At 42.5% G+C, this 270,854-nt stretch overlaps 1 protein-coding gene across 2 annotated transcripts; it reads left to right on the forward strand.

Moving 5' to 3' along the window:
- Positions 1–88,436: 88,436 nt before the first annotated feature.
- Positions 88,437–240,668, forward strand: tnmd (tenomodulin). Of its 2 annotated transcripts, XM_080188248.1 has the most exons (7): positions 88,437–88,536; positions 88,724–88,858; positions 164,596–164,736; positions 170,468–170,581; positions 203,652–203,805; positions 205,449–205,549; positions 239,540–240,668. In XM_080188248.1, exons 1-7 carry the CDS (start codon positions 88,483–88,485, stop codon positions 239,744–239,746), a joined length of 906 nt encoding a protein of 301 aa, XP_080044374.1. In that variant the 5' UTR covers positions 88,437–88,482; the 3' UTR covers positions 239,747–240,668. The 2 variants fall into 2 exon arrangements, with proteins under 2 accessions (XP_080044374.1, XP_080044375.1); XM_080188249.1 differs by lacking the exon at positions 170,468–170,581.
- Positions 240,669–270,854: the final 30,186 nt, after the last annotated feature.

The following is a 270,854-nucleotide window of genomic DNA, read 5'->3' on the forward strand; positions in this document are numbered from 1 at the left end:
TGATCTGGTTTCCTCCCACAGTCCCAAGATGTGGAAGTTAGATGGATTAACCATGGTAAATGCCAGAGATTATGGGGATAGTGTTGTGGAGGTGGGAAAGACATGGGGAAGATGTGCTGTCAGATAGTCAGTGCAAATTCAAAGGGCCAAATGGCCTCCTTCTGCACTGTATGGATTCTATAATTTTCTATGGATCCCCAGCCTCTGAGCTGATTTTGTAACCATGGTATTTATATGGCCAGTGATAACTCCACTCAGCAATGGGAATGCCATTGAATGTCAAGGGGAGATGGTATTAAAAGTTCTTTGAAATCATGGCAAGGTTGACACCACTAACAAACTTTGCTAGATTCTCTCGTGTTGGAGATTATCATTGCCTGGCACTTGAGTGGCATGACTGTTACTTGCCATTTAGCAACTCAAGCCTGAATGTTGCCGAGGTCTTGATCCATATGGGCACTGAAGGCTCATTAACACAGGAATTATGAATGGTGCTGAACATTGTGCAATCAGCAGTGAACATCCCCACTTCTGACTTTTTGATGGTGAATTGTCATTGATGAAGTGGCTGGAGATGGTTGTGCTTTGGATACTACCCTAAGATATCCCTTCAGCAATGTCCCTGGACTGAGTTCATTTACTCCAACAAACACAATTATCTTCCTTTGTGCTGGGTATGATTCTAACCAGCAAAGGGGTTTCCTCCCTGATTTCCACTGATTCCAGTTTTGCTCAGACTACTTAATGCCACACTCAGTCAAATGCTGATCTGATGTCAAGGGCAGTCATTCTCACCTTCCCTCTTGCATTCCTGTTCTATGTTCAAATGAACAATGTATTTGCAATTGCATCCAAACCATGAGGAATGGCAAATTGCTGATAGCTGCTCCCAGAATCAATGCTACCATGGAGTTTGTACATTTAGCAACAGCTTGCTGCATTGTCATCAAAAACAGGATTCTTCTACACAGAAGCAAGAAGGAGTACTTTCAGGAGGAGCATCAAAAAAGTTTGTGCTGGGCTTTTACTTCTGAAGTACAATCTGGCCTCACTTGTGTCTAAAATAAAAATTGCCATTTCACATGTAACATCGAAAGTGGTCAATCGATATGTGGACCCTGATCCACCCTTGGGAGTGTACTCTCTCCAAGAACTGTTGATTCAATAGCCAGTGCTTGATGCTGCAGAACCCAAGGTTACAGAATTATAAATCAGTCACAGCATGCTGCAACTGCAAAGGAAAGTCATATCACTTCTCCTTTACAACTGAAATTGCCAAAAAATGAATAATTTTTGTTGGCATTTAGAAAATTAATCCCGAATTACTAAAGATTTGATCATTACCATTTGTTCGTGCACCAGAAGTGCTTTATTGCATCAATATTTGTGCTAGTGCATTTGATAATTATAGTTTTTTGTCTATAATTATCATTTTCTGTGAATTATAATGAAACTAGATAATAAGCAGAGATTTGGACCCTCTTTCCTATGCATACGTGCATTCCTTTCATACTCTGCTTTAATGAAATGCATTCAGTGTGCTGCCAGGTTCTCTCACAAAGGACACTGAACGCAAGGTGTCCAATTTCAACAGCATTTCTTGGTGCTGCAAATCTCTTCAATGGGAGTTGGTTACATCCTTGTAAAGGGAAAATGTGCATGGCTATGGGGGAAAAAAACAGAGAGTGGGACTAATTAGATAACACTTAAAAGGCCAGCACATATAAATGAGCTGAATGGTCTCTTTCTGTACTGTTGTGATTCAATCATTCCAATTAAAGACAGGACTATGCAATTTCAAAGCACTAAGTGATAACTTTACATATGATATTAGAAGGATTTTCTTCACAGAGATATTTTAGTTTTAACACTTGTTTGGAACCTCTTGATGCTTGGAACTAACACTGAACCAATTACTAGATCACTGTGTTTATTCACTGTGCTTTAAGGGAATCTTTCCTTCTGTGCTTTGGTGCTACTGAGGGGGTACCTTGCACATTGATGTCTATTTGCAACACATTTGATTACGGACAAAAAAACAGAAAAGGAGGCAAGCTCTTTCTTTAGAACTAAATTTTTACTAGGCTTTTCTCATCATCAGATTCTTCAACCACCTCATCCAACGGTTTCAATGTCATACAGTTCCCAACCCGCCTAGAACCAAGAAGCAAAGGAAGCTCATGTTTGCAAATGACTAGCGAGTGAATAAGCTAACAATACCTGAGGCCGGAATTCGCTGACCTCACCCACAGCTGGGATTATCCCATCCCGCTGCTGGGAATGGAGGATTTGGCAGAGCCAAATTCTCCACTTTTGCTGGCAGTGATAGAGGGCGTGGAAGACTGGATAATTCCAATCTGAATGTATTGTATTGGAGGAGGGCTTATTACAGTGAGTTGCATAAATCTGGCCCAAGTGGATTGGAATCAAAGATTGACAGGTAAAATGGTAAATAAGATGTGAGAGGCAGTTAAAAAGCTGGTTGTTTGACTAGACACATTTCCCCAAGGAGCAAAGAAATGGCATCCAAAATTAAAGTTCCCTGGGTGACTAAGGATATAGAGATTGAAATGAAACAGGAAAATGAGACTTATGATAAATGTCAGGCTCGCAATGCAATGGACGACCAAATTGATTAGGTAAAGAGATGATGGAGAAAGGAAATTTGGACAAAGAGTAAGGATTAACAGGAAAAATATAACAGACCCCACAAATCTTTTATCAAGATACAAATTACGAAAAGGTCACCAAAATGATGAAGCAGATTGAGGACCAAAAACAATGTATTCTTAGGGAAGCAGAGACTGAAATACTAAGGGATGACATGATATCTATCCTCAGTAAAGAAGTGGACAGTAACAATGTTCCGATAATGGAAGAGAGAATAGAGATATTATAGAAAATAAAAATGGAGAAAGGAGGTACCTAAAAGATTAACAGCACTCAAAATAGAAACAGCACCCAGTCTGAATGGGATCTATCCTAGGATTCTGAAGGAAGTAGGGTGGAAGTGGTAAATGTGAGTGTGTGTGTCTGTGTATGTGTGTCTGGGAGTGTGTCTCTGTGTGTAGGTGGGTGGGTGTGCGGTGACCATGGGTGTGGGTGGCTGTGTGTGGTATATAATGGTACCTACCAGAGGTCAATATGGGAACAACTGCATTCTTCTGACTAGGCTGTGAAATTATGTCCTGCAAATCCAATCCATCATTAATGTAGACTTGACACAAATGAGGTTATTAACAGATTTCAAGGCTACAAAGATGGACCGGTGAATTGGACAGACACGTGGCAGATGAAATTTAACGCAGAGAAGTGTAAAGTTATGAATTTTGTTTGGAAGAATAAGGAGAGACAGCATAAGCTAAATGGTACAATTTTAAAGGGGTGCAGGAATAGAGAAATCTGGGAGCGGCCATGCAGGAATCCTGAAGGTGGGAAGGTAAATTGAAAAGGCTGTTTAAAAAAATCATGGATTTACAAACAAAGGCACAGAACTGAATTTGGGCGCTCAGAAATGGGTGGTTTGGGTATAGCCCTTGGATAGAATTTTCAACATTTTCAACTCTGACCCCTTCCAATCTCCAGCTGCCCACACTGGGTTTTACAGACGATGGACAACGCATTACCTGGAGGCAGGCTGACTACTTAAATGTTTCAATGAGGTCGGCAGCTTCTGGCTGAATCCATTTTGCATTTTGTACATTAGGCAATAGCAATTCCCAGGCCTCAAGATCCCTGAAAGCTGAAGGGAGATGAGGACATTTTTAGGGGGAAGGTTAGTGCCTTTGTAGCTGTGTGGATGAGAAGAATCAAGAGAACATCAACCCCCCCAAAGACTTGATGGAGGCTGCCCTTTGGTGACAACCATCTTGGGGGCCAATGGCAATGCATGCCCCACCTATTTCATTGAGAAAGCATTGTTCCAGGAGGCTGCTGATAACAGCCTGCCGTGAAAGTTTGTTCTTCCTTAGGCACCAGTACTCACACATGTCAAAAGATTTGATCTTCTGTCTGTAGTTCCTATGTTGAGAGTCTCACCTCCTTGTTGTCGGATCTCTGTTCATTCCCTCCACCCTGGTGAAAGTCATGTCACTGAGAAGAAGTCAGCTTGTGCTGGTGCTACCCCTGCTGCTACTGTTGGTGTTGACACTCCATTTTTTCAGAGGTGCAAGAAAGAGCTGCAGAAAAGATCCTTTGCCATGGTGAAGTCTGTAAGAAGTCTCACAACACCAGATTAAAGTCCAAAGGTTTATTTGGTAGCAAAATTCACTAGCTTTCGGAGCACTGCCCCTTCATCAGGTAAGTGGGAGTTCTGTTCACAAACAGGGCATATAAAGACACAAACTCAATTTACAAAATAATGGCTGGGATGCGAGTCTTTTCAACTATTATTTTATAAATTGAGTTTACTGTGTTTATCCCAGTCCAACGCCAGCATCTCCACGTGATGAAGGCTGACAGCAGCGAAGTGCAGTTGAAGATGAATGAAGTACAAGACACATAATGTGACATCCAAGAATTTGATACAACCTGTCATACAGTGAAAGAACTCTGTGGGGAAGAGTACTGTGGGCAACAACCTCTCAACTGGCTATGGCTGGAGCTCTGCAGTTGCAATGATCAAATCCTTCCCAGTCTGACAGTTTCACTGAAGTAGCACTCCTTGCTGTTCAATCACCTCAGTGACCTGGGTGAGTTGCTGATAGCCCAGGAAATAGATGTGCTGGCTGTTAAATCCAGAATCCGTGGTTAAACCAGAACTGAATTACTTAGTGAAGTATCTAGATGGCATTGCCCATTCACCTTCTGTAATGTCCTAACTATATTTGGGGTTGTGGGTTTTAAACAAAAAAGAAAAATATGTGGTTTGCACATATAGATTTAAAATAATAACAACAGAATTATCATAGCTATTGCCTGTGTGGAGGAGAAAAATAAGCTAAGACAGAAGCCTGTGGAACACCCCAATGAAATAAAGAGGCTGACTCTTAAAACAATCATGCAACCATTTAGACATATAACACGTTCAAATCCAGCCAGCTGAAAGCATGAAGTGGGCAAGATGATGTTATATCATCACCCTTCGAGGATTTAGAATTCTTACATGCACTCAAACCCACCATCCCTTACCTGTCAACGTCCTCCCCACTGTGATCAAATCTTGGTAACACACTTTCAGGTCGATACCATGGTCTTGGAAAGTGGACAAGATTTGCTAAAATGCCACCGGTAACAGGAAACCTCAATTATATGGAGAGACTAGAGAAGCAGGGGTTGTTCTCCAACTCTAGGGAAGGGGCCAAGAAAGTTAAAGGGAGATTTAATGAACATATTCAAAATTATGAGCGGGTTTGATCAGGTAGGTAAGAAGTTGCAAAGATCATGTGGAAGCAGATTTTAGATACTTGGTAAAAAAAAGCAGACAGTAAGAGAGAAGTTTGCTTTTCATTACACAGAGGAGTTGTTGGGAGCTGTAAAGCACTGCCTAAAAGGGTGGTGGAAGTTGATTCTAAAGAAAATTTGAAAAGATAATTGGATATATACTTCAAGGAGCAAATTTCACATAGCTATGTGGAAAAGATGATGGAATGGGACTAATTAGATAGCCTGTTCAATGGGTCAAATGGCAGCCTTCTATGTAGTATTTGTTTTAATAATGCTCCTATGAAATGCCTTGGGACATTTTACTACATTCAATGTGCTATAAAAACGTGAATTGGTGATGTTATTGTGACAAATCTAATGGAACGATTTTGCTGAGATAATAACGAGTAAAGTTTTACACAGTGGTATGATATTATTTTCACCAAGGAAAACATCCTTTGAACAATGACTCACATCTGATTAACAACATTCTAATATTTGTGTTCAGAAAAATCGTAAGGTATTGACCTGGTTAATGTAAGTAGAATATACCTTAGAACGCCTTAATCTGGCAATAATATATCAACAATTTAATGAAGAAAATTTTGGTTCCTAGCCCTATGAGTAGTCAACTAGATGCCAGACCTGATTTGTTCATGGCTCATTATTCACTGTCACATAGAATTATAAAGCAAAATGAAAATTATCATGTATTTGTGCCATCATGCCAGTCTTAATAACATAACCTAATCCAAATATCTTCATTGCCCTAGGGTGTTAAGTTCATGTCCGAGTCTTTCTCAGATAACTAAGATTTCTTCTTTATAATCCTTTTAGGTGAGCTTCAGTTTTCACCATTTTATTGTAATAAGTACATTTTATTGTAATAAAAACTTACACCCTTCAATCTATCTCATTTTGTTTTGATGCACACGTTGGGGCCCTTCCTTTTGATAATTTCTTTTGCTGCCTATATGTTCTTCTCTGAAAAGGTTCCTGCTTTAGATACACCTTGTGGGAAAAGAGAGAGCTAGTGATTTCACACAGAACTGCGGCAAGTCTTTTCAGAGTCACGTGTGGAAAAGAATATGTGTATAAATTTATAAGTGAACAGTAGTGAGGATTAGGCTCCACCTGGTATCCGCACAATGTATTGCAGAAGACAAGGCAATAGTTTAAATTGTTTGCTGGTGCTGGACCACGTATAAAACATTTTACTCATTAGAAAATTAAACTGATTAGCTCTATGTTGCCCACGTACCTTTTTTTTCAAAAACAAGATTTTCATTTTGCATCACCATTTTCATGTTCCTTTCAAATTGAAGTATCATCTTTTGAAAATGTAGCAGTGAGCCTGCATTCTGCCAGCAATGAATCAAACAGAATTCAAATAGAGTAAGATATTCATCCCTTGCTCCGTGTGCTGAATCAGAAACACTGGAGCAGTATCAAGCTCAGATGTTCTGCATGCAGCTTACAAGCAATGAAGCCACAGTTTGTCAAGAATAGAGAAAAACAGATTCCATTACAAACACTGATATAAGGTTGTGTATGATAACAGTTTGCCTTCAGGGCAAAAAATTAAAATAACATAAAGAAAAATTAAAAGATGTAGTCAAAGTAAGAAATGAATTCAGGGCAGCAAACACAGCTACAAATTCATTAAAGATGTGATAATAAATGGTGCTTATTCCTTGCATTTGCATATTTCAGATTCACAGTGGTCAATCCTTTGCAAAGCAGTAACATGATTAATATCTAAGTGCACATAAAATATTTTAGCCTTAGCTCAGTGGTAACAACCTTATCTCTGAGTTTGAAGTTTATGGATTCAACTCCAGGGACTTGACCACAAAATATGTCTTATGCTCCAGTGATGTACTGAGAAAGAGCTACTTTTTGAATGTGTTAGGTAGCTAGCCTTCTCAGATGTATGCAAAAGCTTCCACAGCCTTACAACAAGAACAGGAGTGTCCCAGCCACTAATTATCCTCCCTTACTACCATCATCACGAGAAACCAGGTTATCTAGTCATTACTGTATTACTCTTTGGGGACCTTGCAGTGCACAAAGTGACTGTTTCCTTCATTACAGCAGATCAGAAGGAAAATATAAACATATATCTATGTCAACCAGGCTACTTGTTAAATTATCAGTTTCATTTTTAAAAATGAAAGGAACTTTACTCTAACTAGCCATGATTCATACTAGAAGAATTTCTAACCTGAAGACATACCAGAAGAGTCTTGTTATCTTTAAGAGAAAAGACTCTAGTGCCCTTTCTTGGGCAGTTAACCTGTGTCTAACCCTCTCTCCACTCACATTGTCTGACCTGTAAAGACTTGATTATCTGTTGAGACTCCCATTTCAACCTTTATCTTATAATTGAGTCTGTGTCTATATATGCCTCGTATGTGAACCCAACTCTCCACTCACCTGATGAAGGAGCAACGCTTTGAAAGGTCGTGGACTTTAATCTGGTGGTGTGAGACTTCTTACTGTGCCTACCCCAGTCCAACGCTAGCATCACCACATCATGGCCCCTTCCCTGGAGCTGCATAAAGCTTCTTTACATTTTGAAAGAAGAATTCTAGTCATCAGAGATACTGTGTCTGCAAAATCCAATGTGGTGTTTATGGCTCAAGTGTTAACTACTTTAAAATGCAATGGGTTTCAACCAGGAACCTTGTCAGTCAACTTGAAAGCACACTGCCACATGACCAAGACATCCGTTCTCTGACTTCCTTTAATTGATAAGCTGTTGGATCTCATCTTCAGTGACTGCGTGACCTCTGAAGAGGACAGGTCTCCAGGCAGCAGCCTCTGTCTATCTACCATCTTACCTCGAGCAGGTAGCAGCAGAAGGAGCTCTGTCCAGGTACAATTTCTTGGCCCTCACCTACACTGTGAATTATTGGAACATTGGAGCTGGTGCCTTCATGACTTATTCAATTCCAAGTGTCTTCCCCCCTTGCAGAAGTTTCACTTCCGGAAAGACAGATTGCCATGCAGCGATCAACCAACCTATCCTCTGAAGAAACACTCGACTAAACTTTCAATTCTGGATTCCAGGCTCATGTGGAAACATAACCTGTGTTTTTATCATGGTTTGGCCTATACCCCTTTCTCTCCCTTGTCCCTGTTTCATCAAAAGAGTGCAAAAAGGGACAGACATTGCAAAATCCCTTTCCTGTGTTTTTGTGTTTGTGCGTGTGTGAAATAAACCAACCTTTTAATTTTATCTTATCTCTAGTTTGCTGTGTGAGTTATTCATAGAGGATTGGCTTACTCCAAATTAAAGGGTTTGGAAAAAAATGCTGTCGATTATCAAGGGGGAAATCAAAAATAACACTTTCTGTTTACAGGTGGATAGTGGGAGGGTAAATCAAGGCTGTTTAAATTAATCCTCTGCCTGTCCATAACAAAAGTCATTACACTTCAAAAGGCCTCACTGGCTGTAAAGTGCGGTGGAAAACCTTGAGGTTGTGGACGGTGCAATATAAATACAAGTTCCTCTCTTTTCAGCCCCAAGTGCTCCTGTTAATTCTTTCTCCCAGCATGAAGATAGTAACCTGGGCACATCTAGATGCAGGCTGCTAAAGTCGTTAGCCACAGGAGGCAGGCAGTCAGGGTATCTCTGCAACAACTCTCACCGTCACACCTGCGAAGCAGCAAATAAGTGCTCAATTGGTATAAAGCAGGAAAAAGAGAGAATCTTCAGTCCAGCTGTGTACTGAAGAAACGTGATGCTTTTAGCAATATCAGAGCACAGCATGCAAAAAGTTGCTTTGCACATTGCAGTTCAACCTTTTCTAATGGATGAAATCTGTGGCAAGCAAGAAGGGCTATGAGGGGCAACGCCACTGATCAACAAAGCAGGCAAGCGGCATGGGAAGAGCGACGCAGCACGAAGAATACTGTGCCGACTAGACCAGGAAAGATGTTTCCTGATTTGAGAAGTATATTTAGTGCAACGATTGCTGAAGTGAATCCATGAATTGCGGAAATGCTATGATGCATCCATACTGCTCCAGTGGTATGGAGCAGGAACATATAACCATGATAGACGGGAAAAGAAAGCCCACTGATTCATCCAGCTTGTCTCATACAGTACAGGCACAATGGAATGTTTACCTTTATATGACAATACTGAAACCTGATGTTCGCAATCCTACTTGCATATTGTCTCTGAATTGTGAAATCAAAAACCAGCATAGTTAAACAAACCAATTATGAAGAAGACAGTAAGACGTGTGTCATGAAAGGAGTGGAAGCATTCTATACCCAGGAATGGATATGATTTGCATAACCTTTAATGAATTCCAATTAACTACATGTTCAGAGGCTACATTGGTGTTTAATAGCATAGAGAGGAGAGGCACTGATGGTTGCTCAAGGAGTAAGAATATTTTATGTCAAGTAAAAGCACGTACAATTAAATTGAGTCTATGCATGGATCTCCTCCCACTCTTCAGGAATGTAAGAGTTGCCAGTGAGTGACACTTTGATCTCTGGCTAGAAATTGTTGCCCATTTTAGATGTGGAAATGTTGTAATCTGTGTTCTCTTTACATCAAGTGAATGCAGTGGTTTACTGGCACAGCAAGAAGAGAACTAGCACATACTCTATGTCACTATAGATCATCACACCAGGACAATACCAAAATAGTGGAAGCAATTAGGGGAAGAATGCATGACTATTGACTGCATCACAAAACATTGTTGATAGCTGGTGAAACAACAGTCACTTTGAGCAGGAAAGTAGGCAAAGACGGAAGATGACTGTCCTTTCTGGGAGGTCTCAGAGTGTGTGCAGGAAGTAACTTGTGGTCTCCATCAGAAGATGTGCAATATTTCAACCTATTCTTCAGAGCAATGGCTGGTTAGAAATGCAAACTATATTCTGGGATAAAGGGGGAAGGGAAACATTATTTATTTAATATAAAGAAGGATAGCAAGAGTTTTTATAAATATATAAAAAGGAAGAGGCTGGCTAGGGTGAACGTTGGTCCTTTAGAGGATGAGAAAGGGGACCTAGTGGTAGGGGATGGGGATATGGCTAAGGTCTTGAATAACTTTTTTGTTTCTGTCTTCACGGGGGAGGACGTGAATAATTTGCCGGGTGTTAGCGATGGAAAGGTGGTAGGACTGGAGGGTCTTAATGACATTACTGTTACTAGAGAGGTGGTGCTCGACAGACTGGAGGGGCTGATTGTGGACAAGTCCCCAGGACCGGATGGAATGCATCCGAGGGTTCTGAAAGAAATGGCGGAGGTGATAGTGGATGCCTTGGTGGTTATTTTCCAGACGTCGCTGGATTCCGGGGAAGTGCCGGAAGATTGGAAAACGGCTAATGTTACGCCGTTGTTTAAGAAGGGTGCCAGGCAAAAGGCGGGGAATTACAGGCCGGTTAGTTTAACATCTGTGGTAGGTAAAATGTTAGAATCTGACATTAAGGAGGAAATTGCGAGGCATCTTGAAGGGAATTGCTTGATAGGGCAGATGCAACACGGTTTCATTAAAGGGAAGTCATGTCTGACAAATTTACTGGAGTTCTATGAGGATGTGTCTAGGGCAGTGGATAGAGGAGAGCCAGTGGATGTGGTCTTTCTGGATTTTCAGAAGGCGTTTGACAAGGTACCTCACAAAAGGTTATTGCAGAAGGTCAGGGGACATGGAGTTGGGGGTAAGGTGTTAGCGTGGATAGAGGATTGGTTGTCAAATAGGAGGCAGAGAGTGGGGGTCAATGGGTGCTATTCGGATTGGCGGTTGGTGACTAGTGGGGTGCCCCAGGGGTCGGTGCTGGGGCCTCAGCTATTTACCATTTATATAGATGATCTGGAGGAGGGAACCGAGTGTAGGGTGTCGAAATTTGCTGATGACACCAAGATTGGGGGAAAGGCAAATTGTGCGGAGGGTGTGGAGAGTCTGCAGAAGGATCTAGATAGGCTGGGCGAATGGGCCAGGAAATGGCAAATGGAATTTAATGTTGGCAAGTGTGAGGTGGTCCACTTTGGTAGGAAGAATGGTAGGAAGGACTATTATTTACGTGGCGAAAAACTGCAGCAGGCGACGGTGCAGAGGGACCTCGGGGTCCTTGTGCATGAGTCGCAAAAACCCAGCTTGCAGGTGCAGCAGGTGGTCAGGAAGGCGAATGGGATGCTGGCCTTCATAGCGAGGGGGATTGAATATAAAAGTAGGGAGGTCTTGCTGCAGCTGTATAGGGCATTGGTGAGGCCGCAGCTGGAGTACTGTGTGCAGTTTTGGGCGCCGCACCTGCGCAAGGATATTTTGGCCTTGGAGGGAGTGCAGAGGAGGTTTACTAGGCTGATACCAGAGTTGAGGGGGTTGAGCTATGAGGAGAGGCTGAATAAACTAGGCTTGTACTCGTTAGAGTTTAGAAGAATGAGGGGAGATCTCATTGAGACGTATAAGATGATGAATGGGATGGATAGGATAGAGGTGGAGAGACTCTTCCCGCTCAAAAAAGACAGTAGGACTAGGGGGCACAGCCTCAAGATAAAGGGGAGGCGGTTTAGAACGGAGTTGAGGAGGAACTTCTTCACTCAAAGGGTGGTGAATCTCTGGAATTCTCTGCCCGTTGAAGTGGTGGAGGCTGCCTCGCTAAATATTTTTAAGAAGCGGGTTGATGGGTTCTTGATAAGAGAGGGGATTAAGGGTTATGGAGAGAGGGCGGGAAAGTGGAACTGAGCCACGACAGATCAGCCATGATCTTATTGAATGGCGGGGCAGGCTCGAAGGGCTAGATGGCCTACTCCTGCTCCTATTTCTTATGTTCTTATGATGACTCCAATGTCATTTGCAGAAATGTAGGACTTGAACACTTTTGCTGACTGTGGGTCTGGACAAGCATCAGGTAGAAATTTCAGCATTTCATTCAGGCACCCTGGTCCAGAGTCAGGAATTAACCAGAGGAGCAAATGTGTGCTGCAGCAGGACTGGTTATGTATGGCTATATGAGTAGGAAGGGAATAGAGGGATATAGACCAAGTAAGGACAGAAGGTTTTTTTTTAGTTTAATTAGAGCATCATGATTGGCACAGACATGGAAGGCCAAAGGGCCTGTTCCTGTTCTGTACATTCCTCTGTTCTTTGTTCTCTTTGCTGAATGACATTGTGGGCCAGGGCCTGACACAGCGCTAGCACACACAAATGGCTTCATTTCAGAGAATACTGAAAGCTCACCAATTCATGCAATAAATCATGTTGCCATTGATGCTGATCCATTATGGGTGCCTGCTTCAGAACTTTCACATGATAGGCACAGTGATCTAACACCTTAAATAAGTCAAATGCATCCCTAAAGGGACCATATGCACTTACACGTTGAACAGTTGCATACAGCTAATAATTCTAGGAAAGTTGAAAATAACACAAGACACTTAATTTCACATATTCATCTCTGCAAACACAATAAGTAATAATATTGCAAGAATAATATCAAATCAAAATCAGTATCCCAGAAGCCATAGAAACCCTTCACAATATCTTTCTGGAAGATAGCAAGCTTACAGAAAAGGAGCACAAAGTGAGACTAGAGTACATAGTGAGACCAGAACACTCAATGAGACCAGATTACACAATGCAACCAGAGTATTGTTTCAGTGAGACCACAGTACAATGAGACCAGAGTATTCAACGAGACCAGAGCACACAATGAGCCCAGAGTACTCAATGAGACCACAGTACATGAAAGTTCAGAATGCACAGTGAGACCACAGAACACAGTGAGACCAGAATACATAGCGAGACCACAGCACACAGCGAGATCAGAGTATACAGTGAGACCAGCGCACACAATGAGACCAGAGTATGCAGAGAGACCAGAGTACACAGAGAGACCAGAGTACACAGTGAGACCAGAATACACAGTGAGATCAGAGTTCACAGTGAAACCAGAGTACACAGTGAGACTAGTGCACACAATGAGACCAGAGTATGCAGAGAAACCAGAGTGTACAGCAAGACCAGAATACACAGTGAGATCAGAGTACACAATGGGACCAGAAGACACAGTAGGGCCAGAGGACACAGCACGACCAGAGTACACAGTGAGACCAGAGTACACAGCAAGACCAGAGGACACAATGAGACCAGAGTATACAGTGAGATCAGAGTACACAGTGAAATCAGAGTACACAGTGAGACCAATACACACAACGAGACCAGAGTATGCAGAGACCAGAATACACAGCGAGCTCAGAGTACACAGTGAGACCAAAGTACACAGTGAGACCAGTGCACACAGCAAGACCAGAGTACACAGTGAAACCAGAGTACACAGTGAGACCAAAGTACACAGTGAGACCAATGCACACAGTAAGGCCAGAGTACACAGCGAAACCAGAGTACACAGTGAGACCAATGCACACAGTAAGGCCAGAGTAACACAGCGAAACCAGAGTACACAGTGAGACAAGAGTACACAGTGAGACCAGTGCACACAGCAAGACCAGAGTACACAATGAAACCAGGGTACACAAAGAGACCAGAGTACACAGTGAGACCAGCGTACACAGTGAGACCAGTGCACACAGTGTTATGATACTTGACTAGATCCCTAAGATTTTGGTACAATCTGGCTAGGGATCAATAGCATTTTGTTTAAGGTAGTTTTGCAATTAAAGACACTTACTAAGAAAATAAAGCCAGAGGATTCTATGGTTTTTGAAAAAACAAATAAAAACTTTACTGTACAAGGTCAAAAAGATAAAACAATTTGCAATACCTACCTTACACTCTAACTTTCAGGATTAATATGAGGTACATGTGAATGAACAGATGAACAATAGTCAAACACATTAACTATATAGTAAATAGCATGTGTGACAAAGACAGATCCAATGAAATTTTCAGCCAACATTAGTGAACACAGTGAGTCAACCAATCTTATTGAAACTGTGTGTCGCTCTCGTGGGGACTCCAAATTTTTCATTTCTGAATATCAAGCCTTTGAATTCACTTAAAGCTACTCCAACTTGGACTGACTCAACAACGGCTCAACTCCCAGGGTTGCTACCTCATCCCCAAAGGCCCTGTTCCCCAGGATGTCTGGATCTGCACTCTAACATCGACCTATTTGTGTGATTTCAGCACTTTAAAGGGTGGCTAGCTTCTCTGGGCAGGTACTGCCGCTTATATTCACCAATCTCCACAGCTATACCAAGTTATAAATTACTCATAGGGCTTCCGCTGAGCCCTAAAGGTTTCCTGCATGAAGCCGGTGACCTTTTTCCACTTTCTCAGCTCCCCAGCAAGTCTCCTGAGCCCTAAATGCACAGAACCAGTTAACAATACGTATTCAATATAGTCATTTCCCCTGCTGCAGAGCACACACTCCCCCAGAAAACGCACATTGAAATCCTAACACTTTTTAAGCTCCACTCATCTCTATGACAATGTAGCCTTCCAGTGTTCACAAAATCCCAAAAGGAAAGAGCTCACTGGGCTACATTTCTTTACAAACAGTATAGCTACCTCGGCCAAAACTCAACTACCATGCCCGGCGTGGATTCGGAGCGGGCAAGGGTCTGACAATGGAAATCTCCACTGACGTCAGGCAGGAATTTCCAGTCTCGCCTCAGCAAGGCCGTAAAACCCTCATCTCCAATTCCCAACTAACTAAGACCGTCTGCTGTTTTATAATGGAAGTAACATAATACGGGTGCTGGAAATCTGAAATTAAAACAGAAAATGCTGGATAAACGCAACAGATCTAGCAGCACCTGTGGGGAGAAACAGTTAATATTTCAGGTCTAAATGATCCTTCCACAGAACTGAAGCAAGGCCCAGAATTATATACTTGTAAAGGGAGCAGACGAGATGGGGTAGAATAGAAGAGCAGTGATAGGCGGGGCAAAGGAGATTTGGACAAATTTGTCAATGAAATAAGGCAAAGGGGAGTGGTAATGGTGTCGATAACAGTGCTAATAAGAGATAAAGAGTCGTAATGGTGGCAAAAGGTGAGATAGCAGAATGTGTTAATGAGAGCAACTCAGGAGATCTACAAAGATGCCAAAAGACAGTACGGGACCAAGCTAGAGTCCCAGGCTAGCCACACAGAACCCTGCCAACTATGGCAAGATCTTCAAGACATAACAGGCTACAAAGTGAAGGCATGTAAAATCGCTGGCTCTGATGCACCCCTCCCTGATAAGCTCAATGCATTCTATGCCTTTTTTGGGCAAGAGCATGCCCTCCACCATGGAAGCCCTGGATGAACCTCTAACTGAGGTCACCATTGCAGATGTTAGAGCAGCCTTCTTGAAGGTCAACCCACAGAAAGCACAGATGGGGTACTCGGACGAGCACTCATCCTGCACAGATCAGTTGGTGGTAGTATTTGCGTACATATTCAACCTCTCTCTACAACAATCTGAGGTCCCTTCTGCTTCAAGAAGACAACTATCAACGTACCAAAGAAAAGCCAAGCACTGTGCCTTAATGACTATCGTCTGGTGGCTCTGACATCCATCATTATGAAGTGCTTCGAAAGGCTAGTCATGCCATGAATCAATTCTGGTCTCCCGGACTGCCTGGAACCACTACTGCTGCAACTGATCCACAGCAGATGCCATCTCCCTGGCCCTACACTCAACCCTGGAACAGCCAGATAACAAAGACACCTATGTCAGACTCCTATTTATTGACTACAGCTCTGCCTTCAACACCATGATTCCTACAAAACTCATCTCTAAACTCCATGGCCTGGGCCTCAGCTTCCCCCTCTGCGACTGGATCCTAAACTTCTTAGTGCACAGACCACAATCAGTAAGGTTAGGCAACAACACCTCCTCCACGATCATCCTCAACACCGGTGCCCCACAAGGCTATGTTCTCAGCCCCTACTATACTCCTTATGACTGTGTGGTCAAATGCCCCTCCAGCTCAATTTTCAAGTTTGCTGATAACACCACTATTGTGGGTCGGATCTCAAACAATGACAAGACAAAGTACATGAGATAGAGAATCTGGTGAACAGGTGCAGTAACAATAATCTCGCCCTCAATGTCAACAAAACGAAGGAGATTGTCATCGACTTCAGAAAGCATAAAGGAGAACATATCCCTGTCTACATCAAAGGGAATGAAGTAGAAATAGTCGAGAGCTTCAAGATTTTAGATGTCCAGATCACCAACAACCTGTCCTGGTCCCACCATGCCAAGGCTAGAGTTAAGAAAGCCCACCAACGCCTCTATTTTCTCAGAAGACTCAGAAAATTTGGCATGTCAGCTATGACTCTCACCAACTTTTACAGATGCACCATAGAAAGCATTCTCTCTGGCTGTATCACAGCTTGGTATGATTCCTGCTGCACCCAAGAGCAGGAAAAACTACAAAAGGTCACGAATGTAGTCCACTCCATCACACAAACCAGCTTCCCATCCATTGACTCTGTCCACACTGCCCGCTGCCTTGGCAAAGCAGCCAGCATAATTAAGGAACATGTACTCAGACATTCTCTCTTCCACCTTCTTCCATCAGGAAAAAGACACAAGAGTCTGAGGTCACATAGCAAATGACTCAAAAACAGCTTCTTCCCTGTTGCCATCAGACATTTGAATGGACTTCCCTTGCATTAAGTTAATCTTTCTCTACACCCTAGCTATGACTGTAACACTACATTCTGCACTCTCTCATTTCCTTCTCTATGAACGGTATGCTTTGTCTGTAGAACGCTCAAGAAACAATGATTTTCATTGCGTACTAATATGACAATAATAAATCAAATCAAATCAAACTAAACAGCAAGGGAGTAGTGGCCAAGCGGGGGAGAGGTAGGGTTGTATGAGGGGACAGGCCAGAGAGCTGAAAAGCAACTGACAGCAAAGTACAATCATGGGGAGTATGGGGAAGGATGCTAAGAAGGGGTGGGAAGTTTGCTGTCTAAAATTGTCAAACTCAATGTGGAGTCCAGAAGGCTATATTGTGCCTAATAGGAAGATGAGTTGTTCTTCCAGTTTGCATTTCAATGAAGCATTGCAGCCACCCTAGGATGGGCATGTGGGCATGGGAGCAGGGTAGTGAGTAGAGAGAACAAGCAATAGGAAGGTCGGGGTCATGCTTGTAGACAGAGTGAAGGTGTTTCGCAAAGTCATCACCCAGCCTGTATCTAATCGCCCCAGTGTAGAGGAGGCTGCATTGGGAGCAGCGAGTATTCTGTTTCTCTCCACAGATGCTGCCAGACCTGCTGAGTTATCCAATATTTCCTGTTTGTAGTGCTGTTTTTTGATCTTACCTTTCTAGCTGTGAACCACTTTAAGTCAACATGGCCTCAACCTTTTAAGTGTAATAGTCTTCAAACTGCTTTCATTGCTATTATCCCATTTTCTACAGTTAAACTTTAATCTTCCTAGGACTACAAATTACCCCTAAAATATTGCTGTGAACCATGAATTAAGTACTTGTCGCAACAACAAGACTGATGTATGCAGCGTGACCAATGTATGCATTGAGTCAAATGTATGCTGCGAAAATAACATATGCAATGGGACGAATGTACGCAGCTAGACTGATGTGTGAAGTGAGACTAATGTAAGCAGTGAGTTTGATGTGTGCAGCGAGACCGACGTACACAGCGAGACCAATGCTCACAGTGAGTCCAATTTATGCAGCAAGACCGATATACACAATGAGACCGATGTACGCAGCGAGACCGATGTACGCAGCGAGACCGATGTATACAGTGAAACCGATGTACGCAGCGAGACTGATGTACACAGCAAGACTGATGTACACAGTGAAACCGATGTATGCAGTGAGACTGATTATACAGCAAGACCGATATATGCAGCGAGGCTGATGTACACAGCGAGACCATTGTACACAGTGAGACTGAAGTACGCTGTGAGACCGATGTACCCAGTGAGACCAATGTACACAGGAAGCCGATATATGCAATGAGACTGTTGAACACAGTGAGACTGATGTATGCAGCAAGACCGATGTACACAAGACCGATGTACACAGCGAGAATGATGTACACAGCGAGACCAATGTATACAGTAAGATCAATGTACCAATATGGAACAATATAGACCAATGCACACAGTGTCCAGATTCTGCTACCTGTGCTCATTGTTCTAACAGAGAAAATCAAACAAGCAAAATCTGCAAAGCACAATTAAACAGGAATTTGGAAAGTTAATGTTGGATTTGCCTTGCTCCTGCGTATAAAAGTATTCATTGTTTCAAGTTTCCTCTGGTATCTGTTTTTGTTTGATGTAGTGTCCCTTTATGGGGCTGCTTTTTCATTTTTGCCCTTTAATTTGTTAAGCTAGTTCCACTGATTTGCCTACAATAGGATAAAAGTATTCATTAATGGACTCTATTGAAATCAACGTGAGACTGCGAAGTTGTGGTGTTTGCCAACTAGTTACTCACCAAACACAACAGAAAAAGAAACAGTTCGTGTACTCCAGTGTAAGTGAATGTTTAAAAGTGTGATAAGTCTTAATTACTGAAAAACAACTTCGCTGGCACTAAAAATTAACATTTACAAATCTGGTGTTTCATTCCTATAGAAGTAAATTGATGCTGGAGAGTTTTAAGAAATATTATATTTTGATTTTATCTTTCTATCTTTTTTATCTTTCCCTTCTAATCACATCTTCCTTTGTCTCTCTATTCTGTAGATAATTTTACAATGAATTAAATTGTTACTTCCTGATTTACTCTCGGTGTGTCTCAGTGAGCATTCCTCAATCTGCTTGTTTGATGGTGCTTGCTGTTGTTTGCTCTGCTCACACAGGCTCGAAATCCAGAGAAGAATAAGAACATAAGAACATAAGAAATAGGAGCAGGAGTAGGTCATCTAGCCCTTCAAGCCTGCCCCGCCATTCAATAAGATCATGGCTGATCTGTCGTGGCTCAGTTCCACATTCCCGCCCTCTTCCCATAACCCTTAATCCCCTCTCTTATCAAAAACCCATCAACCCGCGTCTTAAAAATATTTAGCGAGGTAGCCTCCACCACTTCAACGGGCAGAGAATTCCAGAGATTCACCACCCTTTGAGTGAAGAAGTTCCTCCTCAACTCCGTTCTAAACCGCCTCCCCTTTATCTTGAGGCTGTGCCCCCTAGTCCTACTGTCCTTTCTGAGCGGGAAGAGTCTCTCCACCTCTATCCTATCCATCCCATTCATCATCTTATATGTCTCAATGAGATCTCCCCTCATTCTTCTAAACTCTAACGAGTACAAGCCTAGTTTATTCAGCCTCTCCTCATAGCTCAACCCCCTCAACTCCGGCATCAGCCTAGTAAACCTCCTCTGCACTGCCTCCAAGGCCAAAATATCCTTGCGTAAGTACGACGCCCAAAACTGCACACAGTACTCCAGCTGCGGCCTCACCAATGCCCTATACAGCCGCAGCAAGACCTCCCTACTTTTATATTCAATCCCCCTCGCTATGAAGGCCAGCATCCCATTCGCCTTCCTGACCACCTGCTGCACCTGCAGGCTGGGTTTTTGCGACTCATGCACAAGGACCCCGAGGTCCCTCTGCACCGTTGCCTGCTGCAGTTTTTCGCCACGTAAGTAATAATCCTTCCTACCATTATTCCTACCAAAGTGGACAACCTCGCACTTGCCAACATTAAATTCCATTTGCCAGTTCCTGGCTCATTCGCCCAGCCTATCTAGATCCTTCTGTAGACTCTCCACACCCTCCGCGCAATTTGCCGTTCCACCAATCTTGGTGTCATCAGCAAATTTCGACACCATACACTTGGTTCCCTCCTCCAGATCATCTATATAAATGGTAAATAACTGAGGCCCCAGCGCCGACCCCTGGGGCACTCCACTAGTCGCCAACCGCCAATCCGAATAGCACCCATTGACCCCCACTCTCTGCCTCCTATTTGACAACCAATCCTCTATCCACGCTAACACCCTACCCCCAACTCCACGTCCCCTGACCTTCTGCAATAACCTCTTCTGAGGTACCTTGTCAAACGCCTTCTGAAAATCAAGAAAGACCACATCCACCAGCTCTCCTCTATCCACCGCTCTAGACACATCCTCATAGAACTCCAGTAAATTTGTCAGACACGACTTCCCCTTAACGAAACCGTGCTGCATCTGCTCTATCAAGCAATTCCCCTCAAGATGCCTCGCTATTTCCTCCTTGATGACGGATTCTAACATTTTACCTACAACAGACGTTAAACTAACCGGCCTATAATTCCCTGCCTTTTGCCTGGCACCCTTCTTAAACAACGGCGTAACATTAGCCGCTTTCCAATCTTCCGGCACTTCCCCGGAATCCAGCGACGTTTGGAAAATAACCAGCAAGGCATCCACTATCACCTCCGCCATTTCTTTCAGAACCCTCGGATGCATTCCATCCGGTCCTGGGGACTTGTCCACAATCAGTCCCTCCAGTCTGTCGAGCACCGCCTCTCGAGTAACAATAATGTCATTGAGACCCTCCAGTACTACCACCTTTCCATCTCTAACACCCGGCAAATTATTCACGTCCTCCTCCGTGAAGACCGAAACAAAAAAGTTATTCAAGGCCTCAGCCATTTCCCCATCCCCTACCACAAGTCCCCCTTCTCATCCTCTAAGGGTCCAACGTTCACCCTAGCCAGCCTCTTCCTTTTTATATATTTATAAAAACTTTTGCTATCCTTTTTTATATTAAGCGCTAGCCCAGCTTCATAGTTTCTCCTACCCTTCTTTATCAAATTCTTTGTCAATCTTTGTTGACATTTAAACCTCTCCCAATCCTCTTCTCGCCCACTACTCTTAGCTACTCTAAACGCCTCCGCTTTTAATTTAACACTTTCCATCACCTCCTTCGTTATCCACGGCTTATTACCTCTCCTCCTACGGTCCTTTTTGATCATCGGAATAAATTTCTGCTGAGCACCAAGAAAGATCTCCTTAAAGATCCTCCACTGCTCCTCAGCAGACCTACCTTCCAACGCGCTCCCCCAGTCCACATTCGCCAATTCTTCTCTCATCCTACTGTACTCCCCTCTGTTCAAACAAAGGACGCGTGTCCGGGAACCCACTTTCTCCTCCTCCATCTGCACCAGAAACTCCACCATACAATGATCACTCTCCCCAAGAGAATGAACTGAATCAGACACTCAATGACAGCAGGGCTCTGCTCAGAAGCCTATAAAGTCTGTGGGCTGCTGTAAATGCAGTGAACAGTGAACACTGTTCATTTGGCAAAGACAGCAAAATCCAGGTGATCAGGTCAAAGAATCTAGTGAAACCGGCACACAGATCCCTACCTGGATGCAGCACCTTCCAATGTACATTGTTTATTTTATTCATTCGTGAGACATAGGCTTTGCTGGCTGGCCAGCATTTATTGCCCACTCCTAGTTGCCCTTGAGAAGGTGGTGGTGAGCTGTCTTCTTGAATCACTGCAGCCCATGTTCTGTGGGTTGACCCACAATGCCGCGAGGGAGAGAATTCATAGATTTTGGCCCAGCGACTGCGAAGGAACAGCGATATACTTCCAAGTCAGGATGGTTAGTGGCTTGGAGGGGAACTTGCAGCTGGTGGTGTTCCCATTTATCTGCTGCCCTTGTGCTTCTGGTTGGAAGTAGTCATGTGTTTGGAAGGTACTATCCAAGGATCTAAGGTGAATTGCTCTTCCTCTGACTCTTCAGTCTGTTGAACAATGCTGATCGACAAATTTCAATTTATCACAAGAGCATGCATAATGCAGAGAGCTATTGCCTCAGTAAAGATAAAGTCATCATAGTCCCTCTTGGCCATAGGCTCAATGGGAAGAGCTGTCTGGTGGTGATTTAACCTGAAGATCACCACACCTCAGGTGAGGGGCAAGGTTAAAAAGGCAGGGGCTTCATGAATAACCTCAAATGATACAGGAATTAAACCCATGCTGTTGGCATCATTATGCATCACTAACCAGCTGTCCAGCCAACTGATCTAAACTGACCCACTATGATAATCCAGCAGTGAGAGTACTAACAAATGAACCAAATTGCTGTATTTGCTGTTCCACACTGTATTTAAAATATTGTTTTACTTGGGTTTGAGGGGGAGCAAACACTTCTTAGAATGCAGTTCTTCACCACAGAATGACAATCACTCGTTGTTTGAAAGGAACAAATAAAATAAAATTATTATCTGCTGGAAATGAAATTGGCTGACTGACTGACATGTGTTCTTCAGGCTGGAGGAAAGATTGTAGAGGAGTTATCCCGGGGCTAGGTGTTGGAACCCTGGCTTTTCCTCATATATATTACTGACCTAGACCTTGGTGTACAATGATTCAAAATTTGGAAGCATTGAGGTAAAACTTCAAAAAGATGGAGACAAGTGGATGGAATGGGTGGACATGTGAAATGTAGTGCAGATAAATGTGAATTTTGGTCATAAAAACAGGAAGAGACAATATAAAAAAAACAACTCTTCAAGAAGTTCGGAGCAGAGGAAGCTGGGTGTATATGTGCATAAGCCATTGAAAGTGGCTGAACATGTTGAGAGGATGATTAATAAAGCGTGCAGTATCCAAAGCTCTATTAATTGGGATGTAAAGTATAATAGCAAGGAGACACTATTTTGGTCTCAGTTGGAGTATTGTATCCAACTCCTGGTGCTTACTTTCAGAAGGATTTTTGATTTGATTTGATTTATTACTGTCACATATAAACAGTGAAGAGTATTATTTCTTGCATATTATACAGACAAAGCATACCATTCGTAGAGAAGGAAAGGAGAGAGTGCAGAATGTAGTGTTACAGCCAAAGCTAGGGTGTAGAGAAAGATCAACATGGTGTGAAGTAGGTCCATTCAAAAGTCAGATGGCAGCAGGGAAGAAGCTGTTCTTGAATTGGCTGGTACGTGACCTCAGGCTTTTGTATCTTTTTCCCGATGGAAGAGAGAATGTCCAGGGTGGATGGAGTCCTGAATTATGCTGGCTGCTTTGCCAAGACAGTGAGAAGTGTAGACAGAGTCAATGGATGGGAGGATGGTTTGCGTGATGGATTGGGCTACATTCTTGACTTTTTGTAGTTTCTTGCAATCTTGGGCAGAGCAAGTGCCAGACCAAGCTGTGGTACAATCAGAAAGAATGCTTTCTATGGTGCATCTGTCATACCAAATTTCCTTAGTCTTCTGAGAAAGTAGAGGCATTGGTGAGCTTTCTTAGCTTCAGTGACTGCACAGGAGAACCTCAGGTTGCTGGTGATCTGGACACCAAAAGACCTGAAGCTCTCGACCATTTCTACTTCATTCCCATTGATGTAGACAGGGCATGTTCTCTTCTATGCTTCCTGAAGTTGAAGACCATCTCCTTCATTTTGTTGACATTGAGGGACAGGTTATTGTCGTTGCACCAGTTCCCCAGATTCCCTACCTCATTCTATACTCTGTCTCATCATTGTCTGAGATCTGACCCACTACGGTGGTGATATCAGCAAATTTGAAAATGGAGTTGTGAAGGCATTGGAGAAAGAAGAGATTGGTTCAGAGGTGAGGAATTTCAGTTACATGGATAGATTTGAGAATTTGGGACTGTTTTCCTAAGTGAAGAAAAGGTCGAGGGGTGATGGAATAGAGGTGTTCAGAATCAGTAGGGACTTGAACAAAGTAGATAGAGAGAAACAATTTCCATTTGTGAAAGGATCGCGAGGGCACAGATTTAAAGTAATTGGCTAAAGAAACAAGAGCGGCATGAGGAAATTCGTTTTCATCAGTGAGTGGTTAAGGCCTAGAATGCACTGCATGACAATGTGATGGAGATAGATTCAATCAAAGCAGTCAAACAGAATTAGACTGGTATCAGAAAAGGAATAAGGTGCAAGGTCACAAGGAGAAAGCAGGAGACTAGCACTAGATTAATTGCTTATTCGGAGAGCCGGTGCAGACATGCTGGACCAAATGGCCTCCTTCTGTGCTGCATCGATTCTGTAATTTCAGCAGACTGACATTGTTGGATCTGGTTGCAAGTCCAACACTGCATTCTTTGTGCACTGTACTTCATGAGGTGTTACTGCTCTGCAAGGTCAGAGACATTGCACGAAGTGGAAGTGGTGAAAGCAAGTTTGAGCTTTCACACCTCTGCTCTCCGCACTCCCACCTCATGGCTTCTAGAAACAGAAGATCTACCACCTCAAAGTCCATCAGTGGTGGAACACATATCTCTCTTTGCTTCCAAAGATTACTGTTTTATACTACGTAAAGTCTGCATACTTTCCCACCATCAGACTTTAACCAGGTCTCCAGATGACCTTTAACAAACTGGGGCACAAAGCAAGAGAAATAAAGGGGACTTCTTTGATGAATTTCCTTCAACATTCTGCATGAAGATTTTTGGCAACACCTAACATCTAAATATAAATTCCTTACACTGAGAGTTAACTTGTCAGAAAATTAAGGATCGCATAATATCATTAATCATTCACAATTAAATTCAGTTCAATTTCTAGTGCATGTGAATGTCATTAATCAGTAATGGTGCCATTGACTATGTACTGCTGTTGCTCTGATTCTCAACAGTGTCATTATGACAACAAATTAACAAGAAGTATAAAATACAGTTCAATTCCTGGTGTTGCTGGGTATAGTGCCAGCCGGTCAACAGTTGCAATTATACTTTGACAAAGTGTGAATGAAATAGTTACCTACAAAAAGAGTGACCCTTTGTGCCCAGCACCTCCAACCTTCACCACAATTTTCCACCACAATTCGATTTTTTGAAGACAACTAAGCATATTGAGTCTGTGTATCACTGAGTGCTGATACTCTGTTCTGAGCCTGAGGCACTAACACAATAAATGAACCTCCCCCCAACCCCCAACCAATAGTCACACATACACGCACTCTCTATTAACTGATTTCAGGAAGACCTTGGCAGAATCTGCAACTCAAGCTGGTGCATTATTAGGGAAATCAAACACATAGAAACTGGATGCAAAAAATGGAAATAATAGAATTGCATATGACAGTAGAAGAGGTCTATTGGGCTTGCGTCAGTTCTATGAACAAGCTATTCTGTAAACTCCACTCCACTTCTCTTTCAGTAGAGCCCTTTGAAACATTTTTTGAAATAGTTTTGCAATTCCCTTTTGAAGGACATTATTGATTCTGCTTCCACTAGTACTCCCAACAGTGAATTCCAAGTCATAACAACTCATTGTCTCCCGACAATAAAAATAATTTTCTCAATCCTCTCTTCTCGTACTGCCTGAAATCTGTGTTTTCTGGTTATCAAGAAAAAAAGTTTCTCCTCATTTACCCTGTCAAAGTTCCTCATTAGTTTTGGACACCTCTATTAAATCTCCCATTAACCTTTGTCATTCTAAGGAGAACAATCCCAGTTCCTTTAATCTTTCCACTGGACTGAAATCTGCCATCCCTGGTTGCCTTCTAGTAAATGTGTTTCCACCACCTTTGACAACCTTCCCAGAGTGAGCTACACAGTGGCTGCACGGTGGTGCAGTGCTGCCTCACTGTGCCAGGATCCAGGTTCAACTCCAGCCTTGGGTCACTGTTTGTGTGGAGGTTGCACTTTCTCCCTGTGACTGCGTGGGTTTCCTCCAGGTGCTCTGGTTTCCTCCCACAGTCTAAAGAAGTGCAGGTTAGATTGATTGGCCAAGCTAAATTGCTAATGTCAAGAGGATTAGCAGGGTAAATGAGGGTTGTGGGAATAGAGACTCGGTGGGATTGTGGTCGGTACAGAAATAATGGGCTGAATGGCTTCCCTCTGTACTGTAGAGAATCTCTGAGTGGCTACAGTACTCCAACTGAGGCTTAGCCAGTGACTTATAAAAGTTTAACTTACCTTCTTTTGTACTCACTTGGTGGAATTTTATTCTAACAGCTCTTTGAAAAGCAGAAGTACCTGTGGCAGTCTGGAAACCCACTGGGATCTGCAATGGACGATATCATGGTGCTTTAACTGAGCCAAGTGTTGGCATCCCACTTCCAGCTTTCCGAACCAATCAGAGAGGGCAGATGGGATAATGCACAGTATATGTGCATTGAAGTCAAAGGTGACACGTTGTGGCTTCAAGTAACAATTGATTTATTAACAGTGAGGGTCTGACAGCTGCAATACATGTCTACGCTCTTCTCCTCCAGCTGAGGTTCCTTCCCATCCCAGGATGCACATCCTTGCTCCCGATTAGCTCGGTTTCCCATATGGCTTCTCCATAGGATCAGGCCTGATCACACGGCCCTCAAAGAATACCACCTTAGAGGGCCACATTACCACAATCAGTCAGAAAGGATTTGTAATTCAAGTGATCCTGGTAGGGGTCAGAATGGCTCAACTGAACATGAATTCCTGAATCTGTAGAAACCACAGGGATGCAGGGGACATACAAAAGGCTGAAAACAAGGAGGTGAGAGGTGTTGGCCAGCCCCTGAAACCAAACAGGCAAGGGAATAAAAGACAGTGACGAGCAGAGCAGGAGTGTGCTCGGTCCAACCTGGAGACAGTGAGACACCAAGTGAATCAAGGATGGGAAAGGTGTGTGATAGAACATGTTAATATGCCAGGCCCCACAATCTGGCTTCTTCTGCACAATGCACCTCCAAATAAGACACCTTGTAGCTGTACTGATTCCCCTCTCTCTGCTCAGGCAATTCAACGGAGCAGCCAACCCTCATGTTCAGCATCATTCTATCATCCGCTCACACCCATACCTCACAGTCACCCCCCTCTCCACGCAAGCCATTTCTAACAGTCACACTTTCTGTTTCCTTCCCTTGCAGAAGAGAACGTAGAACCTCAGTAAGACAGAGTGACCCAGGAAGTGAGTGGTGGGATAGGGTTAGGGATTGCCCTCCACTGACTGGCACTGTGATGGCAAAAGGCAATGCGTGCCACTGAATGGTCCACTGAATGAGATTGCGTTCCAGGACTTGCGAGAAGTGATCCACCATGAAAATCAAAGCTTCCTGAGCCACTGGTCTTCATACCTGGCAAGGAAGCTGATCCACTGATTGAAGATACTGCTTTGTGGGATCTTGCCTTCTTGGAATTGGATCTCTGCCCATTGTATTTGTAAAGTGGCATGTGACCGCGGAGAAGGCAGCTGGTGCTCCGGCTGATGTTTCTTCTGCTGCACCTTTAATTCCTCATCACAGGTACAAGATGGAGCACGCAAACTGCTCGCATGTGGAGACAACTGGCAGCAGGGAAGTGCAGCTGAAGATGAATGGAGTGCAAGTCAGGATTTTTAAAAAAGCTTCAAGTCATCTGTCAAACAGTGAAAACACTCTCTGAACAGGAGTGTTGTCAACAGCAACCTCCCACCTGGCCATGGCTGAAGTTCTTTAGTTTCACTGACCAAAGGCTTCCCAGTCTGTCACTCTCAGTGAAGATGCACTCCCAACTGTTTGATCCTGGCAAGTTGCTGACAGCTCAGGTAATATGTCTGCTGGCTGTTGAATCCTTAGAATCCTTAACTAAAACACCAGTTAATGATCTATTTGCATTTGACAATTACCAATGCCACAGCCCCACAAGAAGATAATGTTTCCTTTTGTAGGAGAATCTAGAACCGGGGGTCACTGTTTTATAGAATCGCTACACTACAGAAGAGGGCCATTCGGTCCATCGTGTCTGCACCAACCACCATCCCACCCAGGCCCTATTCCCATAATCCCACTTATTTACCTTGCTAATCCTTCTGACAAGAGGGTACGGGAATAGTACCTGGTGGAATTGTAGTCGGTGCAGACTCAATGGGCTAAATGGACTCCTTCTGCACCGTAGGGATTCTACAATTCTATGATCAATGTAGAGTACGCCTAATCATTAGAACAATAAAAACTACCAATATCATTGATGTGGAGTTGCCAGCATTGGATTGGGGTTGGCACAGTCAGAAACCTCACAACATAAAGTCCAACAGGTTTATTTGGTAGCATGAGCTTTTGGAGTGTTGTCCCTTCATCAGGTGAGTGAAGAGTTTGGTTCACATACAGGCACATATAGACACAAACTCAATTACAAGATAATGGTCAACCGAATACTACCAAATAAACCTGTTGGATTTTAACCTGGTGTTGTGAGACTACTTACTATACCAATATCTTTGATCACTGTTGGAGATATTTGTGGAATTTCTTATAAGCATACTCAAATAATGATACTTTTCTATCCTCCTGTATTCTTTCTCTAATTGGTTACCATTTCAGCTGCCTATCACAGAATGCTGTTCCAGTTCCCTTCACAAGGTGGTGACTGTGAGCAACACAGCCATGTCAATTCTACCTTCAGGGCTTTTAAGAGCGAACCCAGTGCAGCATTTAAATTAAAAATTGTTATGTAGCTTAATTTATCTTCTACCTTTTTTTTTGTTCAAAGTTTGTAAGGAGGAAAAAATTGCAACAGTTAATATTCAATAAAACTGTCCAACAGTCTTTATTGGAAAGATGAGAGCACTATGTTATGTTTTGAATAACTGGTGTGGTAGTTTGCAGCCACATGTTGTCACAGGTTGTCTGGCTTTGATGTAATTTATGATATATTGTCATAAAAATGAAGTGATTTTGTGATTACCACATTTTATGTAAACTACCTCAAATTAACATTATTGTATAAAAAAACCTGAAGTACTAGCAGCAAGCATTCAAGCTGTTACAGTTCCATGGAATGAAATTAAAATGCAATTTCCTTAACAGTTCAACCATGTGTAGTTAACTAGTAATTTAAATCAATGCATTATTCTTACCTTAACTTTTGTGTAACACAATTATCTCAGGTTTAGTTCTAGCCTGATACAGATTTGAAAAAAGAGCAGCAGCAGTTGCAAGGGAAGGTTGTTATAAAGGTAAAGCTTGGAATAATTCAGTGCAAACAAAGACTGTGCTAAATGTGTCCTCATTTGATCCAAATAACTACTACATAGATTCAGAAAATTATTTATATATGTTCCTCTCAGAAATGCATTGTCAATTGGGGTTACTCAGAGAAGGGGAGGGTCAAAATCTGCCTTAGATAATAACACACAGCTGATGATATTGTATCATGTGCTTGTTATGTCCTCCAACCAATATTCGGTACCATTGACTGTAACCCATGCTCAAAGTGAGTTTCTACATGAAGCATTCAACTGAGTTCTAGTCAGCTCCATTGTCCATAGGCTTCATGTGCTAATAGTGAAATTGCTTGCAGACTGAGGCAGAGACTGGTACTGTGCCAAGAGGTGGCCTTTCGAAGTCCCCCAATAGAGGGAGAGGGGCTGCCTTCACTAGGACTTTCATCCAATCATTATCTGCAACCTTGTCCAATGGCTTGGGGAGGCCTCTTGTGAAAGCATTTACCTGAAGCTGCCCTTTCAGGCCCGTAAAGCAAAGGGTCAGAGGTGGGGTTGGCAATAAGCCATCAGGGCAATACAGACAGTTAAAATCTTAATTTTCTTACTCACTGCTCGTGGTGAAGATAAGTTCCTTAATGCCAGGAACCTAGATGGTTACAGGATTGGAAAACAGTTGGACTAATTACTAACAGGTAGTTCTGCATAAGTTCAGAAGACATATAGTGGTCTGAAAAAAGCAAGATCTCTTTCTCACTGCATCAAGTACATTTTTCATTGGCTATCATTACTGGTCCTTCCTCCCTTTTTCTATTCTTTGCTTAACTCCTTTCTTCAGTTTTGATCCTAATCTTCACCCCACTGATTTAATTTGGCTGTCACTGCTGATATCTATCTTTGGGGGTTGGACAGAATGACCCTAACATAAGGTCTAACACAGCCCAAAATATCTCCATTCCTATTGCATTTTGCTTCTGGTTTCGTCCCTAACTCACCCATGCTGAGACATTTATGTAGTGATTGTGTGCTGCGGTTGTTTTGATGCATCTGTAGATGAATGTTTGCCTATTTCCCACATCTTAAAACACTGAAATAATAAGCCTTCTACAGTTTTAGTATTCACATTATACCTCGACCATCACACTGAGAATGCAACTAGTCATATTGTGTCCCTCTACCATTGTGAAGTAGATTGTCAGAAACGTGTGGATGTTATATATTACTGGTCAGTGAAATGGTAATCCACACAAGTGAAAAATAAAAATCTGACACAGTTGTGTGAAATATCACTTGACAGTTGGCAGCATTGGAACATCAATTTGAAGACAAGACTAATATTCAAGGGATTATTCATTCTGTTTGAATAAATGAATGCCCTTAATAGTGACCATCAGTTCTAGGCATTCATTCATGCCAAAGAACATTATAATTCACTCCCTTCTGCACTGTTTGTGAGTTGTGAGGTTTTTACACTTGCGGACTATACTGCTAACTCAAATCATCTTGTAATAGGTCTCTGTAAGTTGCACTCCCTTCTATCTTGTGCAGCATTATTTAGATGAATTTGGCCATTGGCTTACGAAGTGCAAAATTCAGACCTTCCAAGTGTGAATCTGGTGTTCAAATGTAATGCTGTTGGTGAGTGGGCTGTGTCCAAGAGCATTTATCTGTCAAGCACTTTGACCAGATGGGATTTGCCCTCAGAAAGTGAGTGAGGCAACAGCAAAGACTTCTGCTGAATAGAACCTTAGAGCACAGAAACTACCATTCCGCCATCAATGCCACTGCCATTAGTGTCCTCCCCTGCTATTTAAAATATCCGTCTTTCTGCCATTTTTTTATAACTTTACACCAAATGCCTTTAAAAACTCCTTTGATACATGAAACCATTTACAAACTCAGAGGAATTGATACAAAATCGCTATGGGGAACAACAAGAACAATTTAAGGTGGCACAGTGGTTAGCACTGCAGCCTCACAGCTCCAGGGACTTGGGTTCAATTCCCAGCTTGGGTCACTGCCTGTGTGGAGTTTGCACGTCCTCTGCATGTCTGTGTGGGTTTCCTCCAGGTGCTCTGGTTTCCTCCCATGGTCCAAAGATGTGCAGATTAAGTGCATTGACCATACTAAATTTCTCCTTGGTGTCCCAGGATGTGCAGATTAGAGCGATTGGTGGGATTACAGGGATAGGGATAGGGTGGGATTGTTGTCTGTGCAGACTTGATGGGCCAAATGGCCTCCCTCTGCACTGTAGGGCTTCTATGAGCCAACTTTGAAAAGAAACGTTTAACTTAGTTTTGAAGTATACTTATCTTTACAGTTATACCCACTGTTACTATGATCTCTATTGAAGTACAAGAGTCCCATAAAAGAAGTACATATGAATTTAATTTTTTTTATTCATGGTGGAGCAGGTTCAAGGGGCTGAACTGCTTACTCCTACTCCTAATTCTTTTGTTCTTATGGCCTTTCTCCATAGGATTAATTTAGAAACATCTTTCCGCCCCGCCCCCACTCCCACCTCAGAAATATTCACCGTAATGGAAATTAAACACTTCACATGCATCACCATGTGATATGATTTTTATGTATTGACCTATATGTAAAGCATGTATTGGACCAAAGGGAATGCGATGCAGACCATAATTTGTATGAGTTCAAAGCATTGGTTTCATGCTTGCCTTTATCTAAAAATACAAACACTTCAGTTAGATACAGAAAATAAGGTAAGATAGAAAGCTAACTTAGAGGCATACAGGTGAATTTCAAATGTGCATCAAGAGAGTCAGACATTGTTGAATAAATTAGACAATTTTCTTATTGTTATATTGAACAGTTGTGATAATCCAAAATGGAATATTTATTTATTAGTCACAGTAAGGCTTACATTAACACTGCAATGAAGCTATTGTGAAATTCCCCTAGTCGCCACCTTCTGGCGTCTGTTCGGGTCAATGCACCTAACCAGCATGTCTTTTGGACTGTGGGAGGAAACCAGAGCACCTGGAGGAAACCCACACAGTCATGGGGAGAACATGCAAACTCCACAGAGATAGTGACCCAAGCCAGGAATCGAACTTCTGTCCTTGGTGCTCTGAGGCAGCAATGCAAAAGATAGGCTAATGTGGTTGAGAATATGCTTACATTCAATTGCTCATTGCTGATCTACAAACTCCATTTTGCAGACTACCTTATTCCAGTTTTAATGGTTGGCATTTACCTGAAATATGGAAGGTGATATTACCCCATCTTACTAACTGGGAACAGTCTCTGCGAGAGGCTCAAATTAGACAAGTGTAATCAGCAGCTCCACCACACTCATGTTTTAATAGCCCAGCTCCCAACAGCATTGGATTGCCTGTCACAGTCAGGTAAGGGAGTCCCATTAATATTTAAACATCAAAGCTGAGTAATGGCGGCCAGTTCTCATCAAGAATTTAACTGTCAAACAGGACTCAACATCCAGTGCTGAAGTCATCGGTGAGAATTGTGGAAAGGGTCTTGTCCAAAGCAGAATTCCTTATCCCATAAGACCATATGACATTGGAGTAGAAGTAGGCCATTTGGCCTATCAAGTCTGCTCTGTCATTCAATGAGATTATGACTAATTTGATATGATAATCCTCAACTCCACTTTTGTGCCTTATCTCCACAACTCTTGATTCCCATCCTGATTAAAAATCTGTACATCTCAGCCTTGAGCATACTTAAGAAGCCAGCCTCCACCGTCATCAGCAAAATGTAATTCCACAGACTCACCTCCCTCTGAGAGAAGAAATTCCCCCTCATCTCTGCCTTAAGTGGGTGACTCCTTACTCAAGCCCCAAAAGGGAGCCTTGCGCCTATCTTTCCGTAGTCTATGCTATGCCTTGCCATCTCCAAACCTTACTCTCTCCACTCACCACTTAACATAGACTGGGCTTTAGTGATCCGAAATAGCCTCCAATGGAAAGGGTTTGGTTTAGGTTAGAGGGTCATTGGTTTTTAACTGGTCGGCGCAACATCGTGGGCCGAAGGGCCTGTTCTGCGCTGTTATGTTCTATGTTCTAACTAGAAGAAATACTGCTCCTGCTCATTGGATGTTGCATCATTCCACTCAGGTTCAGTTTGAGGGTCTATAGCGCTGCAGAAAAATAAGGCTGTGTAGCTAATATTGGCCAGACCTTACTCCATTTTCATCTGTCAGGTGGGCTGACTGTTTTCCACAAATTCTCTCCTTCTTGTCCCACACCCAGCACAATCACCCCTCCCCCAATTCTCCAGCATACCCCATCCCCACCGCTCCAACCGCAGTACACCCCATTCCAACCCCCAATCCCAGCACACCCCACCCCTTACCCCAGCCCTCCAACCCCCACCACCCTCTCCCCCTGAACCCCACCTCCCAGCCTTACCAAACACCTTTCTTTCCCACCTCTCCAGGCACTAATCGTACTCCAGGTTAAAATCACTAATTCTTAAAGGGAGGCCTTTAAACACTCAAGATGATATTAGAATAGGCTAGAATAAGAATAAATGTATATAGAAATTGTTGGGAGCAAGGTGTTGGAAAAACATGTTGGATGGATTACTGTTAAAAAAATTGAAGCCCTCTCTGATAGATTGCATTTTATATATTACTGGGGTTTGGTATTTTTGTACGTGTATATGTTTAGTCATCAAGTGCCATGAGCTTTTAATACCTGCAATCGATCTGCCTATCCACGTGGTCTTATGCTGTTACCTTTCTTGAGGCTCAGAGTGTTCATTTAAACCATGCAATGCTACTCTGTATAGAAGGAAGTATGGAGCATATAAAGTGGATTCATCCATCTCAGGAGCGATGTTGTTAAGATATATCACAATAGTCAAAGGAAATTAGAACAATGAAAGAGAGATAGTATTAGGAACAAACTAAAAAGGGAAAATAACTATAATGATGCTTGAGTAAAAAGACAAGTTGCAATCTATTGTCAAGCTTATTTTGTCATTTAATAATAGACAGAGTAAAATATCCAGACTGATAATCTTGAACTCATCAGCAATAACATTAAAAATTAATCTTGATTCCTGTAGCTACCCTTATTCCTTGCACAAGCTACCTTGTTCCCTGCTGACCTCGTTTGTGTCTACACTCGTCAGTGAGTGTCATTGAACTAAAATCACGTAAGTACCAGGGTGATTGAGAGCTGCTGAAGCAGACTTCAGTGCAATCACAAAGAATGCTGTATCGTACATGATGTGAAGCCAGTGCTGTGAAGTTCCACAGGGAGAGAGAGAGAGAGAAAGGCACACAGAAACAAGCAGACTGCCTTTGCCAGCCAATCTTAGTGTGGGCTGTTGAAGGGGCAATGGCAAGGTGACAAAGGTTGAAAGCAAGTCCACAAGTTAATAACAGAAGAGGGAGGGAAATTAAAACTTCAAATATTTGAGCAGGTTAAAAATAAATTACAGCTCTGTCCAGGTCCTGCATGCTACTCACAACTTGGTTAATCTCCTAAGAATCCTAATATTTCTATAGGCTGTGCACACACTTATGCTGTGGGGAAACAACACATAATATAAGCAAAGCCCATGAACACTGTATTTCAGTATAATATGCAGGTTTCCAATATCTTAAGGAGGGCATTCATCACTGTTCATAAACTTTAGGTTCCTTTTACTTTGTGCGGTAGGTTCTGGTATTTTTAATCTTGGTTTCTGGTATTGGTAATGTCCTGATTACCCAAAACTCAGCAAAGCCTTAACATGGCCTGTTTAAAGGCACAAAAGTAGTGACGAGGTAGAGTTAAAACTGGAAGAGTGTAACAAATATGCAAGTGGACTCAACACAACATAAGAAGCCAACAGTGAATGAGGACAATGGAGCAGAGGATCAGTCATGAGTCAGTAGTTCAATGGAGGGATTATCAAACACAGAGAAAGATACCACAGATTGTCTAACCAGGATTAGCTGTTCTTTCCTTGTTGTTTTATATTAAAGATTTTTCCTTTATTTCTCCTAATGGAATGTGTAGGCATTTCAGGTTCAGCAACTGCAAACAGATCAGATATTTGTTTCATTGAGCTTTTTGTCTATAATTTATGCTGTGAATTCCTACCCTCCTGCTATCTGCATGATCTCTGTACGTGGATTGCTGCTATCACTGATCGTTTGCCGAAGATATTTGCATACTAATTGCTTTGACAGTCTCCTGTAGGATTTTGATATTCTCCTCTTTGGTATGTGTTTTCGAGTTGTAATCTCACATGTTAAGGTTCAGTTAGTGTTGTTTATACCATTGATTTTCATTATCTGACAAGATGATGATTGCAGTCAAGTGGAGGACTGCAACACCTCAGTTTATGTTCACAGGTCTGTAGCCTCCCGAGGCTCATGGACTGTTGTGTTTGGTACTTGTGCTTTGCATTTTCTAACACCTCCAATTTTTACATGTTCAAGTGATTGCCTGCCTTGCAACAGAAATACTTTCCCTCCTCTGCTACTGTGCGTAGTATAATATCTCTCCATTAGATATAGTTTAGGTATAATTTGCATGTTACAGTACGGCATGAATGTGAGGCATACTCTATTAATGACAGATCTGGTGGTGGCCTAGTTCTTTGTGTTGATAGCTGTCCTTCTGACAGCCCATCTACAATATTTGATTTTGTGCCTTTACTATTTGTTTGAATTGATGGTTTGATTGTAAATATCTCCAGATTTATCCTTTTTTTCAGATACATGGTCGCAGATTATCCGATCGGTGCCTACCTATCCTCGACATAGAAACAAGCTTTATGTATAGCAAGCTCATATTCTATCCTTTTCAGGAATTTGATCCATTACTGAAAACATAAAATTCAGTTCTTTACTTGATGTTATTTACACTGACCTATTTATGTCTGCTCATGCTTACCATGCCTTCTAAAAACAAACATCATTGTTCTACTATAATAGGTGATAAAGGCTATTTTGTTGGGCTATTGTTGATTTTTAGAATCTTGGCATTTCTGTACATTGTCTACATGCTTGTCAAATGTGGCAAAATCTTGTAAGGATAGTATATAAACAACAGTGCTTCACTATCACACAGAGATTCCCAGAATCTGAAGAGGGAAGAAATTTAAAACTTCAAATATTTGAGCAGATTTAAAAACAAAATCTTCTAATCTATTCTGTTCCAGGCATTCACTACCCTCTGTGTGAAAAACTTGCCTCTTACATCTCTTTTAAACTTTCAACCTATGCCCCTGAGTAATTTAACCCTAGGAGAAAGACTCTGACCATCCATTCTATCCAAGCCTGTCATAATCTTGTAAACCTCTATTAGGTCCCTCCTCATCCTCCGACCATCCGGTGAAAACAATCCAACCTTGTTCAACCTTTCATCATAGTCCATGTCCTCCAAACCAGGCAACATCTGGCAAATCTTTTCTGCACCCTTTCCAATGCATCAACATCCTTCCTTTGTGTTATCCGGCACTTTACCAATTAGAATTCTCTACTATTCGGAATTTGTGATATTCGCCTAATATAAATCATCATGTTGCTTTACCAATCAGAAATAAATTCAAAGTTATCTAGCACCCATAATGGTACGCTATATTTTTTCATACCTTAATGTATGATTTAATGTACTGATGGTTGATTAGAAGTTAAAAAGAATACTCTACTTCCCGAGTACTTACATATTAGTTCATTCTATAGATATTGAGTTGTATTCCATTAGTAAACGGAACACTCCATTGACTGATATCCTTATAAAACGGCAGCACCTATTCCTTTCACATAGTAGAAAATAAAGATTTTACTGTATTTTAAGGAGGGCACTTAGCTATTTTTTCAAAATTCTGAACCCCATTCATACTGTAACAAGCTCAGTCCAACTGCCTCACCCGATGCCACTCTTCATCAAGTTCATGTTTCTTCTATTTCATGTGGTAGGTTTTGGTGTTTTTGTGTTGGTTTCTGACAATGTGTAACAAGTTGCTACCGGGCATGCTTATTACTAGCTTTTGTTTATGGATCAATGTACACATTCAGAAATGATACCAAAAGACAATCGCTGCTGTTGGAAGTCATTAAGAGTGATTGGACAGTTTGGAGGTTAGATTGGGCTCCCATACATTCCATATGATAGGTCTGATGAAGCCACGTACATGTAAAAATTATTTCCATGACACACGTCCACACTTCTGATGGGAAGTGCATTTTTGAAAAAATGATTTGTGCACAGGCACACAAACACAACAGCAGATAATGGTGTCAATCAATACTAACCGGAGCACAGCAATTTTTGAGTGTCACACTTCAGCTTTAGCCCCAGCTTAATCTCATACAGCTAAACACAGCAATAAATATGAAGCACACTCCACCAGAGCTACTTAAAGGTATCATGAACTACTTACAGATTAGTTACTAGGTGATTTCCTATGGTTACTGGTACAAATGTATATGTTTTTGGAACATTCCCACACCTGGCGCTAAAAAAAACAAAGAATAGTATAGCGCAGGAACATGCCCTTTGGCCCATCAAGTTTATGCCAACAGAGATGCTTCATTCATCTAACATTTTCTTGCATCTACATAGTCCAAATCCCTCTATTCCCTGCCTTTTCATGTAGCTATCCAGATGCCTCTTGAATGTTGTAATAGAATCTACTTCCACAACCTCCTCTGGCAGCACGTTCCAGGCATTCACCACCCTCTTTGTGAAAAACTTGATGCTTTCATCTCTTATAAACTTTCTCCCTCTCACTTTCAACCTATGCTCCTGAATAATTGACCCTTCAACCCCGGAAAAAGATTCTGACTACCTGTTCTATTCAAGTCTGTCACAATCTTGTAAACCTCTGTCAGGTTGGAGGATAGCGAATGTTGTCCCATTGTTTAAGAAGGGGAACAGAGACTTTGCCGGGAATTATAGACCGGTGAGTCTTACTTCTGTTGTGGGCAAGGTTTTAGAAAAAATTATTAGGGATAGGATTTATAGTTATTTGGAGTGTAATGAATTGATTAGAAATAGTCAGCATGGTTTTGTAGCGGGTAGGTCGTGCCTTACTAACCTTATTGAGTTTTTTGAGAAGGTGACCAAAGAGGTGGATGGGGGTAAGGCAGTTGACGTGGTATACATGGATTTTAGTAAGGCGTTCGATAAGGTTCACCATGGTAGGCTTCTGCAGAAAATGCAGATGTATGGGATTGTGGGTAATCTAGGAAGTTGGATCAGGAATTGGCTATCAGATAGGAGACAGAGGGTGGTGGTGGATGGTAAATATTCATCATGGAGTGCAGTTACGAGTGGTGTGCCTCAGGGATCTGTTTTGGGGCCACTGTTGTTTGTAATTTTTATTAATGATCTGGATGAGGGTATAGTTGGGTGGATTAGTAAATTTGCTGATGACACCAAAGTTGGAGGTGTGGTAGATTGTGAGGAAGGGTGTCATAGTCTGCAGGGAGACTTAGATAGGTTGCAGAGCTGGGCCGAGAGGTGGCGGATGGAATTTAATGCGGAGAAGTGTGAGGTAATTCACTTTGGTAGGAGCAACAGATGTGTCGAGTATAGGGCTAATGGGAGGACTTTGAATAGTGTGGATGAACAGAGGGATCTAGGTGTGTGTGTACATAGATCCCTGAAAGTTGGGAATCAAGTAGATAAGGTTGTCAAGAAGGCGTACGGTGTCTTGGCGTTTATTGGTAGGGGGATTGAATTTAGGAGTCGCAGTGTAATGTTGCAACTGTACACTACTCTAGTGCGGCCGCACTTGGAGTACTGTGTGCAGTTCTGGTCCCCGCATTACAAGAAGGATGTGGAGGCGTTGGAGAGGGTGCAGAGGAGGTTTACTAGGATGTTGCCTGGTATGGTGGGGAGGTCCTATGAGGAGAGACTGAGGGATCTAGGGTTGTTTTCGTTGGAAAGAAGGCGGCTAAGAGGGGATCTTATTGAAACATATAAGATAATTAGAGGTTTAGATAGGGTGGATAGTGATAGCCTTTTTCCTCGGATGGAGAAAGCTAGCACGAGGGGGCATGGCTTTAAATTAAGGGGGGGTAGCTACAGGACGGATGTCAGGGGTAGGTTCTTTACCCAGCGGGTGGTGAGGGATTGGAATGCCCTGCCTGCTGCAGTTGTAAATGCGTCTAGTTTGGGGGCGTTTAAGAGATCTCTGGATAGGTTTATGGACGAAAAGGGATTGGTATAGGCTAGTGGGTCATTGTTTTTGTAACTGGTCGGCGCAACATCGTGGGCCGAAGGGCCTGTTCTGCGCTGTAATGTTCTATGTTCTATGTTCTATGTTCTAGGTCCCCCTCTTTCTCCAGCACTCCAGTGAAAACAATCCAAGTTTGTTCAACTTTTTTTCATAGTCCATATCCTCCAAACCGGACAACATCCTTGTAAATCTCTTCTGCACTCTTTCCAATGAATCAACATCCTTCCAGAATTGGACACAATACTCCAAATGCAGCTAACCAAAGTGTTATACTGCTGTAACATGTTAGGATACCAGATCAGAAACCCCAGGTATATAATACAAAGAACAAAGAACATCCCAACACGGGAAACAGGCCCTTCGGCCCAACGAGCCCACGCCGCCGCATCTTCCCACACCTACCCTGCCCTGTGTGTATGTGAGTGGAACCCCTAATGTAGCCAGATTCAGGGAAGAATAGTGTCAATTTGGTACACCAATCAGCCTAAGAATGAAGCCAATCTAGACCCCAACAATTTTCTATTTTGGTATTAATGTGAGGATAGACTGTTTCTTTCCAGGCACAAATTTATTAACAAACTGGGAAGCTTTTAACAAAACAAATTTCGTTCAACCACAGTTTATTGATAACAAATTAATTAGCTTAACCTTTAACAATTGGCGAATACTTGAACAGGACAAGATACAAGTCTTAATTGCTAAGCTATTGCTATAGGTTACAATTCAAGCAATATTCCTCTTATAGACTTAAATTCCTCTTTAAAAGTAGTTAGCAAAACACTGGTATACTTGCTGTGACTTCGGTTACCAGCCCTAGAGCTCTCAGTGATGCCTTTTCAGCAAAAGAAAGAGCCACTGCTTTCTTCTAGCAGTCCAAGCAGCAGCTGCTTCTATTTTAAAATGAAACTGAAACCCTTTCTTTGCTGCAAATTTAGCTCCTACTATTAATCACATGGATCTGTCGCTACCAATCTTCCTCATCAAAACTCTGCTCTGAAACCTCAGGAGGAACCTAAGTTAATGCTCTGCTTGAACAAATACTCCATGTCTTTAATGAGTATTTATAGTGTGCTCCCAGCTATTAATGTAAAGATTTTCCTAGACAAATCTACACCCTGAAAAACAGACCTGAATTTTAAATGTACCTTGAAGAAACATGATGTAAACATATTTCTTAATGGCACAGTATCATCACATTGATCGAAATTTCAATACACTGAAACAAGTTGCTTCCATGTTGTGATCTGGTCATCCTTTCTCAGGGAACTAAGCATGACAGGGGGACTATGCAGAACAGGACAAGATGCTAGAAGGGAGAAGAGAAGGGACAGGATGAGAAATGGAAGGAGAGCTTTGCAGGAGGTCATATCCTTCCAGGCTCTTTTGGGAGCAATTTGCTTGCCTGTACTTAATAACATAAGAACATAAGAAATAGGAGCAGGACTAGGCCATCGAGCCCCTCGAGCCTGCCCCGCCATTCAACAAGATTATGGCTGATCTGAAGTGGCTCAGTTCCACTTTCCTGCTTTCTCCCCATAACCCTTAATCCCCCTGCCTACCAAAAACCTATCTACCCGCGTCTTAAATATATTTAGCGAGGTAGCCTCCACCACTTCAACGGGCAGAGAATTCCAGAGATTCACCACCCTTTGAGTGAAGAAGTTCCTCCTCAACTCTGTTCTAAACTGCTCCCCCCTTATCTTGAGGCTGTGCTCTCTAGTCCTGCTGTCCTTTCTGAGCGGGAAGAATTTCTCCACCTCTACCCTGTCCATCCCCTTCATTATCTTATACGTCTCTATAAGATCCCCCCTCATCCTTCTAAACTCCAACAAGTACAGACCCAGTCTATTCAGCTTCTCTTCATAGTTCAACCCCCTCAACTCTGGTATCAGCCTAGTGAACCTCCTCTGCACTCCCTCCAAGGCCAAAATATCCTTGCGCAAGTGCGGCGACCAAAACTGCACACAGTACTCCAACTGCGGCCTCACCAGTGCCCTGTACAGTTGCAGCAAGACCTCCCTGCTTTTATATTCTATCCCCCTCGCTATAAAGGCCAGCATCCCATTCGCCTTCTTGATCACCTGCTGCACCTGTAGACTGGGTTTTTGTGACTCATGCACAAGGACCCCCAGGTTCCTCTGCACCGTAGCATGCTGCAGCTTTTCGCCCTATAAGTAGTAATCCCTCCTACTATTATTCCTGCCAAAGTGGATAACCTCACACTTGCTAACATTATACACCATCTGCCAGGTCCTCGCCCACTCGCTCAGCCTATCTAGATCCCTCTGCAGACTTTCTACACCCTCCGCACAAATTGCTTTTCTACTTGCCTTCGTGTCATCAGCGAATTTCGACACCCTACACTCAGCTCCCTCCTCCAGATCATCTATATAAATGGTAAATAGTTGAGGCCCCAGCACCGATCCCTGGAGCACTCCATTAGTCTCCAACCGCCAATCAGATTAGCATCCATTGATATCAACTGTCTGCCTCCTATTAGACAACCAAACTTCAATGAGGTCCAATGCTTGAGACAAATTTGCTTCACAAACTATCAATAGTTGCAACCACCATTGCAATCTCAAAGCCAGGCAAGCATTCATTACCTATGGCTGTCAAGGTTGACTTTGCAATGGACCTTTATGTGCCTGGAACCTTCCATGGAGCTATTGGAGCTACAAGCAACATTTCACAGTTTTCAGTTTATTCCCCATAAGGTAGATTATGGATGCTTTTGGCACACAGAGAGAGAGAGCTTAGTTTCATTTGCCAGGGACGAGAATGCAGATTGAGTATGATAGTTTTTTTTTGCATTGAGGCTTCCCTGTGGTGCAAGTTGTTACAGATTGCATCCACATGTCAACTCTCATGTACATTCTGCTATTTTCCTGAAAAGGATTCCACTCCCCCAATGTACAATTGCCATGCAAGCAAAACCAGAAAAATATGCCATTAACCTGGCAGCAATCATGATTCCTTTACTCTGTGGCAAATCATCTGTGTTACCAGCATTTGATCCAGCATGACAGTAAGAAGTTCAATATTGGGTAATAAAGGATGGTACTCTTTACACAACACACCACTTTGGTCTAGATTTGTCACAGCCAGCATACAATAAGAGCCATTCAATCACAAGCAACATTTTAGTGCCCCAATTGAATCATCAACCAACAACCCCCACCCCTGCCTCACCCCCGCCCTCCCACCCCCCGGCTGCCTGCACTGCTGTGTAGGAGTCCTGGTATTAATCAACTCAGGAAATATCAGGGTTTGCGCTAATTGCTGCTGCAATCTGACCATCATGAGGGAACAGCCCTCATCATCACCTATCAGGCAAAATGCTGAGGACCAGTAGTAGGAAGAGGAGGAAGTGGAAGAGGAGAAAGAGAAGGAGGAGGATGAAATGAAAAAGGAGCAGAAGAAGTGGAAGCTATAATGCAGACACTCATCTTTCTACCCAAGTGATATATGATTAAATAATTTCTGAGTTATCCCACTAACTTCCACCACACGTTTCCAATCACCAACAATCCCACGCTCCTTATCTTTCCTCTCTCACTGAGCATCATACCATTCTCTTTTTGACAACATAAAAATAGAACCAATAAAAATGCACATTTGAATCCAAATTTATAAATGAAATAAACTGATCAACCTTGTGCATTTCCTTAGAACCTCCTCCAGCTACCAGTGCCTCGCTAATGGAGTATGCCCCCAGTGGTTTCAGCATTGCTGGGAACGGTTGCTGACCTCCAACTGAGGAGACTCCACATACTATTGGTTCCAGGGGCCCCAGCTTCAGACTGCATCATCTCGACATGGGTGGAAGCAGCCTGGACAGGCTGGCAGACAACATCAAGGTCAGTGGTGAACTGGGAGAATGAGTGAGAGATTTATACTGCACTTCTCCTGCAGCAATCCTAGAACTTTATTGGAAAATGTGTTGATGGATTGCCGAAAGGCCTTAGAAGCCCCTTTGAACAGTGGTATCCACAATCTTCTGGCAGCAACCTGAGCTTCCCCTACAATTCTCAAATCTCTGATGCAAAGTATTTGTGCTGAAATGGAAGGGGAGAAATCACGGTAGTTCCACAGACATCCTGAAGGAGGCACTCACAGTTCCCATGTTAGAAAGGATGGTCTCCTAAGTTTGTAAAAGCCCAATGTCCAGGGGTTGCTGGACTCTTCCATACCCCCCGGCATTGAGAGCAGGTTTTCTGAGAGGCTTTCCAGTATGCCAAGAATTTGGGTGCTGATACCCATCAGCCATCTTCTATAACCTGGATGATTAAAGTCCTTGGGCATGATTTTGCCATCAAGTTGTGCCTGTTTTCAGGCACGAAAACTTGGTAAAGTCAGGCATGAATGTATTTAAATTGACTTAATGAGCTGCAAACCCAACCGTACCGGCAATTCCCCCTTCACCACCACATTTGCCTATCCAGAACCGGGGTGAAACAGACATGCTCTACAAAAGTCCAATTCGGGCGCTCCAGTTAGTGGAGAGGTAAGTGCCAGGCGTTCAATGGCTAGCTACTTGAGATTGGTTGTTGAGGGGGGAGGTGTCTGCTACCACTCTGGCTGAGATCAGTGAGGAGGAAGAGCAGTCCACTGCCAATCTGTCTGAGATCAGTGAGGGGGAAGGATGGTCGGCTGCCACTCTGTCTGACATCAGTGAGGAGGAAGGGCAGTCCACTGCCAATCTGTCTGAGATCAGTGAGGGGGAAGGATGGTCGGCTGCCACTCTGTCTGAGATCAGTGAGGAGGAAGGGCAGTCCACTGCCAATCTGTCTGAGATCAGTGACGGGGAAGGGAGGGTCCACTGCCAATCTGTCTGAGATCAGTGAGGGGGAAGGGAGGGTCCGCTAACACTCTGTCTGAGATCAGTGAGGGGGAAGGGAGGGTCCGCTGCCACTCTGTCTGAGATCAGTGAGGGGGAAGGGAGGGTCCGCTGCCACTCTGTCTGAGATCAGTGAGGGGGAAGGGAGGGTCCGCTGACACTCTGTCTGAGATCAGTGAGGGGGAAGGGAGGGTCCGCTGACACTCTGTCTGAGATCAGTGAGGGAGAAGGGTGGTCGGCTGCCACTCTGCCTGAGACCAGTGAGGGGGAAGGGAGGGTCTGCTGCCACTCTGCCTGAGATCAGTGAGGGTGAAGGGAGGGTCCGCTGACACTCTGTCTGAGATCAGTGAGGGGGAAGGGGTGGTCAGCATGGGTATGGTGGATAAGGCGGTCAGTAATGTTGTAGGGATGGGGCAATTGTCTGTGGCAACCAAGGAGAGGCATTATCAGACCTGGGAGTGATGTGGCAAAGGAACCACATTCTATCATTTTTTTCTGCGCATGCGCAATTGGAGGCACCAAACGGAGCTGCAGGATTTTGGGCATTAAATGGGTGGGGTATTAAGCCCCACGCAGAGGCTTGTGCAGCGCAATTCAGAATTGCAGATATCTTTGTAGGCAGAGTGCATATGGGGGAGCCTGAGAAAGGGTCTAAAAGTCAGATCTGAAACACTCACATTTCAAGTCCACCTAGCATTTAGAATGGTAAAATAGGGCCCCTCATCTGAGTCCTCTGAGCAGAACTAGTGTGAGACTTTATCTTCTGGTGTGTTGGCGTCTGCATCATCCATCCTGGCTCCTGTATGCTTGCACCCAGTTTCTTTGCAGGTGCAACTCCCTCTTTTCTTCTTGTCTCTGAATTGTGTGCAGTGTCAGTGTCTGAGCTGGTGGCTGTCAGTGTTAGATCAAGTGACGGTGAAGCTTCGTGTTCACCTTCTTCTTCCCCAGCTGAATGGAAAGGGTCCTAGTCTCTGTTATCTAAAATGAGAAAAGCATTCTGTCGTTAGAGACTGAGGGATGAGGGAGATGTGGGGTAACAGAAGGAAGATTCTGTATAGGAACATCAGAAACTGGGGCCATTCATCCACTCCAGCCTGCTGTACCATCCTAAAGGCTGAAGGTGGATATTCTGTATCAACTTCACCTTTGGCCACTATCCCCGAATCCCACGATTGCCTTAGCACAAAAATCTATTGCCTCTGTCTTCATTATACTCAATGGCTAAGCATCCATACCTCTTGGGGGTAGAGAATTCCAAAGATTCACAACCCTTTATGACATTGATGCAGATTATAAATAGCTGAGACTTAAGCACTGATCCTTTCAGTAGTGCACAAATTGCTGCCTGTGATCCTGAAAATGACCCACTTATTCCTACTATGTTGTCTGTCAATTAACCAATACCCAATCCATGCTAATATATTACCCTCAATCTCATGAGCTCTAATTTTGTGTAAATAGCCTTATGCATGGAACCGCACCAAATGTTTTGTTTTGCAAACTCAGGCACACTACAGTCACTTTTTCCTGCTTCCCTAATTTACTAGTTACTGAAGCAAAGAAATTCCATTGGATCAATCTTGCATAGCTTCCCTTTCATAAAACCAGGTGGCAAATTGAACTTCTCCAAATCTTTTGTTGATAGATCCTGATTAATAGATTCTAGTATTGCTGATTACTGATGTTGGAATAATAGCCTGTTTTCTCTCTTTATCCTGTCCAGAACAGTATTGTTACATTTCCCACCTTCCAATCTGTAGGAACAAATTAAGGATTGGTGAAATTCTGGAAGATGAAGATCATTGCATCCACTATCTTGGCAACTACCTCCATTAAAACTGTAGGATGAAGGCATTAAATGCAAAGGATTAATTGGCTTTTAATCCCACAATTTCTCCAGTATTATTTCTTTATTAATCGTGGGTGGGATTTTTCATGACAACACCACCCGCTCCCCCCTTCCTCATTCCCCCCACCCTGCGCAGCACGCTTCACAGTGGCAGAGATCGCCACCTACTGGCCCCTGTCAAAGGTGCCGCACAAAAGGTTGTTACAGAAGGTTAGGGGGCATGGAGTTGGGGGCAAGATGTTAGCGTGGATAGAGGATTGGCTGTCAAATAGGAGGCAGAGAGTAGGTGTCAATGGGTGCTATTCGGATTGGCGGTTCGTGACTAGTGGAGTGCCCCAGGGATCGGTGCTGGGGCCTCAGCTATTTACCATTTATATAGATGATCTGGAGGAGGGAGCTGAGTGTAGGGTGTCGAAATTTGCTGATGACACAAAGACAAGTGGAAAAGCAAATTGTGCGGAGGGTGTAGAAAGTCTGCGGAGGGATCTAGATAGGCTGAGCGAATGGGCGAGGACCTGGCAGATGGAATACAATGTCGGCAAGTGTGAGGTTATCCACTTTGGCAGGAATAATAGTAGGAGGGACTACTATTTAAAGGGCGAAAAGCTGCAACATGCTACGGTGCAGAGGGACCTGGGGGTCCTTGTGCATGAGTCACAAAAACCCAGTCTGCAGGTGCAGCAGGTGATCAAGAAGGCGAATGGGATGCTGGCCTTTATAGCGAGGGGGATTGAATATAAAAGTAGGGAGGTCTTGCTGCAACTGTACAGGGCACTGGTGAGGCCGCAGTTGGAGTACTGTGTGCAGTTTTGGTCGCCGCACTTGCGCAAGGATATTTTAGCCTTGGAGGGAGTGCAGAGGAGGTTCACTAGGCTGATACCAGAGTTGAGGGGGTTGAACTATGAAGAGAGGCTGAATAGACTGGCTTGTACTCGTTGGAGTTTAGAAGGATGAGGGGGGATCTTATTGAGACGTATAAGATAATGAAAGGGATGGATAGGGTAGAGGTGGAGAGGTTCTTCCCGCTTAGAAAGGACAGCAGGACTAGAGGGCACAGCCTCAAGATAAGGGGGCGGCAGTTTAGAACGGAGTTGAGGAGGAACTTCTTCACTCAAAGGGTGGTGAATCTCTGGAATTCTCTGCCCATTGATGTGGTGGAGGCTACCTTGCTAAATATATTTAAGACGCGGGTAGATGGGTTTTTGGTAGGCAAGGGGATTAAGGGTTATGGGGAGAAAGCGGGAATGTGGAACTGAGCCACTTCAGATCAGCCATGATCTTATTGAATGGCGGGGCAGGCTCGAGGGGTTAGATGGCCTACTCCTGCTCCTATTTCTTATGTTCTTAATGGTGTTTCCAGTTCTATGCAGCTCCCCACCCCCGCCGACCTGCAGTAACAGGTCACCATCAGTAGGACAAGACGATCCTGGCAGCGAGAATGGCTGGAAGATTCCGCCACTTTTTTAAAAAATTCTTCATGAAATCTTCAATTTCCCATTTTTACAGGTATATTTTTGTGTCTTCTACTTTGTAGAAAGATACAAAATATTCATACAACATCTCTGTTATTTCATTACTCCATATTAAAATTTGTTCCATCTCTGAGAAAATCAAGTTTACTTCCATTGATCTCTTGCTTTATACCTATCAATAAAATGATGTCCCTTGCCAGCTTACTTATATATTTAATTTTCTTCCACTTATCAATTTGTTGATCATCTTCTCTGGCTTGCTATTAACTTGACAGCATTACAAGCTTTTTCCTTTAAATCTAATATGCTTAGACTCTTTTGTTGGCCGCACTTGGACCACTTCTTTCATGGAAGTTTTTTTTTGTTCAGGAGATTGATTGAAGATAAATGTTTTCAATTACTTATCAACAGGCGAATCTTCTTGACAATCTACGCTAGCCAATTCAACCAATATAGTTTGCTTTCTTCAGATTTGAAACTATAAAATTCCAGCATATTATGATAATTCTCCCCTAGTAGCTTTTTTAGTTCCATAGGGGTGGCATGGTGGCACGGTGATTAGCACTGGTGCCTCACAACGCCAGATACCCAGGTCCGATTCCGGCCTTAGGTGATTGTCTCTGTGGAGTTTGCACCTCCTTCTTTTATTTCTATGGGTTTCCTCTGGGTGCTCCTGCTTCCGCACCCCCCCCCCCCCCCCCCCCCCCCCCCCACCACCCACCACTCTAAAGATGTGCAGGTTAGGTGGATTGGCCACGGTAAATTGCCACTTAGTGTCTAAAATACATGTAGGTTAAGTGGATTAACCATAGTAAATGTGGGGATAGGAAGGTGGGTAAGATGCTGGGTAAGATGCTCTTTCAGAGAGTCGACACAGACTCGATGGGCTGAATGGCCTACTTCTGCACTGTAGAGAGTCTATGGATTTATTAATTAACCTGACCTCATTGCTAGATCTAAGAAAACCTATTCCCCAGCTGCTTCTTCAACATAGTGATTGAGAAAACTCTCTTGATGCATTAACTCATTCTCTACACTTTCACTGCAAATTTAATATGCCAAGTGTTTATGAAGTGACCGATGATTACCGTATCACCTCTATTTTTCTGATTTATTCGTTGCCTGACACCACAGCTATTGATAGAAGGCCTATAAATGATTCTGTTTTCTGTTCTTTGCTGTTTCAAGGTTCTACCCAAATTGATTCCACGTCTTGATTTTCTGAGCTAACATCCTTTCTCTCCCCCATCCTTTAAAGGCCTGTCTCTCTCCCATCCTTTTAATTTTGCCAGTCTGTTTTAAAAGTTAACTATCCTGAAACATTTAATTCCCAGCCTTGGTCACTCTGCAAACACTTTTTTTGTAACGGCTATTAGATAACACCATTTATTTACTATCGATTTTACTATTTTTCATCTATTTTGCAGTGAATGCTTTGTGCATTTTGATACACCGCATTTAGCTTTAACCTTCTGCTATTTTTCCACAGTCATTTTTAATGACTATGTTTTACTCCTTTTGTTAAGCTTCTTGTCTCTTCCTGAGATATTCAGCTTATTTTTACTCAAGTCTTTCTTTGTTCTATACCCTGGACTTTTCTCTTACCGTTTTTGTGATTACCCTTTTCTGAATCCTCCCACACTCAAATTCATATCCCATTAACATCCCATTTATCACCTTAGTTATTCAACCAGACACTGGTTCCAGCCCAGTTTAAAAAGATACCAAGCTCCCACTTTCCCCCAAAATGCCAGTGCCCATGAACCAAAACCTGTCTGCAACACTGATTTTAAGCCACTCATTTAACATTCAAGTAAAGTATAACAAAGTTTATGTATTGGTCACAACTAGGCTTGCATTAACACTGCAATGAAGTGACAGTGAAAATCCCCAAGTCGCCACATTTTGGCCCCTGTTCGGGTACACTGAGGGAGAATTTAGCATGGCCAATGCACCTAATCTGTTAAATGTGTCTATCCCTTATGCCAGTTTGCTTGTGGCCCAGGTAAGAGTGCAAAGAAACCTGTCATGCTCTGCATTTTAATCTAACCCCTCAAACACTCTCAACTGCTTCTCAGTCCTAATTGCACCAAGATATTTAATTCCTACTTGAATCACAAAACTGAATTCTCCCCCTTTCACCCTACATTCTTCTCCAGCTATGCAGCAGACTTCAACACTGTCACCAAATACGTGGATAGCCTCATCATCAATCGTTCAGCAGTACCAGTTCACTTTGTTTCAGCTATGCCGTGTCACATAATGCCATCATCATCTCCTAATGGGCATTACTATATGCAGGCTTGCTTGTCCTCGTCCAGTCAGTTGTTCCTGTCTCATGTTATGCATCAGCTTCCCCTGTGAGAAAGAGGGGAAATGTATCTGAGATTGTCACTCAACATGCTGTCAATTAACTTTCAGTAAGTGTGAATGTGAATGTGAGTCTTGCAATAGTGCTAAACGTGTGAGAGTGAGGTGAAGCATATGAATTGAAGGGTTTAGCCCCATTGATTGGTGGTAGCAGAGTGATGGGTGTGTGTGTTGAGCATTGGATGAGCTTAGTGTTTGCAGTGGGCAGGATGTGCTCTTAGAAAATGAACTCATTCCCATTGACAACCTGTGTGAGATCATTAAACTTCTGCCTGCATGGCACTCATGTGAGGAGCAACATGCCTGGCATTAACCTCTGTTGCCATTTATTCTCTCTGCATTCTTATGTCATGGGAAATGGGTGTTGCTGGCTGGCCAGCATTTATTACCCATCCCTAGTTGCCCTTGGAGGGCAGTTGAGAGTCAACCACATTATTGTGGCTCTGGTGTCACATGTAAGCCAGACTAAGTAAGGAAGGCAGATTTTCTTCCCTAATGGACATTAGTGAACAAGATGGGTTTTTCCTACAATCGACAATGGTTTCATGGTCACCAATAGGTTCTTAATTCCAGATTTATTTTCTAATGAATTCAAATTCCACTATCTGCCAGGGCAGGATTCGAACCTGGGTACTCAGAACGTGAGCTGAGTCTGTGGATTAATAGTCTAGCGATGATATCACTAGGCCATCACACCCTGAGCAAGAGCCTCAAAAGCCTCCTATTACCCCACCCCATGCAAATTCCATTCCACTTCTTCTGCCAAGGTCTCCAATACATCATATGAAAACCTTTGTGTGCGCTTTGTTAGCCATGCTTGGCTTTTTCACGGGACAGATGCAGCTCACAAAAGGGTCCTGCCACTCTAAGAGGTGCAGGCTGCCTCTCTGGGCTTCCTGCTGATGTTTGCAGTCAAGGAACAGCTGTGTGTTAGTGCTGGCTGCACACAGAAATCATTTAAAACAGCAGGTAGCACCAATTTAACATGCTGCCTGCATTGCAATGAATGGGTACAGGTTAAACACACATTACAATCCCTGCAAGCCATTCTTTGGGGGCTTTCCAATCTAACCTTGAAATGTCTGTCAGGGAATATGGCCTGTTGCTCTGGACCTGCGTCAAAGAAGAGAAAAATGACAATTTTAAATTATCTACTCTGGTTTTTGAAGATTTTTTTTGAAGTTATATTTTTAAGTTTTATGAGGATAAAGTGGTTTGCATAACAAATCGAGTTGTGTTATCCGTTTTGATTGAGGTCTTATTTCAAATCTTTGAAGCAGATCCAAATGTTTATTTGGTCTCTGTAGCAATGTGATTGCTGCAGTGTGAAATCTAATCACATGCTACAGCAGTTAGCTTATAAAAATTGGTACCGCACAACGCCAGAAATGAAATTTGATACTTCTTGGAGGGAGTGCTGAAAACTTGAGGCAATGTGACAGCGCAACTCATTTCATAGTATGGAGAGAACTTTTATTACCGGAAGAAATTTTTAAGACAGCATGTATTATCTGAACATAATAACTGATTACTTTATTCACAACTTGTAATCAAAACTTCACATGGTAATGAAAATGCGCCAGAATCACAATGAAAGGGGTGGGTGGAGGGCAACTAAAATGGTCTTCTACCCAAACAGTAAGAACAATACAATGGGAGGAGTTCTCCCAAAAAAATTCTAGGTGTTGAACTTGTGTGAAAACTGGTGTAACTCATACTTTTTTTTCAGTGGGAGTACAGAGAAGAAGCTCCGACAAACTGTACATTGCAGAGGCCACCGGCATGTCTATCTTAAATTTTAGCCTATCCCTACTGAAGAGGCTGATATCAGCACACTGAGCGGGCTACTGTGCATGCGCCAATCGGTCAGTGCCGAGTTCGGTGCTGAGCTATGACCCCGCACTGATGGCGTCCTGATTGCTGGCGATCTCGACCGCTGGACAGACCCGCAAACTCTGCAAAGCCAGCCCTCCACTTCAGTGCGATCGCTGGCCTCCGACTATTCTCTGGTCAGTTCCCAAACCCCCACATCTCAGCTGGCCCTGATCTGCAGGCCCCGCCCTCCGGCAGTGCTGGCACCCCCCAACAGGTTGACTCCCCCATCCCCGCTGAGTCACCCTCCCAGCCCACCCTGATCACTGGCCTCCCTCCTTCCCCCTCCCCAATATCTATGCAGGGTGGCAGCGGGTTCCCCCACCCCCACCGATCGCCCCCTAGGTCACGCCCCATCAGGCCCCATGCCCTAGATCCCCATGCCCTAGATCCCACCCCCATATGCCCCACCCCATTAGCACTGCCCTGTGGGCCGTTGGAGTGAAATAGTCGGGAGGCGGGGGGGTGCGTGGAGATGCTAGCAGCCCTGGGGTCTTCAGTCCAGTGTGCTGCTAATAGCGTTTAACTTAAATTGAAAGAGGATTTAATACTTACATAGCCCACCTTCCCACCGATTTCTAGCACAGACCAAAGGCCGCCGGCAATCTGGCACTAGGGAACACTATCATGGTGGGAATGCATGTGCAAACTCCACACATTGCCTGCCATGAGACCCTCCCAGCCCACTGCACTAAAAAATTAGTGAATCAGCACCCATATGTGGAATAATGCCATCCTACCCAACAGGTTTAAGCATATTCTCCCCATGCCTGCATGGGTTCCCTCCAGGTGATCCGGGTTCCTCCCACAGTCCAAAGACGTGCAAGTTAGGTGGATTGGCCCTGCTAAAATTAGCCCTTTAGTGTTAGGGAGACTAGCGAGGGTAAATGCATGGAGCTATGGGGATAGGGCCTGGGTGGGAATGTGGTCGAAGGGCCTAATGGCCTCCTTCTGCATGGTAGGATTCTATGATTCTATGAATATCAACCAGCATAAGCTGGGTTAAATGGGAGGCTGAGAGGAGTAATCCTTCTCCTCCCGGTTCCACAGTCAGGGAAAAAAGAATTATCTTTGTTGTTGCAGGCGATATCTAAGGCTGGTTTACTGATTGCAGTCCACAAACCCACCTCTGGGTTGGGGATTTTAAGCAGACATTGGGCCAGTTCTTGGAAAGGTGTGTTTGAAGTGGGAGTAAAAGGCACCTTTTGTTTTCCCTTTCAAAACACAGTGGATATGTCTGATTGGAAAAAACTGGCCCCATTGCCTGATGTAATTTGTAGGTCCACTTGTTCCATGAAGTGAAAGCAAACAACATTGCAATCATCAGCAGAGTCTTATTCTGAGCTACATGATGGGATGGCATCTTAATACTGAAATACTTTTTCATAAAGCTTGGAACTTAATGTTTTTATAGAGTAATATATCTTCTGCTATTCTGCTGAGGAAGCATATATTTTGCAAAATTCCATAAAATTATTTCAAAAGCAAAAGTCTATTATCTAAAAATATAGAGCTTGATAATACAAGAGATATTGATGCATTCATTTTGGACTCAAAAATAGGAATCAATGAAGAAAGAACAGCCAATGTGCTAAAAATGTTACATATATTGAAAGGTCCTCACTTGTTGTCCACATTTCATGGGAAGAATTAAAGACCATCACTATCTATAGTACAAGCATACTAATTCTCAATAGCTGGTTACTGCTGATTCCATTCAATTAAGTTCTGTGATATTCTGCCTTAAACGGTGTCAATGGGCATTTAATTTAACAGCAAGTAACGGTTGAACAACTGCCTTATATAAAATCACCCAAGGTTTACCAGAATAGACTGAACAATATTTTGTTTAATTCCTCCTTTTGATTAAGGTTTTTTTCCTGAATTCCACATAGATCAAGCAGATGGCTCACAGGAAATCTTTAATAATTGTGTTCTGCACTAAATTAGTTTTCTTTCCTCCAAGAAGTAACCAAGAACCATAATAAAATGCAGCATTTTTACTATTCAAATCCTTTTCAGACCTTTCAACATATCGTTTTATTGATTGCCTCCAACGTTACATCCAATGGCTTATTCTTGAATGGACATCAGTAGCACATTGCGTATAAGGTTAAATTCCATTTGTCTTCCCACATCGAGTGGTGCACTAAGGCAGACTTTTGTCTGTTTCCATAGCTAGTAGTCCCTGAATCAGGTTGCTAGTCTGTCACCAGGGGCTTATAACTCAAGGGTGCCTCTCCACATCAAGCATGGCTGACCAGGGGTCTCCCTCAATCTTACCGCCAGCCACTGGCACGTTGGAAGGATTCTTCAGGTTGACAGTCACCCTGTTTGGCCATGTTGTGAATGCACCTTCCTTGGCCATCAACTCCTGGGACTCAAACCCAGAACTTCTGGCTCAGAGGTAGGGATGCTACCCACTGTGGAACAAGACCCCCAGATATCAAATAGGTTCGGTAAATGGGCAGTATCAGGTAAAATACAACTCATGACTGATCAATCCAAAACTTGCGGCTCTTGAACCTGATTATCAAATTTATATTTAATGTCCACAACTGCTGTTTTAAACCAGTAGAAAATGCTAAATTGCATAGGATCAAAGAATTGTGACCATATTCTTGTATTACATTCCTCCTTTCTGTTCATCTATGGTTCATTGTCTTCTAGTGACCAAGTATGTACTACTTACATCCCATGGGATATTTCTGAATTTTTAATCAGGTTTTGGGACTTAAATTCTGTGAGTTCATCCATATTTCCACACTCATTGGACCCAGCAATAATCCATATTGCACATGTTAAATCCTTTTAGAAGCTATGCTGACTGCATTGATCATACCTCACAAACATAAAGGCAACAACTTCAACAAACCTGTGTCTAAATTGGCACTCAGCCACAAACTCATTGTTACTCTTCAAATGTGGATCTCAATGGTTTATTTCACATACTTTAAAAAATGGTGCAAGCCAGTGCAACTAAATAAGGCATGGACTACTGCAGGCACTATTATAAAATGGATCAAGACCATAGATATCCTGGTCAGACATGCTAGAAAAGAGAGAAAAGCAAAAGCTTTCGTACTCTAGGCCCACACCCTGGACCAGCCTCATAATCGGGACAAGATTCTGCTGTTGCTAGATAAGAGATTTACTTGCAGAAGTTAAAACCTAAAGGTACAGGCTTTGTTGGTTTTTAAGACAACCGATGGTTTTGGTGAAAGGATGTGTGGAAGGCATTCAAAGCATGACTGATCCTTGCGAACTGCTCTTAGCAGTTGCCTTGGTACTCAATCGCCTGCCTCACCAATGCCACTTCGCAGGACAAAGCTGAGATCAAGATTACCTTAAATTATAGGCATCATGACAAAGGTCTGAAAAGAAAGTATTTTCCTGAAGCCAGTGCTGACAGTCACAAACAACCTGAACAATTGTAAATTGAATTCCTTTCTGAAGAGAACAAATTAATGCTTTTTGCTTCCCTGCAAAATTGTATAACTGTCCCACGCTGCTGTTGGGTACACAGGAAGACGGAGGTGGAACTGCATACTCAAATAAGTGAAGTATTGGTTACTTACTTAATACAGTTACAGATAATTGATTGGCTTATGTTACTGATGTCACTAATGATGGCCTGGAATGGTTCCAAAACACAAAAATTAAGAGAGTTTGCAGCAATCACAGTGCCATGCACATGGATTTTGGATCAGCTGGGAAGGTATTCTCAATCAACCACCGTCTCCATTGTGAATCAGCATATTTACTGTTCATTATTTCTCTTGTGAGAAGGTGGACCCTTATTAGTCTTCACCGGAATAGCACAAGACGTGTGGGTTGGTTGGATTGGCCACGCCAGTTAGCATTTGATGTCCAAGGATGTGTATGTTGGATGGATTGGCCATGCTAGTTACCACTTGGCCAGGGATGTGAAAATTGGGTGGGTTGACCATGCTAATTTGCCATTTGGTGTCTGGGGATGTATAGGTTGAGTGGATTGGCCATGGTGGATGTGCAGATTTGAGGACATGGGACACAGGGGAGGGCCTAGGTGGGATGCGCTTTCAGACAGTCAGTGTAGACTTGATGGGCTGGATAGCCTCTTTCTGTATTTTAGGAATTCTATGAATTCTAAAGGAAAACTTCCACAGGGAACACTATGGGAGGGATTCTCTGGCCACGTACGCCCCAAGATCAGAAATTGCCACCTGATAGATTTTTAACAGGTCCACCAAATTTTCTGTCTTGCCTGCTACGATTCCTGAGATGGGAGAATTTTGTCCTGTAATTTCTATTAAAATATCACAATAATTGATTAAAAAATATTTCCAATCACCAAGATCAAATCAAACAAAAATGTAAATAAGAAAAGTTCAGGAATGTCTTCCAAATTCTCCTACCTATCTTTACAGGGGTGTTTAGATCCATTTCTCTCAATAATTCTGTAACAAGGGCTTGTTTGGAAAGCTGATCTTAGCAAAGAGCATTTGAACATTCCAAAAAAAGCAATGGAACTGATCCTGGGTAACCCATACCAAAGCAACTCTGACACAATCAAACAACTGAATTATATGTTCCTTTGATGAAATGCGGAAAAAAGCTCTGCCTGGATTTTGCTGACAAACTCTTGAATCCCACTTCCCATTGTCACTATCTCTTCCCACAACCACAAATGCAATGGATGCAAGGAGAAAAGGCATCATTCTACAAATAAGATCAAGAGTAAATTAGACTGCGAGACAGCCCAATCCCCTACTTTGGAAAATTCATGAATTGTATTATGTAATTGAGAAGTTAATGAATTCAACCAGACAATATATGATCAATGGCCTTTAGTACAAAATGCAGAGGGCCACAGACCTTGCATTTTTAATCAGTGTTTTAAAAGAGCCTATATTTTGCAAAATATAGTAATTATTCTGTGTACTGTGATCTTTATATTTGTAAAATCCTTTTGTTATTTTATACATTATTTTTATTTTAATAATTGTACATAACTATGTTATGAATTAAGATTACTCGTTTTCTGGTTGTCATCACATAATTTGCCTCCTGCCACCATGGTCAATTTTCAATAATCCAATTATCCAACTATTTATCTATCAATGCTGCCTCACAGCACCAGGTACTCGAGTTCAATTCCAGCTTGGGTGACTGTCTGTGTGGAGTTTGCACATTCTCCCAGTGTCTGCGTGGGTTTTCTCCTGGTGTCCCTGTTTCTTCCCACAGTCCAAAGATGTGCAGGTTTGGTGGATTGGCCATGCTAAATTGCCTCTTAGTCTCGAAGAGATGAGTAGAGTAAATATACGTGGTTATGGGGATGGAGTCTGGGTGGAATGCAGGCTCAATGGACCAATTGGCCCCCTTCAGCACTGTAGGGATTTATGATTTTATGAAGCTATCTACCTTTTTTATAGAGACAAGGGATAGGGCCTGGGTGTGATTGCTGTTGGTGCAAGCTCGATGGATTGAACGGCCTCTTTCTGCACTCTAGAAATTTATGATTTTTATGAATCTCACTATCTCTTTTACAAAAACAGGTAAATAAGGCAGTGCTACAGCAAACTTTTGGCCAACTAAAGCTTTGCCATAAGGTCTTGATGCACCAATATCTCTCTTCACGGCTGTCTTGAGGTACCTTCGCCTGCTTTAGTGCTCCTGAACAGTATTATCTCAATCGGATGCAGCATGTCTGGCAAAAGGATGCTGACTTTCAATGAGGGATGCAGAAGGTTGCTTGTGGAATGACTTTCAGCCGTTTTTGACCTTGTAGGCCTGGCTTTGAAGTGCACCACCGCAGCATAGGAAGCAGTAGCCTGGGCTGGTTGAGAAACACCAGAAAGGGTGTAGTGGAGAGACAATCATGGGAGCATAAATGCTGTCATTCTAGAAAAGGCATGTTCCAAAGAGATTCTGCCGCCCTCCTAGGCAATCATCACAGGATTTTTTGGATGACTGCTCCTTTGAGCACCAATAGCATGGCTGTGATGGCAGCGGTTTGAGCTTTCTTGGCAGCAAGCATGGGTCTTATGTCATCCCACTGAGTTGCCAGTGCGGCATTGAGATATTGACTGGTCAATAGCTACTGCATCACGACTGGGCCTGTAAGTGCTGTGCCAGAGTAGGCCTTCTCTTCCATGGTGAAAGGGATGGCTTCAAGCTCTGGGCAATGTCTTCTGCCATTTTTGGAATCAAAACTCCTCCAGGGTTTTTGACAGTGACAGGAAGCTACCTGCCGGTGCACCCAGTACTTCACAGTGCACGCTCATCGGCAAATCTATTTCACAGTAACTTCACTGCAGTGTTAATGTAAGCCTACTTGTGACTAATAAATAAACTTTAACTTAATCTCCTGTAGGTTACCCCATCTAAGTCCATATCTGAGATACCATTGTACATCGTCACCAACTGCCTCTCCCTTCTGCTGCCACTCCGCTCCCCTCCCCCCATCCTCCCTGCCCCCGCTCCCCATCCCCCCTCCCCCCCTCTCCATCCCCCCTCCCCCCGTGAACTGGTAACATTCAATTCTTTTCCCCTTGGCTAGCTGCAGCTCACTCCTTACCCAGGATCCTTCCCACCCACCAACCCATCGCCTCAAAGATATCACAAAAACCTTCAAAAGATAGTATTTGCAAATTGACTTCCCTCAATTTTAAAATTTAAAGGCAATAAGTCAGTGTCTTCTTCAATAATACATTACAATTTGCAATGGAGGTGTGGGTTGGAATGAGATTTTATATTTGACTGGCATTGCTTGAACTTTACATTATTGTTCACACAGAAAAAAATCAGCAGGGATGATTCTCCCAAAGAAAAATTCAGTGCCGAACTGGCAGAAAAGCTATTCCACCCATTTCCTGGGCAAGCTGAGTGGAATGAGTATCCGGAACTCTGTGCATCACGGAGTCTGTAATATGATTCATGCCAGTAAGGGGGGGAGGCAGAGCCTGAACCTGCCAGAGAAGCCAGCATCAGCTTGCTGTGCATGTGCCAATCTGTCAGTGGGGAGATCAGTGCATGTACTCTGATTCCCCCATCACCAGCCTCCCGATTACCAGCCTCCATGACCCCACACTGCTCCCAGTGGCCTGCCTCCGAGACCCCCCTCCCCATGTTCAGCCTGATACCACTCCCCATGGCTGGCACCAACTCCCCCCGACCCCTTTTCTATGGTCAGCCCCGATCACCCCCCACCCCTTCTCTTGCCAATGGGCAGTGCCAGGGTGCCCAGTGGGCACTGCCAGGGTGCCAGGCTGGCAGTTTTCCTTATTGTAATCAGCCTCACACTGATTTCCGGTGGGAGGCTGATTACAGTTTAACTGATTCGCCAGTTGCGAATCCTGCCCCAAACCCCCATTGATATTTCCCAGCCTGCTGCATGACTCAAACAGCATAGAGGGACGGGAGAGTTTACACGCAACATGTCTGTCACAGTTTTAGCAGTATCTACTTACTCATTGGAATGAACTACCACAGACCTCCATCATGATAATAATTAGTAAAGTCATACTTATTGTAATTATGACTGAGAAGAGTTTGCCTCAAAAAGGACTAGGTAATTAGGAGGATTGTGATTGAAGGATCATAGGTGGATCTTGCACCCACCCAATCCCTATTTCAAAACAGCATGTCCATGATGGAGTTCGTCTTTTGTTCAGGAATATTATTCCCTTCATTGTTGTCTTCTCAGCAAAGAGAAATTCCAACCTTCCAACCCATTCTATCTACATCTAAATTAAATCTCCCCTCAGCCTCCTCTGTTCTAAAGAAAACAACCCAGACTTTCCTTCTAACGACAATTCTCCATTCCTGACAGCACTTTCATGAATCTCCTGTGCACCCTCTCTAGTGCAATCACATCTTTCATGTGATGTGGTCATTATGTTGTAAACAGTGCTAGCCATGAGCTAATGAATGACTTATATTGTTTCAGCATTCTTCCTTGCTTTTATATTCTATACATTGACAAATAAAGGCAAGTGATCCATTTGCATTTTTAAACACCTTTTTTATCTATTCAGCCAACTTCAGGCATACAAACGTGCAAATTAGGAGCAGGAGTCGATCACTTGGCCTGTTGAGCCCACTCCTCCATTTGATCAGATCATGGCTGATCTGATTGTAACCTCAATCCTATGTTCCTGCCTACCCTTGATAGCCTTTCACCCCCTTGTTAGTCAAAAACCTATCCAGCTCAGCCTTAAAAATATTCAAAGACTCTGCTTCCAATGCCTTTTGAGGAAGAGATTTCCAGAAATTCACGACCCTCTGACAGAACAAATTTTTCCCATATCTGACTGAAATGAGTGACTCCTTATTTTTAAACATTGAACTCTAGCTCTAGATTCTTCAGCAAGACTAAACATCCTCTCCATGTCCACCCTGTCAAGGCCCCTCAGGATCTTAAAGATTTTGATCAAGTTGCCTCTTACTCTTCTAAATCGTAATGGACTGAAACCTAACCTCTGCAAGTGTTCCTCAGGGAAACCCATCCATTCCTTGTTTTAATCTAGTTACCCTTCTTTGAACTGCTTCGAATGCACTTACATCTTTCCTTATATAAGGAGACCAATACTGTACCTGGTCGTCCGGATGTGGTCTCATCAATGTCCTGTCTAACTGAAGTATAACTTCCCCTCAGAATAAATGATAACATTCTATTAGCTTCCTTAATTACTCACTGTATCTTATACTAGCCTTTTGTGATGAATGCACTCAGATGCCCAGATTCCTCTTTACCTCAGAGCTCTGCAATCTTTCACCATTTACATAATAAGCTTGTCTTTTATTCTTCCTGCTAAAATGGACAATTTCACATTTGCCCACATTATACTCCATTTGCCAGAGTTTTACCCATTCACTTAACCTGCCTCTGTATAACCTCCTTGCATCCTCTTCACAATCTACTTTTCTACCTGTCTTAGTGTCATCAGGAAAATTAGCAATCATACCTTCAGTCCCCTCATCAAAGACATTTATATACATTTTGAAATGTTGAAGCCCCAGCATCGATCCTTATGGCACACCACTCATCACGACCTGACAACCCGATAAAGACCCATTTATGCCTACTTTCTGTTATCCGTTAGGAAGACAATCTTCAATCCAAACCATAAGGGGCCTAGCATTGACGCCTGTAGAACTCCATTGGAAATGGCCTTCTGGGCACAAAAACACCTGTCAACCATTAACCTTTTTACTTCCTGCCACTTTGCCAATTTTGGAAATAACTTGTCATGCTCACTTGGATGCCAGGGGCCTTTACCTTTCTGACCAGTCTACATTGTGGGACCTCATAAAGAGTCTTACTAAGTGTGCTACTCTCATCAATCCTCTTTGTCACCTCCTTGATAAATTGAATCAAGTTAGACAGACACAACATTCCCTTAATAAATTCGTGCTGACTGGCCTTGATTAATCCGTGCCTTTCTAATTGACTATTCATTTGGTCTTTCGGAATGTTTTCTAATGGTTGCGCTTCTGGACAATTCTTCCGCCCATCATTTCTTCTATGTCTGTTCCTCTTCTAACTCATTCTTTCAAACCACTTCTTAAATAAAGCAGGCCCTACAGCACAGCGAAAGTGTCTCTCGACGTAAGCCAAGTTTGAGCGTCTTAACTGGGTTACTGCAACAAACTTCTGGAATATTCCCTCTGATTTGGCACTCTATTTATCTGGGGTCCTGACATCATTATTTTATTCATATGGAACTTGTCCTGCCTCGTTCCAACAGCAGTAGCATAATCACAGCTTCCGTGAAAACACTGCACACGTTTATTCTGTAGGTATACATCCAGAGATACTACAGTAGTGGGATGAAAAACAGTTTTCTAGGATGTTTTGGCTGAGCCTCCTTTGCTCTTGTATGATTGTGAGCGTGCCTCAGTACAGCAGGATCAGTGGCTGTCTTTGTTGTGATTGCTCACGATAATAAATATTAATTCTCGTGACACTGACCAACATCAAATTAAACCCTGGACTGAATGTGACTAAAAAGAACAATCAGGCAAGCTCCACTATATGATTATTGCAATCTGGCTAAACTTAACGAGTCTGTTCTCCTGCAACAATCAATTGGCATTCCTGAACCACCGGCCTGAAAACATTGCCAACTTGTGAAATCCATGAAGGCAATGAAAACAGTTATGAATACTGCCTGGCATCATTTTACACCTACTTATACATCACCTGCATGGCACTAAATGGACAATAAAATTACCACAAGGCAGATTATCAGCTTTAGAATTTACAGAATGACGCATAAATGAACAGAAAGCAGCTCTTCTCAATTTCGAAACATCTCTTGGCCTTAAACTGGTTGATCGTCGAATCTAACTCGATTCGCCAATTAAGATATTTTGTTCTTGATGTACTGCTGACATGTGGTGATGAAATAAAAGCCTCATTAGTCTCAGGTATTTGTTCTTCAGATCACAATTCCACAGAGATCATGGTTACTGAGCAACGTCTAAGAGATAAGCCTCATAAAAGAGCACCTGTTTGTCTAACAAGGCCAACTGGGAGATCTGGTGCCGCATACTCGCAACCATTAACTATCTCTGCATTGAGAGCTGATTGCCAAACCTAAATAAAGTTGTTGGCATCTGTCAAAGAGACCAAATAGTTCGTCACCTGAACGAGCTGAGGCTCAAAATATATTCTTCCTTGTTTACTTAACCCAGAATCAAAAACCAACAACATGAAATCTCGTGGATTGAAATTGCTTTGTGTGGCGTCAGCCAGTGTATTAAAATAATGAGCGGACCAATTGCTTTGATTACTAATTGACCTTATTACTAATACAATGCAGCAAGATTTCAATCCATGGATGGGGAGAATATCAAATGTTACCAACACTGTTGTCTGTAAATGATAAAAGATGTGTTCCAGTGCTTATAAACATCATTTTGACTCCTAGCAAAACAACAGGGTAAACTACCATGCACCACATTTTCACAATAAGATCCACACTGGGGAAATCACCTGCTTCAAAAGGTCTGAAATTCAGGTTCTCTAGATTTGAAGGTTGCACCACATAAATCAAGTTGACATCTGTTCTCCTCCTTGCTTCTTTGCATGTATCAGACTGCTTCATCCTTTACAAAGGAGCAGCACCATTGACATTCTGGCAAGTACTTCTCCGCAAAGCCCTTAGTTTCTTTTTCTGGTATAAGAAAATCTTATTTACGAAACTCTTTGGTATCAAGCAATGCTGAACAAAAACTGGCAAAACAGCAAACTTACAAACACTAAATAGAACAATATCCATGATTTTGAATGAATGTACTGCATATACTTCCCTGAGCTTTTGACAGAATTCTGAAGTTTATTAGATTGTGTTTTAGGACCAAGTATTTACACTTATAGTAAAATCGTGGAGGTTTTGAGGCCTTTATTGAAGTCTGCCTGATAACAAGTCTGGGTGCTGAATTAACCTATAGCTCCTGCCAATGACCGGAAAGGCATCAGAAATGATAGCAGACACACACTCAGCCCGCACTTTGGCCATTGGCATATTCCTGACATCTTTCTAGTTGGTGAGAGAAAGAGACTCATGGATTTTCTTATGTTACTTTTGAAACTCTGCAGACCATAAAGGACTGCCATTCTACCTTTCAAAATGATTACTTGCTCAGATTGGCAAGGTTTAGGCAGAGCTGTGGCACTGTCAGGACTTTGAGGACCAAATTCCTGCACAGTTCAGTTAGCTCACTTGATAGTTAATGATACGCTTAATCATAGTATTGTGATTTTAAGCCCCAAATTGAGTAATTTTTAAAAAAATTTCCTATCTCATTTAGGAAGGCATTTACTTGCACTTAAATTACTGATCCAAAAACTTTTGGACAAGGAACTTGAGCACAGTTCTTTGATAGGTTTCTTCCATTATGAAATAGCTGACACATTCACTGGAAGGCACCTGGACGTAGCATTTAGGGAACCATTTAATGTTGCTGAAACTGCTGCTGCATTCTCATTGACAGTTCCCCTCTTAATTTGTCATGTTTTTGCTTTCCTGGTCTTCATTTTCAGACATTTTAATGTAGAGTAGGCAGATGCTGTTACTCCAATCATTATAATGCATCATTTGCAGAAAGTGCTCCCCCTAATGCTGTAGCTCAACTGAACGCAAGCAAAGATTAAAGGATTACGGGGAGATTGTTTTACAGGGACAAATGTGCAAAGCATTCACACTTGCAGAAAGAGATTCTTTCCACTTAGAAAGGAAACCAGAACTAGAGGGCACAGCGTCAAAATAAGGGGGAGGGTCAGTTGAGAACAGAGTTGAGGAGGAACTTCTCTCAGAGGGTAGTGAATCTCTGGAATTCTCTGCCCATTGATGGTGGAGGCTACCTCGTTGAATATGTTTAAGTCATGGGTAGATAGATTTCTGATCGATAAGGGAATTAAGGGTTATGGGGAGCAAGCGGGTAAGTGGAATTGATCCATTTCAGATCAGCCATGATCTTATTGAATGGCGGGGCAGGCTCGAGGGGCATGATGGCCTACTTCTGCTCCTATTTCTTATGTTCTTATGTGGTGAACCCAGCTGTGCTGGCGGTGGGCAGATTGTGAGTCTCTATATCCCAGGGAAGAGTTAAGAATATCAGGTTGTAAAGGAGTATATCTTGAACTGTTCATTTGATTCCATGATAGGATAGAGCTACACAGCATTTCTAAATCAAGACCAACGTGATTCTTGTTGCCATTGGGAAGGAGGCAGAGGAAGCCATTGTAAAGATCAGGGTGGGGGGTGTGGGTGCCATTCTTCCATCCCGCTGCACTAATTTTATAGTGCAGTAAGCCAGGAGAATCGTGCAGGGGGCTATTCATGGTGTCCCTGCAAGCATTCACTACCATCTCCAAGCATTGGATTTCCAGCACGTTCTGTTCCTGAGGGAGGCAGGGCTAGCATTTAAATGATATTTTAATTTTGCAAAGAGTTAAAATGAGGGTGAAAGATTCATGTAGCTTATGCTAGAAGGAAGATGTCCTGTAACACAGCACACTTCTGGGGTTAGAGGTCCCAGGATGAGAAGAGAAAAGAAGTAAACCCTCGGGAACTGAGAATAACTTTGCCCTGATTCTGGGAAAATGGAATGTCTATGTGAAGAGTGTTTTTTACTACTTGTGCTAGAAGCAAAAAAGGAACAGGTCTATTTCATGGTTTAAAATATATATTGCCAGTGCCACAATGGTTAGCATGCTACCACAGAGCACCAGAGACCCAGGTTCAGTTCTGACCTCAGGCCACTATCTGTGTGAAGTTTGCATGTTCTCCCTGTGTTTGTGTGGGTTTCCTCTGGGTGCTCTGGTTTCCTCCCATAGTCATGATGTGGAGTTGCTGATATTGGACTGGGGTAAACACCATAAGAAGTCTCACACACCAGGTTAAAGTCCAACAGGTTTATTTGGTAGCAAAAACCAGGTTAGATGGATTGGCCATATTAAATTGACCCTTAGTGTCAGGGGGATTAGCAGGGTGGATACATGGGGTGAGATTTTATGGCCTCACTCGACCCGAGACTGAAAAATGCCACCCGAGGTCAATGGACAGGTAGGGCGGTAGAATTCCGGTGATGGGGTTAGGGAAAGAGGGCCTGGGTGGGATTGTTGTTGCTGTAGGCTCGGTGGACCGAATGCCTTCCTTGTGCGCTGCAGGGATTCTATGATTCTGTGAAAAATAGTAATCAATAGTGATTTTATCCTGGCGCTACAGTAAAAGTCTTAAAATTGAAACTCCGTTGTGTTATCCTTTCAGCTAACATTTCAAGTTCAATTTTTCTTTAAGTTATCAGTCTCAGTGGAGATTGTAAAACGTGGCATTATTCCAGTGGATCAGCTGTACCTGGAATGGATATTTCCAAGAAAGCCTAGATAAAGCCTGTTCTTTATTAAACTAAAATCTCTCCTTTGAATACTAACAGACAGCAATACTCTTTGGATAATCACTTCTAACTATCTTTAACTTCTCACAACAAACACTTATGTTCACATAACCCATTTGACACAGCAAAAATTCTAAAGGCTCGTCATAAAACTGGTCCCAGGCAGGTTTTGACACCAAGCTGCACTGTGGCATTTGGACAGGAGACCACAGCTTGGTCAAAGGAGGAGAAAGGTGCAGAACCAAGAGCTTTAAAGAGAGAACTCCAGAGTATAGGACCTAAACAACTGAAAGTATGGCTGCCAATAGCAGAGAAATGGAAATTGTGACAGCACAAGAGACTGAATTGGAGGAAAGCAGGGTTATTGGAGGGTTGTAGACATAGAATCATGGAATCCACAGTGCAGAAGGAACCATTTGGCCCATCAAGCCTGCACAACCACGCCACCAAGGTAATTTCCCCGTAGCCCCATATATTTACCCTGTCAATCCCCCGACGCTAGGGTCAATATATCATGGCCAATCGACTTAACATATATATCTTTGAATGTAAAGGGAACTGGAGCGCCCAGGGGAAATCCACACAGACACAGGGAGAAAATGCAAACTCCACACAGACAGTGACCAAAGGATGGATTCGAACCTTGGTCCCTGGCGCTGCAAGGCAGCAGTGCTAACCACTGTGCCACCGTACCGCCCTGGTGGAGGTTACAGAAATATGGTGTGGATGGCAGGTGAGGTGGAAATAAGGCCATAGAAGTATTTGAGCAAATGGATGAGTATTTTTAAAATGGAGGTATTGCTGGATCAATGGAAATATATTGTTTTTGATTGTGATTATAGTCAGCAAATGTGAAGCTGAGTAATAGTGAACCAAACTGGTGTTACCATTTACCCCATAGAAAGCTGAGCTATGATTCTCACCCACTGTATTCGAAACAGCAATTCTTAGAATCAGTCATATTGAGGTGATAATAAGGGAAACCAAACTATTGCCATATGAAAAACCAAAGGAGAAGTAGCCTTGCATCAAACATCAGCAGGTTATTAGGACATAATTCCAGCCCTGGAAGAATTGGCTGGAGAATTTCAGGTCAGGTGGAGGAAGCAGAGAGTAAGGGCAGAGAATTAATGACAAACTACACATGATGCAAATATCATTGGGAAACTCATTTTTATGAATAAGAACATTTCTCATAAGCACGCTACCTAGCCATATTAAGTAAAGTCACCATAGTCTCAGGTGACCATCGATTGCACTCCTTTTTGACAGGGAGAGCTGACTGGTGGTGATTTAGCCTGAGCGGCACCACGCCACAGGCGAAAGGAAAGGTTGAGAAGGCAACAGCTTCACAAATAACCTCAGCTGATACGGGTATTGAACCCATGCTATTAGCATCACTCCGTATTGCAAACCAGATGTCCAGCCAATTGAGCTAACTGACTAATATGACAATATGTGCCATATTGGAATCTACACATTGTTCTATGGAAAATTACTGTATGAAATTAATCAGCCATCATTGATGAATCTATTGAAGTTAGACAGCTTTAATGTATAAACCAATCTCCAGAGGGAAACCAGGTTCCATTTATGATGAAACCAAATTCAATGGATGCAGTATTTTCATCAGGAATGGAAACTGGGCAGTGGTATTTGTTTGTGCAAACAATCAATGCCATTAATGATGTCTCAGATAAGCAGAGAGATACAGTTTGTTCTAATCAGAAATGCAATCACCTATGCTTATGAAAAGTGTATATCTCATTTAAGTACATAGATTTTTAAAAGTCCAAATTTCCCATATTGATTTATTTGAAAACCAATTCCATTTATCATCATCAATAAAGGTCATTTTCATTTCCTGTAAAATATTCTGGTCTGTAGGTATAATGCCACTGCACAAAATGCTGAATTGCTTTACAACGTACTAAAATAGTCAAAGCAGCGGTACAGTGGAACTCATCAATGAATTTGGGAGCTTAGCCTGTGAGTAGCTAGTTTGGCCGATAAACGTCCCTCCTCGCCCATCCCCTCAAACTTATTGTCAAAGTTTGCGCATGCAGGGATCTTTGCATAAGATGGAAGAATGTACACAGCATGAAGATCTATGTTCTAAAACAGAGCCAAATTTTCAAAAGGTAAGGGCAGAAGAATAAAACCAGAAAATGTAGCATCAAAATTTGACAGCCTTCAAAAACAGATGAGTGGGAATTGTGATTAACATGTATCCATTGCTTCCAATGTAAGCAGCACACCTCAAGCTTGTGCTTGGCCAGAACCAGTTAAAGCCAGCCTACACTACCTAAAACCAGCATGCTCCTCTTAAATGAAAGCGCAATTTGGTTGGATTCATTCCGGAATTGTTTAGGAAAGCGTCTCAGCATAAAGAATAAGTTATAGCATAACTCTTGTGGGGAGACAGTGTAATCCAAGTTTATCTGATGCTGCACTGGGTGCCTACATAGAGGAAGTGGACAGAAGATTTCCTCTACCCACAGGGACCCAGAATAGCCTCAGCCAAAGCTTCAAAGACCTGGATGCACGGGGAAGACAGTAGAATTAACTCATACTAGTTGCCAAGTTGATTAGGTATATCTTGAAATGCCATATCTTACCAACTGTATCTCAGCCTCATACACTGCTCAATGCACCACACTCTCATCATTCACCTATCAATCTCAATCAATCACAGCTCATACCTCATGTTCATAGCTTCATCTCCCTCTCAAATACTTAGTACTGCCTTAAGTCTCCAACTCTCATATCACAGTTTTAATTCAGCTTTTCCATGCATGCAACCATCATTACAGATTCTTTGGGAGCAGTTCTCCCAAAAACGTTCGTAGTGCTGAAATGGCGGGAAAAATGGTGTAATTCATGATTGTTTATTCAGTGGGAGTTCAGACTTGAATCCCCCACACTCTGTGCAATGCAGCAGTCACAATTGTGAACATGATTAAAAGCTTGGAGATAGGGCCTATTCATGCCAGAGGCTGACAGTTCTGGAACTCTGCGCATGCGCTGTGGCCCCGATCTGTCAGTCTCCCCATTTGCTGACCAGCTCGATCGCTTCCCCCTCAGGCACTGCCACCACAGCCCGCTCACAGCCTCCACGATAATTCCCGGACCAGATCTAACCACTCCCCCACCCCCACTACCCCCATCCCAGAGTGCCCCAAGCTCTAGCAGCCCCCCAGCACTGGTGATTTCCCCCCCACCCCAGCAGACTACCCCCCAATGGGAGGCAGACCGCCCCCCCCCCCCCCCCCCGCCAAGGGACGCAGACTCCTCCCAGCCCACCCCGATCGCTGGCCTCCGTCCAGCCTCATGCAGAGTGGCAGCAGCAGAATCCCTCACCCCTCCAATCACCCTTAAGCCCCACCTGCAATAGGCCCCACACACCTAGGTCCCGCCCCCTTGGCACTGCATGATGCCCGGTGGGCAGTGCCAGGGTGTCCCCTGGGCATGAGAACTTTGCCCCTTGAGCAGTGCCAGGGCACATGTTGGCACTGGCAGTGTGCCAATACTCAGGGGGCACCGCCACCCCATTGCCTGAGTCTCTGGGGGGCCCTTCTTCATTCCAGCGAGCTCTCCCAATAGATCCCCAAAAGTTGGGAGCTACTCTGAACCCTACCCGAATGAAATTGTACTGGCGAGGTGGGAGATGCTATCAGACCCCGAGAATTCAGTCCTAGGCACAAAAATCACATTTACATTATATTGCAAATGCAGTAAAATTACTTACCCGGTCTCCCTGTCAGGTTTCCGCGTGTTGCCGACCGCACCTGCTTTCTGACAATGGGAGACACACACGCATCGGGAACGCATGTGCGAATACCATGAATCAGCGCACATGCGTGTATCACAACCCCGACCCACCAAAAAATTAACAGGCTGGAACGGGAGAATTGCCCCCATTGTTTCTATACAAAGTATATAATGGATGAATGGGCATGGAAGTTCTAGAAGCTGGCATGGAGGATATGACGGCATTTAGGAATGAGTGGAGAAACACAGGTTGGCATGTAAGGTATCAAAAACATTAAATATAAATTGGTATGAAAGTTATACAGCAATCTGCCTTTCAATAAATTACAGGATTGTAAAGGTACCCCAGGAAAGTTGCAATCAATCCATGGAGCTTTAGAATGGCTACCTTCATCCTCCTTCTGCTACTATTCCTGCTGCTCAGTTTGCAGCAATCTATACCAAGTTGTCTTAAACCGGGCCTTTTAGACACAGGGTAACTTGGGGCCACCCTCCTCGGTCATCTACTGTCTCCTTCACGTACATTCGGCTGCCTTTCACCGGCAATGCTGTATCCATTGAGGTAACATTAAGACAGGCAAAGGTACATGGAAAACGGACACTAAGGGAATATATAAAATGGTCAGTTGATAGTTGTATGCGCAATGATATGGTTTGATTTTAAATTCTAGTTTGGAATAGTTAGTTTGTGTTTGATTTCAAGCATTGGGATGGTCAGTAACAGGGAAGGTAGAGTGTAGGATTGTTGATAAATGGGGAATTAGGATTGAGTTTACTGGTATCGCAGTGAGATGGTGTTTTGTGGACCACCCATTTAGAATTAACCAATCTAAGATTGCCATCTCCATTTCTTTTCCTCCTCATGCACCTCTGTACAGCTGGTGGCAAGAGCTTTGTCTTATAATGTCAAGACTATGAAGCCCAATGTCTAAAAGTGCACAGCCAAAAACGCTTTCACAGGCAATATTTCATATTTGCCCTGCACTGAGCTGCTGTTGTGACTGCAATAGCAGGCAGATTTCACTAAGGACATTCTTAATGAAACACAGACTTCTGACAGACTGTCACTCATTCAGGTTTGTGATTTGCTCACAGAACAACCTGGACATTTATGGCCTCTTGCTGACAGCCCTTATCTCATTCCTTTTCCTCCAAGCTTGTACTGTTCTTTGTTACTTCTGCACAGACTCCCAGTCATGTTGTATTCCAAGGCAATACCTATTTAAGCACAGTTTTGCCTATTTATCTGCAAGTCAGGAAAGGAAAGGGGAGGGGGAGGGGGAGGGGGAGGGGGGTACGTAAACATATGTGAAGATGTTGATGTATTTGTGAGCGTGAAAGTGAGTGCAATTTTGAGTGAGAGGCTGTGAGGGTGTGTGTTTGAATGCGAGAGGGGTGAGAGTGAATGTGAGAGAATGGAGTTAGAGAGAAGGCTGTCTGTGAATGTGAGGGAGAGGGGAAAGTGAGAGAGAGGGATGAGTGAGAGAGAGGCATGTGTGTGAATGTGAGAGAATGGGGCAATTGAGAGGGGTAAGTGAGTGAGGTATGTATGAATGTCAGAAAGGGGTGAGTGAGAGGGGTGTGTGTGAGTGTGTGAGAGAGAGGGGTGAGTGAGAGGGGTGTGTGTGAGTGTGTGAGAGAGAGGGGTGAGTGAGAGGGGTGTGTGTGAGTGTGAGAGAGAGGGGTGAGTGAGAAGGGTGTGTGTGAGTGTGAGAGAGAGGGGTGAGTGAAAGGGGTGTGTGTGAATGTCAGAGAGAGGGGTGAGTGAAAGGGGTGTGTGTGAATGTGAAAGGAGTGAGGGAAAGGGGAGTGTGTGAATGTCAGAGAGAGAGAGGTGAGGGAGAGGGGTGTGTATGAATGTGAGAGAGAGGGGTGAGGCAGAGAAGTGTGTGTGAATGTGAGAGAGAAGGGTGAGGGAGAGGGGTGTGTATGAATACAAGAGAGAGGGGTGAGGGAGAGGGTGTGCATGAATATCAGAGAGACGGGGGAGGGAAAGGGGTGTGTGTGAATGTGACAGAGAGGAGTGAGGAGAGGGGTGTGTGTGAATGTGAGAGAGGGGTGTGTGTGAATACGAGAGAGGGGTGAAGGAGAGGGATGTGCATGAATATGAGAGAGGTGAGGGAGAGGAGTGGGCGTGAATGTGAGAGGGAGGGGTGAGGGAGTTGGGTGTGTATGAATGTGAGAGAGAGAAGTGAGGGCGAGGGGTGTGTGTGAATGTGAGAGGGAGGGCTGAGGGAGTTGGGTGTGTATGAATGTGAGAGAGAGGGGTGAGGGAGAGGGGTGTGTGTGAATGTGAGAGAGGGGTGAATGAGAGGAGTGCTCCGGTTTCCTCCCACAGTCCAAAGATGTGTGGGTTAGGTTGATTGGCCATGCTATCATTGCCCCTTAGTGTCCTGAGATGCGAAGGTTAGAGGGATTAGTGGATAATTATGTAGGGATATGGGGGTAGGGCCTGGGTGGGATTGTGGTTGGTGCTGACTCAATGGGCCAAATGGCCTCCTTCTGTACTGTAGGGTTTCTATGATTTCTATGTATGAAATGGCAGCATCCATTACAGGCAAGTGTTGCTGGTCTGTGTCACAGGATAGGGACAGACTGCAAATCAGTACCAGCTGGGTGCCCAGTGACATCAGATTCCATATAGTCCATGTCTGAACCTCTGCACCCCGGCCTGGAACAGCAGCTGCTTCATCTGGCTAGGCCTCAGTCAGCACATGGTGCACTCCTCTCCACCCCAGAACACCAGCACTCAGTGGAGTCTCCGACGACAATATCACTACACAGTGCCCTGGAGGGGAAGGGTGAGCAAGACTCCATGAGATGCCTCCCACACTGAGCTACTGTGTTGGCCTCAAGGAGAAGGCTGAGCAGGACTCCTTTACCGACCCTCACCCAGAGAGCTTTGAGAAAATAGAAGCCCCCGTCCCCGCCCCACCCCAAATATCACTGGTTCACAGGTCAGCACCTGAAGACATCAGGAGGAAGCCCACCAAGTATCTTTGGAGCTGCCTGGAACATCCCCCACACTCGTTAGCAGCACTTACCTCCTCACGCCTGTTCAAGGCTAGGTTGAGACTTTTAAATCTCTACTCTGATTCGCACCAAAGTGACATCATCCTAAAGAGATGGGAGACGCTAACGTGGGCTGAAATTGCAGTATCGTTCCCGATAATGACATGCTAAACTATGATAAGTGATGCAAATCAGTGGCACACTGGTTTTCAGCAAATTCAGCAAATGGCACCATTTTCTTCCAGGTGGGAGATGCACGCAGGTCGTAAATGCTCACAAGGAACCTGCAAAATGGCCAACATGTGCACTTCCCAACCTGGCCCGCCAAAAACATGCGTGTCACAATGGGAGAATTGACCCCTTGATTTCTGTGTTCACACTTATTTTGGGGCATAAAAGGGATGTCAACATTATGAGAATGCTTGAGGCTCCCTGATGCTCCTCGGAGGTGACTAGGGTTTCCATGACTCAAAGTTTGGGAAACTCTGCTCTGAACCCATAAAGGATCCTTTCTACTGTTGGACATATGTTTGCTGTTGCATGTTTAAAGAGGGTGTGAGTTGTGTACTGCAATTCAAAATGGTAACATTGGCATCAAGTCTGTGTTACATTTGGATTGATGTCGGTCCCAATCTGCCTAATCTGCATAATTTTGGTTGATGCTCCCACAGGCTAACTCATTCATGACATTCATCATGGTTCATGGTAGAATCATGAGCAGACACAATGCAAATATTATCTTAGAACCAAAACAACAACCATTGTGCTGTAAAAACTGGCCCTTAGGAGACAAACTTTGTGGTCAGTGCATTTCAGAGGCAATATATGCGTGATCTGAGACTGTTAGCTTCAGAACTTGCCTTTACAAATACACATTGATTTTCAAGTTTAGCAATAATTTAGCTTTGGTGAGGCACATCCAAAGATGTCTGTCAACAGTGAAAAGCATCAGAAAATATTGGTGAAAACTGTCAGGTTTTTGGAAATACTCTATTGGTCCACAGATGTCCTTTCCGGAAGGAAATCTGCTATCTTCTGGCATACATGTGACTCTAGTTCCACAATACATGGTTGACCCATAATGCCTTCACAGCATCTAGGGATGAGCAATAAATTGTGACACACCATTGCTGCCCTATGCCAAAAATAGGTATTTCTTTAGACTTTTCTATCAACTTTTTCAACTGTCTCAAACATATGCTTGGCCTGGCACAGATCAGATGTGATTATCAAACTGAGAAGGTGAATGTGGTAACTGTAGAGCATTAATGGAGTAGAGGTAGGTGTGCAACATTATACTTAATCTTTCTTGACAGAGTTATTGAGTTGATCTTCTCAGTGCTGAAGATAACACACCATCTGTCCGCCCACTTCCAATTCTGTCTATATCTGCCTGTCGTGATTCACTCACAGCTTGTCTTTCCAGATGGAGAGTTAACCACTCTGTAACCGCTTATAAAAGTAAGCATCACTTTTGATAGCATCCACTACGTCAGGGCAAACAGACGGGCAAAGGTGGATAAATATTTCTGCGAAAAATGGATATTGAGATAAAATGGCCATCACTTTACCGCTAACCAATGCCTGTGTCCTGTTCAACAGCAGCTCAGCAGATGTTTCGTAAGTAACCTAACTCTCACAGATGAGATTGATGCACCTCATTGAAGATGCAAAAAATTCTAATATAAAAGCAAGATACTACGGATGCTGGAAATCTGAAATAAGAACAGAAAATGCTGGATAAATGCAATGGATCTGGCAGCATGTGTGGAGACAGAAACAGAGTGAATGTTTTGAATTCAGATCATTCAAAGTAGACAAAATTAGAAATTTTAAAGTCTGATGTTACAACTTCATCCAAACCAATGGGAAGATAATTTTCAATGTACATCGTGATTACAGTCTGCCACAGCTTCTCACTTATGGCAACATATTTGCCATCAAAGGATTTGGTCTCTAGTCATCTTTTGATGTGTCTCACCTTGGCACCTTTTGCACCGAACAATCGAGGATTATGCAGGATGGTAAGGCAGTGCAGCTCCCATCACATCTTACACCCGATAAGTCATTTAGTCCCAAGAATGGACACCCGAATGTTAAATGGTCAAGGATGATCAAAAGTATTCTTATACTAGCAGTTGCGTGATCGTCCAGAATGTGAGTATTGCTAAAAAAAAGAGACAGGCTGTCAAAGCTTTTTGTCCTGTGCTCACTAGGACAAAATCACAAAAATGTTGAAACATTGAAGCAGGATAAGCCATTCAGCCCTTCGAGCCTGCATCGCCATTCATTTTGGTCATGGCTGATCATCAAATTCTTCCAAATCTCAAATGGAACAACAATTTATTATGCATCAGAGGGTGCTGATTAGTTGGCAAGTGGACTCTGATTGGTGAAGGTATTGCCATGGAGAACGTACCAGGAAATAGTTAACTACCAGGCTTTTATTTAATTTCAAACCTGGCAAATCAACTTAGATAGGTCAAGGCACTGCCATGGGGAATGAACCGATGAATGGCTGTCTCCCAACTCATTCTTTGGTTGAAAAAGGCACAATGTGTGGACATATTCTTTCTGTCTGCAAAAGAGAGGGCCCTGTGAGTGAATATATGTGGCTGCTAGCATGCATAAGTGAGCCACACTACGAGCCTGACTCATAATCTCTGTTAGTGTAATTCTGAGCACCATCTGGATTGTTTAGTAAGTGTTGCCCAATCTTGGAATCATATCTAGTGTTGGACATTATGTTCTGAGTGCTACAAGAATGGGATGGTGAGGTTTGGTTAGTATTTTGCCTGATGAGAACAGCCAAAGGGACTGTACTGTTTGATATGAACAATCAATTGTTAGGGTGTACAGCCTACCACCATTGCAATAAACCAGTATTGAAATTCATAGACCACATTACTCAATTGTATAATAGGTAGAACATAGTTCTGGCTTGACGGCAGCACCCTGTTAGTAGGGAATACCACTCATGTTGCTACTTCGTAAGTGTAGAATGGATACTTCAGCTGTTGCTTAAATCTGTTACGACACTTTACACTTCTAGGGTAATCTGAAGCAGACATGGCTTGTTTCAGGTTTGAAAATTGTGACCTTAAGTTAGTTATGAGTTTGTGCAATACATTGTGAGCAATGATCTGATTGGGGTAATCATTTTGCCACAGAATAGATTTAATACATCCTATTTCAGCTTCAAGTTTGCATGGGGAGGAAATGGCTTAGGTCTTATTTGGGAGGTTTCCAATAAAGTCAATCTTATAATGTGTGAAACTGTAAGAATCCAAACACATATATTAACCAGAGAAAATAGGCTTGCAGTAGATAGTAGTAGAGAACACAATGGCACATTTCTCACTGAGGAAAGGAAACTCATTGGACTGGCCCATTTCAGGAATGGGGCTCAATCAGTGTACTTAGCTGAACGAACCTCCACAGAGTGCTGCAGGGGATTCCTGCCAGTAAGTGGAGGGTAGGGCCTCATCCCACTGGAGAGGCCCGGCTTCAGTACATTAAGTGGGCCACTGTGCCGATCTATCAGTGAGGAAATCAACGCATGTGTATTGGCCCCGCATGGCCAGTCTCCTGATTGCTTCCCAGGCCCCCCTGCTGTTCGCCAGCTCCCCAACCATTGCTGGCTTCCCCAAACCCCAACCCTCACAGCCTCCTGGGCAGCCCCAATCCTCAGTTCCCCATGGCAAACCCAGACACCACTACCCATGTGCAACCACAATTCCCCCCTCCCCCATGCGCAGCTCCACTCACCCACCTCTTTCTCCCTTCCACTGATCATGAATGCAGAGTGTGCAGCGAGTCCTCCCCACACCTCCACCATTCAGCCCCACTACAATGGCCCTGTCCCCTTGGCACTACCCGTTGCTCAGTGAACAGTGCCAGGATGCCCAGAGGGCAGTGCCATGATGCCAGGCTGGCACAGCCAGCTGACACTACCTAAGGGACACACCTCACTGCCCCCAACATCCATAGGGTGCCTCAATGATGTCTGTGGTGATCACACCGGATCCTTGTTGATGGGGAACTGCTTTAATCCCGGCTGATGGGAATCTCTCCTGGCGAGAGGAAAGATATTTGTGAGCCCAAAGAATATGGTCCTGGCTCACTGGTGAGATGGAAATGTCTATTTCCATGTTGTAATCAGCCTTGCGTTGATTTCTGGTGCGAGACAAATTATTTTTAAATAAAAGGGCCTGGGAGGCTCACGACAGGCTGGACACAGGTTGCGAGTCCCGCAACCGGCCACCTGCTGATTTCTCTCGGCCGACCCCATTACCTGTGCAGCGCAGTGGACTGGGAGAGTCATACCCATCATCTATATCAGAAATATACAAGAGGTAAGAAGTTCAGGGGTCATTTTCTCTAACATGCATTTCTCATGGAATTCAACAAAAATGTGTGCGAGAGCTGAGCCTATGATCTCATGGCAACAATATCTATTTGGCACAAACAATCTTGTTAAAATTGAACACAACTGTATGAGTTACACTCTAAGTTTGATGAATATAGATTTGGACAATGACAGTGCTAAGTCGCCATGATATAAAAACATACGTCTTCCTTGAGCGAGATATTAGTGACTAGTGAACTAGCGTTAAATTCTCTATTCCCAGCTATCCCACCGTAAACCAGCATTCATTGAAGATGCTGAGCGCTTGAAAGCACAGCTAGGTGATCCAGTGCAGGCATATATTGCTGGAGACCCAAAGACTTGACCCATTTTCACTTCTAGCATGAATGTCTGGCTGTGTTTTGAGCCCTCAAGGCCAATCCAGACGTAAATATATGTAAGTCTAACAAAGGAACTGGAATAACCTTTACCCTGCCACCCACAGCAAGATAAGCCATCAAGTTAATTGCTTTGAACTTATTGCTATCTTAAAATCTCAACTGGAAAGAGATTTCTAAACACTAAAGGAAGAAAATCTTGGACTGAATCCTCAGATACAAATCCTCTCTTCCAAGTATCTCAAAGCCGTTAAAATGCTCTTTGGATGGAACATATATTGAGGCATGTCTTAGTACACCAAAGTCTTTGAAAATATACTAAAATCAGCTCTTAGAAACCTTACTTAGATTTCATGTGGATTCTAATGATATTAAACATTTCAGACTACACGTCCTATATGTTTCTAAAATATACTTTGTATTGAAGCTCATTTTAGGTTACAGCTTACATGTGACGTTATAAGTGATAATAAAAGCTAATTGGGACAGGTTAATAATGTAGCCTCAATCAACTTTCCAAATCTAACTTAACAGTAAATCATGTTGGATAATCGACAAATGGTCATTTTAAAAGTATACATTCACAAATCTAGTCTGTTTTTACTAGATTTGGAAGTATTTCTGTCTCACAGAGGGAAATTCTCAAATGCTTTATGTTCAAAAATGGCTGACTGGTTGACTACCTTCCAAAAGTAATCTGATTTCCTCCCAGAAGTTAGATTTACTTCAAGGCTTTGTGTGAACAACTGTCTTATACTGGGCCATGTTTTTAACTATTAGTTTATCTGAAGCGGTTTTGTATTCAGAGATTTATTTTACAAGGATATCAATTCTTAAGTGCAGATGTCTATCCTGGCTGCATTCCAATTCTTCATCATCTGAAGACTTTTATTATTTAATATGCACGTTGGCAATAATTCAGCTTATCAGCCATTTTAGGGTGGTAGCTTTTTTGTCAATTCTGCCATTTTATGTTGCTAACCTGATGCTGCTCACCTGGGATCAATAGCTTAAAATTGTAGATTCTCCATCTGATATGTAACTTTATTTACAGCCATTCTTAACAAGTGTGTCTCTAATGACAAAATGCTTACTGTCCTTATAGTTCAATATTTGTATTCATTGGACCAATCACTAAACATGACTGCACAGTCTTGCTTGAAAGCAAGTTATAGAAATGTTTGTTGAATTGTGTAAGAGTAATAAGCACCCTGATGGTATATTTGATAGAATTCATCCTCATGATTTATTGTAACCGTGTATGCAAAGCACATAAAGTTATGTCCTTTTACACCCCATCTTATCTATGACTGGTTCTGCGCAACATAAATTGACTAAATGGTTCAGCAAATTGCTACAAGCAGTTCTGAACAAGATTTCCACATGAATGCTGAAGAACTCCTCCACCTTTACAAAGAACATGGAGGACTTGCACATCAATAACAATGCCAGTCCATGTCCTCAGTTGACATTACTAGCCTATTCACCAATGTATCTCTCAAGGAAGCCACAGATGTTTGCACCATGTCACCATCCTATGGCAATTTAGATGTGCCTTTACTGTGTGATTCTGTATTCATTGAACTTGTGGACTCAATAGCTTGTGCAATTGAGTTTAGTGGCAACCTTCTAAATAAGGCCCAAGTCATTTGATCACTGTGTGAACTTGAAATAGGATACAGTCAGAGCCACTCAGGGGCTGCAGCAGTTCAAGAAGACGGCACACTACCACCTTCTCAAGGACAACTAGGAAAGGACAATAAACGCTGGTCTAGCCAGTGATGTCTAGATCACATAAATGAATTTTAAAAAGCACAGGACAATCTTGAGGGGAGAGGTCTAACCCTCAGTTCTGCTTGTCAAACCACAAAGACACAGGGATACTCTAACTCAGGAAAAGCAATTCCCAAAACAGGCAGCAGAGCAACCATGCCAGCAACATGGAACAAAGAGTCTAATCAACGTCCTGCAATTGCAGCCCAATTTAATAGGATTGGGCATTATGATAAACTGTGTGGGTAAGAACTCTGAAACACATGGAAGGCCCAGAGATGATCCAAATGTTGAGATGATAAACCCAGACGATAAGATTCGCAGCATGTCTGTTGAGTGAGAACAAATAGCCTGCTTTCTCATTTTGGAATGTGGATATTTCTGTCAATAGTTATCGAATAAATTTTAAATTAGATACAGAAGCTAGTGTAACATTCCACTAGGATAATGAATCATGGCTGTAAGACATCTGGCTTCAAATAATAGACACACCACTTTACAGGCTCAAAGGAATCAGACTTCCAATCATTTGTTAGATCTATTTGTCACCACACCTCAGTGGTCTAGGATCATACTATTGTCTGTAACCAGGCATGCTCTCTCTCAGGTGTGCCTGCCTAGCCTTGGATCTCCTCAAGATGGCAGATGATGTTAAAGCAACCACTCCTATTAAGATCCTAAGTTGAGGACAGAAGACATTGTGGGTCCTCACACTTTGATTATAAGGCAGCTGGGGAGAAATAACAATAGAATTAAAGATTGAAGTGCCAATTAAGGAACGCCAGGTAAGCAAAAAATGGGTGGAAGGTCTCCATGTAATTTTAAAAAGGAAGGGTTTCCTTTCGTAAAAGGGTGAGATTCCAGACTGTATCTGGCATATTTAAAAAGAAGGAATGCTTTGCTGTAGGCTGGAGCCATTTTTTAAAAAAGCATAAAAGTTCACAGTCTCCAGTGTAGAAAAGGGTATACTGGGAAGACAGTAAACAAAATATACTGAGCAGTCTTGAGTCACTAGTGCCTGCAAGAGAAATGACAAGTCAATTAGGACCCATGAGCCCATTCAGTTAAGAAAATAAATCTTGGAGTTCTTATGCAAAGCATTTTTATAACTTTATAGAAACAAATAAAATTGCAAATGAGTTTCTCATATCAGTTTTTCTCATTACAGTAGAAAGTAAAACTTTCAATTTGCTCTGAAGCTTTGTTCATCTAGCAAAGCCAATAACTAAAACTTACTAATGACTTGACAAAGATCCTTGAGAAGTGTTACTCCCCAAAGCACTGATCATCACGGAACGATTCAGGGTCCACCAAAGAAATCAAGTGGAAGGTGAAAGCATTGCTCATTTTGTGGCTACCAAAAGAAGGCTGGCACAATACTGTGAATTTAGTGAGTCATTAGAGGATACTCTTCAAGATCGCCTAGTTTGTGATCTCCAAAATAAGGCTATCCAAAGATGATTTCTTACTGAACATGCTTTGACTTTAAAGACAGTATAGAAATTGTAGTAGCAATGGAACAGGCTGCTGAAGAGGCTTCGTGATTTGATGTAGGAATGAAAATTCACAAGTTGGGAAGTGCCCATGCGAAATTGGAATGGCGACAAGTATATCACAGGTGTGCCAAAATGGGCCATTCAGCAAGTGAATGCTGGGGCAAGGGTAGTCAGTGCAAGAACTGTGGCAAAATGCGTCACATTACAAAATATTATTGCGTTAGACCAGCTTTCCCTAAGAAGAATATTCAGAAGAAGAATCTGAGTAGCTTCAAGAAGAAGAACAAGTTGCATTCTACAAAAAGAATTTGCAACATGGAAGAAAAAAACAGTAAAGTAGAGAATGTCCAGAAATATGATGAAGAGCTTCGACATCACTTCTTATTCATACACGGTGAATCGCAAGATTCTGGGTGAGTCTGAAGTTAAGTGCACAATCTATTAGGATCAAGATGGATACTTGTGCTGCTGTATATTTAATTCCTGAGACTATATACCCCAGTAAAAGCTGAATTGTTTTCCTTTAAAACCAGCTGAAGTGATTTTAAAGACATATACAGAATAGATCATGTCATTAAAAGGCTATACATAGAGTTGAGTGGCAAAAAGTGGAGTTACTTCTCCAATTGATTCGTGGTAACTTTCCAGCTTTATTTGGGAAATCATGGTTGGAGAAGACAAAGCTTAACAGGATTGCTGTCAAAAGATTGTCGATGTCAAAACAGATCAACAGAACCTTCCAGATAAATGCAAGAGTATATTCGAAGAGACACTTAGGCACATAAAGGAAGTTCAAGTGGAATTCAAAATACAGTCTAATAGTCAAGCAAAAGGTTTTAAAGCACAAGCAGTGTCATAAGCAATTCATTCCAAGGTTGCAAAATAATTAATACAACTTCCAAATGTTGGTGTGTTAGAGCCAGTTACGATGAGTGACTTGGCTACCCCCTTCATACCAGTAAAGAAACCAAATGGTTCCGTTCACATTTGTGGTAATTTTAAAACAACCATACATTGTGCGCTGATCAATATCCACTCACATTAATTGAAGATTTGTTTACTGGGTTATCAAGAAATTCAGCAAGATTGATCTTTTACAGGCATATTTGCAGATGAATATAGCCAAGGAATCGCAACCATTGTTACTCATAAAGGTCTTTTTCATCATGAAAGATTATCTTTTGGAATAATATCTGCAACAGCCCTATTCCAAAGATTGATGGATCAGACTTTAAATTTTCTTTCTGGCGTACAATGTTATCTGGTTGATATTCTAATTGCAGGGTCCAGTGATCAAAAGCACTTGAATAATTTGGAAGTAACATTGGAATGTCTTCAAGCGCATGGCCTTGGTATCAGGAAACAAATTATGAAGTTTTCCAAATGTCAATCCAATATTTGGGTCATGTAATTGATAATAAGTGCTACATAAGACACCTAAAATGATGGCTGCTAATTTAGAAGCACCACTTCCGGTGAATGAAACATAATTAAGGCCCTTTCTTATAGTAGTAAATGATAAAGGCAAATTCATTCCCAACTTATCTACATTATGGAAGCTTTTGCATAATTGATCATGTGTGAAACAGTAATAGGATTGGCCAATGGAATGTGAGAAAGCGTAGAAGGATGTCAAAGATGCTTTGTAGAAGTCTGAAGTATTGGTTCATTTTAATCTGGAGCTACCATTACTGCTTGCTTATGATGTTTCACCTTTTGGAGTAGGGGAAGTAGTTTCACATATTATGCCTTCAGGAGAAGGACAACCAATAGGTCTTGCTTTGCATACTCTGACTAGTGCTGAATTTAATTATGCACAACTAGAAAAAACACTGAGTATCATTTTTGGTGTAAGAAGGTTTGGTCATTATTTGTAGGTCATTATTTCACATTATTGACTGATCATTGACCATTAACTACCATTTTTGGGCCGTAAAAAGACTGACTAATTATTGTTATCTCAAAATGATTTTTCAGAATCATCTCCAGAAGTACCAACTTCTTTAGTCTCTTGTATGTGAATGGCACGATGGAAAACTTAGTCGAATCTGAGTTGCTTGATGATTGTGACTATGCTACAATACGATGTGAGAATGAAACGCACAATCGTACAACCACTAACATAATTAGGACATTAACAAGTTGGCCTTACAATGTGGCTCACTTACACATGCTAGAAGCTACATATATTCACACACAGAGCATGTCTTCTGCAAACAGAAAGAATATGTCCATGTACTACTCCTTTTTCAACGAAACAAAAGCTTGGGGGACAACCATTCACTGGTTCTTTCCCAGAGCAATGCCTTGTCTAATTAGGGTTGACTTGCCTTGCTTTGAATTTAAACAAAAACTTTGAAATTGATTGTTGCCTGTGCATTCTTCATGGTAATACCTCTACCAATCACAGTCCTCTTGCCAACCAATTAACAAAGTCTTTGCATGTAACATAATTGTTGTTCCCTTTGAAATTTGGCATTCTTGTGATTGTCTTGATAGATGAAAAGCATTTCTCTTCACCAATATTCTGAAACTCAGTGTTAAATTATTTGAAAAATTTTTGTCAGACATTTTAAATAAAGCATTCCAAACTTTTACTTTGTCTGTCCTGAGGCTTTCCTGCTCTCTCCTTCTTCTCACTTTTGTTTTCATTTATATTCAATATTTTCAATTTTGTATTGTATTGTTTGTTACCTTTAATTCCTATTTTACTTCATAAGGTTAAATGGTTAAATTAACTCATAATCTGCAAGGAATAGACTGTGGCTAACATCTTCCATAGCTGGTGAAATTCACCATTTTGCCTCATTTATTTCCATAAGTGAAAGTTGCTTTGTGTGAATTTAAATGGCACAGCACCCTCTTCAGGACATCTGAAACTTATTGAACAGGACAAGCAATTGTACATCTCCTTAATCAATTATTGAAGAATTGTTTATGAATTGCGTGGAGTCAGAAATACGAAGTATAAGCCAGAATAATTAATTCAATGTTAACCCAGGAGCAGAAAACAAAATAAAGAAAGGAAAAGAAAAAATTGGACTGAGTGTGATAGAAGAGACAGAAAGAAAAGGTTTTCCATTTACTTGATATTAAATCAACGTCCAAAAACAGAAGAAATGAGGCGCCACATTTGTATTCTATTTTCAGCGCCAGAGGGGTTGCTCAGCTGTAATTAAGATTTATCATGATATTTAAAAATGTCCTCAGATTAAAATGAACAATTTCTAACTTGATGCTTCCAAGCGCTTTCCCAGTGTAATTCCATTTTAATTCCTGACACTATTTGTGACCCCAAAGTGAATATTGCAGGGAGTGGGGAGAGGGATTGAGAGTTGTTGAGACTGGAGGGTTGGAACATTGCTGCATAGTTGTATTGATATTTATAGGAGAATACCATGTGTAGTCTGCCCATCATTTCCCTGCCAGTGCCAGTTACCTGAAGGAACGGAGAGGGCAAAATAATTCCCACTGTTCCTCCCTATTAACTTCCTCAATCCTCTTGTTTCTGAACAGAATGATAACCCATAAAGCATTTAAACAGTCTCTGATGGACTGGGAGCAGGAACTGCCTATACAAATAGATTTCATCCAGCAAGGAAATTGATTGGAGCAGCCAGTTCAATGTACGATTCAATTATTGGCTGAACATAGTAGGTCTAATGTGACCACATTCCAAAAAAAGTAATTTGTGGGCAGCACAAAGAGCAATATCCTATCAAAAGAGAACATGGTTATTTCAACAGCACTTAAAAGCTTAGAATGACTCTCACTTATGTATAAACTAAGAATTAGAGTAAGCTTTGGGCTCAGCAGATTTTTATTCCTAAATTCAGCATCAGTCTCTCCCAGGTCAGGTACAGCCCAGCAAACAATATGGGGGATCTCTACTTATAAGCCTCTGTCACAGTCCCAAAAGAAAATTTTATTTTACCATATTAATGTAAATTGTGCAACTTCCCACACCAGCCATCATTCTGGCTATTCAGAAATTGGCTACTCAGTGTCAATTTATGCTGAATTTGAAGTAGTGTTGTGCTGTGGGTTGTACCCATAACGAAACATGAGAAGACAATACAAACTCATTTCACATTAACATGCTTCCAACTGGCAAAAGGAGGGCATTTTAATTCACAAAGCTGAACTAAGTTTATGATCCTAGACTCGGAACTGAGACTGCTGTGGGCTAACTCATTTTTATTGAAATATTCCAGATTTTCTCAATTTATTGTCAGGTTATACATATGAGAAGTAAAATAGGTCTATCTTGAAAGAGGCTGATAGTGAAGCATGTTGAATTTTAGTTTTGATTGATGTCTGAAGTTTAGAAGACTGAAAGATGATCTTATTGAAATTTACAAAGTTCTTATAGATGTGACACAGTGCATGTTAAAAGATTGTTTCCCTTAGCAGCAGCTAGAACTCTGGGTTCTCATCTCAATATAAGGGGACAGCCATTTAGGATGGAGATGAGTAGAAATTTCTTCAGGCAAAGGTTTGTGAACCTTTGGGATTCTCTATCCCAGAGAGTTGTGCATATTCAGTATTTGTGCATATCCAAAACACAGATTGATAGATTTTTGGACTCACAGAAAAATCAGGGGAATAGGCAGGAAGTGGAGCTGATGTAACGGTTCAACCACAATCTCACTAAATAACAGAGCAGCGTTTAGGGGTCACTTACTCCTGCTCATATTTCTTATTTTACTATTTAAAATCAGATGCCCATTCACTCCTTGTACTTTTCATGTTCCTGGAGACAAAACATTTTAATTCCAAAGATTTCTCCCTTTTTGCAACAGATCACTGTGTTAACCTTTGTGAGATCTGATATGAAACACATTTTAACCCCTTTCCTATATGTAGGGGGTGATTTTCCCCAAAGAAACTAACTGTTCAATGGGCAGGAAATGGGAGGTTTTCCCACATGTATTTTGGGCATACTTAGTGAGATGGATTTCTGGCAGTCTGAGCTTCACAGAGTCCACCGGGGGATTAACACTGGGGGCCCTAAACTCACCCGAGAAGCCACCATCAGCATGCTGAGTTAGCCATTGTGCTTGTGACAATCTGTCAGTAGTGAGTTTGGCACATGCATACTGGCCCTCCCATCAATTGCTTCCCGATCACTGGCTTTCCTGAACTGCACAATCGCTGGTCTCGTGAACCCTCCTGATCGCCAGTCTCAGTGAACCCCTATTCACCAGCTTCCCTCCCCTCCCCATGGCCAGCCCCAATCCTCCCCTCATGGCCAGCCCCGATCCCCCTCTCCCATGGTCAGCCCCGATCCCCCTCTCCCATGGCCAGCCCCAATCCCCCTCTCCCATGGTCAGCCCCAATCCCCTCTCCCATGGTCAGCCACGATCACCCTCCTCCCTTCCACCCCATCAATCTCTAATGCAAAGTGCGCAGCAGGTTCCCATCACCACCACAACTGATCAGCACCACCTCCAATAGGCCCCACCCCCTCAGTCCCTGCCACCCCAGCACTGCCCAGTGGTCAGTGCCAGACTGCCAGGGTGGCACTGCCCAAGGGGCATCCCCAACCTTGCCACTGACCTCTGGGGGTGAGCCACAATGGCATCTGTACCCATCAACGAAGTGATCATGCCTGGTCGCCGTTGATGGGGCCCAGCTTTAATCCCCACTGGTGGGATCCTCTCCCGGACAGAAGGAGACATTCATGAACCTAGACGATGCTGTCCTGAGCTCTGTAACGACATGGAAATGTTAGTTTTCATGTGTAATCAGCCTCTCACTGATTTCCAGCATGATGCTGACTATATTGAAAAAAAGGGCCAGGGAAAGTCGCAGTCAGCTGGACCCCGATCGTAACTCCAGCTACAAACCCTCTGCTGACATTTCCCAGCACGCTGCACTACTTGAGCAGCACGGCAGGCCAGTAAAATCACGCTCATAGTGTTACAGAGTTCAGAAATTGCAATGTACATATTATTTACTTGAAGCCGCTATACAGAATTGTAAGACATCTCACAACACCAGGTTAAAGTCCAACAGGTTTATTTGGCAGCACTAGCTTTCAGAGCCTCAAACCCCTTCTTTAGGTGAATGAGGATTTGTGTTCGCAAACAGGGCATATAAAGACACAAAGTCAATTTATAAAATAATGGTTGGAATGCGAGTCTTTACAGGTGATCAAGTCTTAAAGGTACAGACAATGTGAGTAGTGACAGGGTTAAGCACAGGTTAAAGAGATGTGTATTGCCTCCAGCCAGAACAGATAGTGAGATTTTTCAAGCCCACCCACTCTTTAGAATTACAGATAGTGTGACATGAACCCAAGATCCCGGTTGACAGCGTCTTCAAGTGTGTGGAACTTGGCTATCAGTTTCTGCTCAACGATTCTGCATTGTAGTCATGAAGTCACCTTGGAGAACGCTTACCCGAAGATCAGAGGCTGAATGCCTGTGACTGCTGAAGTGTTCCCCAAATGGAAGGGAACACTCCTGCCTGGTAATTGTCAAATGTTGTTCATTCATCCATTGTTGTAGCGTCTGCATGGTCTCCCCAATGTACCATGCCTTGGGGCATCCTTTCCTGCAGCGTATCAGATAGACAACGTTGGCCGAGTCGCAAGAGTGTGTACTGTGTACCTGGTGGATGGCGTTCTCACGTGAGAACACTCGGGGCTGTTCGCATTCCAACCACTATCCTGTAAATTGAGTTTGTGTCTTTACATGCCCTGTTTGTGAACACAAGTCCTCATTCACCTGAAGAAGGAGCTTGAGGCTCCAAAAGCTAATGCTGCCAAATAAACCTGTTGGACTTTAACCTAGTGTTGTGAGTCTTCTTACTGTGCTTACCCCAGTCCAACACTGGCATCTCCACATCATACAGAATTGTACCAGGAGAGGAAGTGTACAATCAGAAACAGAGAGTTTCGATGAGCTGTTATGATAAAGGAGCCATATTTGCTTGTGCACTTTGAATTTAGAGTTGTCTCTGTTGTGTCAAGTACCAAGTGCCTCGCACTACATTCTACAGATCACCACCACAAATGCCTCCAGGTCAATGATTTTTGGAGCAAGCAGAGGAAAATGTATCACAGAGGTGCAGTGAAGGCTGAAACATTCACTCACGGTGAACATCCTTCTGTTAGGAGTAGAATCCATGAGATCTGGGTCTCCAGCTGAGGGAGTGAATTCCACGTTTCTGACTAACAGCGTTCACTGCTGGAGGTCTGAAAAATAAGTCAGGCTGACAGGCCAGTTACTATCAACAACTTAAAATATTAAATTAAAATTTATTTTTTAGTCACAAGTAGGCTAACATTCATGCTGTAATGAAGTTACTGTGAAATTCCCCTGGTTGCCACGCTCTGGTGCCTGTTTGGGTACATTGAGAGAGAATTTAACATGGCCAATGCACCTAACCCACACGTTTTTCGACTGTGGAAGGAAACCGGAGCGACTGGGGGAAACCCACGCAGATACAGGGAGAATGTGCAAACTCCACACAGAAAGTGACCCAAGCAGGGAATTGAACCCAGGTCCTTGGCGCCGTGAGACAGCAGTGCTAACCACTGTGCCACCCCATCCCCCTCCACTGTGCTGCCAGGTATGGGGTGGGGGAGATTCCTGGTCAAACATATGATAATGGGGAGGCAATGGTCTAGTGGTATTATCGTGGGACTATTAATCCAGAAACTCAGCAAATTATAGAGAATGCTGCTGAGCACGAACCTAAAAACAGCCGGAGCCCCCACCGCCCCCTTCCCCAAAGATGGACATATGCACAATTTTTAAGTCATCTCGGACTGTTTGGGGGGCCCCTCTGCAGGATTGTTGCTGTTGCAAATAAACTGGGACAAGCTGTTTAAATCAAAACGCTGTGTTTTATATAGTTAAACTCCAGGTTAACTGGACTTACTGTCGACATGAGTTACGAGTGAACATTCCGGGCGCTGCGATGGAGTAAGAGAGGCAGCGAGCAGCGCCTTTAAGAGTCCCTCCCCTTAAGGTGAAATTGCAAAGTGTCTGGATTTGGAGAATATAAAGTCTCGGTTACTCGCTGCTCTCACGGGTAACTTGCGATTCAGACTTTCGGACTAGTCGTTTGGAATGATGGCAGAAAAACCGAGTCAAAATCTTGAGGGCCAGTACTTAGTTGCAGATGTAAGAATTTTTTTTAGAAAAGAATAATCAATACGACAATTATTTTTGCTGGAGTTGTGCTTTGAAAAGTTCAGTTTCAAGTGATTTTTCTCTTGCAGGGGATGCAATTCCACTGCTTAATTATTTTTTAGTTCCTTAAACACTTCATGAATACCTGATCAAAGTTATGATTTTGCACACTTTCTAGATCATTGCAGCGAAGGAAAAGCACAATCGTTTCGCGCAACATCTGAAGTTTGGAATATTGGTGGCTCTGATGGGAGTTCTGCTGCTTTTTGGTTTGTTTGGTGTTCAGTACTACTGGAAGCAGAGGGAGAACAAGGTAAGGTGGAGGAGAATCTACACTTACAGCAAACCTGATGTCTGATTGCTGAGCTAGAGTCTAGTGGGATCTTACTGTGTAAAGTCAGAAGTATCAAATGAACAATGTCTGTCAACGAGGGGGCAACGCTGTAGAAAAAGGGGGGCATCTTCAGATTCAAGCCATGATTCTAAGATGGAATTCCAATAAGTGCTGGGAGCACGATGAGAATGATTTTAACAAATGTCAGTGACAAGAGTGGCACCAAGGAATGTGTTATCCTGATCCAGAATAATGAAATGCTTTAGCAATACTGAGTCCTAGAGTCCATTCAATAATAGATATACTTTTTCCTCCATCTTGCCATTGAGTCCAGTAAAATGTCTGCCATACTCAAAATTCCAGGCATCAGCTTTTTCCTAAGGCTGGAAGTTACTGGTTCACTATCTGCTGTCTGTCCAGAAGTGATTATTTGAAAACAAAGATATTAATTACATTTTTCAACCCTTCCATCAGCGCAGGATGTCCCAAATCACTTTACAGCCAATGAATGTGCTTTTCAAGCGTAGTCGCCTTTGGAATGTAGGGATCCTCTGACGTGTTCACCCCACCACCACTACCAGCGAGGAAGGAGAACTTGGTGCTCAGCCAAAACTCCATTCACTGCAGCGGGACTGGAGAGTCCCAGCCACAGGCGAGGTTCATGAATTACGCTTAACAAACAGCAATTTGACGATGGCTCGATAATCTGATTTAGTGGTGTTAGTTGAGAAATAAAGAGTGGACAGAATACTGAGGAGAGCTCCCATTTTTTCCAAAGTGTGGGCTCGGATAATTTTTACATCTGCTCGAGAGACTTTAAGAGGCAGGATTATCCGATTCTGCCCACCAGGGCCCACAAATTACCACCCGACAACAACGGACCTCTAAATGGTTTGTTAAATTTGTCAGTGCTGCCCACGGCGATTAACGTAGCAGACAAGAATTGGAAAATTTAGCCAAATGTTTAATTGGAAAGGTATCACCTCTGACAGAACCACACATGGCCTCAGCACTCACTCGGTTACGTGTCAATTAAGATCTTGTGTGTGATTCTTTGAGATTGAAATTGAATCCACGACCTTACAACTCAGGACTGCTGATCTTAGTGGCTAGGGCTTCTGTTAAAATATCAGGTTGAGGATTATTAGGCAATAAGGTTAAACATTCATCCACTAGCACCACTAACATTTCTCTCATCATTAGTACAGGAAATACACCATGATTTTCATGGAATGTCCATACTGTTGCTCGGAAGGGGTTGGAGGGCATGGGACTGTCCCTCCTACTTAGAAACTTAAATCCAGAGAGGAGTCTCTTGACAGCGTGAACTATCCCGAAGGCAAAATCCTATAATTATTCATCATAAGATGCTAACTTGCAAATAGTTGAGCTCCCATCAATACTGATAGCTATACCTTGTGGAACTGGTGCCAATGCGTCTAAAACAGGAAGCGGTCGGATGTGGAGTTGTGCCACATACTGATTTTACATGGGGCTGGGTTTTAGCTGCCGACTGGTGAAGAGGGGGTGTCTGGTGGGGCTGTAAACTGTGAAGTGGTGACAGAAGGTGGTAGAGATGCTTCTCTTTCTGGTGCCATGTCATTCTACCAGAGAAAGATAGAGGACAGCCTATTGGCCACTTCCCACTGCCATTTACATTTTACCACCAGTGAGTGACCACTTGGTGAACCCTAGTAGCCTTCTGCAGGCTTGTAGTTGATGGGAATTCCCTCCTAATTGGAAACTATGACCAAGAGAGGGATCTTTTGACAGATTAAGCTGCCCCTAAGGCAAACCTCCCCTTGCCCACATTCATTCACCTGCCTCTCCCTTCATTCCTCGTACAGGTCTGCCTAACTGGCCCCAGTGACCTCAGACCATACTTAACTGGATAGGACAGTGACGTGCTCCCATGGGACATGTCCTCTCTTCCAGGTGCAATGTAATCGAGGCACTAAATTTCTGGACATAGATTTTTTGACACAAGGAAAATATTACAATGACCCTTATTGTCATGAGAGGAGCTCACAAGGAATTGAGAAAGTGAGACATTGTTGACTGGGGATGGAATGGGGAAGAGAGAGATCTTCTGCGGTGAATGGAAAATAGCAATCATTTGAAGATGGTTCCTGTTCCTGAGACGCAAGTCGCTCGAGAATTTTAAAACTCAAAGAATTCTGCAGATGTTATTATAGAACTTGGGCCTCCTGCCAAAGGCATTAATGACTTGGCAGGTGAATTGATAATGCTAGAACATGGCCAGTTACCCTCCTTTTGTGAGTCAGTGATAAGCTGCAAGGCTCTCCATCTTTTCCTTGGAAAGAGAATGAGTGTTTTAATTTTCCACTGAGCATTGCCATGTAAATTGGTATTCCTTTCTGATCACTGAAGGGTAAGTCCCTCTGCTTGAAACACACACTTTGTGTTTTTGCAGCTACAGTTCAAAGGTTTCTGATCAGCAGTAAAATAGTGCGAATGCTGGAAAATCAAAATTAAAAACTGAAAAGACTGGAATATTCATTGGCTCAAGCAGAGGGAAAAAACACAGTTAACCTTGCGAGTCTGCCACCTTTTATGGTAAGAAGTCTCACAACACCAGATTAAAGTCCAACAGGTTTATTTGGTAGCAAAATCCACTAGCTTTCGGAGCAAAATCCATTAGCTTTCGGAGCGCTGCCCCAAAAGCTATTGGATGTTGCTATCAAATAAACCTGTTGGACTTTAACCTGATGTTGTGAGACATCTTACTGTGTTTACCCCAGTCCAATGCCAGCATCTCCACATCATGACCTTTCATGATGGGTGGGTTTCCCCTCCACGTGGGACCTAGCTGTTGGAGAGTTCCTGTAAGCCTAACTGAAATGCAAATCCCTGTGCCACTAGAAGACCACCTCCAAGCAGTTCTTCTGCTCCCTGCTGCCTCCAGAAGCCAACTGGAAAATCCCTGTCAGTCTCTGAAGATGGCCCCTAAACAGCCAGCATGGAGATTAATTGATTGTAAGTGCCTCCTGCCCCAATCCCCAGCCCCCCATCTGTTTTTGGAGAATGGGGCGGGACGGGATGGTGGAGGGAACAGGCACACCCAGTTGATGGCCCAAAATTTCATGCCTGCTTCCCTTCATGATCGTCCTCATCATGGACTATAATTTTTGATCCACTGGCTAATTGGATAAATTATGTACCATGGAAGTCAGGAAACTCAATATGGCATCATTGCGATAGAACACTACTGTGATCAGATATGGCAGTATTTGCATGTTTGAAAGTTGTGCATTTATTTTAAGCTAATTAATGAAGTAACTTCCCGTTGCTCCAATAATTAGCCTAGCATCCAGAAAAATGTGTGGTGGGCACAGATCCATCAATTTAATATTAATCTGATTGCAGTCTTCACGAAAATACTCTCCTATATTTGGCACCAGTAGCACTACAGAATAAATCTTTCCAATTGTGCTATCTTGAAAACTCCATAATAATTCTGGTTTATGCCTTTGCAGCATGGCTTTCCCATTAAACCACTTACTCAGTTTGCAGCCAAAACAAACAGTCAGCCTCGAACTGACTGATAAAAGTTTTCTGGTCCTGTGGTTTGACAGTAGCTTTACTTGTATTTGTCACTATGAATGCTCGTGGATCTATCTATGGAAAAAAAAATCAAATGGAAGAAAGGTATTAAACAGTGTTAAAAATTTCCTCTGGGTGAAAGGTATGGGGTGGCTGACAGTTCAGTGAATATTTGCGTGCCCAATCTACTGAGAACTGACCAGGAAATCCTCACCTTTTAACTCTGCTCCGTTAGCCCATCTGAGCAAGAGCAGAAGTGGGTCATTACTCCCAATTGCAAGCAGGAGAAAATTGGCCACATTCTTTGCTGTCAAAACTCAGTGATCCCCTGAAAGTGAAAGGCTATATCAATTGTCTTGCCAAATAGTCCAACTGAGCTAAATACTTAACCTCCACATGGTACTAAGGAGAAAAAAGACTTTTGTCCTCCAGTTCCCAATCATGAAACATTGCTTGAAATGAAAATAAGACTTCTGGAGTGCGCTGCATCGTATTCATAGACACATAAAAACTAGGAGCAGGAGTAGACCATTTGGCCCTTGGAGCCTGCGGTACCATTCAGTATAATCATGGCTGATCCTCTCTCAAAAATGACATATTTGTGCTTTCTCGCCATACCCTAAAGACTTTGCTCACACTTTTCTTACATTTGCCTGCATCTACTTTGCATGTTATATCTCTGTCAGGACAAATTCAGATGCTTAATCAAGGGATGTGGGTTCGCTGGCTAGGCCAGCATTTATTGCCCACCCTTAATTGCCCTTGAGAATGAAACAGGCATGCCAGAAATTGTTCAGTGCAAACTCATTTCTGTTGGATTTTTTTCAATTTCTAATTATCACCAACATTGTTGCATTTATCTTCCATATTCCAGTTTTAGTGCACAGTATAATTTTTAGTCTAAGAAAGAACTACAACTTTTTGTTAAGAAATATGAACTTTTGCCACAGTTTGAGGTGATGAATGTCACCAAAGGCTACTGGAATGACTTGAATCTGTACCTGTGATTTTTGAAAGAAAATAGCAGTGAAATAAAACCACACACGTTTTCAAAAGTGCCAGAACACATTAAAGGTAGAAGGTTATTAGAACTCTTTGGCTCCATGATGCTCTTAATAGCTTTTGACTAAATGAACTCAGATGCACTAGATGATTTAGCCAAAACCCAGAAAGCTGAGCAGAAATCTGACCCAATATAGATTTGAATGCAGCATAACTGAAAGTTATAATTAAATTAGTTTCTTTTGAAGATGGGATCAAATCCACACATGAAGCAAACTTCCACATTTAAATTTCCCCAGTATTTCCAAAAAACAGATCTCCACCAATTGCAGTACTAACTAATAAACCTCAAGCATTGGCAAGTCTTCTGAGTTGGACTTGGCTGAGGTGTCCATCTCAATTAGCTCCAGCTGTATTTTCAGTTCCAGAGAAGTGTCATATCGTACATAAAACATCAACTTTGCTTCCCTTTTTACAGATGTTACTGAATGTGCTGAGTTTTTTTTTCTCAGTACTTTCTGTTTTTACTTTCAAGTATTTTAGATCCAGGCTCCATGTCTGGTGGTTGCCTACCTGAATGAGGTACCAAGAGGGATTTATGCACAGAAGCAGAATAATTCACCACCTTCAAGAATTAAAATGGACATTAAAAATTCTCATTTTTATTTTCAAATCCCTCCATGACCTCACCTCCATCTATCCTTGTCTTCACCTGCCCTGTAGCCTTCGCCTGCCCTGTAACCTTCACCTGCCCTGTACCCTTCGCCTGCTCTAACTTTCCAAGATTTCTGTACTTTTACAATACCAGTCTCTTCACTGCCAATTTTTAATGTTCCAATATTAGCCTTCAGCTTTTCAGACCTTAAACACTGAAATTATTTCCCTAAACCTCTCCCTCTCTTCATTTAACAATGTTCCTAAAACTACCTCTTTCATCAAGCTTTTGGTCATCTGTCCTAATATCTATCTTTATGTGGTTGGGTCAAATGTTGCCTGATTATGGTCCTGTGCAGTGTGTCAGGATTTTCTATGATATTGAAAGGATAATTTACAAAACACATTTGTTTAAAACAATTTGCATACACCTGGTCCACTGGTTTGGCCATTTAAGACTGAGACGAGGAGAAATGTCTTCGCTCAAAGGGATATTAATCTTTGGAATTCTCCAAGCCAGGGAGCTTGTGGATAATCAGAAATTGAGGTCATTCAAGCCAGAACATGGTATGCTTTTGTTGATTTAAGAGAATGAAGGGATAGGAGATCGTGTGTACAGGTACATCTGAGAAGATCAGTCATGATCTTACTGAATGGTGAAGCAGGCTTGAGGCCCAGAATGACCTACACCAGCTATTGTATGAGCAAACATGCTTTTCACCTGCACATTATTTTAAAAATTGAAAGTAACATATAGTTGCAGTAGACATCCTGTGCAACAGAAGTGTGAGAGCTTCAGCTGTCAAGCACTATATTCTTTTTAGCAGGCTTCTCCTCACTTTTGCCATCGCCTTTAACGGTGAATTGGAAAGTCATTGCGAAGCAATCACAGCTTTCAGCTGCACAATAGATGACTCGTAGCAGCTCACACCACTTCTGATGCGCTTAATGAGACACCTATCCACAAACATTGTACTGATATTAACTGTATTATTGACTCCAATAGGATTAGGCCATAGACTATTTTCATATTGCTATTAGGGGGTGTGGGCGGTCTCTTACAGACTATTTGATCTATTGTTTCTATTAATGAGGGAGCTAAAAATGATGCATGGTCAATCAGAGCTCACGGGGAATGAGTGATACTGCACTGCTATGGCATAATGTGGTGATAAGAAAAGGATTACTCATGTTAATAGGCTTGGCTATTGCAGTCTTCTAAGGCTGGGATTGAGGTGTGTTGCTGCTGCTGTGTTGTGACCAGCGCTTTATTATTCATCTGAGACGTGATTGATGCTGTCAACAGGAGGAAGCAAAATAATATGTTTTCCTTTGATGCCAGAAATCAGCTTCATGTCCTGGCCAATATTTATTCTCAAACGACGACTTTAAAGAAGACATTATTTAATTACTGTTTGCTGGATCACACGATGTTCAAACTGGCTGCTGCATTTCCGACATAATGGCCGCGATTCTCCCGAATGAATTCTAAGTGCAGCCGCCAGTGGGAAATGGGTGCATTTCCTGCTGGACTTGGCAACACTAATGAAGTGGAATGCAATGACTTTGAAACTGAAAAAAAATGCCTCTATATGATCCACACTGGGCCAATCACACCTGGCTTCTGTCTGGTTATACCATCACATTCTATCCGCTATCCTTCTTGGATGTCTTAAATCACCAAAAGCATACTGTATTCTGGCCTGAATAACCTCAATATCTGATTATCCACAGTTCCCTGGCATGGAGAGTCCTAAAGATTAATAACCCTTTGAGTGAAGAAATTTCTCGTCTCAGTCCTAAATGGCCAATCCAGTGGTCCAGGTGTATGCAAGTTGTTTTAAAGAAATGCATTCTTACAATTCTACTTTCAATATAATAGAAAATCCTGAGACACTACACAGGAGCATAATGTAGGGCTCCAAACTTGGCAATCAATTGCAGCTTACATTCAAGAACCCTGTTTTTCCTTCTTTCAGAATAACTGAAGGAAGAATAACCCAGTCTCACATTACTGCAAGAAGCATTTCATGTTAGATCTTTTATGAGACCAATCTTTTGGAGTTATAACTGTGGATTTATTTCTGACAGTCTCTACTGCAGCAGGAACCCAGAAGTAATCATTGAAGCCTGTAACAGAATTGTTCCCCAAAAATGTAGTTCATCACAAGACTAATTAGACATTCCACGCAATGTTCATTTAAAATATGTGATCTAACTGAATCAAACCTATAGTTTTCCCCATGACAACTGCATCTCAGTGGTGCCATCTTTCACACACAGTCATGATAACAGAATGAGTGCAGCCTTGAAATTGTGGGCGGCGCAGTAGCACAGTGGTTAGCACTGCTGCTTCACTGTGCCAGGGACTTCTCAGAGGTTCGATTCCCAGCTTGGATCACTGTCAGAGTGGAGTTTGCACATTCTCCCATGTCTACATGAGTTTACTCTGGCTGCTCTGGTTTCCTCCCATAGTCTGAAAAATGTGCTGGCTAGGCATTGACCCGAACAGGTGCCAGAGTATGGCAACTTAGGGGAATTTCACAGTAACTTCATTGCAGTGTTAGTGTAAGCTTTACTTGTAACTAATAAACAAACTTTACCCAGTGCAGGAGCATCAGAGTGGCACAATACACTAAAGTTTGAGCTTGTATACAATAAAGCAGAGAGAGATTAACACACATAAAACCTCACGAGTTTCCAATATCATCTAATGATTGGAAACAAATGCTCCCCACATGGGGAGGGAGTAGCTCTTGCATACCTCCTAGAAATGTTGAAAATGATGAGAAACCCATCATAAAATGACCTGCATTCTTGCGTAGCACTTTATAATTTAAATAACTCCTCAGAGGCTGGTGTTCCTTCACCAAATTTCCTTTATTTTTAAGCTCTATTCCACTTCTCGAGCGCTTCAGGTACAAATTCAGAATCAGAAGTGCCAGTGGATCTGACACTCCCACATGTATATAGAAGTGAGGCTTCCTGTTTGGGCAAGCAATTATGACCTCAATCAGGGACTTCACACTCCAAGAGGCCAATCTCATGGTTGAAGTCATTACAATCATGTCATCATAATGTTCCAGAGTGCCAATATTGTAATGTTATTAACAGCTCTTAAGAAGGTGAACAAAGTCATGCAGAAAGAGTGTAGTGCTATAGTTAGCAGTTTTCACATTTAGGATCTGGCAAGTTAAGTGTTTTATTGTCACAACTCTCAGCTCAATTTCAAATCCAAGGTAGCCACAACAGAAGCCAGATGTGTGAAACTTCTAAAGCTGCTTTGAGCCAACTTTCAAATGGACAAGATCTTGCAATCTCATATGTCAATGGCAGAATTATTTGGATGTTTATTTCATTCATATGAATGGTGTGGCTGAGGGTCTCATTGGAGGAAATGAGGTGATTGGCTATAGATTTATGGAAAATAATCGCAGAGGATGTGGCCAATCAGCTGTCTGTCAACTGAAAGTGTTTCAGTTTTCAGCCTTTGGCAGTAGCCCCGTAGCTCAGGGTACTTCTCTTGGATAACCATGCACTGTATGTTTCAGAAGCTTTCTGTCAGAGCAGCAACATGGAGGGTGAACCTTCCACAGGATGGCATCTAGCCACTTTTGTGGCCTTCTGATAATTGTGGCTGTGGGGGTACAGTGGGGGGATTAAATGTGACATTACTGGCCTGCCGACGCAGGATTATTTTCAACCATATGGGATTCAGCCCCAGTGGGTGGCCCATATGCCACTTAGACAATTGTAGGCAGGATGTGAAGTGTGCCTTTAACTGGCACTTTAATTGACCTCATTGGCTATCCCCCACTCATGGGCAGGTAACTGTAACCCCAACCCCAGAAGTAACTTCTTTCAAGATAGGCTGAGGTGGGAATATGCTGGTGAACTGGTACCAGTACTGGCAGGAGGCCTGCCTCCAAACCTGCCACCTTCAGTAAAGGTAAATTCAGCCCTACAAGTCTCCCATATAAAGTAGTTACATCCAAGATGAAGATATACCACGTTCATAAAATATAGATCACTTCTTCAATCTTCAATGACATGAAATTACTGTTCAATAAAGTGATGAAGATTTTGCAGAAATAAAATCTGGAAGCTAATTTATTTCAAATGCTATAAAATTTTAGCTTTGACTTCATATTGCACCGTTAACTCAGTGTTGTAATAAAATGTAAAGTAACGCCCCATTTAAGAAACCCCAGCTTATTTGGACTACCAACATAAAACGGGATGTGGGATAATTAACATGGCATTTTGTTCTGACATATTTGATTTGTCTACATGACTTATGTGAGCTTAATACCCCCCATGGGGCAGTTTAACTGTTATGAAGCTTTCCAACATTTCAAGAAATCAATTGCTATCGGCAGAGAACTGTGGACAGCTTAGGAATTAGATGATAGGAAAAAGTCTTGAGAATCCCGATCTACTGTCATATTTCCATGTAAGTAATTATTTCTGTGCGCTGATTACTTTCATAGCTGATCTTGTCAATGGTTAAACCAGCTTAACTTAGGGCCAAATAGAAATAAGGTTGGAATTCAGTCTAATGTATTTTTCATGCGAGGCTGCAGTTCGATAATGATTAAAATTTTCCAGGCACCGTATTTTGCTTTGCCAAATATCAGAGTACACAGCACAGAAGAGCAATAGCTTTCAATTAGAGGCACTCAGCACCTTAATAATTTTCAATTCTCTTGAATTATGGGTGCTACGTGATGCACAGCCGTGGATGCTATGATTGACAGGACAACAGGGCGAGTGAGCTGAAGGGGAAGGAAAAAAATGATGGGAGGAAACCGGAGCACCCAGGGGAAACCCACGCAGACACAGGGAGAACATACAAACTCTACACAGACAGTGACAGAAGCCGGGAATCGAACTGGGGTCGTTAGCGCTGTGAGGCAGCAGAAATAACCACTGTGCCGCCAAGCATAGCACACAAGAAACAGTACTTTTCACTATGGACCAATACATATAACGATAATAGATCAAGTCAGTTAGATCATAGCTTATGCAGGACTTAGTGAGAAAGCAATTCTGAATGCGCCACAGCAGAGGTTGTGGCAAATCAGAAGGCACATAACCGACAGTCAGGCAATAATGGTGTTTTGTTGGTGGCAGAAAACCAATAATAATCATTTAATTTGACATGATCTCTTTTTTTTTAAGCCATGCTTGCAGAACCAGGAATTACATGTTTACATCGGAAGTTAAATGATCTGATCACTAGGTTCAGTTTATGTAAACAAACTACATTATGTTGTCACTGTCAATCAGTTCATTCTTGTTTAATAGTAATAGGAAAAAATGAAAAGTCAAATGTATCCTACTTCTGAATATCATCAGTTGGTTTTATTCTGATTAAGTGATTGTGTTTTTCATTTGAACTTTTTTCTCCATTCATGGGATATGGGCATTACTGGCAGTGCCAGCATTTATTGCCCTCTTTGCATTTGAACTGAGTGGCTTGCTAGGCCATTTAAAAGTCAACCAAAGTTGCTGTGGATCTGGAGTCACATGTTGGCCAGACCATAGAACCGCTGTAGTGCAAGAGAGGCCATTTGGCCCACTAAGTCTCCTCTGACTCTCTGACACAGTATCTTATCCCTCATCTTGCCCTATCCCTGTAACCCCACACATTTCCCATGCTAATCTATCTAATTTACACATCTTGGGACACTAAAGGATAATTTATCATGGCCAATCCACCTAACCCACACATCTTTGGACTGTGAGAGGAAACTGGAGCACCCAGAGGAAACCCACAAAGACACGGAGAATTTGCAGTCACCCAAATGCCAAAATTGAACCCAGGTCCCTGGAGTTGTGAGGCAGCAGTGCTAACCACTGTCCCCTGTTCTTTTTCTTTTTTCCATTCCCCCAACCTCGCTCTCTCATCACTCGCAAGATGGAGGATGGGCACCACCAACTTTCTTCCTCAACCCACTGCCGCCTGCGCCGCACTCTCGCTCCCCATCCCCACGCTGCCTCACCCAAGTAAAGAATTGAACCAAATGGAGTTTTGCAACAATCGATTCATGATCATTAGACTTTTAATTCCAGATTTGTTTTACTGAATTCAAGTTTCATCATCTGCTGTGTGGAATTCAATCCCAGGTCACCAGGGCTAGAGTAACTAGGGCGGCATGGTGGCACAGTGGTTTGCACTGGCACTTCACAGCGCTAGGGACCCAGCTTGAGCCACTGTGTGAAGTTTGCACATTCTCCCTGTGTCTGTGTGGGTTTCCTCCGGGTGCTCTGGTTTCATCTCTCATTTTGAAAGATGTGCTGGTTAGGTGCATTGACCCGAACAGGTGCCGCATGTGGCGACTAAGGGGATTTTACAGTAACTTCATTGCAGTGTTAATGTAAGCCTTACTTCCGACTAATAAATAAATTTTAACTTTTAGTCTGGTCACAATATCACCACACCATTGCCTCCCCTGCATGGTCTATTGCAATCTGGGTTTCAAAAGAGAAATGAAAACAGCAAGAGTGCACAGGACAGCCAGAAAGAATGTTCTCTGAAGTTAGTTTTAGACTAAACTCCAAAATGGCTGCCAAACATAAGCCACTTGATAGAATTCACTATGCAGTATTCTGTGGATGTTTACTTGTACTCAAAGCAGCATGAGTTTTTTGCTGAAATAACCTTTGTTGCTGCCTTTGGCTCTGAGATCATTGTCATTTATGCCCTCAGATGAAACAATTTGATGTTTTTAAGGGGAAGTTTTTTTTTACATGAGTGACAATGGGATAGAGGAGAGGTTGATGGGATGAGATGAAGAGCAGGTGAATGAGGACTGTTGGGTCCAAATGGTCTGACCCTCTGTTGTTCATTCATTCTTCCACTGGGGGAGGAGGTACTGAGTATTTTTTTTCTTGTGTGGGCCAAAGGTTTTTTCCATAAATTTAGCCTAACCTGGATAAAAAAGGTTTTGCACCCATTGGCCGATTAGGTTGATTGCGGGTTAGGTTGATTGATGATGATAAATTGACCCTAGTGTCAGGGGGATGAGCAGGGTAAATATGTGGGGTTATGGGAATAGGGCCTGGATGGGATTGTTGTTGGTGCAGACTCGATGGGCCGAATGGCCTCCTTCTGCACTGTAGGGATTCTATGATTGGCCTGGTCATGAGTATGAATCAGTGAGACCACAAACAGAGAGGGAAACAGGAGTAGTCTGCAAGGGCTAAGTGGCAATGGGCAGCTTTATTTTTCCAAATCAGCCGGTACTTACTTTGCTTTGTGGTTTTCTAGGGCAGGGAGGCACTAAGTGGTGCACTTAGTGGCACAGACCCTGACTATGAATATTTAAATTGGTGGTTTCCCTTTGAATGGATAATTGTTGGTGGGCTTGATATGGTAATGCAATGTTGGAGCCACCGATTTTTAAAAATACCAACAGTGAGAAATGATGGTGGGAACGTAGGATCCCAACCGTCATGATAGGATAATGACAGGCCACAGTCCCGCCAGAAGCCATTGAGGAGCCATTTTTCATCTCATTGTCAGTGTTCAGACACCCAACTGGAATTGTCCCCATCTGTCCAACCCCCTGCCCACCAAAAGGATTTCACGCCAATCCAGAACGTATCCGGACCAATGTGGTGCGCATGTTTCAGGACTTAACTGCACGGAGATGTGGAACGATTTGTGGACTCTGAGCAGATGGGGTGAAGTTGTGCAATGTCACCGTCTCAGGATGCAGGGGAGGCCATTTAGAACTGAGATGCGGAGAAATGGAAAGAGGAGAAATTAATGATTGTATGCCTACCTCCTACATAGCACCAGACACGATCCTTAGGTTTCTGTGTGAATAAGTTAAGCATGGTTCCTCATTAAATGGTTGGGGGAATCTTCACTCACATTACATAAGAACATAAGAAATAGGAGCAGGAGTAGGCCATCTAGCCCTTCGAGCCTGCCCCACCATTCAATAAGATCATCGCTGATCTGAAGTGGATCAGTTCCACTTTCCTGCTTTCTCCCCATAACCCTTAATTCCCTTGCCTATCAAAAACCTATCTACCCATGATTTAAATATATTTAGCGAGGTAGCCTCCACCACTTCAACGGGCAGAGAATTCCAGAGATTCACCATCCTTTGAGTGAAGAAGTTCCTCCTCAACTCTGATCTAAACTGCCTCCCCCTTATCTTGAGGCTGTGTCCTCTAGTCCTGCTATCCTTTTTAAGTGACATTGGCAGCACCTTTAAGACTTGAATAGCAAATTAGCTGTAAAGACTCCCATTCTAATCAGTGTTCTGTAAACTGTGTGTGCCTTTATATGTCCTGTTTATGATCAGAAATCTCCACTCACGAAAGAACAGCATTCCGATACCTAGTGGTGTTTACTACCAAATAAACCTGTTGGACTTTAACCTGGTGTTGTGAGACTTCTTAACCCCAGTCCAATGCTGGCATCCCCACATTAAAACAATCTCGACAGTTGCCCCGCAGCAATTTTGCGCTGGAAGCAGCATTGATTGCTTCAAGGCAAGAACTGCTTGCTTCTTGGAAGGAAGGCCCGCCTTAGAGAGCTGCTGCCTTCAAACCTGCAGGAGGGAAACATAAATCCCAGCCTTTGAATGTGCCCCCATGAACCATTATCCTGATATACTGTGAGCAGGTGAGTATCACAAACCATAGAAATATGGCAGGAAAGCTATTCAGTAAAAATGTGTGAGAAACATTAAGTAAGGAAAATGGAAAGAATGGAGATCAAATGGAGAAGGCCACAAAAAGGCCAAATTTTTTCTGCAGATGTGCAAGATTTGTGACAAGCCACGAATTGAAATCTTTGTTCCATGCCTGTATTATGGATTACATTTTTTTTTCTTAATTCCTTTAGCACAATTACATTCCTGGGCATGAGTCATAAGGCTCATTTATGTCTGCCAGCAATGCTGAGACAGTCAAATGATGCTAACTCTGGTCTTCCATTTGCCAGGTAATCAATCAGGTGTCACACTCAGCCTCCACAAACTTAATTTGGAAATATTTTCAAAAGATTAGATGATCGTAAAACCAAAGCAGAGCAAGGAAATTACTAAATTCTTTCTTGATCTGCAATGATATGCACAATTTGTTTCAACCCATCTTACCAAATCTCCAAGTTGGCATTGTGGGAAAGTGCATTTAATTGAATGGTTAATTTTCAATTTGCTGTATTTGTTTATTGAGTGAAAGTCAAATTCTGTCATTGAATCATTATAGAGTGATTTGCGTGTTTCTCAGTTTTCGCTAGATAGCTTATGCTGTGGACACACTGTGAGCTGAAAGGGTAGGGTTACCTTGGCTCCAGATTTCTTCCCCATCAGCTGCCAGTAAATGATTTCATATCATGTAGCTGACGACATACTTCATGGAAAGCAAGCCAGACACTTAGTCTCTCAAAGAATAGAGTTTCCCTGCTGATGTGAATTCCACGGGTGTAGCAGAGGGTATACCCAGGGAGTTGGAGCATTCTCACGTTTCATTTCTGGGCTTCTTACAAGGAAATATGGTGAAAAGATAAAAGCAAATTACTGCGGATGCTGGAATCTGAAACCAGAAGAGAAAATGCTGGAAAATTTCAGCTGACAAAGGGTCATCTGGACTAGAAACGTCAGCTGTTGTCTCTCCTTACAGATACTGCCAGACCTGCTGAGATTTTCCAGTATTTTCTCCAGTGAGTTACAATGAGTCTTCCGACATATGTTCCATATGCAAATACTGTTACAAATATGAAACGATAAGGTTGCTGTGTTTGGGATTGTGTTTTTAATTTAGGGAGAATGGAGGAACGAAGGGAGTCACATGACCTGCCTGGGTGTCTTGGTTGTTAAAGGTTAAAATGGGGCCAAGATTGTTTGGCTGGGAAGAAGATGCACAATGTTCACAGCTGGAAACAGTGACCTGAGCAGCTGTGCTGATGGTGGATAGGCTGTTACAGTCTGAATTTTCACTCTTGTGTCAGGTACATAGAATTAGGCAAAATCTCCTGCCTCCACAAACGGGACAAACTTCCCTGGATTTTCTTTTTTGGAGGCTATGGGTGATTGAGGGTTGGGATTGGGAGTGCGGGGACTGGGGGGGAGAGGGCAGAGTGCAAAGTGACTCTTCAATAGATCTATGATCTCTCCAAAAGAGTACTGGAGCACTTCATAGACCTCCAATAGGTTTAGATGAATTCAAATTTGTAAATCCCACAAGTCATGTTTCCGATATCTGGATGATTAAAATTGCTTCTGAGTGAAGGCAGCTACATTTTTAAGTGTGCTGTGGCATTCATGAACTTGAATGTGTGAAATACATCTCACCTATGTCCACCACCCCCCTCCCATCTGTCCACCCAACTCAAGCAAAAATGGTGGATGCTTGATTCAGGAGCGTAACTTACAAATTCGGGGCTCTGGCACTATTTTGGCTGAGAGCCCTTTTGTCTCCATGTCCCAGAGAGATGTTAGGAATGTCAGGTTTTATAAACATTTACATCTTAAAGTGCATATTTAATTCCAAGATCAAATGAAATTCAGGTTTGGAGAACAGCTAATTAGCATTTCTACCTGGATATATAGTCCCTGTGATTCATAAAAACATAACAACTAGGAGCAGGAGTAGGCCATCTGGCCCCTCGAGCCGGCTCCACCATTCAATAAGATCATGGCTGATCTTTTGGTGAACTCAGGTCCACTTACCTGCCCACTCACCATAACCCTTAATTCCTTTACTGTTCAAAAATTTATCTATCCTTGCCTTAAAAACTGCTTCACTGGGCAGGGAATTCCACAGATTCACAACTCTTTGAGTGAAGAAGTTCCTCCTCAACTCAATCCTAAATCTGCTTCCCTTATTTTGAGGCTATGCCCTCTTGTTCTAGCTTCACCCGCCAATGGAAACAACTTCCCTGCTTCTGTCTTATCTGTTCCCTCCATAATTTTATATGTTTCTATAAAATCTCCCCTCATTTTTCTGAATTTCAATGAGTACAGCTCCAGTTTACTCAGTCTGTCCGCATAAGCCAACCCTCTCAACTCTAGAATCAACCAAGTGAATCTCCTCTGCACCCCTTCCAGTGCCACTATATGCCTTCTCAAGTAAGGAGACCAAAACTTACATTTGAATAAAGATGGGCTTTGAAAAGGGAAGAGTCCATTGGAAGCCATTGCGTTTAGCCTTTTCTAAAAATATCAGTGAACTTCACAGACAGGGCCAGACCACAAGAATTTGGAAGAGAGTGAATAAAAAGAGAGATAGATAGATAGATAAAGAGAGATAGAGAGAGAGCACTAAAATATAGCAGCATGTCTATTGTTTAACACATGCGATTTGGGTGAGAAGACATTGAAAAGACCAAATCCATGAGAGTTTAAACATAACTGGAAGATTCACCTAGCTTTGTCTTGTGGGAGGGATCGTGAATTTGTACCTCAGTGAAAAATATTCTGGGAGTGGAAGTTATCTGTTTAGCACGGAAAAAAGCTCAGAATGGCTTTGGACTGGCTCCTAGATAATAGACTGCCTACTTGAGGGACAGAGTGAAATATTAAGGGAGATTTTTGATCATTTTTAAAGTTAAACAGAGCATCTTTTCTGCAGTTTAGAGTATGTGACCTATTGAAATAATATTTTGTTGATGTTGCTTTTAGTTTGATTATTCTAGTAAGAGTCTTAAACTTTGAAATCTTGTAATCCTTTCAATCATTCACTGGTAGTTCGAATTTATTTTCTAAAAAGGTATCAGGCACTAAAGAAATTCTAACAGTGGACACAAAGATAGGTTTTTTGTAAGACAACAGAAGATCATTAGGCCCAAGTGACACTTAAGCAAAGAAACATTTTTTACTTGCGTCTTTCTTTGCTTTGAAGATTTTGATTTCCTACCACCCGTCCTTAGGGGAGGTGAACTGGAGAAAATTGAACAAAGTTCTCATTACAAGCTGTACACATGCCCTTTGATTTTGAACTGGTTGAGGGAATACAAATAATAAAAAAAAAGCTTTTGAAGAAAAGAGCAAGTTAAATTTACTTTTTGGCCCTCAATTATCTTATACCCTAGAAATCTTGACTTTGTGTAATAGTCTAGGGCAGAGGATAGCAAATGGGCAGCTCATTTTACATCGCTCCCCATTTTAATTTCTGTGAGCTCGCAAGAAAACTAATGAAGTTGCAAAATGAGCCATTGATTCACTGTGGTTCATTTTAAAAAAGTCAAAATTATCAAGGGATGAAGAACAACCTGTTTCATAATGCACTTTGAAATTTCAGTGTTAAAATAAGAAAGAGTGGGCGTCTGGAACTCCTTGCCAGGGGAGCTAATGGAAGCGGAAACGGTAATGACTTCTAAGAGGCACCTTGACAAGTACATGAATGAGATGGGAATAGAGGGATATGGTCCCTGGAAACGTAGGGGGTTCTAGTTAAGTCAGGCAGCATGATTTGTGCAGGCTTGGAGGGCCGAAGGGTCTGTTCCTGTGCTGTAATTTTCTTTGTTCTTTGTTCTTTGTTCTTAGTTAAAAAAAGGATCCCAACCAATGGACTCCTCTCTCCGTGCAGTGCACAAGTCAGTCCCTTTCAGTTACCCTGTGTACAGGATGGACAAAAAGTTAATAAGACAGTGCGTGTAAATAAATCACCCAGGCATTCCGTTAAAATAGTCACAGAGAACATTGATCATAACCAATTGCGTTATTTTGCTATCATCAGATTTCCATAATGCACATGGATCACCCTTATGGCTGTTTTCTGCCAGTTTATACCTATTCATTTGGGTATACACAACAGAATATTTATACTCATTCTAGCACACTCCAAAATGTTGGTAAATGTACTATTCAAAATAACATTTGCTTTGGGACCAGTTACCCACATCTCCCTGGAAATGAAAATGTTGTATTATGATATACAATTTGTCCACTTTTTAAATTGCTGTATTCTCACCAAGTGATGCAAGAGGCAAGCAAATTGCACTTGAGCAGCAGCTTTGGTACAATTGAATTTGTAACTTGCATGTTTCTTTTATTCACTAATGGGATGTCGCTATCAGTGACAAATACAACAATTACAGCCCTTTCCTAACTAACTTGATAAAATGGTAGTGAGCCATCTCTTGAATCACTGCAGTGCATCTGTTGTATGTATAGGGAGGGGGCTGCAGGATTTTGATACAAATAGGGAAATTGGTGACATAGTGGTGATGTCCCTGACCCCAGAGGCCTAGATTAATGCTGGGGTAGGGGGTACGCAGGTTCAAATCCCACCATGGTAGCTGGTAGAATTTAAATTCAATTAATAAGTTAAGAAATTAATAATGATAACTATAAAATTATTGTCAATTGACATAAAACCTCATCTGGTTCATTGTTAGAGAAGGAAATCTGAAGTTCTTACCGGCTGTGGCCTACATGTGAATCCAGATCCACAACAATGTGGTTGACATTTAACAGTCCCCTAAAATCATAGAATCCTTACAGCACAGAAAGAGACCATTTGGCCCATCAAATCCACACTGACAATAATCCCACCCAGGCCCTATCTCTATAACCCCACGTATTTATCTTCCTAATCTCCCTGACACCAAGGGCAATGTAGCATGGCCAATCAACATTAGTCGCACATCTTTGGACTGTGGGAGGAAACCAGAGCACCCAGAGGAAACTCATACAGACACAGGGAGAATGTGTAAACACCATACAGACAGTCACCTGAAGCCGGAATTGAACCCAGGTCCCTGGCGCTATGAGGCAGTAATGCTAACCACTGTGACACAATGCCACTCTGTCCTAGCAAGCTGCTGAGTTGTATAAACCCACTACAAGTCAAAAAACAATAAAATCAGACAAATCATCTGCCATTGACACAGACTTTAGAAGCAAGAATGAGAAATCCACCCTACAGGTCCTCCTTACTAGCATCTGGAGGATTGTGCTGAAATTGGGAGAGCAATCCCACAGATTAATCAAGCAGCAGCCTGAAATTGCCATTCTCAACAAATCATATCTTAAAGACAATGATCATCCATCAATGATACACCATCCCTGAGCATGTCCCATCCTACTAGCAGAACAGACCCACTAGAGGTGTCAGCATAGTGGTTTATAGTTGGGAAGAAATTGTCCTAGGAGCCTTCAACATACATTGGATCCCATTTATTCTCATCACCCCTTGACATTCACTGCATTACCATTGCTGAATTACCCACTTTCAACATCCTGCAGAGTTGCCACTAACAAGACATCGAACAGGATGGACAGATGTCAGAAGTAGGTTCTTTACTCAGAGAGTAGTAAGGGCGTGGAATGCCCTTCCTGCAATAGTAGTGGACTCGGAAATATTAAAAGGGTCATTGGATAAGCACATGGATGATATTGGAATAGTGTAGGTTAGATGGGCTTTAGATTTGTTTCACAGGTCGGAGCAACCTTGAGGGCCAAAAGGCCTGTACTGGGCTGTAATGTTCTATGTTCTATATTCTATATAAATACTTTGGCTACAAGAGCAGGTCAGAGGCTGGGAGTTCAAATCACTAAGGCTCCTTCGATAGCACCTTTCAAATCCGCCACCTCTTCCAGGTAGAAGGACAAGGACAGCAGATGGTTGGGAACACCATTATCTGCAAGTTCTCTTCCAAGTTTCACACCATCCTAACTTGGAATTATTTCACATTTCCTTTACAGCTGGGTCAAAATACAGGAGGAACTGTCCTAACAGCACTGTGGATGCACCTGCATCACATGGACTGCAATTGAAGAAAGTAGCTCACCACCACCTTTTCAAGGGCAATTGGGGATGGGCAATAAATGCTGACCTAGCCAGCGACCCCCTGACCAAATAAAAAAGACAATGGGCAGGATTTTCCACATAACTCACTGCGTTTTCAGCAGAGGCTTTGCTTGGCATTGAGAACCTCTGGTTCTGCCATTCCTATTGAATGTACCCCTCATTGCCAGGAATCCCATGGTGGTGCTGCATCATCAGTGGGATCTTCCAGTCCTGCCGGCATGAACAGCCAGAGAGTTCCAGCTAGTCTCGGTTCGACGCAAGCTGAAAAAAGGAAAAAAAACTCTTTTTAATTTTATGCAAGATCAACTCTATAATATTTAACTGCTCTCATCATCAGATCACAAAAAAAGTGGAAGATAGGAAAAACTCAGCTTGAAAAAAAAGCAATCCCTGTGATCAGAAATCAATGATGATGGTAATGGGCTCTGAAAGCTGGAATAATGGGATAACGGAGGATATTTTCTGCTCTTGGACATATTGAATGGTCTGAACACAGGGCAAAAGGAAATCGAATGAGAAGCATTGCACATCTGGAAGGAAGAGAAATCAAGCAAGCTCTCTTTCATTGATTTAAGTGGATAGGAGCCCAGACTCTTAGACTTTGAGCTATCACGTCTGCTTTTATATATCTGGTATATTCAGGCAATCCATTGGTCCCGGGCACATGAACAATAAATCTGCCCTGCACAATATGTGACGCTGTCAGACACTTCAGTGGGTTGGTGCAAAAACAAACAGGCAGTGGGGAGAAGTCAGAAATTGCAGCTTATTATTTCCCTGTTTAACAGGACCTAATAGCCATTAAATTTTGAATTGATTAACTTTCTGAAGAGTTTAGTAGCTTAACCTGGACAATGCTTATCTCCTGGTGAGGATCACTAAAACCAGATTTTCAAGGCATGATTGCTTTGCTGTCCCTGGGAGCATGCCATGTGAAAATTGGCCACCTCATTTTCTATATTGCAACTTCAAAAATGCCTCTTAAACTGTACAATGTTTTGGAAGCATTAAGGGAAGTGTAGACATCTTATGAGGGGAAGGGAAATAAAGGGTTATGCGGATAGCAGAAAGTCAGGAGGAGGACTGAGTGGAGCACAATTGTTGGCATTGAATTGTTGGGCCAAATGTGCCATATATCCTTTGTTACTGGTAGTCATTAAAGTTGCTACATATGTGCATATGTCTTCCTATGCATTGAAAGATCCATAGACAAACTTTATATTTTTGCCTACTGGTCTTAATGATACTGAAGTCAGCGAGGCTCCAGGTTATGAGAAGCATACCTACTCTGCATCTGGTATCATCTCCTGAAAGGTACATTTCAGCATTGCGGATCAGGCAAAGAGATCGAAACAGGAGGTGAAACATCTGTTCCCCACAGAAGCCAGGGAGATTTTAGCTCCTGGCATTTACTATCCCTGACGGAAAATGTTCTGGGCTACTGCTCGCATGATGTGGCGATGCCGACACTGGACTGGAGTAAACACAGTAAGAAATCTCACAACACCAGGTTAAAGTCCAACAGGTTTATTTGTTAGTAAACACCACTAGCTTTTGGGGTTTGCCCCTTCGTCAGGTGAGTAGGAATTCTGATCACAAACAAAGCGTATAAAGGCACACACTCAGTCTACAGAATACTGATTAGCATGCGAGTCTTGACAGCTAATCAAGTCTTAAAGATGCAGACAATGCAAGTGGAGCTATCATTAAGCATAGGTTAAAGAGATGTGTATTGCCTCCAGACAGGACAGTAAGTGAGATGTTGCAAGCTCAGGGAAGTCATGGGGGTTACAAATAGTGTGACATGAACCCAAGATCCTGGTTGAGGCCACCCTGATGTGTGCAGAATTTGGCTATCAGTTTCTGCTCAGTGACTCTGCGCTGTCATGTGTTATGGAGGCCGCCTTGGTGAATGCTTACCCAAAGATCAGAGGCCGAATGCCCGTGACCACTGAAGTATTCACCAACAGGAAGAGAACAGTCTTGCCTGGTGATTGTCGAATGGTATTCATTTATCCATTGTCATAGCGTCTGCATGGTCTCCCGAATGTACCATGCCTCAGGACACCCTTTCCTGCAGCGTATCAGGTAGACAACATTAGCGGAGTTGCAAGAGTACGTGCCGTGTACTTGGTGGATGGTGTTCTCACGTGAGATGATGCCATCTGTGCCAATGATCCGGCATATCTTGCAGAGGTTGCTGTGGCAGGGTTGTGTGGTGTCGTGGTCACTGTTCTCCTGAAGGCTGGGTAGTTTGCTGTGGACAATGGCCTGTTTGAGGTTGTTTGAAGGTAAGAAGTGGGGGTGTGCGGACGGCCTTGGTGAGATATTTGTCTTCATCAACGACATATTGAAGACTCCGGAGAAAATGTCGTAGCTCCTCCGCTCCGGGGAAGTATTGGACGACGAAGATTACTCTGTCCACCATGTCCCATGTTTGTCTTCTGAGGAGGTCGGTACGGTTTTTCGCTGTGGCGCGTCGGAACTGTCGATCGATGAGTCGAGCGCCATATCCGGTTCTTATGAGGGCATCTTTCAGCATCTGGAGGTCTCTGTTGCGATCTTCCTCATCTGAGCAGACCCTGTGTATACGTAGAGCTTGTCCATAGTGGATGGCTCCTTTAACGTGTTCAGGGTGGAAGCCGAAGAAGTGCAGCATCGTGAGGTTTTCCGTGGGCTCGCAGTACAGTGAAGTGCTGAGGTGACTGTCCTTGATGGAGATGCGTGTGTCCAAGAATGCAACCGATTCCGGAGACTAGTCCATGGTGAGTCTGATGGTGGGATGGAACTTGTTGATGTCATCATACAGTTGTTTCGGTGATTGTTCACCATGAGTCCAAAGGAAGAAAATGTCATTGATGTATCTAGTGTAGAGCATCAGCTGAAGGTCCTGTGCAGTGAAGAAGTCTTGTTCGAGCCTGTGCATGAAGGTGTTGGCATATTGAGGTGCGAATTTGGTCCCCATGGCTGTTCCGTGTGTCTGGATGAAGAACTGGTTGTTGAAGGTGAAGACATCGTGGTCCAGGATGAAGCGGATGTGTTGTAAAATTGCATCTGGAAACTCACAGTTGTCAGCGTTGAGTACTGGGGCAGTTGCAGCAATGCCATTGTCGTGGGGGATGCTGGTGTAGAGTGCCGAGACATCCATTGTGCCGAGGAGTGCTCCTGGTTCAACTGCTCCACGTGTGCTGAATTTTTGTAGGAAGTCTGTAGTGTCGCGACAAAAACTGAGGGTTCTTTATACAATGGGTTTCAGGATGCCCTCGACGTAGCCGGAGAGGTTCTCACACAGGGTCCCATTGCCCAATACAGTGGGATGGCTGGGTGTGTTTGCCTTGTGTATCTTTGGGAGGCCTGTCTGGAGACAATACACATCTCTTTAACCTATGCTTAATGTTATCTCCACTCATATTGTCTGCACCTTTAAGACTTGATTAGCTGTAAAGACTTGCATTCTAATCAGTATTCTATAAACTGTGTGTGCCTTTATATGCTCTCTTTGTGATCAGAACTCCCACTCACCTGACGAAGGGGCAAACCCCGAAAGCTAGTGGCGTTTACTACCAAATAAACCTGTTGGACTTTTACCTGGTGTTGTGAGACTTCTTACTTCTGCTGGCAGACAGGAGTCAAAATTTATAGAGAGAGTTGGGAAGGGGAGGGGATGGTCAGGATGCTGCCGAGAAATATTAGATAAATCATGAATGAGGTGGGGGGGCAGGGGATTGCAAATCCATGATCAAGGTGAGGAGAGAAGAGAGAATTCTGGAGGAGACGGTCAAAGCATTCTTGCGAAACCAGAAGTGCTCTGCATTGCCTGGTCTATAAGGAATCTTCTGAAATAAAATTGAACTAAATTGAGCTGACTTGGTCTCCTGTGGCTAAGATCTGAGCACAGGATTCAGACCGTCAAGCCATTAGGCTGTTAAAATGGCACCTGCCCCCAATGATGTGATTAAGATGTTACTTTGAGAAACTCTGCTTCACGATTCTTGTTCTCATATTTCAAGGCAATTATAGAGGCATTAGTGAAGGCACAGGAAAGATTCACATGGGTGACAGTCAATATAGCCAATAAAAAAGGTGGAATATACTGGGACTGAATGGGTGACATGATAGATATCTTTAAGCCTTGAGAGGATTACATTGGTAACTAGCTAAAATGTTTTCAATTGCGGGAACACCAGAACTCGGGTTCATAAATATATGATCATCCCTATTAAATCCAGTAAGGAATGCAGGGAAACAAAGAGGCGATAGCACACTGAACCAGTAACCTAGAGACCCAGGGTAAAGCTCTGGGGATCCAGATACAAATCCCACCATGGCAGATGGTGAAATTTGAATTCAATAAAATCTGGAATTAAAAGTTTACTCATTCCCAGACATTAATTGTCAGTAAAACCCATCTGGCTCACTAATGTCCTTCAGTGAAGGAAATCTGTTGTCCTACATGTGACTCCAGACCCACAGCAATGTGGTTGAGTCTTAAATGCCCTCAGGGATGGGCAATAAATGCTGGCCCAGCTAACGACGCCCACATCCCATAAATGAAAAAAAAATAAATGGATGGTTAGAATGTGGAATTCACTATCACAAGAATTGGTTGAGGCATAGATACACTTCAGAGGAAGCTCAATAAGGACATGAGGGGAAAAAGGATCAGGAGATTATGCTAATGTGTTTAGCTGGGTAGAGCATAAACACTACATAAAGCCATTTCGGCTGCTAGGATGGTTTAGGCTTCTTGCTGAACATTCCCTGGCTGTAATTCAAGGGAAAAAAGACTCATAATGACCTCTATAAGACAATGGAAATAACTATGGAGGAGGAGGAGGCCATTCAGCCCACTGTGACTACGCCAGCTTCATACCAAGCCACCTTCTCTAACCCCATTTCAAAGTATCACTTTCTATTCTTCCTTTCCAGTGTACAATCACAGAAAATAGTTCACATTACAAAGAGTAAATTCAAGCCAAACGAGCAAGCTTGTATTTCCTTTGTGGAATCATTTTGTAATAACGTAGTAATGATTTATTCAGCAATTTAATGATCTTCAGTGAAGCCCATCATCTTGCACTTAGATCTGTGTTGGCACGTTTTCTAATCTTTGCATACTGAGTGCTTATTTTCAGCAAACAGGTTGCTAAGATGCGATTGTCCATTGTTGTATTTGTGTGAATTCTTATAGCCTTCTGGTAAATGACTGGCTGAGCAAACAATTCCAAAGACTGGAATGATCCAAGCTCAAACCCAGCATTTATTTGGAGGACTGCCCCGAGTCAGTTCATGCCCCGCGATGTATCGCACTTAACCTGCCTAACACATGCACTGATTTTTAATCAGTGGCAAAATCAACAAGAGCTGAACAAAATTGCCAGCTTGTTGTGAATCTGTGTACTGCGCCCTAAAGCTCAGTGTCAGTGGGGTGAGTGTTTACACTGCTTCAGAACTGCATTTGATCGCAGAGGAGCGTTTCCGTTAAACAATTCTGAACTACAGCAGCTGGAATTTTCACTTATGCAAATTTGCAGTCACATTGTAAAGGACATGTTAGATGCTCATCCAAAAAAGAGACCGTGTTGGCTTCAGTATTGGCAGCGTTGCAACTGTAGCTGAGCAATGTAGATGGGATGTAAATTATAGGCTGAAAACTAGGTGTGGAAGCTGCATTGAAAACTGACTTCAAGAAGCGCAAAAGCCTTGAAATTAGGTCTTGGGGTTGGACTTGGCATGTTATTCAGGGGTTCACTATCATACAGATAGTAAGTTAAGTAATGTAGCATCCAAACCATTTCCCAGTAGAGCCACAGGGTGAATTAGGACTGAGGTTGTGGGCAATACATTACACCAATCTTACCAGGGGAAGATGATTTGTTAATTTTTCGTGATTTACAAGCACTTGGGACAGGACTCTTGTGACTTACTGGGGAAATACCACAACTGCATTATCAGGGAGTAACAGTGAGTAAAGGGCTGCTGGTGGCCTGTTGTGTACTGGACACTTGGTCAACTAAAAATCTGTCCTATTCGGGTGGCATGGTGGCACCTCTACATCCACGTCTGAAAATGCAACATTACTATTCAAGAAAGAAGGAAACAGAAAGTAGGAAACCACAGGTCAGTTAACCTAACATCTTTCATGGGGAAAATGTGTGAATTCATGAGTAAGGAGGTGAGAGGACATTTACAAACTCATAATACAATCAAGTAGAGTCAACATGATTGTGTGAAAGGCAATTTATTGGAGTTCTCTGAGGGAGTAACAAGCAAGGTGAATAGATGTGAACCTGTAGATATCATGTACTTGGATTTCCAAAAGGCATTTGATAAGGCACCGTATCAAAAGTTACTACACAGATAACAACTCATGGTTTAGGGAGTAATATATCAGCATAGCTGATGATTGGTCAGCTGACAAGAAGCAAAGAATAAAGATAATTGGATCATTTTTGGGTTGGCAAACTGTAACTAGTGGAGTGCCACAGACATCAGTGTTGTGGCCTCAACTATATATAATCTATAGTCATGGCTTAGTTGCAGGGCTAAATATATAATAGCTAAATTTGCTGAAAAGACTGCAAGGAAAATAAGTTGTCAAGGGGACTAACAGGGCTAGATTTTCATCCTCGAGTTATGCTGTGAAAATTCCTGGCTCTGCCAACATGCCTCAGGAGAAAGTGTTCACAAAGGTAGGGTTTTGGGGAAATACTGCACTGCAATGTGCACTGCAATTGGGCCAGCTGACCCAGGAAAATATTTTGGAGACTGTCACAGGGGCTGCTGGGTACAAAGGCAAGCTGTTCAAAAGGCTTGCCTCAATGTTGTGATACTTTGGTGCATTCTCAGATGGCTCATCCAACAATGCAGAATCTATTCCTTCATTTTAAAATGTCCATCATATTGATCGACCAACTAGACATTGATGGAGTAAAATCCTTTTCTGTCCATGTACGACAGTGCTTTATGGTTATGAGCCTGAATAGTCCATTGGGGTCCACCCATCAATTTCTGCCCTTTTTAGAAACACGTTTGCCCAGTAGAATTGGTTAGCCTTATTTTGCTGACCAGTGGGTAAAGAGAATATTTGATGGCCCTCCTGAATAAAATATTTGTTTGACATTTCTATGGTCAGCTGATTGCTGATTCTGCTGATAGTGCTGCACAAGCCAGCAGAGAGTTTGGGACATAGGAGAACCATGGTCACCTTGCCTGCCAGTCTTCCTGAAGTAAAAGGCTGCACTCCTCATTATCTACCTTCTAAATTGCAACATTCACGGACAATGCCATCTGTCAATAAGAGGTAGCTGTGCCACAGCCTATAGTTGCAGTGGATAAAATGTTGCCAGACTAAGACAATACTGCCTGAAATCTCTAATAATCTTCATTGCTTCTAATTATTCAGTTCTGACGGACTATTTGCACCTTCTGATTCCTAACACCAGAAAGACTGTGTGATATTTCACATCATCTTTCTTAGCTTTCTTCAGAATCCAGACAGATGTAAATCTTCCTGACTGCAACATCTGTTTCACATAAGTAATAGAAGCACATCTTTTTGCAATGTATATATATATGACTGGAATTTGACGAGTTGGCCCCTTATGCATCAGCTATTCATGAATCAATGAGCTCAACAAACCTAGCAGACAATTTAAGTGCAGCAACACAAGGCTCTGTCAGCACCCATGCTGGAATGTCAAGCTGTGAGACTTGATTGTTGCCAGCCACTCCAGCCAAATGCTTTACACGCTTTGGAGGCCAATGTCTCCTCTTTAACAAAAGTGTTTAGTTTTACTGTCAATCTAAGTACTACTGTTTTCTAACTCTGCAGAAAACCTGCGCCGAAGCCAATTCTTGGAAGAGATTGGGGAATTGGCTTCCTCATATTAAATGACTGAGCACATAACTCTGCTGATATTCTCCCTGCAGTGAAATGGTGAATGCAGTTATTTGCCAATACTTAATGAAATACAGGTGGACGGCTACATTCCTTATATGTTATGCTTGCCACCAATCAAATCAAATCAAGACGGCACTCGCATGAGCTTTAATGATCCAAATTTCAATTTGCAATCTCTTTCAAATGTACACCTAGACACCCACTTATAACAATCTCGGTCTTCCACTGCCATAAGGTTTTGAAAGTCTCCATTGATCAAATGCGGTTTTTATGTGCATGAGACCATATATTTTGTAACGATTGTCACTGCTAACAGTTTTATTGAAGACCATCACTGAAGTGATGATTGCGGAACTTCTCTAATCACATTTTAATGCTGTCAGTCTGCCAAGAGTTGTACTTGATACAATACAAGACATATATTCACCACATACTTTTAACTTTGTCAGCTCACCAATTTAGAAGAAACATTGATTTTGCTGTTATACGTTCAGTTACCTTCATGTTTATGGTAATTTACATTTCATTTTGAATAATGAAATAATAAGCATTCTGCGTTATTTATATTCATGACTCTTCAATTTGATTTGATGATCTACCGTCTTAATTTTAAAACCATAAGACACTGAAAGCTGTTGCTCATGTTACAAAATATCTTCGTAATTAGGACTTGGAAAAAACTCGGCAAATTATTTGATGCAATTTGTGGAAGACTGCTAAAGAGAGATTCCTTCACCCAACAATGCCAGATGTCCCAGAATCAATGTCTGTAGGTTTAAATCAAGCTGTGCAGTATCAGCAATGAATATATGGAATTTTTTCATCTATTTTCATTAACATTCTAAACACGTAGACTGTAAGATGGCCTGGTATGTCCTGAGATTTTTAAAGGTGCTGTATAAACGCAAGTTATTTCTTTGGTTAACGTCATGGCAGATAATTATGACCCACTGGTCAGATAGCTGATCTCTTTGTGTCCCTTTGCTGGGGGAAAGGGGCAGTGGTAATCAACCATAGTTCCTACTTAATTATCTCTGTGGTGATTCCTGCAAGAAAAGGTGTGTGCATGCAAATAAACAAGTGTTCAAGTTAATTTATTCATCACAATTGATGCTTACATTAACACTGCAATGAAGTTACTGTGAAATTTCCCTAGTTGCCACACTCCAGCTCCTGTTCGGGTCAGTGCATCTAGCCAGCACATCTTTCAGCGAAACCCGTGCAGACAGAGGGAGAATATACAAACTCCACACAGACAGTGACCCAAGCCAGGAATCAAACCCAGGTCCCTGGTGCTGTGAGGCGGCAGTGCTAACCACTGTGCTACTGTGTGTGTGTTGACATATGCTTTGTACCTTCACATACACTTTTGTCCCATTGGGGAATAGTGGGGAAGTGTTGGAAAGATTAGCCATCTGATTACCAACCTGTTTGAACTGCCTCTTTCCATGACTGACAAGTCCAACAAAAAGATTTGAACCCAAAGAGGTAGAGGTGCCATCCATTGAGCCTCAGAACCTCCCGCATAGATGTAAGAAGGCACAAAGGAGGAGAGAAAAATGCTAACTAATTCATCCAACCTGTCCTATCCCACCCACATGGTGCAACCTATCCTGCCCCACAGTCACATAATCTCCAAGGAGATGTGTGCCAGTGGCTGTATAGATTTTGCACATTCTCCCTGTGTCTGCATGGGTTTCCTCTGAGATCTTCGGTTTCCTCCCACAGTCCAAAGATGTACAATTTAGGTGGATTTAGGTGGCTGTGCTCATTTGCCCCTTAGTGACCAAAGTGTAGGTTAGGTTGATTAGTTATGGTAAATATGAGGGTTATGGGGATGGGGCAGGAGGTGGGCCTGGATAGGATGCTTTTTGGCAACTCGGTGCAGACTTGATGGGCCAAATGGCCTCCTTTTATACTGTAGAGATCTGTGGTTCTATGGAGATGCAATAAAACAAAATACAGACACAGTCGGCCAGTTCAGGAAAACCCTCTGAAAAATTCTTCTCTGATCCCAGGCTCCAGGAGACCACAGTGAGTGATGCCAAGATTCTATTGACCCAGTGATGTTCCGTTACTCAACAAAATGTTTTGTCTGCAAATAACCCCAAAGAGCTTTCTTTTGAATATATTTAATTTTTAGTTTTTTTTTCACTTGTGGGACATGGGCATTGCTGACTGGCCAGCATTTATTGTCCATCCCTTTTTGCTGTTGAGAAGGTAGCGGTGAGCTGTCTTCTTAAATCACAGCAGTCCATGTGCTGTGGGTTAACCCACAATGCCGTTAGGGAGGGAATTCCAGGATTTTGACCCAGTGACTGCGAAGGAACGGCAATATATTTCCAAGTCAAGACAGAGACTGGCTTGGAGGGGAACTTGCAGGTGGTGGTGTTTCCATGTATCTGCTGCCCTTGTCCTTTTAGATGGAAGTGGTCATGGATTTGAAAGGTGCTGTCTAAGGATCTTTGGTGAATTGCTGAAGTGCATCTTGAAGATATACACACTGCTGCTTTTATTAAGTGCTTGCAGTGAATCTGCATTTACCACATGTAGTAGCATCTTAATTGGGCGAGATTGGGTCAGCTTCGTGTTCCGTTCTCCCACAGTGTACCTGAACAGGAGTATGGGATTTTCATAGTAACTTCATTGCAGTGTGAATGTAAGCCTATGACTAATAAATAAAATTTACATCACTACTCATGGATTGCAAGCAGTTTAAAGATGATCAGATTTAATTAACTCTGATTATGAAAGAAACAATTAAAAGTTTTTGTGTTTTTTAGCACAACAATGCAGGGTGGCTTGAAGCATTAGGTATTGATGATATTTAAGAAGGATCTATGGGAAACAGTTTATTTTCTACGTGCAGAATAAACTAATTCTCAACACTTATCTAAATATCTTATGTCCCGTTGTTCTCGTTGGGTATTCCACAAGTCAAGTAAGTATTCAAAGTAACAAGTTAAATGATGTATTAATTTAAAATGTACACTGAGGAGTCAATTGCAGAGTGGATCCAGCAGTATCACTGATTTTTACCCTCATTGTTGTACATTGGTTGCGACTGGCTAAGGAATAATTGCTGAGCCATGGCTATGTTTGAACAGTAACTGGTTTATTGGATGAATATAACTATAGACAGATATACAAGACTAGCAGTTACTCAGTCTACACCATGAGTGTTCTCTTTCAAGATCTTTGCATCATCACATGGGGCAGTCATGTTTCTCCAGCCTCATGCATTAACACTTTCAACTCTGAACACTACACTTCATTATACCTTTTGTCTTCCATCATGAGATTAGTCATCATGAAATGCAAAAAAAATTAATGCTAACAATCATTTAGGTTTTGTTTATACTTATCAATGCAATATCATATGATCAACTTAGCACAGATCAAGCCATTTTAATGCATTAAAGCAGGATTTGCCACTGATATTTAAATTGTACTAGAATGATAAGATGCTAATTGCACTCAATTTTGTAAGATCAGGCTATTTGCATAATTGTTTGTAGCTCCAAGTGCAGATTTGGACAGGTGCCAGGAATTATAGCATTGATATTATTTAGGTGAAATCATGGAAATTTGTACAATTAAAAGGACACAATCAAAATGGATATACAAATTTCATTCTAGCCTTGGGTAGAGCTCAAACATCAGTTCAACTAATTTTACCAAGGCTAAAAGGAGAGATGACTAATAGTGATAGATAAAAAGGAAGAAACAGGAAAGCCAACTTTCAAGCACAGGTCTGCACACAAGTATTGGAATAGCCAGCCACTTGCTTGATGATTGGTGAATGAGGTAGCTGTGAGGTAAATGGGCCTCTTTGTTACTCTCCAACACCATCCACACAGGTATGTGTTTGGAAGGCAGGTGACGAAAGAGAGACGACTGCTTAGAGCTATTAAATTTTTAAAGTTAAGAAAATTAGTGTCACAAGTAGGCTTACATTAACACTGCAATGAAGTGAAAATCCCCTACTCACCACACTCCAGTGCCTGTTCTGGTACACTGAGGGAGAATTTACCATGGCCAATGCATCTAACCAGCACGTCTTTCAGACTGTGGAAGGAAACCAGAGCACCCAGAGGAAAGCCACACAGACACGGGAAGAACGTGCAAACTGCACGCAGACAGTGACCCAAGCCGGGAATCGAAACCGGGCCCACGGCACTGTGAGGCAGCAGTGCTAACCATTGTGTCACCATGCTAAACGCTGCCCCCATGCTGCACTCCTGTTGCAGCCTGGCTTGCACATTATCCCTCTACTCTGTTCCTTGATACCCAAAAGAGGATCGGGAGGAGAAATTCCTACTGGGAAACATACTTGTAATACTAATAGGGGAAGAGGTTCGAAAAGCAGCCTTAGGACAGTTACTGCAAATGCTCATGAGAACCTAAGTGACAGCCCAAACAAAAACACCAGCAGAATGGACTTCCAAAGTATTTCTCAATCTATTACACTTCACAAACTGTTGTGCTCAGGGCACATTTCAATTGAGAATTGGATCACTCTGCCTGGAAAATCAAACGATAGCAGATTTTGTTAAAATAAAAACAAATGGAATTAGATCTTACTTCCTTCAGCAACCTTCACCTGTTTCTAGAACTTGCGTATCAAACAGTGAAAGGACGATGGTTATTAATTGACTACTCAAGACTCTGGCATATTAAGTGGCTAGTTGACCCCTTTGAAATTAGGAAAGGGAGCCTTCCACCATACTCAGTTTATTTTCATTTTGGAACTTGTATTAGAATTGAACTTTCTACTGCAATGTAGGCGAGATTCAGCAAAAGAAAATCTTGGATGCGCATTTGACAATATCAAGCAAGCAGAAATAAAAATGACACAATTATCTCCAATATTAAAGAGGAATCTGAGTATATTGGGAATGTGGTTATTTCGGGGAGGCAGTGGTATTGTCACTGGACTAGTAATCCAGAGAAGCCCTGGGTTCAAATCCACCATGGGAGACGGCGTAATTTCAATTCAGCAAAAATCTGGAATCTCATGATGACCATGAAAACCATTGTCAATTGTTCTAAAAGCCCATCAGGTTCACGAATCTCCTTCAGGAAGCAAATCTGCTGTTCTTATCCAGCCTGGCCCACATTTGACTCCAGATCCACAGCAATGTGGTTGACTCTTAAATGCCCTCTGAAATGGAGTGCAGTTCAGGATGGGCAATAAATTCTGGCCCAGCAGGTAACACTCATGTCACATAAAATGAACTTTAAAAGAAGTTATTTTGAATTGTGGTAGGACATGAGACACAGAATCACAATATAGATTTGAATCCAGTCCTCACCACTTATCATGGAAAATCATCCATATCGGGGCAGTCATTTATTATTTCCATAAGAGTCAGTTATCACACAATTTTTAGGGTGCAAAAAGAGGCCCATCATGTCTGCACCAGCTCTCCAAATGAGCAACATGACTTAGTGCTATAGCATTGCATGAATAAGCATCGAATGCCGTCTTGAATGCCTCGATAGAAACAACCTCCATGTCTTAAAATGGTGATTTTTATAACAGAAGAACACTAGCAGTGATGGATCAGACTTTCCATGTTACATATGTACACATTGCACATAGGCATTCAGAAAGCCATTTGCAACTTCAAGGAAGTCATAGGACTGAGAGTCAGATATGCATATGGCTAGGCAAATATATATTGAAAATTGAGCCACTGGAATGATCCAAGGAAACAAATTCTGTTTTAAAATCTTTGGTCTTTCACTCAAATACTCCAGTGCAAGAGCAATAGGTGAAATTTTACCATCTACACATAGTGAGCAACAACAAATGCCCATTGTAAATGGTGGGGAATTATTTATATATATATGTTTAGGGAGAGAAAGTGAGATAGAGTGACAGAGTGAGGTGGAGAGAAACAGGTATTTTGAGGGAAGTGTCAAAACTGGCAGCTAGTGAATGCTGTTTTAATAACATTAAAACTAGAAGCAGGAGCAGGCCATTTGGCCCTTTGAGCCTGCTCCACTATTCATTTGATCATGGCTGATTATCACATTCAGTATCCTGATCCCACCTTCTTCCCATATCTTTTGATCCATAAGACCATTGGATATAGAAGAAGAATTTTGTCATTCGGCCAATCGAGCCTGCTCTGCCATTCAATCATGGCTGATATGATTCTCATCCTCATTCTCCTGCCTGCTCCCTGTAATCCTTGATCCCCTTATTGATCAAGAACCTATCTATCTCCTATTTGTCCCCAAGAACTATATCTAATTTCTTCTTGAAATCAGATAATTTTTTGGCCTCAACTACATTCTGTGGTAGTGAATTCCACATATTAACCATCCTCTGGGTGAAAAAAATTCTCCTCATCTCAGTTCTCAAATGATGACCCCTAGTTCTGGACTACCCCACCACTGAGAACATTCTTTCTGAATCTATTCTGTCTAACCCTGTTTGAATTTTATAAGTTTCTATGAGATCCCCTCTCACTCCTCTAAACTCCAGTGAATATAATCCTCACCGATTTAGTCTATCCTCGTATGACAGATCTGCCATCCCAGGAATCAGCCTGCTAAATCTTCGCTGTTTTCCCTCTATACTCCCTCTACGTTCTTCCTGAGATAGGGACGTCAAAACTGCACACAATACTCCAGGTGTGGCCTCATTAATGCCTTATATAATTACAGCAAAACTTCCTATCTCTATACTCAAATCCTCTTGCTATGAAGGCCAGTATACCATTTGCCATCTTTATTGCCTGCTTTACCTGAGTACTTACTTTCACTGGCTAATGCATGAGGATTCCAATGTCTCATTGAATATCCACCACTCTCAATCTGCACCATTCAAGTAATAATCTGTCAGTCCATTATTGCTACCAAAGTGGATAACCTCATTCAGCCTGTCCAAATCACTGAAGTATCTCTGCATCCTCCTCACAGCTCACCCTCCCACCCAACTTTGTATCACCTGCAAATCATTCCCTTTTCCAAATCATTAATACATAATGTGAACAGTTGGGGTCCTAGCAGAGATCCCTGCAGAACTGCACTCGTCATGACTGCCAGCTCTTTGCTTCCTATCTGCTAACCTGCTTTCTATCCATCTCAAGACATTACCTGCAATCCCATGTGCTTTAACTTTACATAATAGACTGTTATGCGAGATCTTGTCAAAAGCCTTCTGAAAGGCTAATCAAACCACATCCACTGGTTCTCCTCGGTCTACCCTATTAGTTACATCTGCAAAATATTTGACACTTCCACCAAAATTTCTCTTCTATAAATCCATGCTGACTGATTATACCACTGCCTTCCAACTGCCAAGTTCAGAAATCCTTGATAATAGATTCTAGCAACTTCCTGAGTATTGACGTTAGGCTCATTGAACTATAGTTCCCTGTTTTCACTCTACCTCCATTTTTGAATAGCAGGCTTATATTAGCTACCCTTCAATCTGTAGGAACTATTCCAGAGTCCAAAGAATTTTGAAAAATAACCACCAATGGACCTACTATTTCCAGGGCCATTTCCGAAGTACTCTGGGATGAAGATTACCAGGACTTGGAGATTTATCTACCTTCAGTTCCATCAATTTCCCCAAAACCATTTCTCTACTAATGCTGATTTCCTTCAGCTCCTCACTAAAACTTGTTTCTCTCATGACTTCTGGTACATTATTCACATCTTCCTTTGTGAAGACAGAAGCAAAGTATAAATTTAATTCCTCAGCCATTTCTTTATTCCCTGTTATGAATTCTCCTGTTCCTGACTGTAAGGGATTGCATGTGTTTTTGTCAATCTTTTTACATATCTATAGAAATTTTTAGTCACTTTTCATGTTTTTGCTAGCTTACTTTCATACTCTATTTTTCCCTTCTTAATCAATCCTTTGTGCCTCCTTTGCTGGATTTTAAACTGCTCCAATCTTCGGGCCTATTGCTTTTTCTTGCCAATTTGTATGCTTCTTCCTTGAATCTGATGCTGTCTCTAATCTTCATGGTAAGCCATTGTTTGTCCACAATTCCCTTACCACTCGTGCCAAATAGGAATAAAAAACTTCTGGAGTTCACATATTCATTCTTTAAATGCCTGCCATTGCCTGTCCACTGTCCTTCCTTTCAGTAATGTTTCCCAGTCTGTCATGGACAATTCATGCCTCATACCATCATAGTTACCTTTATTGAGATTCAGGATCCTCGTCTCAGGATCAACTACTTCACTATGCATCTTGACAAAGAATTCAACCATATTATGATCACTTGCACCCAAGGGTTCTCTCACAACTAGATTGCCAACTAATCCCTTCTCATTGCACTACACCCAGTCCAAGATGGCCTGGGACCTTGTTGGTTCCTCAGCATATTGCTCCAGAAGAACATCCCATATGCACTCCAGAAATTCCTGCTACAAGATGCACTTGTTTGAAAGTCTGGCTGTTGCCCACAGTTTTGAGGCTGATTAGTGATTGCTTTGATTTGGACGTGTCTGGAAGTGCCACAAGAAAGAACTATAGGTTTAACACTCAAGCAGTGCTTAGACACAATTTTGGTGGAACATCATGGCAGGAATTTTCAGAATGGCAGGAATACATTCCTACTGATCCCAGCAGCCTTGGTGGCATTTCACACTCTTCTGAGTGTTGATTGACATAAGGCACAACTTCCATTTCTCATTTGAGAAAAAGTCCTACTTTGGCGAGCTGCTGGTCAAGTTCTCCAGGAACAATGCTGCAGTGGCCAGAACTGGCAGGATGGGTCAGGAATGTCTAGAGGTCATAAGTGGAACAACTGGGGGTCTCAGGCTATAGTCTGGAGGCAAAGAGAGGTCCATAGGTCATCGAGCAGCTACTTAAGGGCCTTATTTAATTAAGGGTGAGCTTCCCATCCCAGTGTAAAATTGCTATCAGGTCAGGGTAGGCAAGGTCACATAGGGAATCCCCTCCATGCAATTTTACAGTGCACCCTCAGCTCAGAACCTACAGGGGATGGGGTAAACTTCTGGTCCATAAGTAGATGTAAGAGGAGGATTCTTTGGCCTCCCCACAGTGCGTTTCTCGCAGTAGGAGGCAATGCGCTATCTGCCAGTGGCAGGATCGTTAGGTCCCACTTGTGAATGGGATTTCCCATTGATTGCTGAGAAACCCATGGCAGGAGTGTACCATCAGTTGAAGATCCTACCAGCGTGAACAGCCAGAAGATTGCAGTTGTACATACCCACTTCCACTGAGGGCTACTCTGGCTGATACACAAGGCATTTTTAGAAAGCATGGGACCATGAAAGAGGGCATGTTTTTGAGACATGAAGCTGCATGTCCAAATGGAGGAGGTCGAACGGTGGAGGGATGTTCTGTGCCCATAGGACAGTCTGTCAGAAGGAACCAATATTGCCTTCTTGTCACTGTCTGTGGCTGCAATTGATGCAGCTCTACTCAGCGTCTGCTTTCCCTCCAGAACACAGAAAACCACCTAGCAAAGTCCCCATAACCAAACACTCCCCTTTAATGAGGTATCAACTAAGATAGAGTATCCCAGCTCTCACCCACTGAGGGTGAATTCCTCAGAGAGCTTCTGGGAGAAATAGAGTGCTGAAGTCTTGACCAAGTTGCCCAGGAAAACTCACGATGTCTCTTGCAAATCCTTTTCAAATGTGGTCAATTTCAATCAGCAAGTGAAGAATGAAAGCTGAGCATGACTAAGTTGTACTAGAAATCTCCAATCATGACTTATTTCCTCCTTTTCAGGTAGTTGCTGTTAACTGGTCAGGGCAAGATTAGGGCCAGTTACAGACAGTAGGGGGAAGTTGTGTGTGGAACCGGAAGAGATTGGAGAGGCATTGAACCATTATTTCTCTTCGGTGTTCACACAGGACGATATGAATGTAGCTGAGGAGGTCACTGGGGTGAAGGGGTGTAAAATAGAAAGTATTGTAGTTGATACAGAGGATGTGTTGGATATTCTAGAAGGGTTGAAAATAGATAAGTCCCCTGGTCCTGACGGGATTTACCCTAGGATTCTATGGGAGGCAAGAGAGGTGATTGCAGAGCCACTGGCTCTGATCTTCAGGTCGTCGTTGGTCTCTGGTATAGTACCGGATGATTGGAGGACAGCGAATGTTGTCCCATTGTTTAAGAAGGGGAGCAGAGACTTCCCTGGGAATTATAGACCAGTGAGTCTTACTTCTGTAGTGGGCAAGGTTTTAGAAAGAATTATTAGGGATAGGATTTATAGTTATTTGGAGAGTAATGAATTGATTAGAGATAGTCAGCATGGTTTTGTAGCGGGAAGGTCGTGCCTTACTAACCTTATTGAGTTCTTTGAGAAGGTGACCAAAGAGGTGGATAGGGGTAAGGCAGTAGATGTGGTATATATGGATTTTAGTAAGGCGTTTGATAAGGTTCACCATGGTATGCTTCTGCAGAAAATGCAGATGTATGGGATTGGTGGTAATTTAGGTACTTGGATCAGGAATTGGTTAGCAGATAGGAGACAGAGGGTGGTGGTTGATGGTAATTATTCATCATGGAGTTCGGTTACGAGTGGTGTGCCTCAGGGATCTGTTTTGGGGCCACTGCTGTTCGTAATCTTTATTAATGATCTGGATGAGGGTATAGTTGGGTGGATTAGTAAGTTTGCTGATGACACCAAAGTCGGAGGTGTGGTAGATTGTGAGGAAGGGTGTCGAAGTTTGCAGGGTGACTTGGACAGGTTGCAGAGCTGGGCCGCGAGGTGGCGGATGGAGTTTAATGCGGAGAAGTGTGAGGTAATCCATTTCGGTAGGAATAACAGATGTGTTGAGTATAGGGCTAACGGGAGGACTTTGAATAGAGTGGAGGAGCAGAGGGATCTAGGTGTATGTGTACATAGATCCCTGAAAGTTGGGAATCAAGTAGATAAGGTTGTTAAGAAGGCGTACGGTGTCTTGGCGTTTATTGGTAGGGGGATTGAATTTAGGAGTCGCAGCGTCATGTTGCAACTGTACACAACTCTGGTGCGGCCGCACTTGGAGTACTGTGTGCAGTTCTGGTCCCCACATTACAAGAAGGATGTGGAGGCTTTGGAGAGGGTGCAGAGGAGGTTTACCAGGATGTTGCCTGGTATGCAGGGGAGGTCCTATGAGGAGAGACTGAGGGATTTGGGGTTGTTTTCACTGGAAAGAAGGCGGCTAAGAGGGGATCTTATAGAAACATATAAGATGATTAGAGGTTTAGATAGGGTGGATGGTGATAGCCTGTTTCCTCGGATGGAGAAATCTAGCACGAGGGGGCATGGCTTTAAATTAAGGGGGGGTAGTTATAGGACGGATGTCAGGGGCAGGTTCTTTACCCAGAGGGTGGTGAGGGACTGGAATGCCCTGCCTGCTGCAGTTGTAAATGCGCCTAGTTTGGGGGCGTTTAAGAGATTGGTGGATAGGTTTATGGACGAAAAGGGAGTGGTTTAGATTAGTGGGTTAATGTTTTTTTTTAAAAATAAGACTGGTCGGCGCAACATTGTGGGCCGAAGGGCCTGTTCCGCGCTGTAATGTTCTATGTTCTATGTTCTATGTTCTAATTGAAACAGTATCCAGCAAAATGCCTCTGTAATGAGAGTCAATTTAATTATCCATCATAGCCTTAATGATCCTTGGTCAGCCATTCCTAGCACAGCATTTAAACTCCTTTACCAAGATAGTGGCTTGTGCTAAAGGCAGACCAAAGCAGCACTGCAGCTTACAACATCAGTTTAGCAAATTTGGAGGCTCTTACGTACCTCACATGCGTGGGGAAAAGCGACCCTCGCCTCCTTTTAGATAGAGAGTGTGGTGGTGAGACAGAGTTAGAGAGCTGAAGAGAAACCAAGCAAATTAGAGAGTTAAAATAAATGAACTAGGGCCCGGGGGCAAGAGCGGGGGCCCGGGCCCGGGGGCGAGAGCGGGGGCCCGGGCCCGGGCGTGAGGGCGCGAGCCGGGGCACGGGAGTGAGTGTGAGTTGCGTGGCAGAGATAGAGAGCCAGGTAGAAATGCGAGCCAGACAAGCCGTCCAAATAAAAAATAACACGTATGTTCCAATTCCCTTAGCAGAGGATAATTAGCCCCTCAACCAAAAAAAATCACTTTCATAAAGAGCAAAGCCCACTAGCTATCCATTATTTAGAATATAGCAAATGTTACTGAAGCAAGCATTTACTATCCATTATGCCACACCACCTATGTTGGACTTCATTTTGGGCAGATTGATTCCAGACAAATCATTGAGCTAATCAATATATCCACATTTATTCGTAAAATCTTTTTATTAAGTCAAACAGAATATGAAAAGAATCTCCCCCATTGGCAGAAAATGCCTCATTAAAACCAAGAGCAAAATGTTGAACCAAAGTGCTGTTCAATCTATGACCTTCTGAACATGAGGGAAATTGGAGGCCAACCAGAGCAGACATGGAGATTTCAGCTTTACTATGTATAATTTTATAAATTTCAAAAGTAACTTTAGCCACAAGGCAGACACTTCTTCGTTCTCACTTAAGAGTGTGAGAAGGACCTAAGCTATAATCCTGTGTAGTTCCCTTTGTAACTTCAACTAAGCTACAAAGCCCAATTATTAAATAATCAGAGCTCCAACTGAGCTAGAGCTCTGCCTATTAAATATTTGGCCTTTGTAGCTGTGAAGTGGCGGCATAGTGGTTAGCACTGCTGCCTCACAGCTCCAGGGATCTGGGTTCAACTTCTGACTTGGATCACTATCTGTGTGGGGCTCCCCGTGTCTGCATGGGTTTCTTCTGGGTGCTCCAGTTCCATCCCACATTCTGAAAGACATGATGGTTAGATGCAGTGACCCAAACAGGCGCCAGAGTATGGTGGCTAGAGGAATTTCACAGTAACTTCATTGCAGTGTGAATATAAGCCCCAATTATGATTCATAAGTAAACTTTATAAACTTGAAATGCCACCACTCTACCTCAGCAGCAGAATAACACACTGTGCAATATTCTTGTGAAAAAGGGAATCATCTAATTAATGGCAATGTCACAAGGTGGCATGTCTTCTCCTAACCCCACGTTAGGGAAACTTTGGCTGCCAAAGATTTCCATAAGAATATTTTCATTAAACCTTAGGCCGATATCTTGTGCCCTTATAATTAGAAAACAGTGGTAAGTCAGAATTGAAGAGGCAGGGGACATGTGGTTCGAACACATACGAAAACCAGCATGGAGACATTACTGAGGGCCCACAGAAGCACTGAGTCAAGCATAGCACCAATCACGTTACTAAATATTATTCAAAAATCCTTTTGCGAAAATCATGAGCTTCTATCTTAAACTGGGGACTAACTAATGTGTATGAATATTGTAACTCAGTGAAGCTATTTTCAAATTGGCCAAAGAAATCATTCCAATTACTTACAAGTGGCTCATTTGTTTGAAATGTCCGAAAAAAATTACTTCTCTCTGAGGACCCTCTGGCTTCAGATATCAGACTTCCCAGAACTATCACTACATCAGCTCTCTTGGGATTTGTTACAACTGAGTAGCTTGCTAGGTCACTTCAGAGAGCAGTTAAGGGTCAGCCATGAGCAATACTGAAGTCACATATAGACCAGACGGGCTACTGGTGGCAGGTTTGTGTCCCTGAAGGATATTAGTATCTCATTTGGATCTTTATATCAGTATGACAGTTTTGTGGTTACTTTTTTTTTGAACTGATATGAACGAAATTACCTGATCCGAGAGCACCAAGACCAATTAGAGCAGCTTCACAATGTATGCCAGTAGAGGTAACTTTGCTCATAAGAGACTGGGAATTAAACATCCCTGGCCTGTATCGCTCAGCACAACAGGCAATGCAGTTAACTATGAAATTTTGGCCAGGATTTGTATAAACTAGCTTTGAAGCATGACTATTAAGATGTTGCTTAGGGTCTTTATCCCTTTATCTGCTTCTTATCATTCCTGACCTTAGACTGCATGGTTCTGACACCAGTTGACATTGCTTAAAAAGAACAGAAACTATTTCCATTCCCAGCACTGCCATTCTTCAATTTAATGAGCATCAAATCATATAAAGTGAACAGAAGCTCACCCAATCTAATACTGAGTGCAGAACTGATAAGTTGAAAGATTAACTGAGGAAGGTTGGAGTTCTGTGTAATTCTTTTGATATTTCTCATATCAAATGGCCATATCCAGGCTTTGGCCTGGGTTCAGTGAGTTGCGTTCTTGCTTCAGAGTCAGAAGGTCATGTGTTTGAGCCCGTGACTTGTGCGCATAAATGGCACTGACACCTCAGTGCAGTGAAGGATACTTCAGAAAGGTCATTCGTCAAGGGAGAGCCCATCTGCCCTCTTCAATGGATGTAAAAGATCACTTGACACTATTCAGAAAGGAGCTAGGGAGTTCCTGCTGTCGAGGCCAATGCTTATGGCTCAAGCAACACCAAAAATTTATCATCTCATCATTCAATTCAGTTCTGGTGGTGAGTCATACAGATATTCAAGTTTATTTATTAGTCACAAGCCGGCTTACATTCACACTGCGATGCAGTTACTGTGAAAATTTCCTAGACGCCTCACTCCAGTGTCTGTTCAGGTACACTGAGGGAGAATTTAGCATGGCCAATGCACCTTACCAGCACATCTTTGGACTGTGAGAGGAAACTGGTACACCTGGAGGTAACCCACGCAGACACAGGGAGAACGTGCAGTCTTCACACAGACAGTGACCCAAACTGGGAATTGAACCCAGGTCCCTGGCGCTGTGCCATCATCTCAATTAGTCTCTATTCTGCTTCTCTCTCCACACGCATGCCAGAGCTGCTGCATTTTCCTGCATTTTCTGTTCTGGTTTCATTCATATCGTTGTTGCTTGTGGGATCTTGCTGCATGTAAATTGGCTGCCATGTTTCCAATGTTACAATGGTGACTATATTTCAAAGATAGCACAAAGTGCTTTAGAACAACAAAAGGCGCAATATAAAGGCAAGTGCTTGATCCCACAAAGAGCAGTGGAACAAAATGGAGCACCCTGTGAGACACCTGCCACACTGTCAACACAGAGGAAGCACAAATGGAAAAATGCTTACATTACTCTCGCTAATGGAACCAGTGAAGCCAAGTGATCCTCTCTCATTACTTACAAGAGTGATTCAAGCAGAGACCTCAATGCATGAAAGAGCCGCTCAAAGTAAGGTCCAGCAGGCTGCTAGTGGAGTGTCATTAACTACTGGTTACAATTTTGCCAGAATATTCAAATATGCTTCAACTCTGATAATGTTAGGAGTATGTACAAAGGGATCAAAAGACAATGGCCAGAATTTTACTGGCATGCCCACCCGGGGCTCGGAGAACGGCATTCTCCATTGGCCTTGGGTGGGATCGTACAAACCTCAGCTGGACATGCTGGTAAAATTCCACCCAATAAGTCCATAAACAAAGAAAATAGCCCCATTGAAATCAAAAGCAAGGGATGTCATCAGCAACTGAAATAGAACATAAGAACATAAGAAATAGGAGCAGGAGTAGGCCATCTAGCCCTTCGAGCCTGCCCCGCCATTCAATAAGATCATGGCTGATCTGTCGCGGCTCAGTTCCACCTTCCCACCCTCTCCCCATAACCCTTAATCCCCTCTCTTATCAAAAACCCATCAACCCGCGTCTTAAAAATATTTAGCGAGGCAGCCTCCACCACTTCAACGGGCAGAGAATTCCAGAGATTCACCACCCTTTGAGTGAAGAAGTTCCTCCTCAACTCCGTTCTAAACCGCGCCCCCCCCCCTTTATCTTGAGGCTGTGCCCCCTAGTCCTACTGTCTTTTTTGAGCGGGAAGAGTCTCTCCACCTCTATCCTATCCATCCCATTCATCATCTTATACGTCTCAATGAGATCTCCCCTCATTCTCTAACGAGTACAAGCCTAGTTTATTCAGCCTCTCCTCATAGCTCAACCCCCTCAACTCCAGTATCAGCCTAGTAAACCTCCTCTGCACTCCCTCCAAGGCCAAAATATCTTTGCGCAGGTGCGGTGCCCAAAACTGCACACAGTACTCCAGCTGCGGCCTCACCAATGCCCTATACAGCTGCAGCAAGACCTCCCTACTTTTATATTCAATCCCCCAATTATATAAACCATTGGAAAGATGAAAGGAACACTAGTTGTATTCTATGGGGAACATTCTCATTGAGGAAGTTTGTGGCACCATGAAAAATCCACCTTGCATTGCAAAACTACATACTGAACCATCAGTGAAGGAATTTAGCAAAGCTATTGACTCATTTGCAATGGGCAAAGCTCCAGAAGCTGCTGTATTCTCTCAACTTATAAAGCATGGGAAACCAGTACACCTGCAGCATATCCATGAACATCTACATCTTTGTTGGAGAGAAGCATCAGTGCCCCAGGATATGTATGATACAAAGCTGGTGACTGTGTATATGAACAAAGGTGACAGCAAAAACTTATTGATGCAACTTCCTGCTGAGAATCATAGGATAAATATTTGCCCATGTAGACTTTGGCTGAGTGCATCTGCCATGAATCCCAGCGTAGTTTCAGAACTGGAAGATCTACACTTGGCATGAGCTTATCAGTCTGGCAGCTGGAAAAGAAATGCTGTGAGCAAAAGAGACCACCATATATTATCTCCATTTCACCAAGGCATTCGACCATGCGAGCAGAGGCAGTCTATTCAAGCTGCTTATGCTGAAGCTGTTCAATGTAATCCTCTCTTTCTATAGCAATGTGATCATAGAATCCCTACAGTGCAGAGAGAGGCCATCTGGCCCATTGAGCCTGCACTGACAAGAATCCCACCAAGACCTTCACCCTGTACCCTCACGTATTTATCCTTTTAGTCCCTCTGACATTAAGGGGCAATTTAGCAAGGTCAGTCAACCTAACCTGTACGTCTTTGGACTGAGAGGGGAAACCGGAACAGCCAGACAAAACCCAGAGGGAGAATATGCAAACTCTACACACAGCATCATCCAAAGCCAGAATTGAACCCAGATCCCTGATGGGTAAAATTGGCTGAGACTGGGCAACATCAGAACCTTTTGTGATCAGCAATGGGGGCAAACGGGGTTGAGAACTAACATGGGAGCTCTTTGGCACATTCTTCACTTTGCTACAGCCATATGAATTCAGGTCTTGTACATGGATGTCTATTTATATACCAGAATTAGCAGAAAACTGTTCAGCTTGCCTACAGTTCCCAGACACGGCGCACCAAATCGTTATCAGAGAGTAGATCTGTGCTGATGATGCTGCACCAACATTGCATACTGAGAAACACCTTCAGCGACAATGTAAGACTCTCTCAAATACCGCCAAAACATTTGGTTTGACCATCTGCATCAGGAAGACAAATGTCATGTTCCAGGATGTAGCCATACTACCATCAATCAGCACTGATGATGTGACTCTGGAGATTGTTGATTGTTTCACATATCTGGGCTCCATGATCACCAGCAATCTGTCACTTGATGTGAAAATCAACACATGCATTGCAAAAGCTCCAGCTATTATGTCCAAGCTGAGTAAGAGAGGGTGGAATAACAGCAGCCTGACTGAGAACATCATGCCATGGACCCACCAGCCTGCACCCTCAACGTACTCCTCTACAGTGCTGAGATCCGGAGAATATATGCTAGCTAGGCAGGAGAAAATGCTGAATAGTTTACACCTTTGTGTTCTGAGACACACCTTGAACCACTCTTGGCAGGAAAAGGTCACCAACTCACAGATCCTGGAGCATACCAATAAAGGCAGTGGGGTCTTTACTAGTTCTATCAAATTCATCAAATGGATGACCATCATTTACCGAAGACATTTTTTACGCTGAACTGGCCACTGCATCATAAATTCCTGGGGGTTCATACCTTTGCTACAAGAGCACCTGCAAGTGAGATACGAAGATGGGGGACATTGACTCTGACAGCCGTGGCCTCTGAAGGTTGACTGTTTGGATAGACATTAGAGGCAAGCACAAACAATAAGCTCAGCTTGCCAAGAAGAGGGCCGAGGGAAAACACAGGCCAGCAAGTTGTGTACCTTATCAGCCTTCTGTCTCCATCTACACATATACAGCAGAGACACTGCCCAGAGGGGGAGTTTTGAGACATACACCAGATGGTGCCCAACACAGAGTTGACTATCTTGAGGTAAATCCATGGTCTTACAAGACAGGAGGCTGTCACCACCCCTCCCCCGCCACCCCCCACTGTCTCTTTCAAAACATATAGGGTAGCATTTAGAGAATTTTAAGTATTAGGATAATTATGATTTGAAGTAACCATTATCAGAAATCATTGATTCTATTGGAGATGCTAATATGTTAAGTTCCAACTCAAATAAGTGCTGCGACCTGTGCCACTCCCCAGTGGCCCAGTGAGTTTAACTGGTAACTACCTCAGTGCAGCAAAAAGGACTTTTCATATCTAAGGACAGCTCTGCACTAAACGAGCTGGCCTGAGCTGGGACAGTGAAGAAATTGTACTGCAACTGGTCTTTATGCCCATATGTTAGGGGGAGATAAGCTGTGGCAGCTGTTGTAAGTTGGCTACCAATTTGTAAATTTCAGGTGAGAACAGAATCAGCCTCAGGTTTCACAGTGATGTCTTCATGACAAAATAGAACAACCAACACTTAAATTTACCGGGGCTGATTCACGAAGAAATATTGCTTCTGCAGGGGACTGGAAAAGGGAAGGAGGGCAGTGGGGAGGAAGGAGAAGAAGCTAGCTGAGATAGGAGACCTTCATAACCTATCGTACTAGTTTGATGTGCAAAATAAGTCACATTTTATTTTCCAGTAAATTGTGGATTCCATGTGTTTAAATAATACATTAAAAATGTTAAGTATTGAACTTATGTCAGTTAATCAATAGATATAAAATATTGACTTTAAGTTGAACAAGCTAAATTGCATTCTATTTCCATGTCCATTTCACATCTTTACTACGATATAATAAGCTCTTTTTATTTTGAGACAAAGAAGCTGAGATCAATTCAAGAATTTGGTGGTGATTTCTCATTGTCCTTATCAATCACTGTATATAAATCAATGGTGCTGAAAATATAAGCATTGCAGGATCATTAAATCTTTACAGCATTTCTTGCGTCAATCAAGTCTTTTTGGCTGTCGAGCTCTTAAGTTTCTCATCTAGTTCGTGCATAAATTAATTTTCTTTCCTCATTGCTTCTGTGCTTTTCCCTGCTCTAACCGATTATTTTCCACACTCAATCTACTTTTGTTATTTACCAACCAAATTACATGAAGATTTCAATTTCTATCTTTCAATAAAGATGTAGAATCATCGAATGGTTGCAGCATAGGGTGAGGGCATTCAGCCTCACTTGTCCATGCCAACTCTCTGGAAAAGCAGCTCACATGGACCAACTCTCCTGCCTCTTTTCCTCACTGTTCTGCAAACCTTTTTGCTTTATATGATTATCCCATTTCTTTTCAAGGCCTCAATTGAATCTGCCTTCACAAGCAGATCATTCCAGGCCCTAACCACTCCATTAAAATAAAAGCTTTTATTTTAGTCACTGTTGCTTCTTTTTATCTTGAATCTGTGTCCTCTGGTTCATGCATCGTCCACCAATAAGCATAGTTTCTATTTTGCTGTGTGGTTGAGATTTAGATGGGGATTTTGGGGAGTGTTTAGTCTCCTAAAATATGCTGCTCAAATCTGTACTTTCTAAAAACCATTAGTTTTGATTTACAACAATTCACACATTTGGGCCTCCACAGAAGGTTGGAGCCTCTCATCCTTTCAGAGTTCTCCTACATCTTAGTAATGTGATGTGACATCATTGTTACATCAGCATCAATTAAGTTTCTGATTTTAACCCTTTACATATGCTGTGGCAACATTGCCTATTACTGTCTATTAAATTTCCTATTAATCTTCTCCTCCAAAAAAGAGCCCCATCTTCTCCCAACTGTCCATTCATTGAAGTCCTTCATCTCTTAAACTATTATTGTGAATCTTCTCACTGTCTTCTGTAAATCCTTCACACGTTTCCTTAAGTTCAGTGCTCAAAATTGGACAATAGTTACGTCCAAATCAGTGTTTTATGAGTTAATTATAAAATCCTTGCTTTTGCACTCTATACCCCTATTTCTAAAAAGCCCAGGATATGGTAAGCTTTGTTAACCACTTTTTCAACCTGTCCTGCACCCTCACTGATTCAATGAGAAATTCTATCCAATCTGACTCAATGAAAAGGGTCCCTATGGTAATGTTGCGGAAATTAGGCAGTTTTCACTATCATGGAATATCAAGTGCATTGTACGACTTTAAAAATAGATTGACCTCTGTAAGGAAGAACAGAAAATAATTTGAAATTTTCTTTAAATGTTGGGGTGAGGGACCCATTGCAGAGGGAAGCCATTTAAAAGTCCAATACCTTCAGCGGGATCAGAAAATCCTGCCGGTGGGAATGGCCATAAAATTCCACCCTGATCTATTCCAATGTATGAACCAACTTGCTGATTCCAATCATCCAGAAGCTGTCTATTGTCTCTCACATGGACACAAATTGACCAGCGTGCAATCTAGTAACAACCAGTGGTCTTTCAGTGAGGTTGCAAGGTGACTCCTAACATTCAGAAAAAACTGTAGAGGATGGCTGCCCCAGTCCTGACATATCTTCTGCCTAAGAGAGGACTCCACCCCCTACGGTGATTACCCACCCAGTCCCAATTGTTTCCCAAGCCAGGTGCTCTTCTGCTGCGTTGCCCTTAAAGAGATAATCACCGTACGTCACTGCAGAAGACCAGCCAGAAATACATTGACATAGTCAAGTCTGGAGGTGCTGAAGGCATGAATGAGGGATTAGACAAAGACACAGTTGAACAACATTATGGAGGTGTTAATTGGTAATCTTGGTGATGATGGAAATATGAAGTAGGAAAGCCCATTTTGGTGTCAGATGTGACATCCAATACGGGCTAATTCTCAGACTGTTGTCAGGGAGCGGGATGGTGATAGTAGATGGGGAATGGAGTTAGTGTTGGAAATTGAAAACAACCAGTCTTCTCAATATTTAACTGGAGGAAATTTTTGCTCATCCAGTATTGGAGTCAGTTAAGCAGTTGAAAATTGAGAGACAATGGAGGTGTTGAGGAAGACTTTGATGAAGTAAACCTGAATCCTTCAGCATACATATGAAAACTAATGATGTGCGTTTGGATAATGAAGATAATGAGGTTGGCAGGAGGGAATAAAATGAATGACGGGTCTTTAGTGCAAGGCAAAAGGGGGTAGTAATGTAACAAATATGGACACAAATGGTGAATCTAGTGGACCTGTAATTGGGAATTGCAGAACCACTGTAAGCAATCCATGTAAGCTAGTGAGCAGAACCATGGGTTGTCACCTAGTAAATCATACTTAACAAGTGATAAAGCAGCTGATGTTTCAAGAGCAGATTATCAGCTTGTCTTGTTAGTTAGGGAATGGCATCTGGTACAGAGAGGAGAACTTAAAAAAATAACGAAACAGGTTAAAGCCCGAAGCAACAGTGACTTGGCCAGGAAAGCCTTGGGTAAAGTGTTCTAGAAGTAAGAAGACATTGAATTGGATTTACATCTTTAATGGGCTGAGCTTATGTCCACAATATAACTAGGGTATGGACCATGTCTTTCTACTCGCCATCATGCATTCAGTTTAAACCACAGTTTTGTAAGTGATTGAAATGAGAACATTAAATGTAAATTTTAGTTCTAAAATGGAAAACTAAATGTGATCATGCAGTGGTTTTGGTTGTATTAATGTGAAATGTTTTGCTTCACACTGCAGCTTGCTCTGAATTATGATATCATTTCCAAAAAAAAGGATTTACAGGTGACTGAGAGTAAAGTTATTTACAAAATATTCTCCCGATCCAAAGTAAAAGTTTATTTATTAGTCACAACTAAGGCTTTCATTAAAACTGCAATGAGGTTACTGTGTAATTCCCTTAGTCGCTTATTTCGGCACCTGTTCGGGTCAGTGCACTTAACAGCACATCTTTCAGACTATGGGAGGAAACCGGAGTTCCCAGAGGAAACCCACACAGACAGTGACCCAAGCCAGGAATCGAACCCAGGTCCCTAGCACTGTGAGGCAACAGTGGTAACCACTATGCCACCATGCCAATAATTCCCATTTACAATCTGGTTATAGCATGAATGCATAGGTAAGTGTCCACACTCTAGGAAGCAAATTTTACCATCCTGCCCACCAAGGGAATTGGAGTGGGCAAGGGATGGACCATAGAAAGGTCCATTAAACTCGGGTGGGACTTTCCGGTTACGGGGCAAGCGAGGTTGGAAAATCCCACTCTAGGTGTCTCTTGTATTCGCTTATTTAATGTGGGCATATGTTCCCATGAAGCTAGCACTATATCCAACAAATCTGAATGATTTTGAATATTGAGACAATAAGAATAGTGGGTGGAATTTTACGACCTCATCGCACCCAATGGTAATATATCAATAATTCAGGAGTGAGCCAACTAGCAGCAATGGCATCCATTTTCGTGCCCATTCCCATCTTAACAAAAAAAACGGGCACGATGGGGAGCCTATCCCCAAAATCGGTGAAATGCCAATTTGCATACTTTGCATTCATCAGAATGTCATGAGCGAGCTTTGCTCTCAATTGTCCCACCTCACTTGCCTAACAGCCTCTTTTGCTGCAGCTGTAACCAGCAGGCAAAACAACTCCTCTATAAAAGTTGGCTTCAGGTGCTGGAGCAGTGAGGGTGAGCAAAGAGATAAGTCTCTGTTTTTAAATGGCTCCGTGCTCCAGAGGTGCAGGGTATGGTGCCACGCAGGGTTGTTTCATGTCGGCTGTTCCTAGCATTGACTCTGGGTGCTAGTGCTAGCAGCACCAAGCAATGTTAGTGGTGGGGAGATGGCCTGGAAACTCTCAGAACTGGCAGTTGTACCGCGGTGTGTGTGATGTTGTTGGCTGGGGGGGAATGTTGTTGGTGGGAATGCGTTGCCATTCTGGGGAGCTGGGGGGTGGAATTGGGGAGTGTGTGTTGTTGGGCTGACGGCGAGCAGAGTTCTGTAACATTTCCAACTCTCTCTCCTCTTGCCCCACCGTCCTCTGCCCTCTCCAGATTGGCGAGATGGCTTTTGCAATGCAATCCATTGATCTTGCTGTTCCTTTGATTATGGTTGGAGCTGAGGAGGAGGAGCAGGAGGATGAATTACGGGCGTAGGAGGCCCAGGCCTTACCACTCACAGGAGGAGGGGAGACAGCTGCCGAAGGCAGGACATGGCTGTCAGTTGCCCCCAAGGTTGGGAGGGGAGGTGGGTGGCATGGGAAGGATGGAGCAGAGATCCTGGCAGTTCTGCATGCAAGTGTCCTTTGAACAGCTGTAGGACATCGCATACAGTGATGGCTCCAGCTCCAAAATACAATACCTGTGACATTTGTTACAAGGCCTAGCACCTTGGGGCAAAGGGGGGTACCCATTCACAGTGGCTGTGAAAGTGATGGCCAGCTTAAACTTTTATGCCTCTGGGCCCTTCCAGGCCGCCAGTGGAGACCTTTGTGGCATTTCATAATCATCCATACACAAATGTGTGAGAGAGGTCATGGATGCCTGTATGCCTGGGCTTGTCAGTATATTAAATTTGACCTGGGCCAGGCCCAGCAGAAAGCACGGGCTGCAGGATTCGCAGCCATCACGGGGGTGCCAAATGTACAGAGAGCTGCACCCACTTTGCCCTCAAGACCCCAGTGAAGAATCTTGGAAGATTCATGATTAGAAAGGGCTTCCATTCAATAAATGGTGTGTGACAATCAGCTCCACATCATGCACATCTCCACTAGACAGTCTGGCAGTGCATGACAGCTTCATAGTGAGCAACTCAAATGTCCCGGAGGTCCAGTGTGCAGGAATAGCTCATGGACAACATGGCGGACCCACTTTGATGCTTGTGCAGAGGCCTGAGACTGAGGCAGAGACTCGATGTAATGAGGCTCATATTGCAGTATGGATAATCATGGACTGATGTATAGGGATCCTAAAAATGTCGTTCAGATGCCTACAATGCTCTGGGTGCAACCCTCCAGATTAGCCCCCTAATATTGGTGCATATTGTGGTGCACCTTGCACAATCTGGTACAGCATCGGGGTGACTTCCTGGATCATACCTGGCACATCTGGGTCCCTTCCTGCAACACAGAGCACAAGGTTAAGTGCAAGGGAGGGGCATGAACCTGGGCTGTATGCAACTTACTTAAGATATCTCCAATGAGCGGAGAATTTGCAGATGGGCACTTCTGTGTTCCAGCCCAACATGGCTGTCGCTTATGGTGTGAATCCCCTCATCTCCCATTAATTCAAGTGCCCACTCCTCAAAGGGGGTGAGGCCCCAGATCTCAGGTACTCCAGCCCCTGGCTTCATCCTCTTCCTCAGTTATGGGCATTCTTCTCCTGTGGGGACAGATGGAGCCTTGTAAAATCTGATGGCACGAGTCCTGGAGGGTATCAGGGGTAGTTCTCAGAGGGCAAAGGTTGTCAGACTCTTGTGGTGGGGGGGTGTATTGGAGAGAGGTGCTATGAGGTCAGGGGTTGGAAGGCTGCAGGATACTGGGGATGGTGGTCTTTGGGAGTCAATTAGAGGAAAGATTCTAGATCAGATTTAGTACTCACCCCTGCTGCCCGGATTAGGTCATTCAGTTTTTTGCGGCACTTCTTCCCAGTACTCCTGGCCAGAGCCCTGGCACCAATACATGCTGCCACTACCTCCCAGCTGTATTGCCATCCCTTCCACTGGGGCAGCATCCTGCTGGGGGGAAGATGGTCTCCCGACTTGCCTCCACCGCCTTCACAACCTTGCAAGATCATCATCTTCCTGCACTGCCTGCCTGTCTGTTCACCCATGGGGTTTGGCGTTGTTAGGACTGATCAGCCGCAGGCAGTTTGGGCGAGTCACGTTTCTGTGAGAGCATTGCAGCAAGTTTAGTGCAGTTTGCCTTGTTGTCATGGAGGAGAAGCCAAGTCAGCACTTGCAGGTGGGCGGGGAGGAAAATGTGCCTCTGTGATATCGGAGGCGGGGGGGGGGTGATGAGGGGTCCATGTGCAAGGGAGTCCCCAGGGGAAGGAGGTCAGGAGAGTCCCTGAAATCCATGGTAGGGAGGTGGTGCTGTATCTGGCCTGGGAGTGTCCTGTCAGGGGAACTGTTTTTTCTGTCCATGCACAGTTTGTGGCTCAGATCTGAACTGCTGGCTGTATGATGAGTTAAGCTCCACCTACTACCTTCATGGCTAGAAGCAGTCTAGCCCATATTTTCAATGTGTAAGATTGGAACTAGAAACTCGCCCAAAAAACAGATCTCAAATCCTCCTGTTTTCATGCTAGCTGGACATTTAGAATTCTCGTAAAATTCCTCATTGTGTTAAAGATAGGAATGAGAGAGAATTGAAACCCCAATTCCTTTCCCTTGCTGTTCGTAATCAGTGTGTCTTTGAAAAGGAGGATGTAACTGTTTTTGAACTCTGTGTGTTGCCAGTTTGAATACCAGCAGTAAGCTTGAGTAAGTTTAAATATTCACATATACATTCTGAAAATACAACTCACTCCACATACGTACACACAGGAAAAATACTGCTAAAAAGAATAGTGCACTTTTACAAGTCATAGGCAAAAGAGTAGTTCATAATTCACATGCTTGGCTTGTCATTGAAAAAGCATGGCCCCTTGAAGAAGGTGTTTATACTCCTGATAGGTAGTGTAGGTAGATGTGATAGCCAGAGTCATATATCAGGATTATTTCAGGATTCCCTCAAAGAAATGGAGTTTCAGTAGATTACAAAGTTAGTAACTTATAGCCTTTTAGCAACTGATTTGACTTTCTGTATTGATGGATTTGAAGAAAAACAGCTTAGGAAACATTACAATGTTGCAGTCTCCAGTTTTAATGCATTAATGTTGCTGCCTTTGCTGCTATTGTTTCTTGCTGGGATTTTTGCAGACTATTTTCTCCCTAATTCTTGGGGTAGTGATCGTTATTATTTGAGGACAGGTGACCTTGGGATCAATGCTTCTATTGTCCACCTAGAATGATTAGAAGTTGTAAACCCTTGTCATCCAATATGTGGTGACCATTCACACATACTTATGATTAACTGGGTTCAACAGCAACTCCTTTATTAAATATTGAACTCAGGAACAGTGCATCAAGGAATCCATAGATTTTCAGTTTTGGGTAGCTCAGTAAACAGAAGGAGATGTGAATTCCACAAATGGGGTTGCCTTTTAAATGTTAATTCAAGGGATGCACTCTGGCCATGATAATTCAAGTAGGACATTTTTTGACAGTTGAGATCCTTCTGAGTCTGTGCAAGAATTGCAAAAGCCACCTGACCCTCTTAATTCTAGTGTCCAGTATTATAAAAAGAATAGCAACTTCCAGAAAATTCCATGCTGAATACAGTGCAAGCTTGAAATTATGAACATGTCATGCTTTTACTGGGCAGGACAATTATGTTGCCATAAGTAGCCACATTCCTGTTATAACTCAAGTCAGGTTTTTTCCATGAATCCTGAATAAATGGGTTAGAGTCGTGCATTCAGGAAATTATTATCTGCAGAAACATTGTGAGAAAGAGTTTACAAAGGAGCATTGCAACTTCAATTCAGGTTTAATTAGGACAGCAGAAGCATGAACGAACATGTATCAAAGCAAATTGGCAAAATTATATTTTAGTAACTGAAGAAATATCGTCTTCGCGGTCCCTATTGACTGCTTGCTCAATTAGATTATCCGCTTGATTAATGTGAAGAGAAAAAAAATTAAGTCCAAGTCAGCAGGTGGCTGTTTGCCTAGGAACACAAGCTTCCAGTGATCAGATTTAGCCTCCCATTAGAATTATCATTCTGTTCCACCCTGCCTCTCCCACCAGACTAAGTCGCTGAAGTGGTTTTTGAATGGTGGGTGTTTATTGTTCTGCAAATGGACAGCTTTCGGCATTTGACTCAATTCAATACAACCACAGTATTTAAATTGTGATGGGTTTTAGTCTATCAGCATTCATTGACAGCAGGAAGTAAGCAGCCAGTAAGCGAATATTAATTGATCTTCTGTTTATGAAATTGCCGAAAATGAATGATCTTGTAATATGAGTTTGGCAGCCTGTGCTTACCGATGCTTACCCCTACAGTATGCTCCTAATAGGCAGTAAAATAACAAACGGCCTCTTGAATTAACAGCTGGGTGGTAATTTGCTGAACAGAAGAGACTTTTGAAAAATTATGACTTTATTTCTTGCAACAACGAAATAAAATCCTAGTAATGTTCAGACTGAAATACCATTCACACTTTCCGAAGCTTCCATGAGTGTGATATGGCTAAGTAAGTTATGACCCATCATTCTTATTTAATAGTCCGAGGCAGGAATCCACATACGTCCAACTTAATGATAGTGCTGTTATCTGTATCTGTACTTTCCATGACTACAGGCTCATTGGATTTGGCCCAGATACAGAAGCGTGAACTACTGCAGTGCAGATCACCAGACTCTCCATCATTTAGACAAAGGCCCGTCTACCTTCTGGAATAAATCCCAGTGTAAAGATTTTCCTATAGGCTGAGGTATATATGTGAAAGATCAGCCTTGGTGGTATTGAATGATGGAGCAGGCTCGAGGGGCTGTATGGTCGATTCCTGTTCCTGTTTGTTACAACCTTACGTTACAATGTTATTTTTTTAAATGCTTGTCCCACAGAACCAGCTTTTCAATCTTTTCCCAAATGACATGGTATTTAAGTGAATATCACTAATGTTTACTTTTCACATGCTTTAGACAAAATTGGATTAGGTTCATTATCATAATTCTTAATGAAAAATGGGATCGTTATTAAACATTAAATTACAACCGGTCTCAATTTAAATTGGCTGTGCTTCACCCCAACGGGAATGACAAATTGATGGCAGATTCAAATGTCACTACTAATATTTAGTGATCACTGCTACTAAACAAAACTTTGGCAGCCATTTGCACAATAAATAGTTTCCTGAGTCAGTAGTGCAAGCACCCTGCAAATATGATGAGGGCAATTGTAACCTAATTTGCATGATTATGTGGGAAGCTGCTCTGATACCCTGCACAACATTACTCTGTCTTGAAATCATAGCGGGGTGCAAAGCTCACTCAATCCCATCAGTTTCCAATAGGTGGGTCACTTTAAAACTCCCCCCACGATCTCTGCATTGGATTTCAATTCAAAATTAGATAATGAAAATCCTGTGCAAAGTATATATGCCAACGGATCTCCAATCAGGATTTTCACAGTAATTTGATTGCAGTGTTAATGTAAGCCTACTTGTGACATTAATAAATAAGCCTAAACTTTAATCGTGCTGGCAAGGCAAGTTGCAAGATATCTTATTCAATATGTTGATTCTGGTTCTGTAATCCTGTCTCTGGCTGGCATTTTCTGGCCTTTTCGCAGACAGACATGAAGGGTGTAAAATTGCATGGGGTGGTTGTTCTGGTCATCATGCCTAGAGAGGCCAGACATCCAGCTTTAGGCCAGACAGTTTGGCTTTTGAGCACTCTGTCCTCCGTCCGGCGCTACCTCGAGCCGGATGTTAATTTGTCCTTTTTTGGGTCACAATGCCCAGGTACTGATTGACGGCAGCACCGGCCAATAGGAACAGGAGTAGGACTGCCAATCGAATCAGATGGAAGAAGGCAGAGCTGCGTGTTGATTTAAGCTTGCACAGTCTGTGTCATGGGGGCGGGGGCGGGCAGATCAGGGTTCATCTCTCATATTGACAAATGGTAAGAGAAAAATGGCGGAGATCAGGGAGCGATGAATCTGGAGGGTCATGGCTTAAAGGTACAGACAGTGTGATTAACTGTAAAGACTCGCATTCCAACCATTATTTTGTAAATTGAGTTTGCGTCTTTACATGTCCTGATTGTGAACAGAACTCCCACTCACCTGATGAAAGGGTACTGCTTCGAAAGCTAGTGGCTTGTGCTACCAAATAAACCTGTTGGACTTTAACCTGGTGTTGTGAGACTTCTTACTGTTTCTAGATGATGCAGAGGAGCAGATTGTGGAATGATAAAAGACATATTTTCACATAATTTCCCAAAAGGAAAGCCTTCATCCTAGCCACACCAATATGTGAGTCAGCAAGTGAGCAGTAAAGCAAAATACTTTGGATGCTGGAACTTGAAACAAAAACAGAAAATGTTGGAAAATCTCAGCAGGTCTGACAGCATTTGTGGGGAGTGAATAGAACCAGTGTTTTGAGTCTAGATGACCCTTTGTCAAAACTGAGAGCAAAGAGAATCAGTGGAGATTAATACTATGAGGGTGAGAGGGAGGGTAGAATGGGACAAACGGAATGTAAGTGAGGATACAGTGATAAAAGAGGTGGGGAGGGTGCAAGAAGGAGAGCTGGAATGGAAAGTGGAAAAGTGGAGGTGAGAAAGAAGGATGATAAAACAGATGAATCGGATGAAACAAAATGAAATAAAATAAATGGAAATGGGGTAAAGATGGAGGGGATAGTTCATGTTCTGAAGTTGAACTCAATATCTAGTCCAGAAGACTGTAAAGTGCCTAATCAGAAGATGAGGCGCTGTTCCTCCAGTTTGCATTGGGGTTCACTAGAACATTGCAAAAGACAAAGACGGACATGTGGACAGGAGAGCAAGGTAGTGTGTTGAAGCGACAAGCAAGAGGAAGACAAGGGTCCTGCTTGCAGACAGAATGAAAGTGTTCAGCAAAGCAGTCATCCAGTCTACACTTTGTCTCTCTGATGTAGAGTAGACCACATTGGGAGTAGCAAATGCAATAGACTAGATTGAAGGAAGTGCATGTGAAGTGCTGCTTCACCTGAAAGGGGTGCTTAGAACCTGGGATAGTGGAGGACGTAAAGGGACAGGTACATGGTAGGCATTTCCAAACAGCCTGTAGGGGAAAATGATGAGTAAGTCAACCTGGTGGGAGCTCTGCATAATTCTTATTAACCTGGTTCAAGACGGCATTAACTGACAGGAATGTGAACAGGCTGAAGGCCTACAATGATTTAAAAAAATGCAGCAATGCTCTAAGAATTATCATAGTCATTATTTCTTGTATGGTATAGGGAGCAGATAAAGGAGCACTCATGAAATGACTTTTTTCTCCCATTTCCTTACTGTAATGAAGATGTTTAAGTTGCTACAGTAGATATCAGTGTTAGAAATGGGAGGTTTACATACTCACACCACTGACCTTGGCTGTTTCCCAAGGGATTTAACAGTGTAATTGGTAGCAATCTAGAGGCATGAAGCAAGGCTCTACTGTGCAAACTACCTTTGTAACAAATGGTTCTAAGAAAATGTTTTTCTTAATTGAAGAATAACATGGGTATACAAACTATTATAATTTGCAATTAGCATATTGTTGCAGTATGTATTAAACTTTACCCAGTATCCATTCTAATTGTTCTTTTCTTCAATATCCAGTTAGTAAACCCTTATGCTTATTGTTCCCTTCATACGTTATACCTTTCTTTATGAACTATTCATCAGATACTGCAGGCATAGTCTCAGCACTGCTGCAGACACACTCATTTGTGTCAAGGTTGTATGAGGTGAGACACGATCAGCAAATATTTGAAAGCCTATATATTTTTCCGCTACTCTTTTTGGAATCCTTCCCTATATACTTTAATCAGGCCAGTGATTGGCACAAGAAGGGACATTCCTGGCATCGAAAGCCAGTTACTGGTTACCACACGACAGTGAACGTCCATACCAGTGGGAGTCAGATCATCTTCCCTTTAAATCCAAGCAATAATTAAGAATTGGCTATGCTGATGGAGTGTTCAGCCCAAGTACCCTACAGGGTAGAAATTCATCTCCAACAGTGGCGCAAAACAGCAGCTATCAGATCAGCCCTGTCTGATATTCAATGCAATTCAACTGAATTTAGGATGGGATCTCTAACAAATGGTAAATGAGGTATCACCCATTTTATGTTAGACAACCCCTATCCTATCCAGATGAATTTTTACCTCTAAATCTTCTGGAAATGACCAGAATTTGGAACATCATAAGCAATAACTGCACTTAAAACCCAGTAAATAAGCACTCAGAATACATTGTCTTCTGCAGCCTTTTCTAGGAGGGATAGAAAAATCTATTAATGCTTCTAGCATCTCAGTGATAAGGCAGACATAGCTCCTATATGTCAACGGTCCATTTGCTTTGTCAATGCCCAACTTTACCCCACAGGTTTGTATTTCGCCTGATGCATCAATCACCTGGAGATAAAGACAAACCCAGTTTCATTGGCTTCTGGAAACTATTTGGAATTAGAACAATGGGCAAGATTTTTTGGGATGATGGGGTTTGCTGCCCACAGCGATTTCACATGTGTAAATAAATTGGAGGCAGGACTTCCATTCCTTACTTGGTGGATATCCCTACTTTGAAAGCTGCCAGCCAATCTCTATCCCCTCCAGTGCCAGAGACTACAGTGGATAGAAATGGGACTGCATGAACACAAGTCCCGGGATTCCTGGAAAAAATAAGGTCTGGGCGTATCAGGGTGGGAAAGGTAGGGGAGGCCTGATTGGGAGGTGAGGTGGGAAGTTAATGGGGGATTGGGCTGTGGACAGAGGGGTGGGAGAGAGGGAGACCCTGCAGTTACCATTACTAAGGATAGGGCTGTCAGTGTTTAAAGGGGGCTGCATATGGAGGCACCCAGCACCCCCTGAGGCCTGAACTATTTTATTTTCAGGCTTCCCCCATATCCCTGGAATCCCTCCTGTCAGCCTCAAAATTGTGGCTAGCTGGGAAATGGCCCTTAAGTGGTCAATAATGGCCTCAGTTATGCCAAGGGCAGACCAAAGCCTCATCCACCCCAATGTAAAATTGCAGAGAGGTCAGGAGGGGTGGTAGGGACCCAGAAGGAAACTTGTACTACCACCCCCGCCCCCCCCCCCAACCCCACCTCCACCCCCACCTGTAAACCCATCAGCCGGGGAGTGTAAAATTCTGCACAATGTCCATTTTAAACATCACAAAAAATGCCTGCGTCCTGGCCTGAAGCAATCTTTTAGTAACACAAGGGAAATTCATGATTTGATGCATGTTTCTCAGTCATTTAACAGCTACTTCCATTGCTGTGTGGCTATTGAATTGTCAAAAGGCAAATGTTCCATATTATCGTCACCAGCTCCAAGGGCAGGGGAAGTTGATGATTTAGTGTCCCATTCAGATCATATTACCCACAGGTTTTGAGATGATAGTTTAAAGAACGACAGTGCATATCAGGGAAATAACTGTCTCTCTGTATTTTGCAGTAACTCATTTTGTTTTGAGATGAAGCCTGCGGAACAGAGCATAAAAGGCCATCTCTGGCAAGCTGTTGCAAACCAGTAGCCAACACCATCAGCACAGGCATGGGGAGAGGTCTATCAATCCATCCTCCTAGGTTTCGTTTAGCTCAGGGATTGAATTCAGCACAAATTGGTAACATGGAAGTCTCTGCTGTCACTGGCTGTGAGGACCTTTCAAAAGATGATTCGGGAGATTCTTAAAAAGGCATGAGGTCTCAAAAAAACAGCAATACACTTCACCACCAAGTAAATAGCAAATTCACCTAGTGCAATCATAATAGATTGGACTTTACTCTTCCCTGGTGGCAGGTTTGAAGGTGAGGGCTCATAAAATCCAGCAAGCAATATGCCTGCCACCTAGCCCTTCCACAATTGTGTCTGCAGCGCGGGTGGGCCATGTAAGGCCCTGAAAGGGGAATTAATCCTGGCAGGATTTCCTACACAGGCTATTCGTGAATGGGAGTAATTCCAGAAAGGCCCCCAATATTTGACCACTCTAGGTTACCTTTCTTCACTGTCCTCTCAAACCCCAATGCACCACTTGCTTCACTGGGCCCTGCTTGCCTGGCATCCACAAGACCCCAGAATCCTGACAAAAATCCTAATCCCAAGTCAGAAGTTTCTGCCCCGAAGTTTAGGAGGGCAGCCACTCTCTGAGGTGGGATTTCCCAGCCCTGAAGAGCAGAAATCCCACCACCAGCCTCTTAACAGCCAATTGGGAACACAAGTGTGGTTGTAGAGTACATGATTTGGATAAAAGGTGTTGCCAGTTGCTAGAAGTGACTATTTCACTAGCTGTTTCTCATTAGTGATGACCTGTGCTTGAATGAATGAGGGAAAAATATCATTTCTAGGTATGTTTTTGACCAAAAACAACCTCTGGTCTGGGTTGAGTAATGTGGTGTTTATATTCTGAAAAATTCTGTTCATGTTTTCACCAAGGTCATGCAAGAATTCCCTTCATCTCTTCTTGGGATTATTACTGCAGTTGTACAGCTCCCTCATGAAACTAAATAACAAAACATTCGACAGTTCAGATCGCACGCTGTCCCTCTGAATGAATCACTGCCCATTTTTCAATACATGCTTAGTTGCTACAGTAAACCATCTAAATTTCATTCTGGGATGGATAATTCTAAGCATGATTTCCCACTTAGCCAAAGGAATAAAATTCCATCCGTGAACTTTTCCATCTACTTTTACACTGCTTAGTCCAAGCTCATGATGTATCTAGACTCGAACAGTTGTACCTGCAGGGTGGGAAGTCAAAAAAAAGTAAAATAATACTAATGGGTAGAGAGATACTTCCAACACTGCTACAAGTGCAAATTACTTCGCTTGAATACGAACTATAAATGGCTTCAAAGAGAGGACAAAGAACCAGAGACAGAGATGGAGCAAATTCCCAGGATAAATGTCTCTTCTATGTAGAGTTTGGCTTTAGCAGATTGCTCCTTAAATAAATACATCTATTTCATTTTAACCCAATTGTAATTGTAATTGCCTTGAATAATCTTCAGGTTTCATATAGTTTCCATGCACGTCAAAAGAAACAGAATTATTGCTATCAGAAAGCACATTCGGCACCTTGATAATGCTAATGATTCTTCTTTCTTCAGGAGGTTTCTATAAATTTTAATAATCGGAGTATCCAGACAATATTCATACCCTCTTTCTTATAAGTATTAGTTGAAGTGTAATGAAATACAAGGGTCAAGAAGAAATGATTCTGCCACTTGTGTAGGAATAATGTTTTGAAGTGAGGGTTAGGCCAAACTTCCCATTTAGTTTATTTTATGTCCATCTCCTTCATTTATAACTCAGTGTTCCCTTTTCAGACTCTCTCACTTGCTACATACCCCTGAGCTGAGAAAGCAAGTAGTTGCCCTATTCTTGAGGCTTCTGCCCATTTTAACTAAAGACAGCCATTTGAAGGTACTTGCAACAGTGCAATTGCACCAGGTTCCAATTATTCATTTGTGTTTATTCATCCAAGGGATGTGGGCCCCACTGGCTAGGCCAGCATTCACTGCCCATCCCTAATTGCCCATGAGAAGGTGGCTTCTTGAACTTCTGCAGTTCATGTGGTGTAGGTACACCCACAATGCTATTAGGAAGGATTTTGGCCAAGCAACAGTGAAGGAATGGTAATATAGTTCCAAGTCAGGGTGGTGTGTTACTTGGAAAGGAACTTGTAGGTGGTGGTGTTCCCATGTGCCTACTGCACTTGCCCTTCTAGATGGTAGTGATCGTGGGTTTGGAAGGTTCTGTCCAAGGAGTCTTGCTGAGTTCCTGCAGTGCATCTGTATATGGTACACGCTGCTGCTAACTGAGCATTGGTTGCAGAGGGAGTGAATGTTTTGTGGTTAGGGTGCCAATCTGATGGGTTACTTTGACCTGGCTGGTATCAAGTTTTTTGAATGTTGAGTCCAGGCAAACCCTGTAGATGGTGTTCAGGCTTTGGGGGGATCGGGAGATGAGTTACTTGTGACAAGATTTCTAGCCTTTGATCTGCTCTTATAGCCACAGTATTTATATGGCTAGGGTAGCTCATTTTCTGGTCAGTAATAACCCAGAATGTTGATTGTGGAAGATTCAGTGATGGTAATGCCATTGAATGCCAAGGGACAATGGTTAGATTCTCTTTTGTTGAAGATGGTCATTGCCTGGCATTTGTGTGTGTTGCAAATGTTCCTTGTCAGCCTAAGCCTGGATATTGTCCAGGTCTTGTTGCATTTTGATGTGGACTGCTTCAGTATCTGAGGAGTCGTGAGTGGTGCTGAACATTGCGCAGTCATCAGTGAACATCCCCAGTATGAAGCAGGGGGAAGGTCAGTGATGAAGCAGCTGAAGAGAGGTGGTCACTACCTGGGAAATTTCTGCAACGGTGTCCTGGAATTTAGATGACTGACCTCCAACAAAGTCTTCTGTTGTGCTCGGTATGACTCCAACCGGCAGAGAGGGTTCCCCTTGATTATTTTTCTTAAAGTTTATTTACTAGTCACAAGTAAGGCTTACATCAACACTGCAGTGAAGTTACTGTGAAATTCCCCTAGTTGTTACACTTCAGCACCTGGTCGGGTCAATGCACCTAACCAGCATGTCTTTCAGACTGTGGGAGAGAACCGGAGCACCCAGAGGAAATGCACACAGACACGGGGAGAACGCACAAACTCCGCACACACAGTGAACCAAGCCAGGAATTGAACCAGGGTTCCTGGAGCTGTGAGACAGCAGTGCTAACCACTGTGTCACCGTGCCACCCATTGAATAATGATTCAGTTCAATAATAACGATTCCCATTGAATTCCACTTTGCTCAGGCTCCTTGATGCCTCACTTAGTCAAATGCAGTCTTAATGTCAAGGCAGTCACTCTCATCTTACCTCATCTCATGAGTTTAGCTCATTGGCTCATTGAAGTTTACCAGGCTGATTCCAGGGATGGCGAGACTGATGTATGAGCAGAGATTGACTAGGTTAGGATTGTTTTCACTGAACTTCAGACAAATGAGTGGGGATCTCAAACAGACTTATAAAATTCTAACAGGACTAGGCAGGGAGATGCACAGAGGATATTCCTGATGGTGGTGGGAGTCCGGAACAGGGGGTCATAGTCTGAGGATTCACGGTGAACCATTTAGGACGGAGGTGAGGAGACATTTTTTCACCCAAAGTGTGGTGAGCCTGTGGAATTCAGTACCACAAGAAGTAGTCGATGCCAAAACATTGAATGTATTCAAGAGGTGGCTGAATATAGCACTTAAGGCAAGTGGGATCAAAGATTATAGAGAAAAAGCAGGATTAGGCCATCGACTTGGATAATCAGCCATGATTGTAATGAATGACGGAGCAGGCTCGAAGGGCTAAATGGCCCCCTCCTGCACCTATCTTCTATGTTTCTATTGCATCCAATTAGCCCTACTGAAACGAAGTACTTACCATGTGTGCAGTTGTGGGGATTTGCCAAAATAATAACATGCTCATGCACCAGTGTGCCACTTCACTGCACTGCCCATTTACAGTTTCCAAAATCATCAGCATGGCTCATTTGAGTGCAAGTAAAATTTTAACACCAGTCATAAGTAATGGTTCAGCTTCTCCAGGAGCATAACCATGATAAAGATAACACAAATTAATTTCGTTTGATTAAAAAGATTTCACAAATCTATATCTCGGGAATTGTTTTCGACCTTGCGCTGTTTGATATACACCAATTGGTTTCTCTAGATTCACCAATTGTACTCTCAAAAGGAACACTTCTTTATGAATATTTGCATTTTGAGCTGGAAATAAGTTACGGCATTATTCAGCAGAGTCAGAACAATTCTTCGGCATTACTTAGCAGAGTCAAAGCAAATCTCAAACATCATTCAACAGTGTCAGTCTTACTGAGGCAACTGTTACGTTTTGAACGTTTTAACCAGATTTGCCTATTTAAGCATAGTGCAGTGGAATACGGAATTCACATGCATTACATTGCAGCTGATGCTTTGTGACACAATTGACAGAGAATTATGCACCAGTTATTGAATCACCCCCGACTTACACCAAAGTCAATTTACATCGGGGTAAGAGAAGGGGAAGAAAAACTGGAAACGATCACTGCAGTGTATTGTGGATATTACTGTGAATTTCAAAAAAAAATGTTTTGAGAACAAGGCAAATGCATTCATCTTATGAAAATTGCTGATTTTTTTTAATGTATGCTGCCCAGGGAAAGGGTGATTAACAAAGAGTGAAAAGGCCCATTATAGCTGCAGGGGACCCAGTCTTGACCGTTCAGTAATGAAACAGATAGTGAAAATTCTCATGTAAACACCAGTCTTACCGTTTCTGAAGAGAGGACTGGTTGTTGAAACGTCAAAGAAACAGATACAATTTCTAAGAAATATTCATCGCTATATAACCCCCCTCATGACCTCAGGATGATCCAAAAAAACCTTACAGTCAGTAAAAGACCGTGAAAGTGTATTGACAGTTGCAATGTAAGAAATGAGGCAGCCAATTTGTGCACAGCAAGATTCCACAAACAGCAATCCGCATTATCTGCTGCAGTGTTGTTGGATGGCAATACACGTTGGCTAGGCGCCAGTCCAAAGAAATGCTCTTTTTGGATAGCAGCATGTTTTATGTTTGCTTGAAGACTTCAGATTAACACCTCATCTAAAATATGGCACTTCTGACAATGCAGCACCTTCTCAGCATTGAAGTGTCAACTTGGATTAAGTGCTCAAGAGTTTGGAGTGGAACTTGAATATACAACTGTCTAATGCAGAGGCAAGAGTCCTACAACTGAGCAAAGACTGACACATTTTATTCAAGGAGTACTAAAGTGCTCATTCAGTTAGAGAGCCTCTTAGGGTTTTAATTCATTCTTGTCATAGTTCCAGTGAATGTGCTGTGGCATTGCACATGGGACTTAAACAATGGTTATTTTAATATTTCTCAAAAATGTCACATACTCCGGAAGTCAATCATATTTGGGAATATAGAAATTGCTGAACAGAATGAAATAAGGTTCATCAAGGATGCCTTCTATTATCCTGCGAGCAACATAATACAATAATAATGGAGTTCGTATTAATCAGAGCAACCCATCCCCACTAATTAGCCTACAACAGATCTAAAAGTGGCACAAGGAAAATTCCAGTAGTGGATTGTTTTGGGGACCGTAGGTCCAAGATCACCTGTTCCTCATAAGCACACTACAATTACCAAACCTCCTGTCTCAAGCTACTCATACTGTATCCCAAAATGTTGCTTTCTGAAAGAAATCTATCAAATTTGCATTTAAATGAATCAATGCCAGGAGTTTCCACAATCTTCTTTGGAAATCTGTTCCATAAAATTGGCATTTGTTCAGTGCAATATTGTTTCCACAGATTTGATTTGAATTTGCTCCTCTTCAATCACAGGCCTTGTCCTCTAGTTTCATTGTAGAGGGTGGAAATAGCTTTTGTCTGGACTACATTATCCTAGTCCATTTGGAATCCTGCAAGTAGCAGTCATTTCATCTGTCAGCCTTCTTTCTAGTGAGGACATGCCCAAATTACATAATAACTTTCTTAATCCAAGCACTCAATCAGTCTGATAGCTCTATTCTGTATCCAATATCTGCAATAATCTCTATACCAACCTTTTAAATATCATGACATTTCTCCGTATTATATAAAAGGATGACGCACATCTTCTACCTTCTCTGTCTTCATCCCTTAGTTTTTAATATTTCCTTGCTCTCTCGCCTGTTTTAAACCTCTCCCTGTCTCTCTCACTTTTCCCAGGGTTTCTGCGCCATTTTTGAGTTTTCGCTTTTGTGCAGGCGTACGGGACCTTTGCTTTCAGCTCCAAGTCCAGTTGGTCGTGTGCATGGGCCTGACCACATAGAAAATCTAAACCGTGTATGTGGGCCTCTTTCCCAACAGGCAACCGCACAGGAGGCCCAAGATTGGTTGGGTATTAGAGATACCAATCATTTTGATCTTTTTTCATAGCACACTGGTTGGAAACAACTGCTCAATATTATAATACCTTAGCTGACAAGGAATAACATTTTAATACTTTTCTGAACCCGCAATCTGTGGAGAATATAAACTGAATCCATTCAGCAAGTAGAAAGTAAATAAATTTATATGTAAATGACTAGTGCTAATAAACCCAGTGTACTTGGTGGGGTGGGGAAGGCAATGAGGCGAGGGAAGGGAATGTGGAGTGGGAAAGGAATCCAAGTAACAGAAAAGGGGTTAGTTTGATTTGGCTCAAAGATATTGCATAATGAATTTTAAATGAAGAACAAAAATAATCTCCCTATCTTTGGAGTTCTGAAGTCACAAACACATTCTTATTTGCCATGGAAGGAAGAACCATCTATCTACTTATTTATGCGCTAATCTTAAAGCACTGAATCATAAGACTCAATAATATCTCCAGTCTCGGAGCTCAGAGCAGTAAATAATGAAAGTGACATTTATGTATTTACCAGAGCAGAGGATGAGCCATTGGATTTATTTGTATATAAATTTTACTTGCAGTAAAATCTTAAGTTTTATTTTGTTCCAGAAATAAAATGTAATTAATTAGAAGAAATAAAATTATCTGGTGTCTGGAAATAATGACCAATAACTATTCAAGCACCTTCAGATTTTGTAGAAAGCTTGCAGAGGTTCTTGGAAACAGGTTGAAGTGGCCTGTGTTAATGAGAATGGAAGCCCAGCACCATCTCTGGAGGAAATGTGCATTGCAAGCGTTGCCATTACATCAGCAATTGAAAAGAATGTACAAGGGCAACACTGAGATGTCACTGAAGCATCATCATTGTCATAATCATAACAGATTCACAATAATGCTCAAGGACTTAATACATATTATTAAAGATAGTTAAATTACAGGCATGAATGGTACTGTATCAGATCTGCCAGCTGATATTCTCTTCCCTTTCAGACTTATGATTTATTGACAATCTAGATACCTGCATTTTCTCTCCCTCTGGAATGTTATGCAAACTTCTTATTCCACGTATTATGTATTTCTAAATGCACTGCTTCCCCCTCTTCAATCTTGGATTTCAATGAAGTTGAAAGGGGGCTGGATGTAAGATGGACTGGATGGGAGGGGGGTAAGTTTAACATTATTCCCCTTGCACTGAACTAGAGCATAACATTTTTAACTTGAAGCCTCCGCGTGTGTACCAGAAGCAGAAATCTCTGTGAGTAGGAAGGGGAAACAAGAGAAGAAACTAGTAGACCTGCAAACTAACAGCCGAGTTTGCTCTAGTTCAAAGTAGGAGCAGAACACAACATTGCGGATCGAGCAGAGACTGGCAATTTGCTTTTTAATAAATGTAAAACCGTCAACTCATACATAAATTCATTATGAACTCGGTTTCTCATACAGTGACATAATGGTAAATAACCAGTGCAGCGATGACAGATCCACATCTAACCTGTTCCATCACTGCACTAAGAATAACAGCCACTCAAATTGCAATCATTTTAAAACCAACAGCATCCACTTCAACCCAGAGGCTATGAAAATCAAATTTCCAATTGGTAGCTAAATCTAAACCTAACAAGTCATTAGAGCACCCAACTTGTACTTGCAACGGTGGAAGAAAAATCATAACAAGCCTTGTTATTATCTTAGCAGCAGAGGTAGAGAGAGAGAGAAACAGCGCCTGAAATGCTGTCTTAAAGATTTATTTCAAGTGACAAGACTTCAAACTATTCCCAACATATCAAAGGGAGCAGTGAAATACCTCCTTATAAGACTCTACATAATAGTTCTATAGTCTACAAGATATGAAGAAAACTTGCCCTTCTTAACTGACCTCTTATATTAAGGATGTATTGGAGGTAACATATTCATATTGGTGTAGGCTGGGGTAATGCTATCAACAAAACTCTCAGGTGGTTTTACTGTGGATGTATGTTATTCCCATGTCCGCCATCAAATGATGATTGGCTTTCAGACATTAGTAGACTTGCTGCTGGGGCAATGATGGCAGTATGATATTTGGCGGCATTACCTCATGTTCTATCACACGTGCTTCATTGTGGAAAAATTGAATCTTTCCATATTATCAGAGCAATATTTCACAGAAAGGGCAATGTCATTTAATGATGGAAAGATAAAAAAGGGGCTGCATTTTGAGCACGGGCTGTGGTCACATTCAGAGCACGAGGCTGATAATGAGCCCTGCCAGCCAGTAGCCTGGCTTCATTCCTGTCTGGGCTGTTTTTGCAGAGGTCAGAGCCAGCAGGTTAGTCTCAATGAGGTCCTTATTGAGGCCAATTGATGGAGGCTTGACTAGAATTTGCCGGTTGACCTCTAGGTTCCTGTGCCAACATGGCCCAGTTTGCATACCTGGAGGCAGCCAGCCAGAGGTTGTCAGGTGAGTCCAGCACTCCATAGAGGCCCTCCTTCTCTAGCTACTCCAGCGCATAAACATCAATAGACCACCTACAGAGAAGCCTCACCTTCCTCCATCACAGCACCCTCTCCCTCCCCTGATGATGGTGGCCTGGCAGCTGGAATTATATATTTTTTGGTGAGGTGCTGCAGATGACTGGCCATATAGCACCTGGATTGTAACACTGACAGCACAAAGTTTGATTCCAGTTCTGGATGCGACAGACTCGGGCCTGCCTCCTCACCCTACAGGTAATAAAAGATCATAGTTTGTCATGGTTTGGCAAATAATTAAAAAGGACCTGCCTTCAGGCAGATAATTCAAGAAGAACTGTTGGAGACATTGTGGTTCCATGTTGAAGCACTCTCCACTTTAGTGTAACAGCCTGGTGAACCCCAATGGCACGACACATTGTGGAAAGTGAGAGAAAACGGAGTGTAGCAGCAAAGTAGAATGTCTGGGGAAAACTAAGATCTTATCTCAACATAACTTCCTCCTATGACTATTGAAAAATAATATTTGTCTCTTGAATGAACTGATCAGGTTGGGTCTCAAAGTCCAAAATTATTAATTGCTTGAAGATCTGTGGTAAAGTCTTATGAGAGTTGCTCATTGACAGTGGGTAGAAGTCCAGAAAGGATAGACTAGCTAAATAAATGCAGCAGCTACAAAAGTGGGTCAGACATTTGGAATCCTGCACCATGTAACTCACCTCCTGACTCACATAAGCCTGTCCACCATCTACAAGGCACAAGTCAGGAGTTTGATGGGATCCTCTCCATTTGCCTGGATGAGTGCAGTTCAAATAATATTCAAGGAGTTCAACACCATCCAGGACAAAGCAACCTGCTTGTTTGCTGCCACAGACATTCAATCCCACCACCACCAATGAGCAGTGACAGCAGTGTGTAGCATCTACAAGATGCACTGGCTCATTTACCCATCCTATAAATATTTTGTCTCTTACTTTGGACGGAAGTGGAAGTCGATTGGTCTAGCTCTTGATCTGCTTCACCAAGATTGCCAATGTGTTGAAAAAATTTAATGCTATGATGATTTCTTGTGGTACTAGAGTACACGTAATACTTTCTTGCGAGGGTAGAGCATTCACATTCACTATGTGTATTCCAGACTGGTGCTTGAAAGTATATTCAGAGGCGGACAGAATTAATGTATTCTTGCTGAGGTGATCAACGGGATAGCCTTACCCTACTTAAAGAGACCCAAGAGCAGTTTGTGGTCAGAAAAGATTTTACCAGCACTCCCTGCACCCCCTCCCCACCCTCTGCCTCCCAGGGGCCAATAACATTTTGGTCATTAACATTGTTTCTCTCCGCAAAGGTGCTGTCAGATTTGCTGAGCATTTTCTGTTTTCAGGTTTCCAGCAATTGCAATATCTTGTTTCTGTGATACCTATTTGGCAAGTGCTCAAATGCTGTCTTAAGAGAAGCGTACAAAGTAAAAGAAAAATTTGATTATTTCATGATCTAAGTGGCTTATCATCTTTACACTCTGAGAGACATGCAATATTGAAGGGTAGCATCTCGGATAAAAGTGCAATTTATTTTGATACATATGATGCATAGCATTTTACTGCCTTTGTAGTGATTATTGGGTACCTTTTAATAATATTGGCTCTTAAAGAAGGAGATTAAATGAAAACAAGATTAAATAACAGAGTGAGCAAGGGTAGTGCAGTTGGCGCATTTATAGACTTTCAAAAGGCATTTGATAAAATACCATACAATTGACCTGTTCGCAAATTTAAAGCCCATAGGATTACAAGGGCAGCTCTGGAGTGGGTACAAAATTGGCTATGGGACAGAAAAAGAGAGCTCTGATACATGATTGCTATTCAGACTGGAGGAAAGTCACAGTGATATCCCCAAAGGGGTTGTTTTAGAATCACTGATACTTTTGGTACACATTAATAACCGAACCTGGGAAGGCAAGGCATCATTTCCGAGTTTGCAGTCAGCAAAAGAAACTCAAAAGTTATTAACAGTGAGAAGGGTTGTAACAGACTTCAGATGGTCATAAACAAACTGCTGAAATGGGCAGACCCAAGACATGGATGAAATTTAATGCAGAAAAACATGAAGTGATACAACTTGGAAGAATGAAAATAGGTGATATTAATTAAATTATACCATTTTAAAGAGGGGGAGCAGTGAGATCTTGAGATTTAAGCCCAGAAGTTGAAAAGGCTGATAAAAATAGCGTATTGAATCCATGCCTTCATAAACAAAGGGCTGGATTTATTTTCTGAGGTTGGGACCTGATCTAAATCTCGACCCCAAGTTGTGTCGAGTGCCTTTAACCAGTGCGCCAATTAGTAGCCTGGATACATGCTGCCCACCATCAGATGCAGGAGCTGCCGAGGAGGTAACAAAAAGGTGTTCAGAATTTTCATTGTTAACATGGCCACAGCTGGCAGGCTGTCCTCAGTGAGGGTCAGTCCATTTACCAGTTCGCCATGGCAGGGTTTCCTAGTGAGATGGAGTGCTGGGTTCCCCCATTCTGCTCTGGTCTGTCACAGAAACACCACCTCTGTCCCTTGTATGCAATATACCCTGAGTAGGGGGCACTGTAAAATTCCAGTTGGTTTCCATGGAACAACTTTAATAGACCAAATAATTAGTCTTAACATGCTACCCACCATAGCCGTTAGCCAGTCCAGTGCCATCCCTGATCCTACTGGAATGAAAACAGCTGGAAAGCAGGACCAAGGTGGAAGACCAGCACATCATCCAGGAAATTCCCAGCCCATTAGCCATCAATCCCATCTTGGCAGCCATTTAAACATTCAGCTCAACATACGCTTAAGCGAGGAAGTTTTGCTACACCTTTATAAGTCACTGGTTAGGCCTCAGTTGAAGTTCTGTTACTAATTATAGGCACCAACTTCACGGAGGATATCAAGGCTTTAGAAATAGTGCAGAGAGGATTTACTGGAATATTTCAGTGATGAGGAACTTGAGTAACAAGGAGAGATTCAAGAAACTGGATTGTTTTCCTTGGAACAGACAAGGTTAAGAGGAGATTTAATAGAAGTATTTCAAAGCACGATGGCATTTGCTAAGGGGAAATAGAGATAAACTGTTCCCATGGGCAGAATAGTAATAATCAGAGGACACTGATTGCCAAAGAATTTAGAGGTGAGATGAGAATGTTTTTTTAAGTGAGTTATGGTGTCTGAAATTCACTGCCTGAAAGGATATTGGAAACAGATTCAATAGTAAGTTTCAAAGAAGTTGGCAAAGTGCATAATGCAAGGGGAGAAAATTGCAGAGCTACTACGATGGAACGGGGGAAGCGACTAATTGGGTAACACTGTGAAAGAAGAGGCACAGGCACAATTGGCTGCGTGATTCCTTTTCTGCTGTTGGAATCTATAAATTTGACGGTATGTGCTGCTAATACTTTATTACAGGTTTGAGGGGATGAAAGTGCCTCAACTGACTGGTATACGGTACGCACTTAGAATATCCTTAACACGTCTGACCAAATGTTCAGAGAAACTACAGGGATGATATTTCATTGATTTTAAGTTTTAATGCTGTTTGCACCATATGAAAATCCAGTGTTAGTTTCATCTGCAGTATGTCTTTTGTGATGTGGAGATGCCGGTGTTGGACTGGGGTAAACACAGTAAGAAGTCTCACAACATCAGGTTAAAGTCCAACAGGTTTATTTGGTAGCAAACACCACTAGCTTTCAGGGCTCTGCCCCTTTGTCAGGTGAATGCCACTCACCAGACGAAGGGACAAAGCCCCAAAAGCTAGTGGCGTTTACTATCAAATGAACCTGTTGGACTTTAACCTGGTGTTGTGAGATTTCTTACTGAGTATACATTTTGTGTCAATGAAAAAGCAAACTAATTGAAGGAGTTATCAAGGCAGCTCCAATTAATTTAAACTGTAAATTTCAAGTCAAGATATTCTGGCTTGGGCCAGGTCTCAGTTATGTTAAGAACATAAGAACATAAGAAATAGGAGCAGGAGTAGGCCATCTAGCCCTTCGAGCCTGCCCCGCCATTCAATAAGATCATGGCTGATCTGTCGTGGCTCAGTTCCACATTCCCGCCCTCTCCCCATAACCCTTAATCCCCTCGCTTATCAAAAACCCATCAACCCGCGTCTTAAAAATATTTAGCGAGGCAGCCTCCACCACTTCAACGGGCAGAGAATTCCAGAGATTCACCACCCTTTGAGTGAAGAAGTTCCTCCTCAACTCCGTTCTAAACCGCGCCCCCCTTTATCTTGAGGCTGTGCCCCCTAGTCCTACTGTCCTTTCTGAGCAGGAAGAGTCTCTCCACCTCTATCCTATCCATCCCATTCATCATCTTATATGTCTCAATGAGATCTCCCCTCATTCTTCTAAACTCTAACGAGTACAAGCCTAGTTTATTCAGCCTCTCCTCATAGCTCAACCCCCTCAACTCCGGTATCAGCCTAGTAAACCTCCTCTGCACTCCCTTCAAGGCCAAAATATCCTTGCGTAAGTGCGGCGACCAAAACTGCACACAGTACTCCAGCTGCGGCCTCACCAATGCCCTATACAGCCGCAGCAAGACCTCCCTACTTTTATATTCAATCCCCCTCGCTATGAAGGCCAGCATCCCATTAGCCTTCCTGACCACCTGCTGCACCTGCAGGCTGGGTTTTTGCGACTCATGCACAAGGACCCCGAGGTCCCTCTGCACTGTCGCCTGCTGCAGTTTTTCGCCACAGAAGACATTAAGCAGCAGACATTCTCAGAAGACCAAGGAAATTTGGCATGTCAGCTACAACTCTCACCAACTTTAACTGATGCACCATAGAAAGCATTCTTTCTGGTTGTATCAGAGCTTGGTATAGCTCCTGCTCTGCCCAAGACCGCAAGAAACTATAAAAGGTCATGAATGTAACCAATCCATGACGCAAACCAGCCTCCCATCCATTGACTCTGTCTACATTTCCCGCTGCCTCAGCAAAGCAGCCAGCATAATTAAGGACCCCATGCACCTGGACGTTTTCTCTTCCACCTTCTTCCTTCGAGAAAAAGATACAAAAGTCTGAGTTCGCACACCAACTGACTCAAGAACAGCTTCTTCCCTGCTGTTGTCAGACTTTTGAATGGACCTACCTTGCACTAAGTTGATCTTTCTCTACACCCTAGCTGTGACTGTAACACTAATTCTGCACTCTCTCGTTTCCTTCTCTATGAACGGTATGTTTTGTCTGTACAGCACACAAGAAACAATATTTTTCACTGTATGTTAATATGTGACAATAATAAATCAAATCAAATCAGAACGAATTGGTCACAATTGAACAAATTTCTTTAATATGAGCAACTGACACCCAAAAGGCCTGTGTGACATGCTCAGAAATATTTCAATGTAATAAGTTAGTAATGTCACCATAAGGTGAGGCCATGGAACATTTGATATGAATCAAGGAACTGATGTCAATGTTTCATTTCATCTTTCTGCAACTGGTAGATTTATTTTTGTTGCAACAGATTTTTTTTCAATTTGATTGACAGTTTAGCAAAGTATGTACACATGTGGTTCTGCAAAATATGGCCACCTTTAAACTTCAGCATTTGCCATCAGGGTTTGATGTCACATCTATTGACATTACTCATTCTCATCATTGAAAAGATGGAAATGAATTCATTTCAGCTAATGTCTATTTAAGTGGTTTAGCTGATTGCTGGCAGACTTTACAACATTCCCACCTGAACAGTAGAACTCTCCCAAGTGCCCTATCATGTCCACAAGTCAGAATATTGGCCCCAAAGTACTAGCAATTAAAATGTGCTGGGACCACGATATCCTCATGATGTGAGTCAGTGGTGGTTATTATGTTGGAGCTATGGGATCTGCCTAATTAGCCAAGGGCAAATAATCATACAAGATCAGTTTTCTGTTTCTGTTCATTTCCTTTCTTAAAACACTTCAAACACATTTATATTTCATGACTCAGTTGACACAATTTAATCTCGCCAAGATGTGGAGATGCCGGAATTGGATTTGGGTGGGCACAGTAAGAAGTCTCATGACACTAGATTATGATATGATAGCCAAGTTCCACATGTACAAGGACAGTCTCAACTGGGATCTTGGGTTCCTATCATATTACATGTAACCCCCACCATTTGGCCTGTGATAGCAAAATTCTACTAACCGTCCTGGCCTGAGACAATTCACACCTCTTTAACCTGTGATTCTCCCTCTCTCCACTTGCATTGCCTGTACCTGTAAAGACTTGATTACCAGTAAAGATGCGCATTCCAACCATTATCTTGCAATTGTGTCTCTATCAATATATGCCATGTTTGTGAACCTACCTCTCCACTCACCTGAAGAAGGAGCAGCACTCTGAAAGCTTGTAATTTCAAATTAACTTGTTTGGCTTTAACCTGGTGTTGTGTGTTGTGAGACTTCTACTCTCACCAAGATGGTCAATCAAGACAAACAGGTTCATATCTTGCTCCTTTTTCATGCTGTGAGCTAAGTTGCATGAAGTACGTATTTTTAAATGTCCAAGTAATTAGAACTGCATTGTGGTATTACAATTGTAAAACAAATGATGTTTGATTTCAGGTTTATGATTTTTACTACCGGATAAACATTAACGGCACCATAAAAGAAAGTTTAATGAAGATTGATGCGATCAACAGCCTTGAGACCTTCACCACAGGAAATGGCAGCGAAGAGTCTGTGGAAATCCGTGATTTTAAAACTGTGAGTCAATGGTATTTTCTTCAGCCCACAAGCAAAAATAATGGGAGTATTGAATGCACAGATAGGGAAATTCAATGTTAGCTTCAGCCAGTCAATAGGTGCTACATTGTAAACAATCATAATCCATTTCTTCATGTGAGAATGTTTTTTTCCCCTTTGGCATCTGCCAAATAATATGCTCAGTTTCCATCCAGAACAAATCATCTACTCTGCTACTGTCTATGCGAGTGAGTTACAACATGAAATTCAAACAGCACGAAGACATTTTAGAAAATATATAAATATGTATCATGGTGTAAACAGAATATCAAAGATTTCCAACCTGACCTTGACAAGCCTCTTATGACTTTGTTGCTCGTGGGTTATGCTGCCAGGTGACTCACTTAATCTATATAGTAATCACCAATTCATCACTGGAACCTCACATCCATCTCCTTTGAATTTTATCAAGTAGTTCAAATAGTAAGTGTCAGCACGGTCCTGTGAAGTTGCAGCTATAATGATCAACATTTAGACGGCAATTGCTATTAATTCATCACCAAGTTAAACGGAGAAAAAAAGTTCAAATTGGGAGTCGGTACAATGTAAATTCAAAGCCTATCTAAAGCCCCATTCTTCCCTTAATGAAGCTACGAGAAAGTAATTGTGGTGGAATGTCAGGACCAAGCGGCAATAGGTCAACGCTCAGAATCCTTTTCTTCAAGTCTCTCAGAACTAGGTAAAAGCAAATTGTTGCAGATGCTGGAATCTGAAACCAAAGAGAAAATGCTGGAAAATTTCAGCAGGTCTGGCAGCATCTGTAACGAGAGAAAAGAGCTGACGTTTCGAGTCCAGATGACCCTTTGTCAAAGTTAAAAGGCTTAGAAAGTGGGAGATATTTATACTGCAAGGTGAGGGAATGAAAGATGAGTCATAGCCACAGAAACCAGGGGAAAAAGTGCTCGTGGTTGTCCACAGAGAGAATAAAGGTGCATGAGTCGCAAAAACCCAGCTTGCAGGTGCAGCAGGTGGTCAGGAAGGCGAATGGGATGCTGGCCTTCATCGCGAGGAGTATTGAATATAAAAGTAGGGAGGTCTTGCTGCAGCTGTATAGGGCATTGGTGAGGCCGCAGCTGGAGTACTGTGTGCAGTTTTGGGCGCCGTACTTACGCAAGGATATTTTGGCCTTGGAGGGAGTGCAGAGGTTTACTAGGCTGATGCCGGAGTTGAGGGGGTTGAGCTATGAGGAAAGGCTGAATAAATTAGGCTTGTACTCGTTAGAGTTTAGAAGAATGAGGGGAGATCTCATTGAGACGTATAAGATGATGAATGGGATGGATAGGATAGAGGTGGAGAGACTCTTCCCGCTCAGAAAGGATAGTAGGACTAGGGGGCACAGCCTCAAGATAAAGGGGGCGCGGTTTAGAATGGAGTTGAGGAGGAACTTCTTCACTCAAAGGGTGGTGAATCTCTGAAATTCTCTGCCCGTTGAAGTGGTGGAGGCTACCTCGCTAAATATTTTTAAGACGCGTGTTGATGGGTTTTTGATAAGCGAGGGGATTAAGGGCTATGGGGAGAGGGCGGGAATGTGGATCAGCCATGATCTTATTGAATGGCGGGGCAGGCTCGAAGGGCTAGTTGGCCTACTCCTGCTCCTATTTCTTATGTTCTTATGTTAAGGTTGTGAATGGTTTATTCTCTCTGCGGACAGCCATTAACAGTTTTTTCCCCTGGTTTCTGTGGCTACGACTCATCTTTCATTCCCTCACCTTACAGTATAAATATTTCCCACTTTCTATGCCTTTTAGATTTGACAAAGGGTCATCTGGACTTCAAACGTCAGCTCTTTTCTCTCCTTAGAGATGTTGCCGTACTTGCTGAGATTTTCCAGCACTTTCTCAGAAATAGTTTGAGCCACATCCTCTCAGTTCGTACATGGCATTATGACTTTACAAACAGAGAGAGTTTTAAGTAAGAGAGAAGAGTGACCCATTAGTACAGGAACCTAGAGCTCTGAGCCATTGTTGCGGATGTGCCAGTGGAGAATGAGGCCAAAGGGGTCTTCAGCACAGAAAAGTGGGTAGGACAGCATAGTAGCACAGCAGTTAGCACTACTGGCTCGCAGTGCCAGGGACCCGGGTTCAATTCCAGCTTTGGGTTATTGTCTGTGTGGAGCTTGCATGTTCTCTCCATGAATGCATGGGTTTCCTTCAGGTACTTCGGTTTCCTCCCACAGTCCAAAGATGTGCAGGCTATGTGGATTGGCCATGCTAAATTGCTCCTTAGTGTCCAAGATGTATAGGTCATGGAGATTAGCAGGGTAAATGCATGAGGTTAAGGGTTTAGGGTGGGGCGGGTGGCGGGCCCTGGGTAAAACGCTGTATCGGAGAATCAGTGCATACTCAGTGGGCTGAATGGCCTCCTTCTGCACTGTAGGATTCTATAATTCTAGTTTATAAGCTACAGCTGGGCACACTCTAGGCAACAACCACACCACATTAGGATCAGCTACCTGACAATCCTAAAAGGATGGAAGCTCACCACGGAGGGCAATAATTATCATGAGATGGTCACCTTTATGCACTAATAATGGCAGTATAGATAACTACATCCGAGCAAGTTATGGATAAACTGTTTTAGAGTTTGCTTCTCCACTAAGGAGGCAACTATATCACCATTTATTTAGACTGCCATATACGTTTCAGCCCAAACTAAGAAACACCAATGTATAAGACTCACCCAGTTCTTTCAGTCAACTCTATTGGAAATGATTATGTTTCTTTAGGTGTAACTATAATCATGGTGTTCCTCTTTGTCTTTTTCTTACTGTGGACTGCCTGGAGTGAGTCCTGACATTGTATGGCAGTGTCAAATGGGTGATAAATTAACAGTCCAATTTAATTATCCTCCATTTTAATATTCACTGACTTCAATAACTCACCAAATTTTTAATGTCTACATCACAAAAGAATGACAGATTGAAATACAGTTCTGTAATTTCATGCAGAGAGCTGTAATAACTGGAGGATTGGAGTTGAAATGTTCCTGCCCCATCTTCATCCCACAATGGCTTCAAGAAAAGCTTCCCTGATGGGAGACAGAGAGATACAACCATGAAATTGCCTCTGTAACCATTCTTAGTAACGGTTTCTTCAATAATAGAAAGTGCTTGGAATACTCAGTCGCTCAGGCATAATCTGTGGAGAGAGAAACACGTTTCTTTTTGTCGGCCTTCGTCAAAACTGAAAGTGCTTAGAAAAGTCAGAGCTTCTAAATATGCAAAAAAAATGGGAATGGGGAGGTGTTGTATTTTTGTACATCATAGGGGATCAGTCAGCTCAGTTGGCTGGATGGCTGGTTTGTGATGGCAAGCAAAGCTGATAGCACAGGTTCAGTTCCCATACTGGCTGAGATTATTTGTGAAAACCCGCCATCTGAACCTTGCCCCCTCACCTGAGACATGGTGATCCTCAGGTTAAATCAGCACCAGTCAGATCTTCACCCTTTCACCCTACCCCTTCCCCCTCCCCCCCCACCCCCCCCACCCTCAAAGTCGAGCAGCCTATGGTCATCTGGGACTATGGCTTTACAAATATCTTAGAGATGACACTAGCTTCTAAGTGAACAACAGGTTTAGTTACAAGAGTTTTAAAATATCTCTGCAATCACAAAGTGCCTGCACTCATGCTTAGTCCAGTTCTAGCTTCTAGCAGCTTCTGTGTCTGTCTACTTATCTCTGAGCCTACACGCAGGCTTAAACAATCAAACAGTGAGCATACATCAGTTACCACGCTCCCATAATCGAACAACTGAACAATTGAACACGACAGGAGGCAAGAATAAATGGGCAGGACTGTAATAGGGTAGAAGCCAGGAGAGAGTAAACAACAAAAGGGATGCTGGGGGCATGTTCAGTACAGACAGAAAACATATATACATATATTACACGTGTTTCAGCTGAACAAAATAAGTGGTAGGCATTCACTGGTTCATTCCTAGGGCAATGCTGTGACCAGAGTCTTAAATTTTAAACAATGCTTGGCAGTTTACTGTCAGTCACTAGCAACTGTTGCACTCTCCACAGCAATGCCTCCACAAATCAGTGCAGATGTCAACCGCTCAGCAACATCTTGTCGTACAATAAAAAGTTGTTGTTTCCCTGTGATTGGTATTCTTGTGATTGTCCTGATGAGTAAAAAGCTTCAATATATATCTTGTACAAATATATATTTTGACAATATTCTTTCCTGGAATGTTTCCTCTGGGGGTTGAGTCCAGAACTATAGACACAATTTTTAAATTAGGGGACGCCCTTATAAGACTGAGATAACGAAAAGTATTTTCTCTCAGGATGCTGTGAGGCTTTGAAACTCCTTGCCTCAAAAGGTGGTGAAAGTGGCGTCACAGAATATTTTTAAGGTGGAGGTAGATAGATTCTTATTCAGCAACAGAATAAAAGGTTATTGGAAGTACATAGGGAATGTAAAACTCAACACAAACAGATCATTGAATCAGAGAATCCTTACTGTGTAGAAGGAGTATGTTCAGCCCATCAAGCCTGCCCCAACAACAATCCCACCCAGGCCTATCTCCTAACCCATATATTTACCCTGCTAATGCCTCTGGCACAGAGGGGCAATTTATATGGCCAATCAACCTTACTTGAACATCTTTGGACTGTGGAAGAAACTGGAGCACCTGGAGGAAATCCACGCAGACACAAGGAGGATGTGCAAATGCAACACAAACAGTCACACAAGGTTGGAATTGAATCCGAGTCCTTGGCACTTTGAGGCAGTAGTGCTAACCACTGTGCCACCGTGCCGACCTTGAATGGTGGAGCAGCCTCGAGGGGCCAAATGGCTCTTATTTCCTTTATTCATTTAGTCGAATGTATGGCCTGTGCTCTTACTTAATAGTGCCTTCTCTTTGGCTTCTCCTTAATCAATGCATCTTCTTCCTGACCTGCTGCTAGATCTGCTGAATGAAGAGAACCACATTTAGCACAGTTAGGAACAAAAAAATCATGATTATTTTCTACTACTTTCTTCAGGCAACTATCCTTCCCAACCAGAACTATGCTCCCACTTCAATGGCTGTGCCCATCAGCACTTGCTGATCTTCTTCACCTAAGCCAGCTGGAAACAGTTCCACTTGAGCTACCTTCCATCCTGCCCTCCACAGTCAATTTCACAGACTTTGCAATGAATGGGTTGGCTTTCAGGAGGGGGAGGGTGGGGCAGATTTAGATCTCCTAATCTGCCTTCAAAAGCATGAAGACATTCTCACCACGGCCGCCACTTTTTCCTCGCCGCTTTGGAATTTTCAGCTGTCGACTAACACCCAGGAATGCTGCATGCTGTAGTACTATTGACAGCTCATGCATTAAAAATGTGCAGATTAAAAGAAAACGCACATTACCTTTTTCAAATCAACCCAAAAACATTCCACTGAAAACATTTGGCGGAACAGCATGAAGTGAGTACGCTGCGCGCCACCACGTGTTTCTTTACTGTTATCATATTCCTCTTTTAGTGCATTGAATTATGCCAAGTATTGTGTCAAATTCATCAAGCATAACATCAGACTGAGGAGGAAGGAGGTCTGTGTCTTCGACAGCTTCAGTCATTGGTGCACCTTTATGTTTGACTAGAAAAAAAACTATTGCCACTGTTACTTTAATTTTTTTTATTTTGCTTTGCGAACACATCACGTCTGTACAGTATGAGGAACAAATTACATTTTTTTTTAGGGACTAACAGGGATACGGTTCGCTGGAGGAGAAAAATGTTACATCAAAAGCCAAAATAAAATTACTCTTCCTGATACTGCACCCATCAAGAATGATGAAGAATTGATTAGTCTGGTAAGTATGAAGAGCTTGCAATTTCTAAAGTCTTTCCTTTGAGTTTGAATAGATGCTTAACCCTTTCGGATTTACAGGCTGCAAGTGGGAGAAAATAAAAGCTTTAATCAACAATTTCTACCAGCCTACTTCAAGATCATTTCAAAATGGCTGGAATATTTTATTTTGCTGTTGGATTTTGACAACAAAATATGCTGAAAGATGACAAACTCTTTCAGAAATTGAAGGGGAGTCATGCAGCGCTTCTAAATATGGCAGGCATTCGATTCAGTAGCAAAAGATGTTCAGGAATCCTGAGTTGATCATCAATTCTGCAAAGGCTGTTTCATGTGAACATCACAGGATCCTACACAGATGTAGCCCAATGAAAACAAATTGTTACCAAGACAACCACCTTAATCTTTTCCCAGCAGTTCTTACAAGGCTAATAGTGGTCATGTGCATGCATTTCTGGTTAGTTTGTGATTTTTCACCACTGCCCATTTAGGATAGATAAATACTTCTCTCGTAACACTTGCACATTGGAGAGGAAACCCTTGCAGCTTTTGAAATATGAGAAAATAATATGGGAAGGGGTATCGTTTATTGGAGGAACTGGGCAGCTATGTTTGAAACTAAGGTGAAGACACATTTTTTGGTCGGAGTGAAATGAGTTTTATTACACTCTGCGACCCACTCGTGCTGTGCTTAACTTCATGCCAATCTGGATATTTGCAATTGAAAATTGCTGTACTGACATCTCTCACAGAATCTGTTTTAATAAGTGTCTTTTTTTAAGACCCACACATTTCACACACACAAGAGATGTTAAATGTCACTAAGTCCAGCATATAGAAGTAGAGAAATTTATGATGTGCACTTATAATGTCCATCATTTAATACAAAGCAGGAGAAAAGTCCATTAAGCTTGGCCCTGAAAAAAAGTTTTTTTTTCAAAAAATGTGTTCTTTCAGACAATGTGGTCATCACTGGCTAGGCCAACATTTATTGTGCACCCTGAATTAATCTTGAACCATTCAATCATGTCTGATAAGTTTCTAAACCGCATTCTCACGTCTTTTCCCCATTACTTTTGATCCCCTTACCAATTAAGAACCTATCTATCTCTGAAATCATCTCTTTTGAAGTGCTTTACTGAAATCTTTCCTCATATTCCAGCAATAATTGCTCCTTCAGATATTTATCCAATTCCCTTTTGAAAGTTGCTTCTGACTGTGTATCCATCACACCATTAGACAACTTATTTCAAATCCTAACCACCCATTGCCAAAAAAGATTTTCATCAAGTTGCCTCTGGTACTTTTTGCCAGCACTTTATCTCTGCCCGCACCTCCCCCCACCCCCCAAACCCCACCATCAGCCCCTTGATTATCTTCCCTTCAGCAGTTGGAAACAGTTCATTTTTTACTTTAACTACACTTTCATGAATTTAGACATCGCTGGCTAATCTCCCCTAACGTGAATTGCTTTATCAAACAGATTTTGAAAGTCTGTATGCACTTCAACTGCACTGCCCTCAACCATCCTGTCTGTTACATCATCTGAAAATGCAATCAAGTTCATCAAACACTACTTTGCCCTCGACAAATCTGCACGCCTCACCTTTAGTAGGGGATTTTCACAGTGGCTTTGTTGCAGTGTGTATGGAGGGCAACTTAATAATTAATTAATAAACTTTACTGTAACAAAACATCATGGGCTGAAGGTTCTGTTCCTGTGCTGAATTGTTCTATGTTCTATTTGTGATCTCCATTTAGAAAAAGGAAATAGAGGCACTGGAGAAGGTGCAAGAAAGATTCATAAAAATCTTGTGAGTTGTACATTTATCCAAATGGCCATTAATCATCTCTCAGAATACTGCTTCTAAAAGTTTCCCTAACACTGGTGTGTAATTGCCAGGTTTATCCTTGTCCTTTCGTTTTTCAGTAAGGAAATATTGGGTGGGATGGATGGAGCCTGATGGGGGCACTGGGTGAGGGGAGGGGGTATTCTCCTGGCTAGCTCCAATTACAAATCACAATCGCTTGAGAATCGGGCATCAGTGCCAATTGCCAAATCATTGTGATGCTCCTGGCTCGCCCGGCTGGTCCCAATCGGGTTCCCACAATAAGTATTGAAATTAACTACTCTAAATTATAATTAGCAGGATTGAAGCCTGATTCAAATATCTCCCGCTGTTCACCTGCCTCCCCAGCGTGTTGGATGGATCCAGAGGGTCAAGAAAGCACCAGTAACCTATCAGCAATGAGAGGCATCTTCCCCCCACACACTGCACAGACACGGGATTTATTCAATGCGCCCTCCACTCAGGCCCCCTCTTCTCTCAACCCCCTCCACCCACTCAGCCTCCCTTCAGACCTCGTGCCTTGGCAGTGCCCATTTAACACTGATTCCTGGCACTGACACTGTGGCCTGGGCCCTGAGGGGGCTTAAGATGTTAGGTCCAGTAGCAATTAGCCTTTCTGCTGCTGCAAGGCTGCAGGGGACAGGTCCCTCAAGATCCTGGGAGTTGGGTGGACTCAGGCTGGAAGCAACGTGTTGACCACCAATCTCCATTGGCCTGGAAGTGTTGTGACGACACTGTCCCTTCTATCCCTGGCAGACCTGAAGACCACTCTTGCATCATGGATTTCAAGCAGGCCTGTGATCAACATCTGCATTCCTGCCTGTTATGTGTGCAAATCCCCAAGTGGCTGGGTCACTTTAATCTCCATTCCCCCTGGTCGCCTGGCAGGCTTTTAAATCATTCTAATTTAAATGATTTCTGTCTGTCAGAAGCTGCAGACCCATTTGAAATCATCTGACAGGAGATGTCAATTTCATCTGCAGTGTGGGGTAGGGGGAATTGGGGGCTAGGTGGGGCGGTTCCAATCTGTCCAGCTGTGCACTCAACCCCAGTGTATGCGCACAGCTTTGATTTGAAGTTTCTGAGGCTTCCCAGCTAGCCGAAATTGTTGAAACTTTCTCCATTGCACTTGAAGTCTTTGATCTGTAACAAATTCAATGTGCAGTGCCTGGTAAGAGATTCGACTGCCAGCTCAATGGATTTCAATCATTGTCCAGCCGTCTGTGTTTGTTTTTATTTTCCTTCATGGTTGAATGCACCTCAAGTACCCCATTGATCCTGACCCAAATATTGGCAGAGTCTGAGCCTGACTGACAGTCTGTGGTTCAACTTGACATAGTCCCAATTCTGGAGGATCATAGCCATTGTTTGAAACTGGAAGATTATGCCAGTTTCCAAAATTTCTACCCTTCCCTCTGAGATATGTTCCATCCAAAACGGATAATTATCTACTTTAAATATAGCCAGCTTTCCGAGTAAGAAGTCTGACAACAACAAGTTAAAGTCCAACAGGTTTATTTGGAATTCCCTGATGAAGGAGCAGCATTCCGAAAGCTTGTGCTACCAAATAAACCTGTTGGATTTTAACCCGGAGTTGTGAGACTTCTTATTGTGCCCACCTGTGTCCAATGCCGCATCTTCCAGATCAAAGCTTTCCGAGGACCTTGCCTCTTTCTTTTTCATACTCATACTTCTGATCTGTTAAGCAATTACACACTTACCTCCCACCAAATAACATACAAGTGCTCACATACTTCAGTGGAAGGATTCAATCCTGCACAGTATTCCCTGCAGATGCTCACTCACTGGCAAAAATCTGCAGACGTGCAGATTTTAACATTGCACAACTTAGAGCTTCAATGCACTAATTAATAAAAGTCATGGTGCCACCTGTCTCTCTCCTTGCACCTTCCCAATTTATTGTATTTGATCAGACTCCCCACACCCTGCCCTCAGGCAGGATTCCATCATTTATTCCCGTAACTGCTGTGATGACACTTCAAAATCTTTCCATTCTTAAATTCATTGAGGATTGCTATGATTTGTAGAAGAATGTTTGTTTCTGAATTTCTCGATGCAGCTGTGGAATGTGCCAAGAGTTTACCACCTGCAGTCTTTAAAAAAAAAACAAAATTTTCTTCTTTGGAATTTGGATGAACAATCATTATTTAATTCCTACGTAGATGTGAATCCTCAGAGACTATTCAGCCGAGATGAATAGTTCATTAGTGCTTTTTTGCTAATCACCACATTTTCCTTCTAACGATATCATTAAAATTTTGGAGAAGGGAAAACATGAACGTTTTGAGATTTCTGCCCACTTAAGAATTCTTCATGCCTTGCTGCATGAATTTGGAGATGAATTAAGGAACTAATGCAGGGACCACTAGATTACGCTGGTAAGCACATGTTACATTTTGAGATTCTTAAAAAATTTTTTTCCTTTGATGGAAAGGGCTTTTTTAAAAAAAAGTCAGCTGCAATTAAATTTTAAACAAAATGAATTAATGAAGGTTTAAAAAGAATGGTTTAAAAAGTCTCCATGTATGGAATACATACACAGGAACCAGACAGTTCAGGTTGTAAAAGGTCACAGTTTGGAGTCTGCTGTAAACTGTTAGAACATGGGTCAATTGTCCCATTCCAGGTTCATTAGCCAAGGCGGCAGCTATTCATTTTGAGAACAGCAGCAGATGTTTTACTTAAACCTACACCCCAAGAGAGAAGGAGATGAAGCCGGTTTTATTGATGTGTCTACTTGTGGATCACTAATGGAGAGGAATTCAGTGTCACAACCATCTGCCTTGCTGGAAATGCATGAAGTGCTACATGAGCAGTCATGTTTTTCACAGGAGAATATGCAATACCCTCGTGTAACCTGAACCTGGGAAACAAAGATGTGGGAGGTCAGTGCTCGCTCATGGTTGGAAGTTGCCTGGAAAGAAATGCAATTGAAAATAATCCAAAAAGGATAGGAAAATGTTAATTTTTTTTATCTACCTAGGTAGCAGTAAGATTTTTTAAGTAAGGGGAATTTGCTTAGATGATTACTTGGCATGAAACAATACTTTGCATCCAGTCAAATTTCACCAAACGTTTCAGTCTGCCTGCAATAGAGGACACGTGATAGGCACTTCTCTAATCAGTCTAATCCTACTTCCAGTGCCAATCACATGGGGTTCATACAGTCACAATCCTGAATTACACTACTGCCTCATTTGGTTTCAAGCAGCACAACCACAAATAAGTTTTAGGTTTGTTTATTAGTGTCGCAAGTAGGCTTACATTAACATCACAGTCAAGTTACTGTGAAAGTCCCCGAGTCACCACAATCCAGCACCTGTTCGGGTACACTGAGGGAGAATTTAGAATGGCCAATGCATGTAACCAGCACATTGGATTCTGGCCCTGGGTGACAGTCTGTGTGCTGTTTTAACATTCTCCCCGTATCTATGTGGATTTTCTCTGGGAGCTCCAGTTTCCTCCCACATACTAAAGATGTGCAAGTTGGGTGGATTGGCCATGCTAAATTGCCCCATGGTATCTCCAGGCTGGGTGGATTATCCATGGTAAATGCATGGGATTACAGGGTTGGGCCTGAGTAAGATGCCCTTCTGGAGAGACAGCACAGACTCAATGAGCCAAATTGCCTCCTTCTGCATTGTAAAGATTCTATGGTTCTATAATTGTGGCGTCTTGACCATCATATTAAGTATCAAGCTTCCTTGGTGTAGCACTGTGGCACAGTGGTTAAGCTGCTCCCTCACAGTGCCAGGGACCCGGGTACGATTCCCAGCTTGGCTCACTGTCGTTGCGGAGTCTGCACGTTCTTCCTATGTCTGCGTGGGTTTCTTCTGTGTGCTCCAGTTTCCTCCCACAATCCAAAAGATGTGCTGCTTAGGTACATTGGCTATGCTAAACTCTCTGTCAGTGTACCCAAAAAGGCACCAGAATGTGATGACTAAGGGATTTTCACAGTAACTTCATTGCAGTGTTAATGTAAGCCTACTTGTGACACTGATAAACTTTAACTTCAAACTTTAAAAAAAACTGATTAACCCATCTAACAAGGAAATGAAAAAAACATTGACCCTGCTGGAAGAACTATCTAATTTAAATCTCTGACACCATTCTAAGGATATTGTTTTAAAAAAGCACAGAACGTTCAAATACCCACAAGTAAGCCAATAAATCCCTTTTGGCCTTTGTGCCTGCACCAAAAGTTAAATTCTGCCAAATAATCCTGACTGATTAAGACATTTATAAAGTTAGATCAAGTGTTCTGTGGTACATGATAAGCAGTTAAGTAAAAACAAAAAATCTCAAACGGAGGATGGCATTTGACTTAGCATGTCTGAACCAGCTGAAAAAGAGCGAACTAGTCTAATCCTACTTCTACCTCTTGGTCAATAGCCCAGGAGGTTACAGCGCCACATCCAAGGATTTTTAAAACGCAATGTGACTCTTTCAAGCAGTGAGTTCTAGATACCCATAATCCTTTTGTTAAACAAATCCTCAACACCTCTCTAATCCTTCTACCAATTACTATGCAGCTATGTCACTGTGAGTGTTTGAACACTAACAGAAGCAAGTCCATCCTGTCCACTCAGCCTAGGCTCTTCATAATATTGAACACCTCAATAAAGTCTCTCCTTAGCCTCCAGTGAAAACAATCCCAACTTACCCAATCATTCTTCAAAGCTAAAATTCTCCATTCTTGACAACATCCATGTAAAGCTCCTCTATAGCCTCTTGGCGTGGTCACATCCTTCCTATAAGGCGGAGTCCAGAGCTTTACACATGACTCTAGCTGCAGTCTAACTACTGTTTTATGCAGTCCCAGCATAATCTCCCAGATCTTATGTTCTATGTCTCGGCTCCAAAGTATCTCATAAGTCATCTTTGGCCACTTGATCTACTTGTCCTGTTCCCTTCTGAGATCTGTGGATATGTTCTTCAAGCTCTCTCTGTTCCTGTAGGCTTCTCGGATTCTTGTCACGGACAAAATCTCAGAATAATCAGGAATCCCGAGTCCCACTCTGAGCACAGCAATTCCTAGTTTCACAGAAATGGACTAGAGTTGGGCCAGGTTTCATGTATGCATGGTTCCCAGATGCAGCCATCCATTTATTCAATACCTGCCTCCACTGAAATAATAATTTGGTAGGCTAGGAGCGTGAAACCTGGAGTGTGCAGTTTAGACCTGGTAAAAAGTCTGAACTTGGCAAATTTGTTTGGATAACCAGGATAGCCCTTCGGAAAGGTACGGTACCTCGATATTGTCCTGGGATACCACTGCAAGAGATAGAGTACCATTTGGATTTGTTAAAAGCAGACATGATTGCCCATAAAAACACATAAAGTCAAAGTGTCAAGTAACTGTCAAAGGACTGTCAAGCTGCCAAGGAACTGTCAATCTGTTAAAGAATTGTCAAAACATACTGAGTGTGTTGGCCTAGAAAGTGTAAGGACGAAGGGGGTTTGATGGAGGCATGGGCTTAGCATGAGTTGGCATTAAATTGTCATGGGAATGTAGGGAGAATTGAGAGGATGAGGAGCCTTAGTGGGTGGGTAGAAAGGGTAAAGATTGTCTTTCAGAGTATGAGGGACCATGGAGAGTGGAAAGAAACATGAATGGCATAGATTGGTATAGAGGGGAGTGAGGCCTGGAAGGTTGCTTTTTTGTTTTAATCTTTTAGAAAACAACATAAAGTACCAGAGCACAGAGCCAAGTCTTGAATCCAGCCCATTTCAACCTCCAGCAACCTCCTGAGGTGGGCCCAGCTTCCAAAGCAGACCACCCTCTCGTGTTCCCAAAAGCTAAAGTGTTCCCATTTTTAAAGTGTTGCAGAGCCAGGGACTCTGTTTCTGTGCACCTGAGCAGGGAGGAAAATTCTGTGCCAAAATATTCATCGAGAACCAAGCCCATGTCTTCTGGCTCCACACACAATTTACCTTTTGGTCTCTAATTGGGTCCACTCAGTCAGAGCACACCAGATAAAAAACATTTATGTATTCTTTGAAGCTGAAAGGAAGTGGATTCCTACCTCTCTTCAGCTCTGAAAAAGAGTCATGTAGAGTCAGATTGTTAACTCTGTTTCTCTCTTCACAGATGCTGGACTGTTGAGTTTTTCCAACTTTTCCTGTTTTTATTCCAGATCTCCAGCATCCACAGTAATTTGTTTTTGCTATCATTATATAGATCATAGAAACCCTACAGTACAGAAAGAGGCCCTTTGGCCCATCAAGTCTGCACCGACCACAATCCCACCCAGGTCCTACCCCCAATTCGTACATATTTTACCCACTAATAAGAACATAAGAAATAGGAGCAGGAGTAGGCCATCCAGCCCTAACCTATGCATCTACGGTCAATTTAGCATGGCCAATCAACCTAACCCGCGCATCTTTGGACTGTGGGAGGAAACCGGAGCACCCGGAGGAAACCCACACAGACACGAGGAGAATGTGCAAACTCCACACAGACAGTGGCCCGAGCCGGGAATCGAACCTAGGCCCCCGGAGCTGTGAAGCAGCAATGCTAACCACTGTGCTACTGTGCCACCTGTATCTTTTACATCTCTGAAAAACTGTAAGTGAATTTCAGTTCTAGATTGTATTATTGGAAATTTTCCTTTTGCTCACTCCATTCTAATGACAGGACAGCTTTAAACCAGCCGCCTTACCAGCATTGGAGGCAATGTTAATTTTACATTCTGCCCAATTTTACACTCTATTGACACCACAAGATGTAAAATTAGCATTCCCCCCGATCCCAAGGCATCCCTGTCCAAAAAGATTAAAATTTCCCTCTAATGGTGTCACACTTAAAAGCTTCAATTCTCAAAAGTGTCCAGCAGGCAAAGGGTACATTTGTCTCTGAAAACAGCAGCAAGTTACAACTGAATAGATGTGGAAGGTACCTATGAACACATAGCAAACACGTTTGAAAACTATTGATCAAGAACTCACACTCAAACAACTATTAAAATTGACTCAGTTTATAATTCTCGCTGCCTCAGCAAAGCAACCAGCATAACTAAGGATCCCACACACCCTGTACATATTCTCTTCCAGCTTCTTCCATCGGGAAAAAGATACAAAAGTCTGAGGTCATTTACTCAAGAACAGGTTCTTCCCTGCTGCCGTCAGACTTTTGAATGGACCTACTTTGCATTAAGTTGATCTTTCTCTACGTCCTACCTATGACTGTAACACTACATTTTGCATTCTCTCCTTTCCTTCTCCGTGACCAGTATGCTTTGTCTGTATAGCGCGCAAGAAACCATACTTTTCACTGTATGCTAATACATGTAACAATAATAAATCAAATAATAAAATAACTGGTAAGGGCAATGTAGGAATTCAGCCAAATGCCAGCACCTCATCACCAAACAGCCTTTATTTTGCACCAAAGAGGAGGGCCTCGCCTGTGGAGTACACCTAAACCATCGACACCTTGGGACCTACGACTCCGGTTCAGGTTGAGCAGAGCTTAAAATCCCCACACTAACCACTTTTCATTTGCTGAACCTCTGCTTATTCAATAAACAAGCCAGTGCTCCACAAAGCCCACGGGGAGATCTATTGATGACCACCACCCTCCCTACCCTCCATGGCCTTCATAACAGACTTGAAGCTAAACAAATGAAACCATTCAGATTGTTCACTATAAATGTTTCCAAACATTTTGTTGGTGACCCAAGTGCTAATAATGAATAGAATTCCAACTTAAAAGAAAGAGGTGAAGAAACTGTAGATCCATTAGTCAGAATTTCATGAAGCTGTTACGTTAGGGGATTGTGCAACAATCTTGTGCAACATTATTCTTTCCCCATGGCCCCATATCATTTTCTACTTCAAATATTTATCTCCTTTTCCTTTAAAAGATGCAGTGTTTCCTGCCTCAAATATTCCCCATGGTGAAAGCATTCTGTGCTCTAACTAGTCTCTGCATTAAAGATTTCCTCCTGTCTTCTCTGCGCACTCCTTTATTGACAATTTTAAATTAATGGCCCTGAGGCATCGACTTTCCCACAAGAGGAAAGGCTCTTAATCATTTTTCCAGTGGGAGTAGATTTTGTTTCCTTTGCCCATCTTCATAGTTTAGTGAACTCAAAACAAGCATAGCCTTTGATGTCCCTTACTGTATCCTTTCTAATGTCTGTTGTTCCCATTTTAACCCAGTGTGAACAACTAATTTCATTGAGGGGAGGGGTTGTGTTTTCTTCCTGGTGCATTCTAACTACTCATCATTTAAACCACCAGGGTTCTGGCAGCAGAACAGTCATCTCAGATAGGCCTAACTATAAGTGCAAAGGTCGCTTCTTGATAACATCATCAGTGCCACAGTATGATTTTAATTGCCAGGATCAGGCGATCAGCGTGAGTTCTTTTTTTAAAAGGCACATTGATGAAGGTCCTTGTATCCCATGAAGAGCAGATGTGTTCTTATAAGACTAACAAGCAAAACTCCCAAGTTCCTACACTTCACACTTCCCCGAAAGCAGTTAACCCAGGCTTCCCTCATCATTCCCCCACTTACCTTCCCTGGGTTGAATCCCTTGGGACCCCAGCTATGCTGCACAGTACCCGCTCAATTCTAGTTTCTTTCTGCTAACTCAAACATCAACCCTCTCAACTTTGCATGGGTGTTAGTTCAAAAAAATGTAAATCAGGCCTGGGAATTAACTTGCCTGGGTCTCCTGAGGAGGACTCCTTGGGGACTTCACTCCCTTCTGCACCTGACTTATAACTAATGAGGAGAGTTAAATTCATCAATTTTCCAAAATGGAATGGCCAAAATTGCATGTGAAATACAGTCATGTTCCAATAAGAATAGCTACCATTACCCTGTGTATCTGAGAATCAAACTCATGCATTCCAGTATTTAAGTTGCAGTTGCAACTGGTACACTACAAAGTGATGTTACATTGCTAACTGTCACTTTTGAACCGTCTTTTGGATTTACTTACCAACATTACACTTCTCATCGTCAATGATAATTTTATAAATTCCCCCTTCTGGTAGCCAAATTCCCACAAATTTATTTGAATGTTGTGTCTCACTCAGACAAATAAGGGCAGAATTTACCTTCCTCTAGTTAGTACAGTGACAGAGCAGATTGGCCATCCCTTATGGAATCCAGTCAGATTTCTCCACACATGTTGGCATCATCTGTGAATGTAGACATTGTTAATATCAAGGTCATTTTCAAATCTCCTAGAGAGAAGAGACCAAGAATGTCTCTGGGATTTTATTCTGCTGCTTGTAGCTATCCAACTTGCACTGCCGCCACTCATTGTTCTCCTCTGCTTCCTGTTCTGCCATTCTGTTACATCATGATGGACGTGTATCTTAACTCAATCTACCCATCTTAATTGCATAACCCCCTAAAACCCTTATCCAGCAAAGATCCATTTCAATTTTGAATTGTTCAATTGTGTAAGCTTTTCAGGAAGAAAGTTCTAGATTGCCACAACCCAGTTTTTTCCCTACCTCAAAGGTTTGTCACCACTTATGTCCAACATTTGCACCCATTTAATATCAGTTCTGCTCAGAAGCAATCAGTTAGTTATCATTTAACATCACTTCCTCGCAAAAGCCGTAGTGCTCAAAAGCTATCATTAATCTGCCATTTAACAACAATTTCTCTCAAAAGCAATCATTTATCTTTTAGTTGAATTCTGCCCATTCATTTTATCAACATTTTGAACATTCTGAACCTGACTGATTTTAATTTATATCTTCCAAATTCATTAAGATTAATTAGATCCAATTTCTCGTATTACACCCAGCTCTTCAGTTGCTCTCTGTCCATTCACCCTTACTTTAGTACTCCCTTTCATTCATCCTGTTACAAATCACAATTCATTATTTTAAAAATATCTTTATTTCTTCGGAAAATAAAGCTTGTTAATCATAAATATTCATTTACCCTTTTCCCTTTTATAACTTTTCTCCTTCTTGGTTCCCAGACATAAATTTCTCAATCCTGTTTATTGAGGCGTGACCTCGCCTCATTAAACAGCTCTGTCTTCTCTCAAGAGCTATCCAGTTTTCAGTATATCTTGCTGGTTCCTCTACAATTCTATAACCATGGGTTTGACTCATTTCCTGCCACAGAGCAGCACAGGATCAGACTAGAATCATAGAACCCCTACAGTGCAGAAGGATTTATTCTTCCCAGAGACTCAAAAAAAAATTTTTGGCTGTGTAAGTTAATCTGGAGATACATTTCCAAGTCAGAAAATATGAGTATTCCTTCAGTTCCCCATTTGCCACTACCACCCCAACAACCATCCCCATTCCTGCCATATTGGTCAGCCTTCAGTTTTGTTTTTAAATTTAAGGCTATGTTATGGCCCCTCGAGTCTGCACCGACAACAATTCCACCTCGACCCAATCCCCGTATTCCCACATATTTACCCCATTAATCCCTCTAACCTACCCTTCCTGGGACACTAAGGGGCAATTTACCATGGCCAGTCCACCTAACCTGCATATCTTTGGACTAATTCTATGCTTCTTTCCTATTTTACTAACCTTTTCCTTATATATTTATTTTAGGATTTTAATTACCATTATGGACAAGTGACAAAGTTCCACTGAAGGCTATTCTTGTAAATGGTCTTTTGTTGCCTTTATAAGACAGACCTTGGCGTCTCTCTCACCGGACAGGATTCTCTATTACTAATTGTGGCGGTGGCAGGGGGGCTCTAGCTGACCAGAATGGCAGGATTTCGCATCAGATTCTCACTTGGAAGCTCACTAATTATGCACACGTGAATTACCTTCCCAAGCACCTGGCAGGTTGGCAGTTGACTTATCTGCCATGATCAACTGGTGGGTTCAAATGTCCCACAGACTCATTTCGCTCTCCAGCCCACCTGTTTTCAGAAAACCCTCCAGGAAACAAAAAACATTTTAAAAATTTATTTGTTATTATTTATTTATTTATTAGTCACAGATTGACTTGCGATGAAGTTACTGTGAAAATCCCCTAGTCACCACACTCCGGCGCTGTTCGGGTACACAGAGGGAGAATTTAGTATGACCAGTGCACCTAACCAGCATGTCTTTTGGACTGTGGGAGGCAACCGGAGCACCCAGAGGAAACCAATGCAAGAGCCCAGAGCCTGGACCCGGAATCAAACCCAGGTCCCTGGCACTGTGAGGCGGCAGTGCTAACCACTGTGACACTGTGCCAACCCAAAGTACCCTGATGAAGGCAGCAGCATCTGTTTTCATTGCCAGGGCCATCGGGACCCTTATTCATGGAGTCCAGGCCCACAGACATGTGCTCAAAGAAGCACACGAATCCCACATCTCCGGCCTGGGAGACTGTTCCCCAGGAGCTCAGCACAGTATCACCTGCCCACAAAGAGCCACACAGTGCGAGAGGCAGAAAAATGATCTCATCCACTTCACCACAGTAAGTCACCTCTCAACTCCCTCCACTATCAAACTCTCAGCATGGCATCAAACTCAAACAAACCACTCTCTTCACGAATCTCACACATTCAGCTGGGGGGGACACATATCAGCATTCACCCTCTCAACAAGACTTTCACAACACCACCATCCCATCTGTCATGTTGCTAAAACTGCAATCTGTGTCCTTTCTAGATGGGGTTAATGCACACACGAACATGCAATTCGCCCAACTTCTGCTCCACTCTGTCTGATCACATCTCATTCTTTTGTCTTCAGACAGGCCAAAAATGCATCAAGCAAACATGAGTGAGCCCAGGCCCGTGGAGAGATGGCAGAGATACTTATACCCTGTGAATATGAAGGGGCTGCAGCAATGCTTGCCAGTGAGGACCAGGATCGGGTTCTGTGGCAACGCTGAGCTTTGCATGCCCCAACAACCTGATACGGGACTCAGCTCCAGCTATTCACCCAACCTTGCAGGTTACAATGAGTGCCTTGTATTCAGAATTCGCTTCAACTCTTCCACTCAAATTGTCCTTTCCATTTTTCAGATACAACTAGCCTATGGCCAACTCACAGTCTAAAAGCTGTCCAACCCTTTGGAGCACTGGTGAGGATAAGGGGGTTCAGAAAGAATCATCACAGTACTCCCCCACACTCTCCACCGGTGCAGAGACACAGATCTTGGTGATTAGATTAGACCCAGGGTTATTTTCTGGAGTGTCCACATGGGTAACTCTTATCCTCCAACAACCATCCTTGTAGATCATAAAATCATATGTTAATCATAGAATCCCTAGAAGGAAGCCCATCGAGTCTGCACCAATCACAATTCCTCCCAGCCCCTAACCCCATAGCCCCACGTATTTATCCTGCTAGTCCCCCGGACACTAAGGGGCAATTTAGCATGGCCAATCAACTTAACCCGCACATCTTTGGAATGTGGGAGGAAACTGGAGCACCTGGAGGAAACCCACGCAGATTTGGGGAGAATGTGCAAACTCCACTCAGACAGTGACCCAAGCTAGGAATCAAACCTGGGTCCCTGGAACAGTGAGGCAGTATTGTTAACCACTGTGCCGCTGTGTCACCCTAAATGGTTGAGGAGCCAGATGTTCTGACCCCTCAAAAATTCCAAGTACCTGATGTACGAGTTGTGGACCTGTACCCAGCCCATCTGGAGACCATGTGTACGGCAGCTTGCAAGGGTTCCCTTTCCAAGACAGCCTTACATCCCATAGAGCCACATTTCTATCAATGACTACTATTTTTAAAATCTGGTTATTATTTTCTGAAGGCATCGTTATGTAAGTTCTCTTTGCAAATTATTGCTATTTTACCATGTCAACTACTTCTTCACACTGACATTTCCTAAAGCTCAAATAAATCAAATTGATTTTTCTATTGTTTAAATAATTCATTACAGCTCTCTACCCTGACTTCTTTATTTCCCTTTTTGTTTCTCTTATACGCTTTGACAATTGCCCAAGAACCCTCATTTTCCATCAGATGTAACTAGTTCTCTCATGTACCCTATTCTGCTACCATAGATCAATACATTTGTCTTCTCTCAATTCACAGCCCAAGTTCCCGTTATCTCATGCTCTCTGCATTAGTGCATTTATTCTTCAATTCCGCGCAGAAAGAGAGCCCATTCTCCCTGCTGTCTTTTTGTATGCAGCTATATTTGACATGCTTGTACATCTCCAAGCGAACATCAGCATTCACTGCTGCTCCCAAACTCTTAATTTATTTCAGTAGATTTATTAGACTGATTTAATAATAATCTCCCAGATCAAACAAAACTGAAAACATATGTTCAATTTGCAGGGGAAGGGAAGGGGACTCAGAGTTCTTTTTATTTCCTCCGGTCAAGAAATTATTATTTACTTGCATTTAATACGCAATATTTTATCAGTCATGAATGGTTTACATTACTTAATATGTTAAATTCTTCATTACTACAGGCAAATATTCTCCTATGAAAGAGAAAGTCTTTTACATATTGAAAATGGGTGGTCATTCTCCTGTGATTGGGGTGCTTTGTATTTTTAAAACAACTTTACGCAATCTCATTGCCAGAGACAATGGAGTGAACTTAAATGTTTTGGTGCTGTTGTGGCGAGGGAAGGGCATCAGGAACCTGGGAGTTTGAGCAGAGGGCTTTTCAGTGACTTTTTTTTTAATGAACTGCAGCTTTAGTATCACACTGTCAGGTTCCTGGTCTATTGGTGTAGGCAGGTATGACGATGACCCACACTTGACTGCTGAAGCTTCAATGTTTACAGAGATTCTGCAAATACCAGAATGGACCCATTCTACACATGTCGAGAGAAAGAGAGAGAGACACAGCTATCTGAGTGTCCGATGAGGGAAGGTTGCACTCCAGTTCTCAAATGCATCCCTGGACATTTGCTGCAAATTGTAAAGATTCACATGGAAATTCTATTTCCAGCGAATGGAAGGAGGAATCCTGCCTCAGATACCAAGCAGGAGTGCCAGGAAGCGGCAGAGGAGGTCACGAGTAGGAATGTGATGCTCCGCAATTGGGTACATTGTCACAGAAGCTAATGATTTCATTAGGGCAGGAAAGGTGAATGGTAAACGACATTCAAATGCAAGCTCCCTCCTCTGACTTAGCCAATCTTCTCCTGTTCAGCACTCCCCAGACCTATGTTGCAGACACCCCCATTCCTCTCTCTTCATTCATCGCCTCACATCCCCATCTGATCAGCGAACACAGACTCTCACCCACCATTTTATTGCAATGTCACCTTCCACAAATGTTATCATTCCATCCTCTCAAAATATTTCAGTTCATTCAGTCGTAATTGCCTTCTTGTTTGCAGGAGAAGAGAATGCAGAGCACCACGGAGAGACAAAGAACAGAGAGTCGCCTCTGACCGCTGTGGAACAGGACACACTGGAGATGAGCAAAGTTTTGGCATGCATCGCCCTCAGCAATGGAGAAATGGGGAGCAAAATTCTCCGAGCCCATTTACCGCAAGCACAAATCCTATTACCGCTGCTAACTCTCATCTGATCTTCATAACGGGATTTGCAGCCACAGTATCTCAGTTCGAGATCTTCCCCGCTGGTGACATAATCATGTTAACAGATGGGAGTATCAGATTGATTCCCGATGCCAGCAGTGGTGATGAGCTATGGCACTGAATCCCCCTATACCCAACGATAAAACTGGGGTGAGGTGTCTTTAATTTGAATTTGGGATCAGAGCACCCTTTGAAAAGGACGATCACTGTGGAGCTTGGCTTGCCAGCTCTATCAAGCTCTATCCTGCTCAAATGACAGTCAAAACATGCACCCCCTGCTTTTTATTTTTGACAAAGTGTCAGAAGATCTAGGGTGAGAATTTGTCTGTGTTTCTGGAGAGGAACAAGCCGGTTTTCAGTCAGAACCTGACACTTGGCCATTTTTTGGCAACTTCCACTTGGATCTCCCAGTTACGCAGTGACAGGATTAGAAATCATGCAACAACATGGCATACTACTCAGACAGGCTGACTTGATGTCAGTGAACAATGAAAACTGATGATCTGCACTGTGAGAACACTTTCACCTGACCAACGCATGGACTTCTTCTTCGACAGGTCTTGCAAATGTTCTTCAGGAGGTGTTGCTGGAGAAGGACAAAGAATTCTCAGAGAATACATGCTGATGAGGCACTGTCATATGAGCCACGTGCAAATACCAGCAGTTCAGATGCACAGACCTCAGTGGGGTGTCCAAGCTAGGTAGTTGGACTCTCACATGGGGAGGCTCACATCATGTGAACAGGTGCAGGTGTGGCATCCAGTGAGAGTTCTGGAGAATCTCTGTTAGAGGCTGCAGAACCCTCCAGGCCCTGTCCCAACTGCATGCAGATGCTGAGCATCAGGAGACATTGACGAAGAGGAATGTTCTGGAAATCAACAGAAAGTTTGAGAGATTCTGTCAGCAGTTCCAGTCGCACTGTGCACAGTTGGAAAGAGATTGGAGAAGATTGTCTCTACCATGATATCTCTCGCCTGTATGTTGCTGACTACCTCCATGACCACCTGCACAGAGAATCAGATGTGGCAGAAAATAACTGCCTTCTGGCCTGGACCAATGCCTATATACTTAGTCTGCCAGCTTGTACAGGAGTGAGATTAGCCTTATTACATTTAAGTGGGGTGCTGAAAGTTCTCTCCAGCCATTGGCTAGCAGGGAAGTGCAAGTGGGACATGAGTGGGAAGATGAACAAAGAGATTAATGAAATGGGGACTCTGCTCAAAGTGCTGTGACACTTTCCCCCTTCCCCTCCAACTCAGCCAGAGCCAATACATCGCCTCCTGTCCCCATGGCCAAGTCAGCCCCTGCACAGGTGCAGATGGGGCAGTCTTTGGAAGGGCCATCACTGGCCAAAAAAGCCAGAGAACATTGGCCAAGAGCTTCTGAGCAGTCAGTCCTGCCTCTCATTCCCATGAGGATGGCATTAAGTGGAAGTGGCAGAAGAAAGGAAAAGAATTTGTGGTTGACAATGGATAGCGTTAAATTGCCAATTTTATGTTCAGTGTTTATGCACCAACAACTTTATTTCAAAGCTGCATTGTCCTCTCCTCCCCATTGTTAACTATCGCCTACAAAATGAGGAAAACGGTATTTTTTAATTCACTCATCAGATGTGGGTGTCATTGGCTGGGCCAGCATTTATTGCCCATCCCTGAGACACTTAAGAGTCAACCACATTGCTGTGGATCTGGAGTCATATGTGAGCCAGACCAGGTAGGGCTGACAGATTTCCTTCTTTGAAAAATATTAGTGAATCAGATTTTTTTTACAACGATCGATGATGGTTTCATGGTCATCATTAGACTTTTAGTTCCAGATTTGAATAGAATTCAGATTTCACCGTCTGAAATTCACACAGTCTACTGGTTGATATTGAGTTGACAGCAATAGATTTTTGCAGTGTACTTAACCAAAGGACATACAAGATGAATGACTGTTTCACACTGACATGCTTTATTCTGTTACTGTTGTATCATTGCATGGAATTATACAGCACAAATGGTGGCCACTTGGCCCATCATTCGTGTGCTGCAGTTATGAAAGAGCTATCCAGTTATCTGCATTCATCGCCTTGGTCTGCACGCGTTTCCTATCCATCACCTACTTCCAAGCCCAAGTCCCCCTTAGACTTCAAGTCAACAAAATGAGTGCAGTGCACACTTCAGGAGAAATTCAAATGATTTTTTACTTCCATTAAGTTATGATGTATTCATTCGACAACAGCAATTATTGATCAATTTTATCAGATTTTAATTTTTAAAGAACATTTGCATTCATAATAAGCAGTGACCTGGATACTTTCCTCTTTACACAATTTTTAGTCCGATAAACGAATTGCCTTATTCCCAATCTAACTCTTTTAATCATTCAGAGAATACTGCTGAGGGCTAAGTACCCTCAACCTCTAGAGACCGAAGCTTAAATGAAGCTCGGGGATGCATGAGAGAAAAGGTAATGGCTCCTTAAGCTGTTATGGGTCATAAATTATATAGGTCTGGCAGTTTTAGTCAAAGCCCCCAGCAGGCTTAGGTTTAGTCCAAACAACTGTCTGTATTTCTGCTATCTCAGCTGTTCTGGCTCAAAGCACACCGTGTTTGAATGTCACACAGTGCAGTGAAGGATGGACTCCTTGTCGTAGGTTGATGGTCCATTGATTGCACAGGCATTTTCAGGATGTGCACCATTATCAATAAGGTAGAAAATTTGAGCCAAAAGTACTTTGTCAAAAAAAAAGTATCTTTAGAAGCACAATGAAAGAAGATCAATGTTCACATATAAAGGATGCAGCCCTTTCAACAAGCGTCTGAAAGTGTTCAGTGGATTTATCAGGAACGTAACTGAACAATAACCAGTAATATCCAGGGTTCGATCCTCATCCTCTGCTGTTTTTGCAATGAAAAAATATAAGTGTATGTATAGCCTATTTTGAATGACACTGGGAGAGTTGTTTTCAATCAGTTCATTGCCCATGTATATAGCCAAATGACCAGTGCAAAAGTGGGGAAAATCTCCAACTTTGGAGGTTAAAAAAAAGGGGCTGAACGTTGGAAATATCCAACAAAAGAATTTCAAGGTGGGATTACGAGCAGTATTGTGAAATGCGATGGCCCAGAAATTGGATGATGCCCTAAGCAAACACATGCTTATTCAGTGGCCAAGGCTCGTGCTTGCAACAGACATAGGGCGAGGCAGTGGTGCAGTAGTATTGTCATGAGACTAGCAATGCAGGGACCCAGAGCAAGATCTGGGGACCTGGGTTCAAATCCCACCACAGCAGATGATGAAATTTGAATTTAATAAAAATCGGGAAATGAATGTCAAATGATGACCATGAAACCATTGCCAATTGTCATAAAAACCCATTTGGTTCATTATTGTCCTTTAATGCCATCGTTATCTGGCCTACATTTGAGTCTAGATCCACAGCAATGTGGTTGACTCCCAAATGCCCTCTGAGAGGGTAGAGACAGGAGTGGCATGGTGGCACAGTGTTAGCGCTGCTGCCTTACAGCGCCAGGGACTCAGGTTTGATTCCTGGCTTAGGTGGCTGTCTGTGTGGAGTTTGCACGTTCTCCCTATGTCTGTGTGGGTTTCCTCTGGGTGCTCTAGTTTCCTCGCACAGTCCAAAGATATGCTGGTTAGGTGCACTGGCCATGTTAAACTCTCCCTCAGTGTACCCGAACAGGCGCCGGAGTGTGGCAACTAGAGGATTTTCGCAGTAACTTCATTGCAGCGTGAGCCTACTTTACTTTAGGGACAGGCAATAAATGCTGGCCAGGCTATAAACGCTGGTAGCACTCACAATTATGCAGGTATGCAGACCATATAACTGGAGTGCATATAACCACAGCATGCATGTACAAATTGTGTATCTGCACGTGCTCAACAGTTGAGCCTGGCTGCTACCAGCCACCATTTAACCCTAACCTGGATTGCCTACCTCTGCCTGAAGCTGGCAGGCTGGGATTTTGCCCCTGCCCTCCCACCCACCCACTCCCCAGGACCAACATGCGGTCTCTAAAGCTACAACTCTCCAAGTCCCATAGATGACAACTCTCCAAGACCCACAGGCACCTCCCCAACCTGCAGCCCTGACACTGGATCTCAGCAAGGAGGTAGTTTGCGGGTGGTATCTGGGGTGTGAGCATATAAATGAAGGAAAATGAAAATTGAAAGCATGAACAAAAACAAGTTGGTGGTAAAAGCTGTCGAGGCCACACTTCATATTAAAAGATGCAAATGTTACTTTTATAAATTACAGGAAATAAAAGCATTGTAAATTTAATCATTCATTTTCACACCACAAAATATAATTATATTTACTGCTGAGTGGTCTGTATTTTAGATTAAAGTATACCATTAAATTCAAATACAAAATCACTCAACAGTAAACAGTGATTCTTTCATTCATGCCTTGACAAGGGAGGTAGTCTGCTGTCCTAATCCAGTGTGTTTTAGATGTCACTCGAGGTCCACATGTAGTTGACCCTTGAATGCCTTCTTAAATGTCCCAGCCAGTCACTCAGCTGTATTCAGGATGGCATTTTCTCAAGGACAATTAGGGATGTGCAATAAATACAGGCCTTACCTGCAACACCCACTTCCTGTGAATGAATAGAAAGCCTTAACAATTAGTTGCCACCTCTTAGCTAGTAGAGTGAGAGTTTCTGGTCTTGATATATTCAGCTCTGCATTATTTCTGATTGATAAGCATATATCTGTCCACTTGCACTATGTTAGAAATGTTTAACTCTCACAAGAGAGGCAGCACAGTGGCACAGTGATTGGCATTGCTGCCTGACAACGGCAGGGACCTGGGTTTGATTCGTGGTTTGAGACACTGTATGGAGTTTGCATGTTCTCCCATGTCTCTGTGGGTTTCCTCCAGGTGCTCCAGTTTCCTCCCAAAGTCCAAAAGATTTGCTGGTTAGGTGCGTTGACATGAACAGGCACTGGAGTGTGGCAACTAGGGGAATTTCACAGTAACTTCATTCCAGTGTTAATTTAAGCCTTACCTGTGACTAATAAATAAATAAACTTCTTACTTTAATTGTCTGATTTCAGGATTATTCTTCTTTGCTCTATTCTGGTTTCATGATAATAAGCCCTCGACACCTGTACTTCCTTGTTCAATTTGGTATTAACAATTCCATCGTCTCTTTTAGACTTCTGATCAGCTGCTGATACTGATCTTGATAGCCTGTCTTTCAAACATCAGGTAATCATGATCCCAATGTTCTGCTTTTAAATCAGAATACAAAGTGCGCCTAGTCGTGAACTGTAGAAGTAAATCTATATTTTCCAGGGTGTCAACTTCATTTAACCTGATTGAAGTTCTTCTGAATATCAACTTACTGTGTTACGATCGTGTTAGTGACTGTTAACATTTAAGGAAGAAATCCAAACACCCAGCAAGTAACCAACAAAACTACACCACAAGATTTCACTTTTTTAAAACAAAAAACAAGTTTTATTACATTTGAAAAGGAATTAAATAAAATCAGCATTATTAAATTAACACTATTGTCCACAGTTACATATTAGCCTAGAATGTTGGAATCCTACAGTGCAGAAGGAAGCCATTCAGCCCATCAAGTCTGCACTGACCACAATCCCATCTGGCCCTATCCCCATAACTCCATGCATTTATACTAGCTAACCCCGCCGACACTAAAGGACAGTTTAGCACAGCCAATCCTCTTAATCCGTGCATCTTTGGACTGTGGGAGGAAACCGGGGCACCTGGAGGAAACCCACGCAGAGACAGGGAGAAAGTGGAATCTCCACATAGACAGTGACCCAAGCCAGGAATCAAAGCTGAGTCCTTGGTGCAGTGAGGCAACAGCACTAACCACTTTGTCTCCATGCCAGCCACTATAAACTGAATTTTACTTTTGACTTTCCCCAAAAAGATCATTTATCTTACAAAATCATGAGGGTTCATTCACTTTTCCTAGGACCAACCTAAAGGAATGCCACAGACCTCTAGAAGTAACTTAAATTCTCCTCAGTGTTCTAACTGTGTTCCAGGTTAAGAATCTATGGGTTCCTTCCATTAGCTTTGTGGCCATACCTTTTATTTACAGAAAAGCCTCCACCTTTTCTTTACAGCCCTCATGATTGTGGATGCCTCAACTCCTTGTTCAGGGTGTCAACAGATATCTAACTGCCTTCCCATAGTTTTCAAAGCATACTCTGTTGACTGCTTTCTGTCACAAGGCTCTATGGGGACCATTGCAGATTTTTTTCCACTACCTACAATGTATAGCAGATCTCCCATCTGCTTTTCTCTCATGAAATTGAACCCCACCCTCATTCCAAATGGTGAACCATGAGGTTAGTATTTTCTCTACTTTAAATGAAGGTATGATTGTTGCCTCCTGTGGACATTCTCCATCTGATGAAATGCAGCCTTTGCCACAGCAAAACCACAAATGGTGTTGCTTGTTCATGAAACTAAACTGCTTGCTTTTGTCAGTAAAGCCACAAAGATAAATAAAACCAAATAACCCTTGAACCAAAGCTGCAGCCTGAATCACTATGTGGCAAAATGACATGATTTGGAATGATTCAAACAGGATTGCAAACAAATTATTTTACCTTCAATACAGCTTTTTGGTTCTAAAGCCCATAGGAATAATTTCTCTACTGGAGTTTTGTGACCTTCTTTCCCAAAGTTGCTAGCTGTTAACTTTTATTGTGGAGATAACGATAGACAACGTGACTCTACCAAGAGGTCCAGAAATAGATTACCTACTGTTAACGTATTCTGTTCACAATCAACTCTAACCTGATAAGATACAGACAGGTTAGTTTTTAACTGTAATTAACTCCAAGCTGGTTGAACTGCATTTGCTTTCAGTTTCTTAATCAGAGGCCTCAATTTTTTTCTATTAAAACTTTAGTTTCGAAAATTAAATTCCATATTCTAAAACATGTGAATTATGAACTAGATTTTCACAACAATGTTTTTTTGGAGGGACTTGAAAAGGGCATCCTTTACATGCTCAGCACATCTTTCAATGCAGCTAACTACTTATAAAGTAGATCATCATCATGTACTGGACTAAATATATAGCTGTAAATACAAGTGTAAACACAACCAACAAAAACTTACATTTATCTAACAATTTTATTACACTCTATGGAAGCATAGTCAAACAAAAATCCCAAGTTTATATCATCTTTCTTTCTCAACCTTACTGCACATCTGTTCAGTATTTGTTTATTACAGAAGGAATTTGCTACCATATCTCTCTATCTATTTATATTGTTGCGAAGTTGGGTAGAGTACTTGTGGATTGGGAGGTAGGAAGTTAGAATTTAGTGTTTGCAAAATCGTAAAATGCTAGGGAGGAAAGCATTGTGATTCCATTTAAAGGTGTGCGTAGCTATGCTTAGAGGTTTAAAAATGCAAGTTCATGGAGAGCCCAAACTGAAACATTTATATGAAAGGCCAAGCAGCTGTTTTTACCAAGACAACAGGCTTTTGAATTTAGCCAATCAATTTGAATCAGGCACTTAAATACCAAAAAACTATTAAATTTAAATCTGATGGTTTTGACAAGTTAGGGCCAATTGTCTTGTGGGAAATATTGACATGTCATCGCGGGTATAAAAGAAGGGAGCAGTGGGACAAAGAGGGAGAGCAACTAACACCTGCCAGGGCTAATAGCTCTCAACTCTCAAGAAAGAGAGAACTACTAGCTGTTGTAGCTTCATCTATGTCTTAGAGAAAACATCATCTAGATAGCAAAGTGGAGTGCCCCAGGGGTCGGTGCTGGGGCCTCAGCTATTTACCATTTATATAGATGATCTGGAGGAGGGAACCGAGTGTATGGTGTCGAAATTTGCTGATGACACCAAGATTGGTGGAAAGGCAAGTTGTGCAGAGGGTGTGGAGAGTCTACAGAAGGATCTAGATAGGCTGGGCGAATGGGCCAGGAAATGGCAAATGGAATTTAATGTTGGCAAGTGCGAGGTGGTCCACTTTGGTAGGAATAATGGTAGGAAGGATTATTACTTACGTGGGGAAAAACTGCAGCAGGCAGCGGTGCAGAGGGACCTTGGGGTCCTTGTGCATGAGTCGCAAAAACCCAGCTTGCAGGTGCAGCAGGTGGTCAGGAAGGTGAATGGGATGCTGGCCTTCATAGCGAGGGGGATTGAATATAAAAGTAGGGAGGTCTTGCTGCAGCTGTATAGGGCATTGGTGAGGCCGCAGCTAGAGTACTGTGTGCAGTTTTGGGCGCCGTACCTACGCAAGGATATTTTGGCCTTGGAGGGAGTGCAGAGGAGGTTTACTAGGCTGATGCTGGAGTTGAGGGGGTTGAGCTATGAGGAGAGGCTGAATAAACTAGGCTTGTACTCGTTAGAGTTTAGAAGAATGAGGGGAGATCTCATTGAGACGTATAAGATGATGAATGGGTTGGATAGGATAGAGGTGGAGAGACTCTTCCCGCTCAGAAAGGACAGTAGGACTAGGGGGCACAGCCTCAAGATAAAGGGGGGGTGGTTTAGAACGGAGTTGAGGAGGAACTTCTTCACTCAAAGGGTGGTGAATCTCTGGAATTCTCTGCCCGTTGAAGTGGTGGAGGCTGCCTCGCTAAATATTTTTAAGACGCGGGTTGATGGGTTTTTGATAAGAGAGGGGATTAAGGGTTATGGGGAGAGGGCGGGAATGTGGAACTGAGCCACGACAGATCAGCCATCATCTTATTGAATGGCGGGGCAGGCTCGAAGGGCTAGATGGCCTACTCCTCCTATTTCTTATGTTCTTATGTACTACAGAAGAAAGAAGTTCCAAACAGAAGAATCAATAGAGAAAGCCCAGAATATTACACAAGACACAAAACCTTGTTGTAATTTAGAGAGTGATTAAATTCTGTTTTGTTAATGCATGGAAATTTGATTTATTTATTTGAACAGCATACCATTAGAATCTTGTTTTATTCAGGAACAGTTAATAGAAGTGATTTATTTGGTTTGTTAATAGTTTAGTTAATTTGCTCACTGTTAGTTAGATAAATAAATTGTTACATGTTGATTTTAGAGAGTCAGGGATTTATTTTTACTTAACCATTAAACGTTGCTGAAGAGCAGGTCGTATCACATCACACACACCTTTTTACAGATTATAGGGCGAGGTACTCCTCTTTGGGTCTTTCAGTGTTAGTTCTCAGAGGGGGGAATCAACCTCTGCTTTATAACGGTATGGGATACTTAGGTTGCAGGATTACAAAGGGCAACAGGTAGGTGCACCCAATGGTTTTTATCCCTGTGAATGGTTTCTGTCAGTCAGCTTTCCTTCACTGAATTGTGAGTTGCATATGGGAACCACTCTATTCTGATATGTGGACTGCTAGTTGGGACATCCAAAGGGATCGGATGCTAAGAATTAGTCTGCTCTGTTCTGACTGATGCTAGATGGCCTGCCTTGCATCTCCTCAAGCTCACTGATAAAATCCCTTCTTAGAGTGACTCTGATTCATAGAGGTGATGACTTAGGATGGGGAAAATGCAATTTCTCTTTAGTTAAACTATCATTAGCATTCCAGAGAAAATGTTGCTGACCGTAAACTCAGGAATAAATATTACACCTCAGCTGCAGTAGTGTTTCACATGTTACCTCATTTATTCTAATCAGCACTTGCTGCTAAATGAGGCTCCTAATGTCCTTTATTTTTCTAACAAGAAATATCTGTCTGAGGTAGCATTAGAATTTGAGCAACCCTTTCACTCAAGTTTTTCTGCACAAAAAAAAATCTTGTGACTGACTGACAGCAAGGTTCCGAATGATGGATCAAAGCATTAAAGTTTGACTTTGCATCACAAAGTCCCCTTCTGAACAGAATTGCTAAATTTTATCCAGGCAATTGTCAAAGTTTATAGACCTTTGAAAAACTATGGTTGGCTACCATTTAATTGTTGTCATTTTTTAAGAAAGGATATACACGTGCAGCCTTACTTTTGCTGCAGTTTTGTCCTTGATTTTAATTATAAATATCTCAAACAGGAGCTTTTCTGCTTTCACCTTGTCAAGGTCAGAGTGTTGGTGAGAAGAGTACCTTGTACCTTTCATCACAAGAAGGCTTCTAATGGGCAAATCCTATTATATAATTCCTGACACATACAACCTACGAGCAACATTTCAATCGATTTTAGATAAGCATTTGCTATTCAATAGCTATTGTATTTGAAAATATAATGACATTTATTGCGAACTGTGCCATAATTCACACTTCAAACTCAATTAGCATCTGTATCAGCATGCATTTCCATCCTGCAAAGATCCTATATCAAACAATTAAAGACAGAGTAATTCACGCCAGTTTTGCTTATAGAAATTACGTTTTCGGACCTCAAAAGGGCAAATCAGCTCAAATATTGCTGCGCCTTAGCAGAAGGATATTGTATTGCACATTGTGATATAATACTACAATATTTATAATCTAGTTAATCATCCGAGTTATAATACAGGTGCCCCACTAATTTATTCATTTATTTCCCATCTATCATACTTTAAATATCATACTTCCAAGTTCCAAAGCTATGGAAGGAAAGGCAGTCATTTCACACTGGGCTCTGAGGAGCAGCCCCTATCCACATGGAAATACCCATCAGCAATTTACTTCCTTTCCACATCAGTTAAACTTAATATTAAAGAAACAGATCTGGCCAGAGGCAATGGAATAAGAACCCAATGAACTGCATGCTGGTGTTTTAATGGATGTGGTTGCAAAGATAGTGGATCCCTTAGTTGAAATTTCTAGTGACTCACTAAATTCCAGGACAGTACCAGAAGATTGGAGAACAGTCAATGTGACGATCTTTTTCAAAAAGGAAGAGAGGCAGAAGGCAAGGAAATATAGGCCTAACAGTTTTACTAAAGAGGAAATAGTTAATCATGTAGGAAAGTTGAATATTATCAAACCTATTCAACATAGTAGTATGAAAGGTAAATCAAGTTTGCCAAATTTGCTTGAAACCCTTGAAGATGTAACAGGGAGATTAGATAGAGGGGAACCTGTAGGTGTAGTGTATTTAGATGTCCAAAAGGCATTTAGAAAAGGTGCCATATAAGAAGCTGGTGCATAAAATGAAAGCCCATGTGATGGTATGGATGAAAACTGGTTGATACATAGAAACAGAGAGTTGGAATAAATGGTCGGGGGTGGGAGGGGGAGGGGAGATGTAACTAGTGGAGTATCACAATGATCAGTTCTTGGCCTGCAATTATTCACTATTTACATTAATGACCTGGATGAACAAACCAAATATAAGATTTCTAAACTTGCTGATGATGAGATACATAGAAGGGCAGATTGTCATAAGGACTTTGTGATTCTGCAGCCAGATATAGATGATTTGGTGACTGGGTGAAAACCTGGCAAGTGCATTTCAATGTGGCAAGGTGATGCACTTTGGTGGGAGGAATCAGAAAGCAGGTTATTACCTAAATGGAGAGAGAGACTGCAGGTGAGTGAAGCCCGAAAAATCGAAGTGTTCTAGTGTGTGGATCACGAAAGCTAGCAGGCAGGTCCAACAAGTAGTTAAGAAGGCAAACAGTATTTTGGTCTTTATTGCAAAGGGGTTGGAGATTAAAAATAGGGAGAATTTGTTGAAATTGTACAGGGTGTTGGTGAAGCCTATAATTTTGGTCCCCTTACATAAACAAGAACATAGCAACTTTGAAGGCAGTAAAGGAAATTTACCAGGCTAATGCCTGGGATGAGAGGGTTGTCCTATGAAGAGAGACGAAGCAGCCTAAATCTGTATTCCTTGGAGTTTAGAAGAGTGAAGGGTGACCTTATTCAAACACATACAATTCTGAGGGGTTTTGACAGGGTAAACTGTGAGATACCTTCACTGCTCAGAGAGCATTGAACAAGGGGACATACCCACAAAATAAAGGGCTGGTTATTTAAAACTAAGATGTGTAGAAATTTCTTTGCGCAGAGGGTGGTGAATCTGTGGAATCCTCTGGCCCAAAGGATGGTGGAGGCTGGATTATTTGAAGTGCTTAAAGTAATGGTGGATAAACATTTGATAGATCAGGGAATAGAGGGCTATGGGAAATGGCACAAAGGATTTGAGGCTGGCATAGATCAGCCATGATTGCATTGAATGGCAGGGCAGGCTTGAAGGGCTTGGTGGCCTACTCCTGCTTCTATTTCTTGTGCATTCTTCTAATAGATTATGTATGGTATGGTATAACACCATTAACAAATGCACGATTTGATTTACTGTCAGCAAGGCAGGAAGAGTTCTGCTAGCTTTTGCATTAACTTAACATATAACTATACCCATAGGTTTTATAAAAATAGGATGTGTTTTTGAGTTATTAATGAGGGCATAAAAAATGTTTTTGTGCAATAAGGCAGTCAAAGGTGCTTGACAGAATGCGTGCACCACATTGGAAAATGGGCTTCAAGACAGGTAAATGCAATGCACTGTGTATTGGAAGCTAAAATTAGATGTATGACAAAACTGAAGATATTAATTGATATATCAGACATCGGGGCGAATTTCCCCGTTCTGCCCGCCACAGAAATCGTCCATTGACCTAGGGCGGGACTTTACGGTTTCAGGGCGAGCGTAGCCAGAAAATCACGTCCATCAAGTCCAAAAAGAGAAAAGCCACATAATCAGAATGCTGGATTGAGTATAAGTTCCAAATTCATACCGGAGCTACATACACTTTGTTTAGACCATACATGTAATTCTACTCAATACAACAGAGAGGTATGTGACAAATTACACGTCAGCACTCTTTGGGTTTAGGGCTTTCTTGTAAATATGCCCAATCAGAAATACACATCCACTGCCTAATACCCTGCCATGTGGTAGTCAGTGTGGTCCAAGAATTAACAATGAAATTCCTCCTTCTGCTGATGTCTGACCATACATCTTTCCTACCTTTTGGAAGGCAGACTGATTAACTGTAAGTCTACAAACTAGTTTATCTTATATATAAAACATATGAATAGACACAGTAGTGTTTACGTGAATTTCAATTTATTTTTCACAATATAGAAAACATTAAAACAATGTCCAACAGATAAACAAAACCTCTGAGCATAGTTGGCTCTAATCCTAAGGAGCAAATGCCAGCATTCTGTGACTTCATTGCATTATGAGTTACGACCAATTCAACTTTCCTGTCCCAGTTGGGCAGGAAGTCAAACATTTGCGGCTCGATTTTACTGGCTCTTCACGCCACTTGTCTGCTGCAGCGAGGTTGGAGAATTTGGCACCCAGCCAAATCTCTGTTCACTGCAGTGGAAAGGGAAAATCCCACCGACGTGAACAGTGCCAATGTTCCAGCCTTGATCTTTGACCCTCAGTGGTGGGGATTGGCCAGTTGATCAACTGTCCATTCTTCTGCTACCCATGTAGCTTTGAGATGTTGAGATCAATATTGGTTTCAATTGACTGAAACTTTCCAGCACATTGTATGTAAATTTAACCAGTTAGGTTTCTGTTGTGCTCCGATCTCAGAAGATTATGGGTTCAATTCCTATTCTGGAACTTGAGCAGAAAAAAATCAAGGCTGACACTACAGTGCAGTAGTGTAGGAGTGCTGCACTGTTGGATATGCCGTCATTCAGCTGAGATGTTAAACCAGGTGAATGGTGAATGGAAAAGGTAATAACTGGAACTCTCCGGTCTCACACACCCTGCTACCAGCGATAACAGAATTTGGTGCTCAGCGGGACTACAGAATCCCAGGTGCAGACGAGGTCAGAGAATTCTGACTAACATAATTCCATTTTTGAAAAAGAACAGAAGAGTTAACCATGATAACCTGGCCAACATTCAGCCCCCAGTCAACATTATTTTACAAACTATAATCTGATTATTATCACAACACTGCTGGTGGACTATGTGTGTGCAAATTGTCTGTTGTGTCTCTTATGTTACAGCAGTCATTCAAGCTGATATGGAAACAGCGTTATTCAGTCATTTAATCTGAATCTAATATGCATTCTCAGAACATTGTCTTGTATAGTGGATTTAGTTTGTTATGGGCAGAATTTAACACAATGGCCTGAATTTTACCAGCATGCCTGTCCCGATTCCAGGGGTGGGTGAGGCTCGGAGAACACCGTTCTCCGTTGGCCTCGGGTGGGATCGTACAAAACCTGGACAGATGTGCGGGTAAAATTCCATCCTATATCTTCAAATAAATGAATCTCGGATGAATAGACAATAAAATCTTTGTGATTGGGGCCATCCAGGACTTAGACTTGGTGCTGAGCAAAGCAACAAACTGATCCTTATAATCTTACAGAAATTATTTATGAACAGTGATGACTTATTAGGGCTCGTCAGCCTGAAAACCAAAGTACAAAGGGTATTAAACCAGGAAAAACACTTTCATATACATTAATGCAGAAGAACAAGAGGGCACAGGTTCAGAATTGTGAAGGGAGCATTTGAAACAGATGCCAAGAAGTAATTCATTAGAGAATAATGAGTAACCTCAATGGGTTGCCAGGAGGAATTGTTGAAGCCAGAACATATGTAAGAACCAGCTAGATGCTGTAATGTCAGGATTGTGAGTTGATAATCAGAAAGATAAAAACCAAGTGCATGAAGGGGCATCATCAGTACCCCCTGCACATTCTTACCATTGTTTGTACTGTCTTGACAGAATTTTTCAGAGTTCGCTGAGTCAAGGGAAGAAATATGATTGCTGAAACGTGATTAGATACCTTTATATTGAAAGAGGTTCAGTCAAAGACAGTACTATAAGAAAATGTATTGCAAGATAAAGATAAAAATTGTTGGAAAGTCCAACCCAGTGCCAAAACATTTCATTAATGCTCAGTCAATCCATTGGCACCCTCAATAATCTAGAGTGTAAAACTTACATTTCCAATGTTTTCATAGTTAAGAAAACATTCATCCTGCCACCCTTGGAATGTGGGCATCACCAACATTTATTGCTCATCCTTAATTGAGAAGTTGATGATGAGTTGGTGTAGGTATATCCACAGTGCTGTTAGGAATTGAGTTCCAGGAATTTGACCCCGCTACAGTTCCAGGTCATGGTTGTGTGTTACTTGGGAATTTGCAGGTGATTGTATTTCGATCCTCCTGCAGTCTTTGTTCTTCTAGGTCGTAGACATCATGTGTTCAGAAGATGCTACTGAAGGAACTATTTTGAATTGCTGTGGTGCATCTTGTAAGTGATACACACTGTTGCCATAATACAGCAGAGTGGAGGAAGTGAAGTCTTAAAGTGGTGGGCAGGGTACCATTCAAATGGGCCACCTTGTTCTGGATGATATTGAGCATAGTGAGTGTTGTTGAAGCCACACTTATCCAGGCAAGTGAAGAGTATCTCATCACGTTCATGGCTTCTATCTTGCAGATGGTGGAAATAATTGGGGGACTCAGGACATGAGATGCACAGAATTCAAATCTTCTTACATGCTGCTATCACCATTGGAGTTAAGTGGCTAGTTCAATTATGTTTCTGGCCACTGGTGATCCTCAGAAGATTGAATTCTGTGATGTTAATGCCATTGAACATTACGGTGAGATGGTCAGATTCTCTCTTGTTGGACAGGATCATTGCCTGGCATTTGTCTGGTGCAAATATTACTTGCCACTTATCAGCCCAAACCTGAATATCATTCAGGTTTTATTGCATGTGTGCATGGATCCTTCATTATCTGAGGAGTTGTGATTGGAACTGAATACTGTGCAATTAGAGCAAACTTCTGCACTTTTGAACTTATGATGGAAGGAAGGATCATCAATAAAGCAGCTGAAGATGCATCGCCCTGGGATTCTGCCGTGAGGAACTCCTGCAGTGATGTCTGGAGATTGAGATGATTGGCCTCCAACATACAGAACCATCTTCCTTTATGTCAGGTCTGACTCCAAACAGCAGAGAGATCCCCATTATTCCCAGTGACTTCAATTTTACTTGGGTGCCTTGAAGCCACAGTCAAATTCTGTCTTGATATCAAAAGCAGTCGACTTCTCTTCACCTCTAGAATTCAACGCTTTTGTCCACTTTTGAACCAAAGACGTAATGAGATCAGGAATCAAGCGCTACTGGAGGAACTCAGACTGAGCACCAATGAACAGATTATTTGTGAACGTGTGTTGTTTAATAGTACTGTCAGCGATATTTTCCATCATTCTGCTGATGTTCGAGAGTCAGCTGATGGAGTTGGATCTGCTGAATCAGATTCATCCTGTCTTTTTTTTGTGGACTGTCATACCATGGCGATTTTCTACATTGGCAGGTGGACAATATCAGCTCTTTGGCTCACCAGGGAGAAAGACTGCACAATCCAGGCTTATACAAAACTACTTTTTCAACATAGCCTGAAGTATAACTCAGGTCTACTCTCAGACTTGGTACCTGTACTGTAGCAGCATCTAAAAGTCTTGTCTGATAAAAGTGCATCACTCCAGATATGGCATTTGAAGTTCTTTTTTGCATTGCCTAATGATGAAAAATAGGTTAGCACACAAAGTTTCCTAATGAAATTCTGCTAATCAGTACTTGTGGAGAAACCAATTATACCACACCATATGTTCAAACTGAAGTTGAATTTAATTAGTCTTGTCATTTGCTCTTATTGTACTATTAATAAATTCATGGTTTTCTCCAATTCAACTTTAGATGAAACTGCCAAATTAAAAAAAATAATGAATTCCTGCTTTTATTTGGCAGTTGACAAAAAATGTTAACATACGCCATTCATTTCAACAGCAAGATGAGATTATGCCAGTGAAGTTTGATGAGTCCCTTGTTTGGGTGGCAGCTGAACAACCAATTAAAGACCAACAGTTTCTTCTGAATTCAAAAATCCTGGAAGTGTGTGGAAATCTTCCTATTTATTGGCTCCGTCCATCCGATTTGCAAGGTAAACACAACAGAAGTGAAAGTATCAAAAGATTTTGCATCTGATTTCATGTTTGCATCAATGAGACTATTTTGTCGTTAATAAAGTGGTATGTTCAAGTACTCTTGTTCGATCATACAATGCTTATAAGACAAAACTGCTGCTGCACACTGATCACATCAATAATTAATTTTATATCATTACTTCAATATCTTGCACATTTTAAATTGAATGGCTGGTTCCTTCCCTAGTGAATTATGTAATCATGATAATGAGAAAGTAAAAATTATTGACAAAAATAACTTCAGAGCGAGATTTTAAACTTTCACTTAACCATCCAAAGTGATTATGTTGCATTTTATACAAAGAATATAGGATATCCATCAGTGAGTAACAAGATAATTGAGGCAGTCAAACAAATATTACTTCTTAAAAGGGAAAAGGTCAAAAAGTTTCTAATTATTAAATCCCAAAATTAGATTTTAGCTCGGAGCTCACTCATGACAATTTGTTCTTTTTTATGACAGGTAAATGTGGAAAATATAGTGGGTAATGTTGGCGTGTGAGCATGCAACATGTTCACATGGCAATCTGATGCCCAATATTTTTATCCTAGCGTTATTTCAGATGAATAGCACTCTTAGTAAAGAAGTGAATCAAAGAAGGTTAAGTGCTTGCCTCCAAATGATCACCGACTATAATTCCTAGGCTAAAATGTTTAGTTTGCCGGTAATGGGTTTAGTTGTATTTCAAGAGGTGCGCGCTGCCAATAACTATGTCCTGTTGAAGGTGGTGGGATAACATCCTAGTTTATTAATGGCCTTGAACATTGATGAAAGAGTAGTGGTAAGTTATATTTTACTGTATTTAACAGATTTTAGCTCACGAAAGGTATACGATTAATTGATTATATTTATCTTTACAAATGTTCTTATCAAAGCACTGAATGAATATTGACCCAAGAACCACTAATGCTTGACACAAAGTGTAAGATATAGAAAACCACTAATTATTTTCATAAACCTATAATGGATGTGCCAAAGGCAAGCTTTGAGGCTGTATTGATCACAAATTAATGGCTAGCTGCTTATAGATTGCTACTCGTCTAGACAAAAGTCATTTCTGGTTAGGTTTTTTTCTGGAATAGAAAGAAACGTCATTTCAATCTTCTGTTCCCTTACTCCCCCATGCAGTTCAATTTCTACCACATGCACTAGATGAAATGAGTGCCTTTGCTGACGGGAAATAGAATGTCAACAATTTCTGATAACAAAACCCATTTTTTTCCTGCAAGCCAGCAATGCAAAAAAAGTCAGAAACATAGTTTAAAAATGAAAGCGTGCTCTGTCTTCTTTTGAAGAGAATGGTAATCTTTTTGAGTACAACATAGATATTTGCCAACAAAAGGAGAGACACTGATTCTCGGTGAAGTATAAATCGATATTTTACAATTCCAATATAAGATTTATATATATGGTGCTGAAGCACCAGGGAGTAAACTACCATTCTCATACTTGTATATATAATGCCTGGAGGGCAGTATAATATACAGTATGTATTAGGAAATAGTTTTGGGGGACCCCATGTCAATATTGTGTATTGACGCTAATGGATACGTAGAGCCCACAGTGTTCTCATTCAACATTGTAACTTCTTTGACCTAGGATTTTATGATGTTGGAGAACCCGAGGATACAAAAGTACACACCACTGAAGCGGAAACCAAAGCCAATGGAAAGCGTCCATCACGGTCCATAGACCCCGATGTGAGTTCCTTCCTCTACCTTAAAACAAAATAGTGCCCGTTTGCAAATATGCTGCTGTCCTGTGTAAAAATACTTTGCTTCATGCTGTGGTTTAAACAGTGTGAGAACTTTAATAACATGGATGGCCCATCAGTAAGGCAATTCTTTGAATTCCATCTGCACCAATAGAGGGGTGCAGTTTAAAAAAAATACATTTCCAGCCACGTTGGTTGGAGTGAGCTGCTCAGGAACCAGGAAGGGCAAGAGTGATATTTCTAATTAAAGCTTGGGGGTCAGAACATTGTGTAGGCAGATTGAAGGTAATTGCTATCTTGTATCCCCTTGTGAGACACAAATAGTCATGCCTTCACTTCACACAAACTCACAGCACCTGTGGCTTCACCTGGCAATGCTTACGGTCAACCTACTCACGATTACAAATATAGTGAACTTGGATCATCGGGACTGGTGCCATGTTAGCAACTAGATTCAGGGGTTTCAGATATTGTCATATTATATGTGTCAGCTGTGCTGTTATAATATAAAAACTTACACGTTTCCATATCTGTTTCGCTCTTGGCAAGTGGAGTGGCACGGTGGCACAGTGGTTAGCTCTGCTGCCTCACACTGCCAGGGACCCAGGTTCGATTCCTGGCTTAAGTTACTGTCTGTGTGGAGTTTGCATATTCTCCTTGTGTCGGCATGGGTTACCTCCAGGTGCTCTGGTTTCCTCCCACAGTTCAAAGACATGCTGGTTAGATGCATTGCCCATGCTAAATTTTCCCTCAGTTTACCCAAACAGATGCCGGAGTGTGGCGACTAGGGGATTTTCACAGTAGCTTCATTGCAGTGTGAATGTAAGCCTATTTGTGACTAATAAATAAATACTAGTACGTAGGTAGTTAATTGATGAGTTACTGTCACTACATCTGCAGCAAAATTAGTTGCTAAACATGAAGTAATAATGATGAATTATGTCTTGAGACAGATTTTGTTTGAAATCATTCTGCATTTATTGTATTATTAGACAACTTAGTCAACAAAATTGAAAATATTCTAAATGAGCTATCCATTATGTGTGCTCAAGTTACATAATGGCCAACCTAGAATGATTGAATGTACGGTGCAGAAGAAGGCCATTCAAGTCTGCAATGACTCTCTGACAGAGTGTCTTACCCAGGCCCACCCCTGCAGTCTGTCCTCATGTATTTCCCATAACTAATCTATTGAACCTTCACATCTTGACACTAAAGGGCAATTTATCATGGACAGTCTACCTAACGTGCACATCTTGGGACTGTGAGAGGACACTAGAGGACTATGAGAACGTGCAAACTCCACATAGACAGTCACCCAAGACTGTAATTGAACCAGGTTCCTGGCACTGTGAGGCAGCAGTGCTAACCGCTGTGCCAGCATGTGAGCTGGTAAGTTACTAATGAATCTGTTCCTAACACCCTTTCAAGTGGTTCATTTCAGAGCGTAACATCTTCCGTATTTTCCAAAGTAACAAAGCCTGAACTGAGCCAGTTGAAAGCATAGGCACATACCTTTCATCGATGGACTTTGTTATCTCGTTCTGAATTCAAAAATAGTCACATATAATTAGCCCAAGGACCGAAGCCTCAAGCACTCACTTTCTGAGAGAGAGGCAGAGAAGTACAGGAATGTGCAGGGAACAAGGACACCACAGAAAATGGCCAGTGTGTATTGCAGCCAATGACTCAATGTAAATGTAAACAATTAGAGCTTTTTTTAATTAAATATTAAGCATTTAATAACAAGTGAACTTTATCTTCTAATTTTAAGTAAGATTTATTATCACTCGGAAGGTGGAGTAAGTATTAGTAGGGTTTATCAGCATTAGTAAGAAGTAATTGGAGTAATGTTTATTAATTGGAGTAATGTTTACTAGTATTGGTAAAGATTTATATATGGTAAAGTTCATTTCCAGTAGTGAGGTTTATTATCAGTGACAAGGTTATTAATCAATAAATAGGGGAATGGCAGGGCTGCTCTAACCTCTAGAGTGCACATCCTGTGTTATGTGGGAACTCTAGGGCAATTATTGTGTCCAGGACAACCATTTTTACAGGAAGTGTTGCCAATTACATCAGCTAAACCTGAAGTTTATGAAGTTGAGCAACAGATGGCTTCACTGTGTGCATTCAGGAGGTTGGGAGCTTTGTGGATAACTCATTTATAGATGTGATTGGCCCTCTGTTTAGGAGTATGTAGGGAAAGAGGGAATGGCTGACTACCAGAGAATCAAAAAGAAACAGGCAGGTCCCATATAAGCTGTTTGAGTGCATCCCACTCTCCAACCAGCATTCAGTTCCAAATACTGATGAGAATGATGGTTCATCTGGGGAGTGCAGCCAGGAGCCGAGTCCATGGCACCGTGGGTGGCTCAGTTATACAGGGGAATGCAAGGAAAGTGAGATGATAGTGATAATAATATAATGATAGTGATAATAATGACGTGATCATTAAGGGAATAGATCTGGGTGGCATGGTGACAGAGTGGTTAGAACTGCTGTCTCACAGTGCCAGGGACCTGGGTTTGATTCCCAGCATGGTTCACCGTCTATGCAGAGTTTGCATGATCTCCCCCTGTCTGCGTGGGTTTCCTCCAGGTTCTCCAGTTTCCTCCCACAATCCGAAAGATGTACAGGTTAGATGCATCGGCCATGCTAAATTCATCCTCGATGTACCTGAACAAGTGCCAGAATGTGGCAACTAGGGAATTCTCACAGTAACTTCATTGCAGTGTTAATATAAGCGTACTTGTGACTTGTAAATACATAAACTTTAGATGTTTCTGAAGGTACAGGTGTGAATCCAGGATGGTGTGTGTTCTCCTTGGTGCCAGGATCAAGGATTATTCTGAGCAGTTGCAGATCAGCCAGAGGAGGTAAACTGAACATCCAGTAGTTGTGATCCGCATTAGTACATGGGCAGAAAAAGGGATGCCGTTAAAATTTAGGAAGCTAGGTAGGAAATTAGCAAGGAGGAACTCAAAACTATTAACCTCCAGATTACTCCCAGTACCATGCACAGGTGAGTACAGAAGTAGATGGATAAAACACGTGAATGCATGACTGCAATGATAGTGCAGGAAAGAGGGCTTCACATTCTTGGAACATTGGAACTGTTCCTGAGGGAGCTGTGACAGGTACAGGCTGGGTAGGTTGCACCTAAATAGTGTCGGGACTGAGTTCTTTGTGGGGCAGTTTGTTAATGCTATTGAGCAGAGATGTGCGAACCAAGAAACAACATCAAAGAGGAATACCAAGGGTCACAGTACAATGGGACAGAGAAAAGGCACCAGAATAAGGAATAGCAAGTTATAGGTGAGGTCAGAGTAAGGAAGAAAGTAATAAAGCCTAAATTATGTATGTGAATGCATGGACTGTGGCAAATAAGTTACAGCTGTACACTGTCATGTGGAAATATGATATAATGACTATGAGAGATCTGGGGAAAAGAAGGGCAGGACTGGGTGCTAAAATATACCTGGTTTTCAGGAAAGGGAGGAAACAAAGAAAAGGAAGGAGGGTGTGTGGCATTGAATAAGGAGAGCATTGTTGTGCTAGAGAGAGAATATCACAGAGAAGTCAAGGACAGAACTTATTTGGTGAGAGCTAAGGAACAAGAAAGGTACAATTATATTGCTGAATGAAGTCTACAGATCGCCAACTAGGGACAAATAATGTCAGGGAACAAATTTGCAAGGAAGTGCAAAAATTGCAGATTAGTTATAATGGGGGATTTTAATAACATGAATATAGACTGCAATAGTAGTAGTATAAAGGGCAAAGAACAAGGAAAATTACAGCACTGGAACAGGCCCTTCGGCCCTCCAAGCCTGCACCAACCATGCTGCCCGACTTAACTAAAACCCCCTACCCTTCTGGGGACCATATCCCACCATTCCCATCATATTCATATATTTGTCAAGACGCCCCTTAAAGGTCACTACCATATCCACTTCCACTACTGCCCCCGGCAACGAGTTCCAGACACTCACTACTCTCCGTGTAAAAAATCTGCCTCATACATCTCCTTTAAACCTTGCCCCTTGCACCTTAAACCTGTGACCCCTAGTAATTGACCCTTCCATTCTGGGAAAGAGCTTCTGACTATCCACTCTATCCATGCCTCTCATAATCTTGTAGACTTCCAGCAGGTCTCATTCAACCTCCGTCGCTCCAGAGAGAACAAACCAAGTTTCTCCAACCTCTCCTCATAGCTAATGCCCTCCATATCCTGGTAAATCTTTTCTGTTCCCTCTCCAAAGCCTCCACATCCTTCTGGTAGTGTGGCAATGAGAATTGAACACTATATTCCAAGTGCGGCCTAACTAAGGTTTTATAAAGCTGCAACATGACTTGCCTATTTTTAAACTCAGTATCCCAGCTGATGAAGGCAAGCGTGCCGTATGCCTTCTTGACTATCTTCTTCACCTGCATTACCACTTTCAGTGACCTGTGTACCTGTATACCCAGATCCCTTTGCCTGTCAATACTGTTAAAGTTTCTGCCATATACTGTATATTTCCTACCTATATTAGATCTTCCAAAATGCATTACCTCACATTTGTCTGGATTAAACTCCACCTGCCATCTCTCTGCCCAAGTTTCCAACTGATCTATATACTGCTGTATCCTCTGATGGTCCTCATCACCATCTGCAAATCCACCAACCTTTGTGTCGTCCGCAAACTTACTAATCAAACCAGTTACATTTTCCTCCAAAACATTTATATATATTACAAACAGCAAAGGTCCCAGCACTGATCCCTGAGGAACACCACTTGTCCTCCATTCAGAAATGCACCCTTCCACTGCTACCCTTTGGTTTCTTTGACTAAGTCAGTTTTGTATCCACCTTTGCCAGCTTACCTCTGATCCCATGTGACTTCTCCTTTTGCACCAGTCTGCCATGAGGGACCTTGTCAAAGGCCTTACTAAAATCCATGTAGACAACATCACTACCCTCATCAATCATCCTCATCACTTCCTCGAAAAACTTGATCAAGTTCATGAGACGCGACCTTCCCTTCACAAAACCATGTTGCCTCTCACTGATACGTCCACTCATTTCCAAATGGGAATAAAATCTGTCTGGAAGAATCCTCTCCAATAATTTCCCTACCACTGATATAAGGCTCACCGGTCTGTAATTACCTGGATTATTCTTGCTACCCTTCTTAAACAAAGGAACAACATTCTCCAATCCTCTGGGACCTCCCCTGTAGCCAGTGAGGATACAAAGATTTCTCTCAAGGCCCCAGCAATTTCCTCCCTTGTGTCTCTCTGTATTCTGGGGTATATCCCATCAGGCCCTGAAGACTTGTCTACCTTAACGTTTCTCAAGAACCCCAATACTTCTTCCTTTTTGATCTCAACATGACTCAAACTATCTATATATCCTTTTCCAGATTCATCATCCACCAAGTCCTTCTCTTTGGTGAATACTGATGCAAAATACTCATTTAGTACCTCGCCCATTTCCTCTGGCTCCACACGTACATTCCCTCCCTTGTCCTTGAGTAGGCCAACCCTCTCCCTGACTACCCTCTTTCTTTTTATATATATATAAAAAGCCTTGGGATTTTCCTTAATCCTGCTGGCCAATGCTTTTTCATGACCCCTTTTAGCCCTTCTTACTCTTTGCTTAAGTTTCTTTCTACTTTCCTTGTATTCTAGGAATGAGGGGGACGATTTCATTATATGTTCATGAAAACCTTCTACAGCACTGTATTTTCAGTCCAATGAGAAAGGAGACACTATTAGACCTGGCTCTCAGGAATGAGGGGGATCAACAGGGAACAGTGACCATGGTAATCACAAGGGTTAGACTGGCGGTGAAAAAGGACAAAGACAATCCAGAGTAAGAATAATTAGCAGGGGAAAGTCAACTTCAGTAGATAGGAACAGTTCCGGGTTGCATAAATTGGAGTTAAATGTTGGCAGGAAAAATGACAACAGAACAATGGGCTTTCTCCAAAAAGCAAGAGTTCAAGCACAGTCAAGACATATTCACTCAAAAGGGAAGGTAGGGTAGATGAGATAAAAATTACGATGAAGGAGAAAAGAGGAGTGCTTATTATGACAAGTGTCTGGTAGAAAATCCAATTGAGAACCAGGTTGAGTAGGAACACTGGAACGTGGGAAGGCCATTCAACCCACTGACCTTGTTCTGCATATAATATAACCATGACTGATCAGACACATCAATGCCTTTTACACACTGTACCTCATACCCCCTTTACAGTATTGTTAATCAGAAATCTATCAATCTCTTCCTTAAAAATATTCTTTGTGTGGGATTTTCCGGCTGCAATCACTCTAAGACCAGAAAATCCCACCGAGGTCAACAGACCTTTGTATGGTCTATGATCCACCCACAATGATTCCCGTGGCGGGTGGGATGGGAAAATTCCAGTCATGATTGAGTTTTCATAGCCCTCTGGGGTAGAGAATTCTGAAGACTCTCTTCCCTTTGGATAAAGAAATTTCTCCTTGTCCCGGTTTTAAGTGACTTCCCCCTTATTTTGAAATCTTATTTTGAAATTGTGCTCCCCAACCAAGGGAAACACCTCACCTGTATCTACCCTGTCAGTTCTTTTAATTATTTTTTAGGTTTCAATGAGATCACTTCTCATTCTTCAAAACTTTTGAAAATACATTGGCCCAGTTTGCCCAATCTCTCATCGTAAAATAGTCTAGCCACTTTCAGGATAGAGAGTGGCCCTCTCTCGATAACAATAATATCCTTTCTGAGGGAACCAAAACTGCACTCAGTTCTCAGGCGCAATCTAACCAGGCTTCTACACAATTGAAGCAAGACCTCACAACACCTGTACTCAAATCCTCTGTCGATAAAGGCTAACGTTCCATTAGCATTCCTAATAGCTTGCTGCACCTGCTGGTTAGCTTTCAGTCACTTATGAACAAGAACCGTTGTACATCTACATTTTCCAATGTCTTACCTTTCAGGAAAAACACTGCTCATCTGTCCCTTTGACCAAAATTGATTACCTCACATTTTCCCACATTATATTCCATCTAGCACATTTTTACTCATTCACTAAGTCTGTTCAAATCCTCCAGTAGTCACATTATATCTTCAACACACATTTCCACTCTAATTTTGTATCATCCATGAATTTGAAATTATTACATTTGGTCCCCACAGTTAAATGATTGATATTTGTTATGGACAGCTAGGTTCCAAGTACTAATCCTTGCAGCACTCCCATGAGCCACAGCCTACTAATGGGAGAATGACCTGTTTATTCCTACTCTCTGTTTTCTGCCTGTTGGCCAATCTTGAATTCATCCTAGTATATTGCCATCTGAAAGTCCAAAGACACTATGTCCATCAACTCTCCTTTATCAATTTTGTTAGTAACATCCTCAAAAACTCTAACAAGTTTGCCAAACATGTTTTCCTATTGATAAACCCATGCTGACTATGCTCAATGAGATCATGATTATCCAAGTGTCCATTTATCACATCTTTTATAACAGATTCTAGCATTCTGTATCAAAAGGGAGGTGAACAATCATATAAAAGGAGCAAAGAGAGAGTATGAAAAAAGATCACAGTGTTCTCTCAGAATAAAAAAAGAAAAGTTTGTAAAGAGATGTGGGGCCAATTAGCCTCCAAAAAGGACATTTACTCAAGAAAATAGAGGGCATAGCTAAAGGATTACATGAACATTTTGCATTGTATTTACCATGGAAGAAGATGCTGTATAGGCCATGGTGAAAGAGGAGGTGTTTGAAACTGAAAAGGAGGGAATATTGGATAGGCTGTCTGTACCTAAGATTGATAAAACACCAGAGCCAGCTGAAATGCATCCAAGGATGCTAAAAGAAGTGGTAATGGAGATTGCAGAGATATTGCCTATTATTTTTCAGTCTTTTTTAGAGTCAGGGATGGTGCCAGAGGATTGGAGATTTGCAAATTTAGACTCCTATTCAAAATAGGGTGTAAAAATAAGCCTAGCAACTAAGACCATAAAGCTTCACTTCAATGGTGGGAAAATTCAAGAAACAGTCAGTTGTGACAAAATTAACAATTACAGGAACAAATGAGGGTTAATTCAGGAAAGCCAACATGGATTTGCCAAGAGAAATGATGGGGGGAGCTTTCCTATTCCACCCGCCATGGGAATCGTAATGAGAGGGGGATAGACCGTGCAAAGATGTGTTGACCTTGGGTGGGATTTTACAGATTTGGGGCGTGTACGGCTGGAAAATCCCACCCTATGTTTTAACTAACTTGCTGGAGTTTTTTTGAGGAGCAGCAAAGAGGATTGATAAGAGGTACTGCTGTTAATGTGGCCTGTACATGGGCTTCCAAAATGACAGTGCCACGCAACAGACTTGTGAGCAAAGTTAGAAGTCATGGAATAAAATGGATACTAACAATCTGGACATAGAATTGGCTAAGCAAAAGGAAACAGAGCAGTAGATAGTGGATCGTTTTTCAGCTAGAGATAAGTTTGTAGTCAAGTTCCCTTGGGGGCCAGTGTTGGGATCCTGGCTCTTTCTAATGTCTATTAGTGACCTAGACCTTGATGTACAGGGTGCAATTTCAAAATGTTCAGATGATATGAAACTTGGAAGCATTGTAAACTGTGTGGAAGATAGTGTGGAACTTTAAAAAGACATAGACAAGTTGGTGGAGGAAGCGGACAGGTGGCAGATACAGTTCAATACAGAGAAGTGTTAGATGATTCATTTTCGTTGGAAAAAACATGGAGAGACAGTGCAAAGTAAATAGTACAACTCTAAAGGGAATACAAGAGCAGAGGAACTTGAGTGTGTATGTGCATAAGTAATTGAAAGTGGCAGAGCAGGCTGAGAGAGTGATTAATAAAGCATACAGTATCCATGGCTGTTTTAATAATTGCAAGGAAGAGGACATGTTGAACTGGTATAAGACACTAGCTTGGCTTCAGCTGGAGTATTGCATACACACAGTAATGCACTTTGTGAAGGGAGTGGACACTTTGGAGAAAGTGCAGAAAAGATTCATGAACATGGTTCCAGGGATGAGGAATTTCAATTCGGTCAATAGATTGGAAAAGTTAGGACTGTTTTCCTCAGAGAAAAGAAGGCTGAGAGAAGATTTGATAGAGGTATTCTGGATCATGAAGGGTCTGGACAGAGTAGATAGGGAGTAACTACTCCCTCCACGAATGGATCAAGAATCAGAGGAGATAGATTTAAAGTAATTGATAAAAGCAGCAAAAGCAATACCAGAAAAAAACACTTCTTTGTGCAAAGAGTGTTTAGAGTTTGGAATACACTGTGAGTGTGGTGGAGGTAGGTTCAATTGGAGCATTTCAAAGTGAATTAGATTTTTATCTGAACAAAAAGAATGCAAAGGTTACAGCGAGGTGGGAGAATGGCCCTCAGTGACTTTCTTGCTCGGAGAGCCGATGCAGACACAATGGGTCTAATAACAACCTTATGAGCTGTTAACAATCCTTCTGTGAATTCTGCAAATCTTTTTTCAAGCAGCACTTTTAAAATAGTCATGACGGAAACTCGCATTGCACTAATAAACTCAAGGAAATAACTCCCACACCAGTCAGAGCGACCATCCTGCCTGTTTGTAAAGGTTAAGGTAAAATTCAATCGCTCACAATCATCCCTTCAATTCACAATTAGAGGGTTGTGTTAATAATAGTCTAGCATAAACTAATGAAAATGTGACCTATCACGCATCTGCAAGATAGAATCATCAATACAACTTCAAGGCCAGTTGATGATAATAAAGGCCTGTATCCTTGCTATTTGAAATGTTTATAGATAGGATGCAAGCATGAAAAGTTATTTTCCCCATCATTTTCTTTTCAATGTATCTTTGCTCAAAATCTTTAAAAACAAATGGAAGTTGAGCGACACTTTTCAGTAATAAAAGACAACATATTAACTCCAAAAGCAAATCTACTACAAAAACTCGGATTAATCACAGGGAGGGGAATGAGATTTGCCTTGTCTTGCAAACCGGGCAAAAGTTCATTGCTATCTGCTTTTACGTTCGTCCTGATTTTCAAAGGAAAGCTGGCGGTGTAAAACGGGCAGATGGGCTATTGTCCATTTTGTGTTGCGGTTCAAGTCATACGGCACCCCCGCAGTGTCTCTCAACCAGCCAATTGTAAAACTGCTCAGAATTCATGCCAAGTGAAAATAGACTTTTTATTTCCTGTCCCTTGGAGGTACTGATTTGTCAGGGTACAGCAAACACAGGAAAATCAGTCCATGCTCCCATTAGGACTCACCCCTTTGCCATCCATTAATTTGACAGGGAATTAGATGTGCTTCCTGCCTAAGTTTCCAATGTGTCGGGTGACCCAATCATTCCATTTGATTAGTTTGCAATAAGTGAATCGAACTTCTTATCTCCTTACAACTGACCAACTGTAAATCGGATGGGCACCATCTAATTTGAGCTACGTCAGTTTAGCCTGGCCATAAACACAATACATGAATCCTGCAGACTAAACCTACTGTTTTTCTAAGAAATTAAAATTACTATCTTCAAAGTCACCCGAGTTCTATGATGAGGCTTTAAAAACGATCATGGCTGGCTACACTCTTCATTTAATTCCGTGTGAACTGGTTGCAGACTGCTGCTTATTTCATCACTTTTTTTTTAGGTTCCCTCCTGCTACAAAGAACAACCCATAAATAAACCAATTTGAAGATTTCAGCTTAGTACTGAACTATCTGCCATGACTGATGTGAACCATCTTCTGAAGTGAGGCGAGACAAAATGGGCCTCCAACCCGATTACAATGAAAGGGTTCAGCGTTTGCTCGCAGGGCAAGTTATCCCAGCTTATTTCATGGGTTAGATCATGCCTCAATTAATGCAGAGGGTTTGGCTCAATTGCAGAGCGCAGGACATGCGGGAGGTACCTGCAGGGAATGACAACAGGAGCTAAATGTCAGAATATACCTCAGTCATTTTTTCTAAGATTTTCTACAAATCATCAATCTCTGTCAAATATCACAGTCACAAGGTCATATTTTACTTTATTTGATTTTAGTTTTCAAGGAAGGAATTATTCTTCTTTTCATATCTTTTAGCTGACTTTGTGAGAAAGTAATTTAGCTTAATCTCACACTTCTTCTGTAGCTCATCGGGTGAAAGGCACAGAGTAATGCATCACATTATTCAGGTCAGGAACTTCCTGAATCCAACCCATAGGAAGAGAAAGAGGACATTCAGCCTGCTCCACTATTCAATCACACAATGGCTCAACTGTATCTCAACTCCATTACCAATCCCTGGTTTATTCCAGTCTTAATCTTAAATGTTCAATTTTTTAAAACTTGCATGGCATGTGAACATTTCATAGATTCCCTACAATGCAGAAGAAGGTCATTCGGGCCATTGGGCCTGCATCAACTCTTCAACAGAGTATCATACAGGTCCTATCCCTATAACCGGGGCATCAAGGTGGCACAGTCATTAGCACTGCTGCCTCACAGTGCCAAGGACCTGGGTTCGATTCCTGGCATGGGTCACTGTCTGTGTGGAGTTTGCAAGTTCTCCCTGTGACTGCGTGGGTTTCCTCTGGTTTCCTCCCACTTTCTGAAAGACATGCTGGTTAAGTGCATTGACCTGAACAAGCACTGGAGTATGATGATTAAGGGAATTTCACAGTAACTTCATTTCAGTGTTAATGTAAGCTTTACTTTTGACTAATAAATAAACTTTACTTTGTTCCTACCCTGCCAATCCCCTGAACATATACATCCTAGGACACTGAAGGGCAATTTATCATGGCCAATCCATCTAACCTAATGGGCCAACATTTATTACCCTTCAGAGGACATTTAAGAGTTAACACTGCTGTGGGTCTGGAGTCCACCAAACCAGATGAGGGTGGCAGGCTTCCTTCCTGAAGAACTAGTAAACCAAAAAGGTTTTTACGATCATTAATGATAGTTTCATGGTCAGCATTAGACCTTCAATTCCAGATTTTTATTGAAATCAGATGTCACATTATACCATGGCAGGATTCAACTCCGGGTCACCAGAGCTTTATGCCTGATGGCTAGTCCATTGGCTATACCACTACGCCACCCCTTCCCCATTGTCCAAGCATCCACTGTCCTTTGAGGACAGCATTCCAGATTCTACTATTCTTTGTGTGGAAAAAATGCCTCCTAATTTCACTTCTGAATGTCCCAACTGTGTTTATAAGACTATGCCTCCACTGGAAGAAATAGTTTTGCTTTTAATCCTCGATCAAATCATATCATTTTGAAACACCTCAATTACAGCATCCTTCAGTACTCAAGGGAATACAAGCCAAGTTTGTGTAACCTGGCCTCATATTCCCTTCTGAGAATCTCAATCAAGGTAGTGATGGAAACTGCATAACTGACCTGTTCCTGAACTGGATGTCTGCTCACAATCTTCCCCTGGCTGGAACAGAAAAAAAAAATCATTCATTCCTGGCTTTAAGATTTTATCCCTCTTCCAGTTAAACCTCACTGTATGACAAACCAGTCCCATACATGGGACAGTGACCATTGACTAACAATAACAATGGAAAACTACTGGTGCCCTTGGAACCATAAGCTAAAATAAATTACTGCCTTGAAGGGAAGGAAGGACATTCTGAACTCTTTTCTTTGATCTATTGATTGGAAATATGCGCAGTGGCACAGTGGTTAGTACTACTGCCTCACAGTGCCAGGGACCCAGGTTCGATTCCCAGTTTCAATCTTTGCCTGTGTGAAAGAGTATACTATCCCAGTGTCTGTGTGGGTTTCCTCCGAGTGCTTTGGTTTCCTCCCACAGTTCGAAAGACATGTTGGTTAGGTGCATTGGTCATGCTAAATTCTCACTGAACAGGTGCTGGAGGGTGGTGGCTGGCATATTTTCACTGTAACTTTATTGCAGTGTTAATGGAAGCATACTTGTGACAGAAATAAAGTTTTTTTAAGAATAGTCAATGTGCCTAGGCTCCTATTTACAACGTGTGTTATAGGTCATTTGCATTTTGTTGCAGTGTACAAAGAATCTTTCAAAAGAACAGAGAGAGAAGTAACCAATTATTTTTCTGTCAGCTTTCTGAGCCGCAGAGAGACTTGTGCTCCTCCAATCTAAATAGAATCAATTATACCCGAGTTTATCTTCAATTGAATTCAGGATTTACTTATTTACAACAATTAGGCCTTGGACACAGCTCCACCTATACAACTGCGTGCTGCATTTTGTAGTTTGTCGAGTAAAAATGCATACGTATTATCAATAAGGCCCTGGGCCATTTACTGGTGACTGATAAGATCATTCGAATTGGGCTTTTTATTCTACCTCGCCGGATAGTCGCAATAAATATTTATCTCTGAGGTGACGAACCCCTGGACAGATCTGAACTGCTTACATTTTTAAAAAGTCCTCTTTGTTCTCTCTGTAACCCTGCAACACTAGAGAGACTTTAGCATGATCAACCACCACTTTGCAATTCTCCCCCCTCTGTCCAGTGGCCTCCTATGGAGGCATCTCCACCCTACAGACTGACACTCCTCCATCAGTAAGGAAGGGAAAGAAAGTCAGAGGCAAGCATGGGAAATAATTATTACTAAAATAATAATGGAACATCTGTTAAGGGAAAGTAAGGAAGGATTGAGCAATATTATCTATCACAAGTACACAACTCACTCAATGTCATATGTTCTACCATTATCAATCATGAACTTCCATGTTTTGGTCCATGCTTATACTTGATATGATATTGTAGTGGTTTGTCACTGCCTTCTGCAGTTTCTGGCTGACCAGCAAACCTTTCTGTTCTTATCACCTACCATTGAACTGTTACAGCACAGAAGAGGCCATTTGGCCCATCTTATCCATGCCATCCTGACCTACACTCAGCACAAAGCCCTGTACCTATTGCACTTAAAGATCGGGAATTTAGAGTCTCTACCTCCACCGTCAGTTCAGGCGGTGAATTCCAGACACCGACTACCCTATGCGTAAAAAAGTTCTTCCTCATGTCCATACTAAACCTTCTGTCACTTATCTTGAATCTATGTCCTCAGTTCAAAAATTCTCTGCCAAGGGAAACAATTTTATCCTATCCAGTTTATTTCTTACCCTCTTAATTTTGTATATCACAATCAAGTCAGCCCCCAGCCTTCTTTGTTCTAAGGGAAATAACACCAACCTATCCAATTGCTCCTCATTGCTATACTTTTTAGCCCTGGCAACATTCTTGTAAACCTCCTCTGCACTCTCCCCAAAGCAGTTATGTCCTTCCTGTAATATGGTGGCTAGAACTCCACACAATACTCCCATTGCTGCCTCACCAGTGTTTTATACGACTCCAACATCATAGATTGGTATGAACTCCCTGGCTCTGACATGATCCAAGCGCTTCTTCAAGGTCACTCTAGAGTCTACCTTTATATGACACTGGTCCTGTTTTCTCCATGACATGATGTGGAGATGCTGACGTTGGACTGGGGTAAGCACAGTTTACCTGAAGAAGGAGCAGCACTCCGAAAGCTTGTGCTAGCAAATAAACCTGTTGGACTTTAACCTGATGTTGTGAGACTTCTTTCTGTTCTCCATGACAACAAAGGGACCCAACTAGGACCATCATCAAAGTTTGTCTTAAGAACCAGATCACACGTTGAAAAATTTCTGTCCTTGCAAAATCATGATTTCTCTTGTTGGGATTCTGCCCTCCCAGCCATGTTTGGAAACAGTCGGCTTAAACTGGTATAAAGCCATCATCCCATAAACAGCTCTGCTGGGGCAACACTTGTTGAACACAGTGTGGTCCTATAATTGTACAAAAATCATACCCTCTTTGGTCTCCATAGTTGCCACCGATTTCTTCCTACCTTTTTGATAGTTTGAAGTGCCTGTTCCGCCAATCCATTTGATGATGAGTGCTAAGTTGCAGTTCCAGCATGTTGGATACCGCTGGAGAGCACAAAGTTATGGAAATCACCAGTAGTAAATCGTGCCATTATTGGAAACCAGGACTTCTCGCATCCCACATACACTGACCCTTTGCTGTAATTTCTTGACATAGCCTAGGAAGTTGTGGAATGTGTGCAGTGCAATTCCAGTCACTGGGAGGGTGTGTCTACCATAATAAAAAACATGCGAAGTCTACGTGTACACACACCCATGACCTGCAAGGCCACTCCCATGTGTGTAGGGAGACTCAGGACAGGAGGTTTTGATTTTCCTGGCACAGGTCACATTGGCATTTCAGACTTGGTGAAGCAGAGTCAAGATCGGGTCTCCCAATATAACTTCTAGTCAGCACCTTCATTACTGATGCTCCTTCATTATTGGTACTATTAACAATCGTTTTGTTAATATTGGATGATGTCCTGGGTACAAAACAATTACTTGGTACCCCCAAAATAATGAATCCATCCTCAATATTAAGTTCATCTTTCTTACTGAAATAGGGTTTCATTTCTTTGGAGGGTCGTCCTTGGAATCGCCTGTGAAGGATCTTGTGCTTAATTTTAGATAGGATTGGATCTCTTTGGCTCCCAGCTTTAATCAGCCTTGCTGACACTGGCAAAGTTGCCAAAAATTCAGGGTCATTAGAAAGCTTTAGATTGGCTAGGAGGGAGTTGAAGAGTGAGTTAAGAAGAGCTAAAAGAGGACATGAGAAGACTTTGGCTGATAGGATTAAGGAGAATCCTAAGGCGTTCTATAGGTATGTTAAGAACAGAAGGTTGGTTAGGGCAAGATTAGGGCCAGTTACAGACAGCAGAGGGAAGTTGTGTGTGGAACCGGAAGAGATTGGAGAGGCATTGAACCAATATTTCTCTTCGGTGTTCACGCAGGGGGACATGAATGTAGCTGAGGAGAACACTGGGTTGCAGGGGTGTAGACTAGACAGTATTGCAGTTGATAAGGGGGATGTGCTGGATATTCTTGAGGGTTTGAAAATAGATAAGTCCCCTGGTCCGGATGGGATTTACCCTAGGATTCTCTGGGAGGCAAGAGAGGTGATTGCAGAGCCTCTGGCTCTGATCTTCAGGTCGTCGTTGGTCTCAGGTATAGTACCGGAAGATTGGAGGATAGCGAATGTTGTCCCATTGTTTAAGAAGGGGAACAGAGACTTCCCCGGGAATTATAAACCAGTGAGTCTTACTTCTGTTGTGGGCAAGGTTTTAGAAAAAATTATTAGGGATAGGATTTATAGTTATTTGGAGAGTAAAGAATTGATTGGAGATAGTCAGCATGGTTTTGTGGCGGGTAGGTCGTGCCTTACTAACCTTATTGAGTTTTTTGAGAAAGTGACCAAAGAGGTGGATGGGGGTAAGGCAGTTGACGTGGTATATATGGATTTTAGTAAGGCGTTTGATAAGGTTCACCATGGTAGGCTTCTGCAGAAAATGCAGATGTATGGGATTGAGGGTAATCTAGGAAATTGGATCAGGAATTGGCTAGCAGATAGGAGACAGAGGGTGGTGGTTGATGGTAAATATTCGTCATGGAGTTCAGTTACGAGTGGTGTGCCTCAGGGATCTGTTTTGGGGCCACTGCTGTTTGTAATTTTTATTAATGATTTGGATGAGGGTATATTTGGGTGGATTAGTAAATTTGCTGATGACACCAAAGTCGGAGGTGTGGTAGATTGTGAGGAAGGGTGTCATAGTTTGCAGGGAGACTTAGACAGGTTGCAGAGCTGGGCCGAGAGGTGGCGGATGGAGTTTAATGCAGAGAAGTGTGAGGTAATTCACTTTGGTAGGAATAACAGATGTGTCGAGTATAGGGCTAACGGGAGGACTCTGAATAGTGTGGATGAACAGAGGGATCTAGGTGTATGTGTACATAGATCCCTGAAAGTTGGGAATCAAGTAGATAAGGTTGTTAAGAAGGCATACGGTGTCTTGGCATTTATTGGTAGGGGGATTGAATTTAGGAGTCGCAGCGTCATGTTGCAATTGTACACAACTCTGGTGCGGCCGCACTTGGAGTATTGTGTGCAGTTCTGGTCCCCACATCATAGGAAGGATGTGGAGGCTTTGGAGAGGGTGCAGAGGAGGTTTACCAGGATGTTGCCTGGTATGGAGGGGAGGTCCTATGAGGAGAGACTGAGGGACTTGGGGTTGTTTTCGCTAGAAAGAAGGCGGGTAAAAGGGGATCTTATTGAAACATATAAGATGATTAGAGGTTTAGATAGGGTGGATAGTGATAGCCTTTTTCCTCGGATGGAGAAAGCTAGCACGAGGGGGCATGGCTTTAAATTAAGGGGGGGTAGTTATAGGATGGATGTCAGGGGTAGGTTCTTTACCCAGAGGGTGGTGAGGGATTGGAATGCCCTGCCTGCTGCAGTTGTAAATGCGCCTAGTTTGGGGGTGTTTAAGAGATCCGTGGATAGGTTTATGGATGAAAAGGGATTGGTTTAGGTTAGAGGGTCATTGTTTTTTAACTGGTCGGCGCAACATCGTGGGCCGAAGGGCCTGTTCTGTGCTGTAATGTTCTATGTTCTATGTTCTATTATGATTTCTTCAAATGTTGGTAAAAGAGCTCAACTTGTAGATAATGGGAAGCAATTTAGTGCCTCAGCATTAGCTACCTGGATTCCAAGGCAGTGTTCTAGCAGATTAGTAGGCCGCTAATAGCAAGTCCCAGTGCTGGACCTGAACAGAGGCAATGAGGGAAATTTTATGTCGTCTGTGAAAAAAGATCCAATAAGGTTTTATGTTCGGTAACTATATAAATCTACCATGCACATATTGATGGAAAGTTTTCACATTAAAAACAAACACTAACCCTTTTTTCACAATCTGAGAATACTTGATAGCCTAAACAGGTTACCTCAGCCACTTGTAAACCAATCTGCCTCGCAGTATTTCATTAAGAGACAGTGTAAATTTACAATATTTGAGATTTGAAATTCCACAACCTAGCTAAGAACTCAGTGACAGGTTCGCAAGGAATTCACCCAGTCATACTGAAGCAGTGTCTCTGGAAGAATACAGGGGGCTTTGGGTTATAGTGGTTTTTAACCAAGTCTACAAGCTCATTATAGTTCACTACAGCAACTGACTTCATTAATAAGTGTGTAGAAGGCTATGTGTCAATGAAGCAAATCCGTGTGTTTCCCAATCTGAAACCAGGGATGAACAAGGATATTCGCTGCTTGCTGAAGTCCAGGTCTAAGACGGTCTAGTCTGGTGATCCTGACTTATACAAGAAATCCAGACCTATGGAGATCCATCAAAGATGCCAAAGTCAGTACAGGACCAAGCTAAAGTCCCAGGCTAGCTACACAGATTCCCACTAACTATGGCAAGTTCTGCAAGACATAAGAGGCTATGAGATGAAGTCATGTAGAATCACTGTCACCAATGCACCCTTTCCCAGTGAATTCAACACATTCTGTGCCCATTTTGAGCAAGAGGTCAGCAAGAGCAAACCCTCCACCCTACAAACCTCAGCCAAACCCATATCCAAAGTCACCATTGCAGACGACAGATCAAAAGTCAACCCATGGAAAGTGACTGGCCTGGACGGAGTACTCGGACGAGCGCTCGGATCCTGTCTGGTCCAGCTGGCGGGGGTATTCGCAGGCATCTTTAACCTTTCCTTACTTAAACTGAGGTCCTTACTTGCTTCAAGACAACGACCATCATCCTTGTACCAATTATCATCCGGTGGCCCTAACGTCCATCATTATGAAGTCTTCAAAAGGCTAGTCTTTTGACTCAAATCAATTCCAGCTTCCCAGATTGCCTGGATCTACTACAATTTGCCTATCACCACAACAGGTCCAAAGCAGATGCCATTGCCGTGGCCTGACACTCAACCCTAGAACATCCAGATAACAAAGACACCTCTGTTAGACTCCTATTTATTGACTATAGCTCAGCCTTCAACACCATTATTCCTACAAAGCTCATCTCCAAACTCCATGGCCTGGGGCTTGGCTCCTCCCTCTGCAACTGGATCCTATACTTCCTAACACACAGACCTCAATTGGTAAGGATAGACAACAGTACCTTCTTGACGATCTTCCTCAACACCGGTGGCCCACAAGGTTGTGACCTTAGCTCCTTACAACATCCTTATACATTTACTACTGTGTGGCCAAATTCCTGTCCAACTCGATTTTCAAGTTTGCTGATGACACCATCACAGTGGGTCAAATCTCAAACAATGATGAGAAAGAATATAGGAATGAGATATAGAATCTAGTGAACTGGTGCGACGACAATAGTCTGTCCCTCAATGTCAACAAAACGCAGAAGGTGGTCATTGACTTCAGGAAGTTTAGTGGAGGACATGCCTCTGTCTGTACTAATGGAGATGAAGTGGAAACGGTTGAGAACTTCAAGTTTCTAGATCTCCAGATCACCATCAACCTGCCCTGGTCCCTCTACACCAACACTATAGTTAAGAAAGCCCACAAACACCTCTGCATTCTCAGGAGGCTAAGGAAATTTAGCATGTCTACTACAACACTCACCAACTTTTACAGATACACCATAAAAAGCATTCTTTCTGTTTGTGTCACAGCTTGGTATGGCTCCTGCTCTGACCAAGACCGCAATAAAATACAAAGGGTCGTGAATGAAGCCCAGTCCATCACTCAAACCAGCCTCTGATTCATTGATTCCATCTACACTTCTCGCTGTCTCAGAAAAGCAGCCAGCATAATTAAGGACCCTATGCACCCCAGGCATACTCTCTTCCGCCTTCTTCCATTGGGAAAAAGTTACTGAAGTTTGAGGTCACAAACCAACCAACTCTAGAACAGTTTCTTCCCTGCTCCTATCAAACTTTTCAATAGACCTACCTCATACTATGTTGATCTTTCTCTGCAGCCTAGCTATGACTGTAACACTACATTCTGTACCCTCTCCTTTACTTCTCTATGTACGATATGCTTCTCTGTATAGCACACAAGAAACAATACTTTTCACGATATAAATCAAATCAAATCATTAAAAGTTTTTGAGTCGGGGTACCCAGATAAGTCAGACTTTTTACTCACATTGGAAGTTGGGGCTCCACATGCCATTGACCTTTTTTTCCTGTTTCTTTCAATGTTATTAGCATGGAAGTTATCACTTGGAAGTTATGTGCTCAGTATACTGGACCCAGACTTCTTCCTGGTATCAGTGGGTTCATGTTTCCCAGAATGAGGCATAGTGGCACTTTCTCACCAGAGAAGATTCTTAATTTATGGAGGCTGTCATAGAGGAGAGAAATGGAAAAGAAAAATGTATGCCTCATTGCCAATGTAGTAATTCAGCCGAACAGCAGTTTCCTGTCACCAAGCACTCAATATTTTGTACCAAGAATGAGGCTTCTCCCTGTTAGCCATAGTTCTTATTTCAGGCCTGCAAATGTTTGATATATAGTGAGAGTTGAGAATGACTCGCAGCTAGATTGTTCACCATCTCACCTAGAACACTGGTACAAGTGAAGTAACAAGTTTAAAAGCCCCCACTGAATGCTTCCTTTTGGGTAGGCGTCTGCCTGCTCAATAAGGGAGTTTATTCTCCACAAAGCCCATGGGGAGATCTATCAACAATCCCCCATGGCCTTTGTGCCCATCATAACAGGCCCATTAAATTAAAACCTATAGAATAATAAGGCATTGGTACCATCAGTTATTCACAAGTTTCAGTCCCTTAAATCTTGGTCTTCTAGCTACTTTTAGCTAAGCCCTCGTACTCAAAGCCTTACTCCTGGATAGCTTCCCCTTCCAACAATAGCAATAGTCCATCCTCCTGCTACACATCAGGCTGTGCTGTGCATCAAGGCTGGATATTAAAGGGACATAGTCTTAGAACTGCTTGACATTTATTTGGCCTCACCTACAATATAATCATATTATTGTATTTCAGTTGTTAATATTGTGATAGAAACAAATAGCACATCACCTACTAGGCAAAAATATGTTTTCTCAAGTGTGTATTTGGAGACTGTGGGGAAAAAATTTGATCACTTAGCGCTGCCTTTTGCGCAATCTATGTTTCATTCTTCATTGACGTCAGTGAAGAGAGCTGTGTATGACATGCAGATAGCAGCCCACTTCACTCCTGTGCCTGCAGTATTTCAGCCTGCCCGGTGCTCCCAGCTGTGGCACTGCACAAACCCATTTCCCCACCAGTGTTTCTTTAATTAAATAGAATCAATCCAAGTTAAATCAAATCCTACTACTCAACTATAATAATCATTTGGAGGCTGAATTGATGATCATTTTATGCTAATTGAATTCCTGGTCAGTTTTTAATTCTTCATTCTTTTACAGTCAATTGTTGTTAATTGAATGTGCTTTTGAGTTACTCATTGCCTTGCCTGCTGCTGCAATGAGTTTAATCTTGCAGTCTTTTGATTTAATGTAAAGTTTCTGATTATTTTTAAGAGAAACATTCCCCCACTGTTTTCCATTTTCACATTCATTTCATGAAAAATTGAGCATCCTATTTTTAATTTATTCTTTCACAGGATAAGGGCATCGCCGGTGAGGTGAGCATTTGTTGTGCATGCCTAATTTGCCTTTAGTTGAGTGACTTGCTCGCCAATTTCAGAGGGCAGTTAAGAGTCACCCACTTTCCTGTGAATCTTGGAGTTATTTGTCGGCCAAACCAGATAAGGTGGCAAATTTCCTTTCTGATGTGACATGAGTGAAACTGGGTGGGTTTTTACAACAATCAATGTTAGATGCCACATTCACCGTTACTGAGACTCTGCATTCCAGATTTTATTAACTGAATTAAAACTTCACCAGCTGCTGTGATGGGATTTGAACCCATGGACCCAGAGTATTAACTTCGACCTACTGGATTACTAGCTCAGTGACATTGCCACTGCATCACCAGCGCTAAGTGCTGAGATTCATACATGACAATTTGTTCTTCCTATGTAACCTACTCTGAGAGATGTTAGACCACACTCGTGTGCTTTTAGTGATTTTATTTTCATCCTATCACAATCTCATCAGCAAGAATCTATCCTGGACGGACGTTTCTCTACCCTTTAAATCTAGCATTATGTTGAAAAAGCCTTGCTTTTAGCATAAAAATGAGATTTACTTGGATTCTTGATTAAGAAACTCAGTTGAGAAGCATGAGCACTGTTCAATAAGTGCTGCTAAAATCTTTTGCTAAGGAACTGATTCTTCTTTATTGTTCTTTATTATTGCTCTGAACAACCATCTTTTAAAATTACCTCAGAGAGAAACTTATTGCCTCTTTGCAATAGCAGTGAAAAATAAGACTCAGAAGCACTTCAGCAAAAATTATTTCCCTTGCCATAGAAGTAGCATCTTAGTTTATTGCCAGATTTGAGGAGTGCCAGTGGAATGTACTGCTTTCCAACCTCACAAGCAGGGAGAGAAGATTGTTCTCTTTTTGCATTACATAGTGTGGCAATCTTTGCCTGAGCAATTCCATTAAAAATTCAAGCTCGTAAAGGTTTAGACTAAAGCACCCTGAGAATCCACAGTCTTCGCATGCCTGAGACCAGCTGAAAAATGGTGTAAATATCAACAATTTGCATTTATACAGTGTAGCGCCTTTAACATTGTAAAACATCCCAATATGTTTTACAGGAGTATTTTCAAACTAAATTTGACACTGAACCATTTATGGAGACATTAAGACAAGTGATCAAAAGCCTGGCCACAAAGGTGGTTGTTTGCAGGAGTTATAGACACTCCTCCCCCACTAAATATGTCTCTGGCAGCATGGTGGCACAGTGGGCAGCACGTGGCACAGTGGCTAACACTGCTGTCACACAGCGCCAGGGACCCAGGTTTGATTCCCAGCTTGGATCATTGTCTGTGAGGATTCTGCACATTCTTCCCATGTCTGCATGGGTTCCTTCTGGGTGCTGCACTTTCCTCCCACAATCCAAAAGATGTGCTGGTTAAGTGCATTGCCATACTAAATTCTTCCTCAGTGTACCTAACAGGTACCAGAGTGTGGCGACTAGGGGATTTTCACAGTAACTTCATTGCAATGGAAGCTTACTTGTGATGTTAACACATAAGTTTTAGACTTTAAGGGCCCAACCTCACCATCAAGTTGTGCCCGTTTTCGGGCACAAAAAGTCGGGCACGAGGCACATAGCGCTACCCGTGCTTGCTTCCACACCGGTTCTCCCTTTACCAAGGTCCGAAAATTGCTGTGATCGGGACCACACCTGAAACAGGTGCAGTGGCCAATTAAATGCATTGGCATGCATTTAAACTGACATAATGGGCTGCACACCCAACCTTACAGGCACCTCCCCCTTTACCACCCTTTCACCCATCCAGATTCGGCACGAAACGTACATGCTCTACACAAGTTAGATTTGGGCGCTCCAATTAGTGAGGAGGTAAGTGCCAAGTGAATGATGGCTCTCTCCTTGAGATCAGTTGCGAGGGGGAGGGGAGGTCTGCTGCCACTCTGCCTGAGATCAGTGAGAGGGAAGTGGGGAGGGGGGGGTGTGGTCTGCTGCTACTCTGCCTGTGATCGGTGGGGAGGGTAAGAGGGGTCTGCTGCAACTCTATCTGAGATCGGTGAGGAGGAGGGTTTCGTGATCCATTCGGATGGGGGGGGATAAAGGGGTCAGTAATGTTGTGGGAATGGGGCAATGTCTGTGGGGGTTAGGGGGAGGCATTATCTGACCTGGGAGCGATGTAGAAGGGGAGCTGCATTCTATCATTTTTTTTCTGTGCACGCACAGTTTGAGGTGCCGATCAGAGCTGCAGGATTTCGGATGCTTTAAGCCCTGCCCACAGGCTTCTGTAGCGTGATTCAGAATTGCTGATTTCTTTTCAGGCTGAGTGCTTTTTGAGGCATCTGAGAAGGGGTCTAAAGGTCGGATCTGAAACACTTCCAGTTTCAAGTCTGCCCAGCACTTACATTTAAAATGATAAAATAGGGCCCTAAGTGTCAGTATTTTTAAAGAATCAGCTTAATTTTCAATGTCTTTAATTATTCTCTGTTTATTGTGTTAGTAAAAATCAAACCTTTGGGGGCACGGTGGTGCAGTGATTAGCACTACTGCCTCACAGCACCAGGGATCCAAGTTCAATTCCAGACATGGGTCACTGTGTGGAGTTTGCACTTTCTTCCCATGTTCTGCATGGGTTTCCTTCTGGTGCTCCAGATTCTTCCCAAAGTCCAAAGATTTGCAAGTTAGATTGATTGGCCATGCTAAATTGCCCCTTCGTGTCGGGGGATTAGCAGGCTAAAGGAGGGTTATGGGAATTGGGCTTGGTTGGGATTGTGGTTGGTACAGACTCAATGAGCCAAATAGCCTCCTTCTGTAAGGATTCTATGATTCTTTATCTCTAGAAGCAACCACAGTTTATAAAGGTCCAATCCAAGAAGAAGTTAAGAGTCCAGATGTGGATCTGGTGATTCTGCCCATATCCCAGTTTCTCAAAGTCTGAAGGCCTTGTTTATTTAAGACATATTGGCAATAATTCAAATTTGCAGCCATTTTTATGTCAAGTAGCTTTTATGTCAATTTGGCTATTTTATACTGCTCACCTGAGATTAACTCTGTCAAAGTTCCCCATCAAATATGTGAGCTTTCTTTAACAATGCAATATCAAAGGATGTTCAATTTGGTAAAGATAAGGCATATTCTATGAACATACATAATGTTTGTAACCATTCTCTGGTAGATTTGGATCACAAATTGGCAAAGATGACTCTGAGTGAGAAACCCTTTTTTTTATTCATTTGTGGGACATGGGCATTGCTGGCTGGCCAGCATTTATTGCCCATCCCTAGTCGCCCCAGGACAGTTGAGAGTCAACCACATTATTGTGACTCTGGAGGAACATATACACCACACTGTGTAAGAATGGCAGATTTCCTTCCCTGAAGGACATCAATGAAACTGATGGGTTTTTCCAACAATTAACAATGGTTTCAAGGTCATCAGTAGATTCTTAATTCTAGATATTTTGTATTGAATTCAAATTCCACCATCTGCCATGGCAGGATTTGAACCAGGTCCCCAGAACATTAGCTGAGTTTCTGGATTAATAGTGCAGCAATAATACCACTAGACTATCCCCTCCATTATACTATATCACAGTGGCTTCATTGTCCTATGCATACATAGCTCCTTAAATGTAACAAAACATTCCAAGGTACTTCATGGGAGAATTGTAAAACAAAGTCTGACAAGCTACATAAGGAGCTATTAGGTTAGATCACTGAAAGCTTGGTCAAAGAGATTTTTTAAGAAATGTATTAGAAGAGGAAAGTGAGGTGGAGGGGTCAAGAGATGTAGGTAGGGTATGCCAAAGCTGAGAAATGAGGCAACTGAAGGAACGGCCACCGATTAAATGGAATGATTAATATTGGAGATGGACCAGAGTTTGAGGAGCACATAGATTTCAGGAAGTTTTGACACTGAAGCCAGACACACTATTTAATAGCTATTAAACTTTTCATATCTCATAGATGAAGGAGATCAAAAGTCAATCTTCACTCAGCTTTAGATTTTATTGTGAAATGCATAGCTCCTAACTCTATAATCACCTCCAGTGCCAGTGTTTTTCTTCATACCCTTTTGAACAAACAATGAACTTTTTCAAGGAGCAGCTACTGCGAGTCTGTGATAGGTATGTCCCTGTCAGGCAAGGTGGAATTGGTAAGGCTAGGGAACCGTGGTGCACCAAAAAAGTTGATTCGTTGGTTAAAAAGAAAAAGGAGGCTTATGTTCGGATGAGACGTGAGCACTCGGATAGTGCACTAGAGAGCTTTAGATTGGCTAGGAGGGAGTTGAAGAGCAAGCTAAGAAGGGCTAAAAGAGGACATGAGAAGACTTTGGCTGATAGGGTTAAGGAGAATCCTAAGGCGTTCTATAGGTATGTCAAGAACAGAAGGTTGGTTAGGGCAAGGTTAGGGCCAGTTATAGACGGCAGAGGGAAGTTATGTGTGGAACCGGAGGAGATTGGTGAAGCATTGAACCAATATTTCTCTTCGGTGTTCACGCAGGGGGACATGGATATAGCTGAGGAGGACACTGGGTTGCAGGGGAGTAGAATTGACAGTGTTACAGTTGATAAGGAGGATGTGCTGGATATTCTGGAGGGTCTGAAAATAGATAAGTCCCCTGGTCCGGATGGGATTTACCCCAGGATTCTCTGGGAGGCAAGAGAAGTGATTGCAGAGCCTCTGGCTCTGATCTTCAGGTCGTCGTTGGCCTCTGGTATAGTACCAGATGATTGGAGGTTAGCGAATGTTGTCCCATTGTTTAAGAAGGGGAACAGAGACTTCCCCGGGAATTATAGACCGGTGAGTCTTACTTCTGTTGTGGGCAAGGTTTTGGAAAAAATTATTAGGGATAGGATTTATAGTTATTTGGAGAGTAATGAGTTGATTGGAGATAGTCAGCATGGTTTTGTGGCGGGTAGGTCGTGCCTTACTAACCTTATTGAGTTTTTTGAGAAAGTGACCAAAGAGGTGGATGGGGGTAAGGCAGTGGACGTGGTGTATATGGATTTTAGTAAGGCGTTTGATAAGGTTCACCATGGTAGGCTTCTGCACAAAATGCAGATGTATGGGATTGGGGGTGATCTAGGGAACTGGATTAGGAATTGGCTAGCGGATTGGAGACAGAGGGTAGTGGTTGACGGTAAATATTCATCATGGAGTTCGGTTACAAGTGGTGTGCCTCAGGGATCTGTGTTGGGGCCACTGCTGTTTGTGATTTTTATTAATGATCTGGATGAGGGTATAGTTGGGTGGATCAGTAAGTTTGCTGATGACACCAAAGTCGGAGGTGTGGTAGATAGTGAGGAAGGGTGTCATAGTTTGCAGGAAGACTTAGACAGGTTGCAGAGCTGGGCCGAGAGGTGGCGGATGGAGTTTAATGCAGAGAAATGTGAGGTAATTCACTTTGGTAGGAATAACAGATGTGTTGAGTATAGGGCTAACGGGAAGACTTTGAATAGTGTGGAGGAGCAGAGGGATCTAGGTGTATGTGTACATAGATCCCTGAAAGTTGGGAATCAAGTAGATAAGGTTGTTAAGAAGGCATACAGTGTCTTGGCGTTTATTGGTAGGGGGATTGAATTTAGGAGTCGTAGCGTTATGTTGCAACTGTACACAACTCTGGTGCGGCCGCACTTGAAGTATTGTGTGCAGTTCTGGTCCCCACATTACAGGAAGGATGTGGAGGCTTTGGAGAGGGTGCAGAGGAGGTTTATCAGGATGTTGCCTGGTATGGAGGGGAGATCCTATGAGGAGAGGCTGAGGGATTTGGGGTTGTTTTCGCTGGAAAGAAGGCGGCTAAGAGGGGATCTTATTGAAACATATAAGATGATTAGAGGTTTAGATAGGGTGGATAGTGATAGCCTTTTTCCTCTGATGGAAAAATCTAGCACGAGGGGGCATGGCTTTAAACTAAGGGGGGGTAGTTATAGGACAGATGTCAGGGGTAGGTTCTTTACCCAGAGGGTGGTGAGGGATTGGAATGCCCTGCCTGCTGCAGTTGTAAATGCGCCTAGTTTGGGGGCATTTAAGAGGTCTGTGGACAGGTTTATGGACGAGAAGGGATTGGTTTAGGTTAGTGGGTCATTGTTGTTTTTTTTTTAACTGGTCGGCGCAACATCGTGGGCCGAAGGGCCTGTTCTGCGCTGTAATGTTCTATGTTCTATGTTTAAGATCAACACCTTAAAGGGAGTACTGTCATTAAACTGAAGGGAAACTTATCAAATTTAAATAACATTTTAGGGGAGATGATGCATTCCAGCCCCTTTTAAAGTGGTCACATGAAGTCCTAGAGTGGGCCTTGAACCTTGGCCCTTCCAGCCCTGAGACCATTGAGCTACCATTGAGCTACTTGGACTTGAAAGACTGTTACTGTATGTGGTTCACAGGTGGCCCCCATCCAGGTATTAACCAAGGCTGAGTTAACGTAGTTTCTGAGATCAGATGAGATCGGGTACTTTCAGACTAAAATGGCCCTCAGCTGCTTCACTTTTTACACTTTTTGTAACCTCTAAACAAATTACCCGATGATTCACCCCTTTTCAAGGGGCCTTATAATTCTATTGTGACAAAATTAAAATTTTGATGGGAACTTGTCAAATCAAAGTGTCCCTTCATATCCTTTTGAACAAACTAAAAGCAAATGAACTAATTAAGAATGCTGAATAGGCTTGGGAGTGAATGGTCTGCTCCTGTTCCCATGTTGTTCCAGCCGGAGCTTCATTTTAACACAGTGATGGTGTGAGGAGGAACATCAGAACATAAGAACGTAAGAAATAGGAGCAGGAGTAGGCCATCTAGCCCTTTAAGCCTGCCCCACCATTCAACAAGATCATGGCTGATCTGAAGTGGATCAGTTCCACTTTCCCGCTTTCTCCCCATAACCCTTATGTGGTAAGTTAGCAAGCACCTTTGGAGAAACAGGAGGCAAACATTCAGCAGAACAGCAGTAAAGTAAAATAAAGTTTATTTATCAGTCACGAGTAATCTTACGTTCACATTGCAATGTCTTTACTGTGAAAATCTCCTAGTCGCTACACTCCGGTGACGCTTCAGGTACACAGAAGGAGAATTTAGCATGGCCTATTCACGTATCTTTGGACTGTGGGAAGAAACCAGAGCACTTGAAAGAAACCCACACAGACGCAGGGAGAATGTGCAAACTTCACACAGACAGTGACCCCAGCCAGGAATGTAACCCGGGTCCCTGGTGCTGTGAGGCAGCGGTGCTAACCAGTGTGCCACCGTGCCACCCTGGTATTGATGTAATACTATTGATGATAATATAATATTGATGAAATAAAGACGAGGATCTATGCTCAAGAGATTGGAATCTAGAGAGAGAACTCACTCTTGAAAAAAGCGTCTCTCTTTCCGAGTGCTGTGCACTGAATAAAAACATGATTTATAGTTCTTTTGATGCAAGCTGGGAAAGATAAGCACCGTGGCTTGACAGATATATTTCACCAACGTCAGAGCAAAACCTGATTCAATCATATTTGGGTTTTTTTCCGAACGGTTATTTATTTTTTTGCTTTCAAGTCAAGAGCAAATCAAACCAATCAGCAACCTTGGCTTTTTTTTTTGAAATGCATCAGTCAAAAGATCACCGAAATAAAATTTAAAAGATAATTTTTAAGAAGAAGAATCACCAGCGGAAAATAATTGATGAAGTCTTCTCGAAGATAATGCTATTTTCTATCATTTTCAAAACAGATAAAGGGACCCTCAACTGTCTCGTTAGATATAAATTAGATTGGCTTGTGCTATGTTATTTTGTGTGCAGACAAGACAAATTGAAGGAAAAATGAAGATGACTAGATAAGATTTGTCCCTCTGAAATTGTTCTACTTGAACCTCTCACTGCATTGCCCACTTCCAGAATGACTAATTCCTTACATAGATAAACCTAAAGACAGTCATACATCATCTAAGATTAGGAATTACTTCTGATAATATTAACACGTGTGCTTGATACTTTCAAGGTGAATTTTAGCCCGCATTCACCATTGGAGAGAATGGCTGTGCAGGCGGAAAATATGGAGAGAGTTGGGAAACCTGAATCTCACCAGCAAGATTTTCCACACCCCTCATGGCAAGGTTTATGCCCATTGAGGACAAGAACTTCATTTTGGTGTCTTTGAGTATATTTCAATGTAATTACCCACCCCCACCCCCGATATGAAACCCCCCCCTCACTGAATATTCAAACACATTGGTGAGGTTTACAAGATATGATTCAATCAAGGGGTACCCCCAGGTGCGGAAATATAATACAGCCCCCTGAGGGGAGAGGGACATGCCTGGGCAGTGCCCTGCACAGACTGTCACTACTAGGCTGCTTCTGCGGTGGAGGGTGGCGAGGGGGGAAAGATTTGAACTTCGGTTTTGATCGGGGCACCCTTTAAGAATGGCACCCGATCTCTGTGGAGACGGCCTTGCCAGCTCTATCGGGGCCCACTGGTCAGAGTGACAGCCATGCCCACCCATTTTTGTTCTTCAGTGAGCTGAAGGTCAGGACTAAAACCCAAGCAGTGCAGCTGGAGAGTTACTGTGCTGGTTTTCAGTCAGAGCCTGACGCTTCAAAAAAAATGAGAAAATTCCACCCTATTGTTAAAATAATGGAATGGGGTGGGTCAAAAAAGCTGAAGATGCATTGATATGATAATATGATAGTAATTCTAGGAACCAGTTGCTATATATTAGTCTCCCTCCCAGTGATTGGTAAATGGAGGGTAAAGATAAAATATAGGGCTGTAACGTCTGAGCCCCAAGATGTTGATTCAGGGGAGTACTCCAATGATACACCAGGGAACTGGGAAATGCAAACTTCCCTTGGGCAATTTTGCTGCACTCGGAACAATTTGAAAATGCAATTTAAATCACAAACTTTGGATGATTCTGATACTTACTAAGCAAAAGATAAAGGAATGAAAAGCTGATTTAGCTCCCGGGTAACTACTGGACAGACCCAAACTGACCCCCGACAGGACTAACCGCACATTCCCAAACATCCTGGGGACTCTCAGATTAACCGAATCATAGGGCTTTCCACCTCTCCAGGACTTCTCAAAACCCCCGAGTCTACCACCATCCCCCTCAAAGATTGGCCCGTCCCAATCACCCCACCCATCCCCCACCCCACCGCTGCTGATTCTCCCCTTCCCCAACTTATTGTGGCAATGGGGGAGCATTTTAGTGATAGTGACCACAACACAGTATGGCTCAAGTTTTTTCAGGTCAAGGAGAAAGATGGTCCACAAAAGACAGCTTTAGATTAGGGGAAAGAAGATTTCATTAAAATAAGGCAGTATCTTGCCAAAATTGACTGAGAACAGCTCCTTGCAAAAAAATCTACAGCGAAGCAGTAAAGAGTGTTCAAAAAAGAAAATGGGGAAAATACAGGTCCAACATGTTCCCTATGGTGGGAAATGTAGGAGCAATAAGTTCGGGGAACCCTGGATGTCTGGGACATTTCAGGGCTGGATAACCGGAGTTGAGGGGGTTGAACTATGAGGAGAGGCTGAATAAACTAGGCTTGTATTCGTTAGAGTTTAGAAGAATGAGGGGCGATCTCATTGAGACATATAAGATGATGAATGGGATGGATATGATAGAGGTGGAGAGACTCTTCCCGCTCAGAAAGGACAGTAGAACTAGAGGGCACAGCCTCAAGATAAAGGGGGGGCGGTTTAGAATGGAGTTGAGGAGGAATTTCTTCACTCAAAGGGTGGTGAATCTCTGGAATTCTCTGCCCGTTGAAGTGGTGGAGGCTGCCTCGCTAAATATATTTAAGGCACGGGTTGATAGGTTTTTGATAGGCAAGAGGATTAAGGGTTATGGGGAGAGGGCAGGAAAGTGGAACTGAGCCATGACAGATCAGCCATGATCTTATTGAATGGCGGGGCAGGCTCAAAGGGCTAGATGGCCTACTCCTGCTCCTATTTCTTATGTTCTTATAAGAAAGAAGAGGAAGGCTTTTAGCAAGTCCAAAAGGAACAATTCAACTGCAGCCCTCAAGGAATATAGGAAGGGCAAGAGGAAACTTGAGAAAGCAATCAGAAGAGCAAAAATAAGGCACGAAAAAGAACTTGCGAACAAGATTAGGGAGAATCCTAAGATATTTTATAAAAACATTATGGAGCAGAAGTTAACCAGGGTAAAAGTAGAGACCAAGAGAGAAATATGTGTGTGAAATTGCAGGACATTAGAAGAGTATTAAGTGAATACTTCTCATTGGTCTTCACTCAGAAAAAAGAGAATATAGTTACAAAATTCAGGAAAAGGGACTATGAGGATCTTGAACAGTTTGACATAGGAAATGAGGATGTATTGGAGGCTTTGACTAGTGAGTCTGACATTAGTGGTAGGGTAACTATTGGAGACATTTCTGAGGAGAGAGAATTAATCTCCACTTGGAAAGGCATGGGCTGCCAAGGGGTAGCCGGCATGGCTTTGTCAGGGGGAGGTCATGCCTAACAAATTTGATAAAATTTTTTGAAAAGTATGTGGATGAGGAAAGGACAGTTGATGTAGTTTATATGGATTTTAGCAAAGCCTTTGACAAGGTCCCACATAGGGGATTGATTCAGAAGGTTGAAGCATATGGAATTCAGGGAAACTTGGCAAAATGGATCTGAAACTGGCTTACTAATGGGAGACAAAGTGTGGTGATCGAAGGCTGTTTGAGTGACTGAAGGCCAGTGTCCAGTGACTAATCACTAAGTTCTGTGCTGGGCCCGTTATTGTTTGTTATATACTAAATGATATAGATGATAATGTTGGGGGAATGATAAGTAAGGTACAGATGGCACTAAAATTGGTAGGGTGGTTAATAGTGAAGAAGATTATTGTAGATTACAGGAAGATATTACTGTGTTGGTCAAATGGACAAAACAGTGGTAGATGGTAGTCAACCCTGATAAGTGTGAGATGATGCACTTTGGAAGAAGTAGAATGGCAAGACACTAGGAAGCTCAAAGGAACGGATGGATCTTGGGATACTTATTCACAGATCGTTGAAGATGGCAGAGCAGGTGAGTAGGGTAGTTTAGAAGGCATATGGAACACTTGCTTGAATTAGTCATGGCATATGGGATAAGCAAAGAGGTAATGTTGGAGCTGTACAGAACGTTGGTTAGGCCACAGCCAGAGTACTGTGTGCAATTCTGGTCACCTTACTATCAGAAGGATGTGATTGCACCGGAGGGAGGACAGAGAAGATTCACCAAGATGTTGCCTAGGATGAAGCATCTGAGCTATAAGGTGAGACTGGATAGATTTGGATTGTTTTCTCTAGAGCAGAGGAGGGGGAACATAATTGAGGTGTATAGAATTACGAGAGGTATAGACAGGGTGCATAGAAATCAGTTGTTCCCCTTAGCTGAGGGCTCAATCCCGAGGAGGCATAGTTTTCGGGTGAGGGACAGATGTTTCAGAGGAGATTTGAGAAAAACAAACTTCACTCAGAGAGTGGTGGGAATCTGGAGTGCACTGCCTGGGAAGGTAGTGGAGGCCGGAAACTTCACAGCCTTTAAAAAGTATTTGGATGAGCACATGAAACATCATAACATTCAAGGATATAGGGCAAGTACTGGAAAATGGGATTAGTGTAACTTCAGCAGTAGTTATTGTCAGTGCAGAATCGATGGGCCAAAGGGGCCCTGCTTCATTACACAACTCTATAACTGCCTCCCTACTCCGAGTACCTGACTCCCTCCACCTTCTGGAATGACTGGCCAACATCGCCCTAATTGGCTTAACCTCCAACTCCTACTGGTTGACATCCACCAGACTGGCTGACGCACAGCCCCATCCCACCCCCCCCCACCCACTCTCCAGCTGGCTGACACCGACACCCAATTAGCCAACATCATCCACCACCATCTAAACTATCCTACCTCCAACTGGCTGACACTCATCTCATTCCAAACCCCCATCACCAATTAACCCACGTCCCCAACCTCCTATATTTACTTCCCGACTACCCATCAGCCCCATCCCCTTACACGACCCCAAACAGTCGACGCCAATGACATAAAATGGGGAGGGGGGTTGGGAATGGCCTCCTTGCTTCAGTGCTCGACTGAAGGCTTCAAGAGCTTGCTGCGCTATACAAGTCTGACCTGGCTTGGGTTGATAGGATGAAGTAGGAGCAGAATGGCAATCCGACTGCAGCTGCAAGGAGATCCCAAGCTGCTGTCGATATTTAATATACTACGTAAATTAAATTTGAAATTTGCTGGTTGATAGTTTCTTTGCAATATCGGTCAGAGACCTGGGAGGCAGAAACCTAAGGTTCTACCACTGATGGGAGAGTTTAATTAGAGGATGGTATGTTTACAGAGCATTTCCTTCTATAAATGTGGACATTAAAAATTTATAATGGAAAAAATTGACACCAAGTGGTGCAGACCCAAGTGTTACATTGGTATTCCTTTCTCTATACATGGATTGTCAAAAGCAAACTGGTGTTCATACTCTTCCAAAAGCAGAGAAGTTTTATTATGTTTACATTTTTACAGGAAGCGAATAGCCTCGACTTCGATATGCTTGACCGTCAAGGATACTGTTGTGCTGTATGTCACCGTGGACACCAATACTGCCAACGAGTTTGTGAACCGTTAGGTGGCTACATGCCGTATCCTTACTACTATCGAGGTTGCCGTGTCATCTGTCGCACTATCATGCCGTGCACCTGGTGGGTTCAGCGCATGCTCGGGTTGGTATAAGAGGCATGTGGCATAAGAGACTAGAGTGTATATCCCAGGCTCATTAATTGTCCCTCCCTCAAAATGCCCAGTCTTTGTATCCAGTCAGTGACAATTTTAAAATTGTCAGTTAATGGCTCTGTTGGAATAAGGAATTCAAACATTCCACTTTCCTCTAAGAGCACTGTAAGAAAGATCACACACTTCACCTTCTGAGCATCATTCTAGTCATCTTCTGTAAAAATGAACGTTTCATTAACTGCGCGGGAGTGTGTTTATGGCTCACAGCCTGTGTTCGTTAGTGAACCCCAAGCCTGTGGCTCTAATTTACTATCAAACGCCAAATATTCTGAGCCAGGAGGAAATCTGTTCTCTATTTCAGGATTTTGCTTTTAACATTGACTTTTGGGCAGTTACCAGTATTCAAGTAAGGGAATACATTAAACTACATGCCAGAGGGAAAAAAGCTAATTTCTCAAATGCACAAAGTCAACCAGTCTTCTTGAGAACCACAAACTCCACATAAGACATAATAAACAACTACACCCACACAACTGAAAGTATCGGGTACATTTTCTTTTAAATATTAAACTTTGTAAGCATTAATCATATGATTTTTTATGATGCCCACATAAAGCTTCTATTTACTCAGCAGGGCACAAGTTGCAAAGAATTTCTGTACTTCATCATAGTTTGAAAGTGGAAAGTTATCTCTTCTGCCATTCATGGTGTTATCTTTTAGTATCCCCTTGCTCTGCTTAAGAAATCCACTTCCGCTTCATTGTAAATTTATTGCATATGTAATCTGAAGTTCCATACTGCAAGCATTTTAATCCATTATTATAGTTTTTACACATTATATGTAGGTCAATTATTGTAGGAATGTATTGTATTTAGGCTGGGATTTTTTTCCACAAAATTAATAAATGTATCTTGTGATAATAAATGAGACTACATTTAATTTCCGTCATCCTCTCGTATGTTTTGTCATGCTTCATATCTCACACACAAATTAATGTTCTTCTATGAGAGAGGGGGAAAGTCGATCATTGCCAATGTGAAGAGAAATGTCCTTCATCTGACCTCTAATTGACATGCTAAAAGCAATTAGTCTCTAATTGGCCCAGAAGAGTTGCAATTATGCTATTAGGCAATGATGTTTACAGACTAAAATATGCATACCTGTGCTTTAGTAAAAGAATCTATATTATTTGTAGGGTAACTTTAACATAGCCAATCCAATGAGACAGGATCTAACCATATTCTATCCCGCCTGATTTTACTATGCATGAAAAGTAAAATCCTCTGTGAATGACCTTGGAGGACAGCCATTTGCAATTACTAAACAAAAAGTGGGTTTCATGAAAACAACTGATACTTAAAAAAATACTTCAGCCTATTATGTTGATTTGCAGTCTATTGCACTTAAAATCACCTGTCATACAGGATTCAATAGGAACAAGCAAGCATTATGCAAGCTATTTATTCAACCCACCCCAATCACCTACAAATCTAAATTAAATACACCAAATGTGCGCATGGTGATATTTTCACATTCACTGCAGGTAATCAAAGTGAAAGAAAGACTGAATTAGCGACAAATAGGGCAAAACCAAGTCAGTGATTTTGAAAAAACCAGTGGAGCGTATACCAAGCAAGCATGCGACTTGCACGATAACAGTGCTGAGACAAGGGTAGCGCTTCATGGATAACTAAACAGACCCAATTTTTAAATAAGTGTGATTATTCTTTTAATTGGATCCTTGGGGAAATAGGAAAATTCTGAAGCAGCACAGTAACATTTGCCACAGCCCTGAAACTGGACTGAAAGAAGATACATTATTGTTACCGAAGGCCCAACTTCACAATACAAACATGGTTTACAGGGCAGTGAGAGTGCAGCGAGTACCCATGCATTGTGCCTGCGGCAGCATTTGAAAGTGCAATCAGTTCAGCTCTCCTTATTGATGAAGAATTAAAAGCCATTATATTTCTACTGTAGAATGTACTCATGAGTTGAAATGGATTAAAACTGGATAAGCCATCCTGATTTCTAAAGCACTGTAATTGCTGTCTTTGTTGGAACCAGATATGATTGAAGTTGCATATGCACTCAGTATATATGAAAGGCAATATGGTCTCAAATCCCTAGATGAGTCATTTTTGACAGAATTTCATCGTTTCAAGCCAGACTGTGTTAAGAACATAATTGAATTGGTCCTGTGTAAAATCAGAGCTTTTTATAGCAAATGGGTATCCAATTTTTCTTGCGCCCAGAAGTTAGCATATCTTTCAAGATGCAAAGAACATGCTCTGTCTCTCATTCAGCACTAGTAACATCCATTGAACACCAAGAAGAAATCAAAATGCTGGCAATTTAGGATAGAATTTTGGGTTTTAGTTTGGGATTTTCACTTTGAGGTCAAATGGGGGTTCCGGGGTGGGGAGGCTGTGGGTCTAACACACACATGCACTGTGTGGGAAACGGTCATCTGACCAATTAGTGGCTAGAGGGCAGGTTCACAATTCATTTAAAGATGGCAAGTGGACTTGCAAAGCTAGAGGATCATTAGGAGAGCCTCCAGCTTCGAAGAAGATGAAGCCTACAGTCAAGTGGTGACCTCCATTTTGAAACTTTTAAAGAATGAATATAAACAACAGCCAGGCCACCATCGTGGCGGGGGAGAATCCTCCACAGTATAGCCTTTGGACAAGGTGCGCCTGGTTTGCTTCCCCTACACCCCCCCCTCCCGGTCTATCAGATGGCTGAGTCCAGCAGTTAGTTCAGTCCCCACTGCCTCAAAGAAATGGTCAGGGTTAGGGTGGGGTGAATGGAACTGGTAAGCAGGCACACCAGTTAGCAGTGCAAATCTTTGCAGACACCCACATCCACACACACTTACATCGGGGCCTAAAAATCCTACCCTTTCCATGGCTTGTCCCAAAGGAATTCAAAGCATCTGCATCCTGATTAAAAATTCCTGGATTTGTGATGTTTTGTTCCAGTGACATTCATGTCACATTCTGACTTGCTTTGATTGGTTCATCCCCTTTTTGCTCGCCATAAATTAACACACCTTCTCCCCCCAATTCATCATGGTTTGCAAATATTGTAAGGGTCTCATATTCATGCTCGACTGCGATACTTGGGATCTTTGCTGCATTTAGATTTTAAAAACTTACAATAGACACATTATTCAACAAAGGGAATTGAGTGGGATGGCACAGTGGTTAGCACTGCTGCCACACAGCACCAGGTACCCAGGTTTGATTTCTTGGTTACTATCTGTGTAGAGTTTGCACAATCTCCCTGTGTCTGTGTGGGTTTCTTCCTGGTGCTCTGGTTTCCTCCCACAGTCTAAATATGTGCAGGTTAGGTGGATTGGTTATGCTAAATTGCCCCTCAGTGTCAGGTAGACTCGCCAGAGTAAATGCATGGGGTTCTGGGGATAGGGTCTAGGTGGGCTTGTAGTCAGTGCAGACTCGATGGGCCAAATGGCCTCCTTCTGCACTACAGGGATCTGTGATTCTTTGATCCTATGCATTGGTGTGATGGATATCACAGCTACTTTAATTCACAGCCTTCTTGTATAACATCAATATACTTAATGTATACTTTGTGAGGAGCCAAACTCATTTACACTTTATGGTATCGCAAAGATGTTTTACAGTTATTTCAAAACTGTAAAAGTGTTGCAATGCAGGGTTTAAAAAATGTTGTAATGTGCAAGAATAGTTTTATATATCCCACACAATTTAATGTACCAAGGTAGTTTCATAGCGGAAATGTGTTTCCCCACACTCTCTATCTCCAGGGGATATTGAAGAATGGATATGTTCACCAAAGCCTTTAAATCTTTTAATGAATAAAAATCATCCTAGTTCTATGATTGGTCAAGCAAACTTTGTAACTCCGGGTTTGCAAATGGTTTGGTAGGAGACAATGAAAAGCTATTTCTGTCTTGAGAGCAGCAAATCTGAACTTTTTTATTAATTTGTGGGAGCTGGACATCACTGGCTGGCCAGCATTTATTGCCCATCCCTAGTGGGCAGTTGGGAGTCAACACATTGCTGTGGCTCTGGAGTCACATATAGACAAGACCAGGTAAGGATGGCAGATTTCCTTCTCTAAAGGGAAGCCAGATGGGTTTTTCCAATAATCGACAATGATTTCATAGTCATCAGTAGATTCTTAATTCCAGATTTCTTTTTAATTGAATTCAAATTCCACCATCTGCCATGGCAGGATTTGAACCCGGGTCCCCTGTAAAATTAGCTGAGTTTCTGAATTAATAGTCTAGTGATAATATCACTGGGCTATCACCTCCCCCCTCACTTCTGTTCGCCAAATGTTCTTGCAAAATAGTGTGAAATCAAATTAATCATGTAGACAATCTGTTTATTGTTCAAACATCTAACAATACCCAGCTTAGCTATTCAACACAATGGGAACTGGTTCAGCACGGCCCATAATGGACATCATTTTGATTATATGCAAGAAAAATACAGAGTAGGCATCAGTGCATACCAATTGCCAATTTGACCTGAGTGCAGTTTCCTTGCAACTGGATGCTTCTTTGCTGGGACAGGCATTCATTGCTGACAGAGGTCCAGTGACATAGTGATTAGCACTGCTGCCTCACAGTGCCAGGGACCAGATTTAATTCTGGCCTCAAGTGGAGTTTGCACATTCTCCCATATCTGTGTGGGTTTTCACCTAGAGTTCTGGTTTCCTCCCACAGTGCATAAACGTGCAGGTTAGGTGGATTGGCCATGCTAAATTGTCCCTTGGTGTCAGGGGAATGAGTAGGGTAAATACCTAGGGTTACAGGGATAGGGCCTGCGTGGTATTGTTGTCAGTGCAAGCTTGATGGACCAAATAGCCCCCTTCAAGACTGTAGGGATTCTATGATTCTAGAAGCTCTGTTTTCCAGGCGAGGTTATTTCATTGTTTCCTCTGAATAGAGAAGCAGGAGTCAGGGGCATGTGAATTTTCCAGGATAACAGTATGCCCATTTGTGCTGGGTGCCAACAAGTTCACACAAGTAGTTTTTGATGACACCACATCTCGATGGTCAGATACAGCAAAACCACGGCAGTTCCCATCAACTTGCCGAGCATGGGCATATACCAATTACACAGAATTTCAATGCTGTGAATGCTCACTATCCTGGCAGCAATCATGAGCATTTACTGTGCGCCAGTCTGTTGTTTTCAGCAGTTGTTCAGCCACCATACCAAGCCAGAGGACGGCTACTGGGTGACAAGGGCTCTCTACTCTACATCTCTCTGCAACCCAACTATAGCATTCAAATAATGAGAGCTGTGCCATGAGAAATATCAAACAGTAATGGAAGTCATGAGGCAATGGTTCAGTTGTCTTTACCACCCTGAATGAGTCCTCCAGTACTCATCGGACACCCTGATTCAATGGTGATCTGCTGCATCCTCCAGTACCTGGTCATCACAAGGGCAGAGTCCATACCACCAGCACAGAGGAGGCGGAAGGGAAGCAGGAAGTAGAGATCAGGGCAAGGAGGAGGCGACTAGCACATCCACATTCTGAACACGCTGTCCGTGAGTGAGCACATCATTCAAATCTACTTCTCCTGAATGAAACCCCGTATCACCCACTGGAGAACCCTCCAACACCTTAGCATCCATCTGTTACCGACTATCACAGTAACCTCTTGGAGCACAGATTGGTGGACTGATGTGAGACCCTGAAAAGCTCTTTGAGCACTGGTATTCTGAGCTTGTACAGCAGCAATTTAAACCTGCATCACAACAGGCTGCAGTTTCACAACCTCAGCCTGAGATTCCATTGCAGGGCTTGGGATGTTAGACGGGATCTGTTTGTTCTGTAATGGAAGCTGAGACATTATAGTTGGAGTGCTCCAATTCGAGTTGACTATTCACCCTGTAAAGGATGGGCACAAAGCACTGTTTGTGCTGGACTCCTCCATGTTCCTTCCTCACAGGCCTGCTAATGCATCAAGTATTTCCACGTTCACTCAAATCAGTGCTTTTCTCAACAGAACCCATCAAATTCCTCATCCAAGCCCTCTGTGTCACAACTCATGCAGTCTCACGCAGGGAACTCACAGTCACACCGTCCCCGAGCTGCCTGCAGTAAATCAGAGTTCACCAACTCACCACATATAAATCCTGATAGCACGCTGCTTTCTAACGTTCGCACAGAGTCTGAGATGGTGGCTGATAGTGTCTGGTTACGTGGCAGTCTTTCTTGCTTCTCGGTTTCTTATCATCAAGGCTTTCACCATCTCATTCCACTGTCTCCCCAAGAACCAGTTCTTGGATATCTGAAATATAAAGGCACGAGCAAGGTTGGTGTGGGGGAAGTAGAGGGGGACTGAAGACAAAGACAAAGAAGTTGTTACAACAGCTTCAGGCTGCGAGAGGAGGTTGAAAGGGGATTTGAGTAGGTGCATTAGGAAGACAGGAATATATCCATATAAGATGAAGACAAAATGTTTTGGATGCTGAAAGCTGAAACAAAAACAGGAAGTGCTAGATAAATCTCAGCAGGTCTGACATCATCTGTGGAAAGAGAATAGAACCAACATTTTGAGTCAGGATGACCCTTTATCAGAAGGGAATATATTCATTAGCATTCAAGGTTCTTGAAGCTATGCTGCTAGCTGCCAGTTGAGTGATGGCCATTGAAATAATGACCAGCCCCATCGCCTCCATAATGGTGAGCAGATGCAGCCATGCCTTCCCCAACCCGTCTCCCAGTTAGCTGCTGTGCAGCCTATTATGGGCAATCTTGATCTGCAAAAGAGTGTAAAGTGTGTCTATTAGTGCATGTAATGTGCCTGTGTAATGTGACTGGCACAGTTAAATAGCTGGCAATGCGCACAAGCTGAAAACATATAGCTGAGGGCAGTGTTAAGTGTATGAGGCCATGGTTATAAAGATACAAGTTGTGATTGAGATTGTTGGTAGACAAGTGAAGTGGATGTGAAGCATTGAGCAGTGTATGTGAGGCTAGTAGTGCAGATTTTGTATCAGTTCAAAGTTTCCCATGGGTAGTGTGGTGATGAGCTGCCTTCTTAAATCATCACAGTCCATGCATTGACACCCAGAGGAAGGGAGTTCTGAATTTTGACCCAGAGACAGTAAAGGAACAGAGATATATTTCAAAGTTGGGATGGAGTGTAATTTGGAGAGGAACCTGCAGCTACTGGTGTCCCCATGCACCTGCTGCCTTTGCCTTGAGATGGTAGAGGTCACAGAATTGGAAGGTGCTGTCAAAGGAGCCTTGCAGTGCATCTTATAAATCGTACACACTGCTGTCACTGTGTGTCAGTGCTGGAGGGAATGATTGTTTATTGTGATGGATGGGGTGCCAATCAAGTGTGCTTTGTCTTGAACAGTATTGAAAGTCTAGAGTCTAGTTAGAGTACATTACACTGTCGAATTGAGCCTGTACATAGTGAACGGGCTTTGGAGAGTCAGGAGGCACGCTATTCTCCAAAGAATGTTCAGCTTCTGAACTACTCTTGTGGCGCAGTATTCATATGGCTGGTCCAGTTCCACATTTGGTAAATGGTAACCTCAGGATGTTGGTGGTGGGGATTTCAATGGTAACGCCATTGAATGCCAAAGATGATGATTAAATCCTCTCTCTTTGAAGAAGGCCATTGCTTGGCACTTGTGGCATAAATGTTACTTGCCATTTATCTGTGCAAGTCTGGATATTGTTCAGGTCTTACTGCATTTCAACATTGACTGCTTCAGTATCTGAGGAATCATGAATGATGCTGAACATTGTGCAATCATCAGCTAATATCCCTATTATTGACCTTATGTTAGAAGTAAAATTAACAACAGAAGATGCTTGGGCCCAGGACACTACCCTGAGGAATTTTACAGTGATGTCCCAGGACTGAGATGATTGACCTTCAACAATCACAACCATCTTCCTTTGTGCTTTTCAGCCAATGGAAAGTACCTCCCTCCCAGCCTCCTCCCAAGCCTTGCTAGGGCTCCTTGATGTCATACTCAATCAAATGCTGCCTTAAAGTCAAGGATAGTCATTCACACTTCTGTTTTGCACAAGGCTGTAACAAGAGTAGGATCTGGCTGTCCCTGGTGGAATCCAAACTGAGTGTCAATAAGCTAATTATTTTTGAATAAGTGCTGCTTGATAGCACTGGTGATTGACAAGGACAGTAGTTAATCAGGTTGGATTTGTCCAGTTTTTTGTCAATGGGAAATATCCAAGCAATTTTCCACATTACCGGGTAGATGCCAGCATTGTATCTGTCTTGGAACAGCTTGGCATCATTGGTTCTGGAGCACAAGTCTGCAGTGCTATTGCTGGAAACTCCCAACACCCAAATCGCAAACTCCAATTTGTTCTGCCATCAGCCACCACCTTCCCCTCTACCCCATTCTCCACACCACACCCCCCACTTCCCCATTCACTTTCCTCTTATTGTTCCAAAGTGCACCATGACATGAGGGCACCCGAGAAAGCTGGCATTGCTTCTCCAGCCTACACGGCCCCCCAAAGCCCCATTGGGTCAGGCTGCAAAGTGAAGTAGCAGCAATTGATAAAAGGTTTCTTTTGTTGCAGGGCTGCCACTGTTCACCAGCAGCCAAATGCACCTAAAACCAGCCAGTTAATTCGCCAAATGGCCTCTCAGGTGTGCTGTGCTTCTGTTTCCCATTTTGATTCAAAATCATTGCAGGGAGTCTCTGGGGAGAGTGACAATAGCAGGTTAATGATCTGGCTTACCATGTTTAGCCACACAGAGTCCTAATCAGGGAGCACATTCCTGTAGCTACATAGTGCCCAGGGAAGAAAGAGTCAAAAAATAGAAAGTTCTCCTTTTGCAGTACAAATCAGTTTATTTTAGGCTTTAGGGAAAGGACATAGGGTATTATGTTGGAAGAGGGGCGGTGGTTGGGACTAAGTGGATCGCTCTTACAAACAGCACAGTGTATGGTTAGCTAAATAGCCACCTGCCTGTTTTAAACATTTGGGCTGAATTAAAATTTAGAATCGCTGGTACCTTCAATCAATTTAACTTTGAATCCCAAAATCGTAATTCCTATAGGTCTTGCTGAGCTTACCAACAAGGTGCAATCTAGTGGTAGAGGTATTCAGGTGTCTTGAATCAAAATTGAATTTGCTAAGCAAGAATGATTTAAAAATATTCAACAAAAGGCACTGAAGACAGCATGGATTAACTCTCAAAGGTCACAGATCCTCTGAGTGCTGACAGCAGAGGCAAAGTATGTATCTTGATCCTGATTGATGTTGAGCTGTGACTCAGGAGATTTATCACCATAAGACTGATTGTCTGAATGTGCCAATGATAGCTTGAAACCTTCAATATTTAAGATCATAAGACATAGGAGCAGAATTAGGCCACTCAGCCTATTGAGTCTGCTCCACCATTCAATCATGACTGATATTTTTCTCATCCCCATTCCCCTGCTTTTTCCCCATAACCCCTGACCCCTTTATTAATCAAGAACCTATCTATCGCTGTCTTAAAGACACCCAATGACCTGGCCTCCACGACCTTCTGTGGCAAAGAATTCCACAGATTCACCACTTTCTGGCTGAAGAAATTCCTTCTCATCTCCGTTTTAAAGGATTGTCCCTTTAGTCTGAGGTTGTGCCCTCTGGTTCTCGTTTTTCCTACTAGTGGAAACATCCTCTCCATGTCCACTCTATGCAGCCCTCGCAGTCTCTTGTAAGTTTCAATAAGATCCCCCCTCATCTTTCTAAACTCCAATGGGCACAGACGCAGAGTTCTCAACCGTTCCTCATATGACAAGCTCTTCATTCCAGGGATCATTCTTGTGAACCTCTTCTAGACCCTTGCCAAGGCCAGCACATCCTTCCTTAGATATGGGGCCCAAAACTGCTCAAATGGGATCTGTCCAGAGCCTCAGAAGTACATCCTTGCTCTTGTATTCTAGCTCTTTCAACATAAATGCTAACATTGCATTTGCAATCTGAGAGTCTTTGTGCCATATTTGGCCATGGCTCTATTACCCCTTTCAACTGGTTGAAAGTGCGGTCACTTGCTTCCTCTCCCCAGCTTCATGGCTCGAGTTATATGATAAATGTTATGTAGCTCTAATAAATAAAAACAGATGACTATTCTTTGCACATTAAATGAATTAAAAGTGCTAATAACATTTCCAAGAACCATCATAAGTTGAACTCACCCCCATCAAACCCTTTCAGATTTTTTATGGTTCAATGAGATCACCTCTCATTCTTCGAAACTCGAAATTATAATTTACTTAGCCTCTTATCATAGAAACTAGATGATATGGCAAGTTGGCCTTTGAATTATTTTCGCACATGCATACATACACAAACTAGTCATGCATGTCCTGAAAGCGATTAGTGCCAGGCATGAGGAGATGTCACTCGTAATGAAACAAGAAAGATAAGCCAAGATTATTTCTTATCTTACTTTGCTGATATTCTTGAATAATGTGTGTGTTAGAAAACTATTCTAATTAAAAGGTGTGTGTGTTTTACTGGCACTTACCACTTCAGGGAGGGATTCACACTCACGATAGAACTATTATTCTTTTAAAAAGACTTAGAGCTGGTTCTTATTGTGACTTTTGAAACTAAAGGGTGCTGCAAATATTTTAGAGAAACAGGCCGAGCTCTTATCAATAGCAGTTTCTCACAGTACTGACAGTACGCGCTGATATAAACTATCTCGCAATGGTAAATTGCCAGTAGCCTGTCTTAACCATTTAATTTCCTCTTCTCTCTGCATGACTTAACATAATCTATTTAAAGTATGGTTAGTACGAGATCCCAAAATGTTAGCCCTGGTTAATACAATACTCCAAAATTAGTATTTCATTGAAATCATACAGTATGATTCCACAATGACACTGTTTTATTCCGTGGAGCTGGTAATTGCTCCAGCTAGGCAGGTTTTTAGCAGCTGCAAAGCCAATATCTGGGTCTCAACTTCCTGCTCTGTCTTCCATTCTGTCTCCTGTCAGGTTACAAGGCCTGAAGAAACTTTCAGCAGCAAACTAGTTTATGCACAACATTTAAATTTCCCTCAGAGAAACATTAAGAGGGGCACAAAATCTGCCAATGAGTATTCCACAACAACTGAAAATTGACCAGCCATTCTTCACAAGTGTTATGTTAGTGAACATGAGTTACATACACAGCAATAAAGAGTCAATTAAAATGAAGGTAGGTTATCTCAGGTTAACAAATACAGTAATAATGTAATTAGGTATTGAATCATATGGCCTACTGCATTTAATACCAGGACTGAGGCAGAGGTGGGCAAAACCTTGCCTTGGCTTGATGTATGATATAGTTAATTGTTTTTATTCATTCATGGGTTATTGCTGGCAAGGCCAGCATTCATTATCCCTCCATTATTGGCCTCAAGAAGGTGAACCACTTTCTTGAGCCATGGCAGCCAGGGTGGATAAAGGACTCTGATTGTGCTGTCAAGGGAACTCCAGGCTTTTGGCCCAGTGACAGTTAAGGAACAGTGATATTATGCCCAGTCAGGAATGAGGGGGACTTGCATCTGGTGGTATTCCCTGCACCTTGCTGCCCTGGTTGTGGGTTGGGAAGGTGTTGTCAAAGCAGCTTTCACGAGTTGCTGCAATGCATTTCATTCATACTCCTACCACTGTGCATAGCGGGTGGAGGGCATGAATGTTGAAAGTGGTGGATAGGGTGCCAATCCAGCAGGCTCATTTGTCCTGGATGGTGGCTTGAATCTTGATGTTATTGGAGGAGGTCTTGCGCTACAATGGGTGCTATCCCTGCTTCTGAGACTGACTTCTCAGTTCAAATTCCACTACATGACCTATTGGTTAAGAAAGTTGTACTTATAGCATGGGCAAGCAGATCAAGTATCAACTTGTAAACTTTACAAACATAAATGCCAAAAGCAGATGGTAAGAGTGGGAGAGACTCCTAATCAGCCATGTGATTGATAAAAATGAGTTGTTGGAACTGCATTCAACCAGACCAGTGGAGAGTATTCCATCACACTTCATACTTGTGTCTTGTAGATTGTGGACAGGCTTTGGAGCATCAGGAGGTGAACTACTCGCACAGAATCCCAAACTTCTGACCAGCTCTTGTAGCCAAGTTGTTTATAAACCTGGTCCAGTTCAGTTTTGAACCTTCCGGATGTTGATAGCGGGGAATTCAGTGATGGTAATGCCACTGAGTGTCAAAGAAAGGTAGTTAGATTCTCCCTTGTTGGAGAGTGCCATTGGCTAGCACTTGAGCGATGCAAATCTTACTTGCCACCTCTCAGCCCAAGGCTGAATATTGTCTAGATCTTTCTGCGTGCTAACAAGGGCCATTTCACTATCAATTTAAAATTAAGAGTAGCAGGAAAATTGCTGCTACTAAAGTTTGCATGCAACATGTCAGATACACCAGGAAGGATTAAGTTTCAAACAGGGAATAATACTAGCAAATGAGGATGAGAGAGGAGACAAATGGTCCATCCAAACTACATATATCAATGTCTTATGACTCACTACACAGCCGCTCCTCACTACACAGACACTCCTCGGCCACCCAGACTCACTACATACCCACTTCCCACTACACAGGCATTCCTCGCCCACCCTGACTCACTACACAGACACTCTTGCAACACACTCTTCATTACATAGGCACTCCTCACTTCACAGACACTCGTCGCCACCCTGACTCACTACATGGACACTCCTCACCCACCCTGACTCACTACATGGACACTCCTCACCCACCGTGACTCACTACACAGACACTTTTCATTACACAGACACTCCTCACTTCACAGACACTCCTTGCCACTCTGACTCACTGCATGGACACTCCTCACCCACCCTGACTCACTACACAGACACTCCCCGCTACACAGACATTCCTCATTACACAGACACTCCTCGCTCACCCTGACTCACTACACAGACACTCCTCACTACACAGACACTCCTCACTCTCCTGACTCACCACAAAGACACTCCTCACTTTACAGACACTCCTCACTCACTCTGATTCACTACACAGACACTCCTTGCCCATCCTGACTCACTCCACAGACACTCCTCACCTACACTGACTCATTACACAGACACTCATCAGTCACTCAACCTCATAATCTCCAGGGGAAGGTGAAAAAGCAGATTAAGCACCTAAAAAATGAAGACACATGTGGATTATCTTCAAGGGACCAGAAAATTTTAATCCTGGTGGGGGTTCAGCCACACAATACACTACTGGTGGCTGGAAAACATATGCTGGGAAATATTGGGTGGAAAAGGTGTCAGAATATTACAAAGAATGCGGAAAATGTACAGATAGGCAGGAAAATAAGTGGAGCAGAGGCAGGGATTAGATACAGCATATTACAAACTCTAATAATGCTTACAGGGGCATGTCAGCACTGGAAGAAAGCAAGTAATCTGGGCAAGAATAGCAGTAAGATACAAGAAACGGAAAGCAAATTTTTGACAGCCAGATTTGCTTGTTGTCCTGAGTGAGATATAAAGCAAGAGAGGTGGTTTGTTTTGTCTTAAGGGAAGGCTGAAGAATTATTCAAAAAGAACAACAGAAATGAGTTTCCAAGAGTTTTGGAGTAAAGCTTCAGAGTAATCATAGAACCTTACAGTGCAGAAAGAGGCCCTTTGGCCCACTGAGTCTACACCAAACACAATCCTACCCAGGCCTTACCCCCATATCCCTACATATTTTACCCACTAACCCCTCTAACCTACGCATGCCTAGACACTAAGGGGCAATTTCTTAGCATGGCCAATCAACCTAACTCATACGTCTTTGGACATTGGGAGTACCCAGAGGAAACCCATGCAGACACGAGGAGAACTTGCAATCTCCACACAGACAGTGACCCGAGCCAGGAATCAAATCCAGGACTTCTAGTGAAGCAGCAGTGTTAACCTGGAGCTGTGAAGCAGCAGTGCTAACCACGGTGCTACCGTGCTGCCCAATCTGCATGATCTAACAGGTAACCTCAGACATGATCTGCCTATGGCCAGGGGCCACTCAGATCCAGGGCACAGTTCAAATGGCATCACTAGAATCCACCTGCATGGTGCCAGTCTGTCTCTTCAACATTGTTGCATAATCTTTTTGCCAGAGATTCCCCACACCTCCCTCCGTAGATGGCAGGCTTCGAGGGCCAGGCCATCTTGCCTCTTCAGTGGCAACACCTCCTATTCAGATTCAGAATTCCTAAAACAAGTGTCATCCAAGTCTCAAGAGGTTCAAGTTACCATAGCACAGCCAAGTGCCCTGTGCCCCTGATATCAAACAGGATTTAAGTGCAGCACTAGGGTACATTTAAGAACTCCACAGAAAGCCAAGCAGTGGTAAACAGAAACATAAATATAAATACGTATGTGCAAAGTCCAACCCCGTTTTTGGCATCTGATGTCCTGTGGGTAGCAGTGTGTGCCTGAGTCCATAAACCTTTGGCTTGCTCATCGACCCGCCTGCAATGATTCCCATGGTGGCTGCGACCAGAAGGTTTAGGCCGGTGCTCTGAAGCAAGTTTGATCTTTCTTTCACTGTTTGGGACGACAACTGACAATCAGTCCAAAGGAGAAATCAGAGTATTTGCTGTCTCAACTGAAAACAGAAAATACTGGAAATCCTCAGATTAGGCTGCGTACATGGAGAGAAACAGAATTCAGCTTTTGGCTTAATGACCTTCACTAAAAGTGGAAAATGTGATGATGTTGCGATGTCGGCGTTGGACTGGGGTAGGCACAGTAAGAAGTCTCACAACACCAGGTTAAAGTCCAACAGGTTTATTTGGTAGCACAAGCTTTCAGAGCATTGCCCCTTCAACAGGCGACTCACCTGATGAAGGGGCACCGCTCCGAAAGCTTGTGCTACCAAATAAACCTGTTGGACTTTACCCTGGCGTTGTGCGACTTCTAAAAATGGAAAGTGTGAGAAATGTAGCAGGTTTTAAGTAAAGAATGGAAAAAAGGGAAGGTCTTTGACAGGAAGGAGGCTGGTAGATTAAATTGCAGAGGGAATGGTGCTGCAATTAAGAAAGAAAGGGAACAAAACAAAAGCAAAAAGGTTGAGAGAAAATTATACAAAAGGAAGAGGAAGTGTAACCAACAGTTGTCATTTGAAAAAATAGCAGCATGGTAAAGGTCTGAAATTGCTGATTTGGAGCCGTAATGTTAGAGCTCCAGGCATCATATTTAGGGGCTATCCCAAAGAGACTTTGGGTAAGGCAACCCTCCACCCAATCCGTCAAGAATCATAGAATCCTTCAGTGCAGAAGGAGGCCATTTGGACCATCGAGACTGCACCAACTACTATCCCACCCAGGGCCTATCCCCATATCCCATGCATTTACCCTGACTGGTCTCCCTGACGCTAAGGGGCAATTTAGCACGGCCCTTTATCTAACCCACACAGTCTTTGGACTGCGGGAGGAAACTGGAGAACTCAGAGGAAACCCACACAGACATGGGAAGAATGTGCAAACTCCACACGGACAGTGATCCAAGCTGGGAATTGAACCCGGGTCCCTGGCACTGTGAGGCAGCAGTGCTAACCACTGTGCTACCGTACCTCCCATTGCAACTTCTCAGGAAGTGCAAGCTTCTGATGGGTAGTTTCCCTGCACTGGGTACTATTTGAAATGTAAATTAAATCAAAAACTTTGGATGGTTCCAATTAAGTTATACATATAGCCCCCAGAAAAAGTTAGAAGAACTAAAACCTCTTCCAGCTGCTGGCTAACTATTGGACAGATCCACACCAATGCCTTCACCCACTCATCTCTGACCATGGGACTCCCATCGCAGCCCCAAATCCCCAGGGGATTTGCCAACCCAGACTAACCCCCTCCCTCCATCAATGGGACTCCCCTCACACCACTGATCTCCCCATGTGACACCCCCAGGTTTTTTTCACACTCTCCAGTGGATTCAATCCCACCCCCACTTGGTCTAGCTGACACTCCACTTCCTGCTGCCACCAGGCATGTTTCTCACCCTTCCCCCCACAAGGCACAAGCCAAATCAACATCACACCCGCAACCTAACACACCCACATTCCCCCGCCAAGACCCAATCCAACAACCCCTGCCTCCCTTGGCCCAACCCAGCACAACACTCCTTTGCCCTTCCAGGGCCTGACCTGACCTGACTCAACCCAATGCCCTCCCCTCCATCCTCCCCATCACAACTTACCAATTCTACCCATTCTTACCAATTCTTACTGTATATACCTACTTCCTGTCTGGCTTGCCAAGGAACTTTAAACCAGGCTCAACCTTTAAACTTACCTTCTTAATGGCAGTTGGTGCTGTAAGAAGGTTTTCTTACCTGCAACTCTACAGCCCTCGACACTAGGCTCTGGCGACACGCTACACTAACCACGTCTCACCCAGCCTGAGTCAGAAGGTTGGGCAAGATAGGATCACCTGGATTTCAGGGTAAGAACCTTTCAGCAGAGTGACAATCCAACTCAATTGCCACTCCCTCGCAAGTTACAACTCATGTCACTGAGTCCAGAAGAAAAGCAAAGTGCCTAATTGAAAGATCAGGTCCGGTTGCTGGAACATATATTGAGCTTCATTCAGAGAAGATCAAGAAGAGAGAACGAGTGCAAGTAGGATGTTGTATTAAATAAAAAACAATCAGGAGCTCAGGGTCATTCTGCAGCATTCTGCCTCTTCTTAAGCCGAACTCCCCTGAGACCTCATTAAATGAGTAGATTGGTCTGTAGGTTCTGGTGGCTGTCATGCTTTCTCCTCTGGCCAAGCCTCACTCTGTGTATTTCTCCAATTTCTCTTCCATCCCACCCCCAACAAACACCACCCTCCCTCCCTCCTACTCCCCCATCCGACCTTCATTTTAAAGCAATTGATAGGATGGCCCATAGTGAAACCCAGTGTGCCGCGATAGAGGAGTGAAAAGAAAAATAAATCACTAAAAGGCAGTTGCAGAGCTCGTCTTTAGTTGCAACGCTCCAGTCGGAATCATGAAAGAATTTTAAGCAAGCACTACCTCCCCTCCACCTGAATGTCTCATCATCCTCAATCCCCCCCAACCCCCCAACACTGTACACTGCCAGGCATGGACAGAGGTAGAAATTGATTGCATATGTTATTATTATTGGTCTCCTTGCCCACTGCCAGTTTGACAGTATGCACTTCCACATTGACCAAGCCTTCTGGGAGAGACAAGTGGAGGGTTTAATGAGTGCCCTTCAAATTAGAGTCCTGTGAAACATGAAGCAGAAATTCTGCCCATCACTGAAACCATGTAGCTAAAACAAAGCGTAATCACTTTATCACACAGTGAGAGGTTAGGCTTGGGAATGCTCTGCATCCCAGTGTGGTGGAGGCAGGTTCAACTGATACATTCAAAAGGGAATTAGACATCAGAGAAATTGGCACTCAGTGAAGAGCTAATTCAGAGAACTGGTGCAGGTATAATGGGCTGAATGGCCTGCTTTCACAGCACAACATTTTAGAGTTGTGATCTGTAATTCCTGCAGTATGCTGCAATTGGGATCAATGAGGTGGTGGGACATTCTGATCAGGAGTGAGTCTTGTTGAGTTGAAGTTGGTAATTTGTCACTTTGAGTATTTGCTCCTTTGCCACGCTTTCTTTTGCTCTCTCACACTGAAGAAGCAGGGAGCACTGATTGTGAGTGCCACCCTTGCTGCACTTATTGAATCCCGACAGTGCCAAAGGAAGCCATTTGGCTCATGAACCTGTACCGACTGTCCAACAGAGCATCAGATCCAGGCCCACCACCTGCCCTATCCCCGTAATCCCTCACACCTACCCTGCTAATTCCTCTAACCAATCCATCTTTAAGAAGTCTTGCAACACCATGTTAATGTCCTACAGGTTATCTGGAATCACAAGCTTTTGGAGCACTTCTCCTGCCCCAGCTGAATCAATCTTTAGCCACTAAGGGGCAATTTAGCATGGCCGATTACCTAACATGCACATTTTTGAATACTAAGGGGCAATTTAGCATGGCCAATCCACATAACCTGCACACCTTTGGACAATGGGAGGAAACCGGAGCACCTGGAGGCACAGGACACAGGGAGAATGTGTAGACTCCACACAGTCACCCAAGGCTACAATTGAATGTGGGTCTCCAGCATTGTGAGTCAGCAATGTTAAACATTGTGCCACGGTGCAACAAGACGGAAAGAAGAACAATAGCAGGGCAGAGGCAACCAGAGCCACAGTGTTCCAAGTGAGCAAAAAAAAACTTGCTAGAAATTGCCAACAATGAATCCGTGGGACCAGACTTTTTCCAAGAGGTTCATCTTCTTCCAGCTTCTCCAGGCTTGGCATCATGGATGTGAACTGCTGCCCAAGAGGTAGAGTTTGTGGAGTTGAATAATATTATGAGATAGAAATGCTTGTGTAAAAACATGTTCAATCTAATTTTTTTAAACAGTTGTGAACTATGACCACCAGACACATGAATATACTTTTTGCAAAATCATGCCATTAATGATCATGAAATTCACAAGATTTTCTTGGGGAATAACTCCAAAACACATGACATGGATCTTATTTCCCTTTCAAGGAAGCATCCTATTAATTGTTGCCAGGTTGAATCGTAATTCCATAAGATCAGAAGATCACAAACTTAGTCAAGGAGTTTTACTTAGTGGTTTCCTTGGCTCATGCTAAAGTACTGCAGATCCCTCTTTCATAGCTTTTATTTAATTTGTCCTAACGTTCCAACATTGGCTTAAGTGTGAGAGTCCTGTCATTTTCAGTTGTTGGACTGAATCCATTCACCCCATCCATTGACTCTGTCTACACTTCCCGCTATCTTAGCAAAGCAGCTAGCATAATTAAGGACCCCACGCACCCATGACATTTCACGTTCGTCCAAGGTCACGCACCAACCGACTCAAGAACAGCTTCTTCCCTGCTGCCATCAAACTTTTGAATGGACCTACTTTGCATTAAGTTGATCTTTCTCTGCACCCTAGCTATGACTGTAATACTACATTCTGCACTCTCTCGTTTCCTTCTCTATGAACGGTATGTTTTGTCTGTATAGCTCGCAAGAAACAATACTTTTCACTGTATGTTAATACATGTGACCATAATAAATCAAATCAAATCAATTCAAATCAGAAGAATTTTTACATCTACAATCAGCAGAACAGTGACAGATTAATATACCACCTGATTTTCATTTCTTCATTCACTTCACCAGAAACAAAAATGATGCCACTTGACCATAAATGTGAAAATTCACCCCAATGGGTCAAAAGGGCAGGAAAAGTCTACTAACAAAACGGCGTGGTGCTGAGCGTCACAACTTGCAGTTAATGTTAATGTAAAATGCCTAAATGCAGAAACATTACAAGCAGTTAGTTAAAATTAAGCACAAGAATTATAGATGGAGTCATGACAAACTGGAATTACTGCGTTAATCTTTGTTAACACTCCAAATCTATCTGACATATCTGAGGCAAATGCAAGCAGCGGAGGAAAGCAATTAGCTTGACTTTTCCACATATTTTCAATTAACCAGTTATTCAATTTCTGGCCATTTCAAGAAGCGTACACTTTTGATTTTGGAAAGGGAGGTCGAAGAACTAAAAGCAGGCATTTTGTAGGCGAGATAGCTGGTTCTGATTCTAGGTCAAACATCACAAAGGACACTTAACATAATTGGAATTAACTGGAATAATCACTGTTGAAATTTGAAGTGTCGACTGAGCAATTTAATAATTGGGGATTTAATAATGGCTGTCTTTTGACTACAAATTTGACATGTTGATTTTATTAACGCTGGTAGTCATGGATGGCATTGCCTTGCCAAATAAAAATTCTCCATGAAATGAATTGTTAAGCTTTATCTAAAGTTGTTGCACGTAGCAAAGGCAGTGAGAGAAAAGGGTTAAGTACGAGGGGCCTAGGCAAACTAGATGCCAACCCTCCTTCGACTGCACTTTCGAAACTCATGACCTGTACCATCCGGAAGGAGAAGGGTAGTAAAGGTAAGAATAGTAAACCACAAGCTTCCCTCTGAGTCAAATATAATCCTGACTTGGAACTAGATTGGTACTTGCTAACTGTCAAACTCCCCTCCTACAAGCTGTGTACCTACAACACATGGACTGCAATACTTGAAGAAGGTAGCCCACCACCACCTGCTCAAGGGAAAATAGTGATTGACAACAAAATTCTGCCTGCAATGTATGCCTCCTGTAAAAAGATTTCTTTTTAATTTACTTGAAAGCGTCATACCTACCCTTGCAAATGAGCTGCCATTTTAATAATGGGCATAGTGAGCAGATTAGTGTTATTATTAAATTGACACCCAACTTGTTTTCACCACGAAGCACATGGAATATGGACAGGTGTAAGCTACTGATATCTCTTATCACTTCCTGGGATCAGCTAGGGAATTTGCACCAACTGCGCTCAATAAAAAAACTAATTTAACAAAATTGATTTGAAAATCCACACTTTCAGAACAATACATCATAATTCAATTTAAATGTATAAAAGAATGAAGCTTATTACTATTTAAAATCTGTCGATAATTTGACATTGGTTTTCTAGTCCTTCAGATGTAGTTTATAACAGCCAGAATATTTCAGAAAAATTATCTTCTGCCACTCTTATCCTGTGCAGGCCAAAATTGTCTATCTTCTGAAAGGCCAGGATTTCCTGCTCCTGTTTTTTTTTCAGGTGGGAATGACAATAGGAACACAAAATCTTGCAAGAGACCATTGCAGTGTCACCTTCCTCACCCTGTGGAGCTGAAGCAGTCCCAGTAAGAAAGGATTCAGATAGGCCTGACATTCCTGGAGTCACCTGGGTGAATGCCTGGAGTCAAGTGGATGACTGCCCCCCGGCTAGCTGTACATCAGCTGATCCTCCTGTCTCTGGGTGCATGAGGGCTCTAGCTTCCTTCTTGTGACAGAGGGGCAACAAGACTGACCTTCAGAAGCCTCTGGCATTGGCACTCGTGGATGCCCATATGTGCCTGCATATTGGCGTGCACCTCTTACACAAAGAACTGCAAGTCCTGCAGCAGAATCTCCACTGTGCCTCACTATGTTGACCTGGTCGGAGTATTGGTACTACCTCTTCACACACAATGCAACCAGACTTTCTGCCTTTCTCAGCTGTGTAGCTGACATCCTTTCCTGATATTCCCAGCTCAGCTTTAGCAACTGAGACATGACTGGGTCCAGAGACAGGTCAAATGACTGGGCCTCAGCAGGTTCCTTGCCTATAGCAATCCTCTGAGTGCCGCAGCCATCAAAATCCCTGCCTCCATCTGCTGTGGATGTGCTGAGTTACTCACCAGTTTGGGACCCCGAGATCTGCATGAAGGCAGATGGAGAGAGTGCCAGCAGGATAAGTTCCAGGGCAGCTGATGCCTGTGGCATGTGGATGGTGAGTGGGAGCAGTGAGTTGATGCAGAGACAACCCACAGAGGAGATGAAGATGTGTGTGTGGGAGAGAGCAAGTAGTGGTGTACCTTGAGCTGGCAGTGAGTGAGTTCCCTGTGTGTATGTGTGTGTGTGTGTGTGTGTGTTGTGTAATGTGTGTGCATGCGTGTAACGGGTGTGCATGTGTATGTGTAATGAGTGCGTTTGTATTGTGTGTGTGTGTATGCAATGGGTGTGTGTGTATGTGTGTGTAATAGTGTTTGTGTGTGTGATTGGTGTCTGTGTGTGTGTGTGTGTGTGTGTATGCAATGGGTGTGTGTGTATGTGTGTGTGATGGGTGGGTGTGTGTGTAATGGATGTGTAAGTTGCGAGGCCTACTTTGTGGTTCCTCTTACATGACCACTTGCTAAAAACATACATAACAATTGTGGCATCAACCTGAATGAACCTGTAGTGCATATTAACAGGGCTACCATATTACAAATACAAAACCAAAACAGCAAACAACAAACTAACTAAATACAAGATGCCAAAATGCATCAATTCACTCTGAAAAGTTGGTACTGAAGATCATTAGCAAACCATCTGAAAATGCCAACCAGTGGGATCCTATTTCTCTCACATCCTCACATTCACATATCAGCTTTAGCCAGAGAGAATTTTTTAGAGAACTGTGCAATTAAAAGGACATTTTTTTTTAAAAATTCCAACAACAAAGGTAACAAAACAACCACAAAAAATAGCTGCAGCACCAGATTGCAACATTAAAATGTTTCTGTTATACAGACGCACAGAAAAGGCACACAAATCTGCTGCAGAACAAAAATCAGGAACTCAATCGATTAAAACATAACAAAAAATAAATAAAGCCAGCTCGTTTCCCAATTCCCTCCCAACAGAGTCTACTGTTGTCACACATAGCTACCGTTGTCAAGGACAACTGAAAGATAGCAGATCCAGGGTGTGAACTGTCTTCTTGTCAATAATCTCCAAAAGCACTGAGTTTAAGTCTCATAAATTCCAATCCTAAATTGCTGCTGCCCTCAATTTCAGTGCTACATTTTTGTTGGGAAGAATAGAAAATAAAATACGATTTGATCACAATTCTATTGCAGCTCTTTCAGTGGATTTTGCACCTACGTTTCCACACATACGCACACCAGCAATATTCTGTAGCCTTGCTCCCGATTATCAGGAGAAATGTTATGTATGGTGGCACAGCCCCATGAAAGGGACATTCCTGAGGGTCATGTGGTCAGGGAAGGCCCTATGGACCATTGAGGCAAGCTGTGCCAATCGAGCACAAGCACTCCTATCCCAGTTCAGGAAGGTTTGGAACCAGAGAGTAGTGTACAGTTGCCGGACCCTATTTGTATATATAGAGCTTTTTGTTTTACTGTTCTTGGTTTATTACACTGATGACAAGGAAAAACTTTCCAAATTCCTGAGGGTCACAGTGCAGGGTTAAAGGAGGAAGAGACTGGAGCATCAAAAAGAAGAAATACCAAGGTGCAGGCATATGTTAAAATGCCTTTGATTGGGAATTTTGAACAGTTATGAAGTAGAAAACTGGGTCCAGTATATTGAGAGGTTGTTACTCTTTGTAGTAAATGAGATAATAACTGAAGAAAAGTGGAAGGTTATTCTGCAGTTCTAAAGTGAAAAGTGGGTAAACATACCCTGTTAACCTTGGCCAATTTGCAGTAACCCTTTTGAACTCAGATGAGTTACACAGTGAGATATACAAAGGGGACAAGAGTCAGGTAAAGATCCAACTCAACTTTATTGAACACTTTATCAAGGAAAAATAATATTTTTATATTATTGGGTTTGATTCCCGGCTCGGGTCACTGTCTGTGTGGAGTTTGCACATCCTCCTTGTGTCTGCGTGTGTTTCCTCGGGGTACTCCAGTTTCCTCCCACAGTCAAAAGATGTGCAGGTTAGGTTGATTGGCCATTCTAAGAAATTGCCCCTTAGTGTCCAGGGATGTGTAGGTTAGAGGGGTTAGTGGGTACAATATGTAGGGATATGGGGGTAGGGCCTGGGTGGGATTGTGTTCGGTGCAGACTCGATGGGCTGATGGACCTCTTTCTGCACTGTAGGGTTCTATGATTCTTTCTCTTCAAAGGACTCTGTAGAAAACAGCCTTAAATATCTAAGTAAACAGTCTCAAATCTACACAGCTATCTACTTCTAATTTGCGTTTCCAAGGATTCACTACACCCCATCCATTTGAACTGCTTGTCTGGAAATACACATTCAATAAGGCTGGGACAGGCTGTTTCTCGGTCCTTGAGCATTGGTTGAAGTTTGAGGATCTGCAGTTGTCAAACTGGGTTCCACTCTTGTCAAGGGCTGGTTTGGTTTCGGGTCATCTCACTGGGTGATTTTCTGGGTCTGGTCAGTCTATTAATGATCACCATGAGGGACAAGGAGCTGGAGATGCTGTATTGCGTGGTAGATAGCCGAAGGTGCTCTCTGGAGATGCTGTTCAAGAAAGTACAAAAAGGCAGAGAGAGAAAGAGAGAGAGAGAGAGAGCGGTGGTTCCGGATAATTCCTTTCATTCCCTTCTCGAAGATTCGTTGTGTATCCTATGTCCAATCCTTGTCACATTATGCCACTGACCTCCTAGTAAACAGGGTGCCAGCAAGGCTATGGGGCATTCCGCTAATAAAGCAGGTCGACTGGACATGTAAATAGTGGTTTGTTCTGAAACAACGTAACTAATAACTCCTGGCCAAGACCTCCCTGGTTTCTATGAGAAGTTGATTGCCAAAGTTGATTGGCTGCTTGAATACTGTCTGTTCCGGTTCTGCAGTTTGCAAATTGCAGAGTCCGGCCAGGTTTAAACTTGGCTTCCACGTTGTGTTTTTAAATCCATGCTCATGAAAAATACCAATAGTTCTGTAACAATCCTAGAGTCATGGGTCGCCTGAACACACTGCTCACAGTTTGCAGCCCACAGACTTACAGTTTAATCAAAAGTTCAACATCACCTGATTGTTCAGATGGAATGGTAAACTATGATGATGGGTTTTTACAAAATGTATCTTGGCCCTCTTCACCAATTGTTGAAAAAACATCAACGATAGAGGTGAGGTGAAGACAAGAAAGACGCATTCACAAAAATCAAACTGGCTCAGCAATCAGTGGCATTAATGGTACGATTCAACAAAGCCTTTGGCGGTGACATGCGATGCATCCTTATGGAGCGGGAGCAGTTTTGTCCCACAGAATGTCTGATACAGAAATTGCCTTTTCCTCAAGGGCATTGCCTGAAGCAGAAAAAAAAAATCCCAAATCGATAAGAAAGGCTTGGCGGTCAAAGTTCTATCAGTACATTTATGGTCAGCATTTTACAATAGTTTCAGACCACAAAACATTGCTGGGTTTATTCAGAGAAGATAAGCCAGTGTCACCTATAGTCTTGGCAAGAGTGCAGAGGTGGACCCTCTTATTGGCTGTGTACAATTACAATTTCCAGCAGCGCTCAGGAGCACAGATAGCAAAAGCGGATGCACTCAGCAGATTGGCTGTGCCACAGACAGTGGCATCACTGCCAGTTCCACAAGAGATGGAGAGGTTGCTAGTCTCAATGAAATGTATAAGGCTGTGGACAGAAAGAGTCTGGTATTATCAAGGTTAAAAAGAAGGTAATGCAGAGAAGTCTGGGCTGTTAAAGCCCTACCAACAAAGGAGGATGGAGATAACCTATGAGTACGGGCATTATTGTGGAGGGCTAGGGTTATAGTCCCACCCCAAGGAAGACAGATTTCTTGCAAGAGTTCCACGACTCGCATCCAGGTCAAAACAGGATGAAATCACTAGTCAGAAGTTGTGAGTGCTGGCCAGGTCTTGATACAGAAATATACAGGATGGTTAGTTAATCCCCAGTTGTCAAGCTTAATGCACTTGCCACTGCCAGTTAATCTGAACCCTTGGGACTGACCAGGTAGATCCTGAACAAGAATACATATTGACTTTGCCAGACCCTATATGGGCCATATGGTTCTGACTGCAGTAGACACACACTCGAAGTGATTGAATGTCCAGTTGGTGAAATCTACTACAGCTGCTGCCAACCTTGACAAATTGAGAAAAGTCTTTGCCATTCAGGTATTCCGGAGGTTTTGGAATCAGACAATGGTACATCCTTCACGGCAGAAGAATTTCAGGAATTTGTCAAATCAAACAGCATTCGCCATGTTACCACCCACCATCAGATGGGCTGGTGAAATGTTCTGTGCACACTTTCTAGGCCTCAAAGAGTAAATAGACCTCTATTTTTATAGATCATCAGTTGTTTTTGCCTTACAAGACCACACCAAATGTGACCACAAGGCTTACATCAGGCAGGCTGCTGATGGGATGTCGTTTAACGACACATTTAGGTATGATATTTCCAAATTTGACGGGGACGGTGGAAGGTTGGTAAGATTCTCAGAAAGAAAATCACAACTCAAGGAAGAATGACAGAGTCTTCCAAGATGAGGATTTAGTCATGGTAAGAAATTTCACAGCAGGACTAGCATGGGTGGCTATAACATAGAGATGCAAGGATGTTGCATCAACATGCACACGGATCAGCTGAGGAGGAGAGTAGTGCCTGATAGAGGGGATCAACAAGTGATTCCAGCAGCATATGTAGATAAGTCTGGATTGGGAGCAGGGTTCCCTGTTGTAAATGTGGAACCGGCGAACCCAGTTGATCCAGTGATGGAGAATACAGCAGCTCCCGAGGATGAGGAGTTTGCCATATATCTAAGCCCACCCTGATTTTTCATATTCAGACAAAATAAGCTTGGAGTTGAAATGTTCTACAAGTGTCTGGAGGTCACCAGACCGACCAAACTTAACAGTTGTTGTCGTACGTTTAGTGTCCCTGATGTTTTCTCTGTAATTTGTGTTAATTATTACTTTTTGTTTTCCACTGAAGTGACTTCAGGAGTCAGAAGGGGGAGGGAGTGTGGACCCTTTAAGGGGGTGTTCCCCGAGGGTCACATGGTTCAGCTGGATTCTATGGAGTATCAAAGTAGGAAGGTAAGCCAATCAAGTGCAGGGGTGGGTATCCAGGTCAGGGAGGATCAGCAGTTGGAATCAGGGAGTGGTGTACAGTCACATAATTAACCCTGTCAGACCCCACTTGTATTTATAGTCAATCACTGCTTTGGCAATAAGGTCTTTTTGTGCTGAAGCTTAATTGAGTCACCCTCAATTTATTGCACTGTGAAATGGAGGGAGATGGGCGGAATGATGATCCAGTGAAAGGGGCAGTTAGGAACTTAGAGCAGGAGACCTTGGTGGTTCGAGGGAGGGGGACTTTCAGGGACATGGAGATGGGCTTCCTATGAGCCAGGACTTCAAAAGATTTTGCTGCTACAAAGTGTAGGTCTAGTGCTAGAAAATGACTACATACTCTGGCAACATTGGAGGAAGGAGTTTACCTGGGGTAGTGAGTGACAGGTTATAAAGTTCTGTAACCATCATAGGAAGGCTAGTTGAAGAGAATGTGCGCTCTAGCATGTCCCTGATCATTGAAACCATTGAGGCGGCACAGTGGCACAATGGTTAACACTGCTGCCTCACAGCGCCAAGGACCAACGTTCAGTTCTTGGCTTGGTTCACTGTCAGTGTGGAGTTTGCACATTCTCCCGTGTTTGCGTGGGTTTCCTCCAGGTACTCCAGTTTCCTCCCACAGTCTGAATGTTAAATTGCTACTTAGTGTCGGGGGACTAGTAGGGTAAATACATGCAGTTGTGGGGTTAGAGCCTGGGTGGATTGTGGTCCTAAATATAGGCCTCCTTCTGCACTGTGGGGATTCTATGGATTCTCTGAAACAATAGGCAGTGCATAAAGTAAGAGAGCAGTACGACAAAACGTTCCATAGTGATACTATGCTATTGATACGTTTGATGTTTAAGGGGACTGTTTTTAAGTTCAGTTTTTCTACAGGAGGTTAGTATGCCTGGAAGGAATTTAGCTCAGATGCTGGGAAAGCAGGATAAATACTAATTTTAGCCATATAGCTTTTACTTAGGAGATATCTATTGGACTTTGGTTTGCAAACTAAAAGGTCCCCTGGGGTTTTTTGATAAAAGGAATGGAAGTTGGGTTTAGGTACACAGGGTCATGTGATAATGTGGTTAATGGGAGGAGCTAGGTATGTAGCAGAGAGCGAAAAACAGCTTTCTGTTTAGTTTGCTGGCTGGAGTTGTTTAAAAACCAATACTTTCCAGCTGCTCTGAAAATCAAAATCTCTCTGAGAGCTTCAAGGCTGTTTGGCACAATTTATAGCTAGTATGCCTGGGTTTACTAACTGTATTTAAAGTGGAATTTGATTCAAAGAAAAATGTTGATATTTGGAATTGAAACAGTGATAAGTTAGAAATTAGAGTCATTTCTTTTCAAACTTAAAGATTGTTCAACCATTAAGTGTTAAGCTGCTTCATTTTGTTTGACTTAACAGTGTTATGAATAAAACTTATTTTGATGAAAGATCCGTAGCTTGTCAACTGATTTATTTCTGGAATGAAGATTCCTTTCCTCACATTTATCCCAAAATAGAATAATTGTTGGGGTGTAGTCTAGTTTCCTAAGGTAACTTGGGATTCTGGGCAGGGATCCTAACAATTCCTACTATTAGTGTTGGAGGATTACTTTAAAGTTAAAAGTTTAAAGTTAAATGTTAATTGATCTGCTTCTCAGTGTTCCACGTGCTCCAGTTTTCTCCAGGCGCTCCAGTTTCCTCCCACAGTCCAAAAGATATGCTGGTTAAGTGCACTGGCCATGTTAATTCTCGCTCGGTGTCCTTGAACATGATGTGCAGATGTTGGCATTGGACTACAGTAGGCACAGTAAGAAGTCTCATAACACTAGGTTAAAGCCCAATAAGTTTATTTAGTAACACGAGCTTTTGGAGTGCTGCCCCTTCATCAGCACTCACCTGATGAAGGGGCAGTGCTCTGAAAGCCTGTGCTACCAAATAAACCTGTTAGATGTTAAGCTGATGTTGCGAGACTTCTTACTGTCCTGGAACAGCCACCAGAGTGTGGCAACCAGAGATTTTCACAGTAACTTCATTGCAGTGTTAATGTAAGCCTACTTGGGACACATAGAACATAGAGCATAGAACTGTACAGCACAGTACAGGCCCTTCGGCCCTCGATGTTGTGCCGAGCTACGTCCGAACCCAAGATCAAGCTATCCCACTCCGTATCATTCTGGTGTGTTCCAAGTTCCTAAAGTGTCCGACTCCACTATCATAGCAGGCAGTCTATTCCACACCCCAACCACTCTCTAAGTGAAGAATCTGCCTCGGTCATCCCTCCTACATGTCCCACCATGAACCTTATAGTTATGCCAAAATTAAATTAATAAATAAACTTTAAAAGCTCTAACAACCAGTGGTGAATCAATTGTGGCAAAATACCTGGCCTCACACCTGCTCTTGGAGATACCATATTTATGTGCCTGGTCCAGTAAAGTTTCTCTTTCATGGTGGCATCCTGGATGTTGATGTTGGGAAATTTGATGATGGCTATACCACTGAATGCCAACAGGAGGCGGTTAGACACTTGCTGGAGATGGCCATTGCCTGACAGTTATGTAGCGTGACTGTCACTTGTCACTTATCAACCCAAGCCTGATTGCTGTTGGTAGCACGCAGCAGCTCAATGTTCAGTAATGGAGATAAATTAACGTTCCAGGGATTTACTTCATTACCCTTGGTGATCAGGGTCCATTTCTCAGAGCATTGCAGGAGAAAATTAAATTGACAAGTAAACTCTATGATAGAGTAGTTTATAAATAGCTTGTGGAAGAAGAGGCATCTTCTCTTGCGTTCAGCATAAGGCTGTAAAAATGTATTCCGTTGTACTAATTGCCGAGAAGTTAATTGAATTTCCAAGTCACAAATGCAATCCGAGATTTGATCAACTGAGCCAAATTGCCAAGCTGATAGCAGGCTGTTATAATTGGGGAAGCTGAAATAGCATTCCCTGCAATATGGCTTCCCTGGATTTGAGAAAACGGCCAGCAAAAGCACTAGTTGAAGTTATCAAGATCTAATTTTGGTTCTTTTTCTTGAGTTAAGTGTGATGTTTGCAGTTTCGCATTCAGACAGAACATCGCTTGCAGGCAAGGGAAAATTGAAATGCTTGACTCAAAAAAATAACCAGTATTTCAGCTGAAACTCGAGGAACCAAGTCACTGTATGATAGAGACAGACATTTCTGAGATAAAGGGTGGACTTTAATATGCAACATTCTGACAAGGTTCGAACTGTTGATCACCATTGCTTTCATAAGAGGTTATGTGATGCCAAATTAAAAACATGTTTGTAGATTACTTTGTAGCATTCCTTGGAATTCTGACTTGAGGAGCAAAATATAGGTGTTAAATTGATTAACCCCAAAAATGGCTGTGGGGTTGAGGGGCAGATATTGAACTTGGAGCCTTTCATTGAAAAGCAGGCAGCATGCCAAATTGATTCTTCTTGCTGTTTCAAACGATTTCTGTGTACAGCCAGCACTACCCTCAACAAGCATCAACAGTGGACCCAATATCACAGACACAATTTTAAAATTTGTAGATCAACACAAAACTGGTATGGTTTGTGAACTGTTATGAGCTTGAGTGATAGACTTCAAAAGGAAATAGGCAGGTTGGTGAAATGGACGTAAATGTGGCAGATGAACTGTTATGAAAAGGAGTATAAGGTGACAGAATTGGACAGGAAGTAAGCAAAGAAAGGCAATACAAAATAAACGGTACAGTAAGGGGGCGAAAGAGCAGAAACACTTGTGGGTGTATGTGTACAGAGTGAAGGCAACAGGGCAGGAGGTTGGTACGGCATAAAGAATCGCAGGTTTTATAAACAAGCACATAGATAACAAACAGATGAAAACATGAGATACAGCAAAGGCTTTGAGTCCTGACAACACCCTGGCTGTTGTACTGAAGACTTAAGTTGCAGAACTGATTACTCCCCACCCCTCCCCAGCCAAGTGGTTCCAGTAAAGCTACAACACTGAGGGCTACCTAGAAAAATGTGTAAGATTGCTCAGATATGTCCTGTTCACAAAAGCAGGGCTAATCCAATCCAGCCCATTACTGCCCCATCAGTCTACTCTCATCCATTAGTGAAGTGATGGAAATTTGTTACCAAGTAACATACTCTCAGCTAAGATCTGCTCACTGATGCTCAGTCTGAGCTCTACCAAGGGCGCTCAGCTCCTGACCTCATTATACCAAAGGTTGGTCTGAAGATGAATAAAGGTGCTGAATTTAAGAGGTGAGGCCAGAATGGCTACCCTTGACATCAATGCAGCACTTAATATAGTGTTAAACAGTTCTGTAAAATTGAAGGCAATTGGAATCAGGTGAAAACTTCCCAATGTTTGAAGTAATGCCTCACACAAAGGAAGGTGGCTACAATGGCTAATCATCTTAGCCCCAACATATTGCAGGGGTTATTGTTCAGTAGAAATTGAATTGGACCAGCCAGTTTAATACTGTGGCAGGTCAGAGGCTGGGAAATCTGCAGTAAGTATATCATCTCCTGACTCACCCTAGGCTGTCCGCCATCGATCAGGCACAAGTCAGGAGAGTGATGAAGTATATCCAACTTCCCTGAATGAAAAAAATACTCAACACAATCTAGGACAAAGCAGTTCACTTGAA

This window comes from Carcharhinus amblyrhynchos, chromosome 4 (assembly GCF_965287045.1).
Source record: "Carcharhinus amblyrhynchos chromosome 4, sCarAmb.v2.hapA, whole genome shotgun sequence".
NCBI classification, from domain to species: domain Eukaryota; kingdom Metazoa; phylum Chordata; class Chondrichthyes; order Carcharhiniformes; family Carcharhinidae; genus Carcharhinus; species Carcharhinus amblyrhynchos.

Bases quoted from the DNA above. Each gene is read 5' to 3' on its own strand.
- tnmd (XM_080188248.1), top strand. From the start codon at position 88,483: ATGATGGCAGAAAAACCGAGTCAAAATCTTGAGGGCCAGTACTTAGTT. The intron at 88,537-88,723 runs GTAAGAATTTTT...CACACTTTCTAG, and splicing joins GCCAGTACTTAGTTGCAGAT to ATCATTGCAGCGAAGGAAAA. The intron at 203,806-205,448 runs GTAAACACAACA...TCTTTGACCTAG, and splicing joins CCGTCCATCCGATTTGCAAG to GATTTTATGATGTTGGAGAA.